Consider the following 288,358-nt stretch of genomic DNA (forward strand, 5'->3'; position numbering starts at 1 on the left):
CACACACTGAACCTGACAAGCTCCGGGGAGGCCAGCATGGCTGGCCCTACAAAGCAACCACATAGGATGGTCTGAACATAGAGATTCCTGATTAAAAGCGGGTCATGTGGGTAGTCACGTCCTAGGCCTGTAGCTTCCTTCACAAAGGTCGATCTTTACCGTAACTGAGCCTGCATGTTGTCTTCTTGCATCTGAGATAACATGCCTTTGAAATGTCAGCAATCCTCTTTTCCAGACCCCTCAGGGCACACGCCACACACCAGACCACGGAGCCCCACATTGTTATCTTGCTCCCCGAATGCCATCTCTGTGCTGTAAATGTTAATCATGAACTTTCCTGTGCCTACCAATGTAAAAGAAGTATGCGTCTCTTTGTTTTAGTTTTATCTAATCCAGAAGATTCCCCTGTTTTGCTCTCTCCCGCCCCTTTATCTCCCATCAGTGGATTTCATGTGACCCTCCTTACATCTCTGTCTCTGTTGATTCTAACATATAAAATAAGCTGCAAAACTGCCATTCTCCAGAGCAGTTTTTTAATCCGTTGAGATTTTGCTTCCTGGCAATTGTCAGTTTGGCTCAAATAAACTCATAAAAATTCTCTACAGTTTTGGAAGTTTCTTATGTCATCACTTTGACAATGTTTTTGAGTGGCCGGAGCTGTCTTACTCTGGACTTGTTATTCTTGAAAAAATAGATATACTCCCTCTTAAGCCATTTGTCTTAACATTTTTCTGTTTCTTGCAACTTAAAGTGTTTTAAAAAACATACCTTTTCTGACGCAAAGTGGCTCCTCCGTACATACAGTCTCTGCCCTGCTTAGCTTGTATACACAGATCATAATTAAAATGTCAATAGCTATTAATTTCATATTATTTTTTATAGTGCTAGGCACTAATCTAAAAGTTTTAAATAAAGCACAGTCATGTGCCACCACTCAACATCAGGATATGTTCTGAGAAATTCATTGTTAGGCAATTTCGTAATTGTGTAAATACCATAGAGTCACACACCTGGATGGAACAGCCTGCTCCACACCCAGGCTGTATGGTCTGGCCTATTGCTCCTAGGCTACAAACCTCTATAGCTTGTTACCATACTGAATACTGTAGGCAGTTCTAATACAGTGGTAAGTATTTGTGTATCTAAATAGAACTAAACATAGAAAAGGTACAGTTAATATATGGTATAAAAGATTAAAAAATGGTCCACCTGTGTAGGGCACTTACCAGGAATGGAGCTTGCAGGACTGGAAGTTGCTCTGGGTGTGGGTGAATGAGTGGTGAGCGAATGTGAAGGCCCAGGACATTCTGTACACTTCTGCAGACTTTATAAACACTGCAGTCCTAGGCTACACTAAATTTATAAAACAACAGGACATTAAGTCAGGCCCATGAGAAAACAATGCCATCAAGAGATACGGTAAACATCAGACGTATGAGGCCATTCCTGGCATAACACAGCATACCGGTTTAGAGCAAACTTTTTCAGCAGAAAGAGTACACTCTAAAATAGTGATCAAAATTATAGTATAGTAAGTACAGAAACCAGTAACATAGTCTTTTATTATTGAGTGTTATGCACTGTGCATAATTGCACGAGCTATACTTTAATATGACTGCTGGCGCAGTGGGTTTGTTTACACCAGCACCACCACAAACACGTGAGTAATGCATTGAACTAAGGCATTACGGTGCTATGACATCCCTGGGTGATAGGAATTTTTTAACTCCATTATAACCTTATGGGCCCACCGTCGTATATGTGGTCTACCATTGATCAAAACATCTCTGTGCCGCACATAACTGTAATTCCTTTCACCCTATAAAGCCCCATACGACAAGCACTGTTATCCCCTTTATACAGATGAAGAAATGAGGCGTAGAAAGGTTGAGAACATTGCTGGAGATCCTGAAGCTAGTAAGAGGCGGTGGTAGGATTTGAACCCAGGGTCTGGCCCCGAAGTCCATACTCCTAACAATGACTCCATCAACTTCCATGAGTTCAGTTGAACTGGGAGTTCTGAATCCTGGCTCTCCTGGGAGGGGCACATCTGAGCTGTCCCCACCCAGCTTCAAGCGTGGCTGCCTTGCCCTCCCTTGAGTGAGGGGTACTCCTGATGCCTTCCCATGATTGTCTACAAATTATAGGAAATGTGACCTAACCTATAGTGGCAGAAAGCAGATTGGTATTTGCCCAGGAGTGGGGGACAGAGGGAGGAATACACAAGTGCTTGAGGGTTTCGGGGGGCAGGGGATGGAAAGGTTCCTTACATTGATGGTGATGGTGTCGCAGGTATGCGCACATATCAAACTTATCAAGTTATGCATTTTAAATATTGCAGTTCATTGCATGTCCATCACACTGCAAAAAATCTGTTAACAATTGTCGAGGACTGAGATAAAATGTATGCAAATGATTGTCCCTGGGTGGAGGATTTGGGGAGTTTTTTTCTTTGTTCTTTATACTTCTCTCTCTTTTTAAATTTTCCTCCAGTGGGCTTGTATGATAGAAAATGAATATATAAGTTGTTTTTTTTAAAAAAAACACAACAAACTCAAATATTATAGAGGGCTAAGACAACATGAGTAATTTTACAGGAACACTGCGAGCTAAGTAGTCCTTTGTGGGCTCATCTGGGAACCCAATCACCATTTGTAACGAGGCTGCCGTGAAAAAATGTGCTTTCCATTCCAAACACGGATTTCAAATGGAACTTCCAGAACAGTTGTTTTTTCTTTTCAGCTCTCTCAGCAGCAGAATCCTTTGTTTCAGGTTTTGTTCACAAGAGTTTCTTTTATTTTTCTTGTGGGTAAATTTGTTTTTTTCACAGCGAGTAAAATGGTCCTGAAAATGAAAGCAATATTTGGTGTGGGAAATGCAGATGGGTTCTGAGGCAAGGGCAGTTTTCTTCCTGACCCACCAGCAAAAGCTTGCAATGCGGTTACGGTCAGAAGCAAGGCTGTAAACATTGCACCTTGTTACGGCAAATGCCTGCCTCCTAGTTCGTGTGGCCCTGGCAACCCAGATGCTTGGAGAATTGCCTTCTGTCCCACCAGTTGCCCCTATGGAGTCTGTCCCACTGCACTTGTCAGACCTGAATGGACACTTGTTTTCCAGCTAAATTCTTACCTGGGATCTCTTTGCAGGCAATAATGCACAAAGCAACAGGCAGGCTGAAAATTTCTAAATTGGATGGGCTCATGCCCATTCTTAGGAGAGGGGAACAACAGAATCCAGTGGAAGTTAAACTTGCTAGAATTTACACACAGTTCTCCGGTCCCTTCAGAACAGGGAAACTTAAGGAACACTGAGAAAGCTGTGCAGGGAAGTTGCAGTGGCTTCTCAGAATTGCAAAGGTAAAACTATTTCCCACTACTTATGGCCTTGGAAACCTCGCACACTCTCAAAGACATGACCTGACCACACCTTGGCCTATTCAGTTCAATGGCATAACACTTTTTTTTCTTTGATTACCCAAAATAGGCTCAGCTAGTCTTCCTTCCCACAGAACCCTTGTAGCCACCATAGCATATGTTGAAACGTCCTGCTTATCTCAAAGGAAAACTTATCTCTTTCTTCTCTGAATCTGTCTCAACATCCAGCAGAGTTCCTGACACATAGCAGGCACTCAAAAAATGTATGCGTGACACATGTGTACTGCTTATCAACAAATTCCAAATGACTAAGGAAGCTTACACAAATGCATTCTTTGAAGGTGATTAAGGGAATAGTCTGGGAATAACCCCAGCGGTTTCCCATTATTTAATTTCACTCTTGTGGTCACCTTTGCAGGTTTCTCAGTGAGCTAATGGGAAGTGCAGCAATACAGTTGCATTAACCTGGGCAATGTCATCATTCTGGTGCCTGCTGCCCCGTGACATCGGACTCAAGAAGTCACTTGTTGGGAAATAATTTCTAAGTCATTGTACTCAGCATGGTTAAGTTCTTGGTCATCTAACTTACAGGCAACAGAAACCAACTCTAGTTAATTTAAGTAGAAAAGGGACTTATATTGAAGATCTAAGTAGCACATAGAATTTTGGGTCAGGCCAAGGAATCAAATGAGGCTAATGTCCAAAATGCCACAGTGAAGCTACCCTGTGAAAGAAGGTAGCACTGTCCCTGTCCCTGTCCTAGAGGCTGCAGGCTGCTCAGCCAGCATCTCCAACATAGACCTGGGCACTGCCACCAACACAGTTGCCAGGGCTGCTCTAGAGATAGAGTGGAGCTACTGTCACTGTGGCCACCGTCACCAGAATGGGTTGTGAGTGGTCCTGCTCCTTTGTGTCCCCAGTTTTCAATTCTAAATCTAGGGCAGATACAAAACTGAGGTCAGGCCCTAGCTGCAAAGGAGTCAAGACAGTGACTAGCTGGCATGCTCACTGTGGGAGTGCAGGTCTTTGTCTCTGTCTCAGATGTTGGGGCCATGGATATCCTCTACAACAGGGTTTTTATTATTACTCTCTGAGGGACTAGGAGACTGGGAAATATCTTTAATATACAGCTGCTAAGCACCATCAAATACTTTCTTTTTGACAATGACACAGAAAATTGGTGAAACAGAATGTGTATACAAGCAAGAACTGGACAGTCATGCATAGAAAGCTATGGATGGATGTCAGGAAGTCTGTGAATGCTCCTCAATTTCATGTAAAATTAAGTGTATTTTAAAGGCAAGCATTCTGCACAAAACTTAAGAACCTAGATGTATAGTACATTCTAAACTCATCACTTTACAGCCCAGGCTAATAAACTGAGGCCCACAGGGTGAGCGGCTTATTCAAGAATGCATAGGGTGTCCTAGGGCTAGAACTCAAAAATTTGTCTGAGAAACACCTCCCAAGTGCAGAAATAGTTTAAAGTCACAGATGAGTTTGTCTTAGAACAACCAAGTCAATTTGCACCAAATTATTTCATGTTTAATGTAAACACAGAGGCCTGTTCCCAGGCTTTGATTTCAGCTTTGTTCTTCGTCAGTTCATCTTGTATTGACGTAAATCTTACTTTCTTCCTTACATCTCCTACCAGTGACCTACACACATCACCTGCAAGAGTGAGGGAGGCGAACCAAGTGAGAGGTGAGAGCCCCCAGGTCAGGTAACCCCAGCAGCTCTAGCGGCGGCTGGGCTCCCGAAGGGTTCTTCCCAGTTGAGCCTGTGTGCACAGCTACGTGGGTCTTATTTACCGGGCTTTGCTGACTGTGCCGAGACCACCCCACCCCTCATAGCAAATGGATGGCCGATGAGATTGCTAATTGCACCGTCCAGCCATTTGTCCAACTGTCCAGGTGTTGAGAACACAAATGTCTGTTGGGGCAAACAAGTAACACAAGTGCAGATTCCTACCTCACTTTTTTACTTCAAAATAAGTTGGGGGAACTGCCTCAATCAAATATATATATATTTCTTCTCAATAACTCAAAGCAATAACTAAGTCATTTTTATAAGAAATGAAGATGTCCACAAGTAGATGAAACCATGTTACATTTTCCTACCCAACTGCGTGGACAAGGATTGCCTGCCATACTTCAAGCAATGCAAAAGAAGGGCAGGGAAAACTGTCAAGCACTTTGGAACAAATAAGACAAATTTCAGAGCAGTAAGAGGCTGACCTGGCGGACTGACGAATTGAGTGGAACCATCATTAAAGCATGGTGGCATGATTTTACTGGGATCTTTTTTCTTACTCAGTACAGAATAATGGTGCATCTTGTAATTGACATCTTAGAAATACAGCATATATAGGGTGTCCCCCAAAAATGTATACACATTTTGAGTAATTATAAAGGCAGTGTTTATTAAAACACATTTCATTTTAAAAACTGAGCTATCAGCTGTTAAAGTGTGTATACATTTTTGGGGGACACCCTGCATATTTGCTTGTGTGTGCATATAATATCTCTGGAAGGATACACAAGAACCTGTAAGAGTGGTTGTCTCTGGGAAGCTGCACTGGGTGCCTGGGAGACAGTGTGTAAACCCTTTTGTATCTTTTGAAATTTGTATCAGATACAAGTGTTATCTATTCAAAAACTTAAAGCAAAGATAATTTAAAAAAAGAAAATGGTAGCTCTTTATGTGCTAATGTGGAATGAAACCCAAGATATAGTGTTAAATGAAAAAATATAATAAGTCAATACATAAAGTAGGCAGTATTTCTGAGCTCCAACCCACCTTGCTATGCAGAAATGCAGACAGTGTTCCAGGAAAGCTTGAAATCTCAGTTTTGTGTGAAATTTCCTAATTTTTAAGGTTGACAAACAATTCAAATTCTTTTAAACATTATTAGGACAATCAAACCCATCTGAGTGATATGGGGACCATGGACTGTCACTTGGGGGACTGTCACTGTTGTTCCTGATGGTGTCTCTGTCATGTGTAGTTATGCAGGTTGTTTGGGGGCACCTGCCAAAGGTGTGGGTATGGGCTGAAATCCAGCCTCATTCCCTTCTCACTGAGCCATGGGGCCTGGCACAGAGCTGCATGCTCCTGGAGCAAGGGGCACAGAGGTGCCCTTTGCTCACCAAGCATGGCACCAAAGTCACCTGTGCTCCACTGATGCTCTTGATATTAGGATCTCTGAGATTAAAGTCTAGAGATATGTGTGTTTAACATGTGTCAGAGGGCACTGCTATGCAGAAGCTGAGTTTAGAAACTTTTTAATTAGGGGAGTTTCCCCTTAAGTTCAAATAGGTCCCACACTGCAACTGTGGCTGAGAATAAATTGGTCACAGTTTCTGAACAGGTCTGAGGCCTCTCATTCCTGTCGAACTATCTCGCGGCCCTCCATAGCTCATGAAGCTCCTGGTGCCTGTAACAGATCCCAGAGAGTCAGCTCTGCAAATGATCTTTCAGCTCCAGAGCACCTGTAAATTGAGTTATGAGTCCCAGTGTTCACAGGTAAGTCTATAATCATCTATAAAAGCTCAGCCCTGTCACGGAGAAGCAGAGGTGCCCTGAGCCGCCTCCCATTGCAGCTCTGCTGCTGGAATTACTCGTGGCAGTTTTATGACTTGTTTTACTATCTGGTAAAGTTTTTTTCTTTTTTCCTAATGAACGAGGGGAGGATTCTTTGACCATAGTGCACAAACGCCACCTTCAGGAAGGAACTATAATGTTCTCGTTAAGCCGCAGGGAACAGGGTTTCTTTTCCTTTGTGAGAACTTTTCAAAAGTCTTCAGATCAACATACAGTGTATGCTTTTAGAAAAGCTTTATTCTAGATTTTTAAGAAATATACTTTTTTAGAGCAGCTTTAGGTTCACAGAAAAATTGAGCAGTAAGCACGGATTTCCCATATATTACCCCTTGCCCTCATATATGACAACATCCCGCACCATAGTGGCAAATTCGTTACAACAGATGAACCTAGGACATCTCCCAAACTCAGGAGGTTACATTATATCTCACTCTTGGTGTTGTACGTTCTGTAGGTTTGAACAAATGTATGACATGTGCACCATTATAGTGTCCTAGAGAGTAGCCTCGCAGCCTTCACACCCTCTGTGTTCCGTCTATTGATTCCTCTCTCCCCTCTAACCCCTGCCAGCCACTGACCCTTTACTCTTTGTGTAGTTTTACAGACTGTCATGTAGTGGGATCATATTGTATCTAGTCTTTTCAGGTTTTCACTTAGTAATATGTATTTAAGTTTCCACCATGTCTTTTCACGGCTTGATAGCTTATTTCTTTTAGCGCTAAATCCTGTTGCAGTGTCTGGATATCTCACAGCTCATCCATCCACCAGCTGGAGGACATCTCAGTTGCTTCCAAGTTTTGGCAATTATGAAAAAGCTGCTATCTCCTTCAGTGTGTAGGCTCATGCGTAGACACAGGTTTTCAACTCCTCTGGGTAGACACCAAGGAGAAGAATTGCTGGGTCATGTATTAAGAGTGTGTTTAGTTTTGTCAGAAGCCATCAAACTGTCTTTCAAAGCGCCTGTGCCATTTTCATTCCCAGTAACAATGAAGGAGAGGCCCTGGGGCCCCACATGCCCATCAGCATTCGGATTGTCACTGTCTTGGATTTTAGCCCTTCTGATAGGTATGTGATGGTATCCTCAGTTCCCTAACGACACATGCTTATTTGCCATCTGTGTACCTTCTTTGGTGAAGTATCTGTTCAGGTGTTTTGCTTATTTTTTAAATGGATTTTTCATTTATTATTGTTGAGTTAGCTACAAGAGTTTATTGTATGTTTTGGATAACAGTCTTATATCAATTGTCTTTTGCAGATATTTTCTTTCAGCCCGTAACTTGTCTTTCATTCTCTTGAAAGTGTCTTTTGCAGAGTAGAAGTGTTGTTGTTTTTTTAAATCCTCACCCAAGGATATTTTTTCCATTGCTTCTCAGAGAGAGTGGAAGCAGGGAGGAGAGGGAGAGGTAGAAACATAGATGTGAGAGAGACACGTCGATTGGCCGCCTCCTGCTCTAGAGCCAACAGGGACCGGGGATCGAGCCTGCAACCCAGGTACGTGCCCTGGGCCGGAATCGAGCTCGGGACCCTTCGGGCCGCAGGCTGAAGCTCTACCCACTGAGCCAAACCAGCTAGGGCCAGAGTAGAAGTTTTTTTAATTTTAAGTCCAGCTTATCACATTTCTTTCATGGAGTGTGACTTTTGGTGTTGTATCCAAGAAGTCATCACCATACCCAAGGCCATGTATACTTTCTCCTATGTCATCTTCTAGGAGTTTTACAGTTTTGCATCTTACATTTAGATCTATAACCCATTTTGAGTTAATTTTTGTGAAGGGTGTAAGGTCTGTGTCTAGGTCCATTTTTTTGATTTTTATTTTTTTTTCATGTGGATAGTTACATGTTCCAGCCCCATTGTGAAAGATCAGTTCATGGTATTTATGTGGGAGTCTATTTCTGGGCTCTCTATTCTGTTCCACTGATCTGTTTGGCCCTCCACTCCCCTTTTTTTTTTGGCCAATATCACACACCGTCTTGATTATTGTAGCTTTCTAGTAAGTCTTGAAATTTCGTAGTGGCAATTCTCTGACTTTATTCTACAACGTTCTGGGTCTTTTGCCTCTCCACATAAACTTTAGCTTCAGTTTGCCTATATCAACATAATAACATGCTGAGATTTTGATCAAATTGTATTGTCTATAGATCAAGTTGGGAAGAGCTGACATTGTGACATAGAATCTTTCTACCTATGAACACAGAACATCTCTCCATTTACTTAGTTCTTGATTTTTTTCATGAGTTTTGTGGTTTTCCTCATATAGATTTTTGTATAATTTTGTTACCTTTATACCTAAGTATTTTATTTTTTTGGAGTGGTAATATAAATGTTACCGTATTTTTACATTCAAATACCATTTGTTTACTGCTAGTCTATAGGAAAGCAATGGGTTTTTATGTGTTAACTTTGTATCTTGCAACCTTTCTATCATTGCTTATTAGTTTCAGGTGTTTTGGTTGATTCTTTCATATTTTCTGCATAGAAGATGATATTATCTGTGAACAAGGACAGTTTTATTTCTTCTTTTCCAATTTGTAGAACTTTTATTACCTTTTCTTATCTCATTGCATTAGCAAGGACTGCCAGGACAAAGTTGCAGGGAGGTGGTAGGGGAAACATTCTTGCCTCATTCCTGATCTTAGTGGGAAATCTAGTCTCACCGTTAGCTGTAGGTTTTTTGTAGATATTCATATAGTTAATTTTAAACTGTTTTATGTATTTTAAACATTTTGAAATATTACTCAAAAATGGAAGCCATGTGCATTTAGACAACATTAAACTATGAAAGCAGGTTTACCAGATATCCCTTTTATACTACAAAGAGTTAAGAGTACTTTAAATCAGCTGGTTAAAGAAAATTGTTCATAAGAGTTATACATTAAAATCCAGAAAATATGCATTCTACTGTCTGTTCACTTCATTTCTAATCTGGTCTCTTGGATTGTAAAGATAGCTATCTCAAAATCAAAATTAATGTGTTGACTTCTCTTTAATCTATATGTTATTAAATGAATTCTTTACTAACTGGCTATAATGAAATATTATGGATCCTATTACTATGATCTATACATTCTTAGTTTCATGATTGTGCAATCATTTATTATACCTTTCAACATCTTTTGTGTGGCAAGTATTGTAATAAAAACACAAATAAGTGTATGTCCCAGTTTCCTCCTTTTAAGGACTTAAAGATCCACTAGGGAGCTTGACTCTTGAGAGAAATGGCCAAGAGACAATGCAGCAGAGTGTAATTAATAATAAAATGAGTAATGTTGGCTATAAGTGCAAAAGGAGTCTAGGCTATGGCAAACCATGTGGATTGGAGGCGTTGTGGAAAATCTTAGAGAGAAGGCAGTAAGAAGTTGGTCCTTGTGGGATAGGTTGGATTTGCAAATGTGAAGGGGAGAGAGAAGGAAAAGCATTTCGTCCAGGTATCTGGTCAGCATGAGCAATGGCTTGGAGTTGGGAATTAGCACGACATGAGTAAGAAGAGTGTAAGCTGAGCACGAAAAGAATGGTCATGGGGCTTACATGGATGTGCAGGCGTAAGTATCTCCTTAAGGTGTCATTGCTCATGGTTTTATTTTCTGTAATGATAAAGGAGAAAAAGAACCATGGTTTAGTGTCACATTTTCTGCTGCTCATTATAAATGATTGCAACTATCAGAAGAAATACGATAGAATGATGCAATTATCCCCCTTTAGGGATGTTGGGATACGGTGTGTCCTCTCCACCCCCTACATTTTTGGGAGACAGCGAGGAAACTAGCCTGGCAGGAGCCGTGACCCTGCGTTGTAGGGAGGGCGAAGCAGATGCTAATGATGGCTGGCTTCCATTCTTTGAGTCCCTCTCCGGATCCCTGTCCCTGAAAGTAAGATGCTCTTCGCCCAGAGAAAGAGAACCCTTTATCACTGTAAAGACAGAATTGGCTGCAGCATTCTTAGAAAAACGCCTCGTATGCCAAATACGAGTAACTTTGGATTTCCTGCTACTTTCAGTTGAGCCCCAGCTCTCCACTTCTCTGGTAATTGGAAATTTCCGGCACGTATGGCTTATCATGATCAGGTTTCAGTGCAAGTGAGGAGCCTGCGTCATGGGGCCTGGGGGTATTGATGCTAGAGGTTGTCTGTCAACCCTCTGAGGAGTAAGGTGTAGAAGGCAAATGTTAAGGGGGCTCTCTGGGGTCATAGGACACTGGGGTATTGGTTCCTGTCCTACGCTAGGGAAGCTTAAGAATCATAGTAGAAATTACAAAAGCTATATAAAAGCCAAGTATTGTGAGTTTCAAAACAGGGTACAAGTGCATTTCTCTCTTCAAAGTGCTATTTACAAAATCTCCAAATCTGAAAGGCAGAAGTGTTATATACATACATTTATATATATATATATATATATATATATATATATATATATATATATATATATATATATGTATGTATATAATATATATAATGTATTCTCTTGAAGAGCTTTCTTGATTGATGTGGATTAAGGCTGATATTCATTAATATATTCAACTCATGTTTATTGCAAAAAGCCCATGCTTGGAGATGGGGAAACAGTAGTGAACAAAACAGCTAGTCATTGCTTTAAAGGTGTTTAGAGTCCAGTAGGAAAGGCAAAAAATAAACCATAGCAATGAAATGCAATGAGTGCTCACATAGGAAGAATACAGGGAGAGCATCCAGCAAAAGGACCTACCCCAGTTGGATGAATAAATTAAAAATTAGTCAGGTGTGGGAAGAACATTGCTTCAAGAAGAGCGAGAGCCTAGGCAATGGGCCAGTTTTGCTGGAGGGGAGGGTGTGGGGCGCGTGGAACAAACCAAGACCAGAGGGAGAGGCGGGGCTCCAGCCATGATGGTCCCTGGAGGTCCTCTTGAGGAGTGTGGATTTTATCCAAAGTGCAATGGGAAGCCACTGAAGAATTTAAAGTAGAGGAGCAAAAAGTACATATCAGAAAACAGTGCCTTGTACCCTGTATTGAATCAGAGATACAAAGGCTTGTTTGCAAATGCTAAGCAACAGTAACCCTCAAAATTTACCCCCAACTTAGGCACATATTCGAATAGTCACCTGTTAGCATTATTTTTATTTTGGGTTAGGGTGAATTACGGGAAGAAAACCAAAAGGAGGGCTGGTAGTTGTATCTCCTCTAGGATTTAGATATTTTCATGAGCCATGATGATTCAGCGTAAGACTGATACTTCAAAACAGTGGAGGAAACTGTTTTCATAGTTTTCGATCAGAAAAGGTACAAGGTAATAGTCAAAATGTTGACAGTCGTTATCTTTGAGTGATTTTAATTTACATTTACATTTTACATTTACGTTGAGTGATAATAATTTACATTTTTTAGTACTCTCCATATTTCTGTATTTTATAACCTGCAGAAACATTATTTTTAATTTAGAATATAATAATAAAGTTACACTTTCCCCAGACTTTCTCTTTTTTGCACCCTCTGTCACCCTTTCATCTTTGCATAAGGTCGTGGAGAGCAAGGTCTGATTCATGATTCAGGATGCTGGGGCCCTGGAGGAAAAGTCCTGGGACACCGGACTCACAGAGGTGAAAAATTCCATTTTACCATTGATTTTTATAGCTGCAGCATTTCTTTCAGCCTCTTCTTGCCCCAAGCAACATTAATTATGGATTTCCTGTCTTCTTCCTAATTTAATGTTCAGCTCCAACTGTCACTAAAGCAGACTCACGTAGCAAACTCGGCCTCAGAAATCCTACGTCCTGATATATCTCAGAAAACGTACTTAGATGTTGGGGGGGGTGGCTGTCATCGGATGTGCAGCTTAATGGAATGACTCAGATGACTTCGAGAAGGCTTCACATGAGACTTGTGATGGCCCCTCTCACTTTAACAAAGAGGAAACTGAGGGCCAGCGAGGTTGCTCAGCGTGACCAAGGCCCTATAGCTAGTTAGTGGCAGAACTGGGACTAAATTTCAATTCAAAATTTTCTATTCCTAGAATATTGTCCTCACTCCACCCATTGCCTGCCCATAATTGGTGCCAGCCTGGGGAGAAGGTGTGGGGAGGGGGCGAGATGGCTGCATAGTGAGCTCAGAGCAGGGGCAAAGAAGATTAAGGCAGTGGAAAGCGGTGGGGAGGATGGGAATCAACGGGGCAGGGAAACGGGGTGTGCCAACCCCAGGACAAGGCTCAAAAAGCCCAGTCTCATCTGCATCAGGCAGGCAAGCTGCCTTTGATTGGGCCATCCGGCCGAGTTCTCCAAGCTGGGCTCCCTGAACTGTGCCCAGCTGGCAGGATGAAAATCATTTGAAAAATATCCGGAAATTGCTACTCACCAGGGAGCATCTGTGAAAAATACTGGCCACAAATGAGCTGGCAGGGGCTCGGTGACTGCCGGTCACCCTGACACAGTGAGTTTGTCTGAAGGGGTTCTGGAGTTATTTCCCAGATGGGCCGCTCAGCTGCTGTGAAGTGGTTGGGCCTTGTGGACTTGTTTGCAGTGTTTCTCGTAATGCAGAGGTGTTCTTGAAAAGCTGTGGGTCAATCAGAGTTATATACCTGGAATCCTATTTTTCAAAGGCACTTGTAAATATTCCTGTGGTAATTCTCTAAATGGAAGGATTTCTTCGTAAATAATTTGCATTTTTGGAAACTTGATTTCTTAATGCAGAATACACCTGGGGTCAACATGGTAAAGAAATTCTAGGACACTGGGGCATAATCTGTATTTTTGCACATAGTTACCAGACATGGTGAATGAGAGAGAGCTAGACCCTCTCCCCAGTAGCCTGGGATCCTGGGGACTGGCCTACCTTGCTGGAAATTGCCGAGCCTCTTATATCAGTGTTTCCTTAAGAAATCAAAGTTGAAAAAAACCTAACCCATCATTTTAGCTCCTCCTTTACTATAAAGTTATTCCCAACATCATTCAGTTGTTTTCTGCTCCTAGGCTCAAATGCCCTTCTCCAAAATACTGATGTTCTCAGCAAGACATAATGTAAATATTTTGATTTGAACTCAGAGTCCAGGCTCTTTGATCTCATTTGGGAATGAGGCCACTTGCTGGTACCTATTGACTGTTTGCTCTTTCCTCTGGCCTTTTCACTGTTCAGTAAGATCAAACAGTTCACCTGAATAGGGTACTCTGAGTTTTAATGAAACAGTTGGAATTAAGAGAATAAACTGTTTGCTTACCATTTGTATTAGTCAGGGTCCTCTAGAGAAACAGACCAATAGAAGATGTAGATATAGATACTATAGATATCTCTGTCTATCTACCTGTCATCTATCTCTATCTATCATCTTATCATCTATCTATCTATCTATCTATCTATCTATCTATCTATCTATCTATCTATCTATCTATCTATCTCTATCTATCTATCTATCTATCTATCTATCTATCTATCTATCTATCTATCTATCTATCTATCATCTATCTCTATCTATCATCTATCATCTATATCTATCTATCTATCTATCTATCTATCTATCTATCTATCTATCTATCTATCTATCTCATCTATCTATATCTATCTATCTATCTATCTATCTATCTATCTATCTATCTATCTATCATCTATCTATCTCATCTATCATCTATCATCATACGAATTGGTTCATGTGATTATGGAGGCTAAGAAGTCCCACAATCTGCCATCTGCAATTGGAGAACCAAGAAAGCCAGTGGGATAGTGTAATTCAGTTCAAGTTCAAAAGCCTGAGGACCAGGGGACCCAGCGGTGTAAGTTTGGTTGGAGTACAAATGCCCGAGAGCCAGGAGCGCTGGCGGTCGGAGGCAGGAGATGGATGTCCCGGCTCAAGCAGACAGCGAACTTGCTCTTCCACAGCCTCTTTGTTCTGTTCAGACCCTCAGCGGATTGGAAAAGCAAATGCATCTGCCTTGGGATTGGCAATCTTTTTACTCAGCGTATCAACTCAAATTCTAATCTCTTCCAGAAAAACCCTCACAGACACACCCGGGAATAATGTTTCACCAGCTCTGGGCATCCCCGAGTCCAGGCAGGCTGACACATGAAATCGACCATCACATCAGCCAAGTCAAATACACAAACGATTCTGTTCACCAACTTCTAGCCTCGTGGTGGCCTGTCTGGTGGCTTTTATCCATTTTAAACATGTGCAAGACCCTATAGGCTGGAAAGGAAGGAAAACACAGTGATGGAAATGACTGCAAACCACATTCTAGAGAAGCTGAAAATGTCCCAGCTGGGTCTCGCCATGGCTCTCAGAGCAGAGTTCCCAAGAATTCAGACCATGATTTCTTCTAAGGCTCTTGTTTTGTGGGTTCCCTTTTTCTGTACCTGACCTTTCAGCCCCACTGAGCACAGAGGCTCTCCGGAGGGAGAACTGAGAGCCAGGGTGAGGAGAGAGCATTTGGGCAGCTAAGAGGTATGAGAGAGAAAGAACAACGGGAAAGGGGATTTTAAATATTACCGAGGGACAGGGTTTGAATCTCTCTTTCTTTCTTTAAAAAACACAAGGAAAAAAGTGGAATTTCTTTTTATTACTTTTGGTTTCTGGACTGTGTCTTTTAAATTCACCTAAGTAACCTTTTAGCCATAAAGAATTTCAGGGTTTATTCAATTTAGATAAAAATACCCTTTCTTTTTGGTCAAGGAGGTTTGGAGTGGGGCTGGAAGGTTGTTTTATATTTCAGAAATCTTTAAGAGATAAAACCAACCTGCAGAGACTTAGTGAAAACTCCACGGGAGACACTGAGTTTGGGAGAAACCACTTTGTCCCTTGTCAACCAGTCCCCAGGTGGGTCCCATCTGCCACCTGATCCATCTGCTGGTACAAGTGCTCACTACTGTTGCTAGGCCAGCTCCACGAACTACAGAATCCAATCTTTTTATCATGATTTTATATGTGATTGCTGCTAAACTTACTTGGCAGATGTCTTTCTTTTCTTATATTATATAAATACTGACAATTCCACTTAAAAATCTTTCTTATTTGCCTGAACAGACTCCAGTTGCCAACATGGACTGCACTCAAAAGGCAACCGCCACGTCACTGAGATGTGGCCTTGCGTGAGTCCAAGACTCCTGGGCTTGGGTATGCGTTGGAATCATTGAAGGAGGGAGTGCTCATTAAGAAGCAAGGATTCAGGTCTCATCCTAGGCATGCTCAGCTAGGAACTCTGGGGTGGGCCCAGGAATCTGCATTACACATACTTCCAGTGATTCTGACTCAGGGGGCTCTTGACTGCACTTTGAGAGAAATTGATAAAGGTACTTTTCATAGAGCCCACCCAGAGGCATTCTGTGAGTCACCAGCCTCCCCTAGGCCTGCCCCTGGTGGTTACTGGCATACGTGAACGTTCACAGGGGCACAAGCAAGGGCCAGGGGATTTCACTGCCATGTTTTGACATATAAAAGAGTGCCAGGAAGGCATCCCATCTAGAACAGGCATTCTTAACATCTTATGTGCCATAAACCCTTAGCTGTCTGGTAAAAACTATAAACAAGTTCTCAAAACAGTCTGTAAGGTATAAAATAAAATACATGGAATTGCAAAGGAAACCAATTATATTGAAACATTTAGAAATCTAAATATAAAAAAGCAAATGATGAAATATTAACGCATGTGCTTATTTACTAACACAAATAAGAAGATCTGGTGGAGGTCTATTGTGATTTCAAAGTAATGATGGGTATAAAAATACTTCGAGATAGCTGCAATAACTACGCTATGATTAGAAAATACCTATAATTTCTACTATTGACATCACTAATAATACTAATAGAATTAATTGCCTGTATTTATCATTGAAAAAGTGCTAAATTTCAAATAGCAATTAATGGAAATAGAGGGGCAAGTTTTTTCCATCCAATTTTCTATAGCCCTGAATTCTACCCAGGTCAGGAGCTCCTAAATGAGGTTCCTAGGTCCCATCTGACTGTCCCTGACAGGTATCCAGCCCTTTGAACATTGGACAAAGGGAACTGCTTGTGAGTGTAATAGTTACATGAATTCCAGAAGGTGTCAGACTTGCATTTCTGAAGACTGAAATCCAGTTGCTGCTCTAATCGTCCCAGACGGGCAAGTGTCCTGACTCAACTTGTCAGGCAGATAATCCACCACTCTTAGTCACTGAAAATTAGGCAAAAAATGCTGACTTCAAATAGAAACAAAGAGCCTCAAGGGAATAAATTCTATGAGGACTAAGAAAGTGCTGTCTGAATTAAAAATTTTTATGGCAAAAAACATCTGAAGAAACAGAATTATTTCCTTGTCTTTTCAATATAAAGACAGGACTTATACTGTCAGCAGGGATCAGATATTGTGAAATTTTTGAAAATATATCACAGTCAACTTTTGGTTGAAGATGAAGAATTTCTGTCTTCATAGAGAAGTCCATAAAGGGGAGGATTATAGAACAGAAGAGATATTGAAAACCCTGAGGCTTCTGGGTACAAAGCAGGGATTAGATTTTTTCTTTCATCTGAGTTGTACCCTTAGAATTCTTCAAACTCTTCAAGCAAACAATTTGTTGAAATTCTAGTGCATTGAGTAAAAGATGTTTTCTAGAGAAGTCATTGTCCACATAGGGACTGTACGGACTCCTAACACATCTAACACACATATATTTAATTATTCAGTGGATTTTCTTAGGTGAATGATCCATTACAAGGGGGTAGATCCTGACTATGCATTGAATTTTGGGGAATTACTTCGCCTTCCCCCTGATTTTCATATTATAATTTCTGATTGGTATTCATTAGAAAATGACTCTTGTAATAGTTGGTATTATCTTTCCCAATTATTTTCCCTCCCTAGAAAGGGCTAATATCAAGGTTGGCCGAGTGACTTGCTTTCATTAATGGAATATAAGCAGAAATGATATATGTTGGGGCCGGGCAGAAGTTTGGGCCACTGCCTCAGGAATGATATGTTATAGATCAGAGCAGCATCTGAGGCTTGTATTGTAGAAGAAAAAATTCATGCAGAAAAGAGTGGCAGCCTGCTGTGGCTGAACTAATAATATAAGTAAGGAAAAAGCCTTTCCTGGTTCAGCTGTTGCTATTCGGAAACTGGCTGTTAGATAGCAAAATGCAGTGGAAGCTGACTGATGGAAACTTTAACCCTTTAATTCTCAATTTTCTTCCTCCCTCTCCTGGTTCAAGTAGTTACTGATCTAGAAGCAAATAAAAAAACCCCACCAGTTTACTACGGGTGCTTCTATTGAATGACAACTCCTAAAATAATTAGGAAAGAAGGCCAAACCTTATTTCCATCTTCTATCTCCCCCCGCCTCCCCCTTCTCCTAAGTCCCATCTGTCAGTGCCTGATGGCTATGGAAGTTTTCTGGATTCTTGCCCAGGAGAACGTAACTATTGTATTAGGGATAAGTTGCTGGTTCCCAGGAAAAGCTTTTGGGTCTCTTGGACCGGTCAATCACAGCCTTATTCTTTCTTCTGGCAGAATAAGCATAGAATCTAGAGATAACCAGGGTTTTTTGTGTGTGTTTGTTTTTTTCCATAAAGAGACAAAATTACATTGACCACGTGTTGTAGATTTTGAAGCAGCCCTTATTTCAAAGATCTCATCTCATTGACCCAATGGTATACATAAGTACCAAGTTTTTGCTTGTTATCTTAAGAAAATGTGTGGTTCTACTTATATAAAGTTCCAATAGGCCAAAGAAAACTATCCTGTGTGTCACAAGAAATGGAGTGGCGACTGGGAAGAGGCCTGAGTGAGGCTCATGTATGCTGTCTGTGTTTTTCTAGATGAATATGACACTTCACAATAAAAAGTTTAAAAGTGCCATCACTGTCGCCATATGCTACTCCAAACATGCGTGAGATTAAGAGCCTGAGAATGAGTGAACTTTAGGAAGGCCGGTTTTGTTGCGTGAGAGAGAAAAGCACTCCCTCATTCATCCTGCCTTTCTTGGGCCAGGAACCAAGCGCAGTTCAAGGTAACCCTTTCGTTTTCTATAGTGAGTGGTTTTCTTGTTTGTTTGTTTGTTTTTACAGCTTACCAGGGACAACTGACATTAATTAGGTAATTATACAAATAGGTGGTTATATATTACAATAAGTAATTCTATGGCATGTACTTAGGTAACTATGTTAATTAACAGCAACTGCAATACGTGCCATGAAGTACACTGGAATGTGGATATTAAACCCAACCTCTGCTACGCTGCTTTCAGCTAACGCAGGGAAACACTGTCCTATCCAGCTCCCCGGTCTAGGGGAGAAAAGCAAGTGGTAGCAAACTAGGTGAGTAGGTAACAATTCCAAGACGAAGCCAACGATGCCCCCAGGAGTGTGCGGACGGCCTGGCTTCCCCTCTTGCCTCGAGCCGCCCCCTTCGCTGCTGTCATCCAGCGCAGGGCAGGGTCTGACCCCTCCGGGCTCACTTTAGCTTCTCACATCGCTCTTTACACAAGCCTGGTAAGCACAGCTTCAGACGTTCCCAGAGCCTTCGGCGGTGACACACTTCTCCCTGTTACTAAGAAACTGGGAGCTGATCCTCAGAGGTGCGCCTCAGTCTGACCCGGACCCCCTCTGAGCTTTAGGGCCGGGTCGGCAAGGCTCCTGGAATTTCCTGACTCAGACGGCTGGTCTTGGGGGCTCTGATGGTCCGAGGAGGGAGCTGGATTCTGCTTTCTCCACCCCCACTAAGTCAGCCAAGGATGTAGTTCCCAAACTCTTCTCTCCACCAACCAAAAATTTAAAAAAAAAGAAAAGAAAAGAACAGTCATGTCTTTAATTTTGAACGAGTTCGGCTGGGCCCATGGCAGCCCATAACAAAACCTCTATTTTCCAGCCTCCCTTGCAGCTATTGTGGCCATGTGACTAGATTCTGGCCAGTGGGAGGACAGTGACTACAGATGCAACTTAAAGCACCCTTGTGCTTCCCTCCTGCTGATTGGAATGGACATGAAATGCAGGCCAATTTGAACCAGGACAGGGGAAACATCCTGTGAGGGGCAAAAACAAGTAAAAAGAATCCAGGTTCCTTGACAGAGCAGAGCTGCCTTACTGGCTGTGACGTTGATATAAGAGAAAAATTAATTCCTGTCTTGCATGAGCCCGTTATGTTCAGTCTCAGAAGCATGGAGCCAAGCCTATACCTCATCTGGTGCAGAGACCATCTCGCCCAGTGCTTCCCAACGGGGAAGGTGTCATTTTGTCTTTTAAAGGACGTTTGACAATCTCTGGAGACAGTTTTGGTTGTCACATTTGGGGGCACAGAAGTCTGCTGATATCTAGTGTGTCAAGGCCAGAGATGCTGCTGAGCCCCCTGCAACGTACAAGACAGCCCCCTCCCTCAACAAGAAAAAATTGTGCAGCCCCAAATGATGAAGCCCCAAAGCACTTCAGTTAGTAGCGAAGAGAACCTAAGACACAGAGAGACTGGTGACAAGCCTGGGTGCCACACAGGTTACTGGGTGGGGCAATGGCCTAGGCTTCCTAGTGCTCAGGTCACTGCTTTTGTATTTTTAACTATACCGTTTAACCAACCCCACACCAGATCCATTTTATTCTCTATCTCTGCCATTTATTTAATGGGGTGAAAAGAGAGGCAGAGCTCTTAAAAGACTAAGGAAAAAGCCATGCCCTTTCTCTACCTAAAGTACATAGTATTTTATCACCGAGCTTCCACTGAATGTCCGTTTGGTATAAATTCCTCATCTGGATGCCTGTTTTAAAAAGCCCAGGTGGGGAATTAAGGCATATGCGAAAAGAGGGGACAAGTTATGTCATAGAGCACAGGCGGTGCCCTAAGGGGGGCCCTGTGATGTGTGGGTGAAAAGCGAGAAGAAGGAAACCACAGTGGGCTCTGGTTGGCAGAGGGTTAGCGACAGAGCCAGATCTTCCAGCCCTAAGGACTTCCACCTGGCTGATGGGGTTTGGACCTCAGGGTGTTCAGCCAGGTTGTAAAATTATCTCTGCATGGCCCCTGGGCCCAGACTCCTTCCCTAGGAGTTTGTAACGGACATTTGTTATGTTGGACAGCTCAGCACCTCTCCTCTCCCTTCTTATGGTAGCAGTGCTACTGGACAGGCCACCGTGCCTGAGGGGTCTGTCTGGGGCCAGCCAGTAGTATGTGGGTTCTTGACTTCATGCAGGAAAGATTTCACAACACAAGTCAAGGTGCCTATGAGGGAACATTTAGTGAAGCTGGGGACAGTGAAACAAGGAAGGGCTTAGCATAGAAGAAGCTATAGGAAAGCCCAGGCTGGGCTGCTCTGGCTCACTGAGAAGTTAGAGAAAGGGGGACCTTGGAGACAGGTTCAGGGGATTAGCCCAGGATGAGCTGCCGCTGCCCATTGCTCCCCTGGTTGCAAGTCTCGTGGGGACCTTTGGAGTTTAGGAGGTGCATGTCTATGGAGGAAGAAGGGTGGGAAGAAGAGTGGGAAGGGAATCTCCTCAGAGGGAGAGCAAGCACTAGGTCCTTTGTCTTGAGGGTTTTTATCTCTTGCAAGCGGGAATTTTTGGAGGGGCCTCAGGGGAGGGTTTCAGCAGAATATTCATCAGTTTTCCAGGTGTGCTCTTTCAGGGTCGTGGTCTCTACTGATTGGTCAGCTCCAGGGCAGGGGGTCGTTGGTCATTGCAGCAGGTCTTGGCATCACCCACCTAGTTTTTCTGCTTTTCTGGGCCTGGAGTGGAAATACAACTGAGGCCTAGATGTTATCTCTAGGGAGGTGATCTTCTGTATCTCTGACTGTAAATTCCTCAGCCAGTTTGTCTAGTTATCTGTCTCAGTTTCCCTCTTCCACTTATCCTGGCTTACTGGCCTTTCTCAACAGCAATCTGCTTGTCCTTTGCGAAGTGCTCCGCCTCCGTTCTATAGGATTCTGGTGGGATGCCAACCATAGTACTCCATTGGATATATTCAGGCTGTCCCTCTGGATTCCCTCTCCACTCTGCTGTGTCCCAGAAGCCCAACTGACTGTAGCTTAGGCTGAAATAATGCTTCTAATGTCACTCTCCCTATGACAAAAAAGTGCCCCTGCCTTGGACACAAGAGCTGACCTGATAAGCTCTTTCTTACTGAAGTGATAAGAGCTGCCCTGGTGAGTAAAATAAAAAAACAAAAAACACTAACATCCAGGTTGAAAATCCACATCCAAACCTTGATTCTTCCCCTGAGTCATTTAACTTCTCTGAGCTTCAGTTTCTTCCTCTGGACATTTGAGATAAACTTAACCCCAGGAAATAGTTCTAGGATGGGAGGGATTTCAGACTCCTGGCTGCTGCTGCTGCTGGGTGAATATTTTCTTTTCCTTTGGTGCTGAGGGGAAGTCTGAGAAGGTCTTGGAAAGGTAGATATGCAGGTCCACTTACAGTTCCAGACCACACACATTTCCTGTCCTACAGCTGATGAGCCTGACAGGGTTGCAAGGAAAGCGTGGAAGCTGGTGGTGACAGACAGAATCTGGAGCACTCACCCAGGGCCATTCTCCCGCAGAGCCAGCCTGATCCAGTACCCGCAGCTCACCCAGGGAAGGGGTCTCCTGAACGTGCTTCTAGAGAGGGCCCTGCAGAGCTGTCCCTGGGAAGCCCCCTCCCCTACCCCCACTAAAACCAGTTCCCTGCAGGGGAGCTCCAGCTGCAGGGAGCCATGTCGCTAGAGCAGGACGCTTTTAGGGGCTGGCCAAGCACAGCAACTGTCTCATGCAATCACCATTTTTGTTGTTGTTAAGAAAAACACTGAGTGAAAAGGTCCAAATATTTCATGTAATGATTGCCAAGAGAGAAAGGCAGAAATTCTCCAGATACATTAATAAATTCCCCAAAGATCAGGACGGTGGCACCAGCACGACAAGCAGGCGTCTCTCTGGCCCTTCTTCAATCCTATCTCCCCCTCCGGTCAGATTTCCCTGCAGCTCTATGTCAGATTGGCCTGCGGGTTAGCCCCACGTAGGCCAGTCTCTGCAGTTCCAGGATGGGTCCCTTCTCCACGCCCAGCCACACCCACAGGGACTTAGCTGTCGCCCTCCCCTGGGTCCTCATGTTCCTACAAGAAAGGTGGACACATAGGGAAGCCTGCCAATGCTTCCCATCCACACTTATTATTGTTTTTTACTCACCTCCTTAGAGGTCTTTAAAAAAAAATTTAGAGCAGTTTTATTTTTATTTTTTAATTTGTATTGAATTTATTGGGGTGACATTGGTTAATAAATGTACGTAGGTTTCAAGTGTACAGCCATCCACACTTATTTTGATATTTAAGTTCTGCAACGCCTCTTTTAGTGGTGCCACTTCACAAATAGACTTTAAATGTGCCCTGTTGGTATTTCTGTTTCCCAAACATGACTCCCTAAGGGGTCATGACTGCAGTGGGTAACCGTCCTACTTCTGTCCTCTATGTGGTTGACCATACGTTGTCAGTCCTAAAGCCAGACTTTATAATTAGCTTTGTGAGGTTGGAAACATTGCTTCTTTTATCTGTGCCCCAATTTCATCACCTATAATTTAAAAGGGGTGGGGGAGTTGGCTCAAATACTGTCTTAGGTCCCTTTTCCTCTAAGGGGTTGGATTTCTGTCATTCTTCATAAACTCAAGTGAAGTAAAATTTTCTTTGTTTATACAAGCCAATATATATTCTAATGCATTTTTCTAAATAACTGTTTCATTAACAAGTATCACCAATAATGTCTTTGCAATGGGAATATTAGCAGGCCAGATAGTGGGAGTAAGGCATTGGTTAGACAGTAAACCGGCCAGGAGAGGGCCCTCTGGTGCCTGCAGAGGATGCTGGAAAGCAAAGAAAGCTGGAAGGCAGACAGACATGACATAGGATTGCAAAGGGTGTATTAATAGGCAACACACACACACACACGCACACAGAGCTCTTCTCTACGTATAACCCCCTCCACAGCCAAAAACACGAGCAGCGGAAATTTCCAGCACAACTGACAAGCAGTTTCCAGTCGTTAACTTTCTGCTTCCCGAACTTTTGCAAGACTTTATGGTATTTGCCGTCTCCCTGTAAACTTTGGTTAGAAATTGTAAATTTTCCATGTCCTTTTGTCAGCCGAGTGCTCTGTCTGCTTCATGTTGGGAAACTTCTTAATACTTAAGTTTCATTGTCCACCTGCTATTGATATACGGAGGTAATTGGACAGATTTTTTAAACTAACGTTTTAAGGACACTGATGAATAGTTATAATTAGCAAATAAAGGTGTGTCCAGTGGCTCTGTTCACTGGTGTCAGTTTAGAAACGAGGATGTTTATTTGCCAGCCAGTGACAGCCTTGGACAAAATGTGCACGATTATTATGCGGCCTGCTTCCCAGAGGGAAGGGAAGGCTCGCTGAAGGTTCATTAATGGCCCTTTTACTTCCCTCCTCCCAAGCCAGTGGCATCTCGGGATGGAAGTGGACTGAGCCTGGGTTCAAAGCCCTCCGAACTTCAGAGGCCACTGCCAAAGCTTCCTGACCAGAAATGGGTGATAGTCACAGTCACCGCAGTAAAAACCACTGAAAATGATAGTCATTGAATGTTTGCTGTCTGCCAGACACTTGGCTTTAGGGAGGTCAAGTACTGGTCTAAGGTCACATAGCTAATAAGTGCAGAATCTGTCTTGAACTTGAGTCCTACCAAAGCCAGAGACTGAATTTTAACACCCTGCCCCACTGTCCACATGGAAAGCTTCTTTTTTCTTTTATACCTATCGAGTAAGAGATTTTCAGCACTTCCCCTCTCCCCCTATGCCCCATGCCACCCAATCAGGCCAAGAGTGAGGGTTAATCCAAGCAATTCAGTTTTGTTAATAAATATTTATTGAGATCCAACTGTTTTCTAGGCACCATGTTTAGCTATGCCACAGTCACAAAACTTATAGCCTTATGGTGGGGAAATCATATTTATACTTGTGGCTGGACTTACAGCTGTAAGTAGAATATAACCGTATATGAGGAACCGCAATAAGGGGTAAGGAAAGGAAGAAATACATTCCAATAAAGATTGGATCGTTTTCAGGGGACAGCTGAATGGATTTGAAAGGATGGGTGGGGCTTTTAAAAACAGAGCTGCGTGGAGAGGTTACTCCAAGTAGAAGAAACAGCACGAACAAGCGCAGCTGGGTCACAGCTGGATTCCTGAGCTTACAGTTGGACCCTCCTTCCCCTGGTCGGCCTCCCAAGTAAGGGAATGAGGCGATAACCTACAAAGCTATTAATGTGGAGGCTGCCATAGCCCATCCAGGAGAGAAGATGCAACGACTGCACGGGAAAATCCCAGGCTGCTGCAGCCGGGGAGGACTTGTGAACCTCCCAAATAAAGGTACCCCCCAAATGGTGGGGCTCAAGGCGGAAGTCCCCTCTTCCCATCAAGAGCCACAGCCATGATGTACCCACCCCTGTGTGTGGCGGGCAAAACCACAGAGCCGACAGAGGTGATAAAGCACCTTGGACTTCAGCATCGCCCAGGCTGACCCCGGGGCAAACAGGGTGACAGTCAGCAGGACACACCTGGGCAGGGTGGCAGATGAACCTGGTGCAGCGTGCTGGACTGCTGGCTACTATTCTGATTGCCTGGGCCCAGGAGGTGTTGATTTTTAAATACCTCTGAAAGGAGGGGTCTCTTTTAAGGAGGTCACAATGTCCCAAAGCAAAAGAACCCATGCAGTTCAATTTGTAGTCCTTACTGTAGTTCGTTGCATATATTTTTATGCTTAAGTTGAGTGCATCATAACCGGCATGGAGTTAATTCCATTAATGTGTATTTTGCTTTTTCAAATACACTTTTTGCTGTCTTTATAGAATCCAGGTTAAAGAGTCCCTTGGGAGGGAGGCTGGGAATTGAATTTGCTTGTATGTGCCTTTAAGAAGTCTGGAATAATTTACGAGAACATAACAAAAGTGGTTAGCCACGCGTGTGGAGAAGGGCTGGTGCCGACACTGGAAACCAGGGAGACGGCAGGGGACGCGATTGGGTGCGTGACTTTTCACGGATTATCTTTTATCTTTGTGTTTTAAAACCTGTGTGAGTGGGATATGTGAAAAAAATAAGCAAATAAATCAATAACAGTTTCAAATAACTCTAACTCTAAAGAAACTGGCCTTGGGATCACCTCTGGGAAGGAGAGAGTGGCCAGGGGGCAGGGAAAGGAAGGAGACCTACTGGTCACCTGATCACCTGTTGAATATTTTGAATTCTGTGCCACCTCCATGTGTTATCTGTTCATGAATAAATAAAAGGAAAAACAACAGTAAACTAAGCTAGAATGACCCTTCCAACCGCTCAGATGAAGGGTTTGGGGCACAAGGACCAAGCAAGGGGCGCCTGGACTTTGTTGCACCTGTTCCTTAGTATTGAGAAAAAGCCCCCCAGCCTGAAGAAACAGCCTCCTCTGGATGGCTGACCCCAGATCTCTGCGATTTCAACTCGACTGCTTTTAGAAATGCTCTCCTTCCTGTTTGCCTAGGAAGGATCACATATTAAGCCTTGGTGACCATTCCCACCCTAGCTAGTGCAAATGTCACAGTGAAAAAATTCCAAGGAAAACAGAAGTCACAACAAGAAATCTGCCCACACCCCAGATTTGTTTGTTTGTGTGTGTTTGTTTGTTTTGAGGAGAAGTAGAAAAGAGTTGCACTGTCCTCTTTGCCTTTCATTTCCCAGGTTTCCGAGGGTCCCTTGTGGGCATCTCTGAGCATCCATGTGAAACAATTTGTCATGTCAGATCCTTTTCAGGGCAGGGTCTGAAGCAGAATGGAAGAAACAGAGGCCACGAGGCCCTGGGTGGGGAAGGGACCACCCAGAGAGACCAAGTACAAAACGGGGAAGGATTTACCTTGGGCCAGACCAACTGTGCTGCTCTGAGAATGGTGAGGACAGGGAGCCCCCAATCCTGTGGTCACTAATGCAGGAGAAAGGCCTGCGTGTGTTGGGGAGCAAGTAGGTAGTGGGCTGGGGGGATATTTGGGTGAATGGAGCACTGGGGAGAAGGACTTGATCACGTGTTCTTATAAAATTTGTTCAAAAAGTGAGCACAGGTGTCTGTTTCTCCTCTGATTCTGCTGCCACCTCAGACTGATTCTTGGAAGCATCAGAAACGTTCACATTCTGGTGACACTACTCTTCCTTCCAACGATTCCTAAGGAATGTGCCTTCATGGCACGGACCGCGAGTCAGGACAGCTGGGCCTCTGCAGACCTGACTTGGGGTTGGGATTCGGATTCTCTGAGTCATTCTGGGCCCTTGAACAAGACACAAGGCTCCCCTCCTCTGAGCCTGTTTCTCCTGGGGCAGCAGAGCTTGCTCTGTCCTCTCAGCGTTGCCGTGAGAACTGGATGGGGTTGCATATAGCACCGTGATGGGGGAAATAGAATATGATAGATGTGCGTTATCACCAGGCGGCAGGACACAATAGCTATGGCACAGACTGGAGCCAGGCGGCCAGTTTTGTCCTCTGGAAAATGAGGGCCTGATGCCTTCTAAACGCTCTGAAATCCCCAGTGCCTGGAAGCGTGACGTTCTTTCATAAGTGGGGCACCACACTTATCTGGAGGCCAGATTGATATGGGGGATTTTATGGTTTTGATCGAGCCCTCCTGCTGCACAGATGTCAATGTGCTTGTTTACTGGGTGCTGCCCAGATCTCTCTGTACTATTTTTCTAAAAAATAAAAAAAAATTCTGAATTGGAAACACATTTGGCCTTAAGGATTTTGGATACAGGATTGTGGGCCTTTGGAACCAAACTCATAGTGCTGCTGTGAGAATCAATGAAATTGGTTCAGGGAAAGCTCTAAGCCTAGCGTCTGGCCCATAGTAGATGCTCAATGAATATTAGCTGCCGTGCTCTTCCCTCTGTTACTGCAGCCCTAAGCAGCCTTGAATGCTTTCCACCATTGCTCCAGACCTGTTGCCTGTTTGTGCCTGGAATTATTAATGTCTAAGATTCTGTGCAGTCAATCGCTCAGCATCTGACTCCCCTGAAGCTCCTGTCTTCCCAGCTCTCTACCCAAATGCTCCCCTGGTTTAGAATAGGGAAATGCTGCCCGGCAGGGCATGGCTCAGAGGTTGAGCGTCGACCTAGGATCCAGGCGATCAGGGTTTGATTCTGGGTCAGGGCACATGCCTGGGTTGTGGGCTCGATCAATGACTCTCTCATCATTGATGTTTCTGTCTCTCTCTCTTCCTCTCTCTGAAATCAGTAAAGATATAAAAAAAAATTAAAAAAGAAGAAAAAAGAAAAAGAATAGGGAAATGCTCCCTGTGGCCACCTCCCCTGCCTCCCTCTGCTTTCTCGGCAGGTAGTCGGATGGTTTGCCTGTAGGTGAAGGAGAAGGAGGATGGGGGACAGCTTCGGGAAGCATCCCACCAGCTGTTCTCAGACTCGTAGCTTGCCCTGACCTGCTGCCCATGGGTTATGTGGCTGGGATCCCAGAGGAGCTGTGGGTGCAGCTCTGCCCCTTTAGAAAAGTTACTTCCACCTTCCTGCACCTCAAGTCCTCGTGGATAAAGCAGGACTGTGAGCCTAGATGATGGCTACAGGCCTCTTAGTTCCCTCAAATCCAGCCTCCTGAGACGCTGCCCTGCACCCGTTTTCTCTGTGTGCCTGGAACTCCGCGACCACAGGAATTTCACTGTCTCAGCACTGAAACTAACCTGACTGTAGGAACAGGCTCTGGGTCATCCCCGAGACAAGCTCAGAGATGATTTGGACAATCTCAAGTTCAAAAAGGTCCAGCCTGGTAGCTAGGAGACTGTGGGCAAGGACAGTGAGCAGCACTGGAAATCCCATTCGCAGACAGAAGGGCCCCGCTGGTGGTGAGATGGGCTGATGAAGAAGCAGGAAAGGGACTTTGGGGAGTGGCTGGGGTTCCCAGCAGGGCTCTAGCTCAGGAGAGACTGAGATCAAAGGGTGACTGAGAGGAGAAAGGGAAAGCAAGGTGGGCACTTGGTACTGTGGACTGGGTCACCCAAAGGTGGGGAGGAGGCACCATAACCCTCAACACCATGGCCCCCCGGGCTCTGAAGCATTGAGCACAGATACTATTACATACCAGCCTCGTCTGCCCTTTAGCCTCATAAAGAGTACCCCAATTTTGTTTTAGAAACAATATAATCAATTAAAAACACTAATAGTGCCCTGGCCGGTGTGGCTCAGTTGGTGGGAGTGTCATCGGGTACACTGGAGGGTCATGAGGTTATGGGTTGGATTCCTGGTCAGGGCACATACCTGGGTTTCGGGTTTGATTCTTGGTCAGGGCACTTGTGGTGGCAACCAATTGATGTCTCTCTCACATCGATGTTTCTCTCTCTCTCTCCCTCCCTGTCTCTCTCCTCTCTAAAATAATAAAATAAAATAATAAAATAAAATAAAATAAAATCACAAAATACTAATAGCAGCAGAATGAGGGGGACTTGGTGGAATATAAACAAATCCCTGGGAGGGTGGATTCAGCTGGCACATGCTTTATGCCCTCATCCTGTCCCTTCTTTTTCTGCCTGAAACTCAGGCAAGATGCTGAAAGAGAAACAGCGATGCAGCGAGGGTGAAGCTCAAAGCCACAAGCTGAGTTTGGTGGGTGTGAAAACTGAAAGGAAGCTGAGGCCACAGGACTAGCCCTGGGTGGCACCGCAGCTTCTTGTCATGTGTGAAAAACAGTCTAGTTTGGTTAATTGGCTGAGGCTGGGGCTCAGGCACACTTATCTATGTTCCTGGATTGTTGTGAGGACTAGATGAGATACCTTAGAGGACTCTGGGGTGAACCCAGCACACATGGCTGAGCACACAGAGTCCTGCTTTGGGACCTTGTCCTAATCTTAAGCCCCTGTAGGTAGTGGAGATGTAAACCACTTATATATACACTTCCTGTCCCCAACTTGATCACCTGCAGACTTAGTGGGGTGAGTGTAATCCTGGGGATTACACAGAGGGGATGCTGGTAAATCCAGCTACAGAGAAGCAGTTTAGAAAAACCAGGGGAAGAAGGCAGAGGGTGACGTACGTGGTGGCTTACTGAAAAATCCATCTGCACATCCAGAAAAACTTCCTCTACTATGTCCTCTGGGTGATGGCACCTTCTTCATGTTCAAAGCACATCATTCATTCATTCATTCGTTCATTCGTTCATTCGCCACATACTTCCTGGAGGCCTGCATTGTGTTGGGCAATGTATTAGGTGCTGGAGATCCAAAGTGAATAAAATACAGTCCTTGGCCTCTGGCCTCTTCTCTGGGCCTCAGATGTTTTTAGGAAATAAGGCCAAAAGATGAAGGGTAGTTCTGGGTTAAATATGAAAGAAGAAAAAGCTCTGGGTGCTGGAACTGCTGTCATTTTGCATCTTCTTACTGATGCTGCAAGAATAACACACTGGGTTTTGGGAGGTGGGGGATATTTCCAATCCAGACTGGAGTGGAAAGTTACTGGTATGCTCAGAAGTAAGCTCCCATAATTATGGGCTAAGGTCAGGCAAACTATGGAGTTCTTAATTTGTAGCATTTCCTTTGGCTGTGAGTAAACTACCCTTGGACTCAAGTGAAATATGCTACCTCCTTAAATGGAAAATACCCAGAAGGTGGAAATTTTATGTTACTTACCAATGGAAAGCCTTTGGGTCATCAGTGACACCCACTGCACCACACTCTAACCAGTTGACTAAAAACATTGCACAGCCCACTAGTTTTCAAATACTTGCTCCTGACCAGGGAGGTAAAAGGGTGCTCAGTATAGAGCACGCTTCAGAGGTCAGGCTCTGGAGTAGGAAGACCTGACTTCGAACCCTAACTGTTCCTTACCAGCCTGTGAGAAGCCAGGTAATTACCCGGCATCACTGAGTTTCAGGTTCTTCATCAATAAAAGGATACAATGGTCCTACCACAGAGGATTGTTATGAAGATTTAGAGTAATATATTGTGCAAAGGCTTGATGTGAAGTTAGAGCTCAAAGTGCTGCCACTGGGGGGGAAATGAGGTGGGGAAGAGCAGAGAAGAGTGGGAATCTTAGCAGGATCATCTGGGCTGGAGCCAGCGTATCCCCAAGCAGGCCCCCTCATGTTATCTCCGTCCAGGCACATCCCATCATCCTCAGACCCCAGAGCCAGTTCTCCTGAATTCTGCCCCAGTCACCATCAAGCTGCTGGGGGATGCTGGGCTCTCCAATTATTTACACAGGGAGCCTCACTGCAGCGGCTGAAACGTTCAGTGCTGAGGGTGGACAGGGGGGCAGTTCTGGAGGGTCTGCGACATGAGTGAATCCAATGCCCCATTGAACGAGTCGTCTTTGTAAGGCTAGTTGACGGTTGTCATGAAAGGCCACCCTATCGAAAGATGTGTTTCTTCATCTCCTAAATGGAGGCTGTTGTCCTGACCTCGTCTGATGGTGGGGCTGCGGGGATTCAACCAAATGACACGCATCTAGCATGACGGTGCGGGGGAAGTAGGACGTAATTAAATACCCCTCCTTCCTTCCCCAGGACCCTGCCCTGGTCTCTTACTGCCCGAAACTGAAAGAGTTTTACTGTCCAAATATTGACAACACGTGGCAGGAGGAATATAGAAACCTGTTCTTAGCAACTTACACTTTAGCCGTGATTAATTTATCATTTCCTAGCCCAGTTCTTCTCAACCCCAGCGCACATTAGAATTGCTGGGCAGAATTTTTAAAGTTGCCAATGTCTGGTTGCACTCCCTCCCCCAAGAGAATCTGACTTAATTAATAGCTTCTTGAAAGAATGACCACCTCTCTGGGTTTCAGCCTGTCCTTCTGTAAATCGAGAGCAGAGAGGTGGAGTAATTTACCACGTGTTGTACAACTTGAGAAGGCCCCAGGTCCACTGAAGCCCGGCCAAGGGCATTTCCCCAATAGATACTCTTTAGTTAAAGTACATTTTAACTAACTTTATTTGAGTTTTAAAATATTGCATTAAAATATTATTAATCTTGATTACTGGGGTTTTTGTGGCACCCCCTCACATTTTGTACTGGAGGCCATAGTCAAAGGATGGAAAATGCTTAAGGGAAAAGCTCACTTGAATTTGCCTGTCTAGAAATTGCGTCTAGAAAGGGAAATAAACTGTGCATCATGTCCTTTTACTTGGAAGGTCATGCCAAGCCCCACTATGGGTTTGTGCTGTGTTTCCAGGAGTGTTGATGACCAATCACGAGGGTGAGGAGGAACTGCTGATCAGTGGCAGAGGTGGGCTTAGGTCCAGTGAATTTCCGAGGCTTCTCTATAAGAAATCAATCAAGAGTAAATTGAAAACTGGTTAGATTTTGGCTGTGTCTCTGGCAGCTTAAGCAGCAGATGAAATCCCTCCAGGAAGGAGTATTTGTTACTTAACCTGCCACTAGTTTGTTGAGCTTTTGACTTTGCCTAGCTTGAAAATACCAGTCTATACTAATCTGAATTAGGAAATAAATAAGTGACAGTACCAGAACCATGCCCTCAGATATGGTTAGACCAAAGGATACTTGATTTTCCTGGAAGAAGAGCCATGGTTATTAGGTCAGGAAACAAGTGAATGGTTTGCCAAGGAAACATTCAGACGAGGTGGGACCGGAGATCCATGTGAAATGTTGCTCCTGAGATGGAAGACAGATCCCGTGCCTGCAGGTAGAGTCCTACCTGCCTGACTTAAACTCCCTCAGGGAGCTGAGTCTCCAGTCATTGCAAAGGACATGGCTGAATTCTCAATAATTTTTCTAAACTCAACTTTACTATTATTTCAGTTTCAGCTAGTCTGTATATTGTCTAGCTTGTACTATTTTCCCTTCTTACATAAAACTGAAGAGATATTGTTAATATACTTACATAAGTATTATTAAGTGTCGATATATGAATTTTTTAGTGTTTCCCACCACATGTGTCTATTTTTTAAAAATTTATTTACAATATATTACTTTTATAATTTTGGAATGTATACCTGTAATTTTATGTGTTCTCCTTTGTATTGGTATGTATTTCAATTGCATAGAGTTGTGCTGTCCAATATGGCAGCCACTGATATCTTGCAAATTTACATTAGTCAAAATTCAATTCAATTAAAATATCAGCTCCCCAGTCACACTAGCCAGATGTGAAGTGCCCAGTGGCCACATGTAGCTAGTGGCTACAGTTTGGGACAGCAGAGATATAAAACATTTCTATTATGAGAAAAGTTCCATAGGAAAATTTTGGTGTAGAGTGTGTAGGTTATAAAAACAGACTTGCAGACATTGAAGAGTAATATTGATGTAGACAAGGTTTGAAAAGAGCGACTGTTTGGGTCCTTGTGATCCAAATGCGGTGATATTGATTCTTCTCTGAGAAAAGACTGGTTTGTTCACCAGGGTCCTTGGGAGGGAGGCTGACGAGAGAAATGCGTCCTTGATATTGTATAACTGTGGAGGCCGATCACTAAACAGGCGTTTAGCCATCTGAGATTTTTTACAAAGCAATCTGAAAAGCCTGGGCAAGATGCCCACCATGACGTGTCCGTCTCTGGGGCTGCTCCTGGAACCCATCTTTCTATGGGAAATTTCCATAGGCTTATTTGAAACCAGCTTCCTATTTCCCTAATTCCTATTCCCACTAAAAAGCCTCTAGATCTGTTCTTGAACTACTACTTCCCTTTGATGAACTGCAGGATAACCTAACGCTACAGTAAAGTTATTAGGCAACCAACCCAGGAGGTTGTGCTCAGTAAGTAGGCCAGGCTCTTCCTTGAAAAACTTAAGGACTAAGTGACCGCTGACACAACAGAACAAGATGGGAGCAACTAGACTTGCTTTATGATTATCAATACTGTCTGATGTCAAGATGAATTTCCAAACCCACACTCCCGGTGGCCTAAGGAATGTGTGACATCTGCCTCACCCATCATGAGCAAAGGGGATCTAGGTTATTAGCTGAGAGAAATAAGGATATAGTCATTCATAGGTGTGTGTGCTTTTTAAAAAAAATCTCTAGTGAGCACCTACTATGTGCAAGAAATTGGAGATACAGCAATGAATACGACAGACGTACACACTGCCTTACAGAAGATGACCTGGAATTATTGTAACAGCAACTTTTTAAGGCCAAGGATAGTCTTAAATAACTAGAAATGAACTGACATCTGAGGGTCTCTTATAGGCAAAGTCAGGAATATCTCCAATGTGCAGGAGATATAAAACTCTAGATACATGTCTAAAGCAGAAAGATACAGAACAGATGAGTGTGTTTTATATTAATTTGAAGTTTTCAAGAGAGCTCTTAAATATCATTTACATCTGTGCAAGAAAGAGATAAAGTGTTTCTGTACTGGGGTCCTGAGGGGACATTGATCGCCGTGTGAAACAGGGCTTGCCAAGATCTGTAATGTACTTCACGGCCTAGGTTAACACAGAACCGGGAAGATCTGCCAAATGTTGATTAAAGTCCGTGATGAAAGGTCAAGTTTCCTCAAATAAGTAAGGTTATAGTTGCTGGAAACGACATGGAGAATGTATGACAATGTAAAAACCGAAAGACAGCAAAAGGAAAAGATGTCTTCTTAAAACATCCTTTTGCTATAAAAAATGGGAAATCAAAATCTGAATGTTAATTCTAAGAAAGAAATACTCAGCGGGTACCCCACAGAGCATGTGTACCTGGCCAGGAAAGGCACACTAGTAAATCTATTGTAAAGCTCTTTTCTTTTACGGTGCAAGCTTCTCGATCTCACACTGAGATGCTGTAATGACGCCTGAAGTTCAGGGGCGTGGGAAGGAGGGAAGAGCACGTGAAAGGGTTACAACACAGCGGCTGGGTTTTGCCAAGAGCCTCTCCAGACCGATCCACATGGACACAGTGGCTATGTTTTGGAAAATATTTGTTGAGTACAAGACTAGGTAACATCTGAGCCCTGAGAGATTTAGGAATTGTCAGTTGTTGTTAACAGTTAAAACAACGAATGTGAAGGAAATAACTGGAAAATGTAACATGAGAAGAGTGGAGGCCAAGCGTGAACACTTGAGTATCCCCAATGTTTAAGGTCAGGACAGAAGATAAGGAACTCATTAAAATGATACAAAATGAATGGCCAAAGAGAACCAGCCGAGTGTGTTGTCAGAAAAGCCAAGGAAGTAAGCCTTTAAAGGACAGATGCCTGCTTGAACACAGCTCTGAAGTGCAGCCAGCTACGGACCATAAACTGCCCATCGATTTGGCAATGTTTGCTGGAGAAGTTTGAGGGGAACAGTGTGAGCATGACACACGTGGCAGGAGATTGAGGAGTGACAGGGAGGAGAGGAAATGTGGATAGGAACAGCCAGTGTTAATAAGTTTTTATTCTTAAAGACCCTGTCTTGCTAAACTGTAGAGGTTCATCTTCAGAACTGACCTGCTAGAACTACCAGGGTGGAAAAATAATCACATCTGACCCTTTGATTTGAGAAAGTATTCAAATAACAGAGCATTCTAATCTTGATTCTTTTGATTATTAAAAACATTGTTTACTCCTTAGAGAAATAATGCCTTTAAATCTTTCTCCATAGTATTCTGGCTTTCTCTATAGTGTAAAAGTTCCCCACAAGAGTTCAAGGAAAATGAATTGGCATCTCCTCCTTTGAAAGGTAAGCTTTAGGGGCTAGTCAGTCATTGTTGAGGCTGGCAAAGTACCCACCACAGAGGAGAGAAAGGGCCTCTTGATCTTCTTAATACAGACACTGGGTCCTATGTTATTGTTGGGTAAACAAAGAAGATGACAAACGAATATCAGTTCTGCAGTGTGGCCAGAAGGCTTTGCACAGAAAAGGCTTTGCACACACAGGAGGTGTGGAAAGGCAGGTCCTGCCTTTTATTAAATAATCAGAACCTCAAAGTTGTTCAAGTAGATCAGCCATAAAAATGCCAAGAAAAATATTTCAGTGATTCTTGTTCTATTTCACAAAACCAAGAGTCTTAGGCTATCACAACATCCAGATGTTTTCAAACTTTATCTTAGTATCAAGTCCTTTTTGTGAACTAAATAGTTCACAATATGAACATATATAATTTTTTTTTTAAAAAAAAGCTGGATTACAGTGGTTGAAGCTGTGTGAGACTGGGCCAAAGTTTCCTCCTTGGAATGCAACTCATTTACCTTGAACTCTTTTGGGGAACTTTTACACTACAGGGAAAACCAGGTAAGATAGTTCAAAAGTCTTAGTTCTAGAAAAGTGACCCATGACCCTGGCTGCATATTAGGATCACCTACAGACAAAGCCTAATGCACATAAGGGTCCTGATTTAATTAGTCTAGGAGAAGAGCTCTGGCATGGTATTTTTTATAAGCACTCAGGTGATTCTATTGTGCAGTGAGAGCTAAGAACTGCTACCCTAGAGAAAGTCTATTTATGAGAAGCTCCATTTTACTGAAGAAGATCCTACTTACAGCAGAATTACTGTCAAACCAACAGGGGATACTCAGCGATTGGTTAACCAAATGTCTTAGTTAACAAGAGTTGGTGAATTTACCAATGAAAACCCATTCTATATGGTATTAGAATAAAATAATATACACATTACAAAAGTCAAACTGAATATCTCATTCAGCCAACATTTATCCAGAAATCACTTCTTGAGTGCCTATTATATGGCAGACTATATAAGGGACTTAGAGGGATATATAAATTATTCTTCTCATCTTTGCTCTCAAAGAACTGTTAAGTCTTTTGTGGAAGGTAGATATATGATATAAAGCAAAATCTAAGAGTCAAGAAGCCCTGGAGGATCTTACACTATCTTGAAGTCACTGCAATTTTTGTGGATTAAAGATGATCACAAATTCTAGCCACTCTTCCCATTAAAAACTGGTATCTATTTTCCTCTCCCTCTACACCTTCTTCAAACAATAGATACTGCAGAATTGATACTATACTAGTTGTAGGTCTAGGCTTTAATAACTAGATTTTAAGAAACCTGGCAGCTTCTGTCTTTGTTCTCTTGTGGCCTTTAGTCACCATGTACAGTGGTCCAGCTATTGTGCTGGAGAGAACACATGGAGAGATGTCTGGCTGTTCCAGCCAGTTGAACAAAGTGCTAGATAGATGTTGAAACATACCCTTGAAACCATCACGTGAGGAAGCCCACATTAGCCATGCGGAGAAGCCACATGGAGAGCTAAGGCATGCTGGTCCATAGCCCCAGCTCAGCCATCAGATGAATATAGTCTCATGACTAACAGGTAAGACCAGTGGAAGAATGGTTCAGTCAACCCAGAGAATCATGAGAAAACATTTAAAGTTTTTAAGTCACTAAGATTTAGGATTGTTTGTTACACAGCAATATATAACTGACACAGAAATTGGTGACTAGAAGTGGGTTTTGGCCATAAAGAAAACCTGAAACGTGGTTTTGTACCAGGTAGTAGGTAGAAGGTGGAAGGATGGCAAGGAGACTAGTGGAAGCTGGAACATCAGCGAAGTACTTTCTTTTGGAAACTGGAGAAAACAACACTGATATTAGGCAGTGCCAAATTGTTTGATAGAAAATATTACTTCAGTTTATCATCTACGTTTGTGTGCCACTAAATACAGTATGTGTATTAGATATGTTTATCTAATAGCTATGTACTTTCATAGAGTACATTAAACCTATTTTCCTCATGTTCATGTGAAACCATCAAAGTGTATCTGAAAACAATAGCAAAATTCACAAAATATGCATGGTTTAAAAAAAGTCATCAAACAATCAGTACTACTGATATATCCCCAGTGTGCTTAGAGAAGCAACTCGAGATGACTTATAGCAGCAACAGGAGAAGATCATCAATGCTTTTTCCTGCTGCTCTAAAATTTTCCCCTAAGCAGTAGCCTAGCAGTGGAAAATCCCCAGATTGAAGGATCAGAGAGGAAGTGTAGCAAGCAAGCGCTGGTCATTACATTGATCTCTCAATGGTGTGTTTCCATTAATAAGTGGTTCTTGGAGCAACAGAGAACCTGAGAAGCCAAGCCACATAAAGAACAAACTGTAGTTCAAAGGGATGATTGACACATTTCTTTGCCCTTGTATTGGCATTCAACAGAAATTACTCACTATATTCTTAAGAGGCAAACAACAAACTACCCAAATGAATTTTTAAATCCTGCAATTATTTTGAGAAATGTACAGACTCCAAGAGGAAATCAACCCAGAGTGATTAAGTGATTTGCCTAAAGTCACTGAGCCAGGTCCCAGCAGAGGCTGAGTTCAGACTGCCCCACCCTGTTTCACCATTTAGTTAACAAATACTTACTGACTGCCTATGGTAAGTCGGAAACTGTTCTAGGTGCTCAATGCAAAAGAGGCGGACAGAAATCCTTGACCCCAGAAAGCTGGCAGAGGGAGAGAGATAATAATTAATGAATTAACAAAGTGAATTACATAGTTGGATAGGTGGTAAAAAAAGAAGTCAGAGCAGAGCAAGAGGAATTGGGAGTGCTCGCAGGGTGACGATGGGATGCAATTCTAAATAGTGTGGTCAGGGCAGGCCTTATTGAAAAGATCTGGAGGAGGCAAGAAGTTAGCCACTGGGGTAGTTATGTGGGAGAGAGCATTTCAGCAGAGGGTATCCCTCAATTAGTGTGCCTACCTGCACACACACACACACACACTCGTGCCCTCATGTTTGTAAACTGTATTTCATTATATTATAAGATACATAATTTTTCACATTTTAACATCTCTAAAATCAGGATGCTTGTTACAATTGATGGGATCTTACACTTGTAATTGTCAGTCTTTTCTTTATTTCTTAGAAATACATAAATTAATGGTGCCTCTCATAATTAATGATTTCAGATTTGATAAAATACGGCAACAAATAAGTTTCATGAAACAATTTCCAAATGTGATATATTGTGATATTTTCTCTTCTCTTTTTTTCTGGTTTATTTTTGGATCTTTAAAAAAATTTTTTAATGTTGGAAGCCACTCCCTGAATGAAGTTTTACAACTCACTAATGCAGAAGTTGGCAAACTGGGATCATGAGCTAAGAATGGTTTTTAAATACTTAGAAAAGAGAAAAAGAAGAATATTTTGTGATATAGAATAGTTCGAAGAAATTCAAATTTCAGTGTCATAAATTCTTTTTGGAACCCAGCCACCCATTTGTTTCTATTGTCCCTGGCTACTTTTACAGAGCAAAGGCAGATCTGAGTAGTTATGACAGAGACCATATGGCCACAAAACCCGGAATATTTACCATGTGGCCCTTTACAAAAAGTGTTTGCAGACTCTGAACTAATGGATGGCAATTCAGTAGTTAAGACACTTCTGATGTAGTAGCAAAAACACAGAGATGGAAGATGAAATCCAAATTTTGGTTCCATCATTGTTACCACCTTTGCATTTATAAATGTCTAAAATGCCCACCTGATAGTGATACTCTGAGATTTGTGTGATCATTTATCTAAAATGCTTGGCCCATGGTCAGTGCTTGACAAATGTTTGTTCTTCCCTCCTTGCCTTTTAAATATTGCTTAAGCCATGACCCCGCCCACCCACACTCTGCCCCATCAAGTTTGCTGACAAGCACGACCACACTGCCACCCCGTTCCCAGGGCAGTCTTGAGGGTAAAGTCCAAAGTGGTCTTCCACAGTGTGAAATGTTTGATATTTCAGATTTTATCCTACAAATTCTGGGGGATTTTTCCTTCTATATCCATGCTGATTTTAATATAGATGTAATTTTTAGATTGAGCAAAATGGATGCTCCTAGGAGATTTGCCATGTTTGCTCTGGGGTTCTGCATACACCTCGGCTCACTGCCCTGCATCTGTCCTCCCAGTTTGAAAAGCACAGGTTTATGCAATGAGATTTGTTGTTGTTTTAGGATCCGTTCCCCCTAGAACTCACCTTTGTCATTTCATTGTAGTTAAACAGGAGTGAAGAGTGAAGGAGGCTCTTTGAGTTGGGCCTCAGAATGGCGAGAAAGTAGGAAGAATCATTAAAACCTAAGATCAGTCCTGTGCTTGCAGGTGCAAAGCTGCTTTTTTCCCCAGAGTTTCCTGAAGCGATTAGGATTAGCTGTACTTACTCAGCTGATGAAGCTCACAAGAGACTCGTGTCAGAAGCTATTTTAATAATTTGCAAAGAAAAATTACCAAGCACACTGGAGCAGTATCATTGCTTTTTCTCCCTACCCAGGTAAAGTTATACAGAAAAGTCAAATCATAGCCAGAAGGCTGCTTGCTGAGCATGGAACCAGAGGAGTAGCTGGATGATCTTAATGCTATTGCATCAAACTCAAAAGGCTTGGCATATCCACCTCTATACCAGGTAGGTGCCTACCAATCAAACCAAAATACTCATGTTCATCAGTCAGAGTCTCCTGTACCCAGTGCTGAAGGTAGATAACACATTCTTAATTTGGGGATTTTCCCCTTTCTTAATTTAATGCCAACTGCTCCCTTCTCTACCATACACATTTTTGTTTATTTATTCTTTCTTGAAATGTTAAAACCATTGATTAGTCTACAGTGGTTTTTTTCAAAATAGCCCTAGAGTGACAAGTAAGCAAGAATTGGGGGTTAAGTGAAGTTAAACTGTTTATTCTGCACTTTAAGCACCTCTTCTTTCTCAGAGCATCTCTCCGGGCTAATAGAAGTAGAAAATGCTGTGTTCCTTCTCTTACCTTCATATTTGTTCAAGTCTTGATAATATTATAGGTCCTATTCCTACATTCAGTCTAAAGAAATCCTCCTTTGTTAGAGTGACCTCTGCATGAGAATCATCTTACCTGGCTTATATCAAATCCATTTGCTTAAATTTCTTAATTTTAATGGGTCACCTAACATACTAATACATATATATATATGTCACATTTGAAAAATAAATTGGCTGAAGAAAGGATTACCCATATCTCCACCATCCTAATTCAACCATGTGTTAAAAAAATAAAATAGAAAAATCTTAGGAATGATTTGTATGCTCTTAAGAGTTTTCCCACCCAGCTGGGCCTGGCTCAGTTGAGCATCGACCAAGGATCCAGGAGGTCGCGGTTCGATTCCTGGTCAGAGCACATGTCTGGGTTGTGGGCTCGATCCCCAGTCAGGGGCGTGCAGGAGGCAGCCAATCAATGACTCTCTCATCGTTGATGTTTCTATCTCTCTCTCTCTCCTTCCTTTCTCTGAAATCAATAAAGATATATATATATTTTAAAAAGTTTTCCCTCAGTAAATAAATTTTTAAAATCTTAACTCAATCATTTATTTAAAAAAGTAATTGAAATCAAAAGTACTTAGTTTTCATTGTTTCAATATTCATGTCTTATTTTAAAATCATCAATTTAGAAATAACTTCCAAGATGCTGTCTAATCCTTTCCCATACATAACACAAAATATGGTGCCTAATCCATCCGAAATATGATCACCTGCTACCACATTCAAAGACACTTCTGGGAAAGAGAAAGACATAATTCACTGGCTTTAGTTATTCCTTCCTGTGTGTGTCTGTCTCCCCCACAATGGTTACCTTCCTTCCTGAAGTATTTGGAGAAAGGGGAGTGAGTATGTTTTAAATCTACATCTAAGTCAGTGCAGCTTCTCTGTTGTTCTCTGGCTCCTTCCCACAGCTCCCAGGATCATCTGGGGCCTCTGTTCATTTTAATATTGGTCAGTGCCTAAACTTCTGGGATTCAGTATCAACTAACTTTTCCAGAGGGAGGGGGGCAGGTGAAAAACTAATTCTGCTATTGTTATACAATTGAATTTTACTGGATATTTTTAAAAAATAGAAATTTCAGTTCAGCACAAAACAGGAAACAATGTGAAATTTTGTTAGACATTACTCTTATAAAACCAATGATTTCCCTACCACTGGGCATTTCTCAAGCCAGGCCTGCTGCTATGATGCTGGGAGCTGCTTCTCCTTTTCCTCTTTCCCCAGATGCCAGCCTAACATCCCCAAATTGCTATTACTTTCTAGTGCAGACAGTTTATCCATCTAAACCAGTGGTTCTCAACTGGGGACAACTTTATCTCCTCTCTGCCAGGGGTCATTTGTCAATGTCTGGAGTCATTTTTGATTGTCATGACTGGGGAAGGAAAGCTCTACAGGCATCTAGTGGGTAGAGGCCAGGGATGCTGCTAAACATCCTACAATGTACGGGACAACCTCCCATAACAAAGAATTACCCAGCCTAGAATATCAATCATGCAGATGTTGAGAAATCCTGATCTAATTCCAACCCCAACCAAGCAAGGATCAGGGCATAAGTCCACAAATCCAGATTCTGATTAAGGTGATCTGCTAAATGATTGACTCCAACCCTAGCAATATAAAAATCTGCAAACATTTCCTTAATACATCCTTATTAGATTTTTACTATGCCTACCAGTTTTTTAATGTAAGAGGAGCAGTAGAAACATTTATACTTCCCTTCAGAAAAAGTTGCTTAAAACTGGAGATATTTTATTACAGTTGCAATTCCATCTAAACTGCATTTTTGTGTGTGTAAGTATAAACACTCCTTTTTCTGAAGCCTTACCCATAGATATTCTGAGTTGGTGGCAGGAAACCACAGACCATGCCCATAGCTGGGTGACTCTACAGCAGCAGAAGTTGGAAAACTAGTGCTGTGGTTAGAAAACGACTCATTTTTGTAGTTTATTTTGCTTGGGATTGTGCACACCTCATCACAGTGCATGCCTTATTGTATCCTAGTTTCCTGCTTTACCTGTTTGGCTCCAAAACTCTCCCTACTGCACTCTCTTAATCTGTAAGGTCCTAAAGACCTTCCCAATTCCTGTACAGTGCATGGCCCTTGGAGGACCCTCCACAGTTGTTTGTTGAATAAATACATGAATAATTGCCCAGTAGAATCAAGTAGAAATGAAACGTCATAGTCCAAATTTAGGTGGAGGTGTAAAGAAGGACTTGCACTAGTTGTGCAAACATGGGAAAGGCACACTATTCAAGTTCTGGTAACATGAATGAGAAGTTTCACAATACTAATTTCTTTAGAGAGCAATTTTGAAAAGGGATTTCCATTTAATCTACTTCCTCTGGTCCCATTTACTCAGAGAAACAAAGTGGCAATTTTTAAAAAAAGGTATAAATGTCTTGAGCTGTATTTGGGACCTGTAAGAACCTCAAACTTGAGTGTGTATCAGAAACGCATAAGGAGTTATTGAAATACAGAGATGTGATGTGAGGCCCAGGAAACTGGCTTTTTAAAGAAACATGTCTTGTGATTCTGAAGAAGTTCATTTCTGAGGTAGATACTCTTTGTTACAATAGCTCATAAACTAAGCTATGCCTTGGAGCTATTGGAAGAGTCTTCTAAAAGAAACAACAATAATAATGCACATTCCCAGGCCCCAGCCTAGTGATGTTTATTCTGAGTCAGCAGTAAAACATGGCTCTTAGGAGTGTGGCTGGAACGCCTTAAGGTCCATCCACCTCTGGTCTGAATCAGTCACATTCTGGACCAGGGAGGAAATAACTCCCCCCACAGTCCCCGGGTTAATTTAAGTGGCCCAGCTTAGGGAAAGGGGGCTACAGAGGGGCAGAGGTAATGAAAATATCATGAAGGCAGATGGAGGCTTCCTGAAGGACCTTTCTAAGTGCTTGTAAGGGCTTTGTAGATAGGTTGCTCTCACTGTATTAGTTTCATCTCATTTTACTTCAAACAAGGTTTTACTTAGGTTTAATAAAATGTTCTATTCACATTACTTGTTCAAAAGTCATCAAGAAGGTTAATGTAATGAAATGAAGAGGGGAGTGAAGACTCAAAGAAAGGAGGGGAGCTTTCCTCCAGTATCGAGGCCAGGGCTGGTAGAAAGGAAGATGAACCATGGTTCCAGAAAGTCCGCCAGGAGTATGCCGGGGGAGCCCAGACTGTGTGTTGTGGTCCCTACCCCGTGAGGTGCAGACGACACCGTGGAAGGCAAAGCCCTAGCCCAAGTCCGACTCATCAAGGGTTTACCTGCCAGACTCCTAGAGACCTAGGCCCTTCCACTTTGCAAGGATCCCCAAGATAAGGAAGGAGTGCGCAAGGAACGCTTCCTAACCTAAGATTCATTACTCATGCTTGCTCTTCACACTGCTCACCTAGCATAAGCTCCTGAGAGCAGGCGCTTTGTTCTGCTCACTGCTCTCTCCTCAACCCCTTTAATTGCCCAAAGATGTAGTTCTGGATGTTTTGAATAAAAGAATATATAAACAAACACCAAATCCAGCATCTCAGGATCTCACAGGCAGGAAGAAAAATGTTGTCCCAAGCAACAGGCAGTCAGTCCTCAGAGGGACAGCTGGAAAAACAGTAGAAAGATGGTCTTCTAAGTAGCTTTTATTTTTCTTATTTCTGGTACCAACACACTCAATTTGATAAGAACAATTCTGGTAATTATAGGTAAATTATATGAATGCATGTACAAGTTTAAAGGGACAAAAGTGGTGATATAAGCTAAGGGCAAAGGAAAATAGCAGATCGATTTATTAGAATGTCTTCATGTCTTTGAATTTGGACAAAGTAAACATCAAAGTAATAACATTATCTGAAACTTCACAAAACAAAAGACAAAAAGTGATGATTCATCCATGTACTTTATTTCTCCACGCCAAAAAAAAGGGGGGGGGATATGTGAGGTGATGGGGTGATGGATGTGTTAATTAACTCAATGGAGAAATCCTTCCACAGTCATCATGTTGTATGCTTTAAATGCCTCATAATTTTATTTGTCAATCTTATCTCAGTAAAGCTGGAAAACAAACCAAAACCAAATACTTCATTTCCAGAGATTATTACCTTTCCTAGAATGCATTTTTAAAACTACTTTGAGAAGGTGTGTGAGAAACCTTTTCAAATAAAATGAAAATTTATTTGCTCAAAAATGTTTTTAAGGGCAAAAGACACCATTTGTGTAGCCCTCTTCCTTCAGCACTAAACATTAATTAATTAAAAAAATGTTTTTCATGTGTCTTTGGTTAGCACCCAAAGAAAGATGAAGAAAAAAGCATGGCCCCTATCCCAAGAAGACGGCAGTGTTTACTGCGAGCTGTGTAAAATTTCTTTTCTATCTTACAGTCCTTACTTTATTATTTAGAATCCAATTCATTACATTTTGCTGGTAATTCAACAAGAGCCCTGCTGGCATATTATATAGGCTTGCAAAATAAAGCAAGGGCAAAGATTGTGCTTATATTTCCAGGAAAAGAAAATGTCTTTAGAAAGTGTACTTAAAGGTGGAAAAGATGTAATGAAAAGGTGTTAAATAAAAATGCTTGGTCATCAACCTGTAGCAGGTGACATTAATGTGTGAACACATATGTTTGGGGTTTTCTGTTAAAGAGCAAAGAGGACATATTTTAAAACATATTCTTTCCAGTAGAACTGACAGTGTAGGTTTCTTCATGAGTTCATTATTGTTTGGTCATACAAATTGGTTGAAAGCTAAATGTTATAGCAGACTTTACTTCTGGAACTTTAAAAATGCCATTTCTTCTTTTGGGAGAATTTGGCCCTGGTTCGGCCAATAATGCTTCAAACTCGAGTCTAAGAGCTAGCTAGACCCATGCAGCTTCTGCCGAGATCCACAAACATGATCTGTGTGAATCCCTAGATGCTCCATCACTAAAACGTTTGATGGAAGGCTTAAAAAGTTCTTGAGTCATTTAAGAGCCTAGGAGGAGTGAGACCCTCTAGACCTCTTAGTACATTAATTGAAGACTACAGCTCGTCATGGATGCCTGAAGCAGTCTTCAGTTCTGGCTAGAAAATTAGATCTTGATTCTAGGTTCATAGCATATATAACTAATCGTCTTAGGATTTTTATTCTTAATATATGTGATCATCATAAAGTAAGTAGAACGGCAAAGGGGAAACTAGGTCAAACATATTTCTCAGTATAGGTCTGCCCTTGAAGCAACTGACTTTTGGCTTGTCAATCATATTTTCTTACTATTCTTTTAATACCTATATAACCTGTAGTGATGCCTCCTCTCTCATTACTGATATTGGTAAAGTATTTTCTTTTTTTTCCCCCCTGATCAGTCTGCCTAACTGTTTACAAATATTGTTGATCTTCTCAAACAACTAGCTTTTGGTTTCATGGGTTTCTTTTCTCTTTTGATTTGTTTTGCTTTCTATTTGATTGATTTCTGCTCTGATTTTTATTATTTTTCCTTCTATTAACTGAGGGTTTAGTTTTCTCCTTTTTATAATATCTTTCAATGGAATTATTTTGCTTTCATATTTGAAAGATACTTTTGCTTGGAGTAGAACTGTTTCTGTCGGCACCCAGAGAATGCGGTCTCTGGCTCGAGCAGTGTGACTGTGATATGCGTCCACGTGGTTCTCTGTCTTTCCTGAGCTTGAGTTTGTGGATTTATCACTTTCATCAAACTTGGAAACTTTGGACTATTATTTTTCCAACTATTTTTTCTGCCTCCCCCGACTCATCTCTTTTGGTGACTCAAATTCCACATATATTAGGTTAGTTGAGGTTGTCCAACAGTTAAATGGCTCTTCCTTTTTTTTAAATCCCATTTCTTTCTGTAGTACACTTTAGATAGAGTCTACCATTCTGTCTGCAGGTTCATTTATTTTTTTTTATCTCCAATGTCCACTCTTCTGCTAATTCCATCCAGTGTAATTTTATCTAATATTTATCATCTCTTAAAGTTTTATTTGTCTATTTTTTATATCTTTCATGTCTCTAACTTCTTGAGCATGTGGAATACAGTTAGAATCACTATTGTAATACCCTTAGTTGCTAATTCTAACATCTATTTACTCCTAGGTTTATTTTGATTGACTATTTTCCTTACTATGGGTTGGATTTTTCCTTATGCCTAGTGATAATTTGCATACTTTGTCATTTTTTATTGGAAGCTAGTCACTGTGAATTTTATAGTTATATTTTTTATAGTTCTATAAATATTTTTGCACTTTGTTCTGGTACACAGCTATATTATATGGAAATAGTTTGATCCTTCCAGGTCTTGCTTTTATGGTTTATTGGGTAGGAGCATAACTGTCCTCAGTATAGGGCTAATTATGCCCCACTACCAAGATAACACCTACTGAGTACTCTACCCAATGCTCCATGGGCCATGGGGTTTTCCAGTGTGATTTCTGGATACAAGCACTCCTCTGACTCTGTACAAGAGCCTCCGCTGCTGCTTTCAGGTGACTCTGCCCCTGGCCTCATGTGGTTTCCTCCCATGCATGTGCTAGTCAGTACTCAGCTGAAAATTCTAGGGATACTCTGGAAGTCTTCAGAGTAGACTTTGTGAAGCTCTTTCTTTGTGAAGCTCTTTCTTTCCTAGTACTCTCCAGTGAACTCTAACCAGCTGTTCACCCCAACTTGCCGCTCCATCCCAAATCAGGGAATTATCCAGACTGCAACTGGGTTCCCCTTTCCTGGACTACAGACTGGAATCTCTCTTAAAACAGCAAGCTGGGGTAATCCTAGGGCTCACCTCATCTGTCTCCTTTCAGAAATCACTGTTCTTCACTGAATGACACCCAGGGTCTTGAAAGCCATTGTTTCATATGTTTTCCTCACTTATTAATTGTTTGAGGTAGGAGGGCAAATCCGGGTCTGTTACTCTGTTTTGACCAGAATGTAATTCAGATCCCAGAACGGTTATTTGGAGGATGATGGATACTATTCATTGTTAGGAAAGAAAGAAAAGAAGAAAGAAAATATTTGGTTTTAGACAAATCTTGTAGAAAGACATTATTAGGAGGCAGCAACATTTTTTTCTGAGAAAAAAATAATGTAAGAGTTTTTCATGAAGCTAAATTTATTTCATTTAAGTGGCAATTCCTTCTGCTGAAGTGATATACTTGCTACTTTTGTGTGATAAAAGAGACTTTCATTTAATTTTTTAACCTTGCAAAATTAAACATTGGTAACTTTTCCAACTTAAAAAAATACTTGCCTGTCAAGTTCCAAAGCCCAGAAAAGAATGGCAAATTTTAGGCCTAAGAACAAGTACATTGCGGGTGGCTGAGAAATATTTGATTTCTGAGGTTACAGATAAAAACCGTGAGCTCATTGAAGATTGGGATTGTATCTTTATTAATCATTTTATTTCCAGTATCCAGCACATAGTTGGTGCTCAATATATGCTTATTGAGTGAATGAATTTGGTGCCATAACCCAAGGACTGCTGGCCTGGCAGGCCCAGAAATTTTCCAGTGCAGTCTTCTTCTTAATTGACTGGCTTCATTAAAGTAGAAAGTGAGGCTAATTGGCTTTGACACAGGCTAATTTCCCCAGGTTACTGATGGTGGCTGTCACACACCCGTCGGCAAACAAGCTCTTGTGCAAGGCACCGGAGGCAAAGGACCTAATCAGTGGGCAGGATTTGCACCATGACAACACAGACAGAGAAGCAAGCGCGCAGGCGAGTCTGCAGCATTTGGGAACACAGACGAAGCTGGCAAAGCATCAGCCAGGCAGACCCCTGCCCTGTGGCTACAACCCTGTCTGCTCATCAGACTCACTGAAATTGCTCTTATCACAAATAGACACCAAGCCCTATGCTCAGAGATTCAGACTCAGTCTGAGGTGGGGCAAGGAAGTCGGGATATTTTTTAAAGCTCTTAGGTAATTCTACTGCATACCAGGGTAACAAATTATGTGTTAAGGCAACAGATGAACAGTCCCCACCCTTCTGTCTTTGCTGATCTCTCCCATTCAAAGGGCATCCTATTCTCCAGCCAGGTGTTCCCAGTAAGAGGTCTGCACTGGAAAACCGCAAATTGTTTGTCAGCACATACGAAGCTCATTTCCTTTTGGTATTGCTGCCCTTTTACAAGTCCCCATTTATATTCTATAGCAGGAAAATTCTCCCACATAAGTTGTATTCTTGTGTCAGTAATGACTGAAAGAATTAAAAAATAAAATGTAATTATAGTCAAAGTGTGTAAAATTTGGATGTATTTTTAAGGAAATTTAAAGTAAACGCAAACCAACAAAAAAAAATTTTCCTTACATTTTTAATTAAGAAAGATTTCTTCTAAAGTATTTTAAATTATTTACTAAAATTAAAAGACAAACTACAAATTATGATGACATCAATTAAATTTTCATCAAATTGTAAATCAAAATCACTTTATTAAAACTAAAATTTTAATTAATTTTTAGAAAGGAGAGTGTGGGGAGGTAGAAGAGGGGGAAGGGGGTAAATGGCGATAGAAGGAGACTTGACTTGGGGTGGTGAACACATAGTATAATATACAGATGATGCATTATAGAATTGTATATCTGAAACCTATGTAATTTTATTAACCAATACCACCCCAATAAATTCAATAAAAAATTTAAAAAATTTTTTTTGATTAATTTAAAAATTTTAAAAATTGATCTTATTAAATATTTTTATAAAAATAAAGCTTGTTGCAGTTCTAGCACTTAATGTCCATGAAGTTGCCAGTGTAAAGGACAGGAGCCATGCTTCATGCATGCTCTATCTAGGCCTACATATATTCACATTGAAGGGTAATATGAACGGTATTGCAATTATTGCTCAGCTGTCAGGTTACCAGTTGGAAAGAGCGGCAAATCCATGAGCACCCCTGGAAGTACAATAGAGAGTTGGCAGGATGAGGGAACCGATACTTCATCACAAAAGAATCTGCATTCACACTATTCGAGAGGAAGGATTTACAAGCTCATTACTTTGTCTTGTTTCTCCCTGAAGTGTCTTCGCCCAGTTTACTGCGACAATGCTCCTCACACTCCCAGGCAGCCCTCGCAGAAGCACAGCCCACAGGCTTTGGACACAGGGCCTTTTGTTTAGAGGGTCTAAGGGAGTGGAGACGCTTTTTCCTGAAAAGTGTCAGTCAGGGAGCGAATGTTTAGGGTTGCACACCGGTCTGTGCCAGCTCTGCCTCAGGTCCCGGGTGGCGGCCGTACCGTGCACTCGTTGGCAAATGCACTCACGGGCAAGATCAGAGCCCCCTAAAGCCCTGCTGCCCGTGGGCCGGGGCATGGGGGCTTGCCTAGCAAGCTGCCCGTGTTTCCAGCCATCTTATGGTACCTCTGGGCCCACAGGAAACCTAGACTCTATTACAACCATCCCGGCTGCGTGGAAAACTCAGAGGTGATTTGTGACTTCTCCTGACTTGTTCTGATGTCCTCTGATGGCCTGTACCCAAAGCCCTGTGATGTCCTCTGCTGGTGCCCTGGCAGGTCTTTCCTGCTCCCTCCATCTTTCTGGCCCATGGCTACTCCCTTCAGTTTGCCTGAATCCAAGTTTCCAGCTAGTTTTAAGGAAGCTTCCACGTCTGCGTTCATGATTCATGAACTTTTAAGGTCATGGATCCCTTTGACAGCTTTTAGTGCTGTCCAAAAGAAACATACTGTGAACCACAAACGCAAGTCAAGTATATAATTTTGCATTTTCTAACAGCCATACTAAAAAAGTAAAACAAAGCAGGAAAAATCAATTTTAATAATATATTATATATTATGTTTAATATATAATAATATAACATTATGATATAATGTACTTAATATAACATTTTATTTAACTCAAATATCCAAAATGGTGTCATTTCAACACTTAATCAATATTCACAAACTTAATGAGGATAGACTTTCCAAGGAAGATTAATCAGATAGCTAGTCTTCCTTTCTCCCAGACTTGAAAAAGTATTTTAAAAATGTATTAGGTTCTTAAAGTTGAAAATAACTTTGCCTTGAGAAGACAGAGAAAAAGAGTGGACAATGGGGTCCTTCAATCCCCACTTCTTTCCCCGCTCCTTTTAAGACACTTGGAAATTTTCTCACAATGCATTTGCAAAAATTAAGGCAGAAATATCTCTGCATATAAAGTTAACCTTCTAGAAACTGTGGTCAGCTTCTTGAAACCGATTTGGCCCCATAAATCCTTTTGGATTTTTTCCCCCCCAAGAAATGAGGTTTGTAATGTGGTAATCTTTTCAGTGAAGGAAAGCATGCAATTTCATTTCTAAGAAACTTCAGAATCAAAATCCTAGAGACACAGCCACGCCAAGGCTATGCAAGACCCAGACATATATTTTGTGTGGACCCTGTCCGTCTAAATAATTTGAGTCACCCCAAATTGGCATGTCATCCCAATTCCCGCAGCGCAATCTCACACATGCTCATGTGAGAAATATGTGGGACAGTGTAAGAAACAGGTCCTTCACCCTTCTGGAACCAGAGGCCCGTGGGCCTGAGTCTAGAAGCTCCAGAGGCATCTGGTGGAGCCCGCGTGCAGGGTGGAGAGCCCAGAAACAGAGGCGCTGTTCGGGGTGCAGGATGCCATGCTCTGAGGACACTGGCATCCCAAGAGACTTAGAAAACTTGGAGGAAGGTGCTCCAAAGCTAGGGCCTCACCTGACCAGGTCTAAGGAAGGTACTATGTCAGCTGCCATGGACCTAGTTAAATAAGTCCTCTTTGGTGTCCTTCAAGGTGGCAGAAGACTGCTGCTCTCGGTTCAGAAGATAACTCTTTGCTCTGGTTACACTTCATTCTCCCCAACCACATTTATTATGCGCCATGGACCAGGCATTACGGCAGATGCTGAGCTGAGCAGCGGTGAGAGCGTGTGCTCTCAAGGAGCTTGCAATCTAGGGTGTTTCTCAACCCGAGCTATTCGAGGAGCTTTTTAAAAATACTTGTTCCCAAGCTCCAACTTAAACCAATATATTCAAATTTCCTTGGGGTGGGGCCCAAGCATCAGAATGCTTTAAAATTCCCCAAATGTGTCTAATATGCAGCCAGGGTTGAGAACTACTGACTTAGTGGGCAACAAGTGACACTGAGTGAATGAAGGTCTCTGTTTTCTGCATGGCCTCTGATCTACCCCGGCAGATCCTGAATCCCTTGGGCAGGCTCTGGCACAGAGTGGCTTGGTCGGTGAGTTCTCTCTGCCACTGCAGGTGTACAAGGACTCTTCTGTGCCACTGTGAAACCTGGCAGGTGTACGAGGCCTGTTCACCAGCTGCTGTGGTGGACCAGGCTTTACATCACATTGGGGGTTGGAGGACATTGCTTCTTTGATGACTGTTAAGACTTTTTTTGGCCTAGCGCCTAATACCAGCTTGACTCCAAAGCCAGTGAGGCAGCTTCCCAAATCACAAAGAGATTTTTTTAGAATGTAATATCTCACCTGAAGCAATTATAAAACCAAATAACTGGCATGTTCTGTTAGATAATTCAGGTATCTTAATTTAAGTGAATAAGTATCTCTAAAGTATGAAATGCTTGCCTACTTCTAAGCTCAAAATGAAGTTTATAAAGTTTGTTTCAAATGAGCTTCAAAGGGAGAAATACATGTATTTTTACTTAATAGTTTTTAGACAATTCCCACTTACATAATTAACTCTAGTTCATAATTTGGAGGGCATGGCTGGATCTCCAAAATGTACTGCAGATAATCCCACTTGCTATCTGCGATGTCTGTAATTTATTGGGGCTGCCAAATGCTGATTACACAAATCGTGCTAGTTGGCTCCCAATGGGGTTCTCTTCTTGAGTTCATACTGGGCAGCTCTCTCCACCTTTCCATCATGGTTAGTTAATGTCTTTTGTGCTTCGTGCCTGCAGTTGTAAATAGTATTTTATTTAGAACTTTATAAGTCATAAAAATGACAGAACTTTAAACACACAGTTAATAACCCATAAAAATAAAATCAGGAAGAGAGAAAGCAAACATCTCTTTGGGGGAGTCACTATCATTTCTAATATTCTTCTCTTTCTTTTTTCCTTCCTTTCGAGGGGGAGAGAGGAGATGGTTTCTAAGGAAGCTCTCGTGCAGCTGGAAAATCCCCAGAGCTGAGCGCTGGAGGGCTCAGCCACAGGGCTGTCAAAGGCTTCCTTGCGGAGAGAAAATGGGAATGTGAGGAAAGTCAAGGAAGGGTGAAGCCCTACTCCTTTCCCGCTTGACAGTATGCAGATTTTTAAAAGATGTCATCAAAGAAAAATTCTGCTAGGAGTTCTGGGCTCTCAGGTTGATGTAAATGTCAGCAGGCTAGCTCAGAGAGGACCGTGAGTGTGATTTCCTGAATCCATTCTTCCAATGAAGCTCACTGCCGCTTATGGTGTGCGAGTCTCTGTGCTCCACACCTGGGACCCAGAGTTGAGTTAGACACGGTCGCTGTCCTCAGAGTGCTCTTGTCCTCTTGTTGAGGCCTCTGCAACCCACGGGCCTCAAATTAGGTGGATCAGAAACTATTTTACCAGTTTGCCCAGCAATGTTCACTCTATGGAGAGTTGACTCATCCTAAACAAATCACAACAGAGCATAAATCAGAATATGTTTGAGCTGACACAACACTCTTAACAATTCATTTCTTCCTCACCACCCAGGATTCCACTTCCAACTCACTATCTGTGTGTGCATATATATGTATATATATAAATATAAAATATGCATTTGCTCTGAATATATGTATACTCATATATCTAAGTATATATATAGAAGTGTGTATATATGTATATATAAAACACACTAAATATACATATATACACTAAGTACAAGTATATATATTAGTTGGAAGAAATATATATTCTAAGCACTATATATACAGCACTTGCTATGCATGGGAAGTTACTAACTTCTAAATGGCTTGTGCCCAGCCTTGAGCTAGATGCAGTTATCTTGTCCAGTGTAGACTATGTATTAATAAGATAGTTATTGCTGGGCTCCTTTTGTGTGATACAGAAACAGGAGCTGGAAGGTGGTATGTTGCTCAAGGTTGTACAGCTAGAAAGGGGTGAAGCTCAGGTTGCAGCAGGCCTGCCTGGTTTCAGAGCCCTTCCAATTCAATGACCTTGATTTCCCTTAAATGAAAGTCTATCTTTGTCTCTTATGTCAGTAGCATTTTTTTCTTTCTATTTATTTCAGATGTCAAGCACTTATTTAAGGTCATCTAATTTACTTTTCCCAAATATTTTTTCAAACATATTTTAATGCAGTTTTTTTCATTTGGAGCAGAAATTTTCCCAATTTGGGAACAATCTGCTAGGATCTAAGCATGTGACAAATTGCTTATCTCATTATGGTCCCATTGAGAAGAAAGAAAGAAACCATAATACTCTTCTTCCTCCCTCCCTCCCTCCCTCCCTCCCTCCCTCCCTCCCTCCCTCCCTCCCTCCCTCCCTCCCTTCCTTCCTTTTGTATTACCTCCTTTCATTTCTACTCTTTATTTTCTATTTTAGGACCATTGTACTCATATCTTAGTGAGAAGAAATGTGCTTAGATAATTATCAGGAAATATAACATGTACAGTAAAAGAAGTATATTCAAAATACTGTGCAGATCCAGCCCAGAAGAAGGTGTAACTAACTTTATTCTGAAGAGGATGAGGCCAGGGAATCTTTTACACAAAAGACTCTTGACCTGATTGTTGAAAAATGAATAGGCAAGAGAAAGGGCAATTTGGGAAGAGAGCACAGAATCTGAAAAGCCCGGGGTGTCTTCATCAGCTACAGGTTCCTACATCAGTGACTGCTCTGTGCAAAATTAGGAAGAGGAATGGAGATGTAGAAAGGGCAGAGCTGAACAAGTATTGATATTGGCCAAGTGTGCACTGTTTCCACACGCAGGCATCCTGCTGCTTGAGAGCAGCATTGTAGTGACAGGTGAGGCCTCTGAAGGGATGGCGCCCAGCCAGGCCTCCCTGATGGAATGACCTCTCTCCTGGAAATTATGATACTAAACGCTTACTTTTTATCAGGACCCTTTCTGTTTGTTCTAAAAACCAGCTGACATGGTACAAATTAGAGCAAGGCTGTGTTGCAGAGTATTGGTTTTCTCACAAATACTTAGGGCAAGGGGAAGGGGGTCTTCCTGATGAGTTAGACCCATCCCCGGTGATGGGGCTGCAGCCGGTCTCCCCACAGCACGTGGCTGCGCAGGTCAGAGATCTGCCAGCAAAGGAGGAGGGAGTGGTTATTGGGCAGCACTGGGCACTGACCGCTACAAAGTGAAAGAGATATGAAGGGAATGCCTGATTGACAGCTGCGGTTAGTACAAATGAGGCGTCAGTGTGCTGATGAAGGGGCATTGCTTACTTTCTCTCTTCTTTAGCAACATACCTGTTATCATAGGTCACATATAATGCTTTGCAGAGAACTTCTTAATAGTTTTTGCTGTGTTTTACTATATCTTTATCTATCATCTTCCAAACAGTGCTTTATAAATATTGATGCTATTAAATTTCTATTCATCATCTGCAAGATTTAAATTTGCCTTAATTCATTCAATATCTGAATACTTGCAGAAGGCAAAAAATTTGTTTTCTGGTGAAGGTAGTCTTTAAAAAAAAAAAAAATTAAAAATGTTTCCTTTGGAACAGCACAATAGAAGGCACCAGAGTTCCTAGATGACCTCAGATAGGGAGCAGTCTATCCAGTCTGGACCCCTTGCTCATCTCTGGACTATTATTCAAGAAAGAAAGAAATCTCTATCTCCTTTGAGGCACCGTAGTTTAGAGTCTCTTGATGACAATAGCCTTTCCTAACTAGCAGGCTTGTTGCCTTTTTTTGCAGGAGGTGAGGGGTAGCAAATCTTTCAATTCTGTCATAAGAACCTGAAATTTAGAATTTTATATAAAATCTACAGGTCTTTTTTTTTTTTTTTTTTTTTTAAGGTTGATTATTCTATTCAATATTATTTGAAGCTCTGTTTAGGCCAAAATCACATGTTGGTGCATTACCACTACCCCTTCGGCACTGCTTCTCATTCCCAACACTCCTTGGCTGTAGACGGACTGGATGCTTCCACGTCTGGACTGCATGTTTTCCCTGCACCACAGGCACAGCCATATTTGCAGGGAGACAGAGAGAGGAGCCCTGGCCAACCTTTGAAAAGAAGGCTGAAAGGCAGGCTGTGGACTCTCTGTGTCACTTATTTTGTACTTCATAAACAGACTAATTTATCAGGAGAAAGTACTGCAGAGCACCCCACTTCTAAAACCAAGGAAATAATAGATCATGGCAGATGGAAAGCTATCCTATAGAGAGAGGACTGTTGAGTGGATTAGAGGAATTAAAAGGTGTAAGTGGTAAACACACACTTAAGGCTGATATTAAGTATTGCAACTTGCTCAAGGTCGCAGCTGGTATGTGGAGGAGTAGGCGAACCTCCTGGACCTACCTTCCATGATTCAAATGGTTCACGCATTTTCGTTTGCCTTTTTGCTCTGTATCCTTGAAATTTCCTTCATTTTACCTTCTATATGACTAATTTTATCTTTACTCATTTTTGTTAGTTGAATTTTTTTTCCTTCATTTGGCAGTCATATTTTTAATTTCCAATATTTTTCTAGTGTCCTGGTAGCTCATCCTCATCAAGGCAACCTATTCTTATATTATGGATGTAATATTCTTTCTGTCTCTGAGGACAATAGTTAAGATTGTGGGGTTTTTTAAGTTGTTTTTCGTTTCCTACATTATTTCCATTCTCTCCCAGGTCATCAGTTCTGTTTGCTCGTCCTGGTTCTTTTCCTTTCTTCTATTGGTCTTCCTCAAATATCTGATGATCTTGCATTTGCCTTTCATATTTATGAGTGAAACTTAGGCCTAGTTGTATGAGGAGTTAGCATGATTTTCCTCTGTGGATATGTGGGTCTTTCCCCCCGGGAAGCAGGCTTCTCCTGATGGTTGACTGCATGCTCTGTGTTAGTGCACTGGCTGTGCTGACAGACTTCACTTTTGGGTTCATGGCTATAGACCAGACAGGCAGCCTGAAGACACCCTCCAATGACCACAGAGGAAGACTTGACTTTGGCTACGGAAGGCTTTAGTGTATTGCTTTTTCCTGAGTGGATCAATTTTCCTCTCCAGTCTTTCCATGTGAATTCCCATCTGGGAGGTGGGAGAGAAGCAGTCCTAGGGCATTTCAGCTCTATTTTTCTTCCTAATTTCTGTCTAAAAACCTTTTCCAGGCAGATAGCTTGCATTCTTAAAGGATACTTGTCGGGATTTATCCTGTGGATAAATTATACTACTGTTCCACATGTGGGTTTTTTGGTTTTTAATATGTGATCATTGCCCACGCTGCCTATATTTATTGGCTCCAAGCTTCTTCTCTTACTATGGTTTATTCCACTCTCATTGTTCCAATTCCATCTCTTTTTTATCTTTGTAAGTCTTCATAAATATGTGTTCAATGATAGCACATACATAAAGATAACTTTCTAAAGTACATTGTCCCTATCTTTATTTATATCTGCATAACCTTTCATACATTTGAACAGGTTTGGAAGTATGTGCTAAGCCTATTATTTTGATTAGCTTTTCCTGTAAGTAATTTTAAAATATCTTTCCTCTATTGCCTTCTTCAAGTTCCTATTTAGAATTAACTATTTATACAGGTTTACTTTGAAAAGTTGACAATGAAAAAATATATGTTTGCTGATGTAGCTAATATGTGAAATATACATAAAAAGGGAGCAAAACATACCAGTACTTATCTAATTGTGCCACCAACATTTAAATCTAAATTTCAGAGTTCCTGGGAGAACTGCAAGCTCCCCTAAATTATTGAGAAATAATTTAAAGGATCAGAAGTGGAAGGTTGATTCTTTCTTGATTTACCTTGCATCACTCTCATATGGTTACCCCACTGGACCCCTGAGACAATGCTAGTGATCCTATATTTTGACCCTGCTGTCTTCAAGCCCAGCCACTCCGAGTCCTCATGGAGCATTGACGGAGGGGCTTCAATGGTCTTGCTACGGATGCAACTGTTCAGGGAGCCCCTGGTTGTTCTAAGGTTTTCCATTGCAGCTCACTAGGTGCTCTTGTTTTTTGAAGCTGAAGATAAAAGTCTGAGCTCCAAAATCTGATCCCCAAATGTCAGTTATGAATGCCAAGAAGATAAGGTGTACTCTGTGTGTGTGTGTGTGTGTGTGCGTGCGTGCGCACACGCGCGCACATGTGCACACACTCATAGATCTATGGGTTGAGAGGCAAGAGTGATTGTAGTTCTACAATGAGAAGTTAGTTGACATTTATTGAATATTGTGGGCAGACTTCTGAAGTCATATATGTGGAGATACAAAGAGCTCATAGGTATTTTTCTCTTCAATGCCCCACCAAGGAGCTGAATTTTGATTAAAAATTCTCTTCCATCCTTGAAAATACAACCTGTTATGGACTGAATGTTTGTGTCCCCCCAAATTCATGTTCAAATTCTAACCTCCACTGTGATGGTATTAGGGGGTGGGGCCTTTAGGAGGTGATCAGGACATGCAGAGAGAGCCCTTGTGAATGGAATTAGTGCCCTTGTAAAAGGGACCCCAGTGAGCTCTCTCACCTCTTCCCACCATGTGAGGATACAGTGAGAAGTCAGCAGCCAGCAACCCAGAAGAGGTCCCTCACCAGAACCACCGTGCTGGCACCCTGATCTCAGACTTCCAGCCTCCAGAATGTGAAGATACATTTCTGTTGTTTATGGGCCACTTAGTCTATGGTATTTTGTTATAGCAGCTCAAACGAAGACATACCTAATGTATTTTTAGAACTAGAAGTAATAAAATAGTAATATGCTTATATAAATGTGGTATAGAAGGGAACGTCTGTACAGTTCAGAAGTAATAAATAAAATGCATGTGTCATCCTCACGTCAGGTCCCTTCCTCCTCAGCCAGAGTCTCTATAGTGAGCACCCCGCCCACCCCATTGCAGATTTTGGAGAGTGTGCCTCAGTGTGAGTTGCTCTGCTTGTTTATAAATTGTGTTTATGTACTGCCCCACAAATACATTGTGAATGCTAACATTTTCTATCTTCCTATATATTTTATAATATATGAAGTAAAATTAAATAGGAAAAGAAATTTGAAGAGTTTCTCCACATCCTAATAAATCTAGCACATTGACTATTCCTTCTATATTTTCAATTAGATTCATTAAAAGTAATGATACTTCAAAACATTTTAGCATGGAAATTTAAAAATATATGTAAAAGTAGACATTAACATATAATAAATTCCATGAACTCATCACTCAAGTTTAATAATTATCTATGTATGGCGAATCTTATTTCATCTATACCCCTGATACCTTCCTCACCCAAATTATTTTGAAGTCAATTCCATAAATAATTTCACTTTTAATATATCAAAATTACATTATACTCCACCTAAATAACATAAAAGAAAATGAGTGAAAGACAAGAGAAAGAGAGAGAGAGAGAGAAGGGAGGGAAGAAGGAAGGGAGGGAGGGAGGGAGGGAGGGAGGGAGGAAGGAAGGAAGGAAGGAAGGAAGGAAGGAAGGAAGGAAGGAAGGAAGGAAGGAAGGAAGATATGAGGGAGAGAGGGAAGGAGAAACACAGTTTGGTTATTATTTTATTCCTGGACGTGCAAATTCAACTCAAGTAACAAAAGTTTGATCAGGTGCAAGTTAATTTGCTTTGTTTTGGAAATGATCCCAGTTAATAAGTGTTTACCTTCATCGTTCAGTTCTCCTGCAAACCCCTTGACCCCAATGCCTGTGCACTTCAAGCACTTTTAGGTGGAATTCAGGCTCTTTAGGATCATTTGATCCTACCCAGATGGCGGGCGTTATGGAGCCAGGGCCACTGTACTCTGGGTTTCCTTGCCACTTAAAACAAACAAAGTGAAACTCCACATTTTTCTGACCTTTGGTTTTATTTGGTCTTGTTTTCACTTTGGCTAAAAAGCTTCAATAAAGATAGAAAAATATAAAGCTGCAGAGATTAAATACCTGCACACAGCAATGATCACATTTTACCCACAGGAGAATAAATCAGGTAACTGCAGGCTCAGCTACAGATGATCATTTGCTGAATTTGCAAACACAAGACCCCCTTCTTGGGGCATTGAATGAAAAGAACTGGGTTTATCTTGTGCTGGGGCCAAGGCTATTTTACTAACTGACCTTGGACTCTGCTGACCTCCAGAGGGAGCCCTGTGACAGCCACAGCTGAGGCTTCTGCAAAAAAGGGCCAAAATTAGTTCGAACTGCCAAGGCAATGTTTATGGAGTGAGACAACATTTCTGATAAGCAAGACCAAAATGTTGGTCTGCAGCAAATTGAGGATCAATGGCAGCAATTCAGACAGTGATCCCCCTTGATGAATAAGCATTAGGTGCTAGGCCAGTGTAGCCTTCTGAATCCATGGAGCAAGTGTTCAAGCAAAGCTACCTCTAATATAACGATTTGCATCTCCTATGTTTTACAAATAGCAGTTATGGGAATTCAGCCAACTGTGCTATCTGGGAAACTCTTAGAGTTAAAACATACAGCAACTTAAAACTTAGGGTCACACAGCTCTAGGCAGCCATGAAAGCCCACCTTGATGGTGCTTTATGATATGTATGTCACATAAGCCACAGTGAGATCCTGAAACTCAGCCATCTCATCCACGATGTCTGGTGCAAGGAAGAGTAACTTAGGGAAAAAAAATCTCCCACTGGATGATATAAAGGAAGAGAGGATCTGTTATTTAAAATCAATAGTAAATCTAAACTAAAGTCTTAACTCTAGTTCATCAGTCTTGAGCTACAGTGACCATTTAATAATTACTAAGTGCTTTGGGCATCTGAGTGAAACTCCGGCCAGGGCCTCATGGTTTTCATGTTTGCATTCTGTTGAGGGTCTTTCATCCTGTTCCTTGAGGATGTGAGTGAGAGATGCAATACTCCTGCTCTTTATTTGTATAACCCTTGTCATTCAAAGCAGTCTGAAGACCTTCAAAGAGTAGATATACTTGTAGACTAGATTTCATAAATACTTTTGAAATACAGCAGATTATTATTTAATCAAGTAAATCACTTGTGTATACTAATGTAAAAGTATGTGTTCCTGCTTTTTAAACAGGATTCCACTGAAAAAAGGAAATTCTCCTATAAACTTAGTACCATTTCTGCTATTCAACCAAACACTATGCTTTCTGAGCAATACATTCTAATAATAAAATAGCAAGTTTCCAATATCCACCCCAAAGCCTCAGCTGATAAGATCGATTATCTATCGATGGCACCCCATTCCACTGCCCTCTTGTGAGTACAAAGACACAGGTTAAGCAGAGAGAATGTAGGAGGGAAGGAGGAGCCCAGACCAGGGAAACTAGTGGAATCTTTTTGGCACCACAGAAAGTTGATGAGGGAAGAAGCTTGACTTTCATAGGATTCTAATTAATTTTTAGTCAAATTGCAAGTAAAAATGCCAAAATATTGTTTCTTAACACAACCAGACTTCACCTTCTGCATTCTGACTTCTTGCTTTTATTTACAAGTAGAAAACAAAGTACAATATGTACACCATGAACTACTAACTTGGTGGTGTTTCTGAAAAGTAAGGGCCATGGTTTATTACAGCTGATACTTACAATGGCTGATACATTGAATGTTATTTTATACGCTGTTGAAACACCGGCTCATTCCCTGAGCAGAAGCGGGACTCAACGTGCAGTGTAAGGCCTCGGCAGTCTCCTTGATTCAAGTGATCAGTCACAGGGCCACTGTCCAGAAATGACTTGATGCACAACCGTGGGACATAGAGGAACCAGGCAGCCAGCCTTCCCTGGAATCGCCCCCATGCCCTTACACTGTGGCTCTGGAAACTACTTCAGGATTAGTGCTCCTAGCGTTTAGGGAGTGCCTGTTTAGTTCCATCAGCCCTTGGAAAGATATAATGAATGAAATGTTGCAGCAAACCCAGATCTGTTTAAGCAGGTTATGCTTGTTTACCTCCACAAGAGGACTTTTAAAATATACAGGATTCCATATTTAAAAGTCAAAGTTAGAGCAACAGAGAGTAGAGTGATGGTTACCAGGGATTTCATGGTGGGAGAAATGGGGAATTATAAGATTGGCCAAAGTGTACAAACTTTCAGTTATAAGATTAACAAATTTAAGGATTGAATGTACAGAATGATGACTGTAGCTAATAATACTGTGCCATATATGTGAATGTTGCTAAGAGAGGAGTTCTTAAACATTCCTACCAAAAAAAAAAAAAAAAAAAGAAATGGTAACTATATGACAGGATGGGGATAGTAGTTAATGTTATGGCAGTGAGCATCTTGCAATAGAAATGTATCAGATCAATATGTATGCCTTAAACTTACTCAACATTATATGTCAATTATATATATCAATAAATCTTGGGGGGGTTAAGTTAAAAAAAAGAGGAAAAATATATACATACATATATATATATTTCAGACCCCACCCCAGGCCTCAGACTGTGCAGTTGGGACTCAGGAATCTCTGTCTTTACTACGTTCCCAGGGTAATTATGGCACTCAGCCAGGCTTGAGCATTGAGATTTTCAAATACACTCCCAAATCCGACTCAGATTTTCAGTTTTAAATCTATCTCTTTCTCCTCAGTCTCTAGCCAAAGATGAAGCAGTAAAACCTTCCCTTTCCCAGGTCTTCATATACACAGAGTGAGTGTTGAATAACTTCTCTCGTTGCTTACCAAACATTCGCTTCATTTGACAATGGAAGACAAATCCAAGAGATGCTAAGTGCCTGGTTCAAGGTTTCACAGTGCAGTAATGGCATGGCCAGGGCTAGAAAGCTGGCTCTTTTAGCCTCTATGGTCTGTACCATTCCTTTTCCTCTCTTTTGTCCCCAGTTTTACATCCGTGCATAAGAAGAATGGAGCCATCTAGGGGGCTTCCTTGAAAAATCAGGCACAAATTAGGGTAAATGTAGATAGTAATCCTTAAGCAACATTTTTTTTTTTTCTTAGAGAGGAATGTACAGAGTGAAAAAGACTTAAGAGTCAGATCAACCAGATACAATGCGTGGACCTTTGGATCCCAATTTGAACAAAATGAAAAAAATTTAAAAAAAAGATTGAGACATCAGGAAAACACCACCACCTGGATATTTAATTACATTACAAGAATAATGTTTAATGATTTAAAAAGGGACAATTTTATTGCGGTCCTAGTTTTCAAAGTCCGTGTAATTTAGAAATACATTTGCAGCATTTATGAAAGCAATAGTGTCTGGAATGCTTTAAATCCAATGGTGAAGTGAGGGGGAAAGTGGCTGTGATGAAACACAGATTGAAACCAGATTGTCCCAGGACTCGATGATGATTGAATCCAAGCAATGGGTGCGTATGGCTTATTATGTTATTCTCTCTGCCTATTCATAGATATAAATTGTCATTATAAAACATTTTTAATTCATTTCTCTCAAGGGCTGGCTTACAGTTTTGCAGGTTATTTGATTTCCCTACACAATAATAGGCTCATTAGTGAGGTCCGCAACGTGATAGAATATTGATAGCTTCATCCCATTCAGCAAGAAGATGCCTCGGCCTTCCACCATGACCACTGGGAAGCAGGAGCTAAATGCCAGCATTTAAAGCAGAAACCACGCTTCTCTAGTAACAGGAATCTCTTGCAAAGTAGCTACATCCTTCTGTATCCTGTTACACTGTGAGGGACCTAAAACTGCTAGAGAGAGACTACTAGAATAATAAAAGCAGTTTAATAAATTGAAAAAAATTTCTGAAAGAGCAATCACATATTTCGTAAGGGGTCTCGTAGCTCAGAGTATGCTTGGGAAATCATTAGTGCCTCAGAATAAAATGAAGATGCCTGCCCAGCTGGGCTAGGAGGTAAATTTCTAGTTAGGGTGTCAAGTTCAGCACCAATTTCCAAACATGCACAGGAAGCTGCAGGTTAGACATAGAGGCTAACAGGCTCTGCCTTTCTCCTTTCTCCTAGCCCAACGCCTCCTTTCCGAGTCTACAAAGAGCTGTGAATCTTGAAGGGCAGGATCTACAGGATTCATTACGACTCCAGAGGTAGCAAGCTCCCAAGTTAAATGAAAGGGTTTGGGGATTGCTTTAAAACATTAAAGCATGTGCCATTATTTCAGTGAAATCCGGACTCTTTTTAGTATTTCAGTGAGATATGCTTTTTCAGCACACAAAACCAAAACAAAACACTGGAAATAGCTTTGTCTTATGACCCAGAAGTAGCCTTAGAGAACCCAAGGGCAAACAGAGATAGATGTCTGCAAAGATAAGGTGGTGTGCGTTTATTTTGCTTGCAGAACTCCAAATAGTTACCTTGGCAGGCGGCGCGGGGACTGCCCATCCCTGCAGGCGGGGGCTGGCGGCCGGGAAGCCCTGCAGTACATTTCCATGAGCTCATTATCAGTTGCAGTTTCACTCTCCAGGCTTCACATGTGCAGACGCAGACCGTCGCGGCGTGAGCCCCGCGCTGCGCTGCTCTTTAATTGCAAAGCAGCAGGAGCCACATGTGCGGGCATCTCTGAGGCCCTGCGTGGCCACTGCTCGTCCAGGCAGCTCCTCTGGCGCGGGTTCGGGTCCTGCCCCTTCATGCTAATGGGCCGGCCCCCCGCCCCGCCCCCGCAGCCTCCTTAAGAGCTGCTCCCTGCCAGCTGCCCCAGGGCCGCTCAGGCCGGCTCAGAGGCCACCTGACTGCACTCCCGGCAGCTTCTCCTTCCCTCGTGTGTAATCACTCTAGGAGGCCCCTCCAAAGACACCGGGCCTTTGATTGCACATCAGCAGAAGGCATCAAAAAGGGCCGAAGCGGTAACCTGTTAGAAACAGTTACTGTGTAGGGTTTTTACACTAGAAGGGGGAAATTTGCAATATGCTTTGACATGAAAGAAGCATTTTGTGGTTTTTTATACAAATGCACTGGCATCTTCATACGGAGGGGCAGTGATAGTGGGGGATGTTTGTTTCAAGAGTCGTGACCGGGGAACACTTGGAAATTTGTTAGAGGAGTAGATGTTTCACGCACAAGGACAGGATCTGCTGGCGTGTCTGTGGGCCTGGGGGTCTTGTGAAGACCATTTCAGGTGTCTGGCCTGGAGAAGGGGATGCCCTAGTGATAGTGGGGCCATAGGGATTCTGCCAGCGCCATGGCTGCCAGGCAGAGGGAAGGCGGCAGCCACCTGCTCGACGGCCTGCGCGCCTGTGGACTGAAGCTTCCGGAGGACCCGCGACAGCGAGGTGAGTGAGCCAGGCTACGGGTGGCGCGTTCCGTGAGCCCCTGGCCCTTTGTATTCCCCGACGAATGGGGGGCTGGGAAGTACCTGGGGAATCTCTGCTTAGAAAATGCGTGGCAATCTCCCATTTTTAAACTCTGAGAATAGTCACGATGGTGATGCATAAGGTCAGGTTAACTTGGATTCACTCTTGGTTTTTAAGGGACTTAAGAAGACTCTCAAAGAGGCATATTTCTTGGAGTTGTCATTCTGAAGCTTATGTGCTTAAATGCCCAGCCACCGTCGTTTTTCTAGTGGACGCCAGATTGTGTGTAATTGAAAACACCCATCAGGGCAAGACTGAACCAGCTGCAGGGGGCATTTGCTGAGAGTAGTTGTAAGTTGGCCTGGGACTCTCTCCCCTGTCCCACCACTAATCCTGCACTTTTGACTTAGAGTTTAAATTTAATTTTGTCTGGATCTCTGCCTTATTCATTTGTGGGCAAAAGAAATATATTCTTGGCTTTTTCCCTTTTACAGTCCAGGAACAGCTGGAGTCAGACAGGGGAAAGCATCGCGTTTCACATGTTGGGCACTCATTCAGGCTAAGCCACCTACCTTGCAGCCATCTTCACCCTCAGGCTTTTTAAAATTTCAAGTCCACTGTCCAGCCAGTTGGATCAGTTAATGGCAGGTGCTTAACATGAACAGATAAGATGATCTCCCCAATCCCTACTGTCTGGGACAGCAAAGGACGCTTGGAGAAAAGTCTGGGTACTGTCAGATGACATCATTGCCCCCAGAGATTAAAGATTGACCCCAGACATTTATAACTTCTCCTCAATAACCTGTGATGGACCTGTCTATGGATGAAACTAGGCCACGAGCTCTTTATTTATTTTTCCATAGACACAGCTTGAGATTTCAGTGACATGGAGTGTTGGCTAAAGGACTGAAACCTCCCCTTTCCCAGGTGGCATCTGTGCCCTAACATTTGTTGACTGTGTCGGGCCACCTCCCTGAATGTGGATTGCATGCAAGGCTTAGCATAGTGGGGGTAGAAAATACTTCATATTAAATGGTAACAGAGAAAACTTTTAAGACCATTCTATGCCATCAGGGCTCATGTAAATTATTTTGAACTAAGTGCTTTAAAATGTAAAGTCCTGGTATTGGTATGTGCCAGGGTTTAACCATAGCACTAAAATATTCTTGCTCCCCATCAGCAGACAATCCTAATTCAGCACAGGGTTTTTGTTTACTGCTCATTTTGTTTGAAATGTTTAAAGCTACCTCCCTACCCACCCACCCCCCCCCCCCAGTTGCTGATGTAATACTTGTTATATAAGATTTGCTGGGGGGAGCATAAAAGAGATCATAAAAATCACCACCCAAAGATAGTTGCTATTAACATTTGAATGTATAATCTTCTAGCCTTTCCTTCTATGCACATGTACAGATTATTCTACTGGGTGATTTTTAAACAAAAATAGACTTTGCATGTAGTGTTTTGTAAACTGCTTTTTAACTTTAATTTCCATGTCATTATATATTCTTCTACAGCCTTATTTTTAGTAGTTGTATACTAGTCCTTTATGTGGGTGTAGCAAAATTCCTTTAGGCAATTCCCTACTGTTAGACATTTCATCAATTTCTGATTTTTTACTATTGCAAACAACATTGTATTTAACATAAGCTAATGGATAAATCATTGCAGAGACAAAATTCTTTTCGTGGGATACATTCTTAGAGGTGAACTTGTGGGGTCAAAGAATATGCACAGCTTTAATGTTTTGTTGTTTTGTGTGTGTGTTTGGCCAAATGGCCCTCCAATCAGCCATGTAAGAATATAGTCTCAGGAAACTGGGTATTGTTTAAAAAGTTCTTTCCCAATTTTATAAGTAAAAAATAGTATCCCACTGTTGTTTTACTTTAAGGCAGGCTGTCTTGATGTCTCTCCCTTACTGGCCATAGTCAGAGCAGCCTGGAAATATCGTTATGATGAAATACTTCCCAAAATACCAACAGGACTGAAAGTCTGGTCTCCTTCCTCAGACTAAGCCTTTGCTTAGAATTTTTTAAAAGTAGCCATATTCTTCCACAGCCGAGTCCTAAAATATCTGCCCACATAAACCACAATCCATAATATTGTGAAGCGTACTGATGCAACCCAGGCTGACAACTGTCTGCTGCAAGAAATGCCACCTAAAAATCTGTTGACAGGTGACCCTGGGCAGTGCTCACTATGTTGCTAAAGAACGCTCCAGTTCCTGTCCTGGGGTTTAAAAGTATTCATTCAGTGCAGGGGTCCTGATTTCTCCTCTAAGCTATGTTCAAACCTTGCTGTTATGCAAAGTTCAGGAAAGTCCTAGGAAGAGAAGCCACTTGTTGCAGAGTGAGGTCTGGCTGTGGATTTGTTCTCTGAGGCATTCTGGGTTCATGGCTATGGCCTCCCCGCAACCAGGCCAAGGTCCCAGCCCTTTTATTTAGCATACAGTCCATGGTTAATTGACACTGAACCCTTCAGAGGGAATGGCCGGATTCAGTACATATATCCTTCCAAACCCTCCCTGCTTTATGCCGAAGTGTTTTAGGTTAACCCTGAGGCATTTCTCTCTTTCTACCTCGTCACTCATAAAACTGTACTTTTGGGGTGATCATATAGATAAAAGTCACTTATTCTTTAGCCATATCGGGACCGGGACTGTGCAGAGCACTGTTCCAGATGCTGGGTATGTCAGTTGAACTGAGCCAACTAAGCTGCAGTTTCTGGTCCACGTGGAGTTACACTCTATGGCAGCAGGTGCTATTTCAGTTCAGAGCAGAAGTCCAGTAGGCTCCTCTCCCTGCTTGTTGCTGTCTTGTGGCTTCTTCTGTGATATTTTAAATCCATTTACCTATAACATTGATCTGAGATTACATCTACAAACATTAATTTATATGTCTATAAAGCCTCAACAAAGGTCAGTGCAGATTACATGTGCAGGGCAGACTTAACCACCCTTATGTTTTATAATGCTTTAAAAATTACAAAGTGGTTTCAAATACATTATCTCATTTAATTCCCACAACAGCCAGGTAAAGTAGTGTTTTAGTCAAGGATCTCCAGAGAAACAGATTAATAGAATTTGTGTGTGTGTGTGTGTGTGTGTTTGTGTGTGTGTGTGTATTAATGGGGGGGGGAGGGAGATTTATTTTGACAGATTGACTCACACGATTATGGAAGCTGGCAAGTTCAAAATGTGAGACCCATGCAAAGAGCAGACCAATGCTGCGGCTGAAGTCCGAAGGTGGTCTGCTGGCAAAATAACTTCTTGCTCAGGGCGGCTCAGTCTTTCGTTGCAGCCAGACCTTCAGACCTCCAGCAGATTGAATGAGGCCCACCAACATTGTGGAGCTTTACTCATTTACTTTAAAAGTAAATCTCATTCAAAAACACCATCACAGAAACATCCAGAATAATGTTGGAGCAAATACCTGGAGCTGCGGTGCAGCCGAGTTGGCACGAAAGTGACTATCAGAGGCAGGCCTCATTGTCCGCATCTGTACAGATGTGGAAACCAGGAATCCTCGGGTCAAGTGACTTTCCAAGGTTAGGCGGTTATTAAGGGTTACTCCTAATGCACTTTCTGCTGTATGTAGCTGTCTCATAAAATCCATGATTCCTAGTGTTACGACGTTTAATTTTTTTCATTGATCCGTATCAGAGAAACTTCTCTGCAGATACTCAAGGTGTGTTGGGTTTTCTTGTGATCTTCTTTGTGCATTCTGACAGACACCAACTGGGTTTCTTACAATTCAATTAAATATCAACACTACCCAGAGTTAGTGGAGACTCTAGAAATTAAGGGCTCAGTCTCACAATACTGCCCCACTGCAAATGCCAGCTTCAAATTTCAGGTGTCTCCAAACCACCTGCACTTTTGCCTGGACATCTTCAAATCAAAGGCTTCCAATAACCCTCTCAGGTTTGATAATTTGCAGGAATAACTCACAGACCTCAACAAAGCTCTGTATTTACAATTGCTGTTTTATTACAAAGGATACAAATGAACAGCCAGAAGAAGGGATACATAAGGAAAGGTCTAAGAGGGTCTATAGTACAGAAGCTTCTGTCCATATGGAGTCAGGGACACCCCTCTTCCAGTACTTCAGTAAGTTCACCAACCAGGAAGCTCCACTAAACTCGATGTCCAGAGTTTTTATATGGGATTTCATTATTTAGGCATGATTGATTAAGTCACTGGCCGTGACTGAATCCATCTCCAGTTCCTCTCCCCTCCTTAGAGGCTGGGGGTGGGGAGTAGGGCTAGAAGTTCCTACCCGCTAAATACTTGCTCGGTCTTTCTTTCTAGTGTGTCCAGCTTCTCCCTTGAAACTATCTGTGGGCCCAGTATGAGTCACCCATTAGCACAGCAAAGAAATAACTATCAGTCAGGAAATTCAAAGGGTCTTTGAAGTTCTGTGCAAGGAATGAGGGACACAGACCAGATATATTCTTTATGATATCATACTTTGGCCATGATTTCCGGGATATGTTCTGTTTTTAATATCAAGCCAGTTTTCTGCAAGTCAAAAAATTTGCAAGTCAGGAAACGCAGATTAATGCCCTCAACCATTTATTTATTCAATGCATTATTACTGAATACTGTGAATACCATGTACTGGATGCTATATTAGACATAGGAAAGGCAAAGGGGTTTTTCTGCCAATGTTGTTTTCTATCATGTCTTTTCTGAGGAATTCAGTAGCAACTAAGCTAATGACAATTTTTCAACTTTTTGGGTGAAGGGAAAAGTGATTTCATTTCATAATGTTCTGACTTAGCTGCATTTGTCTGTTGACCTTTGTATTTAGCCGCACTCCTCTTGTGGACTGTGGAGGACACTGAATCTAGCTTCAGGAGAATTTAGCAAATATAAATGTAAAAGCTAAGCAGTGACTATTTACTGTGTCACCAAATTCGTTCTGAATCTAAAGCATAGAAATCAAATTACATTTAGATTATTGCGAGTGCACTATTTGCCTTAAATAAAATGTGTGCACAGCCATGAATGTACTTAATTTAGAACTCCTAAAGAATTTAAGTGTTGGGGAACGAACATACAGCCACGAGGAAGGGAATCCAGTAGAGTTACGTAACGAAATAATGACTTTTATCTGAAAAATATACACATTAGTCTTCTTAACATGGATTTGTATTAGCTCTTTTTTTGTGTGACTCTCCAGTAGTGATATTGCATAGATAACATCACATTTGGGGGTGAAAAGAGGCTTAAATAACCTTTTTTCTACCCTCAAAGTCATTACTGGCAGTTAAAGGCACAGATTGGTAGAAACAAAGGTAGACCATGTGCACGTTCAAGCTTCCACCCAGTATAGAAACCTTTCCATGAAGAGCCTCTCTAGTAAGTGGCACATATGCAAAGGTTTGGAAAATCCATGTAATGGCTTAAACTTTACTTTCCCACCTCGTGCTCATTAAAATGGCTACTGTAAAGAAAAAGAAAGTAACAAGCGTTGTAAAGAATGTGGAGAAATGAGAACTTTTAGGCACTGTTGATGGGAATATAAAATGGTGAATCTGCTATGGAAAATAGTATGGCAGTTCCTAAAAAACTAAAAATAGAATTGCCTTTATGATCCAGCAATTGTACTTCTGGGTATACAACTAAAAGGAGGGAAAGCAGGGCCTCAAACTTGTAGCCCAGTGCTCACAGCAGCACTCTTCATAATAGCCCAAAGGTGGGAGCAACCCTCATGCCCACTGGTAAACAAATGGACAAACTGTGGATGTGCATACAATGGAATATTATTCGGCCTTAAAAAGAAAAGGACAGTCTGCGGTGCTGGAACATGCATGAAGACATTATGCTAAGTAAAATGAATCGGTCAAAGCTAAATACTGCATGATTTTACTAATACGAAATAACTAGAGTGATCATTCATAGAGACAGGGCGCAGAATGGCAAGTTACTGTGGACCGGTATAGTTTGTTTTACCAGCTGAAAAGAGTTCTGGAGATTGATTGCACAACAATGTGGATGCACTTAACACCTGAACTGTATACTTAAAAATAATTATGATGATAAATTTTATAGGATGTGTGGTTTGCCACAATTTTTTTTAAAAAAGCCATAGCTGCCCAAAGCCATCCCTAGTTACACTTCTGAAGTTGGACCTTAAAAAAACAACATTTTTTCCTACACCCATTTGTGTAAAAACTCTAGAAGGATTGGAATAGAAGGGAACTTCTTCAACCTGGTAAAGAACATTCACAGAAAAACAGCAGCTAACATACTACTTTTACTCTCAGTGGAAGATTTAACACTTTTTTACTAAGATCAGGAAAAGAAAGAGGTAAAAGAATCTTTATTAACAGGTGATTGATAGTGTAGAAAATCCTTAGGAGGCTACTAAAGAAAAAATAAGCTAATAAGTTACTTTACCAAGGTTACAAGATAACAGCATGCAAAGTCAATATGCAAAAAGCAAAATTGTATTTCTATGTATTAGCAAAAAATAATTAAAAATTGAAATTTTAAAGTACCATTTTAATAGTAAAAAGAAAATACTTATGAATTAATTCAACAAAATATGTGCAAGGCCTGTATACTTAAAACAAATAAATGTTGCAGAGAGAAGCTAAAGAAGATTGAGCTAAATACATGAATTGGAAGGCTCAGTATTATTTAGATGTCAATTCTCCTCAAATTGATCCAGAGAGTCAAAGCCATCCCAGTCAGAATTCCAGCAGATGGCTTTTTAATTGACAGGCCAATTTAAAATATATAAGAAAATGCAAAGGACCTGGAATTACCTAGTCAGTCTTCAAAAAGAGGAACGTATTTGACAACTTAGACTTTTGGATTTCAAGCTATAATAATCGAGATGGTATAATATTGGTATGAGGAAAATCAATCATTGGAATGGAAGAGGAATCCCATAAAATGGCCCATTCATATACCCTCAGTTGGCCTTTGACAAAAATACCAAGATAATTCAAAAAAGGAAAAGATAGTCTTTTCTGCAATAGTCCTGGAACAAATGGATAAACATATTAATAAAAGTGAACCTCATTACCTACTTCACATAAATCAATTTGAGATGAAATATGACTAAAACACAAATTTTTTTAAGCTTATGTTTATAAGCTTCTAAAATAAACATAGGAAAATGTTTTCCCAAAATTTGAATAGGCAGTTTTTAAACAGACGCAAAAAGTACTAACTGTAAAAAATAATTTAGATTATCAACATTAAAAATATCAGTTCTTTAAAAGAAATAATTAATAAAAAAGAAGAATGGGAGAAAATATTTATGGCACATTTATCTGATAAAGAACTTGTAATTGGAATATGTAAATAATTCAATATAAACAATTTGATTAAAAATGGGCAAATAGCCTGACAGATACTTCAAAAAGAGAATATAAATATAACCAATAAGCACATCAAAAAATGCCCAACATAATTAGTTCTTAGGGAAATGCAATATAAAAACTACTGTGAAATACCACTTCACATCCACCAGAACAGCTAAAATTTAAAATACTGATGATACTGTGTGTTCGGGAGAATGTAGAGCACCCAGAACTCCCATTCATTGCTGTGAAGTGGTGTGACCACTTTGGAAAAGTTTCACAGTTTCTTATAGAGTTAAATCTATACCTACCCTATGATATAGCAATTCCATTCTTAGGTATTTTCCCAAGAGAAATGAAGATGCTAAGTCTGCAAAAAGTTGCACAAGAATGTTCACAGCAGATTTCATTCCTATGAGCACCAACATGCACGCAACCCAAATGTATATCAGCAGGTAAACACTGCGGTCTGTTCAGACTGGAGAACTACTCAGTATAGGAAGGAAGGGATTCCTGATACATGTGACCTCATAGGTGGACTCAGATGTGGACGCACTTTGGGGGTGAAGACAGGAGGCTGAGCCTGTGGGATGAAGGACCAAGATCTTGGCACACGTGTAACACACACACCAGTGTGCTGCTTCCCGTGGGCTGGTATGCTCCAGCAATAGCATTTTCACCCCTGCTGATACACTGTGTTATGAAAGGCCATCTGCCGAGGATGCTCTGGACAACTGTGATGGTAAGTTCCACTGAGAGACCTATAAGGTACCTTGCAAAACTGCGATTCTATGATTTGCCCATAATTATTTCATCATGTTGGTGTCGTCTCCTCTGCTGTGTTGTACAAAGCTCTTTGAGAGCAGCAAGCCAGGTCTATCCCCTGACCACACCACAGTGCTAACATGTCACTTATAAACAAATCACATTTACAAAGTGTTTGTCTTATGTCAGACGCTTCAGCACTTTTCGTATGTTAGCTCACTTTTTACAACAGCCCCATCAAGTAGATAATGTCAAGACCTCACAGCTGGGGTAGTGAGCCTGGGTTCTCATCCTAGAACCCTGATGCCAGAGTCTGTGGTTTTAACCCGTGCTCATTTCTTCTCAAGAGGGCACAAAATACATGTTCAGCTAAGCACCTGTGAAGGGCCTGAGTGATGGCTGACTGTTGAATTCAGTTTGTGTTTCAACCATTTAAAAATGTGTTGTTATTGAAGTCACCAGTTCATTTCTATATAAACTACTAACCACATCCCACTGTCTCCCAACAGGGTGTATTTAACTTTAAAAAAACAGGTGAGAAAATACAACTGTATCAGTGCAAACCCATCAGCCCAGAGCAAGTGGCCTGTTTATTGGGCTAGCCGTCTTTATTTAAGTTTAAATAGCTGACCAGTCTATATCTCTTACACTGCATGAAATGTGAAAGTAGCAATGTACCACCTTTGGAACTGGGCTGGTATGGCCTTGGAGAGATGGTTTGGGTTTTGACAAAAGAAACAAGCAGTATATCAAATTCCAAATTTAAAAAGGGCTAAATAATGGTCGTTATTATAATTCACTTTTTTATTTAGACTGAGGACTCTACCTAAAGTGCTGGCCCAACTATTATTTTAAATCATTAACTTTACTTGAAATCTTAACATTTAAGCAAGATAAGTTTCACACCTTAGTTGCTTTTTAATGAGGTCTGCTGGCAAATCTAGTATAATATCCAAAAGCCAAAATTCAAAATGTAATAAACACCTGTATTCGGTAAGAAGCTGCATTCCTTCTACCCAATGATCAGATATCTCACTCTCTGTAGATGACAATAAACAAGCAAGACGTCATAGCGGTAGGATCTAGACTTCCAAGAAGGGCTAATAATCTGAAGGTATCTTTTGATACTAACTAAAGCAACATCAAAAGAACGTAAAGTGTGCGTCTGTGAGTTGAGCCATAGGAGGACAGGGGTTCAATCGGAACTGAGATGGGACCTGACCTTTACATTCAAACAGGAGAGAAAAGAAAGATATTTTGTAAGTGGCCAAATCAATGTAGGATGGGCTTCAGGTCCTAAAAGGACCCAAGACTCAGAGGGCACAAATTCTTTCCCATCAGCAGATGCAAATAAAACACTAGACCTCCAGAAACTCCAGCTCACTAACTTGATTAGCACTCTGGAGTAGGATCCACCTAGATGGAAAGACCTATGTGATGACTAATTTCAGTAATTGGCACCAAATCTACTCTTGTTGTGAGAGAAGTGGTAATTCATAACAAGGATGGATGTTGCCATCTAGAGAGGAAAGAATAAAGTAAAGAAAAAGTCTTTAAATGTTGGAAAGGGACCGTTTTGGTCTAGGGTTAGGGTGGTAAAACTTGATTGTCTGCAAAGAAATTAAATTAGAGATAAAAATTCGTGTGTGTGTGTGTGTGTGTGTGTGTGTATAAGCTGGGCATGGCTAAGACACATACTAGCACTACAGATGATGAGGTTCTGTTTCTTCAACCAGACAACTTTGTTATAAGGAGCTTCATTCTCAAGTACGGATTCAAGTTTTGGTGTTACTTGCCATTTTTTTTCTTTTTGAAAATTGAATAAGCTAAAATTAATTAGCAGAAGTGATTGTTTTGATCCTAATATTACTCATGTAGAGTATATGAGAGAGAGGGGAAAGGAGACATTGGAAGAGTAGAGGGGGGAAATACGTGTAGGGAGGCAAGGAACGTGGCGTCAGAGGGAAATATGGGGCCAGATGGAAGCAAAGAAGGGAGCAGGAAGCAAATGAGGAAAAGCTGATTTTTAAAAAAGCTCCAAAATATGGTGTATACATACAATAGAATATCATTCAGCCTTAACAAGGAATGAAATTCTGATGCAACCTGCAGCAGGGATAAACCTTTAAGACATTGTGCTAAGTGAAATGAGTCAGAAGCAAAAAGACAAATATTGTATGATTCCATTTACATGAGGTACGTAGGATATTCAGAAAGAATAGTGGTTACCAAGAGCTGGGGGGAGTGGCACAGGGGTTACTGTTTAATTGGGACAGAGTTTCAGTTCAGGGTGATAGAAAGTTCTTGAAATGGATGGTGGGGATGGTAAATACATTGGTGTGACTATACTAATGTCAGTGAGCTATACATTTAAAATGGTTAAACTGGTCATTTTATGTTAGGTATATTTTCCCACAATGAAAAAGAAAACATTTCTTGAAAAGATCTCACATAGCTACACTATTTCCTCTCATCCTTTCATCTCGACTTAATGATGCTTCCAGGGTCATAAAAGCCTGGAGGAAAGGAAATGAATAAACAAAGGATTGTGTTCAGTTTTCTCAAGAATTTTTTAAGTCGTATGAGTGTATGAGTTTTCTACGAAGTCCGAGTTTTTCTCCTGGAATTGCCTTTGGGCATGCTGAACGAACGTTTCTGGGAAGGCTGACGAGTTGCTACCTGGCCTTTCCTCCTCCCAGGCTGGTTCTAAACAAGGCGATAGATAAGCTGTGTGCGCACAGTCACCCGCACAGGCGCCTGGTGTTTCCCTCTGCAGTGATGCCCCAGCCCCAGGCCCCAGCCCCAGCCCCAGGCCCCAGGCCCCAGCCCCAGGCCCCAGCCCCAGGCCCCAGGCCCCAGCCCCAGCCCCAGCCCCAGGCCCCAGGCCCCAGGCCCCAGGCTCCAGCCCCAGCCCCAGCCCCAGGCCCCAGGCCCCAGGCCCCGAGGGGCTGTTCAGTGCAGATGAGAGAGAGGAGGCTGCTGGCTGCTGCGGTTCCAGGAGAACGAGGCCCAGGCCTCCCCGAACTGTGGGCACCTTGCATGCAGCTCTCTCCTTTCTTCCTGCGTTTGCTCAAGGTCTTGTCTTCAGTGGAGTGACCTCACTTACCCCCGAGGAAAAGGGAAAACCAGGAGCCTTTTCTCGGGCTTGCTCAAAGGCGCAGGACAGAGGGGAACACGTTTAAGGGAAAGAGATTTGGAGTGAGAGGCGGTGCAGTCAAGCTCCTCCGTCTGGCCTGTGTCCTCAGGATGTGTGAAGGGATTTGAAATAAGTGCCCCTTTCCTGAAGGGGAAGGGCTTGAACTGGTCTGAACTCAGGGCATGAAGCTCTACTTCAGCCAGCTTGGCGTGCGAATAGTCCTTGTGGGGATTGGTTTAATTCCTACTGATATGGTCTTTTGTGTCAAAATCAGCTCTTTCCTTTTAGCAGTACGAAAACACTAGAGAATTACTTAAAATGAACTCAGAGATATCACTTCCAACCTGTGCGTGCACCTGCTCAGTATTTGTCCCCAGCGTGCCCTGAAACCTAGACTAGGCATCAGTTTTCTCCCTCAGCAAAATGCAGAGACCCGTTTCCAACACATGGAAGCATTTTCCCTGCAAGTTATTCTTGCGGGGGATACGTGATTTATAAATGCTGGCAAGTGAAATACGTATTTCCAAGTGCTACCAGCTTGACCAAGTACATCTTTATTACCCCATGGGCATGAATAAAGGAACCTGTCGGGAAAGAGCAAGACAGCTCTTTCTGGCATTGTCCATCCAGAGGGCCCACATTTGCTGCTACTAACATACTCAAGTAATCCTAAATTGCAAGCAGCTATCACAAAAGCACACAATAGTTTTACTTAGAGATAAATCTAATAACACCTTCAAATTCTGGAGAAATGGATATGCACTGTCCAAACGTTTACATTCTTCTGAGTTATTTTTGCCCGAGGCTGAAAAAAATTTGAGAAAGAGATTTTAAATCGCCAGACTTATCATGTCATTGGCTTGTGGACATCCTAGAACAAACGTCTTCAGAGTCAGAATACGAGCAGAAAATGGCAAGAGTAAGGGAAGCACCTTGCAGTGTTTACAGATGGCAAAACAAAAGCTCAGGATGACTCCCCAGCCTGGGATCGCATCCGGACAGGCTGGTCCAGACCATGGAATCAAGACTAGAAATGCTACATTTCTTAGGATTGACCATTTAGAACTTAATTTCCATACAAACCCTTAAAGTAATTTTAAAAAATTAGAACTGCATAGAAAAGGTCGAGTGTTTTTCCCTGTTACTACACTTGCTGTATTTATTATAATACATTTGTATTTATAGTACACAAAACTGGTTATAACTTAAGCAGGGTGGCCAGGGCTGGAATCGCCCCAGCAGGGTCCACTCGCCTTGCGTCTCAATTTGAACTAGTGCTTTGTGAGGCAGCCTGGAAACTTCCTGTGTAAACCACCTATGTTTCCCTCTAGGGTCCTGGTTATTTTACCTTCAAGTTGGTACAAAGTGTCTCATAAAATAGCATCAAGATTGTCCCTTCACCATTAATCATGTCACTCTGTGGCCCTACCACCCCTTTCTGTAAAGACATACTTTTTAATATTTCGGTGGGCAATTTGTTGTTTATTTCATTCCTTTTGCATTTTGACGCAGTTCCTCCAAGTACGGCTAGAAATAAGTAGAGAATATTTCATGCTTGTGGTTCCCCCATGAATTGGCCTGGTTTCCTTTTTCTTCAGGGCCACCGTTTGCCCTTTCTTAAAACTGTCTTAGAATATTTTCATATAGTTTTGATTTTTGTTTGTTCTTTTTTCAAAAAATCAAGACTGTGATTCAGACATCTGTGCCCCCTCACCTGCTGTGATTTGTCTGTATTTTCTACAGAAGATAATCATTGTTTACAGTTGAGATTTTAGATGTTTCAAATTCTTGTTGGAGAATCTGAGTTTTATGACAAATGTGTTTGATGTAGTTGATGTTTCCAGGCTAAGTTTTTGCTTTGCAGGAATGAACATTTTAATTAACATTTAAATAATCTCAAGCAGGAATATTTGCTAAAAAAATTTTTTTAAAAACGTCAGATTTCAGACATATTATGAAAATGAACTTTTGCATTAGAAATGAAATCATTTATTGCTTCAAGCAGAATATCTGAATGACTGATTTCAATATCAATTTCAATATTTCAATATCCTTCCTACAGGTATTTCTTTTTAAGTCCAGAGTAGCCCTTGACTTCACCTTACATTGAATCATAATAATCATAGTGTGTGGCTTGAGTAGTATTTATTTTCTCATTAATTGTCAAGTTACTCAGAACATCTGAAGGTTTAGTCACTAACTCCAGGAGTCTCCATTGCCATTGTCCTAAGCTTGGTCTCCAGGGGACTGCTTCTCAGACACTTCCACAAATCACAGGGGGATCCTGAAAAATGCAGCTTCGGATCCAGTAGGTCCAGGTGGGGCCTAAGAGTCTGAGTCTAACAAGCTTGCTGTCGATGTTGCTGGTCAGTCTGGATCACACTGTGAGGAGCAAGGACCTCTAAAGCTATCTCCGGGCCAGGGCCTGAATTCAGAAATGTCCTGATATTAAAATTTAAAAAAGAAAGAAAATAGGAGCCCAACAAGAGGAAGTGAGGACGAAACTAGGGGTAATGAATGAAAGGAAAAAGAAAGACCTTTGAGGAGCTAGAAGGCATTTCTTGCGGAGCTAACAAGAATAGCAGGGCGACCATGTGTAACGTAGGATGAGGGAAGGGAACCTCACTTTTACTGTCTCGTGTGCAACCTGGATCTGACCTAGCACTGTCTGTTTATGTAGTATGTATATGTGCATATGGATGTATATGTCTCACATATACAGAGATATGTGTCTGTATGGGGGGTGGGGGGGGATGGATAGGTAGGTAGGTAGGTAGACAGACAGATATTCTGCTTTATTCCAAAAAGGTTTGAAGAGGTTTTTTAAAGCTAGACTAGGGGCTCTCACGTGCACATATTGTTTTAATCCAAACAACCCTTTAAAAAATACATACAGAAAGAGATGAAAAAGGCTGAGGCTTGGGGTAATTTTTTGTGAACACAGCTCTAGGACTCTGACTTCAGAGCTCTGAATATCCAAGCTTTGACCAGAGAGCTGGACACAAGTGGAGGGAGGAGAGGACCGGGAAGTAAAGGACAGTGTGGAGCCTAGGGTGAGACGGTGCACAAGGAGAAAGAGTGAGAGGAGAGGATGTGGCAGAGACACACAGGCCCAGCGAGAAAGAGACGGGAACATGCAGGGCCGGCCAGGGCTGCAGTCCAAGTGGATAATTCCAGCCCTGGGAGCAAACAGAGGTGACCCATTTGGCAGCCTCCGCCTCTCGGCAGAGGGGTTGTTCTCCCCTCTTTCCTGCCAAGGCTGCTTCCACAACCTTTTTGGCCCTGGCTGGTGTAGCCTGGTTCTTTCCAGTCCCCTAAACTACACAAGCAGCGACAAGCCGCTTGCAGGGCTCCAGGTGGGAGAAGCTGGGTCGCAGAAACTTGGGGCCCCGAGAAGCTGCTTGCCCCGTTCCCGCCGGGACTCTGAGCCAAAGGCGTCCGTTCTTAGTCTCCTCCTCTGCCTCTGATCTGCTTTTGGCTCAGTAGATCCTTTCAAATCTCCTCCACTTACTTTCTTCGATGAAATAGGTTGGTTTGTCAGAGACCAAGTGCCAATGAAACGCGTGGAAATAGAGTGGGGACAAGACCTTACCACCCACCCAAAATCGGAGGGAAAATGATTAGAATCGGGAAAAAAAGAAATTTGTATTTACTGTTAACACTTTAGAATCCTGAAGAACCAAGCTGTTACATATCTGCATAATTTTCTAGCTGAATTCTTGTCTGGAGACTTGGAGGAGTATTTGGAATGAAGGTGAAGGGCAAGAGCATCCCAAACTTGGCGAATCCATCTTGCTCGCACCTTTATTTCCATATATTTCTATGCAAAAGCCAGTTGGGCCCAAGAAGTAAGGTATTGGGTGCCTGCCTGCCAAGCAGTGTTACTCAATAGAAGTCTATTTTCGGCAAGGAGCATGAGATTTGTCCTTTAATTATGGGTGTTTGACACTATAGTAGGAAGGACTTATTTTTAAATTTTATTATTATTATTTTTTAGTTATACATATTCATGTGGTATAACTAAATAAATATTTAGTTATAAATATAGGTCTCCTTGCCCCTTCCTTTGCTCCCTCTTTCCTTGGTGCCCAGAGGCAACAACATCCAACTCCCATAGCTTTCTTTATGTGTTAACCTCCATATCTCTAAATACCAGGCACTTGAGTGCTATTTCTTCATATTTATATTTAGGCACTACTGATTTATCACCATGCAAGGGTTTATATCCCTTTCACAGGGTTCTCTGGACCCTACCATCACTACCACCACAGACATGAACTCTATTCTCTCCTCTCCCCCAAATTGTTGTATCTTAACTTTGATTAGATCAAAATCTAGATGGAAGTGGAGGTTAGGAGATTATCTGCTTTCTAAATAATGTGCTGGGCAGTGTCAGGGAGACCAGGTGGCTGTACTGGGGCTAATGTACCTTCAATCAGACAATGTGCCCCTAGGTCCTAACACAGTGGCTGGCATCAAAAAAGATATGCAATAAATATATGTTGGACTGATGAATAAAAGTGGCCTTCCTACTTTACCATATGCCTTCCAAACTGTGAGTAACCCTTTGGGATTTCCTCCTTACCACTGCCTTTAAAGATGGCTTTTGCCCAGGTTTAGCTGAATGTTTTGATAGAGGGAAAAACATGTTGTTAGCCTAGGGTGAAGCCAAATCATGCTATTTTAAGAATGGCTATCCAAGTCCAGTTCAGAAGAGGCCCATTCATTATTTGAATTCATAAGTATCCCCCTGCACATTCACCAAGACAATTTCCTCTCCAAGTCACTAGCAAGCTCCTTTCTTTGATCTGATGTAATTGCTGGAAAAGGAGTTTATTTGAGAAAGAACAAAGAATTGAGCTATAGGTTGGTTAATAGGGATGGGATTGCTTATTGGCAAGTGCAGGAAGCGCTTGCATAAGAAGTGAACCGTTTACATCAGTGGAGTGGAAGAAGGTATCCAACTCCACATGGCCCCAGGAGCTCCGCAAAGGGTGGTCTGGCAGAGTTTGCACACACATATAGATAATGTTGTGGGGAACTGGAGAACCCTTTTCTGGCATCTAAGAGATGTACTTATCTGGTAGTTCCTTGAAATTCCTCAGCTAGAGTTTTATTTATCCAGCCTAGGGATATTACATGACCTCAGCTTGTATAACAGGACGAAACATTGGTAATGGCTTCTGGAAACCTGTATTGAGAAAAGTTCTGAGGTCATATCTGGGTTCATTGAGAAAGTGTCGTCATAAGTTAGCAATGTTGTTTATGAGTTTTGACATGGGGATTGGTGGCATGCCACATAGTTACTATCCTCTTTAAGGCTTTTTTGTTTGTTTTGTTAAAATCTAAGTAATTAGATCTAAAAATCCCATTTAATCTTCACATAAACTCTGTGAGGTAACTACTGTTATAGTGTTTCTTTTTTCAGATGAGGAAACTAGGGTCTAGACATACTAAGTTCTTTAAAGTAGAAAGCCAGTTAGTCATGAAACTTATATTTGAACATATGCCTACCTAACTCCAGAGCCCAAGCTCTTAAGAACCACACAATTTTCCCTAAGAATTCTGGAGTGCTGATGTTTAACAGTTATCACTCATTTATACCCTAGAGTGAATGAGTTTCTCCCTATTGTCCTAACTAAGATGGGAAAATACAGAAGATTAATAAGTTTGGTAGGGCTGAAGACAAACTTTAGCTACTTTATAACAGTAAGAGTTAATCTTAGTATTAGTATGGAAAATACCACTTAGTATATGACTACTCGAGTCAAGGAAATATGGATTATTTCTGGACCATTTTTAAGGATGGAATGCAGCACATCTATACCTTGGGACCTGACCCAAGTAGGAGTACTATTATCAAATGAGACTTTTCACCCCTTAAAACCTTTTATTCTAAAAGTATAGATGTTAATCACTGTATCACGAGATTCTAAAGGCAGGTAATTATATTTTGTTTTCCTTAAACACCTAATGCATGTTCTTTAAATGGGATGATCACTCTATCTATGGAAATATATTACTGTCGCTTTCCCCAAGTATTTATTTCTGTAATTAACTATTAAAATCATTTGTAAATATGCAATTTATTGCATTCCTGTAACACAGTTTGGATTTTACCCGAAGACAGAAAAAAAAATACAAACCAAAAAAACTTCAAATATTTTTATTTGGTATTAGAAATGTCAGAATATGGTTTTATTTCTTGCCTGTTCTTTTTATTTTACAGAAAAATCTGTCATTGCTCAACCAATATTTGTTTTTGAAAAGAGAGAACAAACATTTAAGGTAAGATCAAGCTACTTTTCTTTGTTTGATTTTTCCTTTGACAAACGAAATTGTATTTCAAGAAGTTAGCTATACTAAATGATATCCCTGCTGAATAAGTTTATTTTCGGATTCTTCTCTTAGCAGAGTAGTGCCTCCAGAATATTTATGTAGTAGGGATTTACTGACAGCAATTTAGCTGAGATGGGAAGCCAGTGACCTTGTCCTGAAGCTATGCTATTTTTACTAAATTATACAATTTTTTTGGAGTGACTTGGAAAAGGGAGGGACTGAAAGAGATCGGTAGGGCTAAGGCTCCTCATAGGTCTCCACCACTAATCCAGTCTAAAACTGGGTATTAAGTAAATTGTAAACTGCGATATTCTATTTAAAATGGCACCTTCAGGACCCTATCTGTTCTCTCAGCATCCTACTTGCTTTGAAAGACAAACACTAAGATTAGTAGCATTCTCACTTTATCTTAGTTAGTATTTCCTTTTATTTGTTCTTGCGTATGCAGGTAATGAAGATCACAACCCCCAAAACTAACTAACTATAGAAACCTTAACCCCTAAGCCCTAGTTGAAATATCAGATTCATGGGCCCCACCCCAGGTCAACCACATCAGAATCCCAAGAGCTGGTCCCACAAGGGATTCTGTAGATACTGAAATATAAATCCGCTCTGCCAGCCTTGGCTTGTTCTTGAAGACACGACTAGTGAGTCAAAGTGAGCAGCTTTGTCCTGGCCTGGCTGGATAGGCCTGGCTGTGGAGGATTCTCTTATGGAGTGACAGGGTTGGAAGTCTGGTATAAAAACAGCAGACAGCTCTCACTGGCAGCTTCCTTTCCTTCCAGAGACCTGCAGAAGAAGCCCTGTATGAAGCAGCAGAACCCGGTAACGATTTAGATCTTGTATTTCAAAATCAACCTTTGTACAAAGAAAATAAGCAGGCGCAAGCATTTTGGCATGTGGCACAAACTACATAAAACATAATGGTTTTTCTTGTGTTTAGACATGAACGTGTTATGTACTCACACATAATAAGGTAGACGGGTGTCGAATTGTAAAATCGCACACTGGAAATTTATATAATGCGGTTAATCGATGTTATCCCAATAAATTTAATTTTAAAAAATTTCTACAAGAAAATGTAGCTTAAACTGTATTAAAACTCAAAGTGAAAAATATTCTATTAAAACATGAGAACTAAATTTTTCAGAACAAAGAAAGCCTGTGGAACTAATCCAGATTAAAGGAGACGAAAGACTTGTGAGAGTCAAAGGCTGTATGTGATTCTGGACTGAATCCTGGACTGGGGAGGAAAATGTTTTTAAGGACATTATTAGTCAATGGACAAAATTATGGTTGGTGGGTTGGATGAGAGTATTGCAAGTTATGTTAAATTTCTTGAAGGTGATCATCATACTGGGGTAATATAAGAGATGCTCTCATTCTTCGGTAATACACACTGAAATATTTAGGTGTAAGGGGCATAAAACACCTAGCTGAATCTGAAGTAATTCAGAAAAATACGTATGTAGGTAATGATAAATCAGATGAGGCAAAATATTGATAATTGGTGAATCTGGTTAAAGGGTCTATGAGAATTCTTTGTACTATTTTTCCAACTTTTCTGTAAATTTGAAAATACTTCCAAATTAAAATAAAATTAACAAACAAACACACATGAAAGTAGACTGGCTGTTGTTTTAAGAGATGACACGAGAGTCCCTGAGAACAGTAATATTAGCAACTCTAAAACCCCATGATTCTCTACTGCCTTTGTTTCAACGTACCAGAAACATTCTCTATACAATCTCAGAATTCATATCCAATTTCTTGTTGAAACTACTTGTTTCTGATGGTTTCGTAGTAGGATGATGCGCCTTTCAGTTCATAATCACCCAGCTATTAACCCCAACATTTAAAATCGTGCTCGAGGAGTTAATGTTTTATCCAATGCTAATTTGTAGAGACAGAAGGAAATTCCATTTATCCCACCATATCATTGGTTAAGGATAATTTGTTAGTAGAAGCAATTTTACCCTCCGCATTGAATTTCTTGCAGAATGTAATGGTTTTTCAAGGAAGCGCATGCGATCTTCATCTTTCTGTTTGCATACTGCAGATTCTCGGTCCCAAGGAGGTAGGTAAAGCATCGATGGAGAGTTCACGGTTACGTTTACTCTGAGAGTAAAATTTCTAAGAAACTTTTCAAATGGAAAACTTTAAAAAGTCTACCCCCTGGATAGTGTTTATAATATTTGGTTATATGAAAATAGCAGATTGTCTTCATATAACCATACAGTGAGTACACTCAATTGGTCAACATTGAAAAAACCCTGAAAAGATATAAGGCGGTGTTAGCAATGGCTATGTTGGGTACTGGGATTATGAGTGATTTGGTTTCACCCCTCCCCCCTTTTTTATTTTGCTACATTTACAAAGTTTCTGTATTAAGCATGTATTAGCTTTGTAGGGAAAATGACCATTTTCTCCTAAGTAACCATCTACTTAAAGAAATAGATGTTTGCCTTTTAAAAAGGTACTTTATTCTAAGAACATCATGTTGTGCTGTATTCTGAGTGAATCGGTGACTTAGTTTCCCTCTCTGCTGCACTCAAAGCACTAAGTGATTCCTTTTATGATCGACTGTGTGGCCCTCTGCCTTGCGATACAGCTGTTTACGTTACATCTGTCTCCTCCGCTGTAAATTCCTTGAGATTACCTTCATGCCCGATAGAGTGTCTTAAACATGGTGAGCACTCACCTGTTTACTGAACTGGATGAAAATTCATGTATAATCCCTACCAGGGTTACACTTTATTTTTATTGATAAAACTACAAATATTTTTCTAAATTAGGGATGTAGGAAATTCCCCGAAACAGCAAAAATCCAAATCAAAAGAAATACAAAAGCCCACTTCCTAACTGACTTCGGTTTGCAATCTGCTTTTAGTGTCTACCTTGACCCAGAAGCAAATGAGATCATCGCCCTTCACTGACCTCCCAGCCTTCCCCCCATCTGGGCCAGGTAAGTTTCTAGAACCTCTGAGCCTGATGCTCTGACTTTTCAAAATCCATTCTCATTAGGGATGACCTTTCTTTCTCAGCTACTGTAAAATGCTGACATTTTAGCGGCAAATAAAATAGAGGCCTTAGCAAAATATGCATGGAAGAATACCTTAAGAACACCACAAATCCAGATAGTATATCTGTTTACTTTTGGTAGAAAGTTTGAACTTGATGATTTTTTAAGGATTTCACATTTATGATAGCAATATATTGTATAAGGCAGCCCTATAAAAGAGCTTGCTTTATTATTACTGCCCATGTATACAGTTTATAATATACATAGTATTCAAAATATACAGCTATGCTTTAGATCCTTATTCTAAAGTTTATGCTTTAGATTTGTATTTTGAAGTTCAGAATATAAATCCCTTTGTACTTTTCACTGATTAAAACATTGCTTCCTTTTTATTTGAAAAGTTTAATGCTTTGCTAAGTAAACCTGTTTTATTATAGTAAAATATTTGAAATTGTTGGAACGTTTTCTACATTAAAGTTATGATTTATATTTCTCTGTGTTTTTGTTTCTACTGAAGAACCAGCTGCCTTTTCCAAGTTAAGCTTGCCACTAGAAACAAAAAATACAAACTATTTACTTCCTTTTAACTGATCCCCATGTACCTGGGTACCACCAAATACTCAAATTAATGAATTTATATTCTTATTAGTCATTCCAAGCATGACTGAGCAACACTATGTCAGACACCTTTCAGATACAGACGAGATACTTTCTGACTCAGTAGGCCCCCTCTAAGCCTTACTGATACATTACAGAGGATAGGAGTCCTAATCCTAGAGGATTTGTTTCACTGTTTGTGCATAAAGCAAAGGGATGGCTTTAAGTTGTCTAGATAACTGTTTTAATTCTTCTTATTTTAATCTGATAGAAAAAAATCAGATACACCAAAAAGAAAGAATGAATAAAGAAGCATTCGTAGCAGCAGGCACCATTGCTTTGTATGTAGTGCAGAATGTTGGTGGTGTTCAAACGGACGAGAATTGTATAATTTTATATGGTCCATTCATTGTTACTTTTCAATAATAAAGATTATAAACACCATTTAACTTAATTTTGAATTAGAGAAGCAATTCTACCCCAAATTTATAATAGGTTATAATACTTTAGAGACGCAATTCTCATTCTTTGCTCATCTCCATTACTCAAATGCTCAAAAGTGGCTATTTCTGCAATTTGCAACCACGGGGTGATCTCTTTGAAATGTACAGTAATTCCGTACCTGTAGCCACCACCACAGTCTTAGCCTAGAGGCACACTTCATAGAAAAGTAGCGGACATAATGGTTTCACTTCTATCTTCAGGTATTATTAGAGAGGTGAGAGGGACAGAATTTGCTAACAATTCTTTAACATTCTGTAAGAAATATATGTTAATACACACAGAGGGTTCATTATTTAGATTTTCTAATCTGTAGAATTTGCCTCAGTGCTCTATTTCATATTGTAAAGATGGTCTATTCTGCTAGTGACCTAATTTTCACTTACATTTATGAGAGTGCACAGAACTATGTATCAAAACTCATCTTGCCAGGGCGCACTTTTAGCAGAGTCAGCGCGATCTTGTACGCGGCCTGCTCCTCTATTAATGCGAGCAGTGACATCTACTGGTGAGTTCAGTGCAGGACTGTAAAAACCTAACTCAGAAACTGACCCACTCTCACAGATTTAAATTTTTCTGAATATTTTTTTTCTTACAGTGAAGAAAAACAACGTTTTTATGACGCCAACTCTTGTGCAAAGGAATGTTGATGTGAACAGTGCAGAACAAAGTATGTAGTTTCTCTATTACGAAAACCTCAGAAATTGCGTTTTAACATCTGTATTTTAATCTGCTTCTGTACTGGGGGTATGGAGGTAGGATTGAGTGACAGAACATGAAAGAATATATTTGATAAGCCAAGTCCCACGGTCAAAATGAATAGTTATTGGGTAAAATCTTGACTGGAGGTAAGTAGGAGGCAATTCACAGGCTATTTTGACTTTGATTAGTTAACCATAATCATTAAATTAGTCAAAAATATGGAGAAAGAAGTATTTCACTAAAGATATATTGACCCTTGAATTCTGTTCCTGAAGGTCCTGTGAAACATTCTGAACGGGTTCTAAGACCTGCTATTCTGCAGCCACCTGGAAGTCGCAGGTGTGAAAAAATAAGACACAGTGCGTCGGAACACTGCAGTACCAAAGAAAAACCAAAAAATGAGGTAAGAAAGCCCCCCCGGTAGGACTGACCTCAGTCCCCCGTCCTTCCCTTCGCAGGCTGCTGTGGGCCCCACAGCCAGAATTAGGGGCTGTCTGAGCTTCGTGCTGTTGCAGAGCCAGCTGCCCAGCTGCCCAGCTGGAGGGACACCTGGACCAGACAGCCAAGAGCCCTCAGTGACCTTGTCCCACTGCCCTCTTAAGCTGGAGAGTTATTCCCAGGCGCAAGTCTTGCGGGCTCTGCGGAGCTGCAAAGCTGCGTCCCACAGGGCGGCGGGAACCCTTGTGGCCTGTTCCAGCGCCCCGACCCCACGTGAGAGCCGAGCCATGAGGTGGCAGCGCTGGGGGTCAGGAGCCAGAAACGGGGCAGGGGTTTCTGCATCCCCAGCTGCTTGGCATCCTAGTGCGGCTGCGCTGGCTTAGGGCGCACCGGGGATCCCCTGCAGACCCATCTGCGTGGGTGACAGGAGCAGGGGGCTACCTAGCTGGGAGGGCTGGGGAAGCTCTGGAGACGGGTGACAGTTCTCTCCTCTAGCTGTGTGGGTGACCGAGTCACGCGTCGTGGGCCTTTTAAAGGAGATAGTCGTTTTGCTCAGGCCACGCAGATCGGGTGGGGGAGAGTCTGCTGCTCTAGCTCTAGCTGTGTCCTCCAGAACCTGATGCTTCAGGGAGACGAGACACCAGATAAGTGAGTTGGATTTGAGAGTTAATTCCATCAGGCATTTATTTCCAGCTAAACTATCGAGGGTTGGTCACCTCGTTTTGTCTTTCCTTACTGAACATAAGGACAGCAACCCATGGAGTGTTCAAAATACCGGTGATTTCATCAATTCAACGAAAAGAAATCAGATTGTTAGTAATCCTGCCTCTGCTACTATCTGTGTCTGCTTTCTTGGAAAAAAGCACCCAACCTTCTCTTTCTATTAGTGAAGTGAGGGAGCTGAACGTAGTTGACCTTTGCCAACGCTTTTATATTTCTAAATCTTTCTTTTGGTAAGATATGATTTCATGAGATCCATTGTGAATTTTAAACACCCATTTTACCATTTATGCATGGTTTATAATGTGATTTTTAAGTAAAATGTTTTAAATTTCAAATCAGTATAATTATTAAAATTTTTGATTTTTAGGAATTATCACCATATAAATTCTTTTATCTATTTAAGAAGTGATGCATAATGTTTAATTTTTTAGAAGTTTATGAGAAAAATATGATGTGTTGACTCATTTTTAAAATGTTACGTTGCATTTGATTTTGCAACAGCATTACCATAAATTATAGATTAAAACTTTTGTTACATGTTACGATATCAAAGTAAATTTTCTTCTTTGGTATGATGTTTTAAATCTTCATTGCATATTTAAATAATAAAATTTTAGATAGTTCTTGCATTTTCTTCCTAAGTGATTAAGCGTAAGAGAAAATGTCAGGCTATTGTTTGTAAGCATTGCTTCTTGAATAACTTATTAAGATTATGAATTGAACATATTCTTAATTGGTGAAAAGCCTAATTGGATATGCCCATTATTGAATTTTCTATTTAATGATGATCCTTGAAGATCTAAAGAAAAGCTAAATGCTGTGTAAGAATTCTGACAAAATAGATGTAATTTATAGATCTAGTGAAAATTACCTCTAGGTGAATTTTATAGAACCATTATTTTGATGTTCCTTATTAACTCGTATATCAAAATCAGAGAAATTTTTATACATCCTGTCATTAATCAGTTGTCACTTATTGTGTATAATTTAAACCATATATGCCTAATAAAAACTATTTTAAGCAACATAAGAGTAAAAACTATGACCTTGGCTAAGCGATAAATCCTCATAGTGACTGAGTCATGGGTGTGTATTTTGATCTTTGCTAACCAATGACACATACTCTCTTGATACATATGTCTCAGCTCTCAAATTCTGTTACAATGGGGAAATATTCAAAATTATTTCTATTGAGCGATATAAGATTAAAGTGGAAATAGAGCCCATCTTCCTTTAAAGGCATGAACTCCCTACAACATCTTTGCAAACCTCCGGTAGGGAAGGAAGTGTCCACCAAGCACTGGAGACACTAGATGAGATCATTCTAGGGCTCCTTCCAGTTCTAGAAGTGCTCACTCCTTCATTTACACATTAATGCAGGTAATGTGCTTACGTATATACACATCAGAGTGACTAATCGATTAAGTTAACAGTCCAAAGTTTCTAGGGGAAGAGGTGGAGTTTCCTCTCATGTTGATTGAATGGTGGTGACGGTGAAGCTCTTAGGGTGCTTCCAGTGATTAAGTAGACGTGAAAGGTAGATTTACTAATCTAGAACTGAGAATGAACTCCATTGGGTTAAAAAGGTAGAAGAAACAAAGGAGTGAGATTCCTGAAATATTATGATGAAGTGTCAGACAGAGACAGGCTCGAACGTCGGCCCCATTCCTGGTTGCCCAGGCCTGGCCAAGTTATTTAAACTCGTTAGGTTTGTTCACTCATCTGTAAAATGTGGATAATAATAGGTGTACAAAGTATGTAGAGTTGTTGTGAAGAGAAAATGAAATAATATACGTATAATACTTAGGACAGTACTTGAACACAGTAAATTTTCAATACATTTAACTATAACTATTGTTTCCTTGCCTGATGCCCCCCTAGGAAGCAATTTAAATGAACTTGTTGATGGATTTCTTTTCTTTCAGATTTCTGAGAGGAACTCCTACTTGCTAAGTGAAAATTTACCAAGTGCCAGCATTTCAGCCCAGCTATCTACTCACCAGATTCTTTTGGGTGCTACGTCAGTACAGTGAGTGCTGTCCCTTCGTTCTTGCTTTCTTTTATCATTAGAACCATTTACAGAAAATAATTTTCTGACATTATAGAGGTAAGTTGCCCATATTTCTGTCTGAAAGGAGATTTTATAAAGAACACAGTTTAAAATGCTTGTCAAGGTGTCTCTAATATTTCAATATCATTAACATTGGTTGTCTCCATCACCTCATTGGCCTGGGGGGGAACATTTCGAATAGGTATACCTAAATTTCTACTTAGGTAAGCATTAATTACCTGGCTACTAGATTAGCCTTTTCTTCTCTTTCTCTGGCATTCTTTTTTCCCCTTTTTAATTATTTTTGGCCGTATTTATTGACATAGGTTGGGTAGACACTAAAGAAAAAGGTGTAACTATGCAAAATGGAAGTTAATATTTACTGGTATCACCAGTGATGAAGGCACGTTTGATCCGAGAGATTAAAACTCCCGTGGACACACCTGGGCCCGCACGCTTAGGCCTGTGCAGGGACCGCAGCGCTTACCTACTGCGCACGCGGGGGCGTTACGGGGACCCTGGAGCACATCTGCCTGCACATGGAGGGCTGCATGTCTGAGTCTCTCATCATGCAAAACACTTAACGTTAAAAAAAAAAGTTTCTGGGAGTAAAACAGCAAATTAAAGCAATGCACACCCAAGTATAACTGACAAAACACATTGGCTTTGCTTTTGCTTGGGAGGCCTCCGGTCACTAAAAGCATTGGCAATTTGGGGAAGAGGAGAGTGGAGAACAGAGACTGGAGAGTCTGTGCTGGAAGAGCTGGAAGATAAGGGCTGGGCAGCCCCCCTGGTTGGTCAGATTATGGCGATTACACAGGACTTGTTTGGACAGGTCTCAGCCTGTGTTGTAACAGCTGGCAACGATTTTGAAAATTTCCCTGAAAGTATGTATCTCAATTTTTTTTTCATTTCTCACGAATTTCAGATAATCAAAAGTTAGCAGTAGATGTTTTATATAAATCTATTTACTTTTCATAAATCTATTAAATCATCTGATAATTTCATTTGCTGAGGTTTAAAATGGCTTTATCCATAAATTTAAAATAGCAAATGCTATTGTAAATAATGTTGCAATGAGTATAGGAGCACATATATTTTTTTGAATTAGTGTTTTGGGTTTCTTCAGGTATATAGTTATTTACAATAGCCAAATTATGGAAGCAACCCAAGTGCCCATTAATAGATGAGTGGATAAAAAAGCTGTGGTACATATATACCATGGAATATTACTAGGCCATAAAAAGAATGAAACCTTGCCATTTGCAGCATCATGGATGGACCTAAAGGGTATATGCTAAATGAAATAAGAGTCAGAGAAAGACAAATGCCATATGATTTTATTTATATGTGGAATCTAATGAACAAAATAAATGACAAATAAAACAGAAACAGACTCATAGATACAGAGAACAGACTGACGGCTGCCAGAGGAGAGGGGTGTTGGGACACTGGGTGAAAAGGAGAAGGGACTGAGAAGTACAGCTTGGTAGTTACAAACTAGTCATGGGACGTAAAGTCCAGCATAGGAAATATAGTCAATTATATTTTAATAACTATGTATAGTGTCATGTGGGTACTGGAAATATCAGGAGGAATACTTGGTAAAGTATATGATTTCTAACCACTATGCTGTACACCTGAAACTAACACAAAGTAATATTAAATGTAAACTGTAATTGACAAAATTTAAAAACGTAAAAAAATAAATAAATCATTGATGAAAGGGGGGGGAAAGCAATAGTTACAACAAAAAGAAACTATTAAACAGACACACACAAAATAAATAAAATTGCAAATGCCTATTTCTTTTCCTTAGATGTCAACCAAATGAAGATAAGTATTCTTTGAGAAGCTGCAGTTCTGATTTCGTTTTTGGAGAAAACATGATAGAAAGAGTGTTGGTAAGAGTTTTGCAAATGTTTCTTTTCTTATGTAGAGAGCTGTCACTTCAAATGTCTGAAGTCAAATTAATTAAAACAATGTTAAATTGGAGCATACTCTCTAACTCCTGGGTTCAAAGGCAGGTTTTCTTTCTTTAACTGGAAAGCTTCTCCTGGGAAGCTAGTTTTAGTTGTTAGAATAATAGACAGGAACCCACAGAGGAAGAGAATTGTATAATTATAACATTACTGATGAGAAATACTAAATAGTTCTTGACTTGTGTCAAACCAAAAGTACCCAAGGAAATCCCAGAATTATCTGCAATAGTTAGATAAGCTCCACTGATAATGATATTTTAATATAGTTTTCCAATAGCATTTTTTATAATAAGATGCATTTAAAATCATTTGCCAATTTTTCCTCATTAGCCACAGCCTTCCCCTTCAAGCTCTTACATTGGCAAGTGTTACTGTAACCTTTTTGGGTCTAGCTTAAGAGGAAAATCACTTGCCTGGGGGAATCTACTTGCCAGGGGGAGACCCCTGAACTATTATTCCTGCCATCCTCTTGCATGAGGCCGTTGCTGCTCTGCCCGCCTTAGGGCATGTCTCTAAAACAGCTCTATCTATGCGGGGATCACGCAGCAAAGTGAAAGCTATGGAGCGAATGTGCCTGTGCTTGAACCTGGCCCATCACACCTTCCTACTCTTTCCAGCTTTTACCCAGACCGGAGTCTTGGCTAAGATAGGCCCAGGTGGCTAGCTTGCCTTATGGGCTATTAGTCATGCGAAGGACCCCAAGGAGGCTGTAGAGATTTAAAAACCCATGACAGGGCTCAGATCAACAGAAGGACCACCTCACGAGGCCAGTTTATTCCAGGATTCTTAGGGCTCCTACAAATCAGTCACTTTTAAGATTTAGTTTATTTCACACCTGCCTCAGGCTAAACCCCGATTCTAAGAGCAGTAGCGTAGTTTTTGAGTTTAGAGGCACCCTTCTGTCACTCCCAAAATGAAGTCCACCCCTGCAGTCCCAGAGCTGTTGACCCACCCTTTGCATCTGAACCAGAATGGACCAAATTCCAGAGTGAAGTTCAGGCAACATATTCAGGCACATTTACTCCATAGCATTTATTCCTAAATGTGGCACCACATTTGTAAGATGTCACTGACAAAAATAAAATACTTTCCAAACCTTATAGGGTCAATCTTAACATTCAACTCAATGTAACAAATGTATTGTGTTGTTATGGCATATAAAGCATTGGCGTTAGTGTCAACTTTGCCTGTATATTAGACATCTGGTGAGCCTTTAAAGTATTTCTTATGCCTGGGCATCTCCCCAAACCAATTAGATCAGAATCTCTGTGGGCGAGGCCAGGTGTCAGGCGATCCTAATGTATAGCCAGGCTTGAAAACATACAAGCAAGTGGTTGTGCAAAGCTAAAGGAGACCCCAGGCTCTAGAGGTGCTTATAGTTTAGTAGAGAGAAACGGAGACCAGTACAGAGGAACTAATCGGGATCATAAATTTACTTTGAGGAGGCACTTGTGCACTTTCCTATGGCACTTCACTTTTGTTTTACAAAATAACCTGCACTTTCTGTCTCTTTAAGTTGATAGCACCCTACAGACAGGAGCAATGGAGATAACTTCTTTTTGTTCTCTAGTTAATCCTGTAATCCCTTGGCCCTGTGACTTGGGGGCCAGGGTATCCTCCTGACTGGTTAGCTGACCATGTGCTCTTAGAGTTAGTCATTAAGCTTTCTGCGCCCTAGTTTCTATTTTTTTTAAATGAAAATAATTATACCCATCTCTACCAATTTTAACAGAATATCTTGATGTCCAGTTAAATAATGTGAAAGAATCTTGAGTTTATAAGGGAAATGATAGACACCTAAGTATCATTCCAGTTTTCCATGTCCTGCAGGGGGCTCAGTATCATAAGTGGCAAGGCAACCACTCAGTTTTTTTCACACAGGCCTTGGTTACAACACACGTGCAAAGACCCACGTATGCAGCTTAAAAGTGATTGTTGGCAAAGCTGTCTTGGAGGAAAATTAAGATTGTTTCTATGATCTCTGAGACAGCTAGTGGGTTCTCTGGATAATTTTATTATTATTATTATTATTAGCATTTTAAAAAATTATCCCCCGAGGATATGTGTATTAATTTGAGAGAGAGAGGAAGGGAGAGACCCAGGTTCAAACCTGTAACCTAGGTATGTGCCCTGACTGGTAATTGAACCCGTAAACTTATGGTGCACAGGACAATGCTCTAACCAACTGAGCCACGTAGCCAAGGCTGTACACACACACACACACACACACACACACACACACACACGCATATGTGTATGTGTGTGCAGTGAATAAAAACTGAATTGCTGGGAATACTGAAGTACCTTGAAACAGGTAATAATCGTTGCAGCTCCTTGCAGGGATCAGGTTAGTCTGGTGTAGCGTGGAGCTGCTGTTACCTCCGCCTGGGCCTCTAAACTGCCTCGCATTGTCTCGGGAACTAGATCCACTCAAGTAGGCTGGTGGTCACTGGGTTTTGGTTCCTGAGGTTCAGCACCAAGGTCCTCTAAGGACAGGGAGGAATTTCCTGCCCAGCATTAGGGAGCCCAAACCAAAACACAACAGCTAGGTTTGTTTGCCGTTGTGTTAAAACAGAAGAACAAAGGTATTTTTTGGCTTACTGCAAATATATGAGGGTGAAATTAGTAATGCGTCTTTCCCCCCCCCCCCCGCATAGGGTATGCAAAAACTCACCCAGCCTCAACTCGAGAATGATTCCTATGCCAAGGAGAAAACATTCAAATCCACTCTAAAATATCCTATCAACTCTCCAAACGCAAGTAAGAATTCTTTCATTTGTAAAACATTTGGTTCAACTAGTTCATTTCCTGATTTCCCATGTTATTTGTTTAATATCTATAAAATACGAAAACAATAGTCCCGTGTTTCAACATTTGTTGGTAAAGAATAAAGCATGTAAATATGGTTACATAATATAGAAGCTTTTTGAAATTTTTGACTTCATGATATGGGGAATCATTAAAGAGAGTTACCTAAACTCCAGAATGTTGGGGTTTTTTTGAAACACTCATTTTTGTTATAAAAAAGTGGAAGAGACATGTTTTATACTGCAACAAAGGATATCCAAAGTAGGGAAAATGGGGCCTTTCATGTATTTCCCCCCTATTTCCTCTTAGGAACAGACTCCATTAAAAATGTATCCCTAATTGAATCAGCTGCTGCTCTCTCTTCTAAATCATCACCAAAATGCTTGCTGAAGAAAATTGATGTGATAACAGGGGAGGAAGCAGAGTACAATGTGTTGAAGGTCTGTGTATCATGTATCGCTCTTTCTGGTAGCACTTACATACGTAGAATAAAGTTACCATCAGCAGGGACATCTTTTTGCAAAGGCAGAAATATAGTTTTCAAGAAAACTGAGCTGCTTAAATAAAAATGTTGGGCACTTCCAAAAATTAAACCAGCATTTTGTTGTATTCTTACATTTGTACGTGTGATTTGTAGGAAAATGGGTTGTTGGGTTTACAGCCATTCACATTAGTCCCTTAGGAAGAAGACAGCTCAGGACCCTTGCTTAATGGAACTTCGACCTATGTTTTATACTTTCCAACCTGCTTATATAATCAGTGCTACTATCATATGATTTAAAAATTCAGCTTACACTGAAGGTTTTAAAGTGCTGGTAAGATGAATTGATTATAGTTCAAGAGGGTACAATAATTTTGTTTTCCTTTTGAAAGTTTTTAAGGAACTTCTGAATTTCATAAAACCTAACATTTCACAGATGTAGTACACAGCAGTCTCACACACAGGATTTGAATGCTGAGCCTTCTAGGTATCAGTCCAGGCACATGAGGTATAATTACTACAATGTAATTATTTTTCAACAAGGCACGAATTTCCCTTTGTCTTTCTACGTCTGCTCTTCCTCCAGACCCTCACCTTTCCTCTTCTCTTCCCCCACAATCTACTAGTATATTTACTAAACAAGGGTGTCTCAGAGCATAACCTCAGATCGGACTAGCCCTAGACTTATAGAAGTAATCGCTAGGGTGAGACCCAGTCATGCTGTGTTTTTAACAAGCCATCTAGGTGATTCATGCACACAGCAATATGTGAGAATCACTGGTATTTTAAATTATAATAGAGTACTCTGGTATCACACCTTAGTTCTCATGCTAAATTCTTTAAAATATTTTAAGCACACAGATAGTTCCATGATTACTTTCAAATAAATCACATAGCCCAAATAACATTAAGTTTAATTTAAAAGTTGGTGTATATATATAGAGAGATATATAGGGTGGGGCAGAAGTAGGTTTACAGTTATTCATGTGGAAAATAATACAATAAGTAATAAGTAATAATGCAAGAATAAACTCTGTTTTGTGTACTCACAACTGTAAACCTACTTTTACCACACCCTGTATTGTTAAGTGAAAAAGAAAGATACAGAAAGTAGTATGATATTCTACCATTTACAGAAGAAAGGGAACATATATATGTATCTGGAAAAATAAACACAGTATTAGCGACAGTGGTTACCCATTGCAGGGGGTAGAAAGTATAGATGGGAAGCCAGGGCCGGGGAGGGACTTCTCATGTTGTACATCTTGCTTTTTGATGTTTGAATATTTAAAACTTGTATGTTTTTATAAGTTAAATAATATTTAAAAGCTGATGTACAAAGTTTATTAACAAAGTTTATTAACAAAGTTTACTAACAAAGTTTATTCTGGTAAAACATCAAACAAGTAAAAGTATAGAAAAGAATTTGAAAAAACTTTCCATATATTTGACATTTTAAAATACTGTCCTTCAGATCAACTGCAAGCTTTTTGTATTCAACAAAACAACACAGTCCTGGACTGAAAGGGGCCGAGGAGCTCTGAGGCTGAATGACACAGCCAGCGGCGACTGTGGAGCCTTCCAGTCAAGACTAGGTAAGGAATCCTTTTGTAAAGCAGGACGCTGTCTCGGGGTAAAATTGCCAACGTAGGTGCATGTCATTTTCTGGAGATGTGTCACGAAATGTGTCAGTAAATCACACTGTTGAAAACAACATTGTTTCCAATGTGCTATAGGAGCTTCCTGGTGTCAGAGGACAGGGATTCCAGTTCTGGCTCCCTCATCGACTAAGTGGTGACCTTGGGCAAGTTACTTAACCCCCCTCTGCCTTAGTTGTATCATTTTAAAATGAGGATAATGGCCCTGGTTGTGGGTTTGATCCCTGGTCAGGGCACATACAAGAAGCAACCAATGAATGCATAAATAAGTGGAGCAACAAATCCCCCCCCTCCCCTTTTCCTTTCTCTCTCTAAAAATCAACAAATAAAACTTTAATAATATTCCATAACTTATTGAGTGATTGTGAGAATTCAGTGAGATAATGCATGTCAAGTACCCATGATAGAGTCCACCACATACCTAAATAGTAATCCATTATTACTTAAAAGAACAAGGTACACATTATTTAAAAAGTGAAAACACTTTTTCTGAAAGAGAATATTTGCCCTATAATTTACTCTTGCCATTCCAAACACAGTGTGCAGGTTGGGAAGAAGGATCAGTTTCCAAGGAAATAAAGGTGTGTGGTTATTGAATCCTGTAGACGGAGTGATGGTTGGAACCTGGACTCAGTCAAACTGACAGACTCTGGAGGTTTTGGGCATCCAAAAGACACATTGGCCCTTGTTCAGAGGCCCAAACTAAAAGGGAGCCCAAGAGAGACCTGGGTGGGGTGGAAAGGTTTGGTTGACGGGTCAATATTAGGCAGTCAGAGCTGTGGAGGAGACCACAGGTAGAAGTTGGATCTAAGTGCATGCATGTTTGCTGAGTTTCAGGTATCAAGCTCAAGAAATGGGAAAGGAGTAGAATTCAGACTAAGAGAATAGAAGCAGTGTCTTCAGTTCTGTAATTGGCAAACAAGTTTCTAAGGAACCCAACCAAGTATTATTCCCAAGGCAGGTGCTGGTTGCTTTTCTGCTCTGGTTTAATTTCACTCCTTCCACCGCCTGCCAAAAAAGCCACAAAACAACTTTTATTTTTTATTATACAGGACATACATGTTCATTATAGAAGACAGAAAATATAGATCGACAAAAATAAAATAAAATCACTCATAGGCCTATCTTCCTGTGATAGCCTCTGTTAACAATATATTCTTCTAGACTGTTCTCTATGTACATAAATGCATACATATATTGAAAAATGTGTTTCATGGTGTTTATATTACAACTGGATTTCCTCTTTTTACATAGTATACCATGATCACCTTTCTACATCAATAATTCTTTTTCTTCAGTATTCTTAATGGGTTCATAATACCTTGAATAGCTGTACTATTATTTATTTAACTCCATTTCCGAAAGCTTAAAGTTTTTGTTTCAGTTTTCTCTGTTTAAAACAATTTTTGAATAAATTCATCAGAACACTGGATCCTCAAAAGAGTTCTACAATTTTAATCATTTTTAATGGTATAATAAAAAAATATAATTCCAGCATTTTAACCAAAAACAGAAAAATCCTTTAACACAATAAAGCTTAATTTGAAAACCAAGTTATAATCTAGTCAAACTTAATAGTGAAAATACAATCTGAAAAATAAGGACAAGATATTTTACTTTGCTTTCAACAATGGGAAATTTCCCTGGAAGGCTAAGAAAGCGACTGTTCTGTAGACTGATATATTCGCCTTCGTATTTCAGTTATGCGCAATCAAGGCAGCCTGAGGCTGATTCTCAATAGCAAACTCTGGGCTCAAATGGAGATTCAAAGGGCCAACCACCAAAATTTACGAATAACAGCTACTGATTTAGAAGACTACAGCATCAGAGTGTTTTTAATTCAGGTAAGAAATTTCAGTGATAGAGAATTACCCACCCTACTAGATTTAAAGATCTCTGTAATTACTAATTTGTGAGGTTTTCCCCCCCCATTTTATTATGATAACCTGTATTATTGGAAAAGAATGAGCCATTCATTTTGGTTGTTTACGGTCTAATATAAGACCTACATTTTACATGAAATTTAGAAATTAACACCAAAATCTGTAATAATCCGTTGGTACCTGTTCCAAGACATTTTTATTGATATATGCCATTGAACCTCTACATTTTTCTTTACTATTGAAATTATGTCAACAATCTTACTAAGTTACCAAAGGGACTATTGTCAAGATTGCAGAATCCATAGACTGACGGCTGAAATTGAGAAGGCTTTGAGATCACTGGAAAGGAATGGAAAAACACAGGGCTAGCAAGATAATCAGTCCAACAGCAAATTCCAATTCTGAACATGAGTCAGTCACCAAGGTAACAGGATGGGAGCACAGCTTCAGCTGTTTCCTGCAACAGGAATGCTTGACCTTAAATAGAAGATATCCAGGCACAAGAGACAGAGCTGGAAGGAATCAGGTCAGAACAAAGGCTGGGTCTCCCCTGTGGGCTGAGACCGGGAAGACTGAAGAAAACTGAATACCCAAGTGACTCCGGCAGAAGCAACAATACAACCGAACTGGCTTCCACAGAGTAATGGGGGGGGGGGGGGGGGTCACGTCTCCATTGATGAAAAGCCAAAGTTATTATTAATTACCAGTAAGTGCACTGTTAGGTGTAAGTGATGTCGAGTATTAAGATGCTAGAGTAAGATGATGCCCAAACCCTGTTTACCGTTTAGGGAGGTGATAGTCTGGCAGGCCAGGTCACCTGGCTTTCAGTGGGTCAAGGAGCCTGCCTGAGACTCTCAACTAGGATTAAATCCTGCTGCTCAGTATCAGACCCATGCTGTTGTTTTAAGTTGTAGGATATTTTTTAGAGATAAGCAAACAAAATGCAAGTAAAAATCACCCCAAGTCCCACTCCCAGAGATGGTCACTATTAATAGTTTGGCCTGTGCCATACTGTACACACTGTATGACCTTCGAGCAAGTTATTCATCCTTCCTTAACCTGATTTTACTCATCTGCTAAATGAAGATAATAGTAATATACTTTATAAAGTGGTCGAGAAGATTAGGTAGCTAATATTTAGTTGTAAAATACATATATGTAAACTTTTCACTTATTAATGAAAATGAATGTTTTTGTGTCATTAAATAGTAGTTTTTTCTTCAAAAATTCTTTTAACAGGTGAAAAGAATTTGTATTATGCACCATAATTTATTTCATTAATCCTACTTCGTTAAATACTTAAGTAATCTATTGTGTTTCATTATTATAAATTCTTTAAGGAGGCTGCAAGAAACTCTCCGTGTATGAACATGTTAATTTTCTTGGGAAAAAGTTTTGACTTGTCTTGATAAATTTCTCTCCAGAACGACTGAACCAACTTTCATTCTCACCAGCAATTTCTTATGGTACTTCCTCAGGATTATAATTTTTTAAGCATTTCAAATTTGTTATTCAAAAAATATATCATGTTATTTTATTTTTAACTTTTTGTTCTGAATTTCTTAAATGAAAACATCTGAATGAATTCGTCAAAAGGAAATAAATATGTTGAGTAGTGAAAGGCATTTAAAATTTAATGTAGGAAACTCAAGGAAGCAGAATAGCATTTATATTTCAATTACAAATACTCTTTCAATGTTTGTTATTAATTAGCTTACTAAAGAAAAATTACAACTATGCACATGATATAAATTAAATTAGTCAACAAATATTTACTCAACAACTACTCTGGAATATTGAAGGCAATATGAGAAACAAAAAATATTTTATTGCATTTATATGTATTTAAGGCAACTTAAGAATATGCAAATGAAAAAAATACACTTTTAGACCCTTCTCCCAAGAGTTAGCATTTAGTTGGTAGTTGGTTCAACCCTCAGTTCTGGGTCTTAAAATGTTTGATAACTCTGTGGAGGGTTAGCAATGAGAAAAAATTTTCCAGATTTTCTTTCAAATTGTGAAAAGATATAAAAATATAAACTACTGCCATGTTACCTTAAATAATACTAAGTTAGGTGACAAAAACCTAACAAACAAATTGGCCATCCAATTTGCCAACTAGCTGTGTAAATTCAGACAAGTCATTGCACCCTCTGAGCCATAATCTCATCAGTAAGGGAAGAGGGAAATAAGAGCATGTAGAACACTTGTGTATGTGCTTTTGTTAATATTAATGGAATAAATAACCACTGTTTTATTGTAAAAATTGGGTAAAAGTATAACAGTAAATGTTATACAACTGGTATTGTTAGCATCATTTTTATATTAATAGCACCCATAAAAATAGCATAGAAAAGTACTGAAAACAAGTAATTCTGATGTGTTTGTGGTACAATATCATAGACTGCTCCAATGAGCTCTGCTTTTCCACAGAGCTAGGTGGCTTGCAGGGGATGTCCAAGCAAAGTGACGTAAAGGACGTGAAAGTCTCCCCTCTCCCCGCAAATTCTACAATTTTCTACGGGTGAAATAGTGGAGGAAGGATGGTCTTTACAGAGTTAAATTCAAATCGACATATTTCAATCACAAAATTTCATTTTCTCAGTTTAAAATGCACCAATTGGAACCTCTTATGAAATTATCCACTTTAGGATTCAGTTTGGTTCAAGATAAATTGACTTTTTAACCCTTTAGTTTTTAGGGTTCTTTCCATTCTAGATTTATGCCATATAATTCCTTCCTATTAATAGTGAAAGATGAAAACGCCCATAAAATGTGGCTATTATTAAGTTATTTACGTTGTTGACACCGAGTTTTCCTCACGCAGGCCAGTGCCAAAGACACAGGATCTCTGTACGCGGCAATACATCACCGTCTTGTTGCTCTTCGAAGCTTCCAGAAGCAGAAAGACGTAAACCAAGCTGAAAGCCAGCCAGAAGCAGTCCTCCAGCAACTAAGCTGCGACAGCTGTGATGAAGATGACGATGACTTCATCCAAGTCACTAAGAATAGATCAGGTAAAGGACTTTTCTTTTGGTAGGTCACTGGTTTAAGAAAGAAATGCTAAGCACAATCCTAATATATGCGACAGATTTTTAAAGAGTGGAACCCGTCTGTTTAAAGTGGGTCGGGGTTCGAGCCCTTGCTGTCGGGCTCCGGGAAGTAGGTGTGAAAGTCTGTCTTCTATGCGGGCTTTCATTAGGATTTTGCCCAAAGCCAGCCTCATCATGATGCCTGGATATCATTTACATATAAATTGTATTAAGATCATTTTTATAATTTAAAGTATTAATTGCTACCCTGAAACTAACCCTTTATTCATATTTCCCTTCACCTGCTCTCATTCTCCTATTACAGGCCGTAATAGGAGAAATTATAACTGCTTGTGACAGAGCCACCAGGCAAACCTGGCTTAAAACATCAAAAACTCTCTTTATTCCCTATTTGGAATCTGGCTGCTTTATTTTCAAAGGCTTTTTTTGCCTGGTGCAAAATGAATTACTTCTTCTATTGTGTCAGGATTCATGAGTTGAGTGAGGTTGAAGTGGAACCAGCAGTAAACAGAGTTTAGGTTTCAGTGTTTGTCCTGACGAGTGGATTTAAAATTAAAGTTCATTATTATTTTTGGAGAAAAACATTGCCAAGGAAACAATGAGCTCTGTTATATAGATGTAGTTATTCTAATATGGTCAGCCAAATATTTTCAGGAATAGTTTCATTTAGGCTTGAATTCTGCTCTACAGAGGACTGAGGGATATACTTACAAAGATAGTGTGTCAGCCAGCAATTTTCCAACTTTTAACCATCTTAAATCTCAAAGCTAGTTTAATCATACATACATAATTTAAGAATCCATCGAAAAACATGTACAGAACTCCATGAAACATCTTCCTTTGCCTAGTACTAAAAATGTAATCAAGAGAAACATGGACCAACCATGCAGATCAGGATCATAGAGTGCCGGACTCAGTGAATCAGAAAACTAAGTGAAGATGATTTTTCTTGTTATTATTAAACAAATGGCTTGTTATTCTTTGAAATGTATAAAATTTTTATCTTTTATATTATTATAAAGTTTATATTATCAACAATAAAATGGGGTCTGTTAGAAAATGAGTTGATATCCACTAAAAATGTTAGCTTGAATATCTTTTTAAAAAAATCCTCACTGGAGGACATGTTTTATTTTTATTTTTATTGATTTTGAGAGAGAGAGAGAGAGAGAGAGAGGGAGAGAGAGAGAGACATCGATGTAAGAGACAAACATAGATTGGTGCCCAGACAGGGACAAACCCCAAACCTGGGCATGTGTCTGACTAGCAATTGAACCAATGACCTTTCGTTTCATGGGATGATGCCAGGGCAAACGCTAACTTGAAAGCAGGGTTAAATGGCAAAGTCTCATCAACAAAGGACCTGTTTATGGAATCTATATTTTTTAACATGCAACTATCTTCAGATGAGATGAGAAACAATGGAAATAATGCAAAGTAAACGTCAATCCTATGAATCCCCCCTTCCCCTCTCCCCTTTTCACTTAGTATCTTCTCCAAGAGGTGTTGCATCCAAATGCTAAAATGTTATGAAAGCAACAAAAAGTGTAATTTTAAAAACTTTGTTGCCCATGACTTCAGGAAGGGTTTAATTATTTGAAAATCTCATGTTTAAAGTGAGTACCATTTTCAAATGTTACTTATAAGAATATACATTTTATATATTTCATTTCCTCACCAGTGAGCATATTCATGAGTATTTCTGTTCAGTTGTATTCAGTATTATATCTAATCTGAATATAACATTGTATAATAAAATATATTAAATTTTCATCACAGGTCCTTCTAGGTGGACCCACCGACAGTCAGTTGCCTGTTCATGAGTGCCACCTACTATGAACATGACACCATCTATACAAAGATTGGTCACCTACTGAAAATTCTAAGCCATCCTGACTAAATAAGAAGATATGGTTCATTCCTTGAAGAATTTTAATAGGAAAGTTCATGAAATATAACTTGTTGCAATTGTTTTTCTCTTATATAGTCTAATAATTCTGAGGTTTTACATTTTGATTATTGTGGAGAAAATTAACAGACTCTAAGAAATACATGGACTTCAAAAGTTCAAAATTTGTCATTTTTGAAGAAGTTAATTTAGAATAGGATTTGGTAACTAATTTGGACTATTCATCACATTGATGGATATAATAGTTAAAATTATAAATTGCTGGATTTGATAAATATCTAAGTAAAATGTTTATTTTTTCAGTCATACGTCGTATGGCCATAAAACAAATATTTTACAATATTTCCAGTCATTTTTTTGAAAACCACTGTAACTGCAAAATAACATTTCATTAAAACATGTTTTTCTTCTGGGAAATGTGTATTTTCATTCAGCCTTTGGATTTCCTAATACTATAAGATTATGTATTCATATATTCCTTTAAAGAGAGTATTTGTTCTTGGACTTGTATCCACTGCACCTTGTATATGTTTACTCACGGTCAGCCTCCAACAGTTGTTGAAGGAATGAACAAAATACATTACCTATGTATCAAAACAGTAAGTATGCAAAACTGCAATACTTTAACTTGTTCTTTGCTTTATTTATGTAATTCAATTGTCATTAATATTCTAGTAGGCATGGCTGTAGAGAGACCTTTTCGAAATAAGTATATCATATATAGCCAAATGAAATTTTTCTTGAAAAATTCAACAGTAATTTCAACAATCATGCAACAGAGTTTTGATGCTCCTTTTTTTGATTTTTGTTTCAGAGAGAACGTGTTACCCAAGAAAATGAGTCTCAGTACTTATAGCCATATTTCATTTTTTGGTCCATTTTGATCACCCCTTGGTTTTAAAAATGACTTCTGATTGTGACCCCCATACAATTCCCGTTAGAGGCATCTTAGTCTGCTCAGTCTGCCATAACAAAATACCACAGACTGGGTGGCTTAGACAACAGAGCTTTATTTCTCACAGTTCTGGAAGCTGGCTGGCCAGGTAGGTTTCCTTCTGAGGCCTCTCCTCTTGGCTTGTAGGGGGCACCATCTCACTGTGTGCTCACGTGACCTCTTCTGGTGGGAGCATGGCAGAGGGGGGGGGGAAAGCTCGCTGGTGTCTCTTCCTACAATCGCATCAGACCAGCACCCACCTTCATACCCTCATCTAACCCTAATTACCTTCCAAAGCCCCATCTCAAGCACCATCACATTGCGGGGTAAAGTTCCAACGTATACATTTTACAAGAACATAAACATTCAGTCTATAACAAGGGAGTAAGATTCATAATTCCAAAATGATATCTGAAAATGTTTTGATATTTGAAAACGATGGCACTGGAGGAGTTATTGAAATAACTGGTAAATGTTTAGCCTAAGAAAGACTTGGTATACACTAGTTTTCAAAAATTAGAGGTTTACCAAAAGGTCTTAATTTTTGCCAATCTAGTGGACTTAGAAGGCTGTTTCACTATTACCTTCATTTGTGTTTTTCTGATTTTTAATAAGGTTCAGTATCTTTCCGGTCCTTATTCCCTGCTTATATTTCTCCCAAGAAATTCCTGTTCGTAATATTTGCAACACTAAACATGCCATTTTCTCCTTTTAGTGGCTTCTTAGCATTTATGGAATAAAAGCCAAGTTTCTAAGCATGGATATAATACTTTCCATGCCTTTCCCCCTGTCTACGTCTCTAGCCTCACCTCCCACTGTTGACTGTCTCCCTCTAAATCCTCTAGGGACTCAGAGCTATTTCAGTGCTCCACACCTTTTCAGAATGTTATTCTCACTCTTGCTGATTCTAGCTAATACCTATTCATTCTTTAGGCTTGGCTCATGGCATTTCCAGACAGCTTTCTCTAACTCCTCTTAGGCTGAGTGTAGACCAGTTCCTCCAGATTCCTGTAGCATTCTGGGTGTAAACTTTAGGCTCCTTAAGCGGGGAGACTACCTTTTATTTATCCTAGTAGGGTGCCTGCCCCATAGCAGGCAATGAAATATAATTTGATCTCTGCTGACAGGTGCCGTATGTATCAGGCTCAACAGAAAGACAGAAATCAAGATTTGAAGCTCAGGAGGCAGTCTGGGATAAAGATACTGGTAGTAGCCAAAGTCATGTAAGGGGAAAGGGGCTAATATTTGCCAAGTGTATACTTTGTAATGGGTACATGTCTAGGCATTTGTACATATATTTACAACTCTACAAGGCAGCCATCACATTTTAAAAATGAAGAAGTGGGATTAGAAAGGTCAAGGAACTAGTCCCAGGTTGACAAAGGTAATGAATGGTGAAGCTGGGGTTTGAACCAAGGTCTTTTTAAGTCCAAAGTCCAAGCTCTCGTCATTACACAATACTGGATGAACTCATGTGGAAGAGTGGAGAGAGAGAGAAGGAAAGGGGAAGGAAGGGGAGGGAAGGATGTATCCTGAAGGTGAGCTTAGGAAGAACCCAAAAAGGGGACAGAGAGATGGGAGGAACACCATTAGAGACTGGTTCGTTGGAAGCCTAAGTAAAAAATTTCAAGAGGAAGTGATAACCATGTCCAATGCTGCATAAAGATCAGGTCATTTAAGGGCATAACTTGCTGGAGTAATACATTTGAGGAGGTAGGAGTGATGGGATCCAAAAGTAACAATGGACAACGGGATATACCAACTGCGAAGGTGTCAATGTGGGTAAGTTTCTATCTGGAAATGGGGGAGATCCAAAATTTGAGTTCGTATCTGTGGAATGGGAAGAAAAGCGGTCTGACATTTCACATGTCTGGACCCAACTCATAGACTTTGATTCCAAACTGGTTTCTAGATTCATTTTTCAGTCAAATGGATCACCGACTCCACTGTACATCCGAGCTTGAACCTGTGTCCTCCGTGACTTCCTCCGTCTCCTCTTTCCTGATACCTAACGAATCACAAAGTGTTAGAGCAGCAAGACCCAGACAGGACCTTGAGGACGTTCACACCGTAACACCCGCAGGGCCTGAGAGGCGCGCTCAGCCTTCTCGCCTAAGTCGCTTAGCGGCCCCCGCAGGCAGCGCTCCTGGGCAGAGGGGACCCGCGTCCGCTCAAAGCGGGCATCTGCCAGGCTCCACGGGCCGTCCCAGGTTGATACCCTCACTACCTGGCACACAGCAGGGACTCGGCGAGTCGTCAGTGAGCCCGCGAAGGACCGTCCCTGGTGGCGGCTGGGCGAAAAGTCAGACTCAGCATCAAGCTGGGCTTCACGGAACCTCGGGATCGCTGACGGTCAGCGCCTCGTTCACAGATGCGGAATCCGGGCCAGAAGGATGAAGTCACCTGCCCGAAGTCCAGGTGCTCCTACCGATGGTGCCAGGACTGCGGAGGAGCAGAGGGCGCCGGAGCACGCGGGGCGCATAAACGCGGGGTGTGCACCGCGCCTCAAGGCTCCTCGCACAACGGGGGCGGTTTCCTCCCTTTGCGATGCTGCTCCCCCCGCCCCGGCCCCGTGTACCTGCTCCCCCAGCCCCGGCCCCGTGTACCTGCTCTGCCCCCCCCCCCGGCCCCGTGTACCTGCTCCCCCCCACCCCCCCACTCCCAGGCCCCGTGTACCTGCTCCATCAGCCCAGCCCAGGCCCCGTGTACCTGCTCCATCAGCCCAGGCCCCGTGTACCTGCTCCATCAGCCCAGGCCCCCTGTACCTGCTCCATCAGCCCAGGCCCCCTGTACCTGCTCCATCAGCCCAGGCCCGGCCCCGTGTACCTGCTCCATCAGCCCAGGCCCGGCCCTGTGTACCTGCTCCATCAGCCCAGGCCCCGTGTACCTGCTCCATCAGCCCAGCCCCGGCCCCGTGTACCTGCTCCATCAGCCCAGGCCCGGCCCCGTGTACCTGCTCCATCAGCCCAGCCCCGGCCCCGTGTACCTGCTCCATCAGCCCAGGCTCGGCCCCGTGTACCTGCTCCATCAGCCCAGGCCCCCTGTACCTGCTCCATCAGCCCAGGCCCCCTGTACCTGCTCCATCAGCCCAGGCCCCCTGTACCTGCTCCATCAGCCCAGCCCAGGCCCCCTGTACCTGCTCCATCAGCCCAGGCCCCCTGTACCTGCTCCGTCAGCCCAGCCCAGGCCCCCTGTACCTGCTCCATCAGCCCAGGCCCCCTGTACCTGCTCCGTCAGCCCAGCCCCGGCCCCGTGTACCTGCTCCATCAGCCCAGGCCCCCTGTACCTGCTCCATCAGCCCAGCCCCGGCCCCGTGTACCTGCTCCATCAGCCCAGGCCCGGCCCCGTGTACCTGCTCCATCAGCCCAGGCCCCCTGTACCTGCTCCGTCAGCCCAGCCCCGGCCCCGTGTACCTGCTCCCCCAGCGCCCTGGCTCCCTCCTCCTCTGGCCTGTGCGCCCGGCGCTCCAAAGCCAGATCGATAGCCATCCAACATTGCGCTCAGGACTCCGCAGAGGCTAACACTACCTGCAGGCAGAACAAAGTCCGGATGACTAATTCTTGCCCCACTCGGCCTTGTCCCACTTTTTCAACCCTATCTCCTCCTTTCTACACGGCTCTACCCACTGTCCTCCAACTTCCCCCAGGGCTGCCCTACCCCCTTCTTCCTCTGCGCTGTGTGTGCTTGTGCGTGTGTGCTTGTGCGTGTGTGCTTGTGCGTGTGTGCTTGTGCGCGTGTGTGACCGCGTGTGCGGGCGCGCGTGTGTGTGCGTGTGTGTGCACGTGGGAGTGCGTGTGCGAGTGCGTGCGCGAGTGTGTGAATGTGCGTGTGTATGCGTGTGTGCGTGCGAGTGTGTGCGTGTGAGTGCGTGTGCGCGTGTGAGGCCAGCAGGCAGGGGCAGCGATGGGCCCTTTGCGGAGATGGGCTCGGCGCCTGGCCTACCGCCCCCTTGCGGTGCCCACTCTGGTCCTGAACAAGGGGCCCCGTTTCCCCTCCGCCCGGGGCCTCCGGTGACGCAGCAGGGCCCGGGAAGGTCTCAGCCCGGCCCGGCGTCGTGAGCGCCCGCCGTCCAGCCTGTGCTGGCTGAAGGAACGAACAAAGGATCCAGTCTCGCGAGCAATTATGAAATGGTCTAGACTTGTGTGATCCAGTCTTTCATTTCTTAAAAATTGATTTTAGAGAGGCGAAGGGAGAGGGGGAGAAACATCGGATCCATTGCCTCCTGCAGGCCCCCTACTAAGGACCGAGGCCGCAACCGGGGGCATGTGCCCCGACCAGGAATCCAGCCCGCGACCTCGTGGTGCCCGGGCCCAAACTCAACCGACCGAGCCGCACGCGCAGTTAGGAAAGAGGGCAGAACCGCGGCCAGGGGTGCCCAGCCCTCGCCCGCCCGCAGGCCCCCAGAGCCCCGCCCGCAGCCCCGCGCGCCCTCAGACCAGTTCCAGCTGGATTCTTCAGGCAGCTCCTACGCCGAATAGAATCTCAGCCCTTCCCCTGGCCGCAGCCAATCCCCGCAGCCCCTCGGCCGCAGCGGGCCCCGATTGGCTGACAGAGTTGGCGGGGGGACTGATTGGCTGACAAGAGTTGGCTTGGGCGGGAGAGCGCCCGCAGGAAAGTGGGCGGAGCGAGAAGTTGGCCCGCGGGTGGCTGAGAGTCCTCTGCGCAGGCGCAGATGGAAACGCTCCCACAAACAAACAAAACCCACCACCCTGAGGCCTCGGGCTCTTCCCCGCCCACCTGTACCTCGCGGGGGCTCCGCCCGCTTCCAATCGCCCGGCTTTCCCCGCCCCCGTCAACGTCCGGGCACGTCCCCCTCGCGGCGCCGTTCACGCAGGGCCCTGCGCTTAACCTCTGGCCGCCCGGCGCGAAGTTAGAGGCGAGGGCGGCGCGCACACCTGGCGGCGGGGAGCCGCGGCGGGCGCCCGGGCCTGTACCCTCCGCCGCGCGGACGATGACTTGCTACCGAGGCTTCCTGCTGGGCAGCTGTCGTCGCGTGGCGGGCGGCCGGGCGGCGGCGCTGAGGGGCCCGGGCGCCGGAGGCCCGGGCGCGCGGCCGCGGCTCGGCGGGGACGGGGGCGGCCGGCGGCACCTGGGGCACCTGGGGCACCTGGCGCAGGGGCCGCCGCGCGAGCTGGCGGGCTGTGGCAGTCGCCCCGACGGCGGCTTCCGCCCGTCCCGGGTGGTGGTGGTCGCCAAAACCACCCGGTACGAGTTCGAACAGCAGCGGTACCGTTACGCGGAGCTGTCGGAGGAGGACCTGAAGCAGTTGGTGGGTCCCTCGCCCTCGTGTCTGCGCCGAGAGCTCCTTCCCGCGGCGCCCCGGATGCTCTGCCTGCCCCCCGGCGGCCCCCACGCCGCCTGGCTTCGCTCGTGGGCCCCCTCGCCTCTCGGTGTGGGAGCGAGCGAGCGGGGGGGGGGCAGAGGGGTCACTCTCCGCGCCGAGCCCCCCAAGGCGGGGCGTTTCGGAAGCCTGGCGTGGGGCCCCGGGGGCGGCCGCGATCGGAGGGTGTTAGGGATTCGCTTGTCCCCTCGCCACCCCACCCCCCGACTGGGAGCAGCGACCACGGCCCCAAGGCAGGTCGGCTCGTGACTGACGCTCCGCGAAGAGCCCCCCAGGGCGCCCCCGGAGAGCTGGACCCCGGCGCCGCCGCGAGGGCGAGGGAGGCGGACACACCCCCTCGCCTGGGCCGCCCGAGGCCCGCGCGCTCGGGCGGGTCGGGGCGCGCCCTCTCCGCGGGACGTGGTCGTCAGGCGGGGCTCCGGCGGCGCGTTTGGAGAGCGCACGTGTGTGGTGCCGGGGAGAGCGAGGGAGAAAACTTGACTTGGAATATATGTTACTAAGTAGAAAGGTCAGACAAAGGGCGGGCAGACCTGGCGGTTAGCCGCTGAGGAGCCGCCGTCCGCCTGTAGCAGAACCTCCGCAGCGGGCTGCGCTGGGTTTAGGCGCTTATTACTAGTTTGCAAGGTGTGTCAGTCCATCCAAGGGGGGAACCCTGATGGTGCGCCCCTTCTCTCGCCTTTTGAGACTTCTGGCCCCGCGCCCCCTCCAGCAGCTTGAGCGTCAGGAGAGTGAGGATGCTCCCGGTGACCATGATAAACCTGGGACGTCGCCGCCCGGAGCCTCTCGTGGCTGAGGCCGTGCGCGGAGGGCTTGGGAATGGATTGCCTGTGACGTGCAGAGGGCTTGGGGATGGATTGCCTATGACGTGCAGAGGGCTTGGGAATGGATTGCCTATGACGTGTAGAGGGCTTGGGGATGGATTGCCTATGACGTGCAGAGGGCTTGGGGATGGATTGCCTATGACGTGCAGAGGGCTTGGGGATGGATTGCCTATGACGTGCAGAGAGGGCTTGGGAGTGGATTGCCTGTGACGTGCAGAGGGCTGGGGGATGGATTTCCTAGGAGCTGATTTTGTGGGCTTCTGTGCGAGAGTAGACAGCCTGTTCTAAACGTCTGGTCGGTAATCTTCAGCACATTTCTTTGTAGTATTTGTGGAGGTAGCCCAATAAAATTGTAAGTCATCTTTGCTTAAGTATTAAGTACTGAACCTGTTCTTCAAGCATTAAACTTATTCTTTCTTTAATGAGTTAATGGAATAGGGGCCCTGCATGCGGCTGATGAAGTGCTGGGTGCAGGTTTGTTTTTTTCTCCCCAAGTGGTTGAATGCGGCAATTGATAGAAAACAGCTGCCTCCTTTAAAAGAGTCAACAAACATGTTGAGCAGGAGGTTGGAGTAGTTGAGTTTGTGTTAGGGTGTGAAATTGGGGGTGAGGCTGGGAATAATAATATCAGAAGCAGATGTTTCTGTTTTGGGACAATGGTAGGTCCCTTGGGCTGTACTCCTAATTTCTCAAGATCTGCTTTTTAGAAATTGTCAAATGCCATATACCCATAATTATGTTCTGCATACATCTTTATGGAAGCCTCCCACAGCAATTTAAAATAGCACATTTGATTGGGATGACCAGAGTGGGGGGTTGGGAGATTGGGGTATTAGGCCCAGGTTCTGTGTGGTTAACTTCCTTCCCATGAGTCTTTTTCACTTAACTGGGACTCTGGTGAAAACAATACTTTTTGTGCTGTACTGTCAGTTTTCAAAGTGCTTTTACCTAGTTCAGGATGTGAAATACTAGGGTTGGACTAGGTGGCCTCCAAGGCTCTAGAAAGTCTGGCATTTTGAAACTGGTTGACTTTTTCAAGGCCTCAAGAAAGTGGGTGGCATTTGAATTAGATTAATTTCTTGGACCTCTGAACTAGATTGCCACTATCCAAAACTTTTTAAATGTAGGCAAATCAGTATGTCTTTAAATATCAAACTGCCTAGTGTCCCCACTCAGTATCTGAAGAGAAAGCTCTAATAGGTAAATATTTGTCTATCACTAGGTAATGCTGTTCGGATAAGAAAACTTTGAAGTAAAACTTCTGGACTGTAGAACACAGTTTTGAAATAGTTGTCGTTTTTATTTCAATTAAGTTTTATTGGGTTAGTTTTATCATTTATAGTAAGGCCATTATTCTGAATGGAATACCATTAGGTGGATCCCAGACCAGAGATCAGGAACAGGCCAAAGAATACTAGGCTGTGTAAAGTTGTTCCAAAATGGGATTCTGTATTAGAAATGGAAAGATGATTAATATTGCTTGCTATTTTGTTGGGGATAAAAGATACTAAGGTAGACAAATTATATGAATAGGTTATGAAAGAAAGTAGCTGAATGCTTACTTGAGTCTTTGGGCACCATGGTTGCTGTCTATAGTTGTCAAGGTAACCTGGAGTTTGTATCAGAGATTCTCCCTTTTGGTGGTTGTGGTGGTTTTGTTGCAAATACATCTCCGTTAGATTACTTAGGTTACTTGTTAAACTGCAAAGGGAAGATGAGAGTGGAATGCCAGTATAATTTTATATCCTGAAGCTTCATGGTTTTATAACTTTGTAGAAATACAAGCAATTAGAGGAAATACTTTTTGTTGATAAAGTATGTACAAAATAGGTTTACATCCTTCAAATTTCGTCAGTTACTCTTTCATATCAGGTACATTGCTTAATTTTTAAGTCTTGCTTTTCCCTTTCTCTAACTGATCAATGACTTTTCTTGTGAATTGAGGATTTCTAGTGAAGGATTTTATCTCTACTGGCTCATATGCAAGGATTAATTAAACTATTATTACAATTTACATCATAAGAGATGTAATTGTTGACAAATGTGGAACTTCTATTAACAGAGTCCAAGAGAATCACAAATTAGACCTTTAGATGGATCAAAGCTGATTGGAAAGGTTTTTGACATTGTAAACATGCCTTATTGGCCAAAAAGAAGGTTTTATTTGAAAATATTTTTATATATAACAAATAAGAAATAAGCAGTTTCCACCCTCCTTTCCCCCAACTGCAAGTGTTACAATCCTGCATGCAAACCCCTTAAAGGTTCTCATTTATAGTATTTAAAAAAATTTATTTTCAGCCTTTGCCGGTTTGGCTCGGTGGTTAGAACATTGGCCCCGAGTACTGAAGGGTCTGGGTTCAATTACAGCCAAGGGCACGCACCTTGGTTGCAGGCTTGATCCCTGGGCCCTGGTCGGGGCATGTGTGGGAGGCAACCAATCGATGTGTCTCTCTCACATTGATGTTTCTCTCCCCTCCCTTCCATTCTCTCTGAAAAGCAATGGAAAAATATCCTCGGGTGAGGAACAATAAAAAATTCTTTTCAGAGTGGGGTAGAATCATTTTAATTAGTAGCCCTTCTATTATAGGATTAAACTATTCCTAGTTATTGCCTTGTTAACAGGTTTGAGAGATGTAGCACCTTGGATTTTGTTGCTCTTACTCTGTTTTCTGAAAACAGTGGTGTAACTTAGGTTGTAGTTCTTGGGCACACAGTACTTTTGCCCCATAGTGTGCAGTGAGTATAGCGTATGCAATGCGCGTATTTATCAAATTAAAGAACATGATCTGGAATACTGCCAGAGCCTTCTAACGGAAACCTCACTTCTCAAATCTTTCAGACACAGGCACCAGTGTCGTCTATCTAAAGTGAACATCTGGCCACTTGACTCTTCTTAGAGCACCTCAAAAGCTCCCATAACCTGTAGAGTCACCTAGGGAATTTGTTAAAGTGAAGATGCCAGAATGCTTAATTCCCTCCACCCCCAAAGGTTCTGATTTACTTTGTGGAGAACTCCCAGACTCTGCCTTTCTGAACCACACCTTTAAGGGTGCTGACTCAGCATTTTCAAAACACATTTTCCAGGTTTGCATGTGGTCGGTCCCTGGATCACACTTTGAGACACACTGCTGTAGGTGAACCTTCATGATCTTTAGTGTGCCCAACAAGTGCCTTCATGAACTGGCTCCTGTCTACCTGTTGAATTTCATTTCTGATTATTTTTTATGTTTGCTTCCAGAAATAATCTATACATACAAATCAACACAGTGAAAAATTCTTATTCTTTGTCTCATCCCTTTTTGCTCAGTGGTAAAATTTATTTAAGCTATTCCCCACCTGTTCTTTTTATTGACTTTAGAGAGGAAGGGAGGGAGGGGGAGAGAGTGAAAAAGCTAAACATCTCTGTGAGCCAGAAACATAGATTGGCTGCCTCCTGTACCTGCCCCCACGGGGATTGAACCTGCAGCCTATGTATGAGCCCTGACCAGAATCGAACCCACAACCTTTTGGTGTAGGGGACAATGCTCCAACCAACTGAGCCATCTGGCCAGGACTATTTTAAAACTCTTAACTCGGTACTTATAAACAAAAGATTGGGAAGGTAGGTGTTCAAATACAATTAATACAAATCATCCTGGGGTAATAAGATTATATTTAATTAAGGTTTTCTTTATATGCATCTTCCTTGTTGTATTATATTTAGAACAGTTTTAAAAAAGTAAACTACATATTTTTAAAAATTCTAAAAATTGGTTTTACTTTATAAAAGTAAGTAATGATTTCAAACAAAATATATTTAAAATTGTATCATAAAGAGGCAAGATACAAAGGAATTTGGAGAAGGAGAGAAAATAACATGCTTTTAATTCTAACATTCTAGTGGATAAATTTCCTACTTGATGATTAAATGGATATTTATTGAGAATATTTCTAAACTTCTAACATTTTACTTTATGGATTATTTAGAAGACATACTTTAAAAGGAGAGTTTTAATGGTAAGATAGTGACATTTTAAAATGTCACACTAACTGACTGGGAAAGACAGTTCTTGAACGATACATGTCTTTATATCTAAAGTTTATCCATTCTGGGAGCTTACCAGCCTTTTGTTTGGATTGTGGTAAATACCAAATAGAGTTCAGAAATCTAAACACAAGAGAGCTGCAAATCCAAGTGAAACAAAGTCACCTGTCTTCTAAAATATTATTTTATCTTTGATCTGCAGGTAGCCACATGCAATATGTTATTATAAATACATTTAAAATATAAGACACTCAAGCTGTAAAACATGCAGATTATGACTACATGAGTCAGGAAACTTAATGATGTATTTGGTATTGAAACCAAATTGTGATTTTCTGAAATCAGACTTTCTAGTTCAAACTTAAGTTTCACAGGTAGTCATTAAAACGTGCCTTCAAATAAAAACATCCTATTTTATGTAGGGCTTTTTAAAGAAATGTAGTATGTACTTTATATCAGTAATAAGACAAAACTTGTTTTGTTTTTATGTAGCTTGCACTGAAAGGCTCTAGCTACAGTGGACTGCTTGAACGACATCATATTCACACCAGAAATGTAGAGCACATTCTAGATAGTTTACGGTAAGTATGTGGGGTTGGGTTTTGGGTGGGCTTTTACATTCAGGAATTCCAATTTCCCCCTAACTAGCAGCTAATCAGATTTAAAAAAAAAAAAATGTTTTAATTGATTTCAGAGGGAGGAAGGGAGAGGGAGAGAGGTAGAAACATCAGTGATGAGAGAGTCATTGATCGGCGGCCCCCTGCAAGCCCCCCCTACCAGGGGATTGAGCCTTCAACCTGGGCACATGCCCGGGAATTGAACTGTGACCTCCTGGTTCATAGGTCATTGCTCAACCACTGAGCCATGCTGGCTGGGCTAATCAGTAGATTTTTAAATAAAGATTACCATTATAAAACCACTTTCAGAAAATTATATTGTGGTTAATGGACCTGATATTATAGTGTTTCTAAGGAAATTTTTATTGTATTCTGAAAGTTTCACAGATTTTTGGTTATTTTGGTCTGCCTAAGAAGTGCCTTTTCTACAAAGGGTTAATTTTGTACACAGCAAGCTTCAACTGTATGTGTAATATTTTATTTCTTAAACAGAATACTGGATTTTTTGGGTGTTCATTATAATATTCTTCGAATGTCTAAAAATTATCATTATAGAAACCAGTTTATTTGGGGCCAAATGTAGTCAGTGAACACGTTTATGTGTATACAAGAGAATCAGTGTGAGAACATGCAAAGTTCTCTGACTAAATACTAAAGTATCAGCCTCTCAGAAAACATGCTTCTTTATGTTGTTAGTGAAACTTTTATATAAACTTTACTTCTTTATCTAAAGTATTTAGTCACTGTTTCAGGGTCTGGAACTCAAGGAATATTTATTGGATTTAAAATAATGGCTATTCAGTTTTATTATTTAAAAAATTGTCTCTCAAGGTGTTAGCCTTCTGGGCCTTTTTTGTATTAATGAATTTTAACATCAGAAGTAGAGAAAATGAAATTTTAATATTGCCATTTTTCAGGAGCTATGAAAGATGTTTTAAAGAAATTTGAGATAGTCATTTACTTTCAGCTTAGTCATGTGCTTTCCAACTTAACAGTTAATTGGCTGTTGCAATTAAAAGAAAATGAAGCTAACCTTACAAAGTTAAACATAAATTTGTTTGCTTATAAAGCAAAATTGTTTATTTTACATCTCCATTTATAATAATCTTCCTCTCAGAAAACATGCTCCTTTATGTTGCTAGTGGAACTTTTTATAACCTTTACTTTTTTACCTTAGGAACGAGGGAATTGAGGTTCGCCTAGTAAAGAGGAGAGAATACGATGAAGAAACTGTTCGATGGGCAGATGCTGTCATAGCTGCAGGAGGTAATAGTTTTACTGAGGTAAAGATGTGGGGATGAGGAAGTGCTTGCTAATACTCCTATTTCCAGATATCATGTGGTCTAGCCATAATGAAGCCTTCAGAGTCCTACCGTAAGACAATTTTGGATTTTTAGAGTCAGGTTTAAAAAGATCTGCTTTACATAACATTTCACATTTTTAGTGAATGATGTTCCTGTGAGGTTCTATGTATATATTTCTGTGTGTGTATTCAAGGTATGTATTTAACTTCAAGTGTGATTCAAAGGATTGATTGTAATTGTATTTTGGTTTAGTTATGCCAGTCTTGAAAAAAAATTGAAGTTGTTTAAGAGCTTAATTAGGTAAATTTCATCCCTCTCTGGCACCAATATACATATACTTATGTTTTTTTCTGAGCTTTATTGTTAAGTTAGTGAACATTCTTTCTGAAGCTTTAAATTGACAGCATTTGTTGGAGAGAAAATTCTGAAATTGGACACTTTATTGGACATATTCTCATTAAAATAATTTATGAATTGGACTGATGTTATGAAAGAAGGAAAGAGGATTAGCTAGTAGAGGTGATAGGATTAGAGCAGTGGTTCCCAGCTGGGGGATGCTGCTAGCATCTAATGGGTAGAAGCCAGGGATACTGCTAACCGTCCTATAATGCACAGGACAGCCCCCATGACAAAGAATTATCTGGACTAAAATGTCAGTCTTGCCACTATTGAGAAATCCTGGGTTAGAGCAGGAGAGATAAGGCAAAGGTATAGTGGGTAGAGAGGAGGTGGAGTAGACTGTGGCAGTCAGCAGGATGGGGTGGGGGTGTAATTGTTAGAGCAAAAGTACTGGTGTTTAAATGACATTAAAAACCAGCTTTATAACAAGTCTGGTTATGTCACCTGTCTTTTAGGTGATGGCACAATGCTTCTGGCAGCAAGTAAAGTGTTGGACAGACTTAAACCAGTTATTGGAGTAAATACTGATCCAGAACGGTAAGGCGCATGTTTTTATTTTTGTTTGTTTGGCTCTTTGTTTTTTTAGTGTAATACATAAAAACATTTACGCTTTGCTTTGCATAGTATCTGTTTATGATAAATCTTAACATTTGGAAGCTCTTCTTAATTGTCTGTACCGAAGGCCTATTGCTGGGCTCTGTTGCTACAAGGAGTTGACTACGGCGCATGATGTTTCAGGGGAAGCATCATTGCTCCTGGCTGTCAGGAATGTTAGGACCATGTTCCATAAACATTTCAGTGATGGAATTTAGGCATATTGAATTGATCTCTACCTCTGATAGAATTCTCTTCTATGTAGTTGTTTTTAAGGATATAGCTCTTGTTTTTAGCTTAGGCATGAGAAATATATATTTAACTGGCATTGACAGTAGAAAATTTTGATATGGGACAGAAAAGTTCTCACATCTGATTTTCCAGATAGTTTGGGAGTAGTATCTGACAGAATAGACCTGACCCTTGACCCAGGCAAGTGTTAGTAACCTTTGGTATCGCAGAAGAGTGATGAGTTTGTAATGTTCCATCTCCCATCCTTGTAGTGGCTCTCATTGGCCCCCTGGTTATGCCTCCATGGATTTTCTGGTGACTTCGGTGACTTACTGAATAGGCCAAATCCCGTGATCATTTTTTCCTTCTTTCCTCAGCTTCACTGACATTAAGCTGCCCATAGTAATGGCCGTCCCTGGGCTTAATGATCATCTAGAATTTTCCCAGCTCTTAAATCTGAATTCCTCTCTGACCACAGCCTCCTACCTTACCAGCGGTCTTACTTCCTCAGCCCTAAGTCTGCCTGCTGACTTTTACCAACGTGGTCCTCTTTATTTTCTTCACTTAATTCTCCCTCACTCACTTTCTTAACACATTTCTTAAATATGTTGTATGTTATCTTACTGCTTAATCCTAGATTAGTTTGTCATCCTTTCTATTACTATATCAGCACTGCCAAGAAATTTTTTTGGGAAAAAACCGTAGACACTTGGGTTTGGTTGCCCAGTTTGTGGCCCAAATTTACTTTCCATTTGTAGTTTCTAGCACTTAGAACTATACTTTCAAAGTTGTTCAGTAAACTTCCATTTGGCCCAAGTCATCTCTCTTCTGCATTCCCTGTGGCAGCTCCTTAAAGAGCGGCCCTTCAGCTTCTGTGTGGCCCCTGCATTCCCCATCCTTCTTCCTCAACACACCTTTTTCTTATCTCACAAATGAAACAGCCACTGGATTAGAACTTCTTCAGTTTTTCTCATGCTTAAAAAAAATTCTTGTCCTGTCGTTTGTTCCCCTTTTTCCTCTCTCCCTTTGTACCCCTTTAGGTTAAAAATTTAAGATTCCCATCTTTTTCGAAAATTTAGTAAATCCTTTATCCCCTGTGACACTCTCTTGGTTATTTCCCTTTCCTTTCCTCTACCCCGGAGCTGGGTGTCTCCACTTCTTTATTTCACAGTTATTTTCTAAACCTTTGCAGTCTTCTCTGGATTTGCCCCCAACCAGTTCATTGACATTGCCTATGCCTTACGACCAGGATATCCCAGTTACTGATATCCTGGTTACACTTTAGTTCTTGTTTTACTTGATTTCTGGGAAATTTTTGGTGCTAACTGCTCCCTTGTTGCATCTGTACTTCTTTGGCATTTGTGATGCCCCTTTCTTCCTACCTGTATGGTTACGTCTTTGTCACTGTCTCTTGATGAATCTTAATTTTTGGCCACTGCTTACATACTGGTGTTTCTTCATATTATCCTCAGGGCTGTCTTGTTTTCTCCTTCACTCTTTATATTGTATTTATAATAACTGATTAATATCTATGACTTTAACTTTGATCCTGGTGACTCCAAAATCTTTATATCCAACATTGATTCTGCTTCCTTTCTTTCTCTTTATTTATAGTCTTTCCTCCCCACTGCAGCCAGAGTGATCATTTTATGAAAGTTTGATACTATTATGTGACTCCTCTGCTCAGAATCTTATGGTGGTTCTCCATCTAATTTGGAATAAAATCTAATTCTTTACCATGACCAACTCATCTTGTTTCCTGGGACATAGGGCTTGTCCCAGGAAAATTGTCAGCCCCAGGCAAACTGGGACAGTTAGTCACCGTAACTGTGACATAATACTATATTACCTGGCCCTAGACTATTCTGTGTTCTTATCTCCTATTATATTTTCCTTTCTTCATTCTGTTTTAGCCAGACTGTCCTCTATTTGGATGTATTCAGTGCCATTACCAGTGTAACATGTCTACAAATGAGCCTGTCTCCTTTCCCCTCCCCCACCACACTTGATGAATGGGGCCATAACCTGTGCTGAAACTGTGATTACCCATCCCTCACCTTCCTCATCAAATTAGTCTAGGGATCTAGGTATAAGTTCTAGGGATCCTTCCTTTGAATCCATGTCTTGCCATCCTCACTGCTACTAAACATAGCTCAGGCCTTTATAGTTTGTTGTTATTGTAATAGCTTCGAGTCTCGCCTTTTTCAACCCATCCTTTATACTTTGCCTTCATGTTCTTTCCACAGTGCAGATTTGATTGTGTCCACTCCATAAGTAAAATCTTTTAACCAAAACCGTGATCTCCTGGATACATTGCAAATTCCTCAGCATAATATATATTATCTTTCACTATCTGCTTTTGCTTGTCTGCTTTTCTAGTTTCATCTGTCATTTACCCACAAGCAGTAGACATGCTGCAACTAAAAAAATATTACTGAAGCCCCTTTAGGAACAGCTTCCAATCAATCCTTCCTAAAGGCGGTTCTTTTTTTTTTAAATTATATTTTTCCCAGTTTTATTGGTATACAGCATATTGACTTGACTTACATATATTGTGAAATGATTACCACAATAAGTTTAGTTAACATCCATCATCCGTAGATACAGAAAAAAAAGAAAGGTTTTTTTCCCTTGTGCTAAGAACTCCTAAGATTTACTCTCTTGATAATTTTCAAATATACTGTATAGCGGTGTTAGCTATTATCATCATGCTGAACATTACATCCCCAGTACTTACAACTGGAAGTTTATACTTTTGACCACCTTCATCTAATTCTCCCACCCTCCACCCTAAAGGCTGTTCTTAAGTGTAAATGTAATGTGTGAGCATCTGCTAACACCACGAGTGGAAGCTCACATGTGAAGGCCTTAGCTGGTGAGGAGCTCTGTTGATATTTGAGATAGCAGGATTTGAAAGAGGAAGTAAAGAGTTCTCCACAAGGCCATGTTCTTTCCTTGCCTTTGTGTGTGCTTTAGCCTGGAGTGCCCTGTACCACTTTCTCATTTAGTAGTTCTTGTTCATTCCAGACTGGTACCCCTCCTGGGCTCTGACCCCAAGTCCCTGTACAGAGTACTTACCCCTTTATATTATTTTCTGCTTGATTTTTTTCTTCCATTTGACTAAATTCCCTGAGTATAGGACTTCGTGTTTTAATTTCTCTGTCACTATTATAGTATCATATATAGGCGGTAGGCAATATGCATTTGAAATGAATGATTAATTAAATGATCTTAGGGAGCAGGGCTCCACCCCAACGTAGCTGAGTTAATATGCCCTGAGCATAAGTAATTGAGATAATTGGCTCAGTAATTATTTTTTGATTGCCTTTATTGTTGATGTGTGTGTATTTTAGAACTTAATGAAATATTTTTATGTCATTAAAGTAGGAGATTCTAGATATTTTATACAGTTTATTAAAATATATTTTCTTTTAAAAAGATGACTTAATACTCATAAGGTTGGGGTGATGTTGAAACTTTAAGTAGATGGTGTTGCCTCTCTAATTTTTACCTAGAATAGTAAGTTTTAGAAGTCCTTTGGTTTTTCTTCTTGCCTTCAGGCAGCAGTGGATTAAGCCTCCTAGCTTGTTCAGTAATTCAGGTTGCCTGACTTCCTTTTTTTAAGCACTGTGGTCCCTCATAATCCTTAAATAAGCCCAGATGTTATTGTTCAACTTAAGTTACTTCTCCTCTGTATTAGGTATCAAATGCTGTATAACAAATCATCCCAAAACTTAGAGGCTTAAAACAATAATAATTACTGATTATCTCTCCTGGTTTCCATGAGTCAGGAATTCAGAAGCAGCTTGGCTGGGTGGGTTTGGCTTGGGTTCTCATGAGTTTATAGTCAGATGTCAGCTTGGACTTCAGGCATCTGAAGGCTTGACTTGGGCTGGAGGATCTACTTCTAAGATGGCTCACTTACATGGACTCATCTAAATGAAATATATAATTTTTGTTTGTCTCTTCTGTTTTCTGCATTCATTCTGCTGGGACTGGTAACTATGACATTTGAATGCTTAATAATCAGAATGTGATAGAGGGCATGTGGTAGCCAGCCTCCAAGGTAGCAGTTTCCTAGTAGCAGCTTCCTAGTATTTATACCTGTATGTGGTTCCCTCCCCCCTTATATATTCAATCAGGGCTAGCCTCTATGATCAATAGAATATGTATGCCTGTGTACGGATTCCAAGGCTAGGCTGTAAACAGTATTGCAGCTTCTATTGTAGCTTCTTGGATCTCTCATTCTGGGGTAAGTCAGCCACCATGGTGTGAGATACCTAAGCAGCCCCATGGAGAGCCTCAGTGGAGAGGAATTGAGGCCTCTTGCCAACAGCTAGCACCAGTTTGCCAGGCATGTGAGTGAGCCACATTGAAAGTGAATCCTCCAGGCTAAGTCAAGCTTTCAGATGCTTACGTTGCTAGCAGATAATCTGACTAACCTCATGAGGGATTCTTCTCTCTAGAGTGTTTCAGATCTGCAGTTGACCTCAGCAGGAATTGTTTTATCAAATGACTGTTAATACCTTTTATATACTTAGCACTATGTAAAGTATTGCAGTGAACAGTTTTTTTAACCCCAGCGTTGACCTCTCAGATAAAGAAATTGACTAGTCACAACTTTGTGAAAACCTTTTTTTCTGCTCTTCACACTTACAAGTTAACTTAGTAACTACCAAGAGTTTGTTTTGCCAAGCCTACTCTCAACCTTCCCTTCAAGTTGGAAGCACTTTCCTTCAAGACTGATGATCATTGAGCTCCTTGGACACCTTCTGTCACATTAGGTGCCATATTCTCTCACCTTTCTATAGCAACCTGTAGACAATCTTAACACTTTGTAATTTGCAATAAAAAAAGTTCTGTCTTCTACATCATGCTGTTAGCTCCTTGAAGGAGTTCATAGGGATATTTTTTTTGAGTAAATGAAGCATTACATCAGATTAAACTTTTTGAGTTTCCTATTAATGACTTGGAATATTTTAAATGATGTTTAAAAGGGATTTATAGTTCAAAACATTTTCACATAAATAGTTTGATTCCTCAGAATAACCTTTGGAAATTGGTGGTTTTATAGCATAGAGATGAAGCTGATGCTAAAGTGATTTGCCCAAAATTAATAGTTAGATAATTTAAAGGTAAGATGCAAACACCACTGTACCATTAGATAATTTTGCAGGTAGTCAGTCAATGGCAAATTTGCTGTTATTTTCAGTTTCACTGTAATGTGGAAACTAAGTATTGTGTATTGTGGCAGTAAAGCTGGATTTAAACTGTGTCTGTTCATTCTTTTTTTGTTCTTGTTAAAAATACAGACAATTTTGTGGCAAAAACATAAGTATAGAGTAGAAATTTTTTAAAATTTCATATCTGATTTTTGAATTAAGTTGTTTTCTTCTTCCCTTTACACCACTTCCGATCCTTTTTAAAATAAAGGTCTGAGGGTCATTTGTGTCTTCCTGTTCGATATACACATTCCTTCCCAGAAGCCTTACAGAAGTTCTATCGTGGTGAGTTCAGGTAAGAATTTCTTTCTTTGTTATGTAAATATCTTAATAAGTATGTGCCATTAAAATGCTGTTAAACAGAATTAGATAATATTTGGATTAGCCATAGTTTTAACAGTTGCCATAAACCATAATATATTAGCTGAGTCACAAACAGATGTAACTTACCTTATTCTAGTCCCATTGGAACAGTGGAGAGAAACCTGACAAATGCCACTTGGCCTATAATGTAATTGCAAGTGGAGGTTTTTCTCCTTCAGTGAGACAGAGACCATGTCTCTACTTTCTTAACCTATTTACAACATGTAGAAAAGAGTTAAACTGTTGGCTAAACTGAGTGTTTGAATTCCCTGAGATTTTGTATCTTTTCTCGTCTTCTATGTTCCGGAATGAGAGTTGGAGCTACTGCAGTCTTGCTGAGATTCTTGGTATCTCTGTCTTACATGTTAAGTGTTTCTTAAACAGTGGGGATGGTTTTTTTCCATATTTCTTTCACTGAATTTGTTCAGTGGTCAGACTACCTACCTTGATAAAGAATTTGACTTTAATTCAAGTTATTTGGGAGATTTTATACACAAACATTAGGTATTTCCGTTATAACTGAACAGAGAAATAAACTTCTAAATCTGTCTTTAAGCAGGAACCTGTGAATTGAGGTATTTCTAGTATAATTTGTTCCTGGCACAACTAGGTTTTTTAAAATGAATTTTTAGTTTGGTGAAATTGTAATGTCTAATTCTTAGTTTAATTTATTCCGTCTTAACATCACTTGCTTTTCATTTACTCTTCTAAGGTGGTTATGGAGGCAGCGAATCAGGTTATACCTTGAAGGGACTGGCATAAACCCCGTTCCTGTGGACCTTCATGAACAGCAACTAAGTTTGAATCAACATAGTAGAGCCTTCAATATTGAAAGAGTTCATGATGAAAGTAGGTGGATTGGGAATTAGATGTATTTGGGGCAATATTTAACTTATAGTTCTTTTGATGTCTAATTTCTAACAGTAATACTTTATAATTAACTTACTTGGGAATTTCCGTGCCACTGACAACACTTAAGTACAGTGAGCTACTTCAGGTGTAAAACTTACTCTGATTAGATACCGAAGTAAGAGCAATAGCATATTTCTAAAAGAAATGTTTTCTAGGATGGGTTTGAAAATTAGTTGAGCCTGGCCGGGCATGGCTCAGTGGTTGAACTTTGACCTAAGATCCAGGCGATCAAGGTTCGATTCCCGGTCAGGGCACATGCCCGGGTTGCGGGTTGCAGCCAATCAATGACTCTCATCATTGATGTTTCCATCTCTCTCTCTCCATCTCCTTTCCTCTCTCTGAAATCAATAAAGATATATTAAAAATAAAATATTAAAAAAAAATTATAAAAAAAGAAAATTAGTTGATTAGGGAAGAATTATAAAATGTCCAAGGGGATAGATGATATTTAAGGAAATATTCTTGGCCCTTATCATTGAAAGGTCAAAAAGGAAAAAGAAAGCAGTAGAAATAAAATGAGTTAAATAAAATGAATTAATCTGTGTAAAATTTCATAATAATTATATATTCACATAGTGATATTTAAACATACTTATTATAGTTATTGTAACTGATTAAAACATGCATATTGGGAAATTTCACATCCCAGCATTCAGATTTGTGTTTCAAATGCTTGTGTAAACTGCTAAGAGAATATCAGCATAAGGTGATACGCAGCTTTTTTGTTATAAGTAGTTAGTTAAGGTGAATTCTCAGTTTTGAGCTTATTTGTGGATTATAATCTAGTCACATTTTCCTACTTTTCCCACAACTGTTAAGACTTTTATGGTGCAAGAAGATCCTAAGAGATATCCTACCTAGATATTTTTTCTCCTTTGTTTCATTTCCTGGCTAAACTTACCAGGAAAAGCTACCTTTACATATCTGCTGTCTGTCTTGTCATGGTACTTGATGTGTGTGTGTATTTTATTTTTCCAGAGTTTTTATGGTGATTTATAGCTTTATAGGTTAGCATGTTCCTGACTTGTGTGTGTGTTCAGGTCATGTTTTAAAGAGGTTTCTTCTTTCCCTGAACAAAAATAAATCATTGATTTTGGAAATCTTTTAAGTAATTACATGCATATGAATTCCTATTTCTGACGTTGAAAAACTGCAGCAACTATTCAGTAAGATTTTAAAATCTTAGCTAGAAATTTTACTTTATCTCACACCTGCAGTTATTGCTCCTACTAGAAGATGTTCAGGATTTGTCTCTTCTTACAGGAAAGGTGTAGATTGGTATTCAGAGATTCATTGCTCAGACTCCTATCTCAGATTCACTGGTTTTAGCTTATAAACTAAGTTGATATTTTATATATAGAAACAAAATTACGTATAAATTGAGTAATACCCAGGGTGTTCACATCTGATTTATGGTAATTCTAGAAAAAGAACAGAGAAAATGCTCAAAATTTTAAAAAAATATTGCAAGAAAAATTTTCAAAACTTAGGCAACGGTCTTTGAATTAAAAGGACCCACAAACCACTTAGGGTGAACTGGGATTTAAGCTCATCACATGGCTATTAGCAGGAAGCTTCAGTTCCTCACCATGCTGGCCTCTCCACTGGACTGCTCATGAGATACCTGTTCCCAGACCAAGTGATCTGAGACAGCGAGCCACTAGGTCAGAAGCCAGGGTATCTTCTTTAAACTTCCGAAGTGACACATCACATCCGCCATACATTAGTCACACAGACCAATCCTGGTATGTTGTGAGAGGGAGAGTTACACAATAATGTGAATATCAGGAGGCAGGGATCACTGGGGACTATCTTGGAGGCTAACTACCAAAATTGGATGGACTTTTAAGCTTTGACTTGGGAGAAAATGTGGAGGAGAAAGTGTGGTGCTTGCCCAGCGGAAGATCCTTGGGTGTAGTAAATCTGCTATCGGTGACCTTCAGAAGATGGGGCTGGCATTTCTAGTTGGAGACCGATAAAAGATAAAAGAAACCATTTGAGGGTGACAGTCACAGGTTTGATCCAGAAAGCACAGTGGGGATGCTTTGGAGGATTCTGTGAGGTGGAGTGATGTTTTAAGTATTGCCAAGGAAGATGGCTTGTTAAGCTGTGCTTACAGCCCCATAGAGGGAAAGAAGAAAAGGTGGCATTTTTTAGGTGTCACTAAGGGAGATGTGGCAGTGTTCCTCCAACGCTGTGATTGCTGAAGTACTCTTGAGGTTTTCTACTTAAAAAACCATCTCATCTCTAACATAACTGATTTGGTCTCCAACATGAGCCGTGCATGCAATTTGCTGCTTAAATTCACAGTGGCTCTCCTTTGGAGGTACGTGATTATTTCACCTCTGAAGTTTCCAGAGTAAAGCCAAGTTAAGTGTGACAACAGGAATCTTGTGAGATAAATATATTTTACCACTGTTGAAAAATTGTTTCAAGAAAAATTAAGATTCGTTTTGGAGAGACAGAGGCTTCCTTGCAGCTATAATGTTAGATGACTTTGAGGTTTATAGTATGAATACTTTAAGAGTTACTTACTTTGTATGTTACTAGTGTTAATATAGATTCTATTACAACAAATATGAATATTTTAATGTTTTATATAATTTATATCATAACATTACTAAAATTTAAGAGCTTTCTTGGAATTTTTTCTTCATTACCTGCAGGGTCTGAGGCTTCAGGACCCCAGCTTTTGCCAGTGAGAGCACTAAATGAAGTCTTCATTGGGGAGAGTCTCTCATCCAGGTATGTTTAAACCTATGATCTTGAGTTTGGAATGTAATGTTTGAGTGTTTAGATATTTGTTGAATTTCTACAACCTAAGATTTGTGAATAATTAACACTGTAAGTAATAGAAAAGAACTATTTAATGAAATATTTCTGAAACCTTCATACACATTAATTCCTACTAAGAGGAAAGAAGATTCTGTGACCCAAAAAGTTTGTGTAACCTAGACTAAACAGTTATTCAGGTTTCTTTACTACAGTATTTCCCAGAACCTTCAATCTGTCATATAGCTGCATTTATATGTATAGTATACATGTTTAAGAGAATGATATACTTACTAGGCATACATTTGCAATTGATACAAAACTTTTATAGACAGTCATATTAAAACTTACCTAATTGTTTTAATAACATCCTTTAAAGCTGATTTGTTTGCTTGTTTTTATGCAGGCTCCAATTAAGGATCACACATTGCATGTGGCCTTCATGGCCCGTTAGAATTAATTAAGAACAGGTCCTTAGCCCCACTCCTTTTTTGTAATTCATGATATTAATGTTTTGAGTGGTCTGAGCCAGTTGGTTTGCAGAATATCCCTTATTTTGGATTTGTGTGATTTTTATTTTTATTTTTTTTTTTTGCTCTGCATGATAAGATTCAGACTAAACATTTTTGGCAGGAATACTACATAAGTGATAATTGCATCCTTCTTAGTGCAATGTCATAAGGCAAGTATATTGACAGGTTAAGATTTGTAACCATTATTAGCAAAAAATTAAGGTTAACAAAGTTCTTCGTTAAGAGTATAAACGTATAGTATATTTTATTATGGATGAAATTTGTTTTGTGGGTTGAATATAACTTAGGCATAAATTGTCAGTAGAATTTTTTTTGCAAAACTTTTTTTGTGTTGGTTACCAGTTATCAAATGTCATTAGTTACTAGTTGTAAAATGACTGCTATAATAGAAAGTGAGTTTAACTATTGGTAGTACTTTAGAACATGCCTTCTCCTTTTTGTATATGTAAGTAAATTAGGGGTTGAAGATTAGAGATGGGTCTGTGTCCCACTTTCCTGCTTCCAGAACCATGTGACCTTTTGAAGGCATTTTAGTTGATTCCCTAGTTTACTGAGGACAGTTCTACACCTTCTGAAACTGTTTGTTGTAAGTCACATCCTTTCATAAGAAGTTTAATTATGGTGAGAGAAATTTGTGTTAATTCAAAACGCTATCCATGTTTTAGCCAATGACTCCACTTAGGTAGCATTGGAAAGAACAGCCCGATTCAGCAGGATGACTGGAACACTTTCTTTGAGCAGTTGTAATTATTTTGATTAATGTAACTTTAAATTATTCCATAAAAATATATTGTGCACTGCTGTGTGTAATATGGGAGCCACTAGGAATAGAGAGATGAGTAAGATAAAGGTAGTGGTATCTTAATTTTTTGGAGAGTGGTGGTAAAATACATAACTTAAAAAATTATTAAAAGTAAAAATTTATTCTTCAAAGTAATAAAAATATATTCTTTAAAGTGTAAAAATATATTTGTCTTAGTGTAGTAGGGTACACTGTGTGTGCAGCTGAGGCAGTACAGCGTGAATAATGGGCACACCTATGTGGTAGAGATGAGGGAGACACTGAAACTAGTTAGTAATAGTAATATAATTTAGTTGTTGCTGCCCAACACGTGAGGCGGAGAAGAGAGCGACACCCTTAGATGAGGTTGGAGAAAGTCTATTGAAATGAGTAGAGGGCAAAGATAAATATGTTCTGTGAGTTTATGCTTTTAACTCTAGGGAAGCTGTTTAATGGCTTGTATTATTATGTTTGTATATTTTAAAGGTGGTAACTTCTGAGAGCTGCTGCTAGCATTGCTTTATAATTTGTACTTACTAAACATTAAATAACTTATAAAAGGAAAACTGGGATAAATTGACAGACTTTGGGCATTCAGTGAAGTCCCAGTAGGAGGTTTTAGAATGAATGCTTTTATTTTCTGTGGCAGTAGTGATTTGGTTGGTTTATCTCCTAAACAGTATCTGGTGCTGCTGCTTTTGTGCTCTTTGATGCCTCACCTTATGTCTTTACTAAGATAAGGACAGCAGTGGGTGGTCTTCTGATGCTATTGGAAGAGGTTTCACTGTTGAAGGGATTAGAACTTACTTTGAAAGGTTCTGTGACATAGACCCGTAGGCAGGAAGGAAATGATGAGCCCTTATTAGATGCCTGCTGTGTCAGGCACTGTGTATATTGTGTGTGTTATCACATTTAACGCTCGTAGCAACCCTGTGAGGAACGTAGTTGTATTTACCAGTGAAAAAATTGAGATTTATATGGTATCAGAACTGCCATATAAAGCCAGTATTTCTTATTCCAGATCCTGTGTTAGTTAGCCTTCACTGTGTCTGCTTGAAAAATACAAAGTGCAGCAATATTATTCCTGCCTCATTATAATGTTCTTAGAATTAAGAACATTTTAAAAGCCCATTTTTTTCTCTTTCCCCCTATTTGTTCTAACCTAGAATGTCTTATTCTTGGGCTGTAGCAGTGGACACTTTAAGAAGAAGTATACCCACTCTAAAGGGACTGTGAGTTTTATTGCTGCCTTAAAAAAATAATTTCCCTGAAACAAAAATTCTGTGGGTCGACTAATCTTGATAAGCCTGCATGAGAGAATGACACTGAATTTGCTCATTATGTCTCACCTGACTCTTCCTGTTCTCCTCCGCCTCTGCTGCTCTGGCCCCACTTACCTCTAATCTCTTGTTCCCATGTGATTCTGCTATATAGCAGCCATTCCAATAATTTGGCTGGCTTGTCTGTATGTGTCAGGCTCCTAATGAGACTAAAATTCCTAATTTTCTAAGAAGATGTAATCAAGCTATGAAATAGATTAAATGTGAATATTAAGTTTGCTATCTTTTACTTTTAATGAAGAATGCTGAGTTCAGAGAAAAAATGAAAAGGAGTTGTATCATGTAAACCTTCATATATCCAGCGCTCAGCAGGAGAAGTTGAAAGGGTTAGAATAAGAGTTAAATTATCCATTGGGTGTTAGTGTTTGTGAGTATGTCTAATAACATATTATTTTGAAAAGCTATATTTTATTAGGGGTTTATTTTAACTTTTATTTGCTAGAGAAAAAGAACTTAATGTTGATTAGTGACACCATTATTTTAAGATATAGCTTACAAAATAGGCTTTTACATGTTTCAAAGGTTTTTTTGATTAGTTGCAAATCATTTATGCTTCCATGCAGTTAAAGAATAGTGTCATTTTTGCTGATGTCGGAAAACCCATTTGATTTCATTTTATGAAATACTCAAAGAAATATAAATCTTTAAAGAAATTACAGTTTTAGTTTTATCTCTAGTTTTGTCCACTAGTTCAGTACTGGTTGAGAATTTTCTTGAGAACTTGTTAGCTTACTATCAATTCAAATGCATAATAGTATGAAACTCAACAAAAATTTAGCAGAAACTCTTGGTAACTCGAAGGATTAGATAGAGACTTAAACATATCAAGGACTAGCTACCAAGAAAGAAACCGAAGAATGGTTTTTCTTTTTTAATTCTGAAATAATAACAGAACCTTATTTCAGAATTTTATGTTAGTTTCCATAAAAGCAGCAGCAGCAATGCTAGGTAAAAATTTAGAAGACGCTCCTGTTTGGAATGTTAAAGTATTGACATTCTTTCGAGCCTATGAATCAGAGAGGCATGTAGACATGCAGATTTTCTTTAACTTTTCACTTAATATTAGCATCATGATGTGTGTGCCTACTAAGGTATGTCTAAGTCAGGCTGGCCTACTTTGATTCCATCGGTTCTGAAAAAGACTGTCTTATTTACTGTGAGCCATAAGTTCAGCAAATCCAGTTTTGTATTCTCAATTTATAGGGCCTCCTATTATGAGATTTCAGTTGATGATGGTCCCTGGGAAAAACAGAAGAGTTCAGGGCTCAATCTGTGTACTGGAACAGGATCAAAGGCCTGGTGAGTAACTGGGGATGTTGCTTATCGACTTTTGTGAAATATTTTAAGTAATGTGATTTACTCGTGGTCTTGTGTCGGCATATCTGAGGCTTCGGATACACAGAGGCAGCCTGGTGTTAGGTTGGCTGGCTTGGTTTCTGCTCACTCATGGATTGGGTCTAGAAGCCTTTGCCTTGACGTCTTAGACCACAGCGGCATCCTAGCTTTGGTCCTTATTTGGTCCTTATTTAGCCTGCCTCACTAGATTTGTAAAGAGAAAACAGAAGGTGAGAAATGTTTTTAGATACTACATATTTTTTTTAAATGAATATTTTAAATAACAGTAAAATGAAAACAAAGTCCAATACAAAAAAAAAACATGCTGGAGGTTAAAGGTCTAACCAGAGATAACCTGGGCCTCCAGTGTCTCATTTACCCTGTGACCTCTTTCTGGGTAGTCTCTTCTGCTTCTTAGCACACATGCAGGTGCCTCCCAGACTTCTACCTGTGGCAGTCTTCTCTCCTGAGTACGAACTCACCTTCTAAAATTACCTAGCAGAGAGAATGGTAATAGCTTCTCAGATTTAGTGCATTTAAACTGAATTTATTGTCTTCGGTTTTTCTTCCTGTGTTCCTTGCATTGCTTAATAGTATCCTTGTTTACCCTGAGTTAATGCTCCAGAGGAAAAACATCTTCCCTACAAACCTGCTCGTAGGTTTGAGACTTCTGTTCTCCCCTCTCCACATACCAGTCTCTGAATCCAGTCAGCGGCACTTCTGAAATCCTTGCCCCCCTTTTCAGCCTCTTCTGCTATTTTTTGGCCCAGGCCCCATCATTTTAGTGAATAGTCTTTATGCCTGACCCTCTGTTCTTCAGGCTGTCATCCATACTGCCAACGGAGTAATGTTTCTAAAATGTAGATAAAATATGACTCTACCCCTTCAGTGATTTAAAACTTTCACTGACTCCTGAGACTGCTCAGCTTATTCAGTCAGTCGTATAGGGCCCTTTAAATATGACCTGAGCTACACTGCCAGCCTGTTGCTGCTCTGCCTACCCCCTCAGCACACTGCACACACTGCAGGCTACTTGGAATTCTCAGCACAAGCCATGCTCTCTCTGGGCTTTTTGTTTTTACTCAGTGCAGTTTCTTTCTTCATTGAATACTTGAACACTCTGCTTCCCATCCACTGCCTGAAAAAGCCAGTCTTCACATGTTGTTCTTTGTAGGAAGACTTCATTAGGACCTAGTTTTTTTCATAAGCATAATTAATCCCTTTTCTGTCCTTCCCAGCCTATTTTTCTCAGCACTTACCACATTACTGATTATCTAACATGCTAATATCCTGCTAGTTTGAGCAACGTGAGGCATTTAGGATGGTGACTAGTGTTTTTGTTTTTTTCCTGCTTAAGTTTTGTGTGCATATCATAGGACCTCATACATATTCCTGCAGATCTTTTTTGAATAAATGACTACATGTTCACAAAAAGTGCTTAAGTTTGGATAGTTTAAAATGGAGTTTTAGTTCCTATTTTTCAGCATTACTTTTTAAAACTTTTCATTGTGGAAAATTTTAAATATAAATGAGTAGGAAAAATAGTATAATGAATCCCCTTGTACTCATTAGCCAGATTCAGGAGTTATCAACTCATGTCCAGTCTTGTTTTCTCTGTTCCCCTGTATCTCCTTTCCTCCTATAAAGACCCACTTTGAAGTAATTTTCAGACATCACATCACTTGTTTCATAAGTACTCAATAACTTAACATCTTTAAAAGAAAATCCTGGTCTTAGTCAAATAAATGAACCTTTGGGAAAAAATGAGAAGAATCATTTTAAACGATTGGTTAATATCTTATTTTCCTGAAGGCCAGTGAGAAGACCTATATTTCTAAAATGATTTTTCTAATAATTATTTGAAACAATAAATATAATCATATAATATGCTGTAAAATTATTTTGTAACCATCTCATAAATTGAAAACATTAAATTAACAGCTTTAATTTATCATAACATCTTTTCTGCTCAACATGGTATGTTACTTGTTGAAAACTGGATTGCGAATTAGAAAGTTTTCCATGTTCTTTCCCTTTTCTTCTCCCAGGATTCTCATCCCTTAAAAATGGGTAGAATGGTAGAATGGCACAGAGTGTGGCCTGCAAGTCGAGACCTGGCGAAACCACTGACCAGCTCTGTCACCATGTACACATTTTCTTTTCTGCAAAATGAGGGAAATGGAACAGATAAATATGATTGCTTTATCCTCAGAACTTCTATGATTCTGTTCCATTTTATGCATTATAATGCAAACTATCAATTATTTAACCCCTACTACTTTGAATATACTGTGCTAGGTACTTCTTATACATTGACGGTAATCCTCATGGAAATCCTGCAAGAAGGTAGTAGTATTCCTGCTTGTAAAGGAAGAAATTGGGGCTTAGCCAGGACAAATAACAAGGCTGAGGTCACAACAACAGGTGTCAGAACCTGGATACAAGCACAGGTGAGCTTGACTCCAAAGTAATGCCTTTTTCATTGCCAACTTTAAAATGGAGAGGGGGAGTTATCTAGAAGTCACTCAGCTGAGAGTAGTCACTAGATGGTATTGAAGAACTATCAAGGTAAACTTACCAACCTTGGAGAAATAGTGCTTCTCTATGCTAAAGGCAGTGGACTTTGACTTCTGCTGTGTGTGTGGTGTGTGTATGTATGTGTTTGTAATTTTGATAGGTTTAGTTTTCAGCCTTTGAATAGTGACAAGAACATAAAGAATAGGAGCCATTGCCCGGCTGGGCGTGGCTCAGCCATTGAGCATTGACCTAGGATCCAGGAGATTGCGGTTCGATTCCCGGTCAGGGCACAGGCCCACGTTGTGGGCTCGATCCCCAGTAGGGGGCGTGCAGTACCAGTCAGTGACTCTCTCATCATTATGTTTCTCTCTTTCTCCCTCCCTCCCCCCCCTTCCTTCCTCCCTCTCTCTCCCTTCCTTTCTCTGAAATCAATAAAGATATATTAAAAAAAAATAAGAGCCATCATATTGTAAAGTACCTCCTCTCCCGTGCCACACACTTATAGTTGAGTCCTGTGTTGAAGTTTCATTTGGATAATGTGGCTTAGATTAGAATTTCAGCCTTTTCTGTGTTGCTTATTAAAGTCTCCTGTTGTTTCCTGTGCTCGGGTATAGAACTTTCTTACTAACTGTATCCTGTCCCTGCCACCGTGGTTACTCAGTCTCTTTTCTGCTCTACTTAGCCCTATGCAGCTTGCTTACTTCTAACATGTTCTACCCTCTTCCCTCCCACCACTGATAAATCTTTTGCTCTGATTGAAGTTTACATTCATCTTTGTCTTTTTTCTCTTCAGAAAATGGAGGGAGAGAAGAGAATCCCTGGGATTGAGGGAAAGCTGTACATTTCTGTACATTAATTTTTATCTCATCACATCACTATTTCTAAGCATTTTCTTTGTCTTAAGTATATTATGTAAACTCTCGAAAATACTCTAGAAGTGGGGGACTCAATGAATATAGAGTATAAAGAGTCTCAGAAATTAACTGGTGTGCCCAAAGCCATGTGGCTAATAAATGGTGAAGGCAGGATTTAAATTCTAGATTTAACTAACCTGTAGACCCCTGAGGAATCACTGGAAAGAAAAGACCTAGGATAGCCTGTTTCCTTTATTATTAGTAATTCTTTATACAGAAAGAGAAAAGTCTGTTTTGCTATATGACCTTCTCAGTCCTTGCTTTGAATATGGAATGTGGAAATGTATAATAATTTAGAGTAGGCTAGTTGTTGTGACCTCCAGTCTCAGTGGCTTAGCACCATAGACGTTTATTTCTTGTTCTTGTAAGTCCAAGTGGGTGTTCTGATTGTCAGGTGGTTGTCCTCCAAGTAGTGAGTCAGGGAGCCAGGCTCCTTCCATCATGCAGCTCTGCCATCTTTTAAACATAGCTCCTAAAGTTGCTGTGCTCATTTCCATCCAGCCACAGGAGGCAGAGGAGCATGCGGGTCCTGTGTGGGAGGTTTATGAGAGAGGTATAGAAGTGCCATCCATGATGTCCACTCATTCCTTCAGCTAGAACTCAGTCACATGGCAAGGGGGCAAGAGGGGATGGAAAATACAGCCTGTGTGCCCAGGGGGAAAATGGTTTTATGGAATAGCTATCCCATTTTTGCATTTCCAGATCTTCTTCCACAGGACATAGGATGTAGGGGTTATGTATAGCAGGTGTTTCTGAATCGTTGCGTTATCTCGGTCCCCTTTTCCCATCGGAACATGATTTGCTACGTATGCAGGGAGATGGACTATAGAGTAGGATGTTTCTGTTAGTTCTTAAGACCGTCCCCAGTCCTCCTCCTCCACACATTTCAGTCCTAGCAGACTTAAATCAGAGTGAAGGAGTGTTCTTAAGTGAAGACAATTTTGCTAGCTGATGAAGATAGGGGAGTCAATATGCCTTTCAGTTTTGTTGTCTTTAGTACAAGGTATGTCTGATTTCAAATGGGAACTCTTAGAGTGGTGAAGGTTAAAGGAAAAAAGTGGTCACGTGCTAGCTTACACCTGCTTAGTCATCTAGTTTGTCTTTGATGTATAATATAAACCACTTCTAAAGGTAGGGTGAATTGGCTGAGATCCAGGTTCTAACCATAGGAAATTAGTCTTAATTTAATTCCAATTCAGAGAACTTAGTTTGGATTGGTTTTAATCAGAATGTGGTATTCCTTAATAGGAATCTAGGAATATTACTGCAAGTCTTCTTAGCCTTTTATTCTCTTAAGTTAAATCTTAACTACAGTAAGAGATATTAGTTACTAAAATTTTTTGCCCTTTATATATTTGAATTCAATGGAACCCTAATAAACATAGCTCATTTTTATGTGACTTTTAGACTGAAAATAGAATTCTAAAACAGTGTCTTCCATCCAGCCACAGGAATTGTGGATATTCACAGGAATTGGAATATAACGTATACATATCCTGTGCACTAGACATTTTCATTTAGTATTGAGTTCTTGCCATGGGCCAGGTAGTGCCCTAAGTGCTTCGTTTCACAGCATGTGACGCGAGATAGGTGTTGGGAACTTACACTAAACAATGACAGGACACATACACTATTTTGCTTTATACCAAATAGTAAGTATGAGCAAGGTACATGGGCAAGAGTGAGCTTGGTGTGGTCAGAATGTGAAATCGGAGAGCAGGTAATGGTGAAAATAGATAGGCAAGGGCCAGAGTTTAGAGGGATTTGGTGTGTGCGTCACCTCAAATTTTGGATGTAAAAATTTCTGTATCTGCATTTTTCTTAAGGAAATGTTCAAAATATTTCTACATTTTCAAAATGTGAAGAATGCAGGGTTAGAATGGTATATGGAGTCTTTATTATCATCCTCAGAAAAAGCTAAAGTCCTGGAATTCGGTTGGAGTTGACTCATTGCTATTGCTTCCATTAGGGTTGTGTGCGGATGCCACCGGAGAGAGTATGAGGCAGGAGAATACGTCTTAAGTTTTCTAGGAGAATTTTTTTTTTTAAAAAACACCTTTCTTTAACCATCTTTATAGACCCTAGGACAGAGCTACTTTTAAAAGTTATTCATGTTTGTGTTAACATTTGTTTTTAAGTGGTTAAGTAAGGCAGCATACTGGCAAAAAATTTCTCACCTTTAAGGAAGCTATTTTATGACTTAAAGAAATACACATGTTAAAAATATGGTAAGTAGTACAAAAGGGTGTGTAATGAAAAGCAGACTTAATTTCAAATCTCTAGTATATATATTCTGTATAATGCCTTTGGTTTTTTTTAACTTAACAAATGGGTTATTTCTGCATGTCAGCACATGTAGTTCTATTTTATTCTTTCTAGTATCTACATAATACCCTGCTGAGTAGCTATAGTTTATTTAACCAGCTTCCTATTGCTACATATATTTGAGTTTTGCTACATATAGTTGTGTTGCTGTTATAAACAATGCTTCAGTAAATATCCTTCTATCTTTGTGTATCATATATGCAGGTATATTTTACAATCAATTACTAGATTGAAGAATGTTCTTTTAAAATTTTAATAGTGCAGAATTGCTCTTTGACTGCAACTTCTATAATTCCATCGGTGTATGAGAATCCTTCTTTCCCATACCCATGCCAAACATTGTTTATCAGTTTTTTATTCTTGTACATCTGAGGAAAAACTTGTTTTAATTTGCATTTCCTTAAGTATGAGTAAGAAGGAACATTTTTTTCATATTGGCCTATGGATTGTTTGCCCATGTACTTGACCCACTTTTTAAAACTGGGTGAAGTGGCTTTTGTGTTTTGGTTGTTTTTTTCCTGACAATTTCTAAGAGTTGTATATTAAGTAGATTATTCCTTTTCATTTTTAGTTTGTTTTTAGAATTAAAATAAGAAAGAATTTATGTGGTGTTTGTTTCTAGGTCATTCAATATTAACAGGGTTGCAACTCAGGCTGTGGAAGATGTTTTAAATATTGGTGAGTACCAAAATAGCTACTATAAATTATAATATGCTATAGAATGTATATGTTTTATGCTATGGTAGCTATTATGATACAAAACATTTTATTTAATCAAGATATTTTCTCCCTTTCCTTTTTCAATAGCAAAACGACAAGGAAATTTAAGTCTTCCATTGAACAGAGAACTGGTAGAGAAAGGTCAGTGACAAATGATCATAATTACTAACAGTTTCACTTAAGTTCTGTATTGATTTTAGGATATTACTGTGATGTGTACTTGTCTGTTTAGCAGAGCACAGTACTTTCTTTAACTCAAACATGCTTTTAATATCCCTTTGAATATATTTAAACAAAAATTTAAAATTGGACTTTTATATTATGATTTTTGTCAACCATAAAATATAACCTATATGTCAGAAACAGCGTAGCTGCAAATATGTCCTGGGGAATAGGAAAATATAGAAGAATACATATCTGGCAAATGGGAAATGCACACCTGAACTCAGTGTGACAATATCCTCTGAATGAAGAGAAATTCACTGAACTGTAAATGCTTATCTTCACAGTCACTTAAATGTTCTGTTTGACTTTCTCCTGCCTACTCCTGCCTAGTTACTTTAGGGTTCCTTTAAGAGACCTGTTTCTGTTGAGAGAAAGAATACTGATGGGAAATTTGAAGATCTGGGTTGCAGTCCCAGACCAACCAGTGACCCACTGAGAAACTGTGGGCAAGACTGATTCTCTACTCCTCCATTTCCTCTGCTGTGAAATGAGTCTTCATATAAAAAAATATTTAAATTCTGAAAAACACATTCATTTGATTTGCATATGAAATTTTAACACACTGAAGTCCATTCATTTACCAGGATCATTGTTGTACAGACCTCAAACAAAAGCTTCCCTTACGGTCTGTTTAATTGAAGAGTATCCTTCGATATGAAGTTATTTTTAAAAACAACAAAAAAGCCCAAACATGTTTATAGTTGCACCTACCTTCCTTTGTAAGGATTTGTTAACATATAAAACCAAAGTAAAATATAGCCATAGAGTAGATATCAGCACCTATACGATTAAAACTCATCCACCCATGAACACACTTGAATTTGAGTCATCAGAGTAACTTGTTCTTGTCGGTGCCCTTAAACTGATTCAGCAGTACACTGAGCAGCACATGAGGAAGTATTACAGTATCAGTCCACATATCTGTGTATTTGCGTTTCTACACAAGAAACCCTTTATTGGGGAGACAGTTTGCCTTTAAATTAGTTTGAAAACAGGACTAAATCTCTGAATTCCCTTCCATTTCTCTAAAATGGACTCTGTCTTTTCCTCTCAATTTGATAGCTAACAGATTATTTTAATCATGGCTTATGAGCTAGCATTAGCATTAAATCTATTCAAAGAAAAGAAAATTGGGCATGTATAGTAATTGAGTGTTCCTTATGTAATTTAACTTAAAACGTAATACATAGAGGCCAACTGAAATTTATATCCGGTATGTAAATTAATTTAAGGGTACATATAAAAGAAAGTGATTGACTTTTGCCTTAATAAACAAACTGCTTTATGAGTGAACATCATTCCTTTGAAGATCTGACTGTCTTCAGAAGCAACAGTGAAAGCCAGAGCTGCAGTCACTTTACACTTGAACTACTTTCTTCAGAGCCAGCACATACTTAATGTGTGTGTTCCCAGCGAGGCAAAAATCTTATATTTGAAAATGAGTTAGATTTTTTTAAAAAGAACCCCATAATTCCAATGCAATTTTGGAAAATGCAGTAGATTATCTGACAGTCTTGTAATGTCTTCCAATGTTCTGCTAAACAGAGTTCTTTCAAGCCTGATATGTTTATACGGTTGACTTGAGCTAGTTTGTGCTTTGCCCACCAACTGTCATGTATTTTTTTGGTTAGAGAGAAAGCAAGTCCCACTGATTTCTAAAACTATATCAGACTGGCAGGGCATGGCTCAGCAGTTGAGCATCAACCTAGGATCCAGCAGATTGGAGGTTCGATTCCCTGTCAGGGCACATGCCCGGGTTGTGGGCTCGATCTCCAATCAGGGGCTTGCAGGAGGCAGCTGATCAATGACTCTCTCATCATTGATGTTTCTCTTTCTTCCTCTCCCTTTCTCTCTCTGAAATTCATAGAGATATATTAAAAAAAATAAAACTATAGAGTAATGGCATTTTTTTTTTTTTTTAATATCTTTTTATTGATTTCAGAGAGAGGAAAGGAAAGGGAGAGAGAAAGAAACATCAATGATGAGAGATTCATTGATCGGCTGCAGCCCGCAACCCGGGCGTGTTCCCTGACTGGGAATCGAACCCCGATCGCCTAGATCCTAGGTCGATGCTCAACCGCTGAGCCACGCCCGGCTGGGCGAATAATGGCATTTTCAAGTGAAAGCATATTGCCCGTCATTGTTTGAGATTGCATTTAATGTCAAGACTATTAACTTATAATCGTACTTGCGAACTCTTTGACATGGTATTTTGAAAAAGAACTTGGCAGGGGAATATCGCAACTCAGGTTCCATTTTTGAGTGCCATAAACTAGTTCCTTTATTTTTGTTTAATTACTAGCTTTGAATTTCTTTTCTTTTTTCCAACCTATTCTATATTGTGAGTGATGCAGGCTTCTGTAGACTAATCTTGGAACCTAATCTTCATTTATAAGGTTTGTTGTTGTTGTTTTAGTGGGACACGTAGTGAGTTCCAAGATACTTTATACGGAGCAGACCTGTGTAACTGCTTTAAGTTGTGGATAGCACCCACTTTCCATTTTGCACTTCTCAAGTGACCATCTAACTGAATGTGCTAATACTTGTTTTATTTTCTTCATAGTAACAAATGAATATAATGAATCGCTGCTCTATAGTCCAGAAGAACCAAAAATACTTTTCAGTATTCGAGAACCAATAGCAAACAGAGTTTTCTCAAGCAGTCGTCAGCGTTGTTTCACCTCAAAGTAAGTGTCCAAAGTCTGACTGTGACTGTTTCATCCCTTATAATTATAAAGCACCTGGTTTTAAAAGTAATTCCATTCTAACCAAGCCTGGTGGGAGAAGTAGAACCTGTGGAACTAATAAGGCGTTGTGCTCACCTGGCTAAAATATTTTCTTTCAAACTTAATGTGCCATTTTAGAGACACTAACATTTCAGTGACTAGAAGGGGCATAGTTACTTGGGTGATGTGGAATTTTCCGAAATGTATTTAGACTGCAATTAGATTGAGTTATTTTAAAAGAAACTGACTGGAAAGCAACTTTCCTCATGTGTTGTGGAATAAAAGCAGGATAAACACTTAGGAAAATCTAAATCGTGGAGCAGTAAATGTTTAGAGTAGGAGTCATATCTTTTCTGCCTACACCTGCCACTTTAGATAAAAATGAAGGGTTTTAAAGAAACCGTTAATGGGGGTTAAGAAAACTTAATGAGATGTTGCTTCCGGCTTAGGGTTTGTGTTCGTTCTCGTTGTTGGGATGCCTGTATGGTTGTGGACGGAGGAACTTCCTTTGAGTTCAATGATGGAGCGATTGCTTCAATGATGATCAATAAAGAAGATGAGCTTCAAACTGTGCTTCTGGAACCGTGAAGCATGTCCACAGGTGACAGATTCTGATACTGGAACAATACTGTCACTGCAGAAGCAGACTGCCAGCCATGAGCTCCATCTTTTGGTTATTGTTGAGACTGGCTGGCCCTGGGCTCCACGTGCCTAAGAAAGTGGGATCTGTGTTCTTCTGTTGGATCAGTGGAAAGATGTTCACTGTGTAAGAAAATGGATGGACTGAACTGTTTAGAGTGGCGACCAGTGAAATTTCTATCTTACTTATGATTGGTATCCAAGAGTGCTGACATCTTAACTTTAGAGAACTAGGTTCAAATAAAGGATTAACTGTTTCCTTCCCTTTCCTCCTAACTTTGTGGAACTGGTCAGAAGGAACACATATCATTTGATTAGTGTATATTTTTTATAGCACCTAAAAATCAAGATTTAAAAAGCAGTTCGATGGAGAATTTTGATAAATCCTGACATTGACCTAATGAAGTAGGTAAACATGTTTTCCTATGTGCTGAGAATTTTCTAACTTCAGAACACAATATTATTATGACTCTATTGATTTAAGAAGTTCAAACAGTCATTTTTGAAATTATTTATAGTTTTTATTTAATTTCAGGTTAATTTTTACAAGATGCAGGGTGAATTGAAACTGGACAGAATCATGATGCTGTTGCAAACGGATTAATTACCCCGTAGCTATTTTAGGTCATAGACAATATTTAAACAATGACTTGAGTCTAATAGCCTTCTTCCACATTTAAAACTCAACACAGATTCAGAGACTCAAAGGAAGAACTGGTGAGACATATTTTGTTAGGAGTTTGGTTGAACCTTTAAAAACTACTCTTATCTACTTTTAATATCATGGTAGTTCTCACCTAGCTCATATTCCAAGTTTCACACACCTTGGCTTTGGAGGGTAAAATGTTACGGCTTTTCTCCTGCCTCGCCCACACCCCCCAAGAGTTCCTTTATTTTGGTGGGAGTTATTTTTATCTAATTCTTGATCTACTCATACGTGAGCCTAGACTCTTCATAAAAAGCACCTATTGCTGCATCATGAAACCATTAGTAGTCTCATGCCATTTATTCAAAGGTATATGTTTTTTTTACTTGCTATTAAAAATTTTTATTCAATCATTGAAACATTTATTGACTACCCATTCTCTGCCATGCACTATATCAATTGCTGGGTATATGCTGAAGAATGAAATGGACTATCCTGATAGAACTTGAGTCGAGTGAACTCAGAATTCTATAAAAGCTAGGATGTATAATCAAATTGAGTGCTCTTAGTTTTGCCAACATTTAACATGTTCTGTCAGATTTTTATACAAATGTGACTACACAAAAGTAATCTAGGTTTGATGTATATCTAGAACAAGAATCTGGTTTTTTTCCTTAGTTAAGAGCATCTGTATGCTCATTAGCAAACAGTTTCCATGGTGCATACAGTTAATATTAGTGTTTTCCCAGAGCTGGTTGTAGTTTCTGGTTTGATTTAAAAGTGATATACTTAAGATCTACTTAGTAAAATAAAATTCTACACTTTAGAAACTCCCCTAATTTTAAAATGCCTTCTTGACAAAAATGCCAACTCCATCTTTAATATCAAGAAAATCTGATTATCTATATGGTAGGTATGATAGGTCTGTTAATATGTAACATATTAATAGGTCACCTGCTGTGTAAAATTGTTCATAAGCCATATTTTAAAGGTTTAAAAAATGCTTAATGTGCTCCATTTGCAATATAACTTATAATATTTCTGCTATGTGCTGGGGATTTGTAAGAGATGATGAGAGGCAAAGGATGTTAGAATAGCAAAAATGTTTTTATGAATTAACCTTTAATGGCAAGATGTGAATAAAATTAAACTATTGTTATCCCTTCTTTTTTACTTCATTTATTTCCTTAATTCTTAATGAGGTTATTTGAAAACCTGGTTTTCTCAAGTTGTTTCAAAAGTCTTTCCCCCCACTGCTATATATTATTCTTTGCCCTGTTGACGTCATTCACTGCTAATCTCTGACACAGAACAGTGATTTGTATATAATCAGAGGATAAATGGCTTACCTTGTAAGTGTAGAGACTCTTCAGATAATTTCAACTTAGTATTTTTGACACTCCATATACACATATTTATGGCCCCAGTAAATCAAATTACGGCAGAGCAGTGGGAATGAAAGAGGAGGTTGCCTTTTTCCCTGTTCACGGTTAGTGTATCCACTGGAAAGGGGTTCTAGTTCCCCCAGTCCTCAAAACTAGTACCTTTCCTTATATGCTCTGTACCTTCTTCCATGTTGTTCAAACACAGTATCCTCCACACTGTAGACCTTCAGTAAATGTTGGATTGTGACTGAGTTCACCAGGATAATAAGGACACGGTGTTGTCACTTTATCCAGAAATAAGAATTTTGCACTTGGCCAGAGTGTTCCTCATAACTCTGCAACTTGTGGCTAGGATATAGAAGAGGAGGAATCAAGGGCTGGAAGCAGATGTTAATATCATAAAAACAACAGCCAGATGTTATGTCTCTTGATGGAAGAACATACTAATACCTATCAAATATCTCCTCAAAAAAAAACTTGATAAGCCTGTAGATCAGGGGTTCTTTACACTGTACTATTGACATTTGGACCAGATACTTTGTTATGGGAAGCTGTCCTCTGTTTGTTGTTGGGTGGTTAACAGCATCCTTAGCCTCTACCCACTAGATGCCAATGAAACCTCTCCACTTGTGACAACCAAAAATGTCTTCAGATATTACTAGTGTCTCATGGGGTGCAAAATCACCCTTGATCTAGAGTTGTGTGCTGCTAGATCTGATTACCAGTTTGTGGAAATAGGAGACAGATTAACTTGTTAAATGTCACTCCAGGAATTACATCAGCAAAATCCAGAAAGTGGAACACAGGACAAAGAACCTAGTTTCTTCAATAGATAAACTGCAAGAAAAAAAAGGTGGGCGGAGGGGACTCAAAGATGATAAGATTTGAGAATGTCAAATCAGTCCTAGCTAGAGCAATTAGCCAAGAAAAAGAAAAGGCATTTAAATTAGAAAGGAAGAAGTAAAACTGTCACTATTTGCAGATGGCATATATTTAGTAAACCCTAAAGACCCCACCAAAAAACTCTTAGAATAAATGAATTTAGTAAAGTTGCAGGATACAAAACCAACATACAGAAATCTTGCATTTCTGTACACTAATAACTATCAGAAAGAAATTAAGAAAATCCCATTTATAAGTGTATCAAAAAGAATAAAATACCTAAAAGTAAATTTAATTAAGGAGGTGAAAGACCTGTACACTGAAAACTGTAAGATATTAAAGAAACTGAAGATAAGTAGATATTCCATGTTCATGGATTGGAAGAATTAATATTGTTAAAGTGTCCATACTACCCAAAGCAATCTATAGATTTAATGCAATCCTATCAAAATTTCAGTGGCAGTTTTCACAGAAATAGAACAGTCAATCCTACAATTTATATGGAACACACAAGACCCCAAACAGCCAAATCAATCTTGAGAACAAAGGCATCATGCTTCCTGATTTCAAACTATATGACAATGCTGTAGTAATAAAAACAGGTACTGGCATAAAAACAGATCAATGGAGCAGAATAGAGAGCCCAGAAATAAACCCACTCCTGTCTGATCAGTTAATTTATGAGAAAGGAGCCAAGAACATACAATAGGGAAAAGACAGTCTTCCATAAATGGTGTTGGGGAAAGTGGACCACAAACTTACACCATACACAAAAATTAATGCAAAATGGATTAAAGACTTAAATGTTAGACCTGAAACCATAAAACTCCTAGAAGAAAAAGTAGACAGTAAATTCCTTGACAATAGTCCTGGATTTGACACCAAAAGCAAAGGCAACAAAAGGCAACAATAAACAAAAGGCAACAATAAACAAGTGGGACTATATCAAACTAAAAAGATGCTGCAGAGTAAAGGAAACCATCAACAGAATGAAAAGGCAACCTGCTGAATGGGAGAAAATATTTGCAAATCATATATCTGATAAGGGGTTAATATCCAAAATATGTAAAGAACTCATACGACTCAATAGCAAAAAGAAAATCTGATTAAAAATGGGTAGATGATATTAATATATACCACCTTTTATTTACCCATTCATCCATCAGTGGACATTTAGATTGTTTCCATATCTTGGTTATTGTAAGTGACGCTATAATTAGCATGGGGTGCATATATCTTTTTGAGTTAGTGTTTCTGTTGTGTATACACACATATACAATGGAATATTATTCAGCCATAAAAAATAAAATCTTACCATTTATGACAACATGGATGGGCCTTGGGCATCATGCTAGTGAAATAAATCAAAGCAGATTGGTGGTTGCCAGAGGCTTGTGGAGGGGTGGTGGTGGTGAAATGGGTAAATGAGTCAAAAGCTACAAACTTCCAGTTATAAAATAAGTCACGGGATGTCATGTACAGCAGGGCTACTATGGTTAATAACGCTGTACTGCATATTTGAAAGTAGATTTTAAAAGTTCTCATCATAAAAAGTTCTGTAAGTGTGGTGACAAGTGTTAACTAGACGCATTGTGATTATTTTTCAGTATTTACAAATATTGAATCATTATGTTGTACACCTGAAACTAATACAATGTAGGCCAGTTAAACCTTAATTTATAGAGAAGGTCAACCCAAAGCAGGGTTGGAGCCTGATCAAAGCAAACCCATGGAAGAAAACATTTGAGACAACTGACATTTCATGTTTCCAAATTAACACAGGAGAATCTCTGTCTTTTCTAGGTACAGACTAAATCACTGATGAAATCACAGGTCTGGGCTTGGCTTCACCATTATCTTGTGTTTGGGGCTGTTGCGGCAGGGAGGGATGAGATGGGTAAAATGAACTGGGCGTAAGTTAATGATTGTTGGAGGTGGATGACCAGGTTCAACATATTCTCTACTTTTTGCATTTAACGTTTTTCATAATTAAAAACAGAAAAGGAAGCATAGTAGTGATAACGTAAGAAAAAAAAAATGCTTAAAACTCAAAGAATCACCGTTCTCCTGTTTGAACGGTGGGTTCAAAAGGAACTGAATTCCTCGAAGACCTCTGGGTTTAGGGTGCACTATTCGATAGTTTCCTAAGGAGGATGAAATGCAGAGTAAAAGCGGATCAGTTCTGTATTTAAGAAATGCTAGTATCTGGTTTTCTTGATAGTACTTCACTGGCCCATCAATCACCTAAATTTAGGAAGTTTTATAAAGGCTATGACTTTTTAAAGCACTTTAAAGATAAACAGATAAGTAAGCCTGTATTTAGCACCTTGTTAGGAAGTGTCACAAACTCTCATTTTAATTTGACAAAAAGCATATGAATTAGGTGGGGCAGAAAGGACTACTTTAGGGCTCATGCTGAACTGAGAGGGCTGAGACAAGTGGCACCCCCACCAAGTGCTTCTTTTCCAGTTTTAACTACAGTAAAAAGAGGAAGGAAAAAAATACAACTTAGCAGAAGTACTCGTTTTTATAAAAATGTGTTTTATTTTAAAACAAGTGTATAAAAGTAGAAATCACATACAAAAATACAGATTACTCTGACATGTTAGCAAAATAGCTTTTGGCTGGACTTGAGTTTGGAAGTACTATGTGTTTGAGGGCACCCGGAAGTCAGAGTCCACCCGGATCCTGTCCCCAGCCCTTGCCACTAATCTGTAAACAATAATCTCAAGTAGTATTTAGCACTTTTGAACTACTACAAAACTGAAACATAATCAGTTCTGGTATAACTACTTTAAAATGTTCTTCCTTAGGTCTTGGCAGATAAGGGCACTTCATACCATCGTTTCTAACATTTGGAAAATCTGATTTAAAAAACGTTAATAGAAATGATGGGTTTTGGCTTTTCTGTTTCATTTTGGACATATGGGGAGGTCCCATCTATTTAAATAAGAAATTAGTGTTTTGTTTAAGTAGAATTTAATCCGTTTGCTTCTATGTACCATCCAAAAAAAAAAATCACTGATGCTGTCAAAGGTTCAACACCTGAGTCTTAGCTTTTCTGCAGGTGCAAGCTGTGCTTACTGCTCTGGAACTACAGGACCTACCCCTGCTTCTAGTGTGTGCATTTCCGATTGAGAGGAACAGGCAGTTCTTAGGGGACGTTAGGTCCAGTAACCTTATAAAATGAGTAGTTTAAAACAGCGATTGTGGAAGACACAAAAAGGGGGGGGGGATTTAAAAGACTTGATTCCAGAGTAATATAAAAATAACTTCAAGAACCTCAGCAACACAGGCAAGCGGCAGGCAACTTCAGTTCAGCATTCCAGCCAACATTTCAGGAACAGAGACTGGGTACTAGCACCTTTCTAAAACAAAGCAAGGCATATAAAAAGCGAAAGAACCCCCGCAACATCATTTGATCATAAAGTTAGAAGACCACCATCCTATCTCCTCAGCTACGTCAGTATTCTGGGAGCACAGTACTTTAAAGGATACTTCATTAATGCGCATTAGCACATCCTTCAGATCAACCTGTCACAGAAAACTGCCTCCTGAGCCTCCAAATTCTGTATCTGCGATTGGTTGTTTTTTAGGTTTTAAGGTGAATTACCCAGGACTACTTGTTCTGAGTCTAAATGCAAATCCAAAGGCAAAGTTGAAACGTGCCTCTTTCTGTTTCCATCCACAGAATGACTGCCTCAAACCGACTATCCTATGATTCTGTTCAGCTCACAATGTGAATAATAGCTTATCATTCTTCCAGTCTATGTCTCATAAAGCAATACTGGAAAATTAAATAGAAGAAAGTTAAGTTACTATATAGATCAAGAAAATGATTTGCTTGCTGGTGAATTGTAAGTTCGTTTCTAAACAGATTTAAGAATAAGGGCACTTGGAAGAGATGGCGCAAACTTTGCTCAGAATGGATCTTGAAATGACAGGCTCACTCTCCTGAAATTTCATAAGGCCCACGGCGAGGCTCTCAGAAGCATGGCAGTGACAGAGCTTTTATAGTCATTTAAGAAAAGCAACACTTCATAGTTTTCCTTCTCAAATGCATCTCTAATATACTTGCAGAACAAAGGCAAAGGGAAAACCAAGAATAAAAAGGGCTCCAGCAACTGGGCTTCCTGCCTATTTTCCCTGATCCCAAGAGAAAAGGAGACACCACCTTGCCCTGAATATTTCAGAGACAACTGGGCTTTTGCAGTGTCAGCCGGCATCTGATGCCCCATATCTCTGGGTGGCCTTTGGTGCCCACGGTAGGCCTGGCGATGGTGGTGAAGTGGGAACCATTAATCTGGATGTGAGGCAGGGCTTCCTGTAACAGCTGAAGGGTACCATCTGGCACGATTCCAAAAACTTGTAGTGTTTTTAGTGTGGGAATTTCTCCAAGTTCACTGGAAAGGAAGAGAGAGACTTTCAGAGTAGCGGTATCTATGGAAACCGTTCCACCAGAGTTACATGACCCAGTTTCGACAATTTGTACCAGACTATAAAATGCAAACTGAAAATGTAATTTGCAGTTGACGACTTAAGAAAATAGCAAAGGTGACTCCAACGGCGAAGCACAGGCCACACCTCGGGCAGCATGGCCGCAGGAAACAAGCCAGTGCCTTCTGCCGAGTAACAACCAAAAACCTCCAAGTCGGTTCATTTAAAATCCAACCATGTTCGCTTCCTTTCTCCAGTTTTGATTGATCCTGGAAGGTGTTGCTGTGTTGTGAGGACAAGCTAGCAAGCTGGCTATGGGAAAAGGACCTGCTTTACTGTAGCACCAGTTGGAAACCACCAAAAGTTACATGCAGTTTAAGGACATGAACTTGATCTCAGGCTCCCCATCTCAAAAGATGTCAGGGGGTCGACAACTTCTTAATACTGTTAATAGTCTGCAGGTCCATTATATGTGATAGAACCTAACAGTCCTTCAGGGTATTTCGGACAGGGTTAGGCAGTCGGGTACAGATGGAGAAGGGGGGATCAGTCACGCCTTTAGAGGAGGCAATGGCCATCTTACCTCTCCTACATATCACACATACCACACGCATAAGCTAATCCTCTTAGGTGTTTCATGGGAGGTGAAATAGAACTCTGTCAACAGTGACATTCTGGTTCATAAAAAAAGGGAGCTCATTTACCCAGTCAATACTTTTTGGTAATGATTCTTTCTTCTTAACCCAGATCTGTGTGCTGAGAAATCCATCTCTCTGATCTGTATTTGCTCCAGATTGGGACACACAGTACAAAGTCTCAGAGAGGGAACATTTGGTTTGGAATTTCAACAAAACCCCACTGCAGATCAATGAACAATATCAATGACCTGGAGTTAGGGGCATCCTTTAGATTTTCATATTGCCAGTAGTTACTTAAGAAACAAACTTTCCTTATAATAGCTGTCACCTTGCCTCCAATGTTTCTTCCTTCCAGCCTAGTCTATATACCAATGTCCAAGGCACCTTCCGAAAGCCTAGCTCAGATTACGCCCCCCCCACCCCCGCTCTGAAACCTTTGATACTTCCCTGGTGTTTGTGGAACCCCAACTGGTCAGCCTTAAGACCGTCTGTGCCAAAACTGCTCACCCAGTCTTCCCACTACTCTAGGTGTATTTATTCTACATTCAACAAAGCGTCTTAAACGCCAAAGATATCTCATATATGTTAGCTAAATACAACATGAAGGGTAGTTTAGGAAATAAAAGTACTACCCAAATAAAATAAACATGCCTGGTGTTCACAAGGGGACAACAAGACATGGAAAGACATTTCATCTTGAGAAACTTTTAAGGATAGAGTACTGGCAAACTCATCTTAATGGACTCACAAGGTTAGCCTGTGAGCCTAAAGAAACACTCTCTTCTACCTTCAAGTTCAAGGAAAGCATCTCTTTTCTTCTTTCTGTTCTCACTCTGTTCTGTTGGGTCTGACTTGCAACTAAACTGGTGCCCCGTCTCTCTTATTTCAATGTAAAACTTAGATAAATAAGTCATAATAATGCAGGGGGGGTTCACACCCAGGTGTGACTTCAGACCCGCACCCTTTTAACGATCAGTCACACAGCCAGCAGGTATCACTAAGCAAGTGTTATTATCCCACTGGATAAAAATAATAAAATGGGAGGGCTCTCAGCCTCTTTTAGCCTCTGCTCAAGAAGCAGCATTTGGGGATTACCTGCTTAGCTCCTTTCTCTCTGTAGAGAAAGAACAACAGCACGACACATGGATAGAGTGCCTTGAGATAAGCAACCCAAAAGGAAGGATCTCTGCACTCCCCAGGAGGCTACACAGGCGCTGAGGCTGAAGGCCAGGTGGCAGGGACAGGAGAGAATAGACAACGGGGCAACGTTTTTGGGTGGATACTAGAGGCTCCCAGGAGTTGTGGATGCTAGAAGGGCGGGAGGTTTTAATAGGAGTCCCATGCATATGAATTTAGACCCTAACATCTAAGAGCCATGGAAGTAAATACTGGCATCCCTTTCAGGCAATGCGTTTCCACATGAGATGCCAGCTCAGGCCCTGAGCCCAAGATTAACTGAAGTAATTAATTCAAAATATAATTACTGGACTCCCTAATTCTACCAGTTAACCCTGTACAGCTGGAGTATCTGATTTATTCATTAATTCTTGAAACTAACAAGATCCAAACCAATAATCTGAGGACTACATAAATTGTTTGTTCAAATGCACCACCTTCTTTGGTAGGAACCAGAGCTCAGTTATCTTCATTTGGATTGTGAGCTGCACAAGGTCAGCAGCCTCATTCGGGGCATCCTGGCTGGAGTAAGAAAAGACACCTGATCAAGTCCAAGATGCCGACTTCTTGTGGTTTTCAATAAATCTGCTATACATTTACACTTGATATGAGGAAGAATTTTCCAGCCCTTTGGGATGAAAGAAATGAAACCTTTTAAAAATCAAGAGATGATATTTTTCCCAGGGTGACTTGTGTATATATAGCAGCACTTTCAAAAACAAAGATGGACCAGATTCCTTTTTTCTTTGTACTCCCTTGATTTTGTGGAAGTGGCTGAGCAGGTACAAAACCACTCCTAGTAAAAGCTGCCAGATTAGATACAGCTGTTTTGCATCTGTCCAGCAGACCTAGGCTGTTGACCCATTTCAGCCACTGACTCACTATACAGCTTTGGGTTAAGCGGCCTCACTCTTGGCCACAAGCTCCCCTCTTCTCAGAGAGCATCAGACTCTTACAATACTTACCACTTAAATATTTCTATTCTTCCCACTCCTTGACCATCCAGGACAGACAGCACTAGATCATGGAAGTTTTCCTCTGAGCCCAGATAGAAAACTTTTGGAAGCAGGAGTCTGATTTGAAAAATTTGGACAAAACCACGATGGGTCTGCCTCCCGTTATACTCTGAGCTCCCTGGAAGTAAAGGCCGTCGTCTTCTTGCTAGTACAGTATTCTAATATTTAAACCTGCTCACAGCTAAATAATAAATGCTTGGTAAATTATTTCAGTCAACTCACCTTTACAAGATATTTTAAGCAATTTTGCCTTGGTTTTTCTAGTTTGCTGGTTCCTCCAAACCAGCTTGTGTTACACTGATAGTGGCATGTCTTTTGGTTCCTGCCTTCTAGTAGCTTTAACAAAACAGAACTACTCACAGTAAAGTTTCAGGTATTATGTCGTAGCACCGACTGAGCGACAGGTGTTGGAGGTAGTTGAGCTGGTAGAATTCTGGGAAGCAGTCGTGGTTCAGCATGACGCTATCACTGTCATGGAACAGAAGAGAAGATTCACAGCCCGCCCCTCAAAGCCAGCCGGGGAACGAAAAATAGTCCATGGTTGAGTTCCTTCAACTCAACCTATTAGATCCTTTCCTCATTCAATGAGAAATTGTGATTTTTCACTTACTTTTTTCTAAAATAAAAAATGAAAAAAATACCTTAAATCTAGGCGGACAAGATTGGGGCATCTTCCAATTAAGGTAGAGAGATCTAGAAAAAAAAATGATGGTCACTAATAAGGAACAAGACAAAGATCTCTGCTATCAATACTATCATTTATCACTGGGCTAGAAGCTCAAAACAATGCAACCGGAGTCACACACTATTAGAAAGGAAAACAAAATCATCGCCTCAGGATACGAGATTTTTCTACCCTGAAAATCCAAGCAAACCACCTCAAAACTATTGGAAATAGTAAGAGAACTGTGCAAACTGAGCAGTTAGCAACAATCCACAGCTTATTTATGTATCAGCAGGAATGGTGTGTGTGTGGGGGGGGATCCCATTCACAGTAGCAAAAAGCAAAACCAAACACCACTATAGAGTTACAAGCCACATAATGTTTCAAAGACGGACCACATATACAAGGAAGGTCCCATAGATCATAATGGAGCTGAAATTCCTATCATTTAGTGACACAATTGTTGTAAATGTTGAAGCGAAACGCATGGCTCACGTGTTTGTGGTGATGCTGCGTCAACAAACCCACGACACTGCCAGTTGTATAAAAGTAAAGCACCCACAATTTTGCAGGACGTAATACTTGATAATAAACAACTGTGTTACTGGTTTATGTATTTACCACACCATACTTTTTATATTATTTTAGAGTGTACTCTTTCTACTGTAAAAAAAGTTTTCAGTGTAAAGTATACTAAAAGTACAAAGGTTTCTATTCGAGACTCTAGACTCAACCCTTGCTGCTGCTGAATGCCTTTACCTAACCCTTCTGATCAGCTGCTCCCTCCTCTGAAAAACGGGGGAAATACAGGCCCGGGATGGAATGAGGCGGCTTAGGCAGGACAGCCCCTGGGAGGCGCTCAGTGAGCCAAACCCGCTACCTGATCGCTGGAAGTTCTTCCGGTAGCCGCTAAGGTTCAGCTGGGTGACAGTCTCTGACACGTGCCCCACGGCCACTTGCACGTGTTTTTCAGTGAAGTCAAAGCACCAGGAGAGGTTCAGCTCATCCAGTCTGCACACCAGAGGGGCAACAAGGAAAGCATGAGACCGCCGCACAGGAGTGAGTGCTCGAGGCAGCACTGCCTCTGCCGCAGGGGCCAAATACGAAGCCACTGATTTCTCACCATGCCACGCACAGGACGTCTGCGGCTCCAAGCGGCTACCCTTGCTCACTGAAAACTGTCCCGCCCCCTCCCCTTGACACACTCCCCTGCTCCTTTACGCCCGAAAGTCTGCAGGGGATTTGAGCCAAGGCCTGAGTGAATGCTGCCCCCTTCTGGAAATGGAGGGGAGGACTCTCCCCCCTTCCTAAGGGCTCAAACCTCAATCCGGAACTGAAAGCAGAAATCCCAGCCCCTTTCTTACCCAACCACCCAGGTTCTTAGCAAACAATGACACAGACTGAACAATCATCTGAGATGTTTTAAACAAGTGACTCCTGATAAAGAGACACTGAAGTTGCAGAAAACTGCTTCATCTTATTTGGCCTCTGACTGGGCCAATAAGGCAAAGAAAATGTCCAACCATTTAACCGTACAGAGAAAATATAGGGTTTATATTTTATCTCACCGATGACATCCAAAGGCAATCTACATTCATCAGATCATGAAGGAAATATTGGCACAACACTATGAGGTATATGCAGAGGCGAAGGGATATTAAAAATGACACACCCGCACCACACACAGTACTGTGTGTTCTGTGACCCATATCTTCCTCTCGCTGTGATATCTGTATCTTGATAGCCTTTATTTATATACTGACATTAACACAGCAGAAAAGATAAAAACTGTTAAGTCTACAGATATTAAAGGGGAGGAAAAACCTGACTGTAGAATTAAGTGTAAACAGATTTCTTTCAACCACGCTGTTGATAAACGTATTACTACATTTTCCTTTTTAAAATAGTAATACCACAAAAAGGGATCACTACACAAGCATCCTTTGCAGACTTATTGAACTGGCTCCTGAGTTTGGACAGAAAGTTTAGGAGAGCAAAGGATATTATTCAAATCAAGAGCTGAGTTCGGATCAGCTCGAGAGAGCTCCCAGTTCCACTCAGATGTGCGTGGGGACTGTGCACGCGAAGCCACAGCGCTACGGCCCGGCCTCGGCCTTGCCTACCTGCAACAGCTACTCAGCAAAGTCTTCAGGGCGGACTCTGAGAAGCCGGAGCACCCAGAAAGGTTTAGCCGCACCAAATTTGAATTCTGCGCAAGGTTACTGGGAAAAGAGAAAAGTGTCAAAAGACTCCCATTAAGACACTCTTACTGATCAATAAGCATTCTGAGGAAAGCAGGCTGGTGAGGTGGTTAAGCACCGACAGGCCTTGCAGTCAGCAGCGAGCTTAAATTCATGTCGCGCGGATAATGGGTTTTCAGGTGGTGAACACATAATGCAATATGCAGACGATGTATCATAGAATTGTACACTTGAAACCTATATAATTTTATTAACCAATGTCACCCCAATAAATTTAGTTAAAATTAAAACGTGAAAAAAATTTAAATTCACATCTCACTATGTGTACTACACCGAGCAGGATGCTCTCTCTGCCTCAGTTTACTCATCTGTGAAATGGTAGTGTCAGTATCTTCTTGGTAGGGTTGTTAAAATGAAGTGGTATAATTAATAAAGGGCTTAACACAGTGCCTGGCACAGAGTAAATACACAGGAAACATTCAAGAATGTACTTTTTAAATTAAAAAAAAAAAAGGCAACAGAATAAATATATTTCCATTTCACCCACAATTGGAATTAACTTGTAGGCAAACTTCTACTTATAAAGTCCCTGGGTTCTTTCAATTAAATGTCTCTCAAATTTGCCTTCTCTACGTTCCCAAAGGCCTCGTGTTAGTGAAACTTAGTGACTAAGAGCAAGTTCTGGGATCATCACGGCCAGGTTCAAATCTTGGTGCTGCCACCTATAAACTGTGTGACCTTGGACAAGTTATTCAGCCTGTGCCTCAGTCTCCACACTGCAAAAAGGGAATAATAAGAACATATTTTATGGGACTTTGAAGAACTTAGTATCCGGCACACAGTAAGTGCTCAGTAAACGTTGGTGGCTATCATGATTATTACTCTATTTTTTACATCAGGTTTTATCATTTCTCACCTGAGTGAACACAACAGAGTCCTAAACTAACCTACTTTCTTCCAGGTCTGCCTGAGCCTCTGGGGTGGTCAGCGAGTTGATTTTCTAAATCTCAGCTCTGCCCTGTTCCTTCCATTCTCAGGAGCACGCTCTTTACACGCTTCCCTCTTCACAGCCCACGGCGGAGTCGCCTTCTCCCAGCACGGCAGGGCCCTTGCAGATCTAGATCTGATCCCCGTTGTCCATGTCCATGTTTTTTTTCTTTTTCGCTCAATCCCTCCCGGCCCCCACTAATACCCTCTCCCCCAACCCGAGCTGTCTGCCTGCTCTCTATCTACGAGTCTGTCTGTTTTGCTTGTTAGTTTCATTAGCCCCCATATGACTGAAGGTGGTACATGGGGGATAAACGGTGATAGAAAAACAAAACCAAAAACGAGTGGTGGGGGGAAAAAAAGAGAATCTGATTCCTGAGGCGCCTCACGTCCGGCCACCCGCCACGCCCCTCACTGAGCCCTGTGCTCGAGATTCCCAATGACAAGTGTACAGCCACAGGCGGCTTTCCCTTCAAGGAGGTATCTTCAGCACTCAGCTTTAGTCACTTCCTCCAAGAAGGCGGCCCTCCCTACACTTAATTAGGTCTCACTATATGTTGCCACGTATTCACCGACCCAGTTAACACACCGCACTGTAATTATCTGTCCCTCCCACGCAGGAGGCAGGGCCTGTGCCCTTATTTGCCCGCGCATCTGCAGAACACAGCACAAGGCCTGGCATGCAGGTAGCATGCACCTAACGTCATTTGCCTGGATGAATCCCGGAGATATTCTGAGTCCGTCTGGATATGGACAGTGGGGCACCCCAGTTAACCCAGGAAACGATGGCCATTGTGACATGCTCCGGGCTGCCACTCACTTGACAATGGGATCCGAAAGCTGTAGGCCTTCCAGGCTGAGATTCTGTAGCTTGGAGCACAGAGACAGAATGCCCTGGAGGGTCGACACCTCGATGACCGAGTTCGACAGGTCCATGTGCTGCACGCGGAAAGGGCTGGGCACGGGAGAGAAAGAGAGGCTCTGCTAGGTGGCTCACACAGTCCGTCCAGATCAAAGCCGACCCTGCCTCCTCCCCAGTGAGCGCAATCACAAGCTAGACACTGAATGCACACTGCAAGGTTTCACTTTAGTTTTTGCCATAAAACAGATCGCTCCTAGTGAATTCCCATCCTTGCTCATTTTAAAATTCAACAGGATTTTTGCCAAGTCAAGATGTGGCTGCCGATAGAGTCCCACTTAGAGATCAATCAGTGGGCATCGTGAGATCGAACTGGGTGTGGGTGACTAGGATCTTATGCCTAGGATGCCTTCTGGTGAGGAGGAGGGGTGGAGGGCAGTGGCAGATGAAGGAAGAGAGGTTGTGAGGGGGCTGAGTGTGATGTTAGATACGCTGATACTGAAGCCTTGGAGGAAATTCAGGTGTGGGAGTTTCTGGGTCATTGGAAACGGGAATTTGTTTGAAGGAGAGGAATGAGCTACAGATGAGGACCTGAGGGTTCCAGCACACACGTGGGTGCACAGGACATGGCTGTCCAAGGACAGTGTGAGGACTGAGAAAGAAGGCAGCTGGAGTGAGCAAAGGAATATGGGAAGGAGAGAAACAGCCACGGCAGAGGGACAAACGCCAGCAGGACAGGAGTGCCACCATCTGGAGACAGAGTGGTGGGAAAAATCACTCGAATCAAGATACAAGTGTCATCCTTCCTCTGTCTTTAGCTTATTTTTCTGTTCCGTATCTAGTCATTCTACTCAAGTCTGAGCTGGCACCAAGCTGTATTAGTAACGGGAGTTATTTCAAAATATCCTACAAAACACACAAAAGGAGGACCCTTCTTCAGGTTGCAGATTTGTCCACGATGGGATCGGAAACCCAGAGCTCTCGACCTGAAAAGACTCCTCACGAGCTCTTTTCTTTCTCTGAAACGGGCATTGGGGAAGCAGCCAGGGTGCCCTGGGACCTGCCACACAGGCTCACGGGCCACCTGCTGAGGACCCGCTTCAGAAGCTGCCAGGCACCTCTGAGCCAGGGAGGAGCCCAGCAGTCACCCCGAGTTAAAACGAGTTAAACAGGGAAGGGTGTCACTGAACCCTGTGCCCCGTGACCCCCATAGCAAAATATACAATTAGCGTCCCACACCGCACAGACGGCCTGTTGCAGGCTCTGTCAGGTTGGACGTAGGGGGAAAAAAAGCGTTGATCTGTTCCCACCTCGAGATTTAGAAATAAGTCTTTCCCTGGGATTCGTCTTTTTTACCTGAAATGTTCAACTAGTGGCTGGTCCACAAATGATCGCGGGCAGCAGAAGGCAACCACCCCTTGAGACAGCAGCCGCCCAATCACTTCTGGGTGCAGGTTTTTGCCTGTGAGGTCCAGGGTCTGCCACAGAGACTCGTCAAACCTGGAAGAGACGAGGCGCTCGGTTTGGCAAGTTGGGGGCTCTGGGTACGGAGGCTCTCGGGGCCATTGCTAACGAAGCGGATGAGCCAATAAGTTGCCTCCCAACTCTGAAGACACCTTTGCTTTGAAGTCGACTAAACTAGTTACGACATTTTCAAGACACTGTGGAATACGTCTTGGCTATATCATGGATGAGCTTCCGTGTTCCTCTTTATACATATTTCTACTTTGATGCTGTCATCAGCCACCTAATGCAAGGATCTGGACTCAGGGAATAAAATTCCAGCGTTCAATTCAGTTTGGTAACTTCAAAACTGATTGCTCCGAATGCCTGATTATTGATGAAGTGGATAGGTTCAAAATGGCCACTATGATCCCTCTTGCCATTTCTATTAAGCTAAACAGGTTACCACAGTTACCCCAAATAATGTGTCAATACAGCTACACTTAGCACTTTATTATGAGCTATGACTCTTGGACATCTACCAGGAAAAAGTTATAGTTCAGCTCTGTTTTATAATAGCTCTTAGGTGCACGCACACACACACGCATAGAAATGCACGTGTATATATATAAACTAACGTGAAAGGAAAAAATATCACTTAGATTTTGGAGTGTTTCTAATGCATAAAAGGAGGAACTGATACTGAGCACACAACCAGGGAGCTTAAACCACCACAGATTAATTCCATTTGACAAAAAGGAAACACGAGATCAAGCACACGAGGGAGCCTTTGAAATGCCTACCAGAATTATATGTTTTGACACTGCCCGAAGTGAGCAGCCCACTGGCGAGGGCTTTGAAATAATTCTGCCTAAAGAAATTGTCAATGTGTTGTTTGATCTCTGTTATTAACTTGCTGACCGGCTATTTCAAGCCAGAACTTGCCCGTGCAGCCGGATACTTTGGTCAACAAGATGTTTAAAGTTTCTTAAGGGAATCTAAGTGCAGACACGAGTTATCTCGTGACCGGTCAGCAAGAAGGCAGGGCCGGCGCCGGCGCATGAGTGCTTTCTGAATGGGCGTTGACTCCGCACGATGGGGACGAGGGGGGGAAAAAGAAAACCAAGTGGGGTCGCTCAGCTGGGAGGAGCTGAACTGTGAAGACCGAGGTGTCTTATTCCCAGCTCCCCCGAGTGGAAAGGAAGGGGCTCCTCCTGTCTCGCCACGGGGGTCCTTGGTGTGTGAAGAGAGAGAGCTGCCCAGGGGCTCGATGGGGAGAAGGGCTGAAGGTGGAAAAACCAGCCTTTTTGGCCGCCTCCGGCCTGTTCCTGCCTTTCCAGCTCACCAGGACTCTCCACGTGCAGCTCACTGCCCACACCTGAAGGGCGCTGTCCCCCGACCAGGAAGCACCAGCACCTGCGGCCGCCACGTGCTGACAGCTTCCAGGGCCGGCCCGCGCAGGCGGCATCTGTGTATCTGTCTTCACAACTGTCCTGTCCCGAAGGTGCCTTATTCCCACTTACCTACTGGGGATGAAGCTGAGTGTCGCGGACTTCCCTGGGGCCACCCAGAGCCGCGGCGGCAGGGGCTGGGCCCCGTGCCCTCTCCCCCTGCACCCCCGCCCAGCCCAGCAGCTGCCTCCTCTGTAACTCCTTTGCCCAGGCCCAGGGCAAAGAGGGTCTCAGAGATGGGTAAGTTTTCACCTCCAGGTGAAATAAGATGCTAAGTACTTATAGAAACAGGAAGATACTTGTTTGCTTTGTGCTGCTCTAGCTTTCTGGGTTTTTAGTCTCATCAGACCCAAATGGCGAGTAAACTGCCCTTCTCTCCCCGCTCCCCATATGCCAGGGGGAGTGGGCAATACTCACGCTAGGTGGTACCACCTCTTACAGACACAGGAGACGTGGAGGAGCTCGGGGAGGGCCAGGCAGGAGAAGATGCCCAGGAGCAGCTCGTCTGGGAGGGAGTCCCAGGAAACACCTTCAAGAAATAAAAAAGTGTTTGCCCATCACCACTGCTTTTACTGCCAAGTCTACTGACTCTTTTCATGCACGCAAAGGATACACAATATTCAGCCTGAAACAGGAATATAACGCTAATCAAATTAACTCCTTCTCTCGATTGTTTTCCTGTCCACCCGCTGTGTAGGCACCATGAAGTAAGCCCCATATTTTCTTGGCAAAGAAAAGGGGAAACCATGAACACTTTTCACAGAACTCATCCTTCGGTGCCCGCCAGGCAATCTTTGGCAAAGGCTCAGAGCACGTCCGCAGCCCTCTCAGAGGTCATACAAGGTCTGAGGTATCGTGATATTTCTGGTCGCTAAGGATTAGGTGGAGGGCTTATCAAGTAGTGAACTTATTTAAAAGGCAATGGGCCTTCCTCTCTTCTGTCAGGTTTACAATTTACCTAGAAGTGTAATATCAATCATCTACTAGTCAACAAGTATGTACTGAGCAGGGGTTTCAGGCGTCGGGGAGAGAGCAGTAAACAGGGCAGACAAAATAGGAAACAGGCACACATAAAAAAATTAGTAAACGACATGATGTGTGAACACTGATGGGTGCTATGCATAGAAATTAAGCAGAATAAAGGAGACGATGGGGAGTGTGGTGGGTGCTCAAGGTCTGGACACAGTGGGCAGGCAAAGCCTTGGAGAGATGGAGATCAGCGAGCAGAGGCTTGAGCAAAGCGAGGGAGTCGGCCCTGTGGGAGTGGGGGGGGGCAGTGTTCTAGGTGCAAGGAACAGCATGTCTGCTTTGAGGAACATCAAGGAGTACAGTGCAGGGGGTAAAAGACGAGGTTATGCAGGGCTTTCTTTGTCATGATTGGGTCTTTGGCTCTGACTCAATGTGCTGAGCAGTCACTAGAGGGGCCTGAGCATAGGAGTGACAAAATCTCGATCTCCTGGTAAGTTTAAAAAAGAAAAAAGTTACTATAGCTGCTGTGTTCAGGAAAAAATGGAGGTAGATCGAGGAAGACCAGTTTTCTTAGTCTCAAAAAAAAAAAATCTCTAAATAGCCATCCAACAAGTAGTAAACGCTTACATATATGACAATGGCCAAGAAGGAAACAAGCGTGCACCAAAGAAATACTGAGAGTTGTCAGATTCGCTCAATAACTGGCCTTCCCAAGCTCCTGCTACCTTCCATTGATCTACACCAATTTAGAGCCAGCCTCTCCCCTCCGTGACGGTTAATTTTCTGTGTCAACTAGACTGGGTCTAGAGTTCTGGGCGAGTCAGTGAGGGTGTTTCAGGCTGAGATTAACATCTGAATCAGTAGACCTGATAAAGCAGAAGGTCCTCCCTGTGTGGGGAGATCTCCTCCAATCCAGGGCCTGATCAGAACAAAAGACTAATTAAGGAAGAGCAGGCTCTCTCCCTGGGGCGTGGCTCTCCAGCTTGCAGACCCTGGACTGGAACCTACACCCCGGCTGTCCTGGTTCTCAGGCCTCAGGAATGCAGATCGTGGGTGGGACTTTCCAGCCTCCATAATTCCTAACTGCGTGAGCCAATTTCTTAAACTCAATCTCCACCTGTCTCCTACTTGTTCGTTAGTTGTCTCCGGAGAGCCTGCATATACAGCCCCCCCCCCCCCCATTTAAAAGGGGCCAGTATTTAACAGTGACTGTACCAGGCTCCTGAGGACCTGAGGGAGAAAGGTGAGGCACAGGGCGGCTGCTGCCTCCAGGCACATTCCGAGCAATCTTCCCAATCTTTCTCAAACAATCCTGCCCTTCCCTCCACTAGATCCCTTCATTGCTGTCCCCCCAAATATTTAGCCTAAAGTCTATACCAATCAGCATGAAGTTCAAAGCTTTCACGTTATGACCCAATATTTTTCTATGTTCATTATCTAGAAATGTGTCCCAGAGATTTAGTTCTTTGTAATTCTTAGAGTCATTTGCGTTCCGCCTCTATATGTTGTGTCCACCCCCGACTGCTATTAATTTAAAACCAATTGCTAGTAAAGACCCCACTCCTATGAAGACCTCCACGACAGCACCAAACACAGGTTTGGTTACAATTTATTATTTACTTTCTCATCTGTCTGGTCTATCACTAGACCACAAGTTCTTGAGAACAAGAATTCATTTTAAAAAAATCTTTGTATTCCCAAGAACTAGCACAGTGTCTAAAACATTCATCCATTCGTGTACTTATTGAACATGTACTATGTGTTGGGGTCTTTTCTAGGGATAAAAAGATGAATAAGGCACGGCCTGCTCAGAGCCTGAGACACACAGACAAGGGAGGAAATTTCAATGAAGTATCATGATAGGCAGGGTTCAGGGTGCTGTGCAGTGTATGGGGGTGGAGCAGTGGTCAGGGAAGCCTTCCTGGAAGAAGCAGCTTTTTTGAAGAATGAGTAGATGTGCTGTTGCTCAACGCCTGCCCCCCTCTATCTACAGGACAAAATTAAAGGCTCTGAATGCTAGGGGTAGAGGGATGAAGGCAGATCATCAATGTTGACCCTTGACCAAGACCCGGGGGGCAGCTAGAGATTACACTGAGGCTCCTCAGCATGGCAGCCACCCTCCCACGTCACCACCACAAAGGTCCTCCAAGGTCAGCATACACAGAGGTCGAAGGTCCTCAAACCAGGCTCCTGCTCAGCTCCCCTAACTGGAAAAAAGTTGATGGACAGGTTTTTCTCAAGTTTTTCTTCCATTAAGTCTTCTGAACTCCCTGACCTCTGCTGCCTCTTGTATCTGGAGATTAGATTGTAGCATTTGATTTGGCAAAAAAATTACATATTTTGAATCTAAGGTTGAGATTTCACTATGATCTGCAAAGACCATCCTGGCACCAGGTGCCTGACCCCCCGAACCCCCCGCCCCCAACTAGCGTAAGAACTGCTGCAAGAAGGAAGAAACTTTGATTGGAATTCAGCAATGCTGCCGCCAAATCCATGAACCTTGGGCAGGTTACAGGTTACTTAACCCCCCAGGCTCAGTTTCTTCATCTGTAGGAATGGGGATGGAAAGATGATCTCCAAAGTTGTTCTCTGCGAAGGTTAATATATGGGAAAAGATTGAGCGGCAGAGTCTAACTCTCTCTCGTCTCTCTTCCTTTCTTTTCCCCACTGAATCTGCACATTTTCTTCTTGGGGCCTCTTCAATGCTGCTTCAGATTTTCACTCTAAGGTGAAAAGGGAGGCATAGTGTGACTTACCAAGACCCCCAAACCACCCTCTAGCTAAGCTTGGGATCCCCAGAAGCAGGTCCCGAGGATCGGAATTCAGGTCATTTCTTTAGGAAGTGATCTCAGGAAGCCCTGGAAGGAGTGGGGGGCGATGTGGAAGGGAAGGAAGCCAACTCTGTTAAGGAAACATGTTAGTCAGGAGGTTGTTGCTATGGGCAACGGGTTCAAATCTGCTGGGGGCTGCAGGAGACCACCCCAGAGCTGTCCCAGCAGAGGGCATGGGTGCTGGGGTATTAATCTACCAATGCTGTCAGTCACCGGTTGGGGGCTTCTGGGAGGGAGGCAGGAGTGCTAACTCCCCAGCACACCTGCGTGCAGGAGAAAGCTGTGGGAACCATGAGCTTTAAGGGGCTATGGGTGGGCCACTGAAGCGTCCACTAAAGATGGGTGGAAAGAAAAGTAGAGAGGCTTGCTCTGTGAAGTACAGGGCAGGAGAAATGAACAAACTTGGTGCTTCCTATTTTATTGGGAAGACATAAGAAATCAGGAACAATATACAGATAGGTAGTTAAAACGCTAGGAGGAAAATTTGGCATAGCAATGAATGCCGAGGTCTGCAGAGGGCAGCAAAGCCAGGCAATGAAGCCACGTGAGCAAGAGAAGCCTGGAATTACGGCTTTGCATTGCAACTTCCGTCTTCACTGCCAACTCCTAGGCATCCTTCAGATCCTTATTAAATGTCACTTCCTTGGAAGAGCACTCCCAGGTCACCACCACAGCCCCCATGCCCAGATCACGCCCAGCACCTAGCACAACGCTTGGCACACTGCAGGCATTTGCTAAATCTTTGCTAAATGCATTATACCTTTTACTCTCCCCTCATGCAAACTGTGAATGAGCTAAATAAAAAAACATATCCTTGAGGATTTAAAAAAAAATTGTCACTTACTGAGAGCCCTAAAAGTCTCAGGTATTTAGTAGAGCAACCTAATCTTTGCAGTAGCCCTTGTACTAAGTAGCATTATCCCATTCTATAGATGAGCAAACTTGTCTTAGCCAAGCTAAAGAATCTAGCCAAGATGATATTGACCATTAGGTGACAGAGCCAAAGGTCCAACTCGGTTCTGTTCTGTCTGTTCCAAATCCCACAACCCCAAGGAAAGGCGTGGAGCCATAAGAAGTAGGTGTTGCAAGGCTGGCCAGGAGGCAGAGGGCACTGCAGGTAGGCACACAGCACCTGCAAAGGAATAGCTTGGCACTGTTAGCATTTGGGGGGGAATGACGCTGAAGACAAATCAGGGCACAAAGGAAATGTCCTATCAGAACATAAGCAGCCTTTGAGGTGGGGGAAGGGGCTCCAGGAGAAGATGCAACTATGACAAAAAGGGCAAGGTCACACAACTAGCTGGTGGCCTAGTGGGAATTCAAACCCAGGTCTGACTCCACTTCTCATGCCTTCTTTCTATCCTAGGATGCTCTAAGATTACATGCTCTCCCTGTTCTGAGTACTTGATGTTCTACGAGCTCAGGAAAGGTGAGAATTAAACCTGACTTTCTATGAAAAAAAAATCCCCACAAAAAACGACTTCAACCAGGGCTGGGAGGGAGAGGTGGAGAGGAGAGGGTATGAAACAAAGATGCTGAGAGCTATCAAGGGCTTGGCTACCAGATGGAAAGAGAAATGGCTCAGAAAGTGTGCCAGCAGCCAAATCCCCAAGGCCCCACTCAGTTGACCACAGGGCCACGGTGATTCTAGGGCCCCTGGGTGGGGGTGTCGCAGCCTAAAATTGGCTGCTGCCCAAGCGGATGGGGGCAGAAGTCTGCCTTCACGTAGCCGCTCTAGCGGCGGTACCCAGGCCTGTGATGTGCGTAATCTCATTTGACTTGCCATATTTAATTCTCAGAACAGCAACCATCTGTTTCCTGGATTCCTGGCTGCGCCGCTGCCTGGTCTGTTTGCCCAGAGCGCGTGAGAAAGTCCAGAACAGGTCTTTCCTCCCCTGGCCTCCTGTAAACCGCCCAGGGCTGCTCGGGAAGGGAAATCATTCTTCAGCCCAAGGCCTCCAGCCTTCAGCTCCATGGAAGCCGTTGGCCAGACTCACATCCCTGCCAGTCATCACCCGTGGCCACCACCATTTCCACAGCCCTGAGGTGCAAACCCAGCCATCCGCCCCTGGACTCATCACTGCCCATGCCTCTCAACTCCTCCGGAAAGAAATGCTCATTGGAGAGTTGTCTGAGTTTCAGATCTTTGCAGGATACGGAACTCCTCTCACTCGACCTATTTCTTTCTGGGAACATCACTTATACTCAAATTCAACTTAAAACACTGCGTCATCTTAACCATAAACAAAACTTTGACTCCACTCTCCACAGATAAACTGTACTTGAAGGGGAAGCAGGCCCTGCCGCTCATGCCTACTGTTTTTTGTGTATTGTTTAAGGGTGAGGGCTCAACTCATGTCTGTCTTTGCTAGCTTGTTGTTAAGTAGTAACAACCCAGGCTTCCTTTCTGGGAAGCTACAGATTCCGCCATCTGAGATGAGTTTTCCTTCCTCTTTCCACACGTCACAAAAAGAAAGAACACACCAGATCACGCTAGCTCTTGGTGTTTTTGTTTTTTTGCTATGTGGGCAAAACTGAAGAAAGCAAAATACAGCAAAACCAAACCAGAGGTGCTCAGTGATCCCCTCTGCCCCACAACCCTAGATTTCTGTGAGGCTCGCTCACCCCTGGAGTGTGGGAAGAGCAATGGAGAAACCGTGGAAATAGCGATTTGGAAAATAAGGTACAGTATATAAGCTCTATGAGAGCCAAGTTTTTCGCCTGTCATGTTCACTGCTGTTTCTAATCTCTAGAATGGTGCTCAGTAAGTCTTTGCTGAATGAATGAATGAATGAATGAATGAATGAATGAATGAATGAATGAATGAAAGCTACAGAGCAAAGAAAGTGCCTGGGAAGGTCCCGTAGAGGATCTAACAGCTGAGTTTTGAAAGATGCAGGCTGAGATTCATTGGTGAGCCATGAAATCAGTCTAGTTTGACCAGCACTGTATTTTTTAGAAAATTATTTTTATTGATTTTAGAGAAAGAGGAAGGAAGAGGGGGAGAGAGAGAAACATGGATCAGCTGAGCCGGGCATGTGCCACGACTGAGAACCGAACCAACACTGTTTTTGAAAAATGGGATGGAACAGAATAGGAAGTACCTTAGTAAAGGGAATATGGTTTTATGAAATATCTGTTTTAGATACCCAGGACTGCAATGTAAAATATATTTCTTATTGGTTAAAAAAAAAAAAAAAAAATTGGAGGAGCTCTGTTTGCCTGGGGCTATTAAAGCAGATTCCAGGTTTAAGGAAGGACTTCTTGGATCCGTATCTCAGGAATTTTGCACTTCGAACAAGGTCCCTTGGGGATATCAGCATACTCTAAACTTCGGAGTCTCCAGTCTGAGAACTAGTGTGGGGTCTGGAATTTGAAGCAGTTTAATAGCCACGGGAAAGTGATCAACAAATTAGTTCAACAGTGTTTTCGTGCATCCTGTTTGGAGGGAGAGGGGGGAAGCAGCAAAGACAGGACAAGGGCAGGCATTTAATGCCCACAAATAAAATGTAGTTGTCCTGTTTCTGCCTATCAATGACCTCACTACTGGCCATTTCTTCCAAACTCCTTCCACACACTCACCCCAAGGGCCAATCAGGCTTGTCCTGGTACGGGTTGGTCACATAGTGCTTATCTTCCAAAGCAGACAGATAAAGAGGGTTTAGTTGCCAGATGTGAGCCTGGCTTGGGGCCTGTAGGGAGAGACTGCTGAGGGAAGAACCAAGAGAAACTCACAGTCCAGGGCCACTGTCATCAGATCTCTAGGCAAAGCAGGTGTGGCCTGTTCTACCCTAATCCTGGCAGAGCTGTGCGCCACCTGTCCTGACAACTGCACACAAAACTCCCTGGAATGATGATCCAGTACACTGGGGGCCCGGCCCCGGGAGGCCCGCAGGGAACCCACCACACCAGCTGCCCTTCATCCCCCATCACTGACTTCACCTCTCCACCCAGCCCCCACACCAGCAAACCGGTCTACACTGCGTGCAATTAACTCCACCCGTGCAATGTATACTATTACTTCCCTCCCTGCCCTGCTCTTCTCACTTCAGACATATATATTTGAAGTGAAACTTAACAATCTAGCCCTTCTCTGGCCTCCTACACATCGGGTGGCCAGCTTCTGTCTCTTGCTGTGAGCTCCTCTCAATGTGTATTGTCTTTGCTCCTCAACTTGACTTGCAGTTGCTAGAAGACTGCAACCGTCCCTTAACCTTGTCGTTTCCAGAGGGTCTCTCTTAAAAGATGTCTTTTAAATTTAGATCTGTGTGTGTGTGTGAGAATGCCGAAGGACACGGTGATCATGCTCCACGTTGAAAGAGATCAGCACCAGACAAAACTGGTCAACATCTGCTCATTTTGCACCGAGTGTCTTTCACCACGTTTGGGTGGTCAAGCACCAAACGGCTAGTGCTGCATTCCACACACTAAGTACAGCAGTGACATTAAGTTCTGAAGGGAAAAAACCCTACACTAACTGGGTCAGACCAGCCGCATTAACGACAAAAGAAAAAGTGAAGCAGCCTCCCGAATGGCTGTCGGAAATGTTGTCGACCAAATTAACTGGGTTTCCTTCCTGAGTGTTACATGCAGGCGGTGTGCTACGAGCTTCACGGGCATTCTTTCATTTAATCTTCACAGTAGCCTAGGAAGTGGGTATTTCTCCATTTCACAAAGAAACGAAGGCGCGGAGAGCCCCAATAACTTCCTAAGGCTGGTGACCGGCAAGATAGGGACTCAAACCCAGATTTGTCTGACTTCACCATAACCCTTTACTGCCTGTCTAACTCAACTCCTAATGTAGATTCCCAGACCATAACCTGAACATTCTCTTTCCTAAAGCAAGGATCAAAACCCCCAAAACCCAGATTTTTTTAAAGCAAAACAAGCACCTCTAGCCTGATCTCCCACTACTCTCCCCTTGGCTCATATCACCCTTAGAATAGAGCTTTCTTCTTGATCCTTCAACAAACAAGACATGCTTCTGCCCCAGGGTCTTTGCACTGGTTGCTCCCACTGCTTAGGGCTCTCTTCTCCAAGATATTTGCACGGCACATTCCCTTCCCTCCTTCATGCCTTTTGTGTAAGGCTCACTGTCCAAGTGAGGCTTTCCATCAATATGCTGTTTAAAATTTTCATCCATCTTCCTACCCCAGGACTTCCAATCCCTCTTGGCTTGTTCAAAGTTTTCTTTTAGGCGTAGCACTGATCACTAACATACTACATACCATAGTTATTATGTTCACTGTGTCCTCTCTCTAAAACACAGGCTCCATGAGAGTACGAATGTTTATGTTTTGTTCACTGCCGTTTCCCCGGCACATAGTATGTGCTCAGCAAATACTTGCTGAATTAATGTTTTAAATGATTTACTAGCAAGAAAAACTGATAACCCCAGGTCAGTGCACTATGGGTTGGAGTACTCTTATAGTTCTGATCCACTCTGGGAGGCACTCAATCACCTGCTTAAGAATGGGAACGGAGTCTGGCCAGTGTGGCTCAGCAGTTGAGCGTTGACCCATGAAACAAGAGGTCGCTGGTTGGATTCCTAGTCAGGGCACTTGCTTGGAGCTGTAGGCTCGATCCCCAGTAGGGGGCATGCAGGAGGCAGCTGACTGATGTTTCTCTCTCTCTTATCGATGTTTCTATTCTACATTTCAGTCAGTCCATTCTAGCTCTGGGGGATGGGTCTGGGGGGGATGAAAGCTTGAGAAATATTTAAAAGACAGGGAGAAAAGATTCAATCATTGGGTGGATGTTTGGGGATGGTGGGAATATGACTGATCTGCAGGTTTTGGGGCTTGGTGACTGAACAGAGAGTGCTAGCAGTAATGGAGACAGAGCATAACAAAAGAATCCCATATGGGAGTGGACCTGGTTAAGTCTCCTCCACTTAGTTTAACATCCACTTTAGCAGTACTTTGACAAATAAAGCTCAACCAGGGGCATAAAACAGCAGAATACAAACTAAGAGTCCTACAAGAAGATCATCACGTGTGTTCCCATTTTTCATTGCACTGAGCTGGCCTTTGAGGAAGCAGATTACTTTCTAGGGAAAAAGGCAGGAATATCTTCTCATGGGTTAAAATTTCACATGGGTTAGAAATCGACTGAGCACTAGAAGATATATACCTACCAAGATTCCTATAGACTTCATTGACAATGAGTTGTTCCGCTTCTTTGGAAAATACCTTCAGAATTAGGTGTTTTTAAAAGGGCCCCATCCTAAAGATCCCCAAACAAAGGTTTACCAACAAGATAGATCCACGGACCCCCCCTTCCAAGACTGACAGTTTTGCCCTCACACCTTACCTGGGGAGTTCTCTCGATTTAGCTTGGGTCTGCGGATGATCACAAAGTCCTTGTCATTCCCTTTACTCTTCAGGCGTTTTCTTGGGGGGCTCTGCGGGTGGCCCAGGTTTGAGAGCAGTTCCTGGGGGATATTCTCACTGTCCACCCCCTCCTTCTCCAGGGCGGAGACCCCCATGCCTGAGAGCAGCTCAGAGGTCTTGCTAGAATCCCATCCCCAAGTGAAGCTGGTGGTAACGTTGCTAGACTGGTCTGGGATCTCCTGGAGGTGTTTCCTGCAAAAATGCACAATAGCCCCTTTCCTTTGAGGAACACACCCATAAATAATTGGTAGGCCTAAAGGAAACTGTAAGTTATGCAATGTAAAAAACTTTCACAGCAGCTAACAGAACTGCATTTTTTACATGCCGGCGGCAAGTTCCCAAGAATGAAAGAGAAAATAACCGAACAAATCGAAAAGGCTTTTTGATTTACGATTCTGATTATGCAGAAGGCCTTATAAAGATTTCTTAAAGTGGAGGGAACAGACAAGGAAAGACGGAGGGAAATCATACAGCGATTCAAATCAGCAGCAGGCAAGCCCAATAGGGAAAGACAAATAAAACCACACTCTGATCCCCGCACTCAAGCATCCATCCATCCACGCGCTCCCCAAAGGGGGCTAAGAAACCATTCACATTTCAGCATGAGCAACAATTTTAGCAAGCAGCAATATTCGTGGCCTAAATGAATTAAAACGGTCCATTCATATTCTGCCCCTTTTTGTAATCAGTTTACCGGTGCATGGCGTCCACTAATTCCCGGATTTTAAATGGGTGCGTTTAATTGCAGATTTGCCCGCCTCCCGGATTCCCGCTTCGGAGCGCGGCGGGCCGAGGCGTGCGGCTGCGGCCCCTGCAGCTAGACCCGCCAACTCCAGCAACGTTCCATCCCCGCCGCGCGCGCTCGGCTCTTCTACTCGGGCTCCGCGGCCGCCGTCCGCGGCCCCGCGGCCTGCTGGGAGTTGTAGTTTCTGCCCCGCCTCGCAGTCCGGCGGGCTTCCCCCACGACTTCCTTCCCCTGCGGCTCCTCGGGCCCTTGAGGTACCCACAACCCCCCGCGGCGGCGAGCGGGGCGGGGCGGCGCCCGGGGAAGGCGGGGAGGCGGGGAGGCCCGGAGGCGGGGAAGCGGAAGCGGGCGGTGCTGTGGCTGACTTGGATATGTCAGCCGCTTGAAGGGGGATCGGGTTTTCCTTTCCCAGGAGCCCGAAGGCCTTCTGGTGACCGCCGCCGCCGTCACCTCAGAGCGTGGGTCCCAGACCCTGGCCGGCGGAGGCGGAGGCGGAGTTTCCCGGTCTTTCCAGGCGCTGTCTGGCGAGATCGGCCGGTGAGCTTGTGGGGCAGAGCGTGAAGCACCTGAGGTCTGGGGTCTGGGGTCCGAGGTCCGGGGTCTGGGGCCGAGCGCCGGCGGGGATAGGAGGCCCGAGCCCCCGGCCCCCGAGCGGAGGCGGTGGCGCGGTTCGCGGGCCGGGTGAGCGGCTGCGAGCCGGGGGCATCGCACCTGCTGTCGCCGCTGCCCCGAGGCGGCGGCCCTTCAGTGTGGACAGCGCTGGGTCTGCGGACTAGGTCCTTTCCTCGTCTGTAAAACAGGCGCATCTCACGGGCGGGGAGCGAGGGTCAAATCGGAGACCGCCCGGGACAGCGTTTGGTAAATTAAAGCGCAGTTCGGCCGACAGGCGTGGCTTAGCTTCAGGGGGGCGGGAGCCCCCAGCGTTTCCTGCCGGGTGCAGTGGGGAGAGCGGCCCGTCCCCGCGCAGCCTGGACGAGGCTCGCGGATGCTGCACCGGAATAAATGAGCTGGCGGTGCGTGCAGAGGGCTTTGCAGTGCAGCGCTGGGGCCGCCAGCAGGGCCCTTCTGCTGCTCTCGCTCTACCTGCCGCCTCCCGCGGCATCGCCGCCGGAAAGGGAGCCGCGTTTAGCCCGTCTCCCCGGGAGGCGTTCCGAGGCGGCTACGGCAGCGAGTGTGCCATCTTCCAGGTTGGATGACCGTGCGAAATCCATTGTGCAAGCTGCACTGTGACCGCGACCCGGGAAAGCAGCAGAAGACGGGGAATAAATTGCAACCCTAATAAAAACGGAGAGGATTTACTAAGTTCACCAGGAAGCAGGCCAGCGCCATCACAAGAATTACATGTTTGCTGTATGACACACTTTCCTGTATCTCTTAATGATTCACTTTATACTGGAATGAAACCTCCCTTGCCCAGGTATGTGCTTGTTGCAGGCTTGGTGCATAGCTTGAAAAGTAAATACTCCCTCTTGACAGAGAAATGTATTCATGAACCTTTAGTTTGTTCTTGCAAGTAGGTGAAATTGGTGTAAACAAGGGGTCTGTTCATGAATTGATTTGGATTGAAACTAGGCTAAGAATAGCTGGGCCGAATGTTCAGAATTCATTAAACTAAGGTTACATGGAAAATATTTTTAAATGCAATATTCTCTTTTGTTTTTTTTTACATGAACTTTTATGTTACATTGGATAATGAGAAAGCTGTTAGCTTAATTTGAAATCTGCATCCCTTCCCTTAAAATTGCAAGTCATTAGAGAAAAAATTTTTAACAGAAAAAAATTATAGTCTCTTTCAGGAAAGTGAACAAGATGAAACTTATAAGCAAATGGAGGAAAAATAAACAGCAAAAAAACTTTAAAATGCTATGATGAGAATAAGCAAAGTCTCGACATATAGAATAATGAGAGAGGCCATTTTAGATACAGACCTTATGGACAGGAAGGTCTAGTAGACAGGATGATTCTAAATTTAAAGTTGAGAAATATTCTTGGGCTAGGATTTAGCTGCTAGTGCCTGAGAGCTAGGAACATTTCTAGTTCTCAGAGAACTTGAAATGTCTGAATTGGTGGACATGAGATCCTAAATGGGACTTCAGAGAGAGCCTGTCAACTTTGAAAGTCAAAGTCTTCTAATTCTAGAGTAGATATTTCACTAGTAGATTGTCCTGGTAACAGAAATACTTTAGCCTGCTAAAATGAGAGTGCTTTTTGCCCCCCTGCATTCCTTCCAATCATGGCTATTCTCAATATATGTTAAATGAAAGTTTAAATTGGTACACGTGATTCTGTTGAATATAAGAAATTGGATCCATTGAAGACTTGAGATCACTATGTACACACAGATTGATGGCTGGTGTTTTCAAGAACTGCATTGTGATTGCAGCTGATGTGGATTATTTTATGTTCCTGATTAATTTTATTCATTTACTGTTATTCAACACTCGCGATGTCCCACTTCAGTGAGATATCTATACTATATTTCCACAAGTAGAATTACTAGATCATTACCTAGGACAAATGAACTATAATTTTATGTCTACAAATGGCATTAGAGTGAGTAATTTCTGGTACTCTTTGGACGCTTCAGGTAGAAAACAAAGTGACTTTGTAAACTGGGCAAGTTTATCATTCAAAGAGGGAAGAACATAGTTACAAGATCGGTGCACAGGAGGGGCCGGCAAGGACTGGAAATTACATTGGACTATAAGGTGTATCTATATTCAGTAGTATGTTAGAGTCCTTGAACAACAATATGAGAAAAGATTCTATTGAAATAGAAGGGGGATGTGCTTTTTCCATAGCTCCATCACAGCGTGAGGTAAATCTTAAGATTGCCTTAGTTTCTTAAGTGTTCTTTAGCTTAGGGGAACAAAAGATTAAGAAGGGTTCTTTTCCAATTTAATTTGCTCACTGTTTTCTTTTCTACTTTTCCTGTGTAGATCAGAGTCATATTGTTACCTTTAAGTAATGACAGTCTTGCCTGTAAGGTAAAAAGGCTTAGTTAAATTCTGTATTAAACAGGACTTTCTTAGCATTCTACCTTGATATACCTAAGAGAATAATTAATAGGAGAATGCTTGTTTGTTTACTGTGAAAACTGAGCAAAAGAAATTATTTAAGTAGTTTAAATTGCATTAAGAAGATATGTCTGGACTGGAGAAGAGAATGTGTAGTATCCTAATTGTGAGCTGGGCTCTGTAGTCAGGATGTTGGGGTTTGGATTCCAGCTCTGGCCCTCTCTGTGCCATTTTCTCTCTTATGGAACAAGGATACTAACAGCCCTTTCTTCCTGGGTTATGAGATTTAATTCACTAAAGCATGCTTGCAAGATGCTTGGAATCCAGTAAACTCACACTGGCTCTTCCTGTTTTTTAGAAAATTATTTTGTTATTAGGAAGGATTCTAAGGATCATTATCTAATTATCAAAGTAAGTCTTACAATCTCTTTACCTAAAGCCTTTAAGCACCCATTGTAGCTCCTCTTTTCTTCTGACCTGCTTACATGGTTGATTGCCTCTCCCTCTTGTGTCTTACCAAAGGTGAAACAGTGTGTGTGTCCATGTTTCTTCAGACGGCTTGTAATGCTTTGGAATTCAGTTCACCTGGTTGGTTTGCCAACTCAGTTATGACTCTTGCATTTTAAAGTGGGGGTGACATTCTCTTGTGGTATTCTATCTGTATTCTTAGCTGAATTCTCCCTATACCTGAAATCTTTAAACGGGAATAATGATTATCTTTGGAAATGAAAATTTCGATTGGGGATAGAGAATCGTTGACTTTCACTACTCACATCTAGTTCTGGTTCTTTTTCATTATTAGGACCTTGAACTGGCTCCTACTTACTATTTCACATAGCTGAATGGAGGTACATATTTAAGTTAATGCAGAATGATTCTGATGAATCATTAGATTCTAGTTGGAAATTTTTCATTCAATTTCAGAATTTTAGATTTTGATAAAATTTTTGTGTTCAATTGCTACCAATTCTCCCTTCCTCAGTCCCTCCCTCCCTTCCTTCCTCCCTTCCTTCCTTCCTTCCTTCCTTCCTTCCTTCCTTCCTTCCTTCCTTCCATCCATCCATCCATCCATCCATCCATCTCTTTTTTTGAAAATATTTGGAATGCTTCAAATTTTAAAATTGTCTTAACCTTTAAATTTTTCACTTAAAGTGTGTTTAGCCTGAAAAATCATTACCAACCTTAAAGTACTTAGGAAACAGTACTCGAAGTCAGTAACATTAGCATGCTAATTATGAAAGGCATTTGAAAGCAATATTGTACAATATCTTGATGGTTGGTAAAAGACTGGATTTTAAATGTTGAAGACTTTTGGAACTGGATGTTTTGAAAGATAGACTCTGTCTGCATATCAGGCACTTAAATTTGATTGAATGAATGAATTAGCATTTTGAGGTTGAATAAAATCTACTTTTGCTGCTGTGTTAATGCCAACCTATGATAGCTTTAAGTCTGTTTTTCATTCCTAATCACATGGGACTGAATTTTGGTTTATCTCCAGATTTCAGCCTTTTATTCTTTTACTTTTGTCATTTTTATTAAATTCATTAATATTTGAAGAATGTTATTAGAAGGACCATTGTGCTCAGAGGCATATTTTGCCGTTTGCCTTTGGGTATATTTTTGCACAGCTGCACATATTTGCAGTTCAGAAAATGATCCACGTGATCCGCTCTGTTTTGAACATATTCCTAGAAGGATGGCATTGTCTTTCTATATGACAATGGCATGTCAGGTGCACCTGCTTGGCATGGCTCTAAGAGGTCTTCTGTCTCTCACAAGGTCAGGTGAAGGAAGGGGTGTTTAAGATGCCTTGCAAACCTAGGGAGGTAATCCCAATTTGTCAGGTGAGGCAAGGGGAGCCCTGGCTGTGGTAACCACAGAGAATGTGAAGGAAAAAGCATAGTTTTTGTGGGGAGTGGAGTAGAGGAAGAAAGAACACAGGGTAAAGCTATGCTTTGAGACCATTGAGGCAGCTAGTCATGTCCTGGAAGCACATGATGTGAAGGAGGTGGAGATTAGCAACAAGAATTTATTGAAGACCTGCTCTGAGTCTGGAGCTCCCACTTGGTGTTTTACTTTTATATCTCCTTTGATCTTCATTTGATCTTTCACCCCTGTGAAATGATTATCTTCATTTAACAGTTTCTTTTCTTTTTTTAAATCCTCACCCAAGGATATGTTTTTATTGATTTTAGAGGAAGAGAAGAGAGAAACATCAGTGTGAGAGAGGATTGAAACACTGATCGGTTGCCTCCTGTTCGTGCCCTGACTGGGGATCGAACCTGCAACCTAGGTGTGTGCCCTGACTGGGAATCGAACCCGCAACCTTTTGGTGTATATGGGACAGTGCTCCAACCAGCAGAGCCACCCGGCCAGGGCTAACAGTTTCGGTTGCATAAAGTTACACAATTATTAACTAGAGTTGGTTTACCATGGGATAATAAAACATTTCTATTTTAAAGTAGTTGTAATTTAGGCACTTAACACCACAGCAAAAATTTTCATTTTCTAGTTGCTGTGTGTTTTATCTTCCTATTACTATATTGACTTTTAAATAATTTTAAAATGATAATACATGTTCATTATTTAAAATTAAAAACACAAGAAAGCACAGAGAATAAAGTAGTAGCCATCTCTTTACTTCTTTATAGCAAGTGTTGTTAGCATTTTGATGTATATTTATTTGTCCCTGCATATATGTATGTTGCTTATGTATATACTCCCTCAGATCCCACCCATGTCCCTTTTGACATCTCTGAAGTGTCTCTTGGATCTCAGTTTTCTTCTAGACTGTGGGATCTGGCGGGCTCCCTTAATCACTGTCTGCAGTGGAGTGTTCCTGTTAGGTAGTCCTTGACTCAGGCACACATCTCTCTCCCATCAGTCATGCCAGGTTAGCAGGATTAATGATTTATGAAACCTTCGCTGTTTTTCTCAAAAAGCCAGTGGACCTCAGTGAGATTAGTGGATATTTTAAAGACTTCCTGGAGTGTTTAGTGCAAACATTTAAGTTGTCTCTATGTTTTCTTGTTTAAATTATACTGCTGTAAAAAGTAACATTGTAGATAATTTTTGTTTCCATTTTGGTTTTTCTTTAAGTTATTTGAAGAGGAATTGCTAGGACAAAGGGTATATACCATTTTTAAGGTCTTTGATATATTTTGCCAAATTGCTGCCCTCCCTGGCAATGAGTTTTTTCTGTAATAAGCCAACCTTGAGTTGACCAATTTTTATTTATTTTTATTAGATTTTAATTAACAGTTACTATATGAATTTAATATACAAATAACTAAATCAGGCGGAGAATCAGATATTCCTAGCCTTGAGCAGAAAGTTATTCAGCTGAGGTAACAAAAACAGGCTATAGGAATTCATAGGGAACCTTGGAAAACTCTCTAATTCTAGACTGAAAAAAAATTACTCGCTTGAATTTAGGGACAAGGTCAAGATATGGACTTTAAAACTATTGTTTTTCTCATCTGAGGTTAGGGGAACCCCAATTTTCATCTCCAATTTCATGACACTAGGCCTAACCTTGTGTCATAACAAGGCTGTGGGAAACAGAGTAACAGACCCCTAAGGCTAGCTACACCTAAATCCCTGGAACCAGTAAATCTGACTGCATTATCCAGGTGGGCCAGTGAGGTCAGGTGAGCCCTTAAAACAGAGCTTTCACCCAGCCAAGAGCAGAAGAGGAAGTGAGATTCCTAGAACGAGGAGGAGCTGACTAGCTTTCATTGCTGGCTCCGAGATGTACAGGCCACATGTAAAGACTGGAAAGCGGCCTCTGGAGCGCAGGGCAAATGCCAGCTGACAGCCAGCAAGGATATCAGCCCTGTAACCATAAACTGAATTTTGCCAACAGCAGGAATGAACTTGGAAACGGATTCTTCCCCAGAGTCTCCAGAGAGAACACAAACCTGCTGACACCTTCATTTCAATGTTGAGAACTCAGTTGAGCCACATTGTGCCTGGATATCTGACCCACATAAACTATGAAATATGGGTGTTGTTTTAAGCCACTGAGTTACAGTAATTGTTTACGGCAGCAACAGGAGACTAAGATAATGAGTGTGGGAAAAGATGAAACAAATCGTTTATTACTAGAATAAGGGATCCATAATTCTGTTTACTCATCTATAACATTTTAAAGTCCAGGTGTTGAAACAGACTAAAAAAGCAGTCATCGTAAAAAAATTATCTTATTAGCTATTTGGACATTTATAACGGTGATTTTGTTGCTTGCTTATGCCCATAATCTTACTAGCTAACTGTTATTGATATCTGCATATATTTCATTGTTGCCTTTTTTTATGCATGTTATGTAAAAATGTATGAATCTAGTGTTTCAGTTAATGTTCTGGTGATTTTCTAATGTTATTAAATAATCTTAACAAACATCATTTCTTACACTTCAGTAGTATTCTGTCATTTGATTCTGCTATACTTTATTTAGCATTCCTTGATAATCTCTGATAGTCTTTTCTATGATTGTCATATTCCTTGCACTGGACAATTTCAGGCAAATAAATAGTTGTATTAAATTCACAGTGAATAAAATTTTTTTTAAAGCTGGATCTTGAAGATGGTCATGGTTTTCATCAGCACATCCTATGTCAGGCTTTCCTCTAACCGCTTAATCTGTTCTTGGCTTAAAAATAAGATCTGACTTATTCTTATTGTGCTGGTGTAAATTTTTTTGATAGATTACGAAATTTGAAATTTTGAGTAGTAATACGTTTTTAAGCCTTTTGAGTTGTAGTAAGTATTTGTAAAATCAGTTTTGGAGACCATGACAAGTTTTATGTTGCCTTTGAAGTCGGCAGTAATAAAAAGTAGTGTATATACTAAAGTATACAGTGATTTTTTTTCCCATTCATTTATTTACTCAACAAGTATTTTTGAGTATCTTCTATATTCCAGGCTTTATATTAGAGACTTGGGATATGGTACTGAATAAAGTTGTCAAGCCTGTGCGGGGTGGGGTGGGTAGGCTTACAGGGAGACAATAACTACAAAGAATATACGTTATATCAGGTGGATAAGTGCTTTGAACAAAAATATAGCAGGATATGGTAATAGTGACAAAAGGGGTACAATTTTAGTTATTCAAGAAAAATGATAATTTGGTTGAAATGCACAACCAAATTTGGAGGACTAGAAAGAAACGACTTCAACAGTATAAAGAAATAATGAAGAAAATAGTTTATTAAACATGATTTTTATTTGTGATACTCCACATAAGGCATATTTCTTACATAGATTTAAATTTAGCTAGTTAAAGCACCCAAACTTCCTTTGTTTTTTTATAACTAGTTTTGGTTGGAGGTGTTTGTTGATTTGAAGTTTTATTGATCCTGCCTTATTTTCTCTTGGTGGGTTGCATCACAATCTTGATTTTCTACATTAAGATATTAATCAGTTCCTTGGAATATTGTAGTTAGTCCATTGACAAACAAAAATTTCTAACATTGATTTTACAAAGGTGAAAAGTACATATTGCCTTCAGTTAGTAAAGGTAAATTATTTTATAAGTAGAGAGATAGCAAATAAACCATTTGCTTATGTCTTTATCATCAGCATTTATAATAAAAACAGTTTTACTCAATAATCATTGATAAGTTTATGCATATAAAATAGGTAAAGTAACTCTTTTAAAAGACAATACGATTTCTATAGATAAGTGCAAAGTGATAAGTATATTTTGTGAAGCAGTAAATAAATTAAGAATTTCAAGTTCTGAAAATTGTTAGACAAGATTAGCAGTAAAGAAAAATAATGTTTCAAACAAAGGAAATGTTACTTTCAAATGCTCCCTCTCCTTCTGTCTCTCCCTGCCTCTTTCAGAGAGTCTTAAGTAATGGGCTATGGATGACTTAGAAAAGTTTATTTTATAAAATATCCAACTCCCTAGGATCTAGTCAGTAGTGTATTTGTATAAAATATTCTGTTGAGACTTACTACATTAAAGAACAATCTCCAAATGACATTGTTTTTAAACTGTTCATGTCTAGTACTCTTATTTTGTAATGGTTTTAGAACTAATGTAATTTTTGTTAAAATGTCTTTTTTCCTGAAGATATAATTTATGTGAAATTTTAAGATATGCTTTAAAAGTAAGATAGAAGAACTTGAGAGTAGGAATTATCCTTTTCATCTCATTGTAGTCCATTGTAAGGCTTGACAGTTTCCCAAAGAATTTATTAATACATTAATAAGCAATATTAAGAAATTTCCAAGTGGTCATTTCCTATGTTAATACTGCTTTTTTTTTTTTTTTTTCCCAGTTTACAGATATGACCCAGGCCTGTACGTGAACTACTTTGGTTAGTCAGAGTGACCATTCAATAATGAGTGGTGCAGCTTTGGGACTCGAGATTGTTTTTGTCTTTTTTCTGGCATTATTTCTACTTCATCGATATGGAGACTTTAAGAAACAGCATAGACTTGTAATTGTTGGAACACTGCTAGCCTGGTATCTCTGCTTTCTTATTGTCTTCATACTGCCTCTGGATGTTAGTACGGTAAGAGGTGAAACAGATTTTCACAATTTAAAAGACAATTGTAATCATACGGCATGTCTGAGATATGTTAGACCCAAGACCGCTAAATTATGTAAGGTTACACTTATATTTTCTTTTCTCTTTTTTATATTTTCAATTTAAACGTTACTATATGAATTTGATCACTAAAAAGCATAGCCAGGAACGTAATTTGGGGTGGATAGGTTGATACACTCCAGTGCCCCTTAAGTACTTGGTAACCTTTTGATTTTCATTTTTAAACCATGCATTTGTTGCTTTAGACAATATACAACCGCTGCAAGCATGCTGCTGCCAACTCCAGCCCTCCTGAGAACAGCAACATTACGGGACTGCACGCCACGGCCACCCCAGCTCCACGGTACTTTCTCTTCTTTTTTCTCCTTCCTTCCTCCCTCCCTTCCTTCCTTCCTTCTTGCCCTTCTACCTTTCTACCTTTCTTTTGTTGTATCTTAAATATTGTAGAAGGCAAATTGTTTAAAAATTGTTAGGTTTTCCCATCTGGATTTTATTCTTATAAAAGTCTATCCACATTCTTGACTCCCCTCCCCCACCTCCATCCTTTGCTGGTAGACTTTTGATTGCATTGTATGCTGTTTAACTTTAAATATTAAATAAATTTTAAATATTGTTGTGCACAAGGCCTTTCAGTAGATGCTAATGAGAAACTTGGAGAAGGCTTGGTCTTTTAATCCTGGTTCTACCCCTCAATAAGAATGTGACTTCCAAAAGCTATTTTCCCTCTCAGCCCCTCTCTGATCTAAAAAGTTAAGTTTTATATGAAATTTTAGGGTCCGTAATTTAAAATCTGAATGCAAGTAAACTTTGCCATGTACAAATTAATTGTATACTTCACTTAATTAGTCGTCATTTATGATTAATTTGCTTTAAATTGTTATTGAACAGTCCACATCCGTGTTTCAAGCCATGGAGTTACATTCCTGATGGAATCATGCCAATTTTCTGGAGGGTCGTATATTGGACATCACAATTTTTAACATGGTAAGTGGTAACGAAAGATAACATTTTTTTAAAATGTTGACTAAAGTAAAAAGACAAGTGATTATTTTTTCAGTGAACTCTTCATATTTTAGAATTTATTCATGTCACTTATTTTTCCCCTTAAATTTTTATTCTTTCCCTTTCTGCTTGTTCAAGTCTCTTTCACCTAAAAAGAAAAGAAATGGGAAGAAAAAAACCCAAGAAATAGGAAATAGAATACTTTTCCTTGTCACCATTCCCTTCCAGTCATTGCTTTCTCTCTTGGCCTTCTTCAGTTCTTCCAGCCCCACTGTTGTGCGAAACTGCTCTTGCTAAGGTTGTCATTATCCCCAGGTCTCCCTTCCCTCAGCTTAGCCCAATCTTCTGCATTTCCTTCATGGGCTCCTTTTCTGTGGTCCATTTCCCAAATGTTAATGTCCTCTAGGGTCCCACATTTGGTCATCCTGTTACCTGACTCTCTGCATAGCTCTAATTATAGCTATGGTTTCATTGACCAGCTATGCATTCCAGTCTTTTTGCTATCCACTATAGCTTTGTCTTTCTGTTGTGCTCCAGACTCACATGTCACTGCCTGCTGAGCATTTTAGATAGTCTGCAGGCAACTAAGCTCTAAAACTAGAGGTCTTAAACATTGCAAGGGAAAAACCACGCAGCAGAGTAGAGTAGTGCCCTGTAAATTGATGTTCATTGAACTCAGCGGGGCCCTCAGCATTGCCAAACCTTGCTCCTTTGTTTCTCTAGTCTGCTTGCTATCCATCTCACAACAAATCTTTCCAGTCACTTCAAACCCCTGCTGTTCCTTTGTGACTCCCTCATGTCCTAGAATCATTACCTTCTCTCCTTGAACATCTTTACTTTATACCTCACTATAAAAATAGAAGCCATCAGATGGCAGCTCTTTTAGCTTTTCACCAACAAATCTACCTACCTACCCATCCTTTCTTCCTTCCCCACCGAACATGGAAGAGTCACTCTTTAAATTAACCCCTCTTCCTTGCATATGGACCCATTTGCTTCAGTTCTTGTTACCTATACTTACCTGTACTTGTGCAAAGCATGCGCAGTTCTCTCATTCTTAAACTAAAAGTTTCAAATCCCAACCCTCTCCAGTTGTCTATCTTCCACCTCAACGATCTACTCCTTATCACAGTTACAGCTTCCCTCACACCCTGTCCCAGTCATTACCCTCCCGAAGGTAACCATGGTTCTGACTTCCATCACCATAGAGGAGCTTTGCCTGTTTTTGAACTTTAGAAACAGTATTATACAGAATGTACTTTTTGCCTCTTCTTTTGCTTATACATCTGGAAGAGTCTTTTGTGTTGTGCTGTATGTATTGGTATTCTTCATTTCTGTAAAATGTTCCATTTTGTGACTATATCATAGTTTACCCTCCCCAGCCAAACTTCGGTTAAATGAATTGTCTGCATTTAGTGTCTCCATTTGCTCACTGCTTCCTCTCTCCTCAGCTTGCTGAACTCTTTTCTGTCCCTACTTTTCCACTCACACAGGTTCTTAATTTATTTGACCTTTTGGCAGCATTTGATGCAGTTGCTTTCTCTCTCCACTTTAAAGCACGCGCCTCTCCTGGTTTCTACTCCATACATACTTCTTATTTTTCTTCCATGCCTCTCTACTCTTCTGTCTGAATCTTCTTTTCTGGCCTCTCCTCCTCCTGTTTTTCTACCTCTCCTTTAAACGTAGATATTTCTGAGGGTCAGCCTCAGTTCTTTGCTTCTCATGCCACATACTCACCCTTCCAGATCTCGTGTACTGATGTTATTTCAGTGTCATTGTTATGGTGATGACTCCAAATCTGTCTAATTTCTCATCCTGCCTCCTGAACTCTGAAGCTGGATAGCCAACTACTTCCTGTGCAGCTCCTTGGGGATGTGTCCTAGGCACTTCAAAATCAGTATATTGACAACCAGTCTTCTCCCTTCCTGCTCTTTACCACACAGATACTTCCAACTTTGTTCCCTTTAAGTCCCTTCTCCATGCTGAAGTTTTAACAGTATTTAGGAAACTAAAATTTGATCATACCTCCTTTCTGTTAAAGAAAATGGTTCCTTATTACTCTTTGGATGCAAACTCTTCATAAAGGCTTTAAAGTATTTTTATTAGACTCATCGTAAATCACTCACTGCTATATTCTCTGCTGGTCATTGTGGCCTCCTTTGCTCCTAGGAATGTGCTCTGTTCCCCCCCAAATTTAACAATACAAAAGTATTCATCTATTATAGTTTGTTTGGTATTAATAATTACTCAAAGTTGTATTTGTAGAAAGAACTATACGTTAAAATTGAGATTCACATATTTCTGATATTTTGAGATTATAAAGACATATTAAGTGTTTTGATCATATTTTTCCCAACCGTCTAGGATTCTCTTACCTTTTATGCAGTCATATGCAAGATCAGGAGGGTTTTCTATCACTGGAAAGATCAAGACCGCACTGATTGAGAATGCCATCTATTATGGCACCTACTTGCTGATTTTTGGAGCGTTTTTAATTTATGTAGCTGTAAACCCACATTTGCACTTAGAATGGTAAGGAAAATCATCTTCTTAACATTGTTTCTGTGTATATTTCCATTTTATAAAATTAACTTTTATCTCATATGTAGGTATAAACAGAAATTTCATCAAGAAACATAACAAGTTATATGTTTTATAGATTCTTCAAAAAGAATATCTGAATAACCCATATTACTAAGAAGGAAAATATGGAATAACATCCGCTGTTACTAAAAGGGTAGCTGAGGATTTGAAGCTCTAATTTTTTCATATAAAGTGTTAGCCATCCTATAGGGTGGTGGGTCTCTGAAAAACCATTTTAACACTAGTTAGTTTCATTTTACCTTTTTGTTGGAAAAATTTATCACAGCTGTCTGCTTCTGTTCTCTTTCTTAGGAATCAGCTTCAGACAATTGGGATAGCTGCTGCAAATACATGGGGTCTGTTTCTTCTTGTGTTATTGTTGGGGTATGGATTGGTGGAAATTCCTCGATCATACTGGAATGGAGCAAAAAGAGGCTATCTACTTATGAAAACTTATTTTAAGGCAGCCAAATTGATGACAGAGAAAGCAGATGCAGAAGAGACTTTAGAAGATGTCATGGAGGTAAGCAAGTTTAAACTTTTCAGTCGACAGCAAGTTGTATTTCCTTTTGGATACATGGTTTGTTGTTAGGGCATTGATGGACGTTAAACTTAAATTTTGGTGTGGTGCAATTCTTATCCACTAGGATGACTTCTCTTTGGCAGTTCAGCTTCATGAGATGTCATCTCCAGGGTTATGCTTGTTTTCTTTGGGTAAGTTCTAATAGTGCCCTTTTTCTCTCAAAAGTTTCTCAGATTAGATGATGTTATATAGTTACCCTGACATAGTGGAAGTGAAAATTAGGAATCAGAGAACACTTCTTCCTGAAAGGTTAACCCAAAGGAATCCTACGAAGTCTGGAAACTTCTTCAGATAACAATTTGCATGGAAATTTGTATCAATAACTTTTGTTTCCTATCTGTAATCTTAATAAGGCACTTCAGTTTGCTCATAAAATGCAGATGACTTGAACTAACTTCACAAAGTTGTTGAAAGTATAAATTCCACTAATATACATAAAAGTATGTAAAAAATTATAAAAATTTGCTGTTTAATAATTTGGTTATTAATTTAAAAAGAGATTATTGTAGTCACCTTACATTTTGGTCTTCTGGGAAAATATGCTATTCTAATGATGTTACTCTCCACCTTAAAACCTCATGCTGAAGGCTTTTCATTCATGTTAGTTTATTCATTCAATAAACTCCAAATTTTTTTTTTAATAAAAAATTTTTTTTTTATTGATTTCAGAGAGGAAAGGAGAGGGAGAAAGAGATAGAAACATCAGTGATGAGAGAGTCATTGATCGGCTGCCTCCTGCACGCCCCCGACTGGGGATCGAGCCCCCAACCAGGGCATGTGCCCGGACCGGGAATCGAACCTCAATCTCCTAGATCCTAGGTCGACCGACACTCAACTGCTAAACCACGCGCGGCCGTGCACTCCAAAATGTTTTATTGCAGCCTACTGACAAATGATTTGGCCCATGTTTAGCTCTCCACCCTTATCTCTAGCCTCTGTTTTCCTCACACTGGGCAAGTTTGGGTCCTCAAACTTCCTGTAAAGGGCCAGATAGTAAGTATTTTAGGATTCGTATGCAGCTACTCTGTCACCGTAGCATGAAAGCAGCCATAGACAATATGTAAATGAATGAGCGTGGATGTGGCCCACACAAGAACAGGTGGTGGGTTTTGGTCTGGTCTGGTTTTCTGATGCCTGCTCTTAACCACTCCAGTCATTGCCTCCCTTCCCTTGGAGCATGCTATCGCCAAACTCTTGGAACACTCTTTTCTCCACTCTCTTCGGCTAATTCCTATTTCATTTTCTATTAGGATACTAACTATCTAGACTGGAGAACTGTGCAGTCCTTTGTAGTATTTGGTGAATGTGATGTGACTTATACAAAGGAAGTGCTCTAATATAGAGAGGTGTCACTTCTCAATAGTGATCAGAGGAGGAGGTGAAATATGACCTGGGCCTTGAAGGATGGGTAGAATATTTTATAACTGGCAGCATCCTTGTCAGATATCAGGAGGTTTTAAAACCAAATTAATTGAGCATAAGGTTTATGTTGGAAATATAAAGCTTGCAAGATTTGAAAGATAGGTTGCAGCCAGGTAGTGGGGCCTTTACTGTCACACTGAAAAGTCCACCAGACTGTATTTTGAAAGCAATGAGGAATCATTGACACCTTGCATGCAGGAAGAAGACATGCTCCTGTGGTGTAGGATGGTCAGTCTGATGGAGGTGTTCAGTGGAAAGCATGGGACAAGAATATGAGTAATTTACTTTGAGAGAAAACTTAAAAACACACTGGTTTTGGATACATCTTTTAACAGACCACAAGTTCAGTCACCTTTTTTTTGGAATTAGTGGTTATATTTTTCAGCTATCTATAAAATCTTCCAAATGCAGTTTTATAAAAACTGGTTTAGTGTTTTTATGTTTCTCTATGAAGTGAATGTATGCTACATCTGTGTGTCTATTATTTTCTTTGAAGCATTAATAAACTTATAAGCCATGTCAAACTGTTCAAAGGTTATTTGCTATATGGCCAAAGAAGTCACTTCTACCTTTTGTCATTGTTCAAGGAAAGGGATTTGTGAGAGGGAGAAACAGCTACTCATTTCTGCTAAAAATTGCCTGTTAGCCTGACTTCATGGATGTTGCCTGACCTGCCTAGGAAAGAATTGAGTAGGCCCAGTAATGACAGAGCTCAGTTATGTTTTATTTGAGGAAAATAAGCTAATATTTTAAATACTTCCACGCTTTATAAAAATTATGAACTCTTGAAGGAAACTTACTTTTATAACAGATACAGCAGATATCAGTGGTTAACTGTTTCAGTACTTATTTTGGTTTAATATGGCTAAAGAGTGTAAAGAAAATATATGATATTTCATATATAAATATATAACCAGACTGTATAGTTCATATTCAAAATTTTGCTAACAAGTCAAGAAAACTCTAAGGCAGCTTAGTAATGGAAAATTGTAATATAATGATGCTTCAAGCACCTTTTAAAAACTCGAGTCTTCATAGATGCGTGGAACAGACTGAAGAATCTCAGAGGGATGGTAGGGTGGGGGAGTGGGTGGGGAGAGATTAATCAGAGAACTTATGCATAAATGTATAACCCAGGGACATGGACGATAGTACGGGGAAGGCCTGGGAGTGGGGCAGATGCAGGGTGGAGGGGATCAGTGGGAATAAAGGGGGACATCTGTAATACTTTCAACAATAAAGATAAATTAAAAATAAAATAAAGTCTAATAGTAAAAAATAAAACTAAATAAAACCCCAGTCTTGTTTGGTTAATCCCCTGTGTAGGCCCTACTCATTGTCCTTGAAATAACCTGTTATCGGGGACTCCTGGCGTCCTTTGCTGAAGTCATTCTTCAGCCTGGCCCAGCTTTTCTCAAGCCCTCCCTCTGCCTTTCCCCAAAGTCACACCGGACTTCTTGTAGTTCCTTGAAACTCTTTGTTCTTTTCTGCTTGGAGACCTCTGTACATGCTGTCCCTCTGTCTGGTGTTCTCTCCCCTTCCTTTGATGGGCTGACTCCCACTCATACTTTTTATCTCAGGTTAAATAATCAGTCCATCATGAAATCTCCCACACGAAATTATACAGCAGTTTCCTCATCACTCCTATTTGATTAATGTGTTTCAGACTTGTTAAGCAATGTCTTTTGGTACAAATCATTCACAGAATCTGCATATTTAAAATGTTGAGGGATGTTGCTAAATTACCTTCCATATTTTACTGTGTATAGAAGGACCTGTTTCCCCACAATCTTACCTCATTACATGATGCCAATTTTTTATAATTTTGTAAGAAAATTGTTCTCATTTTAAAATTTGTAATTGTTTTTAGTGAGCTTGAATATCTTTTCAGACATTTATCAGCCAGTTGTATTTCTTCTTCATCTTCCCATTTTTCTGTTGACGTGCAAGAGCTCTCCATATACTAAGGATAGTGATTTTTTGTCATATAAATTACAAATATTTTTTCATAACTTTGTCTATATGCCAGATGGCTTCCCTGCCCCCAGTTTTGTGTACCTTAAGGCCATTTTCTGCCCTACAATTACAATGTTTTTTTTAATGTTCTGGTTAGTTCTCTCTTGCTTCCCAGCCTTTGAACATGTTGTTTATTCTCTCTAGAAAAGTAGTTCCAACTTTTAAAAATTTTTATTAAAATCCTAGAATATTATGATTCTTTTAGAATCATAAAAGTAAAAAAGATTCTAAAGATTCCTCTCCCTAACCCCTCTGTGCCTTTCATACTCATTAAATTGCTTATGCAGTTATTTTAGCAGTAGACTCTAATCTTAGTCAAACAGCTCTAACACTATGCCTTCCCACTCCACCTCTAGTATGGGTTGTGGTGACCTTACGCATAGCACAGTGCGGGCCTGTCGTGTGCTCTTGGTGAACAAGCATGGGGGAGTCACGCGTGCTGACTGCTGCGCAGCACTCGCCCACTGGAGAGGAGTGTGTGTTCTGTGGCGTTGGCACCTGGTCTGCGTCTGCTGGCTTCTTCACTGTATTTTAGATAATGAGACACTTCAGTTTGATGAGCAAGGTGAAGGAGCACAGTCCTGTTCTTTTAGGATTGCAAAGTCTGTCTGATCCTCAGTGCCTTTTTTATGTTTATTTGTCTTTGTGTACCAAGTCTAGAAAGTATAGAAAATGTGAGTGTGTGGAAATAGCTGTTATACAGGGCGGGGCCCAAGTGGGCTTACAGTCGTTCATATGGAAGATAACACAATAATTAATAAATAATACAAAAATAAACTGTTTCACATACAATCGTAAACCTACTTGGGCCCCACCCTGTATAACTTTGTATGTATTTTTACTTTTAGGCAGTGAATAGAACTTCATGTAAATGCTAAGCCATGTGAGTTGAAATTAAACTTGTGAGAATATATATTTATATAGTGCCTAGAGATGAAACATCCAATCTATAGAAATAGAAATATTTTCACTTTTCTCATTGTTTGTACAGGAGGTTCGCAAAGTGAATGAAAGCATCAAGTATAACCACCCATTGAGAAAATGTGTTGACACAATACTTAAAAAGGTAATTAAATCATATTGCATCTATTTTCCCTTCATATATAAGTTTTTACATTATAATGAAAATATCGGGAAAGTATTAAAACATCTTGTGACTGAATTCTTCCCAACTGCTTTTTATTTGCATGGAAATATTGACCATAAACCAGTAGTAATGTGTACATCGAATTTGTTCCTTTGTATTACAAGTTTAACATTAATTATTGGCAGTATTTTCCATTGAAATGTGGGTATAGAGGTTTTGTCAAGTAATGTATAACGACTGCCACAACACAGCGAGAGAGCTGGACCTTTACAGTTTGTAAAAGTGTCATTGACTGAGGTGACTAAAGGCGTCTCTCCTGTAAGAAAATAAATGAGGGTCTTAATAATCTGTTTTAGTCATTTTATGATATATGAAATATGACATGAGATGTTTAACACATATTTAATAAGAAGCCACACAATTAAGGTTTGATGTATTGTTACTGAATTGGGAGTACTCATATACTTTCAAAAATGATTCTTCAAAACATAATTTCCCCAGTTATCTTCTCTGCAACCATGGAACAACTGAACTATCTCTTTTCCTATATTTTAAATTTATTATACTGATTTTTAGCTAGTATTCCTTTTGGTTAAGATGATAGTCATGAAAATCAGTTCTCTGAATAATTTCTCTCATATTTCCTACCTTTTGAGACCTATTCAGGGAAGTTAACTAACTTGCTCAAGTACATATAGAGAATAAATGATGAATAGCAGGACAGGTAACTCTAAGTCATGCATTTGTTTCTCTGACCATCTTTTTCAAAAATTCAGCATCTTGGATTTGTTATGATTCTTCTTCATTATTTAGCTAGAAAAATAATTGACAGTTTCATTAGGTGCTTACCTAGAAAAATCCTCTTAAATACTAGTTGCTTCATATAGGTAAGCTCCCCTGCCTTACCCATCCCCAGCTAGTATATCTGAGCACAAAGATTAATATTAATAGAGGTAAGAAGAAACTCAGTGTAATTTGAGAGAGAGAGGGAGAGAGAGAAACATCAATCAGCTGCCTCCCATATGCACCCCGACCTGGGAACCTGCAACCTAGGTATGTGCCCTGACTGGGAATTGAACCCGCAACCTTTTGGTGATGCTCCAACAAACTTTTGTGCCACCTGGCCAGAGCTTAATGCATCTTTTAAAACATTTCAAAAATATGTCAACAAAACGTGCAACTATTTAGAGATGACAATAAAGGAAGATATTTTTGAGAAAATTAGAAATACCTAAGAATGAAAAAGATTTAATAAAAATAAAATTTTTATCGTTTTGCAAATAAGATTTTTAAAAGCCTACTTGTTCCTTTTAGTGCCCTACAGAGTATCAGGAAAAAATGGGTAGGAACATGGACGATTATGAAGATTTTGATGAAAAGCATAATACCTATCCAAGTGAAAAAAGTCTGGTGAAACTACATAAACAGGTAACTTTATTAGTTAGATTTATAATTACTGCCCACAGAGAAGGAATTTTGAGCGAAGTGTTTTATCTTCGTGTTTCTTGACAGGGGTACTATTGGCATTTGGGGAGGGAGAATTATTCACTGAACATAACTATTGTATATATTACAGAATGTTAACATCCTTGGCCCCACCCAGGAAACGCTACTGGCCCTTCCCATTGTCGTGACAACCAAAACATGCCCCTTAATGGGGAGTTGAACCACTGTTGGATCCGAACACTGACAGATAAGCCTCCTGTTCCCTTTTTTAGGTTATTTATTCAGTTCAGAGGCACCGTCGAACTCAAGTACAATGGCAGATTCTTTTGGAACAAGCATTTTATCTAGAAGATGTAGCAAAAAATGAAACTAGTGCTACTCATCAGTTTGTTCACACCTTCCAATCGCCAGAGCCAGAAAATAGATTTGTCCAATATTTTTATAGTCCTACAGTTGGTATGTAATTTGATATAAACTTTTAAGTTTAATGATGATAATTTTTCTGAAGAAAATTTGTATGTGTTTTCACCAATGTGGAGTTGAATTGCATTTGTATTATTTGACTTATACCATGTGATAACATTATATATCAGATTAACTTCCCCCCTCCAAAAACACTATTTTACTTATCATATAACATATCTGTCAGATTGCACTGTTACCTCACAGATAACCAAAATTCTATGCAAAAATACGTGCAATATATCCAGCATATTTTGTATATATAATGTATACTTAAAGTAATTAGAATTCTAAGCAATTTTACATTACAAGCTTGGGTCTCTCCTTCAGTCTTGACATATAACTAAAATATTCCCCTAAAAAATACTCTATTTCCATTTATTAGTCTGTTTACAAAACCTACAGTCAGTAGACATAATTATTCTATTTTCCTTTATGATTATGATGCTTTCTTCAGTGTTATCAAATTTAGTATGAAGACTTTAATGAAAACACCAATGTTATGGTATTAACCTCCTGTTTGCCTTAGGGCTTCAAATAGATGCTCATGTTCACTTGACTCTCTTTTGCATGTTTGGGCTTCAGTATGAAGACTTGGTGGTCATAACAGATATCCCAGAAATCTTATTCAGTGAAGATCTTTCCTAATCAAATGAGGGAATGATGTGACAACGAGTAGAAAAGACAAAAATTTCTGTCCTTGTGGAGTGAGAAAAATGCAGTTTACACATAAAAATGTAATAATATGACGAGTTGGTCGTTGGCTCTAGAAATTGGAGTTCAGAGGAGAAGTCTGGTCTGCAAATATAATAGGGAGTCGTTAGTGGATGGGCCGACCATGGGAGGGGGTAGCGAAGAGAGAACCTGGGGACCGAGCCTGAGGCACTCCAGGATTGAGGCGCCAGGGTGAGGAGGAGGGGCCAGCAGAACCGAGGAGAAGCGGAGTGGCCCATGAGATAGGAAAGTGCGGGCAGTGAGGTCTTTTGAGGGAGAGGGTGTATGAAGTACCTTTTCAGAGTTGCAGGTAGGGCCATCATCATGAGTACTAAGACTGGCCCATTGGATTTCAGAGAGGTGAGGTAGGGTAAGGGTATAAAGAGCTTGATTGGAGTTTAAAAGAAATAAGGAGAGCAGGTAGAAACAGTAAGACTAGAAAACTCTCAAAATGTTTTTCTTACAAAGGGAATAGAAGGAAGAGGTAGAAGCTGAAGGCAGATGGCGGATCATGAGAAACTATAGCAGGCCAGTTGCGAATGGTATCTGAGGGGAAGCTGGATGACACAGAAGAGGTGGCTGGGGTGACATTCATGTGTGGGGGAGATGAAATGAGAAGTGGTGAACACTGAGCAGAAAGGCTAGAGTAGGCGGTGAGGCACAGGTGCACCTGAGCCGATAGAAGATGCATGGTGGGAACGGGGAGGTGTTCTTCTGGGAGTAAGTATAGGGAAAGAGATTTTGGGGAGCTGAGGAAAGAAGAGAAGCTTCAGAACAGTTGCTTAGGAGATTGTGCATGGGAGAAAATTGGTGAATCACAGTAGGCTAGCCAGGCAGTGCTCAGGGTCTACTTGGAGCTAGTGATTAAGAATTTAAAGTGAGGCAAGTCAACAAAGTTGTGTGCCTTCCTCCTGCGGTGACCTCCACAGGTGCAGGCTCAGGGTAGCCAAGGCGTTGGTGACCAGGGCGTAGTCTGGTTTAGCAAGTATAGGGAAGTAAGAGGAAGCAAAAGAACTGGGATATTGTGGAGTGATTACCCTCAAAGATTATGGAGCCTGAGCTGGGTAACAAAAGCAATAAAGGACATCAGGTGTTAAGTGGCAATAAAAAGGTAGAATAAATGGATTGTTGTTCAGGCAGTAGAGTTGGAATACTAGTTGAAGGTGTTGCTTGGACACAGAGATGCTGTAATGAGATTACAAGGAAGGGGTGCAGTTATTGGCAATAAAAGGTTTAGGGAATGAGTAGTTGAGGTGGGGTGGAGGGCAGAATCCTCGGAGGAGAGGAGGCCAAGGAAGTGAAAGACCAGAGTTTTGAAAGGAGTATCACCTATGTGGATATTGAAATCACCAGGAATTAATGATGCTGAGAGTAGGGTTGAAAAGATTTAGAGTGAGCCAGGAGCTCAACTCTTCACTGAAAGAAGTGAAATACTGTGGAGCCTTTTCAATTTTGTGAGCTTTCTTCTTCTTTTCTTAACTTTTATTTTTACCTAAAGTCAGACTTAACAAAAAGTTGCCAGAATAATAACAAAGAATTTCCATATACCCTTCACCCAAACTCTCCTACATTGATATTTTGGGAGAGTGCAGGCCAGCTTGGGATTTTGCTGTGTCCCTGGATTTGAGGTTGATGTTTTCTCTTGATTAGACGTAGGCTCTGTCATTTTTGGCAGGAACACCACAGCAGTGATGATATGTTCTCATCACACATCATAGTAGGAGGCGCATGAGATACTTGTCCCATTACTGGTGGTCATTTGGTTGGAATGGTGTCCGCCTGCTCCCTCCACTGTAAACCTGCTGTTTTTCTCTTTGCAATTATGTACCTTATATGGAGATATATTGAAACCCTGTGGTGTTCCTAATCGGTTTCTTTTCTTTTCTCCTCCAGAATGGTACTGGGAATGTCTTTTGCGACCATGGTTTTACAGAATACTTGCTGTGGTTTTGTCCATCTTCTCTGTGATTGTCGTGTGGTCAGAGTGCACTTTCTTTAGCACCACACCTGTCTTATCCCTCTTTGCGGTCTTCATACAGCTGGCTGAGAAAACATACAATTATATTTATATCGAGGTCAGTTTATTTTATATTTGTTATAAGTAAATGTCAGTTCATAGCATAATCCTTAACTGTAGTATCTTTTCTTCGTATATTTCTTCTAGCAATAAGGAAAGCAGTGAAGTTATTATTCAAACTTCCAAAAATAAGCTTCATCAGTTTACCCAGACTATAAAAACTAAGGACTGTATTTGAAGAGAGAGGAAAAGATAAAAAATAGTGCAAAGTACTCTTTTGAGAGTACTTGCATTTTCTTTATGCCAGCGAAGCAACATAACTTATAGTCTCCATGTGAAGAGCCGCCAAGGGAATGAGAGAGCAGGCTCACTGCAAGAGGTAGATTTGTAATTAGGAATAGGATGTGAAACTGGCTGAGATGTAGATTTTCTTAAATGGCTAAAAAAATTTGTTACTGTATTTAAATTTTAGAATGTCAACTGATGTTACCAGATGTAAAGGATAATGCTGTGACAACATATGAAGTGCTGAAGTCCATTGATCTTAATCTGGGTTTGTTTTTGTTTTGTTTTTGCAGATTGCTTGCTTCCTTTCCATCTTCTTCCTAAGCATCTGTGTGTATTCTACTGTGTTCAGGATTCGCGTGTTTAACTATTACTACCTGGCTTCACATCACCAGACCGATGCTTACAGCCTTCTTTTCAGTGGCATGTAAGTAGATTGTATTTAGAAACCAGGGAAATGTCTCTATTGCATGTATCCTTATGGAGCTCTTTTATTTCATGTTATTCATGCGTCTTCTGCTAACACCTGTATTTCTCTGAACTAATTGATTAGGTTTAACTATTAATTAGATGCTTGTTGATTGCTAGCTAAATACTGCTTGAAGGTTAAGGTTAAAATAGGTATGCTAGATTAGGATATTAAAGAAAGACATAGTGAACCTGGATTTACCATTAGAGATTCCGTAGATAGGTTAGTAAAAAGTAGGAACATTTGAGATTCTAGAGACTAAATCAGACCTAGAGAGTATTATGAGATTCAGTGGCCTCAAACTGAATTTTGGAGGACTGGAAAAACCAACAGGAAAAAGTTTTGCTATGAGATTTAGCAAGAGTTTTGAAAGAGACCCTCAGCTTGGGCTAGGTTGCAAAATCTGTTATTTGTCCATGTTGTTAAATTATCATTCTGGATGTTTATAAGGACTGGACTAGGTAGGTTCACAGAAGAATCAATATACAAAGCACCTCTAAGGCTTTCTTTACCTTTTCCCCCAAATAATTATAAACTCATAGGAACTTGCAGATATAATACAAAGAGTTCTATTAACCTTCCCCCAGCTTTCCCCAATGGAGACATCTTATATAGCTGTTCTACAATATCAGAACCAGGAAATTTACATCGACACAGTACTATTAACTAGACCACAGACCTTATTTAATTCTCACTATTTTTTATCTTTTATTCGTGTGTGTGTGTGTGTGTGTGTGTGTGTGTGTGTGTGTAGATTCCTATAACCACAACTGTTTTATCACCACCAAAACATTCCTCATATTACCTCTTTTTTTCAGTTACAGTTTACGTCCTGTATTATTCTGTATTAGTTTCAGATATACAGCATACTGGCTAGACAATCATGTTCTTTATAGAGTGGTCCCACAATATTTCAAGTACCCACCTGGGCCCATGCATAGTTATTACAGTGTTATCAACTAGATTCCCTATGCTACTTTATATCCCTATGATTTTTCTATAACTACCAATTTGTACTTAATACCTTCACCTTTTTCACCTGCCCTCCCTTCATTTTTCTGTCCCCCATTCTTCAGCTCTGTGCTTCTGCATGGTTCTCTTTCTATCTAGATAGATTGCTGTCTAACAGTTCCTTATACCTATAGTTATCAGAGTGACGTACTTTGATACAGCTTCAGATCTTTCATGTATTGAGCACAGTTCACCTTAAGGATGTTACTGTCCTTGTCATGCTGCTGAGACAGATAGCACAGATGGCAGACTTGGAGGAGACACACACAAAGGCATGTCACCAGTTCTTGGGATAAAGCAGTGGCAAGCTCCACCAAAGCAGGCAGCCTGAGACTGGAGTTTGCCATATAGGTGACTGACGATGTTTTTAAGGAAGATGCGATTAATAGGATTTTCAGAATGTCTCCCAAGGAAGTAAGGGGAGTTCACGTTTACTAATTCAAAATATATGCAGTACAGCTAGATGAAAATAATAGTTACAAGGACCCGAAGTGTTTTTAATACATTTCACTATAACATAAAATGTATTTTGCTTTATTTTTTATATACCTATCTATAAATGCTTATTGCAGGTTATTTTGCCGTTTGACTCCTCCTTTATGTCTTAATTTCCTGGGGTTGACCCACATGGATTCCTCCATCTCTCACCAGAATACGCAGCCAACTGCTTATACGTCTGTGAGTATGGTCAGCAAGCGGGTTCTGCAGGCTCGTCATCTGTATGGGATGTTATTACTGGGAAAGTTCTTTTTAACTCAGAAAAGTTCTAAAGCATTATTTGGAACTTTTTTAAATAACTAAAACTTTTTTTTAAAGGTTGTATATATAACTAATGACTGGATAAAAGTGATTTTGCTTTCTTTTATTATAAAAAAAATGTTTTCTGGTTCACATAGGTCATCCAATAGACCTGTAATAATAGTAACTTTTATATTTATAGTCTTAATCTATAATGAGATTTTCAGTAATGTTTATAAAATACTAATCTTCTTTTGGAGAAAACCTTAAAAAATAAGCAAATTAAAATATAAGCAGCATATGACATTATATTAGTTTAAGTCGTACAACATAATAATTTGATATATACATATATCGTGAAATGTCAGCATTCATCACCTCAGTAACAATTGTTTTTCTTGTGATGAGAATTTAAAAATCAGTCCATTTAGTGTTTTATTTATACTTTTTTGAGAAGTCTAAATATATTGATATAACTGGTTATGTGTGAATTTTCTAATGATCGAAAAAATAAAAAATATAGAATTGTACTGATTTAACTTATTTTTTCCTACTCTTTTCTTCTCAGATTATGGGTTCCATGAAAGTTTTGTCCTTTATTGCAGATGGATTCTACATATATTATCCTATGCTGGTGGTAATTCTCTGCATTGCTACGTATTTTAGGTAAGGAACTTACCGTCACTTATTTTTTCACGTATGCTTAGCCTGATCTGGGTACCCTTTCTTCTTAAAACTCTTTTAAATATTTATTGCTTGGCTTTGGTTGTTGTTTGCTCTATTGTGACTTCGGGGATGCTGGGAATAGTTTAAGGGACTGCTTGAGTGATTAGGTAAGGCTCTTTTTCCGAAGATATTTTCAGAAAAAGAGAGGTGGAGTTTTCATTATAAATACTTAGGCTACAGAGTGATAGGACTGATTACAGAATGTTAACTGGAAATCCTGGCCTTCCACATTGGCAGCCAATGAAGCTTATAAAACACCCAACACCCAGCTTGTGTTCAGTAACAACAGTTAGTCTTAGGACTTTCCCCACAATCATTGCTGGGCTTCTAGATGCTTCAGATCATGGCCAACACAGAAAGTCAGGTGAGGAGGCAGTACTAGTAAGGCTGGGAGGTACATGGGCTGCTCTTTGTATAGGATTAGAAAAAGTGGTAGAATCTTAGACTAGTCAAGTGGCATGCTGGGAATATAAGCTTCTTAGAAAGGGAAATAAGTACTTCTTGAAGACAAATATAACTATGTAACTTGCCATGATAACTAATAATAAAACATAGGTTTCTTTGAGGGTGACAGCACTAAAAAACAGTTTAAACATTTACAGTGTGAAATAATGCTTATTTTTCTTTTGAAAATCTACTTTTATTAGTTTGGGAACTCGTTGTTTGAATCTACTTGGTTTCCAGCAGTTCATGGGAGATAATGATATGACCTCAGACTTAGTCGATGAAGGAAAAGAATTAATCCGGCGAGGTAAGATTTGTCTTTTAAAATAAGTGAAGGGAAAGTGCAAAGACTCAGAATACAGAATTAATGTTTGTATAATTTGTAATACTTAATCTAGCTTAAGAAATTACAAATTAATATTGTTTAGCTAAAAACCTACATAAAGGCTTCATAGCAAAAATAATTTGAAAACATAAGTGATTGTCTCATCTGTCTTTAAGAAATTCTGCAGCAGAAATTGTTTAGTATGTCTGCAGCTAAATAATGCCCTTGTATGGTGCTGGAGTCATTTTCATGTTTGCTTTGAGGCAGATACTCCAAGTTCAACACTACTATAAAGCTTGTTAATTTAAAAAATCATCAGTTTAATACCGCATAGGAAATCATTGAAGCCAAGGCTGGATTTTAGAATGTGGTGGGTGGTCACTAACAACCTGTTGGACTGTGTGCCACTCTACTAGAATCTAATCTCCGAGTTGAGTGTGTCACATTCCTTGATGCTCAAGTGATGGTAGGATAGGGGAAAGAAAACAGAACTGGAGTTTTGGGACATTGATTCTCAGGTACTGTCCCTAGTTTGTCTGAGGCTTTTATATGATCATTACTTAAATGTAAGCCAAAATTTGTCGTGGCTCTAAAATAAGCTGGGGTAGCCTTCACATGCTCTCATAGGAAGGCGTGTCTAGTTAATGTAATAGTTCTACTGCTTTTGCATTAATTAGACCTCATCTGGAGGGTCCTATCCAGTCCTGGGTAAGACTTTCAAGAGTAAGAATGGTAAGTCAGGAGGTATTTAGAGGGCAGAATCAAGACTGTGAAGCATGTCTTATCGGGGAGGGAACCCACCACTGAGTGTGCAGCCAGAAGAGACTAAGGGGGGCGCTCTGATGCAGAAAGAAGTATGACATGTTCAGAAGACAGGACATAAGGAGAGAGGAGCTACAGAGGAGGAAGTCTCCAGTCCCCGTGAGGAACTTTTTCCTCGCTGAGATAGACAGAGCCGGCGGGGCCGTCCCCAGCACAGTGCAGCTAGGTGGTCTCCAAGGTCCTTTCCAACAGCAACCTTTTACCTTTGACTCTGTGGTAATTTAAAGGAAATTGGCCATAGCCTGATACCTTTACTTCAGTTACTCTGCATCTCATTAAATCATGTTGCACCAAATCTGAGACCCCTTTTCTGTCTTTAGAGAAGAGAAAACGGCAAAGGCAAGAAGAAGGTGAAAATCGAAGACGGGTAAGTACAGTGCTTGTTAAACTGCCCTAAGCCATGGGTGAACAGGAATGGCCAACTCTCATGGGTAGAGAACAGTTGGCTAGAGGCCAGAGAGTAGCTGGGAAAGACGTAAGATATGATTTTAAAGAAAGGTAATTTTGCTAGTTTCAGATATACATGCTAGGTGCCCTGTCAGACGTGTTTTAAAAATTCATTAGTAATAAATTCATGTCCAACACCTAGCAGTGTCTTGCGTAAGGTAGATGCTCAGTGAGTACTTACTAAATGAATGAATAAGTTCATGCAGTCTTATCACCAAAGTGATTCTGACTGCTTTAAAATTGTTCTTCTCTATAACATGATATTCATGTTATTCCTCTTCAGTTTTTCTTTAGCCATGTTGGCTGAGGCTAACTAACCCCCTACAGTGAAAAGGCAAAAAATGGGAAAAGCCCAGTCACAGTCACCAGAGTTCCATCGCCTGGGTCTGTGCTGGAGAAGTGTCTGTGCTGAAAGACGCGGGACATCTGCCGGTCATCTTCTCGGTCTTAGCATGTCATGTAAAAGAAGACTTGTGTTTTATTTCAGAGGCATGACTAGAACCAAAGAGTAGAAGTTACTGGAGATGTAGTTCCCCTCTCTCTGAAAACGTCCTCGTTTTACCAGAATTGCAAGGGTGACCACGCACAGAAATGTAGTGTCATCCAGTAAAAGAGCCACAAAGCATCTGCATGGCTGCTTTAGAATGAAACCCTGCACCGCAGGGGAGGTTGAATTAGGTGGCTTCTCATGGTCCTTTCAGTTCTAAGAATTTCATGAGCAGAATCCTAGTGAATATGATTTTAGTGAAGTTCAGACCACACAGTGCCATGCAAGTCATCATCGGATTATCTCTGTGCACAACTTTAACTTCGCTACCAGACATGCGTTTAGAGGGCTCTCTATTTGTAGTTAATTCAGGTGGAAGAAAATTTTAACATCTCATTAATTATTAGGAGTTCTGTTCTCATAATTTCTACGTTGTCAAGGTAAGTTTGTTGTAGTTGTAATATTCTGACATTTTAATAGAATTGAATAACAGTAATCATAGCTAGCAAACATGTCTCTAAATCTCTTTATTTGTAAAAGTTGAATTTGGAAACTATTAAAATCATGTAGAGATAAGAAAAATTATTGACCTGTGATTTTTAAAGGTACTGTGTTAGTTATACTGATTATCTGATGAATTTCTGATGAAAAAATTAAATTATATTACTCTACGTACATAACCTGTGGACACCAATGAATTATTTCCTGCCTGTGACTTCTTGCATTATACATTCATCTGTGTTTCCCTCCTAGGAATGGAAAGAACGTTATGGACACAGTAGAGAAGATTCCACTAGAAACAGAAATGTTCATATTGACCCAAAAGAGTCAAATTTTTCAGATATGAGTACGAACCGAAGTGAGTAGTTGATTATCCGAGTAATTTTTCTTACGCTTGCTTGTATAGACGCTGAGGATGTGGATCTGTTCAGAAATGAGGTTCTGCAGTGACTTTCCGTTTTCACCCTCCAGTGTATTGGAGGGCAGGAAAACGCAGCGATGCATTCTGGTAGGAGGAGGGGTTGCCTGGGATACAGATGAGCAGTTGCAATTGTACTGCCCTGAATAATAGTACCCCAGGCATAGTCTAGGCAGATACTGATTTCTATTGTTTACCCAGATGTTTTTCTTTACTTTTCTATTAGTAGAATGCATTAAGCCTACATTCAGTCATTTTATATGTTGGGTACTTTCCCAGGTATGCAGGCATACAGAGAACATAAATTTCTATCCTTGAGCTGCTCTTAATTTAGCGAGGGACTGTTAACCAGGCAGGAGACATCTGTCAGTGGGTTGAATTGAGAAACCTCCCACATCCTTAATCCTGCCATCTGCCCCTGGAAAGGTGGCAGGAAGCCTGTTTTTGTGCAGAACCAGCACTGAGTGGAAGGCAGAGGTTGTCAGTCTTTGGTGGAGATGCTGAGGGAACGCAGCTCAGGGGATGGAAGAAGTTCTCTACTGGGAAAGGATTTCTGTGATAAAGAAATACTTAACTGAGTATTCACGAATGAATAGTACTTAGCCAGCTGAAGATGTTTTAGGAAGAGGAAGTAATGAGTGACATGAGAGAACCTTTGGGCAAATACAAGCTTTTCTCTGATTAGAGCCTGAAGTGTGAGGAGCCAGATTAGAGGGGAGGCTACAGAGATATTGGGAAACAGATATTATTGTGCTCAGAAGTTTGGAATTTATTTGAAGATAAGATTTCAGTCTGGAAGGAAGCACACTCGGATTTTTAATCTGGAAGGATTTGGCAGCAATATAAAGCAAGATTTTCAGGGAAGTGAGACACGGAAGTCAGCGTAGTTTCTGTTTGTAATGCAGTTGGGAAATGATGGGGGCCTAAAATGAGCAGTGACCCTGGAGATGAAGAGGAAAGGCTGGATTTGAAGGACACTTAGGGTAAGAAGGAAGACAGAAGGGCTAACGTTAAAGCTAGGAAGTAGAGGGAGGATTTTGCAAAAAGATTTGGATGCCTGCTTACCATGGAATGGGAGTAAACAGAGCGGAAGGACCTGAGAGTAAGTGAGAACAGTTAAGAGAAGAGGAAACAGACTTAGGATGGTGAGTTGGTGAGAACCTGGCATGTGGTAGGCAACCAGTATCTGCTGAATGAATGAGAGAAAAGATGGGACAGACAGTCCAGAATGACAAAAGTGTAAGATGTAGTAGAATTGGTTTGCCCTAAGTTTTCAAAAGGAACTCTATCGTAGTTATTTTGAAGCTATTTGGGCTGTTCAGAGCAACATTGTGAAAATGTGGATTGTTAATAAAGAAACCCCATCCACGCAGGAAGGGAGAATTAGTGGTCCAGGTCTGTGCTGACCAGTCACATGTGGCTGTTGAGCACTAGCAATATGGCTGGTGCTCCATGATGAAATGGTAATATTTTGGATATATTGGGTTAAGTTAAATATATTAAAATTAATTTCACTATTTCTTTCTACTTCTTTAATGTACATACTAGAATAATTAAAAGTAAATAGGGGCTTGCATTTTATTTCTGTTGGACATTGCTGCCCTAAACTCTTGCCTGTTGGGAGAAAAATGAGGCCTTTCTTTTTCTTTTTTATTGAATTTGTTGGGGTGCTCTTAGTTAATAAAGTTATATAGTTCAGTCCTTTCTTAAAGAACTGGAATTGAGTGTTTGTGTGTTTTTACCACCCCAAGTCAAGTAACACAATACAATAGACAGATGATGGTGCTGTAGAATTGTACACCTGAAACCTGTATAATTATATTAACCACTGTCACCCCAATAAATTCAATAAAAAAGAAAGATCTGGAGTTGAATACACCTTAAAGAAAATCTTAGTTGAGAAATGAGGTGTAGCAGCCCCTGTAAAACCAACTGTAAAACCAACTGAAACTTGATATGATTATGGATAATTTTACTGTTACGATACCACAGTTAAATATTAACTCTCATTCGTAGTAATTAAGTCTTTGCATTGTAGCTACTTGTGAGCTTAGACCAGCTACAAGGCGAACTTTTCCTTGTTATTTTCTGTCATGTTTTTATCCTTTTAATCTGACTGTGAGGAACCATGTAGTTATCTTTTCTTAACATTGTTGTCACAATCAAAATTCAGATCCTTTATAATCGTGACTTTTCTTTCTGTGAGTTCATAGACTGTGACCCATAAAGACAGTAGAAAAGTAAACATACTTTTTCCTTCTTTTGCAGCAGTATCCAAATATACCAGGGCTAATAACAGGACTGAAAGGGACCGGATAGAACTCCTACAAGATGCAGAACCTTTGGATTTTAATGCAGAAGCGTTCACTGACGATCCTCTTGAGTCTGAATCAGGAAGGTAAGCTCCAGCCTTGTTATGTTGGCTCCAGCATTCCTCTGAAACCTCAATAACATACTGACCTGAAGTGTAAGGAAAATGTTCATCTTTACTACTAATAAAGAGCATATTAAGCACCCTTTGATACCTTTCTATACCTTCTAATGCTTTTCTGTTTTTAAAATTATAGCATCGAATGATAGTAACTGAAATCTTAATGAACTACTAGTGACATTACAAATAAGAATTGAAATTGACAGTCTTAACAACGTCTGTTTCTGAAAATCTCACTTATGAAATTTATCATATTTAGCAATAGCCATCTAGCTATGATTGGGTGTCAGACACTATTCTAAGCACTTTTACAATGATACTATATTTTATGGTTGTAAATCCAATTGGGTTTAAACCCAGAAGGCTCACTAACTTACCCATAGTCACACAGCTTATAAGTGGCAAAGTCAGGTTTTCAAACCCCAGGATTCTGGCTACAGAGTTTGTGCTTTTAGCCACGATGCTATGTGGAAATAATTAAACAAAAGCAGAATACCATACGCATGAGGATATTTGCTATACTACTGCCTATAAATAGCAAAAAATATTCTCTTTATATTCAACAATCAAGAGTGTTTTGTTATATCTTTTAAGCTCCATAATCTGTTTTACATCTCTCCACCCCTTTCCTTTTGCATTGCTCGCCCTGCCATTCATGTATTCTAGGCTCTAAACAGATAGTTGTTGATTATAATTAAGTAAATCCCTTTGGGATAATATCCTTGGAAAATAAATTTCAACTTTCAGCTACTGAATAGATATTACAGTGCTTACAAATTATGTAGCCACTTCCTCGTAACGTGTCTTGTTTTTTTCTCTCTGTTATTTTTGATGCCTCAGATCATATTTTTATCCACCTTTCAGGTATCAGCCTGGTGGACGATACCTCTCGATGTCTCGCAGCAGAATATTTGATGATGTTTAGACTCTGAAAGAATTCGTGGAATAAATAACCACAATCAGTTCAGTCTTTATGAACATCTGTGTGCCCTAGAATTTACACTGTATTCTCAGTGATAGAAAACAACACTGAAATCAATCACATCTTAGGAATAATAGTTCATTCTTCATTGAATAGAGTGTCATTCTTCCTAATCGAAATTATTATATATCATTCCTGAAGTGTCTGCCTTAGAACACAGTGACAGTGGAGGGATTTAACTCATGATAAAGATCAGCATATGTTGAGAACATGTTCAGTTTGTTTCCGATTATTTATTTTTTTCAGGAAAGTTGATTTAAAGCTCAAAGAAGCCCTAAGTCAAACTGAATAATATTGTACAGCTTTATTTTGATTTACATTTTTGCTATTTCTAAAGAATATGTTAATCCTATATTTCCCAAAGAATTGGAGATCTCGATAACCATATTTACAAAACCCATGTCTTAAAAGAAGGCTTATTTACCAGACATAACTGAATGTAAAAAGCTCTTTTTCAGCTCTGTGTGCATATTAGTGAGGTCTTTGCATGTACAATTAAGATTATACTTTAACCGATAGTGTTAGTATCATCAGCACGTGTGCGGTAATTGGGCAATGTGTAGTTCTTTCAGTTTTCAGTAGTAACAAAATTGTCGCGAGCTTTTGGTATTGCTTTGTAAAAGATTTTCATTTCAGAGAGAGGCGTGCACCTTTATCATTGTGCATGTTGATTTAAGTTTCGATTATTCCATTTAAGGAGAATCCTACACATTAATGGTAGATAGTGGGGTGGTTTTTTTTAAATAACCAGAGTCCTACAAAATTCTCTAATTTTTAAAGGTACCTGTTTAGGCTTTTTGAAGAAGAACATCTGGTTTTTCAGAGGCAAAAAGTGAATCCATTTTCTGTTATTACTAACACTTAAATTGTGGTTTATAGCAAACAGAAAACTGCAGGCATACCTTGGAGATAATTGTGGATTCGGTTCCAGACCACAGCAATAAAGTGAGTCATAATCTTTTTGCTGGTGGAGGGTATTTATTGCCTTTAATTTGTTAAAAAAAAAAAGTAACATCTCTGAGGTACAATAAAGTGTATCTCAATAAAATGAGGTATGCCTGTGTATAAGGATGGAAATGTGTAATAACCTGTTGGTTAAACATGCTAATTATTTTAAATTGATTTTTTTTTAACCTTTGTGTTTAAGTCAGAGTTAGGTATTATATTTTAAATCATCACATTACTAAGTGAAGATAGTTGAGCAAAACATGCATACAGAGAGTTTTTTATGTCCCTGAAATGTTTGCACGTCTTAGAGGATCCATGCTATGGGCTCACCCAGTGGTGACTGGACTGAGCTTGCCCACGCAGTCTCAGTTTAAAACCTCTTGTCCTGTGGAATTTTCAGTAGTGCCCACTTCCACTCTTAAGTATTCCAGTTTGAAGATGAATTAGTCACTCTGACAATATGATTATATGTTTCTTGAAGGTAATCTTTCCCTGAATTATAATTTTTAATTTTTATTTTCCTCTTTACTTAGCGTTATCGTGCGAATTTTTAAAGACACAGTTCTGTGCAAATACTGAAAGGAACAGTGTGTCATCCTATTTATCTAATTTTCAGGGGTTTTTTGATTTTTTGAGATTAGCTGCCCTTTAAATAATTATCAATGGATAGTTTTACTCTCAATCAAAGGTCATATAGAGTGTCCATTTGAGATCACACACACACAGCCTTCTATTGTGAAGTGTGGTTAAACAGCAGTAGGCCAGGAGCAGAGATTATTTAATATCGTTTATAATTTCATTATTGACCATTGAATACCTTGGGCAAATCATGTAGCCTTTCAGTGCCTCAGTTTCTTCATTTGCAAAATGAAGATGGTACTTGCTATTTACCTCCTGACCTACCTCACAAAGCTGTTGTGAGGGTGTTGAGTTGATGTTGACGTGGTGGAGTTTAAAAAGAAAACAGCATCAGTTGTTAGCTGTCTTATTTTTCCTAGTGATACTGGAAGGTGTTGGATGGGACATGATGACCCCACAAAGGGACCCAGTTTCTTATTACTGCAGAGAACCCTACAAGTCCCCAAAGCAAAAACTCATTTGGGGACCATTCACCAAAAGTCCTCTGAAAATAGTATTGTTTTATTATTAATCTTTGGGTCTCTTTGGAATATTTTCCTTAAGTATAATGTTGTTTCTCATCAGGTTTTGTTATAAAACTCAGATGCAATTGTAGAAGCTGAAGCAGAGAAGAAGAAAGTACCCAGTTACTTTTATAACTTAAAATTACCTAGGGCAGGGGTGAGGAACCTTTTTTCTGCCAAGGGCCATTGGGATATTTATAACATCATTACAGGGCCATACAAAAAATTAGCTATGAAAAAAGCTCCTAGATTTATTGAATTTTGAGTCCCGCCTGTGGTTGCCTTGGCAGGGCCGGACCAAGTGATTTCATGCGCTGATAGGGCCTGAAGGCCGGACCTTCCCCACCCCTGCCCACGATAAATTGATAGGAAAGTATAAGGGAATGTAATACTTTATTACTAAGTTCTTTATGAGTCTAATAATCAAAATATTATACTCCACGAGCGGTTGATCCCTTTATGACTTCTGAGCTATTTCCCCAATAATTTTGGTTAAGCGATCCAGAATACTCAAACTTTTTAAGCAGAATTTATCTTGCAGGATTTTATGTACAATCATATAGGAAAGTTACTAGGCCAGGTAAATTTGAGTTCAGAAAGAAATGTTTTAATCCCTGAAGACAGTTTATTGCTGGGGAACTAAGTGAATACTTATTAAGCCATCTTGTGTAAAAAACTGTAGTAAGTACAAAAGAGTTCTTTTCTTAGAAACTTATTAAAATGTAATGACATCTACTGTAAAACACTACTACTAAGTTAATATACTTTACATGCAAGTACTTCTTCAAGAAATATACTTCTGGCAATTACCTTTTGATGTCTTTCTTACATAACAATAGATAGCTGATTAAATTTTCTATATTATTTTTCTAAATAATTGTTCAGTAGGAATATTCAATAAGCCAATAATTCAAAATAATCATTGCAGAAAGTAGTAATTAATAATCTACTAATTTCATGAATCACCTGTAAGTTGCTAATTAAGTTTTGTTACTCCAGCAATTCGTTATTACCAATAGAGCATTTTTGTAAAAATCATTATTAAAATAAGAAATAAAATATAAGCCTAATTATTAGAATCTGTTCTCTTACCAAGTGAATACAGGGGCTTCAGAATAATTTCATCACACAAGAGCCCCTCATTTCACAAGAGCTAAATCAGAACATTCAATGGTTCTTTATTTATAAAAAACAGTTCAGAGAATTGGACAATCCAAACCTTCAAAAAGAAATGCTGCCGATTGATTTGTTTTGGGGCTCTACCATTTGATTAGATTAGATTATTGGTTCTTTATGCCTTTTGTGTACCCAAATGAAATTAAATGTGGATGGGAAAGGCAATGCGTGTTTTCTTAAGTATGTTTTAGCCTATTAATGAAGGAATTTTATTTATGTACAATAGCAAACCTCACTTTTTTATACCTTTAATAGATTTAGGGAATGTTCTTAACGGTGTATTGGTTACCATTTTAAAGGAAAAATGAATTCTCTGTGATTATAGTTCACACTGTTCAGTTATGTGAGTTTAATATTTGTGATTTGAATGGGCCATGTCTGAAAATCACAAGGATAAATATATTTGCCCCTCTAATTCCTTCTATGTTGAGCCTGATTTTTCTAACATTTTATTCTCATTTGCAAAAGATTTGTCCATCGAGGTTGACAGAAGCCTGGTTGTAATTTTAAGTTTGTCGATAAAACAAGAATAATGGCACTTCCCTCTTCTCATTGATGTCCCAAAAGATATTTGTTTTTAATGTACTCCCTGGGGAGAATTAACTCTTTCCCCTGAAAATCTTTTCTTTTGTGGTTATCTTGATCTCAAATTATTTTTGCAAAAAGAAATTTTACTGTGCTTAGTGCACAAAATAGAGAGTGGCTTACATGGCAGACATATGAAGGGTAAAGTTAAAATGTATTAATCTGACTATATAGCACCATGTTGAGTTGATGATATTATTGACAAAAAGTCTTATCAATCTATTCACTTTTCAGCTGTATTTCTCAAAAGAATGCTGACTAGCATCTTCCCTACTTAGTACACCAACTTGTAGGGGAGAGACTGTGTATTTATTTTTTAAAAGTAATCCAATGGATTTGTTTTTGTCCATATTTTGAAAACAAGCTTGAAGAATTTTTCTCATTTTAGAATGTAGAGAACGTGTGGACCTGCCTTTTAAATTACTGTAATCTAATATATATTTATAAATTATGGCATTGAAAAAGAGTTCCAATAATGATGTTGTTACTTCCTGTATTTAATTTTTATAAAATGTTTTTGTAAGTAACTAATTATAGTGTTGCTTCTAAGTAGTTTAAAAAAATCTTTCTCAAAAAAATTATGCCCAGAACCTGTTTCCTTAGGGCAGTATTCTAAAGTTCAGGAGTCCATTGTGAATTTGAAATATCCCTACATCTCTTCAGTACCTTTTAATGTATACAGGCACCCAAGCAAAGTGTTCCAAAAGCCTAATTTCTGTGTTGCATTAATAAAGTGTGTGCTAATTATCTAATTCAGTGGATTAGGAGAAATAAAAGATAAGTCTTTCCAAATGTGCATCTGATCATAATTTTTCAAAATGTTCATTATGTTCATTTTTGTTGCATGATGCCAAATTTATCTTTAATTAGCCATCACTCCCTGATATGTAATGACAAATGTTTTTCTATCTGATCAGTGGGTTGTAGATTTAACTATTTTTCTCTGCAGATAATCACTACATTTTCAGATGAATTTGGAAAAAGCTGCAAAGTGCTACCTAGAAGTAAATTAGCATCTTTTGCCTTATCTTTGCATAAGGTTCTCTCAGTTTGTTTTTGACAAACTCATGGACTTGTAAAATGCCCTGTAGTATTTTAACTTATTGTGATGTAATGAATTTTTTGAAATGTTTATTTGATTAGCTGTTAAAATATAGAAAATTATGTAGCTTTGCATGAAATAAAGTACATTTCTACAAGTTACTAAGACTTTGCTCATTATTTATGTATTTTACATGATATCTTTGAGATTAAACTCTTTTAAGTAGACTGAAGCATTCTTTGTTTCTTACAAACTTATTAACAGATATTATAAAAGAAATGTTTTAAGATTCATTTTAGATTCCATAGTACTTTACCCCATGTTTATAATTAAAATAAGTAATTGTTATAAAAATTAGAGCAGAAATCACTGAAATTGAAAACAATAAAAATCAACAAAACCAAATGCTGGGTGTTTGAAAAGATAAATAAAATTGATAAAACCCTGGTGAAGCTGAGCAAGAAAACAGTTGCTTTTTTTATATATCAAAAAGAACAATTGAAATGTGAAATAAAATATAACACCATTTACATTAGTCTAGCTAATGCATTAAGATAAGAAAAGGAAATAGAAGATATACAGATTTGAAAGGAAGAAATAAAACTGTCTTCCTTTCCAGATGACATGATCATCTATGTAGGAAATCCAAAAGAACTGACAAAAAATATACTTCTGGAACAAATAAGTGATTATAGTAAGTTTGTAGGATACAAGGTTAATATGCAAAAGTCTGTCACTTTCCCATATACCAGCAATGGGCAATTGGAATTTGAAATTTAAAACAATACCATTTACATTAACACTCCCAAAATGAAACACTTAGGTATAAATTTAACAAAAATATGTAAGATATATGAGAAAACCCACAAAACCCTGATGAAAGAACTCAAAGAACTAAAGTGGAGAGATTCCTTGTTCACGGGTAGGAAGACTCAAGATTGTCAGCTTGTCAGTTCTTAGATGCTGAGTGTGCATTTTTTCAACCACTTCAACATTGTAAGGGATTTCTGCTTTGGTTGACGCTAAGTTGCTTTCCCAAGCAGGTCCTGCTCACTCAGTCCTGGGCTCTACCCAGTCTTCCTGGAAGTGTCCACTGGCTCGTCTGATGGGGACCCCCACCAGGGAAAGGGGACACATGCTTGTTTCCTAACCCCAGGTGCCATTGAGAATGGACCAAAGACTTTCAGGGAAGCTCCATACATTCCCGAGTGAGATCTAAGCTCCAGGCACACCTGAATATGTGTTGCTACTCTGACATCCCAAATTCCCATCCACACATTGCATGCATGGTGCCCCACATGTTAGATACTGTTGTTCACAATCATTTCTTTAGTTTCCAAGAGCATTTAACATAGTTCAAGTGAACAAAATAGCTCTATTTTTAAATTATACAGAAACATTTGAGCATTGTATTTCTCACGTCCCTTCTTGTGCAAGACCTTATTTTTTCTATTTTAGTTGGATTTTGTTTAGAAACTTTGCTTTCTTATGGACACTCAACAGAAGAGTATTTCTTGCCAGCTATTTATTAACAACAACAAAAAAAACCTTTGATTTGTAGTTTCAGACATTGACCTTCAAAGTGATCTTCATAACTGCCTTGACATCTTGGGTTTTGTTCATTTTCTTTGGATGTTTAAAAATTATTATTACTATTCTACTTTTGCATTTAAGACCATTAAATTTGGTTTTGTTTCACATGAAAAAAATAGATATCGGTTCTTCCCAACTTGATCTATAGATTCAATGTAATCCCAAAAGTTATTTAGTGGATATTGACAAACTGATTCTAAAGTTTATTTAAAGAGGCAAAAACCACGGAAGACCCAAGACAGTACTGAAGGAGAAGCGCAAAGTCAGGACTGACACTACCCCACTTCAAGACTTACTATAAAGCTACATAACCAAGACAGGGTGGGACTGGTGAAAAAACAGACAGATAGATCAACGGAACAGAATCAAGAGCCTAGAAATAGATCCACGTACATGTAGTCAATTGAGTTTTGACAAAGATGCAAAGAGAATTCAGTGGGGAAGTAAACTCTTTTCAGCAAATTGTGCTGGAACAATTGTATATCTGAATGGGATTTGGTCTTCACAGCAATATGCACAAAAGGCATTGCCTGTTACTTCCTACCATACACAAAAGCTAACTCAAAGTACATCATAGGCCTAAAAATGAGTGCTGAACCTATGAAAGTTCTAAAAGAAAGTCTTTACAATCTTATGGGAGGCACTGGGAAATGGCATCCTACTGGTTGGGTGTGGAGCGGGAGGGAGGACTTTCAATCCCTGTAATTGCACCTGCCTGCTCCCCTGTGAGATGCTCTTAAGTGTCACCTGATGATAATAACAGCCTAGCAGTGAGCCATCTGGAGGTGAGTAGGGCAGGAAGGGGGTGCCGAAAAGAAGTAAGAATTCGCTCAACATTCTGTTATAAAATACGTGAGGCCAGTTCTGATGCGTTTCTAGAAGCCAAACAGTTGCCAGCAACACTTCCAGCTGGCTTTTCTCTCGGGGCAAACAGCTTGGGCTTTCCCAGTCCCTGGCTTTCCTAGGCAACAGAGCTGTAAACTTGAGAAAAGGCATGGCTGGGATAGGGACTGACGGTGGGCTGAGCCAGTCAGGCTGTGAGTCTGCAGTAGGGAGCCCAAGTCATCCAATTGGCAGGGAGAGGGCAGGGCAGGAGGTGCGAGGATAGGTAAGAGGGAGGGGGCCAGGCGGAGGGGTGGGGCCGGGCTTCCCAGGGGCAGGGCAGAGCGTCCATAGTTTCAGTTCCAAGCAACTGGTGGAACAGGTTAGCATTTAAGGTAAATCAATTTTTAAAATTCATTGTTATTGTAATCACTCTTTTGTTCTAGCAAAAAAATTAAAAGAGAGAGAAGATAGATGTTATAGGTATTACTTTCTAAAAGGAACCCCTAAGGGTTGATGAGAGGTTCTGGCTGTCAGTCTAGGGAGGAAATGGCTCAGCGCTTGGAAAGGCTTTTGCTCCCTTGGGGAAGAGGTACTGAGATGCAAATGCACAATAATAACTTTGGTGCAGTGAAGGGGAAGGAAATAAACGTCACCCGGCTGCCACTGTGCAGTGGGCACTTGAGTGTGAAGTGTTTGGGTAACTGCTATAACTAGCTCCTGGGACCGTTGATAAAACTGAGCTTCAGGAAGGTTACAGGAGGGAGGAAGGGAGATTGACAGGGGAGGGTTGAGAAAGAAGGTTCCAGAAAGGAGCCCTGAAGTGTACTGAAGGGCCTGCAATGGAGAGGGGAGGACACGTGCTTGGGGATGAGGCAGGCAATGGCCGTGATGGAAATGCAGGCCCAGGAGTCTAGAGGGTCATAAGGCCACAGCGCCTGTGGTCGGAAGAGCTGACACTGACAGGTGGAAGGGACCTGGAGGCTGGATTTTGAACCTTCAGAGAAGACTGGCTTTGGCTGGTGACAAAATGTAAGAGAAGAGAGGGTCTTGGAAAGGCATCAGGAAAGAGTGAGCCGGAGGAGGTGGTAGAACCAAGGAGCCCCAGAACCTCGCGGCTCCAGGGCTGGATGGTCCAGGTGATCTCTGAGGGCACCCAGGTTCATGGGGACCCTTGGGATGGAGGGAAGTCTCCGAGGCAGGAGTCACAGCCTCGGTGACTTAGGGAAGAGCAGAGACTGGGTCACAACGTGGGGTGACTGGGTGCATTTCCGAGACCGAGGTTCCTTAGTACCTAGAATTTGGGGCAGGAAGTACCTTTCTCTGAGAAGACGGCAGAAGTAGAGTTTCTTACACAAATTCGGGTACCAGGCAGGGTGAAGACGTGTGTGTACCAGGCAGCCTCTTGGCAGGAAATGGATGGCACGTCCAAAAGTGGTAACAGGAAAGAGTCACATTAAGGACAATTTACTTAGATGTGGGTAGGGCCAAGGGGTGTAGATAAGGAATGAGGGGACACCCGGGGCTGCTGCAGTGAGAGGAAAAGGTGACCTTAGGCCTGAAGGGTCCGGAAGAGGAGCTGCTCTGGGGAGGGCTGCCTGGGGTGAAAGATCACGGTCACTGACGTCTGTGGCCTGGCAGAGAGGCTGCTGGGGACCCGTACACTCGGCCTTCTTTCTCCTGCCTGCTGGGGCCCCCCGTTGCTTGGCTCTGGCCAGAGGCCCCGGAACAAAGACACCTGGTAGAGGCAGTTCACACAGGCCGGCTTCCTGTCGCACAGATATGCATGGGGACAAGGTCGGGAGGGGGCTGGGCAAACGGGACGCTGAGCCCCACAGTGAGGACAGTCAGCTGTTCGGAGGCCAGGGCCAGGGCCAGTTCGTCTCCAATGGGACTGAGGAAAGGAGCTGGCTCTGCGCGGGAGGCTCGCGTGGCCTCGGGAGGCCAGGCCGGTCAGTGACCTGCGGCGGGGACGGGCGCCCAGGAGCAAGGAGGGCGGTGGTCAGCTGGTGGGAGACACTTGGGTTCCAACTCTGCCCTAATGTCTTTAACGTACGAGTTAAACAAGGCCCTACCTTCCCGAATTTTCCATGTAAAATCCTGATCTTTACTCCAACCTCAGACACAGGTTCCTAGGAGCAGTTTCTGTGTTTCAGAAACAAACAGGTTGGCTTCGGGAGGAGAGCTTGGCAGGGTGTCACTGGGGTGCAGGAAGGGCCCGGCTGTCCTCTCCCGACACCCCCAACGCCGTGGACACAGCACCGCCCATGGCACTCTCGGGAGTGGAGTCCCCCGCACGTCTCCAGCCACAACTCCGTTGCCACCCAGGAGCTCGTTTCTCCTCCAGTCTTGAATCATTTTTAAAAAATTACATCTTATAACCTGAAGCGAATTAAAGTTTTCCTCTGTGCTGCCACCTGAAAAGTGTAATGTGAGGAACAGGGCCGTGCTGGGCGGAGAGGGGCATGTGCTGCGGGCGGCGGGACCGCACCGGTGAGAGTCCCGCGGGCTCAGGCGGGGCCGGGGGTCAGCAGCCTCGGTACTTGGGCTCAGGCTAGGAGAGGATTCAGAGCCAAGGCCCGAACTGTAAGAGAACATTGATGTGGTGAAATCACAGAGGTGGAAGAAGTAATTTCTAGAAGAAATGGGCTTAGGAAACAAGTTATAGCGGCAAAGGAAGGGCCCTAGGAGCTTGGGAGTGAGGAAGGTAATGGTAACATGCTGGGGGGAGCGGGGGGTGAGGCTAAGGGACAGGGAAAGGCTCTGCTGGGCTGCTCCTGGGAGGAAGGGAGCTGGATCCTCACTCTCGGTCCTCTGTCCTAATGGTTTTAAGGGAGGAGATTTTAGGGGAGATCTCATTGTACTACTCAGCAGCTTTCCAGGTGTGTCCTTCCAGCGTTATAGTCTCCACAGATCGGTCACCATTCCATGCAGCTGGCCCTGAGGTCAGCTGTGCCTGGGTTTGTTGCTTTTCTGGGCCTGGAGCTGAAATACAACTGAGGCCTAGATGTTATTTCCAGGAGGGAAAGCTCAGGGAGTCCAACCTACATGGCCAGTGATATGCTAGGGAAAGAAAGGCCACCCTGGGAGCAAGGTCCCACCCTACAATTGTCCTTTGCTAGGCACCCAGGGCTTTCCACCCAGATGACCTTCTGTACCTGGCCCATTGTCCTTGCTCTCTCATGTCTGTCTAACTGCCTGTCACAGATGGAAGATGCCCCTACTCTCTCTGGGAGCTCAGGTGTGTGTGTGCATCACCCCACCTGACCTCGACAAGAGCTTCACACAGAGGAAGGGGCCAGGCGACAGCTCTCCAGCAACTGACAGTGTCCATGTTCTGACCAAGTGTGCTTTGGGCTCAGTATTGTTAATAAGCTTGTCCTAGTGTTTACATGTAAATGGTTGGTTGCAACTCACTTAAAAACATGAACCTTTTCTGACATGTTGTGTGCAGTGTACAGAAGACCCTGGGGAGGTGGCAGGTTCCAAAGACCCTGCTCAGAACCTCAGTTCAGCCACTTCATTTGAACCGGGACAGCCCTGAATCTCTTTGTACCTCCGTTTCCTCATTTTGTAGCCCAGGAATAGCTGTGTTTCCTCTAATACACGTAGAAAAGCACTCTGCGAACTATAAGAGCTATCAAAATTTACTCTATACCAGACCCATTTTCTGTTCTCAACAAACCGACTGTGAATAATTTGTAAAACACAGGCCACCCTTTTATCAGCGAGCCTAACACAGCAAGTGCTTAATCAATGTTCCTTATTCCGATTGTTACCTTTAGTAAGGTCCCCGGGGGCTGCAAATTGTTTCTATGTAGGGACAGATACCAAATATTTCAGGCTCCATGGGCCAGAAGGTGTCTGGTGCAACTATCCAACTTGGCTATTGCAGCATCAAGGAAGCTATTACACACATAAGTGTGTGTGGCTGTTTTCCAATAAAACTTTATTTATAAAACTAGGTGGACAGGCAGATTTGGCCAATGGGCTGTGGTTGGATGTCCCCAGGTCAAGTTCATTTTAGGTTATGTTGGCCTAAACATAGAGTCTCCTTGATAGCTGCCCATGGAAAGATGGATCTTGTTTGCTTTGAGGAATCAGAGGTTGAGAAATGAGAAAGCGTCCATGTGCAAACGTCTGCTCCCAGGACTTAGTTTCCCCCATCAGGGCGATCTGGCTGCTCCATGTCTCCAAAAGCCCCAGGCTCCAGAGAGCTGAAAGTGCTCATACCAACTTTCTGGAAGGACACTTCTGCCAACGGTGGCAGAACCTGCCAGTTTCCTACTTAATAGCCAGTCTCCTCGTCTTTATAAACAGGACGCGGAGGGTGGCAGGGTACCCAGCCCCAAATTAGGTTTTCCAGTTGTCTTAGTCTGTCCCGGCTGCTGTAACCAAATACACGGATGGGGTGGCTTATGAACAACACAAATTAATTCTCACGGTCTTGGAGGCTGCAAAGCCTAAGATCAAGGCACCGGTATGACTGGGTGAGGGTTGCCTTCTTGTACAGAGATAGCACCTTCTCGCTGAGTCCTCATGTAGATAGCACGGACACAGATAGCACCTTCCAAAGGCCTCACCTCCTAACACTATCATCTTTGGGAGTTAGGACTTCAGTGCATGAATTCGGGGGGACATGAACACTCAGACCATAGCATCAGCCTTCTTTGCAGGAGTGGCTAATGAGATTTAAGTGAAAGGGGTTGGGTGGAGTCTTCCTGGGAACCATTTAAAAGGGACTGACTCATCTGGAAAGTGTGATCTTGCCCCCACCCCTCTCTCTTTTCTGCTGTCTGGAGTGTGGATGTAATGGCTGGAGCTGCTGTGATTATTTTGTAACATTAGGCAACTTTGAGGAAGTAAAAAGATAGTAGTTTCTTGGGACCTTGGTGACTGCCTCAATTGCCTTCAGACTTTATTATACATGAGAGGAAAATAAAACTATTATTTTCGTAGACAACTTGTTTCTGTTATGAGTAGCTGGTTACAAGTCTATCCCATAAGCCAACCCACACTGATGCTGACACTGGGGCATTGGATTTCTACCCATTATACTTCTTGATTTTTCTGGAAATATCAGTTTAGAGCATGAAGGATACAAATAATTGACTGGATTTCTAAGTGGCTATAAAATAAACATTCAGTAGACCAGTGACTCCAAAAGAAGCATTCTAAGTGACTGTAAAAATAGTTACAAGTAAGTGATTTTGGTGATTAATGTTGCAAAAGGGCAAATGGGCTTTATACCCGTCTTCAAGTGGAAGAAGATGCACAGTGGGGTTTGTCCTGTCTGTCAGTAGGTTTGAAATCACTGGGGCCAAGCCCTCATGGAACCTGAAAAAATGGGACATTTGAAAATTACCTGGTTGGTTGGTTCTAAGAACATAGTCACTGAAACCAGGGAGCTTGAGACAAACTCTTTCTTTTGTTCTTTTTTGGAAAACAAATCCAGCCAAAGCTTTGCTTACCTTTGTGTAGTTTAGATATTTTTTTACTCTGCTTCTTTGAGACCTTCCATCTGGCTGGCTGCCTGACCCAGGACAGATTGCAAGTAATTTCTTGGTAAAAACCCCAGAGACTCAAGGCAGAGCAGAGCGGGGAGCGAGACAGGAGACAGCAGGGGAGTGCTAGTGAGCAGCTGCTGCCTCTGGGGCCTCCCGGGGAAGCTCACGATGATAAGGACCCCCGAACCCTGGGCCCTCTGTGTTTGGATAAACCTGAGTTTGGAGCACATTGTGTTAGTTACATGGGGCCTTGAATATTGTGCTCAGCAGTTCCTCTCACTCTCTTTCATAGCCAAAAATGCAGGGAGGCTGCTAAATGTAGATAAAATGCTACCGAAAGAAAAGGTTATAATGGAGTGACTTCACCTCTCCTCCCAGTTCGCAGGGGAAGCTGAACCTCTCCTCACACTGGGTCGGTAGTTATTTTACCCAGGTAAAGGTCACTATCTAGGGCCAACCCAAACACCGCAGGAATAAGCATTTGCCAATTGTAACAGGAAAACTTGGCTGCAAGTAACAGTGACCCTGACCAACAATGGATTTAAACAAATAGAAGCTTATGTTTCTCACATAACAGGAGTGTGAAGTTAGGCAGGTGGTTACGCTGACTCAGAAGCTCAGAGATGTTAGGGCTCTAAGTTGGTATCTTGGCGATTCCCTTGGCCCTTCCCTCATGATTGCATGAAGGCTGCTACAGCTCCAGACGTTGCATTTTTGTTCAAGGCAGGAGGAGACAAAGAGATGAGAGAGCCCGGCCGGGCGTGGCTCAGCGGTTGAGCGTCGACCTAGGATCCAGGTGATCGGGGTTCGATTCCCGGTCAGGGCACATGCCCGGGTTGCGGGCTTGACCCCCAGTGGGGGGGTGCAGGGGGCAGCTGATCAATGACTCTCTCATCATTGATGATTCTATCTCTCTCTCCCTCTCCTTTCTTCTATGAAATCAATAAAGATATATTAAAAAGAGAGAGAGAGATGAGAGAGCCCTCCCAAAGCCTTCAGAACTTCCAGTGAGTCTTTTGGGCCAGAACTTGTTTCACATGCTCCCAACTGAAAATGGGATGTATTAAAGAAGAGAGATTGGTTGACCTTTGAATCAGCCAGTTGGCAGTGCCTGGAAAATCATCTTTAATTAAAATGCAACAAAATTAAAACTACCCTGAGGAGGGTAAGTGCCTGAAAAGTGCCTTGGCTGTCTCATTTATTGCTACTGTGTGGCACATAATAAGTATTCACTAAGCCTATATTGAATTTTGTACCAGGACTAGGGGGAGGCGAGGGAGATAGCTGGGGCAAACTGCTTAAGGAAGCACTCACGCTCAGGCTTGGGCAAGCGCAAGGCTGACGTTTGCACAATCCTGAGACTGAGGGCCTCCTTAAACACTGCGCCTTAGGCACCCACCTTCCCGGGCTCTACTCCCAACCCTGGTTGAATGAATAATATGAAATTTCAAAAAGATCTATGAAGTAAATACTTTACGGCGACAATATTTATATGTTCTTAAATTGGGTCATATCGTAAACATTAAAATAAGGACTTAACTCATATTCCAAAGATCAGTAGAAAGAATAAAAGACTATAGTTTAGCAGAGAGGGGCCCTGCGAATACCTGCATATTGACAGTGGCTGACACATGTATTTTAAACATCTTGAGAAAATGCATCTTGGTGCAGAGAAAATTTGGCAAGATGCCAGACTTCAATGGCATCTTATTTCCATAGTATACTTGTGTGTTAAGTACAGAGTAAATATTGTCATACTTTAAATCTTATGTGGAAGTTGGCAATCCAGACCAAAACAAAATGTGTCATACGTTTATACATTGCAGAAATAATTTTTAACATGATTTTTGGGAAAAGAATAAATGTTATGGAAGGTAATTAGCACAGTAGCTTTGAGTTTAGGTTTCAAAACACAAACCACCACCTGTCACATCACTTTATTAAACAAACAAAAAACTATGGCTCCAAAAGGAAGAGACTAAGTGAAATTTTCCCTGCCAATAAGGAGTTTACGCCTCAAAGCTTTGGAAACTCGAGCAAGGACCCCGAGATGAGAGAGGGGGGCGTGTTTAGGACCCGCGGGTGTCCTGGCTTTGCTCTGTACTGATGTTCGCAGCCTCCTCTGCGGTGAAATCCTTCTAGCGTGCCACGCCAATCTCTTCCTTGAAGCTTTTCCTTCCATCTTTTCATTTTGTGGACCTTCTCTGAATTCCCAAAGCAGTTTGTCAGCACCTTGGCATAGCTGTTGAATGTGGTCACTTAGAACTGGAAGTCAGTCCTGCCTCGGCCCCTGCCCCGTGGTGCATTCTCAGTCAAGTGGCCCAGGTTCTCAGAGTCCCTGTTGACATCCTGTAAATGGGGGGGCAGTTTGCCATAGAACCCACCACATGAGGCAGTGCTTCTGATGGGGTCCACTCCCTAGCCAACCCATTTTTCCCCAGGCTAGACTGAGAGGCAGTCACCCTCCCCATGCTGCTCGGACTTCACTGCACATGCACCCATCTCCCCCTTTGTTTGATCCCTTCCCCCAGTGATCGGCAGGGAATGGACCAGTGGTTCCCTGGGGAGTGTGAAGTTGTAGCTTCCTGGTGAAGCTGCCCCGACGACCATGCTTATAATGTCTGGCTTCCCCTTTGCTCTTTTCCTATTATTAATATTAATAATTAGTTAATGACAATAACAGATGAGTTCAATGAAGGAACTCTCATGATGTCAACAACACTAACACACACCTGTCGTTATATCTCTTTGGGGGTTTCCAGTATTCTACAGCAGAAACCACATCTCTCTTCAAACTGTCTGAGTCTTTCATTTCAGACTCAGAGGAGAGATATCCTAGCCTCCTGCTGGGCTACTCTGAGCACTGGGATCTAATATTTATTCCAGAGGGGCACTTTCTAAGGGGACACTTCTTAAGGAACCCCAGGTTTTTGTTATCTACCATGTAATAACAGCTAGTTTATTGAAGGAACTGGAGTCAGAAGAGGTGGCAACCATTGCCTTCAAACACGGTCTGTTGTACGACATTTCAAGTGCAAAAAGCTCCACTGAGTCTAAATCAAAATCTCATCTTACAAACCGCTTCCCAAGTAGAGAGACAAAGAGTGAAGGTGCCTCATGTCTGCCATTTCCATGGGGAATGGTCCCTGTGCTCAGGGTCAAGACTGAGCCAGCAGAGATGGGAACAGTTTGGACTTGGATGTGAACTTGATAGAAGGCAAATACGTTCCCCACCTCCGGGGAACAAGCATGAAACCCTACAAGTCTGATCAGTAGCTACCTGCCCTTTACATTGGCTTACTCCTTTCTTCTTTCTAAAGAGCAGAATGTTTTCTGAAATCACATGGAACTGTTATAGCAGCTCCAGGGCCCTTGCTACTGAAATGGCTAATGTAGTGGCACAGGTATTGAAATTGTAGAGACTCCGAAAAAGGTTAAGGTAAAAATAATTACAGGCCCTGGCTGTGGGGGAAATGGGCTGGATGGCTCCCAGAGGCAGGAGAGGCCTTGGAAGGAGTGGGCTGCTCTGCAGGTGGCTCTCCCAGGCTGGGCTGTGTCATCTCCTGGACAGGACAGTTTCCTCACAGTGCAGGCTGTCTCCCTGTCTGGTCTCAGCACCCCAAGCAGTGGGTGCAAAGGACTGCTCAGGGACCTCCCTGCCCAGCCAGAGGAGCCTGCTCGCCCTTGTTGGCGGGAGGGAGTGAGGGTGGGGGTGCAGGTCAGGAGGAGCAGGACTCCCCTGTCTGCCCTCTGCATCCACACGTCTGCAGTGCCTTCCTGATACTTGGATGTGCTCCCTCCCACTCCGCTCGTACCCAGGCCAGCTCTCTAAAGTTATCAGAGCTCCCCACACCTGCTTCAGCTCCTTCATGCAGCTGTCTTTTCCTGAAAGAGGAAAGCTGGGGTGTAGTGTCAGAGAAACCAAAGTGGGGAGGGTTCTTCAGAGGGCAGAGTGAGAGGTTGCCTTTGGATTTTACATGAAAGAGGGTGCGGGAGCCCTTGATGTTTTCTCTTTGTGGATGCCTTGGGGGGGGGGTGCCTTCTTTGGCTCTAAGATCATCCTCTGTGTTGCAGGTTGTGGGCTGTAGACTCAACCCAGCATTGGGGGTGGGGTGGGGGGGAAGAGAGAGCAAGAGAGGGAGAGAATTAGAATGCGTAATTCAGCTCACTGCCACTAGGAGGCAGCAAAGACAACTCCATAAAGTGCAACCTGGGGCTGGAGGTTTTTCCCTCCCTTCCAAAGGGTTTAAATCTGTCCCTGAATTCAGCAGGAGGACTCCCATGAACCCCGCTGAGCATCGTGAAGAGACAAACCTCCATGCACTGTCAGATTTCCATATCCCGTCCCACAAGGATTCTCGAAACCCAGGCAGACAGAGGGCTTTGGCAGCCGCAGGCAGCTGTGTGCCAGGGAAGTGGCATGAAGGAGCCGTAACCCAGGAGACCTGGCAGCTATTGCCACATAGTGTCCTTTGGCTTTGCTGCCAGTACCTACACTCAACCTGCGCCCCAAATCTCCAGACCTCTGCATTTCATTGCTCCATGAATATCAGTTCTGACCAACCTCTGGGGCTAGAGGTGGGGAGCAGCAAGCAAGAGCCCTGGATGCCACCCCGGGGTCCCCCCTCTCCCTCAGACAGCACACTGTTATTCATCTCAGGCCGCTTTATGTTCTCTGTCCACACTGCAGACCTCCTTCCAGGCAGCAGAACCTCTCATCTGACTGTCAGCAGCACTTGTCACCAGCGTGGCCTCTCATCTCCTCCTGGCCAGCCCACCTCCCTGCCTGACCTGCACAGGGCATCCAGAGGGCTCTCCTACAAAGCAGCCTGGCGCCCCTCACCTGAACCCCCTGGGTCCCCTGTTGCTCTCAGTATGGAACCCAAACTCCTGACCACGGTGTCCCAGGCTCTTTGTGATCTGCCCGGTTTCACCTGTCTCCAAATTTCCCCTTTCCACATTCCCTTCCCGTCTCAACAACTCTATCTCACCCAGTACACACACCCCTAATTTTCCAGTCACACTGAAATACTTGCATTTCCCCCATTATACTCTTTTCTCTTTCTCTTTGCCCTCAAGCACTCGGGAAATACACATCGCCCTTCCTTCTTCCATCCCCACGGCCTAGCCTGAGTGAGTAGCCACCACCTCTCATCAGGATTAAAGCTTAGACATCTCCTCCTCTGAGAAGCCTTCCGAAAGCCCCGCTCCACGGCAGTGGCCCCCTTTTCCCACCTGCTGCAGCTAAGTGGTGGGGCTGCACCCCCCCTGCCCACAGGCCCTTAGCACTGTCTCTCTTCTGCCCCTTTCCCTTGCCTCGCTCAGGGCCCAGCGCTCACTGAGCACTGTAGATGTTGCTGGGGACCCAAAGCACACCTGGCCCGGGGGCAATGCGCAGACGCGATGCCAACAGGAGGTGGCGCTGCGGCCACGTGCATCCGGTCGGGCACCGGCCAGGCTGGAGGGCCCTGCTGTGACCAGCGCGGACTCCTGGATGCTCAGACAGGGTCTTCTGGGGTCAGGGGCGCTCTGTGCAGTGCTGTGATCTCGGTGACACATGTTTGCAGACAGACTCTTGCCCTGGTGCCTTAGTGCAGACTTGAGAAACCCCAAAAGGCGCCCTTCTTCACCAAGACCCCACCTAAGCGACCCTGACTTCAGAAGCCCTGGTTCTTAGTAAACCCTGTGTTTCCTGTGCAGCTTCAGTTACGGGACTTAAGTACTCAAATTTCAGATTCTAAGCTATTCAAAGGCAAAGCGGGTGACATGGGTGAAATATATGGTGACAAAAGGAAACTAGACTTAGGATGGGGAGCACACAACAGAGCACACAGACGTCGGATTATAATGGTGTACACCTGAAATTTATATAATGTTATTAACTAATGTTACCCCAATGAATTTAATTTTAGTAAGGGCATTTCAAGTATCATGGTGTGCTGGCGGGGAGAATGTAGAATTGTTTCTGAACACAGCATATTCGACTCCAGGGGTAACTGCTTGTACAGTCACTGGGTAGGGCTGGCTGCAGGAGGCAGAATGATCGACTCTGCTCTCCTATGAGTGGGCACCGTCAGACTGTGCTTTGAAATTCTTTTGCATCATTTCACAAGGTGGTAGAGTTCAAAGACCCTTGCTCGGGAGTCAGAAGCCTGTGTTGGGTGTCAACCTGGACTTACGGCCAAGTTACTTTATCTACCGAAACCTTCATTCCCAAGAGGGTCAAAGGGAGAGTTAGTGCTGGGTGATCGTTCAGGGTCCTGCAGTCCTGACGGTGTGTGACTCACTTGGATCCACATGGACTGTGGGAGCCCTGCCAGTTGCCTGATTTCTCTGTAACCCAATTTTTTAACCTGTGAAATAGAAATAGCGGTCATAACTAACTCATAGGTTTTCTTTTTTAATTGACATGATGTAAAATTAGCCATTTAAAAATGCATAGTACATTCACAATGTTGTGCAATCACTTATTAAGTTCCAAAACATTTTCATTATTACCAGAGGAAACCCCACACCCATTGAGCAGTCACTCTCCATTGCATCCTCCCCTCATCCTTGGCAATAACCACTCTGTGTTCTGTCTGTAGGGAATGTCCCTATTTTGAATAGTTCATATAAATGAAACCATATAATATGTAACATCTTGTGTCTGGCTTCTTTCACTTAGCACAATGTTTTTGAGGTCCATCCGTGTTGTAGCATGTATCAGTAGTGCATTCTTTTTCGTGGTTGAATAGTATTCCATTGTATGGATATACCACATTTTGTTCACCCATTCTTCCATGGATAGACATTTGGCCTATTTCTCCTCTTTGGCTATTATGAATGTGTTGCCGTGAACAATGGCGTACGTGTATTTCTTTGAGTCCCTGTTTTCAATTCAACTAGGGTTTTGTGAAGACTGTATACATGCTTACCATGTAGTGGGAGTGCAATAAATGTTAGCAATTAAGGTTGTAATATTATCCTGAGGGTGTGCAAAGAGGCCCACAGAGGTTCTTTCTCTCGCTGTCTCTCTCAGATCTGAGAGCCGGATCTTTCTCTCCCATTTGGGATTTCAATCTATGTCTTTCTCCATCTCCACCTGCCTCCATGCCTGGTGTGGAAAACCAGAGCAGTAGAGTAAGGTGGAAAAGGCAGGCGAGAAGTAGTGGAAACGAGCACATGGAGGGGACTGGGTGGGGACAACCATTGGACAAGTAGCACTGAGCAAAGGGGAAGGGCAGTGAAGACAAGGGCACAAGAAGGAGAAGACCCTGAGGTGCAGTTAGAGAACTAGGAGGGCGTGGTCAGAATGAGGCCGGGCTGGTGCCACTAGCAGAATGGTTGGGGGCAGGAAGTATCACAGGCAAGGACAAGTGAAGGCGCAGGGGGTGGCTGGGTGGGTGAAGTGGTGGTCTTGTTGGTCTTGTAAAAGAACGCGGGATCTGCTTGCAGCTGAGGGATTCTGCGGGGTTGGCGTTAGGGCTGGAAGCTGGGGACAAGCTCTGGGAGCTGTCAGCTTGGGATCAGGTTCTAAGAAAGTTAATGCTGCCAGGAAGGCGGGCCACAGGTGTGCTTATTGGGTGTTTGTTTGGAACCTGCTCTTTGGACAGGAGGTGGGGGAGGGCTCTCAGCCGTGTGTGTGACCACCCGGAGCCCCAGGAACCTCTGCCCTCGGTGCTGGAGGAAGGAAGGAAGGCTCCGTTGGCTTTAGGCAGAGCAAAACAGCTGGAACAGAACAGGCAGAGGCCTTCTCTTGGCCTGGCACCCTTGAGAACTGAGAATAATTACTTCTGTCTTCACCTATAGGATGGGAATCAGAAAAAGGGGTCAAGAGGGAGGGAGCCTGGCACTTGGTTTTGGGGAAGGGCTTTAGGAAATGCAGTCAAGCATATGCATCCCTGAATTACCTATTCTTGCCTGTTTTCTGCCTGAGATTCCCTCTCTAAGGTTAAATAATGAGACCTTATGGGTTGTATTGGAGGGAAAGAGCCATAGAGGACACAAGTCCCATCCTTATGTGGCTCTCAGGGGAGGTGCTAGCACTTGGCCAGCAGAGGAGCCCTCGAGTCCAAGGCGGATCCATTCTAACACCGCTTTTCTGTACCTGGAATGCTGTTCTCTGTATACTAATCAATCTCTCTTGCTCTTTTCATTCACAACTCACACTAAAAAGAAATATCTCGAATGCTCCATTTACTGAGGCAGTGGGCTCATATAAAGATGGGTGATTTTTGGAGCAGGAATGGAACTTCAAAATCACCAAATGAATCCTTCTGTTTAACAGAGGGGGAGGAATCAGAGGGCCTGAGATTCATGCCTGGGAGCCTTTGATGAGTCAGGACTAGAACCTGGGTCTCCAGGCTCCAGCCCGTGTTTGCACTGTTGTGCAGGTTCTGGCAACCCCGGCCAACCTGCAGGAGTCTGTACATTGCTCACGGACCCCCAAAGAGCTGGAGCTTCACCACATCCACCTTCCGTCCTACTTCTGAATATTTAAAACACACAAGCCAAACTGTAGAAGAAAATATACATCTACAGGGTGTCCAAAAAAAAGTAGACACACTTTTTATGATAGCTCAATTGATGTTTCTTTCTTTTCAGATTTAACCCATTTAGAATGGATAATTATTCAAAGTGTATCTACATTTTTTTGGGACACCCTGTATTTGTCAGGAGAGAGAGACAGTGTCTATTCACCTTTTTTCTTTCCTGACAACCTAGTTAGGTGTTAAGTGGACATTATTAACCTGTTAATCAAGGAAAACACACTAGTTACTCGTAGAAATCATTAAGCCCCAGTGTTGAGAATCTCAGTGAAGACAGAAGCAACAATAATTAATGGTTGGGCCAAATATGGAGTCAAAGGAAAAATGAAGAATTCTAAACAAAAGAATAAAGCATAGAAGGTTGGCTCAAAAAGGGATGAGAAAAATGGGGCTGCTTTGTTATGGTGGTAGGAGGGCTTCAAAAAGGTGAAAACATACTGAGGAGTGGCTGTCTTTTTGAAGCTATTGTCCCAGCTGGAGACATGCGAGGTCCTCAGGACTAGAGAAGTAAGTCATAAATACGACAGGCAGTCGGTAGACCTGAAAATGGGAAATCCTGGGAGGTCTGAGGCTGTCCTCAGGAAGTGAATGAGAGAGCGTGCTGGAAGTTTCCTTCTCATCGAGGCTGTGGTCACCCTGACCACCAGAGGCAGGTGACAAGGCCTGAGCTCCGCTGATGTGCTGTGGCTTCCCTCTCAGATGGCGGGGACAGCGCGCCATGACCGAGAGATGGCAATCCAGGCCAGGAAGAAGCTCAGCACGGCCACCGACCCCATCGAAAGGCTCCGGCTGCAGTGCTTGGCCAGGGGCTCCGCAGGCATCAAAGGACTTGGCAGGTAGGACCCGGGCCTGGGAGTGGCGGGGACATGGGCGAGAAAAGCAGGACACAGCCAGGTGAAGCGAACTCTAGTGTGGCCTTGAGCAAGTCTCTTCTTCCTGGGCTCTCAGCTCTGTGCCAACGCAGAGTTGGAAGAACTGAGCTCTGAGGGCCGTTGTGAGCGTACTTGGTGCTTAGTCCCCGGTTCAGCCAGGCCGCGTCTGCTGCAGGGCAGGGCGGCTGCTGGGAAAACCTGGGGCGAAGGGAGGCGCCTCCAGCCTCACAGACGCTCCTCACTCCCACGCTGGGTGAGCCACACCCGCACCCACCCGCACCCACCCGCCCTTGGTGAGGTTGCTGCGGACCGTGGCAGTGCAGTTAGATTCACTTGTCGCATCCGGGATCCCCCGACCTCCTAGGTAACTTTTAAAATATTGTCTGCAGCCCGGCTGGGCGTGGCTCAGAGGTTAAGCCTCGACCTGGGATCCAGGCGGTCAGGGTTCGATTCCCGGTCAGGGCACATGCCCGGGTTGAGGGCTTGATCAATGACTCTCTCATCATTGATGTTTCTATCTCTCTCTCTCCCTCTCCTTTCCTCTCTCTGAAATCAATAAAGATATATTAAAATAAAATATTGTCTGCATTAACGATCCCTCTTTGTCCTGCACATTTTTGGGGAGTTTAGCAAATGCTTAGCACCTGCACTCACCGCTCTATGCCATGCAGGGTGGTTTCAGGGCCGCAGAAACGCCAGTGCTTCCCCTGTTCCCCCGCCTCCCTCATCTCCCTACCATGCTTATCACTTTGGCAGAGTGTCACTGAATTGGGATCACACAGTGCTTAAGGGGTTTTTTTTTTCATCTTTTTTTCTGCCGGGAAGGGGGCTCTCCGATTTCGGGAAGGGGATTCCGAGGAGAACCGGAGGCTTTTACATCTTACCTTGAACACCCCCGGGAGGGGCCTTCCTTTGCAGCCTCCCTGCTTAACCTTGTCCTTCGTGGGCTTTGAAAACCATTTTTGGTGTGTGTTTCCTTCAGAGCGTTTCGAATCATGGATGACAATAACAACCGAACCCTGGATTTCAAGGAGTTCGAGAAAGGCTTGCACGACTACGCCGTGGTCATGGACAGGGACGAGGCCCAGCAGCTCTTCCGCAGGTTCGACAGGGATGGGAGCGGGACCATCGACTACAGCGAGTTCCTCCTCACGCTCAGGGTAAGTGGCAGGCGGGACATTCACGGGCGGTGGCTGTCCCGAGGTTTGGGGGACAGAGGACAGGCCCAGGGCCTGGGGAGCGAGCTCAGTGCGCATCGTTTGATGGCACCGAACAACTGCAGGTCCTTGAGGGGAGGAAGACACTTCGTCACCTCGCCTAAGAGGCGGCTCATTTGCTCCTGCACCTCTGTGTGTGTGTGTGTTTTCTGCTTTCTAGCCTCCGATGTCCCGGGCGAGGAAGGAGGTGATCATGCAGGCCTTCCGAAAGCTGGACAAGACCGGCGACGGCGTCATCACCATCGAGGACCTGCGGGGGGTGTACAACGTCAAACACCACCCCAAGTACCAGAACGGAGAGTGGTCGGAGGAGCAAGTGTTCAGGAAGTTTCTGGATAACTTCGATTCGCCCTATGACAAAGATGGACTGGTGAGTAGGAGGGCTCCGTCCCAGGGAAATTTCTTCTGCCCGATTTGTAGTCGTAAATAGATAGGAAATAGGTCCAAAGCCTTAAAAGTATGTATTTTACAGTTATAAATAGGAGTAAAATATTTCCTTAGGGACTATCTAGAAAGTTGAGAACTAAAGCAGTAAAAAAAGTGTGTGTGTGTGTGTGTGTGCACATGTGTGTGTGCACGTGTACACATATATCAGCAGGGGATCTGCACACACTAAATCCCCACCACCTGGAGAGGTTGGTATTTTGATTAAACATCCCATTTCATGGTTGCCATATTTACCATACACAGCTGGCCACTTTCCGACAAATTGGACTATAATAAAACATATTTGACTTCAAAATGAGACCATAATTCCATTTTTGGAACATGATCCATAGGGCATTTCAGGGCATTGCTGCCTTTTTTACAAGTTCTCATTTGTCATCACACTGTGCTCTGCGGAAATGCCATTTAAGGGACGTTCTCAGTGAAAGGAATGCCAGATAACAGATTTACCCTGATTTAATCTTTAGTAGGCTTTGAGATTAACTTGCATTTCCAAAGCATAGTACACTTAAAGCTCCATGAAATGAGACAGTCAGAGAAAGACAAGTGCCCCATGATCTCACTCATATGTGGAATCTAATGAGCAAAACAAACTGACAAAGTAGAAAGCGACTCATAGATGCAGAGAACAGACTGAGAGCTGTCAGAGAGGAGGGGGCTTGGGAGCTGGGTGACAAAGGTGAAGGGATTAAGCAAAACCAAAAACACCCTCAGAGACCCAGACAACAGCAGGGTGATTGCCAGAGGGAAAGGGGTGGGGCAGGTAAAGGAGGGAATAAGTGGTGGTGGAAGGAGGCTTGACTTGGGGTGGTGAACACACAATACAATGTACAGATGATGTGTCATAGAGTTGTACCCCTGAAACCTACATAATTGTATTAACCAATGTCACCTTAATAAATTAAAAATAGAAGAAGAAAAGAAGAGACAAAAGCAACTACCCCCTCTCCGGTAACTGTTATCTCCAAGGTACAAAGGCTTAGCTGGCAGGGTCTGGAATTATATCTTTATAATTACAGTTAGACGGAGACCAAAATGTCATGTGTCTTATCCACAGCCGTGAACGGGACTTTTGGGCCCAGGACCAGTTCTGCTCTTAGGTGTCCTGAAGGCTGTGGTGATGGGGGAAGGGTGTTCTTTTCTGGGTTGATAGTCAGCAGAGGCAGAATCCTGGGGAGACCACCCCACCCCTGTGCCACACAAGAAGGATTAGTGAGGGGAGGCGGGAAGAAGAGATGGTGGTGAGAGGAAGAGGAAACACGCCTCCCCCTTCCTGGGGAATATCCCCCAACTTTTTCCATGAAACTTCATGGTGTGCCCTGTGAGCAGGAGAGCAAGGAGAACTTTCCTTTATTTCTAACTCCCAGGGACAGAGACATGTTCTCCACTTTAGACTGAAGGGATTGCAGAGGTAGATTGAAAAAAAAGGGGGTGGGTGGAGCTGTGGTGCATTTACATAGCATGGAATACTATGCAGCTGCGAAAAAGAAGGATTTCTTACCCTTTGGGACAACATGGGTGGACCTGGAGAGTATTATGCTGAGGGAAATAAGTCAGTCAGAGGAAGACAAACATCACATGATCTCACTCATATGTGAGAATCTAAAGAACCAAATAAACTGATGAACAAAATAGATCCAGAGACACAGAAGCATGGATCAGACTGAGGGATCTCAGAGGGAAGGGGGGTGGGGGAGTGGGCGGGGAGAGATGCATTAAAGAACTTCTGCGCCTATATGCATAAGCCATGGACACAGACGGTAGTGTGGAGAAGCCCTGGGAGGGGGACAGACGGGGGGTGGAGGAGATCAATGGGGGGAAAAGGGGACATCTGTAATACCTGTAACAATAAAGATAAATTTTTAAAAAGTTAAAAAAATTTTTTAAAAAGGGGAGGTTGTCCCAGATTCCGCAGAGCATCCAAATGCTTAGGGACAGAAATAACGGAACTCTGTGTTTTCTTCTAATATCTCTGGTCTTTGATCTGTGAGATGGCAGTGGAAACATAGTCAACTGCCATTTCCCCAAATTAGCCCAACGCTGCATGGATCTCAGGCTGTGTCTGCCTCCGTTCTGCAGGTGGTTCCTCCTCGCTGCCGGGGGAACCTCAGCTGCCCTCTGCTTTAACCCAGGTCTCTGTAGCCAGTTGTTGTGATTCAGCTGATTTGAAGTTCCCACCCCTGTCCCTCTTGACATTTATCTTAACAGGCCATGTGAAGCTCGGAAGGATCGTTGGGGATCTAGCAGTGACAGCATTTACTATCACAGACGGAGTATCACAGGCTCTGTATTGACATTCAGCTCTAACTGGGCATGATCGTCATTTGGGGTTTGTATTAACAATGCAGATTGCTGGCTGCACCACAAAACTACAGAATCTGAGTTTTTGGGTGGTGGAGCGCAAGGATGTACAGTTCTAATAAGTGCCCCAGACGACTCTTATTCACATTCATAGTTGAGATTCTTGTCTCTAAAAGATTCTGAAGTGCCTGTGTTTAATTACTAAATATAATATACACATTAACCTCAATTAGCATAATCATGGATCTGGGCACCATTTATTGAGCACTTACTATCTACTGGTCATCATGTTAAGGGCTTTACAGGGATGTCTCACTTAATAGACATAATGAAAGTGTTTCTGAAAAGTAACGTGGGATTTAAACTTTTGTACGTTGAATCCTACTTTAAATGCGTAGGGATCTATTGCTGCCGAGGAACTCCATGGTAAATTCTTTTATAAAGGGAATAATTAGCCCCTAATTTATCTTTTTCGAATTGAGTTGATTTAATACATTAAGACTTCTTGCGGTAAAGTTATAGTTACGCTCGAAGCCAGTGCTCTCATTTATCCTTAAAAATATAGTTGGTATCCAAATAAGACAGAATTTAGAATGAGACAAGAAAGTTAGCATACTCCTTAGCCAAGACGGATGTTCGAGTTTGTGAACTTTTAGTAATTTAGGCTTAGCTCTCATGGAGCGTGAGGTCACCGGGGCTTGCAGCAGTCACGGGGTGATGTCATAGGCCCTGTGGGGCTTGCAGCAGTCACAGGGTGATGTCATAGGCCCTGTGGGGCTTGCAGCAGTCACAGGGTGATGTCATAGGCCCTGCACTCACCCCCGCACTCGGCTCTCAGGGCAGCCAGGGCACCAGGAGCCTTTTGTACGGAGATAGAAAGCAACCGAATAATGTGTGAAGCAGACCGTCCTCACTCGGGTTCTATCCCCAAACCCCACCCTGACTGGGGGACACTTCCATTTCTTATTTTTGAAATATCTAAGTTTTGAAATTTTCATGTGTAAATGTTAGAAGTATAAATATTTTTTTAAAAATCTCTTAGGACTGTATTAGCCTTTGAGGGACTATAAGTCTATCTCACATTGAAATTTCTCGTAATTAAAAACGCTTTCAGTATGCTATAGAGCGTATGTGGACAACCAGACTTGCCCTGTGATCTCCCCAGTCAGGCTGCCATGGTTAACGAGACACGCGTTTCTCTACCCACCCTTCAGAGCCCCAGGCTGTGAGAGGAAAGCGCCACTCACCCTGAACAAGGACTGAGATGCTGCTCCTGGCGTGTCGCAGGGAGAGTGCTCACTGCCGCTACGAAACCCTGGCTCTCTCTGAGTTTCAGGCCCACGCATCTGAACAGATGGGCCTCTGCCGGCCCAGAGAGCGAACCTGTGTCTCACTTTCCATTTAGCTTGCTGGTCTGGAAACTTCTTCCCCCTGCCACCTCTCACCGCCACCCTAACTTCACTTTTTTGTTCTAGATCTGTTCCTCAGCTACGGCCACGAAAACGCCGTTGACTGAAATGTCCTTTCACTCGCAGGTACTGGAGATAGGCCCTCACCGGGCTGGGGAGAAGCCGAGTTTCGTTTTTGTTTCTAACTCTTCCCCTGCAGGTGACCCCCGAGGAGTTTATGAACTACTATGCGGGGGTGAGCGCGTCCATCGACACCGACGTGTATTTCATCGTCATGATGAGGACCGCCTGGAAACTCTAAATGTATGAACTGGGGACCAGGGCCCTGAATACACTCTCCTGGCTCCAAATGATTAAACATCAGCTCAAAACCAGGATCATATTTGGGTGCAGGTTCAGCCCAGTGTTGCTCCCATGTCAACAGCATCTATCTCAAAAATCCTATATGAGATAGGCTTATATTCTCTATTCCTAGGGCAGAAATAAAGACATGAAGTAGTTAATTATAATTTAACTTCTCTGGACCTGTTTCCTTAGCTCTAAAGTAGAAATTAATTGAAATAAAACCCGGAAAGCTCCTAGGGCCAGATTGATATGCACAGGTGTCTAATCAACATTAGATATCTTCCTTAGCCAGTAAAAAAAGTTGGAATATTTAAATTATAACCCCACCCATGCACCTACAGTCTTTCTTTACCTCCTTTCAGAAGGTTCATTTCTAGGTGGGAGGATTCATCTGTTTTTACGACTGTAAATGTTTAAGTGCTTTAGTCCCAATTTGAGGACCAGAAGGAGACCACACGTTGGTCTAAATTCCTATAATGAAATCTTGAGTTTCTCTGCCCACGGTTTAGGAAACCTCAGGTGAGCAGATTTAAAATAACACTTTGAGGTCATTGTAAAAGGCGGTGTGAGACCGGAGGCTGTTTCCTTTAGCAACTGGGCCAGGACTATTCACAGTGCTTCTGTGGTTTGAGGCTGTGCTGTGCTCTCCAATGTTATGTGGGACGCCCTGCCCTACAAGCATGCAGACCGTGTCAACGAGCCTTCACCCGGTGGAATGTTCCTCTCTCTTCTTCTGTTGATCAACAATGTTCCCAACAGCAGAGGGGGGTTGGTGTGACAGACTAGGATTGCAGGCCTGCTCCAAAGCAAGCTGTCCATCTTGACACTTCATGGTCTCCTCCCAGCTCTAAGCCTCGGCTTTATGTTGTTAATGTGTGAGGAGCTCCCTAGGAAAGACTTCTTAGCAAAGGCAGGCCCAGCTCCTGGAAAACAGATGTGAAACTACAGCCCTCGCTCTGTGTTCTGTGTCTGGGCCAGAGGTAAACTCACGGTGACTAGCCAGCCCTCTGGCTATGGTGTTGGATATAATGACCAGTCCACCTTATTCCTTGGGGACAGTTTCCTTCTTATTACCTCTGGCCCTGGCTGTACTCATCCCTTGGTTTGGGGACATAGGTTGGGACAATGATATTATTTAAGATCTTGCATCTTTAAGTGACTCTGGATTGAGGGCCTGAACATAATTGCCATGTTTTGTATCAATTCACTTGTTTACTTTTTATTTCTCAGACTTAGAAGTTGAGATCAGGATATACACTGACCTAAAAATGGTGAAACTAGATGTTTTCAGAGGTGAATTATAGCAGTCATTAAAGGGGACACCTTCAATGACTTTTTATTGAGAATCTAAACTCTCACCCTCATCACAGGCTGGAAAAGGGACCTCCCCAAAGAAGGTAGCTATTTTGGAAATTAATTACTCAAGTCTGGTTTTCCATTGGGTTTATTACCTAGGCTTCTATAGAGGTTGGCAGGCAGAAGATGCCAAGTGTTACGAGGGAATATACAGAAACAATGTAGAAATGCAGAAGAAACGAAGAAGAAACATGTAGAAGAGATTTCCATGTTCTCTGCAGCCTGCACCTTGCAGATTGTGGCTAGAGGTCCCCAGTTTCCTGGACACAGTAGATCTCCAGCCTACTGCTCTAGATAGATTCCTTTCTTTGATTACAGGTATGACTCATGCCTCGGCTTAACTGGGGCTGTAGGTTAGCATGTGATTCTGAACCAGGACTGGGTTGCAGCTATCAGCTTCGTCTTCCCCAGCTGTACTGTGCTTCCTGTCGAATGGGGGCACAGGGCACAGCTATCAGATTTTAGATATTCACAGTGTATTTGGTCACATTCGGTCACCTCCCTCCTAGCAGATTTGGTCTGAGCCCAGAAGCAAGGCTTCCACCAAGGCCCTCTCGCCCTCCGTAGGGTAGGCAGGATCTAACAGCCCTGTGGTCAGGGATCACGCCCCTCCTATTCCGAGTCTCATCTGCGATTTCTGGCCAAGTGGGGGAGAGACAGAGAAAGGTGATTAGAAGTCATTTGTCCATAGTCCTCTGGATATATTTTCTTTTTATTTAACTTACACAATTTAAACATTATTCCATTTTCAATTTAAAAAGTAAACTCTTAGGCCTGGACCCAAGATAGGAATTAAACAAAGAAAAAACAACAACAACAACAAAGAGCATGAAAATAGCAGGTTTTTATGAAACAGGAACAATGTATGTAAAAATCCTGGGGGTCAGGTTTGGTCAGGACAAGGCACCGATAGCAGTATTGAATCTGGGCTCCAAATATCCCCAAGAACAGAGGGGAGCCGGCCTCAGCCTTTGGTTCACATCCTGCCCCTGTTCCACTCACAGTGCACGTGAGAAACCTAAATGCCGCTGAGGCGCATCGTAGACAAAGGCGGGATTCCTCCAGCGGGTCCCTGGGGCTGGTTTTCACAGACATTCAAACCTGGGTAGATTCCTTCCCAGACCCAGGTGGCACTTTGGAGGATGGTGTGGGGCTCTTTGTGACCTGATGGCAGGCGTGGGGTCATGTTTCACACCTAATAGCAGCTGTGAAGGCTGGGCTGGGCCCCTCCAAGTAAACTGCAGAATGAACTAGAATGAATGCAAACAAAACCGCTGGCTTCAAACCAAACGAACAGCCCATGGTTCGCTAAGTGATCGGAGAGGTGGAAAAGTGTGGGCGCTGAAACTCCCCTCTCTGAGTCTCATTCGGATTCTGGAGCCTGGAGAGCTGAGCTCTTGGCGTGGCAGAGTGCTGGGGAACGTGCAATACACTCGTGGAAGGTACACAATCTATCTAGACAAGGCAAGAAAAGCCCCTCTTTGTTCCTGGAGGCAGGTAATTGGCCCTTCACGTCTCTTGGTCAATGGAGATGCTTCACTGAACCACAGGGGTAGGAGCGGGTGGGTAATGATTCAGCCCTCACCGGGCTACCTGCTGATGTTTAATCAAGAGGAGAGATGAAATTAGCCAGTGTGCTCTTGGATGGTGTGTGGGTGCCTTCTCTACTCCTTCATGAAATTCTACTGACACCCCCTGAGTAGTATACCTTTCTGGATTTATGCATCTCTTTGGGGCATAGAATGAAAAACCTCACAAGTTCCAGCTTCCAAGATTAGTCAACAAACTTGCTTTCCTGGAAACTCTAGGCTGTTCTTCTAAATTAAGACCTTGTTGAAAGAAGCAGCAGCTTTTCAGATTTTAGAAATGGTTATGACTCAAGGAAAAACTAAGATACCACGGATCTGATAGATGGTCCTATAACGTTATTTATATGTAACCGATCCTTTTGAAAGTCAACATCTCCAGGCCTGGTTTGACTTCTCCAAGTCGTTTACATGAAAACTGCATGGCGCTGACGGAGATGGCTAGTTCTTTTATTGTGATAAAAAACACCTCGTTAAGTGAATCTCCTAAAATTAAGTGTTCTAAAACAGATGCGGGTGGAATCTGTTGAGAGGAACCTAAACAAATGATTGATGGGGCCCTGAGAACGCGGCTGTGTGAGAAGCACTGGCGCTGCCCTCCCAGGGGTGCGGTGAGAGGCTGTGGTGAAACAGCCCTTCCTCTCTGAGAATAGCATGGCTGCTTGTTTCATTCTCACACCTGCTTTGCCAAAGCCAGCGCTGTCCCTCAGCAGAGCAGGGTGGAGGGTGCTCTTTGGGAGTGAAGCCCCTGACAACACGGGAAGCCAGCCAGGGGCCGAGGTTTTACACGGGACCTTGCAGCCACCAGAAGGGTGTATTGCATCAGGGAAAGAAAATCTCAACATGGAATGGCCTGTTTCTTTTGTTCTAGATTCTTCTCCCTACTCATCGTAAATGGAATGTATTTCTTTATGATTTCTCTGGAGTATTATGCAAATCTTAACAGCAGTTTTGGTTTCGCCCAAGTTCTTGTGAGCACCAGCTCTTGCTTCCAACACTGGACCAGTGGCAAGCAGCTCAAACGTGCCAAGGGCCATTTACCTGTTCATGTAACTGTCATTCATCTCCAGTTTCCTTCCACTTTGACCTCGTAGTAAATTCATGAGGGACCCAGAGCTTCAGCTGGAAGCTGTAATGATCACAGCTGGTGATCCTGTCATTACAAGACTCGAGTAAGTTTTTCTTTACTGACCTTAACACTTGGCCCTCGGAGACTGGTGTTGATTCTGGGAACTTCTTATCTTGAACTTGAAAGGTCTGAGTTGCTGGTCTCCTAGAAACGCTCAGGCCACCTGCAGAACTGATGGTAATCTGTGCTCTGAGAGAGGCTTCCAACAGAATGGGGACCTGCAATCGAGAGACGATGACAGGTGGCTGAGTGGCTGCTTCTTCCAGGGTTACAGTGAGCCTCAGCCGGTCTCCACCTTGATGGGATAAAGTGCTACAGAAACGCAGGCCATTATCAAATGTCAGGCATTACCTAAGCAAACCCAGATCATTCCTTTAGTTTCCAAGGAAACTGGGAAATAAAACATCGTTCTACGAGCTTCATACTTTGTCATACCTAAAATCTCATTTAGCATTATCATTTGACATCCATTTACCGGTCTTAGAAGCTGCAGAGTGAGTATAGTTAATTATCATTAATCCAGGCTCCGCTAACTGAGCTCATTTAGATAGAGTTTGAGTGAAAATTTAGTTTTGTTTCATCTATACTAAAAAAAGGGGAGAAGGTTGTCAGGAACTTAAAAAGAATTATGAGGGCTATGCCTAACTACATTCATATGTGTTTTATAGATACATGGAGATATTTATTTGCATATAAATGTAATTAGTATGCTAGTCCTAAAAATTTCCCACATGCTCTTTAAATGTGGGAGAGAAACGTTGATCAGTTGCCTTCCATATGGGCCCTGGCCTGGGATCGAACTCATAACCCAGGTATGTGTCCTGACCAGGGAATTGAACTGGCAACCTTTTGGTGCACAGGACGACCCTCAGCCAACTGAGCCACTCTAGCTGGGCTCTTGATAGTATTTTAAAATAGAAATTGAATGGAAATTATGCTAAAAAATGTTAAAACAGAATTTCCAAGATATCTACTACATAGATTTTTAAATATTTTGTTTAAAAAGCTATACATGGCTCCTAGTGGTAACCTACACATACATTGGAAAAAAGAAGTTGTCTCTAATGGCAATATTTAGGATATAATTTCTAGGAACCAGAGGTTGAACAGTGTTTAAGCTACAAAGTTTAGTTTCTAATACCAACCTTGTCATTTTTCCGCATTATCCACTGTGCCTTGCCATTAATGTGGTTCTGACTTAAGAGAATTTCCTTAATTTATGTCTTGAAACATTAGCTACTCTTGTAATAAAAAGTTCATCTAGGTTTGTATTAAACACCATTAAAATGTTTCCAAATATATTTCTTCTTACTTGCTAACATGTTTTACACACATCATGCTTCTCTCAAAGTTTGTCTCCCAGGTGGTGCTTTTGGACTATCTGGAAATGTTACCTGTGTGATGTTTCAGTAACAGGTGATAAAAGTTCTTCTTTGAAAATGATAAGACCCTATTCAAATTGTACTCTCTCTTGCTCTTAAAAGAACAAAATGTAATTACCCATGAAACCATTGTTATGACATCTAAGAACGAGAATTTGAAAATTGGACCCTAATATCCCTCTTCCTGAGGGTTGGACTACTCCCACCTGGCTGGCCAGGCAAGTTCCCAGAAGGCCCAGCCCCTAGGCAGAGCTTCCAGGGCTGCGGGGAGTAGGCTTACTCTGCGGTCAGTGCTGAGCAACAGGGGGAGGTCAAGAGGAAGAGGAGAGAGAGAGAGCCCGGTGGCTGACTCCTGCTCTTTGCATCTTTGCTTTTAACTTCATTAACCATTATAGGAAGCACAGGGCCCGCCATGAAGCACTGACACATAACCTGGCTAAACTAAGAGAAGTCAGGAGAATTTGCCTTCTAGCAACTCCTGTATGGCTCGTCCCTGCACCCTGCTGTTGAATGCCAGGCATCATGTACTCCTGGGTGGGTGCCCAAGGACTCTGGGACGTGCCCCATTGTCTTGTTCCATCCCTGCTTACGGGTTTGGTGTAGACCCCCTTTCCCTAAAGAGTTTTTATCTGTTCACTTAGCTATTAACTCCTCTGCCCTAAAGGATTAATAATCAGCACAGGTGTGATCACACAAAGTGTGCTCTAGAGCAGTGCCCTCCTACAGAACTTCCCGAGAAGGTGGAAATGTTCTGTGTCTCTGCTCTCCAAACTGTAGTCACCGGCCACCTAATGGCCATGGAGTGGCTGAAAGTGCGACTGAGAAACTCAGTTGTTCATTACGCTTAATTCTAATGAATTTAACTTTAAAAGGCCACATGTGACTAATGGTTATTATATTGGATAGCACAGCTCTAGAGATTTTTATCTTAATGCAAAAAAAGATGGCTATGGGGGGACCGTAGCCAGCCAGGGGGCAGGCGGGTCTCCAGTGGCCCTTGCAGGTGCCCCACTCAGAGCCACCCCGGGAAAGGCAGGCCAGGCCCTGACGCGCCTGACCCAGCTCAGCTGCCAGCGGCAGGTCCAGCTCGATAGAAAATTTCAGGAAGGAAAAGGAGTGTTCAACTGTGAGTCACGTATTTTGACACCACTTCCTGCTTGTCCCCTTGCCTTTTATCCCCTTCAGGTTTCAAAAGAAGACTTCTTGAACTATTACGCTGGCGTCAGTGCTTCCATCGACACCGACGCCTATTTCGTTTTAATGATGAGGAAGTCCTGGAGTTTATGATTCTGCCTGGCCCTTCCTTCGGAAACCGGGGACTCTCGGAGAGTGGGATGGGTCCGAAAGAAGCCCAGTGCTATAGATTTTAATATGGTGCAAACTAGTTTCTGAAAGATCTAGAATTGTAGAAGCAATAGATCTTCAGTCATCTGACATAATTGCCTGGAACATGTGCATTTCCTTAAATGCCTGAGGATATATTTTAAATCATATAGAAAGGAAGAAGGGAGGGAGGGAGGGAGGGAGGAAGGGAGGGAGGGAGGGAGGGAGGGAGGGAGGGAGGGAGGAAGGAAGGAAGGAAGGAAGGAAGGAAGGAAGGAAGGAAGGAAGGAAGGAAGGAAGGAAGGAAGGAAGGAAGGAAGGAAGGCGGAAAGAAGACAACCGTGAAGTGAGGCTGGGAGGTAGTTCTTAGGTGAAATATTACACTGGTTATAGCTCTTCCTCTGACGTATAAACGTAGCCGCTGCCCCACACCTTCACTTTGTTTACCTGTCTTTGGGGTGTGTAGCAGGAGGTGATAATAAAAGGATTGGAGGAACATCTGACTATAAATTTCCTGAGCTTACTTATTTTGATGTTTCTCTTGGTGAATACTTTATAAATAAAATTGATTTTCCTCGGAAATTTAATGACTTTTTGGGCTATTTTTATATTGTAATTCAGGGATTTAAACTCAGCAAACTCCCGCGCTTGCATGAACAGGGGACACGAGTGCGTCTGGTGAGAAAGGAAGGTGAGGGGCCCGGCTGGCCCACTAGGTTGGGAGCCGGCTCTGGGCTCTCCTAGGGCGCACTTCCAGGGTCAGCTTCTGAGGATGGAGAGAGCGCACAGGGAAAGGGAAGTGCCTGCTGGGATCCTCCAAGGCTTCCTGGAGCTTTAGGGTAAGCCAGGGAGGACTCGCACACTATTTTTAGGAATTCATCTTTTGAACCCACCTCTAGGTTCCTCCACAGGCAGCGATGTCAGGTTTTCTGATCCATTTCTCTTCCCCCAGTAACTACTTATTAGGAAACAGAAGCGTCTGTACGTTGATTACACACATACCCACAGGCCCTTCATCTTGGAAAAGGTGGGAGAGGTGAGGGAGGGAGAGGGGAAGGAAGGGAAAAGCTGTGCTTCTCAAACTTTAAGGAGCATGCAGATCATGTAGGGATCTTGTTAAAATGATGATTATGATTCTGAAGCCTGGGATGGGGTCAGAACTTCAGCCTTTCTAACAAGCTCCCCTATATGTTGATGCCTCCGGTCTTCCAATAACACTTCGAGTAGCAAGGGGTAGAGAATACCAGCTTGTACATTTCCAGCGCATTTAGCTTATTATTTGCTTACCTTTGGTTGGCCATCATAAAAAATTTATGATTTTTTGACAGCTGGGCCATCCTCTCCTTGTCTTTAAAGTCAAAAGAGTATGAAGGAAGCATCCAAGAAAATGTTTGTGCCTCCCAGGTACATTTAGGAAATCAATAGCACTTCCAAGAGGCCTTGAGTGGTGGCGTTGGAAAATTCTCATCATCCAGGACTGAGTCCTGCAGCCTTCTGGACCCAAAGATCTGCATGTCAGCCCACTGAGAGTAGGTCCTTAACTTAAGAGACCCACATTGAGCAAGCTCATAACAACTGATGTTAAAACTGAAATGCCAAGTCATTAATCTACCCTGGACAATACAATTCTCATGTTTGCTGAGACCAGATCAGAGAACCTCACCTGGGTTTGAGGATGTGAGAGAATGGCAGTGTAGCAGCTATCAGTGCAGGGTGGTTTCTAGTCATTTATTCTCAGATACTGTTAAGCAGTGCGAGAGGATGTACATGTGGTATGTTAGGGCGATGCTACCTGATGTAACAAATAAACCCTCATGTTTATAAAAACTCAAACACAATACAGTAAGTCCCCAGTTAATGTTCGGTTCTGTGACTTTAAGTGAAATGACATATAATGAAACCAATTTTACCACAGGCTAATTGATATACCAAGACTCAAGTTCCTACAGCTTCTCATCAATGTTATAATGAAATGATACTGAAAACAACATTGTACTTAGTTTTCACTCATGAGACAGCATTATGTGTCAGCAGTTCATCGTCAGTGAACAGGTGTTCTCCATGGAGTGATTCCCGTTGGTGGAATTGCTCCATTTTGTGGTCCTGCTGTTCTCTGGGGCTTTGTAATCAATGATATCCATGTGGCTGAAGGAGAAGAGAGTGCACAGAACACGGGGGAGCCTTCTGAAAAGCTTTGGTCTGGAAGTGACACCCATCACTTCTGCTTGCATTCCGTTGGGCCACATGTTTACATCTAAATGCAAAGGAGGCTGGGAAATATAGTTTCAGGCAGCAAGTTTCATTGCCAGTGAAAACCTATCTAACGTCAGGATAGTACAAAATTTGGCAGACAATTAGCCCTCTCTGCCATTTGAAATAATAGTCCCCATTGCCTTCCACTTTTTTTTTTACAGAGGCATGCTTGGAGGTCTTGGTAGACAACATGGAGTGAGATATTTGTCAGGTTGGAGAAGTGTAGAACTGAGGTCTCTCTGTTCTTAGCCCTGTTAGCAATCAAGAAAACAACTTCCACAACTATGTAAGGTAATAATTCCCTAATCAGTAAGTCCGGTCTCTTTGACCTCACACTCCTATTTCACTCCTTGAAATTTGTGCTGCCACAATCCCAAGGCAACTCATCCTTTATCTACCTGTGTGATACAGGGCTTCGGAATTTTCCATCTATGTCTACGTAGGGGCTTTCTATGGGGACTTGTAGCTATGTCCTCTCACACATACTGGAACAAGTTATGCATGTTATTAAGTGAGAAAATTTTTGCCCTAGTGTCAGATCTCTTGTTCAAAACCTGATTATAATTATGAGGTTATTTGGCAATTAGAATCAGCACAAAAGGCATGAAGATTAGAATATGAATGAAATTAGGCTGACTATTAATTGTATTCATCTTGACAATGAGACCATAATACTCTTCCCAATAATCCCTGGAAAGGACTAACAGAGATGCAGTCTCTGACCTCTCTCTTTGCAGCTGATTAACAACCCATGGGAGGGACACACTTTTCACTTTGGATATGTTCATTAGACTTGTCAGTGAAATCATTCCTGTCAGGCCTGCCTTGCCTACCTGGGAGCCGTGTTTGTCTCTTTAGTGCACTTTTATATACCTCTGTTCATTCATTGTGTATAAAATATCACAGTAATTTTAGTGTTGCTTTGAGGGCTATATTATTTCCTTGTTATTTGGAGTGCACCTTACTGTAGTTCCAGTGAACTGGCCACAGAAATCAGGTACTTTCTTGCTTCATATTAGAGGGGAAAATTAAGTCAGAAGATAATGTAACCAAAACACCATGGTTTAATAAATCATGGGAAGGAGGTGACTCATGGTGAGCACCTAGATGGCTTCAGGATGGGGCCTGGTCACCAGCAAGACTAACCACATGTTTAGAGACTTGGAACTTTGGGCAGCCCAACTTCTGAAGAGAGGATGGGTGCTGGTGAACGAGTAGTTCAGGCACATGGATAATGATTTAATCAAACACACCTGCATAATTACTTCAATAAAAACTCTGAAAACGGAGGCTCAACTGGCGCTTCTTGGTTGGTGAACATATTGATGTGATGGGAGGGTGACATGCCGTGATTCAAGGAAAAGAGAGGAGAGAGCACCAGACTTCGCCCTGTATGTCTCGTCAGCTGGCTGGTCCTACTGATTTGTATCCTTTATAATAAAACTGTAATTGTAAGTACAGAGCTTTCCTGAATTCTGTGAGACATTCTAGTAAACTACTGAAACTGAGGATGTCACAGGGACCTGCATTTTAACCAACTGGCTATAAATTCAAGACTTCAATATGGAAACCTTGTCTGAGTCTCCAGCATGTCTGGCCTGCCCCGTAGAGTTCAGACCCAAGACCAACATCAACTCATACCCAATGCCAGCCTGCCAGCTTGCCCTGATTTCAGACTCATCAGCCCTCATTATCATATGAACCAGTTTCTTAATATGAATCTCTCTCTCCCTTTAAACACACACACACACACACACACACACTCGACACACTATTGGTTTTGTTTTTCTGGAGAACCCTGACTAATAGAGAAGTACAAGTGGCCTGGGGAACCCCAAAGTAAGAAGTAACACCTGATGTAGGAGAATTCTAGTTGAAGGCTGTGCCCTTTAACTTGTGGGGTCTGCCTTAATTCTGGGTAGTTAGGGCCAGAATGAATTACAGTACATCCAGTTGGAGGTTGAAACAGAGAACAAGATAAGTCATTCACTAAATTGGCTCATATTTTAAGGCCCAATTAGCACATTAAAGTCTTGACAAAGCTTTCCTCCGTCTTCCAGCAAGATTGACCTGCTCTTTCATTCTTCTCTGCCTCTTTTGTTAAGTACATGTGTATCTCAGTCTACTAGTCAGAATGAAGATTTACTTTTTTCTCTAATATATATTCAGACTTGAAGTACTCCCCCATTCAAGCTGGCTGGCAGAAAATGTAGCTTCAGTCTTACTTGGGCCTCCCTCCGAAGGCAGATCTATGGTCCTTAGATCTGTAATGCAAGGGGAGGGGGAAGGGGTAACCTCAGTGGATGTTTAACACCAGCGAGTTGCAGCATGGTTTGTTACTGAGCATCAATAGCTAACAGATACACTGCTCAATCTGTTTTTTCCTCCTTAAGGGACTGATAAAGGAAGGAATAACTGAGAGGTGGAGACCTCTGCGGAGGTTCTTCTTCCTGAAAACTTTGACAAAATGGCTCAGAATTTTGATAAAAATAGACATTTTATCTTTATCAGTCAAATAGGTTCTCTGTTCTATTCCATTGACTGCTCCTTGAAAAAGAAAAATAACTGAAGAAAATATAACCAGAGATATCTGTAATTACTAGACAAATAATTTTGTGGGTTTTTTGCACTGATAATTATTATCATTTTGTCACTTCTAAATGAAAGTAATTTCTATTGCCTTTGAAAGTGAATAAAATGTTAAAATCACCCATATAGTTAGTCTCTTCTCAGACTTTGCTTCTCCAGAATTGAGCAGGCTCTTCTTGAATATATATTTTTCCACACGACATTTAGAAAAGTAGCATATGCATTTATCTTTATGATGTGGAAGGCTGCCTGTCAGTTATTAATCATGACTATTTCTGAGAAGTGGGATTAGGACATGAGGTCTTTCCTTGTTACACCATATATGTCAGTTTTGCTTGAATTTTTGAGAACAAGCAAATATTAGTTTAGCAACAAAGATTCAATGAAGATTTAAAGAAATAATTCAACGTATGAAAATATTATAACCAAAGACCTTAGTGAAGTCTTTTTGTCTTTCAGTGTGGGCTTTTTTTCCACTTTATCCCCTAGTGTTTTCCAGGTATGCAATCATTTCATCTGCCAATAATGATCATTTGGTTTCCTTCTGTTTAATATTTATGCCTTTTACTTAGTCTTCTTGTCTAATTGCATTTCCTAGCATTTCTAGGACCATGTTAAATTAGTGACAGTGGAATATTTTTTTGTTTTATTTCTAAATTTAATGTAGTACTTTTAATAAATGTCACCAATGAGCATGACCCTGGATTACGTTTTATACTTATTTTACTAAATTTTTATGTTAAAACATAAATTTAAACATCACTCAGATCTGCATTGGCAACTTTTACTTAAATTCATGAAAGTTTATTAATATGTAAAAAGGATTTTATGGCATTTTCGGCAGTCTTAGGCTACAACATTTATTGACCCTCTAATTAAACAAAGTACTCCTCAGGCCAGCAAGTTAATATTTCATTGTTATCAGTAGATAACAGTATCTTGATTTTAATATTAAAATGTTTTCTGGTAATTTTGCATTTTTGTCTAATGACTAGCACAGTTTATAGTTTAAGGAACTAATTTGTAGTAAAAAGAGAGAGAGAGAGAGAAAGAAAAGTTCTTCTCAGCCTCTGCGAGTCTTTCTCTTTGATGAGAAATCTTTACCCAGAGTGGAAAAAGAACTGGCTCTCAATTTCCAGGTGAGGGGCCACCAGATTAATTCCAGTGCTGCTGCAGAATTCAGCATCGAAATGTTGTTTTTCAAGCCTCAGGGGCTTAGCGTGCTGCTTGCATTGGGTGTTTACCAGTGTCCTGAAGAGCGCGAGTGCATCCCTTGGACCCACCAGGCTTTGTTTTCTTTGACCTGCCGCCTCATTGCAAGCTACGCACGAACCCCACACAAATGCCACGAGCCATTGACATTCAGAAGTAGGAGCTGATCTAGAATAAAGTAAACAAACAAACAAAATTAAATGCAAATATTCATCCGAGAGATGAAACCCTGGAAAGTTCTCTCCCCACCCCACCCCGGTGCACCCTCCTGTTTCCCCACTTCTGTGGTCACGGTGGTTAAGAGTGCAGCTGGGGAGGTAACCGTGGATGGGGAACACAACTGACTCCTTCCACACGGCTGCACACGTGCTACTCTCAGGGATGCAGGGCCCGCCCCTGCCTGCGCCTCCTGGCCTGGCATTCTTCTGCCCCGAATGGCAACGAGGAAACATTAACAGATAAAATGTCATTCGCTAATGTGTTTATTCGTTCACTCCACGTTTATGATTGTGTGTTTTCTAGATTTTAGATACTGTGTTTAGCAACGGCATAAACCTCAGTAAGCCATCGTCCTCCCTGCCAGAGTGCTTAGAATCTCGAAGGGGAATCGGACAAATTAAGAAATTACAAATCAGTGTGGGGACCTCAGGGGTAAATAGAAGGTGCATTAGGATTTCATAAACCCTGATACGCACAGGGAATTTATTATGCCATGCCCTGATTAAAATCCTCCTAAGTATCCCCCACCCCTTCAGACTAAATCAAAACTTCTTAGACTGACATGCCAAATGCTTAACCATTGCCCCTCCTCCCAGTTCTGCCAAGTGTCATCTCAGCCACTGCTCGGCAGACTCTCTGGACCAGGAATGCTAAACTAAGCGATGCCCGCAGATGGTTTCCACTGAACCACGGGCCAGAGGACCCAGCACTTTCCATATTCTCTGTGAGATACATGGAAACCCACACTGAGACTTGGCTGCCAGAAGGCTGTCCTCTAGTGTATCCTGCACCCAACAAATGAGAAATAACTCACCCAAGTCAGTCGTGTATGTTCTCAAACTTCTGCAGCCCAGCTGCATCTGTTATTGCAATGATATTATGCAAGCTGATGAAATATGAGTATGCAAAGGAAGACTGATGTTGATCTATGAGAATGGCCTTGAGTGATTTGGAAAGACTTGATAAAGGCATGTTGAAAGAATTCTGCTAGCACAGGGTTGGAAAAGTGATGGCAAAAGATTGGGGCGGGGGGTATCTTTAAAGGTTAGGCAACGGCACTTAGATTTTTTTGAAAGATCTTTTCCAGTTTAAAGAAAGCAGAATTACCAAGAGGAGATGATGCAGTATGCTGTGCTCACCTAAGGAAGGCACCCTGAAACTACAATCAGTGACCCTCACTCAAAGGAACAGCCGTGGCCTCGAAAAGAAGAGCGATGAATGGACATATGGACATGTGTTTTTAGTTAAAATAAAGTGTTAAAGGCAGACATGTATTATTATTATTTTTTTTTATGAAAGTGCTCTGTGTCTGACTTTCGGGAGTAACCACCAACACCCTACTGTTTCCAGGTGAGACAGATAAGGAGACGTCACCCAGTGTATGTGTAACTCCCCAGATGTTCTGACTCTGTCACAGCTCCATGACTTTGAACATGCCCTTTCCTCTGCTTGGAAATGTCCTTTTCGTACTCCAGGCTCCCTGACCTGGCGCCCTGCTACTTACTCTGCGCTACCACATTGTGACTTCCTTCACATTACCTTTCTCAGGGCTTCTTCCCTATGGCATCCGTGTGTGTGTGTGCGTGTGCGTGTGTGTGTGTGTGCGTGTGTGTGCGCTTCTCAGCCAGCAGCAGACCCTCCTTCCTCTATTTGGGGATCGCTCCGCTCTGAGGCAGAGCCTGCCTCTCACTGCAGAAGAGGCTCCCGCTGCTGGGTCCCCGACACACGAGCTGGGCGTGGCTGCCGCTGACCACAGGCTTCAGCTCTGCCTTGAAACCAGCAGCCAGCGGTGTGAAGTCACAGCTCTGGGGCTGGTGGTGGCAGCGGAGGTGGCTGTTCTCAGTTTCTGGAGGTGCCAGTCGTGGAGATAAGGGGTGTCTCTGTGGCTTCCATGTTTGGTTCTTTGAGCCTCCCATATATCCTGTGAGCCCTCTCTAGCCTTTAATCAATTCCTTTTCTGCTGAAATTAGCCAAATTGATTTTTATTGCTTAAAGCTAAGAATCCTGATGATGCTTTGTCTTAAAGTAATGTCATGACACTGTAACTGTTCGTGTGTGTCTTTGTCCCCATGTGTTTGTGAGCTGGAACCATCCCATCTCATCTCTGCAAGCCCAACGCCCAACACAGTGCAAACGAATGCAAAGAAGATCCTCGACGAATTTCTGCTAATTCATTAATTTGTGAATTAATCACTTAATTGATGAAAAAGTTTCCTCTGAAAACCCAAACCCATATGACAACAAATGGCACCAGAATGTGTCCTTTCCAGTGGCCAAGGAGAAGTGTGGCCCATTGCGGGTATCCCTACATCCACATTTCCCACAGAAGACAAGCACAATCACAGGGAGTTCCATAGCATTTAATTAAATATAAGATGGTAACACATATCAGATACTTTTATACTTAGCAGCTCTGCGAAATGTTTGTAATGCGTGTGGAAAGTCCATGGTCAAATCAGGAAGGTGTGCTGTAGTGACAATGGGTACTTTTAAGAATAACCCAGAGAAAAACCACTAGCATTGGCCTAAAGGCTGTCTGATCTGTATCGTTCCAATTGTCCATCCACATATTGTCACCGTCTCCCTGGCTACTTCTGTCTGGAAGCCCCTCTAGCAATGCTATGAAAACACAAGCATACTCATCGGAAACAGCCCACACTTGGCTTTCTGAAGCACGTTCCCATGGAAACCAGGCCGACCGGAGAGGCAAAGGCTGGGAGAAAACCAACCGAATAAGCCAGGGCTCCCTAGATCCAGACGTGGTTGTTTAATTGACCAGCATTAGCTGTCTATTTATCAGTTTTTATTTCTTGCTATACAGACTAGCAGTTTTCATCTCTCATTTATACATAGTCTCTGATCAGAAGCTTTTCTTGCTTAATACAATCCAAAGTTGTATTAAGAGAAAATTTGTCACCTTACATTATACATTGTCTTTGAGTATATATGTGTGTGTATGCATATATATATATATATATATATATATATATATATATATATTCAAGCATTAGCAGCAGTGATAATTATGAGTATAATACATGGATCTTCAATGCCTCCAGTAACAGAGAGATAATCACACACTAAATTCAAATTATAACCTATGTCAAACAACACTGAAATAGAGGATTTTTGAAGCTGGAGGGACCTCGACTTTTTTCCTCATTTTGTTAAGAGATTGTCTATTTTTTCAGGGATATAAACTTATGGCTTCTAGTACTGACTTAAAGTGGAAGGCTGAGTAATTTACTTGTCTTCTCTGTGTCTCAGTTTTTCCATAAGTTGGAGATAATGACAATGGTGACTTCAGAGGACCCCTGTGAATAAGTACGAGACAGCTGGGTTGGGTGTGAGGTTTCCTGGGATGACTGGCCTCCTCTCTGAGGTCACCTTGGCTCCCATCTCTACGAAGGGTAAAGCCCACACGCCCACCTGGGGGAAGATGTCTTCTACTTACGTACCAGCAGGTTCTGCTTTTCCTCTTGGCTGATGTTGTCACTTTGTGGTGTTGTCCTGTCTCCAGCAGAGCACTGTGAACATGCTTCCATTGTAGCATTTTACAAGATTATAATCATTAGTTTACAAATCTGCCACTTTCATTAAAATCTTCGCTTGATGAGGGCAAGCTCCCAACCTTGTCTTAGGTCTCCTGTCCCTAACCCCGTTGTTTGCACATGGCAGGCTTTTCATGAATACTTGTGGAGGAAATGAAAGAGATAATGCTCATGGAGGGAGGGGCTTTGAAGACAGGGGCACAAAGCAAACCCGAGGGGTTACGGGATTATGTTCATTACTACAGGCTCGAGGGGAGCACTTGGAAAGTGCAACACCCAATGCAAAGTAAGGTGATCTGATTCCTGTTGGGCCTAAGCCAACAGATAGGGTCTATTAGTCGACCACTGAAGCTCCCTTCACAGAAATGCAAAACAAAACAGCCTCCCCACTAACAAACTCAACACAGAACAAAGAAAAAAAAAATCCAAAGTGTAAACAACACCACCAAGGCCCAATAAGACCCGGCCGCCTGCCCGCCTTCGCTTGCCCGGCTGCAAGTGCTGATTGTAAGTCCTGCTCCGGGCGGCCTGTGGCGAGGCCTGTGGCTGCAGAGCTCGGACGGTGTGGGGTGACTTTGGGTCGGGGCAGCCTCTGCTCACACCCAGGTGACCCCCTGTTCACTGCTCACGTGCCCGGCGGCCAGGGCGCTCACCAGGTTCCCTTCCATGCAGCTGGCACAGGGCCGGGCTCCTGATAATCACAACAGAAATCCCGGGCCTCTCCTTTACCCCAACCTCCCTGCCCCCCAGCACTTTCCAGAAAGACGCATGACACGGGCCTTGCGGTGTTTGGTCGCCTTCTTTACCCTTTGTAGACACGGCGGCCGTGCCTGGTGCTTCACACATGGCGACACCATTTCTCCCCTGCTCTCTTCCCATCGCTTCGTTAGTTCCGATGACCCCAGGTCCCCATATTGTCCTGGAGTAATTATTTATAACTTCTTTCACTTTCCCAAGTGACCCCGTTCAGGCATAAATTGTACAGTCACGCTGTCATTAGTGAGGGTTGGCTCTGGAGGATGGGACAGTCCCTGGTTAGGAGGGAGGCGCATGGCTCGGGGGAGGCTTCCTTTAGACTCTGGGCATGAGATCTTGGTGCCACCCTCGATGGGTGGGAAGCACGGAGAAGTCACTACCGGCGTCACTTTCATCACCTGTGCAAAGAGCACAGGAACATAACAGTCGCCCCCACCTCCCGGGACTGTGCTGAGGAGGCAGGGGACACGCCCCGCCCGACAACCCGGGACACACAGCGTCCCACTGATAGCGGCCCTCCTTCCGTCCTCCTGCCTTCTTTCTTCCTTGCCTCCTCCTGCCTTCCTCGCCCCTTCATCTCCATCCTTTCCTCCACCCTTTTTTCTGCTCTTTGTACTTTCTGGAAGAATTGAGTCATTGGGATGCCCGAAGCAGAAAGCTCCTGCGTCGCGCTGGCGGGGGGGAGGGGGGGGGGGCGCGGGGAGCGGGGATTGAGGCCTGCGGGTGCTGAGAGGTTGCCTTAGTTCTGTCTTCTTCGTGCTGGGAGGCAGAGGGGGAGCTCAGTCATCCTTGTTGCTCACATGGTTCCACTCCTGGGTTTCTTATAGTTCACTGGTTTTGGTAGAAGCTGGACATGGTGACATATGCTTCTTCTTGATTTGATCCCAAGGGAGTGAGGACGGGCTGTCCCTGGGCAGCCGGGTTCAGTGTCAGGCTTTCCAATTGGAAAGGAAACGGAGGGTGCAGACTGCCATTTGTCATTCCAGGCGCAACCAGCAGGCCCTGGTACACATGAGGTCTGTTCTTGCCACCTTCCCTGCAGCCTGGGGACCTGCAGGAGGGGATCTCAGGGGTATCACACACACTGGCATTCCCAGCCAGGTACCTGAGGGGTACATCTCCTCTGAAAGCTTTTGGGGTGATGACTGCCTGCTCGCTTGGCAAGTTGGGGCCCTGCTCACTCCCTCCAAGCCTCTGCTTCTCAGACTCTTCTAGTTGTGCAGGCAATGCATCTTGCAGAAAGCCTTCCACTTCGTCTCTAGCTTGAATGCCATCCACCTTATGAATCTGGCAGTCCAGGAAACTTTCAGGATTGAAACTCACGTTCAAATTCTGCACCAAAAAAACAAAAAACAAAAATAAAAACAAGAGAGAAGGCATAAAGAGTGCACCAGAGAAACACACCACCAAATGTTCTGTTCAGGAAAAGATCTGAAGAACTTCTGCTAGGGGCTTACCAGGGAATGTCAGAGACAAATCCACATGTTCTAGTTGACTTTTTGCTTTTAGAGGTGCTATGACACCTCTGGGTCTGAAATGACCACTGGCTGTGTCCCCCAGCCTTGGGGAGGACTGGAAATTTCTGAAATTTGTATCTCATTTTAGTTTCCTACTTCCACAAGCTGCAGTTAGAATCTTACGAGGAATCCTGGTTTGAGAATGCACCAAAGACCAACACTTGAGGTTCAACTATTCCTTATTCTGCAATATCACTCCTGGCTATTGGGCTGCCTTGAACGTAGTGACAAAGGCATTGGAAGTGCTCACCTTTTTTGGTTTCTTGCACAGTTGCTCCAGAGTCTTCTTATGATCTGGGAGACTGGGCCATACAATAGGCTTAATTCTGAAATAAGAGGACATCCATAGATGAAAAGAATGGTAGAGGGAGCAGGCACATTACATTTTTCCACTCGTTCTGAGTCAGAAATTAGAAGAATGGATTTCTAGTCTTGTCTCTGCCACAGCTAGGTGGGTCACCTGGGGCAAGGGACTTATCTGGGCCTCAGTGTCCTACCATCTGTGGAGGAGTTGGTCCAGAGATTGTTTACAGTGGTCTACTCTGGGCATGAGACGAAACACTGATACACCTCTGGGAAAGCGCTGGCATAGAGGAACAATGAGGCTTGGCAATGAAGTGGCTTGGGGTAGTTATGAAGCTACAGTGGGACCTGCTCATCTACTCCCAATATATATGTTGTCATCTCAGTCCTTTTGTCTACTGGTGGCAACCCCATTCTCTCTCATTTTTGTAGAAGTGAGGAATATTTTCTAAGTTACCCAGACAAATGGCTTCAAGATGGTGCTTTTCAAATTGGAGTATTTGCATTCTTGGGATATGCAAATATCCCTGTGCTGAAGGCATCTTTCTAGAGTGTTAATGACTTGGCTGGTATGTATCTAAAACATTTTTATGATGTAACAAATATGGCCTTATCATCAGGTAGAATGCAAAAGTCCCGTGAGTGTGTGCTAAAAGTCAAGACTTCAGATATATTCTGCATTTTCCACTGGCACCATTAGTTGCCCAGACATTATGGAGGCATGACTCCTACTCTTTTAGGAGGAAAAGTTTGGGGGGAGCATTCACTTGATGTCTGGTTTATTTCACCTCTTAGGAAACTAGGGAAATTCATGAGTGTCTGAGGATAAGGAGGGATGTTGGGGCCATAATTCCTGAAATGCCTTATTCCCCTTTGTGGTTTTCTCATTAATAAATAGGATTAGAGTTCTGACTGCCTGGGAGCCCACATAACCACTCATTTGATTAAAGAAATTCACCTTTTTTTCCATAACACACAGGCCAAGATAATCATCGCAGCCACAGAGAAGAAACTCAGAATGCTGACTATTAGCAGAACAGGCTCCATCTTTCCTGGAATGCAAGGTTAGTTCTAGGTTAGCAATCATTAAGCATGCCATGAGGGAGACTTCAGGATGATCTGAATTTATTTAGTAACTTGGGTTCATTTATTGTTTTTTGAAAGTTGCTCTTTGGTGAATAGGATGACGTCATAGCTGTATGGGGGAATCTTGGCTTCAGCAAGTGGCTCTGACTTAGATGACCAGGTCTAGAACATCTGTCACTTGAAATGTAAAAGTGACCTAGCATTAAAGATACCAGCACTCCCTCCCTGACTCTCATCACCAAGAGAAAGAAACCAAACAGGGGGTGATGAGATCTATCGACGCTCCCCCCTGCAGTGTCAGCCGTTTTCAGGGTGAGGGTGAGAGGTTAGTATGGCCGATCAGTTCCCCTCCTCCCACAAAGGGAAGGAATATGTGTGGCGTTTCAGGTCCCCAGGGGCCTGCCTGAGGCATGTCCTTTGGTTCTTCTGGCACTCTTCTTTCCTAGACCACCAGGATATCTTCATTATTATGGGAAAGGGAGTACCAGAGAGCCCCATTAGCCTGCTACTCTGCCATCCACAAAGGTGTCCCTAGAGGGGCCTTAGAGATGCCAGCCACTGGGATCCCAGTCTGAATTGGTAAACTGGAGGCAGTAGGTGGGGATTTTGTTCAGAAGCATTAGCAGGTCCCAGGATTACCCAGGGCAGTAGAGTCCGGACAGCACCATCAGTTGATCAACATCTGAGGGCCTGCCTCCCACCATGTCCTTGATCTTTCCAAAAAGGGCAAAGTTGTCAGGTCTTCTCCAAAGAAAGCGTAAGAAAGCCCTCAGGGGCATCCTCGCTCTAGCTCTCACTCTCTCACACACTTTGACCTGCAAAGCTCTCTGCAGGGAACGGAGACTCTACAGTCATTTCTCACCTGAGCCCTTGGTTTCTGGAGTCCTGAAGTGGAAACTTGGACTCCATTCACTCCAGAAGCCTTCAAAGTAGCCGGCGGTAGGGATGGATCGGACTTTAATCTCATACATTGCATCAGGCTGTAGTTTCCTCTGTAGGAGTATCAGCTTCGTACTGGATAAATTCACGTGCTGAAGAGCAAAAAGTGCCACTACATTTCTGGGACGAGAAAAGAGGTGCTGCCCAGGTCTCCCAAGTCATTTGAGTTGAGTATCTTTAGTCTTGTGGGCATTCCCTCAAAATCCTCTCATATTTGTTACAAGAAGAAATCTCCACGTGGAGGGGTGAGCAGCAGAATTTGGGGCAGAGACTATGAGCTCATAAATGATGCTACGGGTGGGGAAGGAGGAAGCGGTGCAATGGGTGATTATTCAGGTGAGTTGGGCTCTCCCGCATTGGGAAGATATAAATCACTCCCAGGTGCCCACCTTTCTCCCACACTTCAATCTCTGCTTTTCCTTTCTCCTTTCACATCCCAAAAGGAGATGAAAGGAAGTGGTAAGACTAGTGAGCAAAAATCATTTTCTTTCACAAAAATATAATTCTACCTTCCTCTCTTCTTTTACTCTATTCCTCCATTCTCACAACTTCTATAAACCAGCTGCGGTTATGACTTGGAGATATTTTTGCCTGGTTTGCTTGTGAAAGTTGTGCTAAATGTGATACTTTTTGAGGCCCCCAAGTAAAGAAGATTGATTTTGATTTAGTCTTGACCTATATTGTTAGTCCAACAACCTAATTTAGAAACATCATAAAGACTGAAACAGAGCAAACAAAACAAAACTCCCACAAAAACCACCAACAACACAGCCCCACCCAAAAAGACACAGAGTTAGAAGAGGACTGGGCCAGAGGCGATTCAGGTTTTGTGGGACCTGAAGCTTTTACTCTTAGGAGCTTCTTTCAGTAAAAGATACATTTTGAGTACAAAATTGCTAGGGAACCTCCCCTAGTAAATGTACCACTGGAACAAAAAAAAAGTAACATTAAGAAGTTCCTATTTTATAGTTTAATACATTTATATATATTTAATTTATGTATGTAATTTATTTATTAAGTATATTTATATATACATCTTCATAAATTTCATAATCTATAAATGTAGTTGACCCACGTACCATCCAATCACCTTCATTTTTTTCCTGGCGATAGGTGACCTCATGTAGTAATTGTTTTACATAATTCTTCTGCAAGTGTGACGTATTAAATGTCACCACAAAGTCATTTGCTTCCTCACGATAGGTGACTCTTATGTCAAAAGGAGCCTCAGGTTTAACTGGAAAGGAAAAAAAAAATGAGGTCAGCCTATAGGGCAGTCAAGAAAATAATTATAATTTTTAAAGTTCATCTACTCTGAAAATCACATTCCTGTTTAGAAAACCATTTCTTCTTGTTTCTGGTTCAAAGCCTGACTACATTTCCCCGCCTCCCTTGCAGCTGGGTGTGGCCTAGTGAGCAGTGTGAGTGGAAGTGATGTGTGTTATTTCCTATCTTGGCCTAGAAACCCCATGTGTGTGACCCCATACGTGTTCCCCTTTCACCTCTTGGAGTCATATATTGAAGACAGTGGATGAAGGAACCCTGAGTGTTGCTTTGAGGACCTCTACTCACAGGTTAGAAACACCCATTTGGCTCTTAGGAGAGCAAGAAATAAACCTAATGGTGTTCGAGATATCATATTTTAGGGCTTATTTGTTACAGCAGCTAGTGCTAATTTTATACTAAAAGACATTCTCTTCACCTTTTGAATACTTGTTAATAACTAGCCCCAAAGCAGAGTCTTCATTGTTCCAGTAAGATCAGGTAATAAGCTTACACCTCATTTCAGCTATATAGAAGTCAAGGGTTTGCATCCTGGCCCTCATCCAGTGTGACCTCAGGCTGTCCCCTCCTTCAATCTCATTTGCGTTTACTCTAAACCCCTCTCTGGTCTCTTCCTTCTGCCTGCCTGCCTCAGAGTTGCTGTTAGGATCACATGCACCATATATGAAATGCTGTTGGAGGGAGATAGGTATTATTTCAGGCAGAGAAAGGTACTGAATTCCTAGAAGAGCATGTGTGTCAGGCTGCCTCCCCACCATTTACTGGAGGCTTCCCTGTCTTGGCCTCTTAGCTGCTCTTCCACCAAAGCCTGGGAAGTCAGTTATCTAGAGATGGGGCAGCCACTATTCTGCATGGCTGATCTCAGACAGCAATGGAGGAACAGAGGTTAAAATCTAACCTAAACCTGTTGTTAATGAATGGGAGAGTATGTGCTCATCAAACTTTCACTCAGGAGACTGAACTGGACTCTGGGCAGCCTGAACTGGGGTTTAAGACTGACTTACTGACCCAGTAAAATGAACTCGTGCAGTGGAATTTGGCCCACGTACGACCATCAGTTGCTCATGGGGGTGACTGCCTACATTTCTCCTGTATTACTCCAGAGGTTCTATAACAGAGGAAGTGGTTCCTTCTTCACCCTTGGATGTCTCCTGAGAGGGGAAGTTGAACCACTTTTACCCTTAGATGCACTAGATAAAGGAATGATGCTCTACAGGGAAGCGGGAGGGAAGGGGATGGGTACAGGGAAAAAGACCAACAGAAAATGCTGTCAATCCTTTTACACCTGCCAAGCCAGTTCCTACCCTTCATTCAAGGAAATAATCACATTCTCGACAAAACCTCTGCCACTGAGTTCCTTCCATCCCCATCTCCCAAGGAAGATAAAAGAATAATTAAGGGAAGACCAGACTAATATTGATTATATACCTGCTAAGTGCCAAGTGCTTCACTTACACCATCTTCCATCAACAATCACTTATCGCCACTACACTGATGAGGAAATTGAGTTTCAGAGACATTAATTAATTTTTGTTCAGGCCCCTGCAGGATGGTTTAGGAGGATTTAAATTCCATTCTGTCTGACCTGGTGCTCACTGTTCTTCGTTTAGCTTTTGTTTCTGGACTCTGTTACCCCCCACTGGTTTGGTCAGGCCCTCCCCCCATATGTCTGCCTCTAGCCTAAATGCTGTTTATGAGCACATTTGAAAAAGATGCTCATTCCTCAAGCAGCAGTTTAAAAAGTGTATTTATTCTTGCACAACATGAACAATTACATAAATTTACCCAAGAAAAGTGGGAAGGCGGGAAGCTGCCCTTGTAGACATATTGGGGGGGGGGGGGTCCACGCCTAAAGATGGGGAAGCAGCGAGGAGGCAGTAGCTGCAGGGCAGCGCTGGCTCTGAGGTCCAATCAAGGGCATCCGGGTTAAATTTAATTAAGCGACAGTTCTGTTAATAAAGTGTCACATTGGGAACCAGAAGAAGATGCTACGGTGAGACAAGCCTCCACCACTTCCCACCTTCCTTGCCCAGGGGTGCTGTCAAAGCCCTGAGGCACTCTCGCCACCCCCTTCACGGGGCCCATGCCACCAACGGTGTGCACGCCTTGCCTTCCCCTTCCCCCTCAAATGAGGCGTGTCAGGTTTGTAGTCTGCGGGGTGGTACAGAATGTGGACCCTTCAAGGCCTTGGGCAGGTGAGACTTGGGGATTGAGATGGGGCAGCCCCCCCCCCCAGCCTAGGAATGTGTCATGAGAGCTCAGGTGCTCACTGTAAAAGATGCACTTCGGGTCTGAGTGCAGCAGGTTTCTGTAAGAAGGGGCTCTCCTCTGACGCCCCAGGACTCTGTCAGAGGACTGAGAGTCTCTGCCCTCTCTGCCCGTCTTCAGAGAGCAAATATATCGTATTTGCCGTGTAAATGGTAAACCTGCAGGGCACACACTGAACATCCATCCACAGGAGCCGAGTCTCCAAATGAGCAAAACCTAGCTCGCCGTGTCACATACTGTGATTGTCACCCCACCCGGACAGCACGCACACCTGCTGTGTCTATGTCTCTCTCCCACCTCCTCTGAGTTTTTACAAGATAATTGTTCACCTCTGGAACTTTTGCTTTTGTCTTCTGTTGTCTCTAATGAGTATTGTTCTCCTACACTTAATTTAATGTTTTGAAGGTAAAGGTGGCGGGGGCATTGAGAATATGGAGATCCAGAGCCAGAGTATTTAAAGCCAGCAAAAGAACTCATCTCTTCAATCACTCTGAACAGTTTTCACACATGTGTATGAAACCTCCATAGGTACAATACGGACAAGTAGTTAGTATTCCATTGTACTGATATATCGTAATTGGTTTAGACTTTCTCCCATACCAGGGTATCTCTGAGGTTTTGAAAACAAACTTTATTTACCTCAGGGCCATAAACTTTTAAGTAATGAAAAACGTTTTTAATGTCTAAATTTTCAGTCTTCCTGATTGTTTTGATTTACTTGCTTGGTAACCAAATGGTATATTGGTAATTAATATTGACTTATAACCAGATAATTGAATGAACTTATTGATTTGTATTATTATGTATATGGATATTATATAGATCCAAGGAAAACATGCAGATGATTTTAGTAATTCAAATTAAAATTAAAATTTTATGTTAAATATGGTTTTTAGCAAAAAATCTGGTTCTAGGTCAAATCATATTCATGATCAATCCTCAATAACAGGTCTCTTAGGAAGGCACGATGGTAATTTCATGTGTCAACATGGTGCCAGTTTGTTTGGTCAAATGCTAGCCTAGAGGTACAATATGTTTTTAAAAAGACATAGCTAACATTTAAAGCAGTAGACTTGGAGTAAAACAGATTACCCTCCATAACATAGTGGGTTTCATCCAGTCAGATGAAGGCCTGAAAAGCAAAGACTGAGACTCCCTGAAGAGGTAGCAATTTTGTCTCAAGAATGCAACATAAAAACCCTGCTTGAGTTTCCAGACTGCCTGGCCTGCCCTGTGGAATTGGGACTCAAGACTACAATACCCACACTGACTCAGTTTCTAGCCATCTGGCTTGCCCTACAAATTTCAGATTTGTCAGCCTCTACAATCATGTGAACCAATTTCTTAAAAAAAAATTAAATTAAATTAAATTAAAAAATATATATATATATATCCCTTATTGTTTGTTTTCTCTGGAGAACGCATATTTGCCTTTTAAAATAACATGATTATTTAGCTAAACACACTCAGAATATGGTAAGCATAGGGAGAGAAGACTACAGAAAATTCAGGAGAAGGTGAGGTGAGGAAGGAAAGGTCATAGGTGAGTGGATGGCAGGAGACCCAGCTCCAGTTGGATACTTCATACAGATGAACTTCTCTTTCAATCTGTAGGTGCCAGTCACCCTCATTCATTGAATGTGAAAACCCAGAGAATTCTCACAGTAAGAATTAATAGCATTAGCTTCAAAATTTTCATTTCTTTTAAAAATTATTTGGTTCATAGATACAAAGAACAGACTGACAGCTGCCAGAGGGGAGGGAGGTTGGGGGGCTGGGTGAAAAAGTTGAAGGGACTAAGCTGTACCAATTGGTAGATGCAGAATAGACACAGAGATGCATTTGACAGTGTGGGGAATATAGTCAATAATGTTGAGACAACTTGGTATGGGGTCAGGTGGATGCTTGGGGCAGCAGAGGGACCACTGTGTAGAGTGCATGGTCTTTCTGGCCATTTGGGATACATCTGAAACTGGTATGGAATGTAAACTGTGGTTGAAAAGAGAATAAAATTTAAAAAATAAAATTTTTGTACTAGAGAATTTGCTATTCTCTAATGCAATAGCTTTCATGATTCATTTACTTTGAACAGACAGAAAATCCAGACACTATCAATATCTTCAGATATCCGAAAAATGGAAATCATGCCCCCCCAATCTTCTTACCTATATGGACTATGTTCATTTTTCTGCAAGTTAAGATCTTTTGTCCAAGCTTCACACATATTTTGCTGTCTCCAATCAGTAAGAATTTATTTGTCTTGATGAAATATATCTCTTGCAGTTTGTTAAAATTCAGGCACTTTACATCCACGAGGCCGTCACTGTAGAAACAAAAAGGGGTTTTGTCTTAATTCAAGTGGGAGTTTCTGCATACAATGGGATAGCATCACACATACGCTTCAGTTGCACGACTTCAACTCTGCCCATAGGTATGTGAGTGGGTAGGTGTACATCAAAGAGAGAAAGAATGAAAATAATGTTGCTTTTTGCTACCATTACTCTCAGTGATGATTTACTCAGGCATTAGGTGCACTTGAACCTAAAATAGTCAAAGCACGTTCATGAAAATAATGAAAAGTTCCTACTTTTAATAATTGATCATTGAAAAACAAATGCTTTGTTTAGGTGGGATAGTAACTGCATTTTTGATGTCTTACAGGCATAAATTGAAGAACTAAAGCCTGTAAAGAAACATTGACTGAAAAAGGCTTAAAGGAAATGATAAAGGATTATATACATAAAACCATATATATTTGATGGGTAATTTAAGGATATGCATAGGTAATTTTGACTGTGCTCTAGTTTTAACCCATCAACAGATTTAAAACCAACCCTTTCCCCATGCTCCCTACTTAACATGCAATAGCAAGGCTCTGTCACTTCTGTAACTTCCTATACCCAATTAGGGTCAGGCTTCCAGAAAACCGAGGAAGAGAGAATGTTGCGTGCTGTGCAACTAACACCAAAAGCTCCCAATTGTACTCTTTTTAAAAATTCCTATTTAACAAATGTACAATGTTTAGTTCCAGTAATATATATATTATATATTAGTAATACATATTGCATATATATAGTAATATATATATTACTATAAACTTTGGACAATATATTTTTGAAAATCTTATTGAAAAGCACCAGAAAGTAACCAAAAACAGGCAGAAACCACGGGAAATATTATCCTTTTAAAAGGGTGGATGAGATCCTTGTGTCCTTTCTTTTCTTTTCTTTTTTTAAAATTTGTCTGATGGCACGCCTTGGGTCACACTGGGACAGGCACCTAGAATATAACAAAAAGCCACAGTTTTGTCTTAGGGAATTAGAGGAAATAATTTTGGATTCCCTAAGTGGCTGTCTATTTTTTGTGAGAGAACTGCCTAGAAATGGAAATATAGAACTGGAAACATCAAGTCAGCATATAAATTCTGTGCAAACTGTTATATGTCCTCTAAATGATGCCTGTGAGGAGGAGCCCAGAAGCCATGAGATAGCAAAGCTAGAAGGCTCTAGAAAAAACTAAGCATAGATTTTTGGTGCTGCCTCAGAAGAAGAAATTGAGGATTAATCTAGACAAGTTAACTAACAAAGCTAAAATGAACACTCACCAGAGGATAACAGAATCCACGCCCCCATTAGCAACAGAGTTCTTCCCACATTCAAAAGCTACTACAAATAACTAGAAAGAGAAAAATGTGACCCATAAGTCAAGAAAAAAAGCAGTCAGTGGGTCTGATCCTAAGGTGATCCAGATGTTGGAACCAGCAGAAAAAGGACTTTAGCTCTTGTAAATACATTCAAGGGCTAAACATAACACATTGTCATGATTATTGAAAAGATGTTTAATCTTAATGGAGAGGTAGAAACTATAAAGGAGCACAAAATGAAAATACTATAACTAACAAGTACATATTTAAAAAAATTTTTTAAATGTACTGAATGTATGGAATGGGCTTAAAAGCAGATTGAAGATGGCAGAAAAAAGGGTCAGTGAACATGAAGATAGAGCAATAGACCTTATTTGGTCTGAAATAAAAGAAAAAGTCTTGGTGGCCTGTAGGACAACATCAAAGGGGTAAAATATGTAATTAGAGTTCCAGAACAAGAAGAGAGAAAGAATTTGGCTGAAAAAATATTTAAAGAAATAATGGCTCCAAATTTCCCAAATGTGGCAAAAAATAATCAACTTTTAGGTTTAAGAATTCAGCAAATCCAAGCTGAATTTTTAAAAAAGCACATTATCAAAGCTAATAAGCACATCATAGTTGAATGGCTAAAAAACAAAGGCAAATAGAAAATCTTGAAAACATCCAGGAAAAAAATATCACTTTCCATCAGAAACTATGGGAACCAGAAGGCACTGGAGTAATATCTTTAAAACTCTGGAAGAGAAAAAATATGTCCAACTTAAATTCTTATGTGTACAAAATAATCTTTAATAATGAAAGCAAAGTAAAGATACTTTCTGATAAATAAAAATTGAGGTAATTTATTTTAGAAAGTTCTTTAGCCCAAAGGGAAATGATACTAGATGAAATTTCAGATCGACAGGAAGGAATTACGGGTACCAGAAATGGTATACTTTGATAAGTATAAAAAACAATATATATTTCCTCTTAAATTCCTTTAAGAGGGATTTAAAGGAATTTGATTGCTTAAAGCAAATATCATGACATTACTGTGGCATTTATAGGATATGTAGATGTAAAACATATGACAACAATAGTGCAAAGGATAGGATATGATAAGTAGAACTATATTGTTGCAAATTTCATATATTTCTCATGAAATAGTACAATATTAATTCTAAATAAACTCTAATAAGGTAAGGTTGAATATTGCTATCCTTAGAGCAATCATGAAAAAGAGATATTGCCCAAAAGTGAAAATGAGGAAGAAATTGAATTTCAATAGTTCCATTTCTTTCAGAGAAATTCAATTTATTATTATTATTATGTTTATGAATCTCTCCCCACACAATCCCCCATTCCCCCCTTAAATTTTCCTACAAAGAAAACTCTACCCTAGATGGTTATATGCTTGCAAATTCTATGGAGTATATAAGAAATAGTGCCAATCCTACTGAAATTCTTCCAACAAATAGAGGAGAAATGGACTCTCCCCAACCTCAGTTATGAAGTTGGGGAGAGTCCATCAACTCTGGTACCAAAAGCTGGCAAAAAATATTATAGAAAAGAAATTTACAGATAAATGTCCCTCAAGAATGTATATGCAAAATTCCTGAGGAAAATATTAACATGCTGATGTTAATACATAATTAAAAAGTAGGATGTGCTCCTAGAACATCATGATAGGTTCAACAATCAAAATCAATCAATATAATTCACATTAACAGAATAAAAGACATAAACAATCTGGTCATCTTGAGTGATGCAGATAAAGCACTTTACAAAATTCAACATTCATTATGATAAAAACTCTTAGCAGATAATTAATAGGAGGATATTTCTTTAACCTGATAAAGGGCATTTACAAAAAGTCTATAATTAATATACTTAATGAAAAAATTGTGAATATTTTTCCCTAACATAAGGAAAAGACAGGAATATCTCACTATTTATATTCAACAGTGTGCTGGAGGCTCTCTCCAGTGCTAGGCAACAGAAACAAATAAAAGGCACCCAGATTGGAAAGGGGAAAAAAAGACTTCCTTTATTTGTGGACAACATTTGTTTACATGGAAAATAATTTTCTCCAATATAATTATAGAAACTAATAAAGTGAATTTATCAAGGTCATTGTACAAAAGTCAGTTATATTTCTATAGATTAGTATCAAACAATGAGAAAAATAATTAAAAATAATAGCTCTATTTATGCAATAGAAATATAAAATGTTTAGAAATAAAATTAATAAAAGATGTTTAAGGCCTTTGCAATGGAAATTACGAAACATTCCTGAGGGCTATTAAAGAGGATCTAAATAAATGGAGAGCTACATTCATGGGTTAGCAAATTCAGTAGTAAAAAGATGGAAAAATTCCCCCAATTGGCATATGTAATATTAAACAAAATCTCAGCAGGATTTAAAAAAAATGATAAGCTGATTCTAAAATTTATGTGGAAATTCAAAGAATAACCAAAACATCTGAAAAGTTAGAACAAATGTGATTCAGAACAATTTTTCTAATTGAAAAATTAGAACAAATGTGATTCAGAACTCTTGATTTCAAATGTAAAATAAAGCTATGATAATCGGGACAGTTCAGCACTGGTATAAGGATAGAGAAGTTGATCAATAGAAAGTATAGAGAGTTTGGAAATAGACTCATATCTATAAGGTTAATTGATTTTAAATACAAGCACCCAATCAATTCAGTGGGAAACAGAAAACTCTTACAGCGAATTGTCCTAGAACAAACTGAGCAAATGTATGAAAAATACAAATCTCAATCTTACACAGAATTAATCAGACATGGATTATGAACCTAAATATAAAGTTTAAAACTATAAAACATTTAGAAAAGAACAGAGGAAAGTATCTTTCTAACTTGGGCTGTAGACAAAAATAGTAATGACACAAAAAGAAACATAAAATAGAAAAAAAGAAATCAAAATGAAAAACTTCTTGCTTATTAAAATACACCATTAAGAAAATAAAATGGCAAGCTACAGAATTAAAGAAACTAATTGTAACACATACATCTCACACACAAATTGTATCCAGAACATATAAAGAATTTACACCCATCAATAATGAAAAGAATAACTCAATAAAAGACAAGAGATTTGCCAAAAAAAAGACATACAAATGTAAAAAGACATACAAATGTAAAAAGACATGCAAATATAAAGACATACAAAAAAAGTAAATGAAAAGATGGTAAGCATTATTTGTTATTTGAGAAATGTAAATAAAAATTACTATACACTGTTTCAAAACCAAATGTTAGAACTATAGCTTACATATTGTTGGTAGTAGGTAGAATGGTGTAACCACTTTGAAAACCTGTTGTGCAGTTTCTTACAAAGTGAAATACACACCTACCCACTGTACAGCAATTCCACTCCGAGGTTTTTACTTCAGAGAAACCCACAGAGAAACAAAACTGTGTATTGACAAGCTATTTTGAACAAAAATATTAGTAACAACTTAAAAAAATAATAGTGTCAAACTTGAAAGAACTCAAATGTCCATCAAGAGGAGAAAGGATTAAACTCTGTGATATATTCATACAGTGGATTGCTACTCAACAATTGAAAAGGTGTTATGAGACATGAGTCAACATGGGTGAATCTCAAAAACATTGTGTTGTGTGAAAGGAGTGAGGCAGAAAAGGGTAAGTGGTGCGTTATTCCATTTATAAGAACTATCAGGAACTGGCAAGAAAACCCAAAGAGTGATAGAATTCAGAACTGTGGTTGCTATAGGGGTAAAAGGGTGACTGGAAGGGGACCTGGGGCGCTCTTCTAGGTGAAACCAACATTCTGTATCTTGACTGAGGTGATGGCTACATGTTAGATTTGTTTCTCAGAACTCAAGATCTGTACTTTTCACCATAGGTAAGTGTTACTCCCAAAATGAATTATTGCCTGGCCAGGGGTGGCTCAGCGGTTGAGCATCGACCTAGGATCCAGGAGATTGTGGTTCGATTCCTGGTCAAGCACATGGCTGGGTTGCAGGCTCGATCCCCAGGAGGCAGCCGATCAATGACTCTCATCATTGATGTTTCTCTCTCTCTCTCCCCCTCTCCCTTTCTCTCTCTGAAATCAACGAAGATATATTTTTAAAAACAAAAACAAAATGAATTATCAAGAAAGAAAGTAAACGAAATAGATTAATGAAACGCATAAAGATTAAAGAAGCAATGCAACGCATGTATTCTCATCATAAAAATAATTAAACAACACAGAAGTAAGTAAAACTACTTCCCTTCCTTTCTCAACCCTCCTTTTAATTTCCCTTTCCTGTGGTAACCAGGATTACCAGTTTGCTTTTCCTACACGCTCTTTCAAACCAGCCAAATAGCCCTAAAGAGACGTATAGCTGGGTCAAATTGGAAGTGGGGGTTGTGGCAGAAAAAAGTACCTCTGTGTAAATTTGCTTACGTAAAAAGAATCCTTCTCATTAATCAGGTACATTTTTTTTTTAAATCATAGGGAACAGGTTCTAAAAAGGTCCCTTACTACCTCTAACCCAGAATGCAAGTTGGTTTTCTTCCGTGAATTGGATGTGCGTACACTTTTCTCTGCATTTGCTCAAATTGAGCCCTTTACACGATCATTCATGGACTGTGTGGCTTGAGGTGAGGCGGGCATGCAGCTGAAGTCTAAGGAGAACCCCTCAACTTTAGTTGCAGAATCACTCACCTTTGAGCTGCTGTGGTCTCTGAGTGACAGGTTAAGCTCCATTTAAGTTTATTAATTGACTAAATACATTTTCTCTTTGTGGAACATTCCTTAAAATTGTCCCCCTTCCCCAAATGTAGCTTTTTAGTTAACTGTTATCTTTTAGGGATATGTAGTTATTCTGGGTTTGAGTGTGTGTGTGTGCTTGTGTTTGTTAGAGTTTGTCGAGGGTGTGTTCCTTTTTGGGTTAATGGGCCTTTCCACTACTCTACTAGAGTAAAAGTAAATGCCAGTGTTTAAGGTAAGCTAGATGGATACCAGGGAACACTCCTTGGGGAGCAGTGTCATATGGGAAGTTTTGAAGATGAAAACATTGCCATGATTTGATATATAAGGACCGAAGGGGCAAATTGGGGCAGAATCCCATTTCTAAATTTTAGGTAAATTTGTGGTGTGGAAAAATTCTCAAGTGTAGAATATACTGGTAAGTAAAGATTGTGTGGAATATTATGCTATAGATCCTTAACATGTAGCAAGTTCCTGGTACTGTTGGAAGTTTAAGAAGAATCTAAAATGGTAGTCTCAGTTCATTCCCACTTTTTGGGGAATGAAATTAAAGAGCAACAAAAAATGAAGATCATCTGTCTTGTGAGCCTGGGCATCCTTTTAAGGGTTCTGAATTCCAGGAGCTGCTTTATGGGGTCGGGGCTTGAGAGGGGAAAGTCCTGTCAGGAGACTAAGATAAAACTGTGGCCTGGAACAGAGAGCCTTGCTTCGTGCCACTGACTCTGGCTTCAGGTGATTGGAGGAAACTTAGTGTGTCCCCATGAGTCGTTCAACTCAATTCTCCCAATTCATTTCAATTTACTTAATTAAATTAAAACAATTGACTTGGTTGCTAACTACGTATTGCCAGGGTTAGGAATGTTCTGGAATTCTAAGATCTAACATAATAGCCACCATCCCACACGCTTATTGAACACTTGAAATATGGCTGGTCTGAATCAAGAGGTGCTCTTGATATGAAATACACACCAGATTTGGTACAAAAAAGAATGTAAGATATTCCATTGATATTTATTGTTCTCATTGATTACATGTTGATAATATTTGGATATATTAAGTTAAATAAAATATATCATTAAAATTAATGTCACCTATTTTTTTCCCTTTAAAAATGTGGCTTCTAGAAATCTTAAAATTTCACATTTGGCTTGCACATTTGTGAACTGCATTGTATTTCACAATGCAATTGTGTTGGATAGAACCATTCTAGGGTATTTAAGGAACAGTATCTGAGTAGTACAACAGGAGAGCGAATTTGACCCTGTGGGACGTTCTCTGGGAACATCAACCCTAAATCATTCACACAAATCCCCTTGTTCTGAAAAGAGGGAGAGGCTGCCAGAGACCATAAGCACCTGTTTCTTTACCCCACCTTCATCTTCCTAAAACTTCTGCAGTCTTGTATAGTTTAGTGTGATGGTGATATTTATATGGAAACATTAAAAAAAAATTAACTTTAGCTTTTATTCCTTATTTGGCCCAAAAAGACAGGCTCTGTCGCAACAATATGGAAGACCTTTGAAAGTTTGTGTAGTTTACTGTAGACAGAAATTGCTAGTGAAGTCTAGAGTGTGAGGTGGAATCGGCAGGGTGTAGCCTGTGACATGGGTGGTAATTGAGGAAAACAAAACATGACATATTTGAAGTGGTATCTGTAGGCGGTACATGGGAGTGACTGTGGTGCCCCCAAGAATGTGGAAATAAAGGAAATGCAATTGCCTTCTGAGAACTCGCTATAAAAATTATGCAAACACCTAAAAAGCACAGTCCCAAATTCAAGTACCTATGCAGGTGATTAAAATGAGAAACGTGGGCCTAACTTCAGGACTGATATTTAAGTCCCCATCTATGGAAGCAGCCAGAATTCTGTTCATCTGTTTTCATGATGTACATGCCTAGTATTATGAAACCTGATTTTTAAAGAGATAACTAGATATTTAAATGCTGGCCACTTATTTTAAAAATTTAATTACTTTGAGATCTGAACCAAATAACTCTAGTCTTAAAATCAACAAATTTCCTTTGTTTGCTTCTATATTTACTGAACAACATTTTGATCACATTTTTTTTACTGAAAATCAGACTACTGAGGGAATTAAGTACCATTCACAAGCACTGACAATATTTTAGACACTAATGCTTCTATCCCAATGCAAGACAGCTGTGACTATCAGAGAGCTTGACTAATTCTCGGGGTCACAGAGCTAGTTTGGAATTCCAGCCTACATGCCTGTTCCCAGCACCTCTACTTTGTCACTCCAGGTACGTGACAGCTGGTCAGAGTTCTGGTAAATGAAATATTTTCAGGTCCGCCAGTAAGAGTGAATTTATACTAATATGCAACCTATGGACCCCTTCTGTCCCTCTTCTCCCAAACACCACCCTGAGCCCAGCACGAATATTTGGGTCTCTGTGACAGTTGTATTTGTCACTGTGAAGTAGTCAATTGGTATGCCGGCAATTCAGCTCTGTGATTTGGCTAATTCAAGTTCATCCCTGAGAGATGGATCCTCACATTGAACACTAAGTAACTAGGTTTCTAAACCTGGGAGACTGACAGCTAGATCAGGCAGTTGGTAAATTCACCTAAGAAAATGCCCCAGGTGAGCCCTCTGGGCAACAGCACCTGGTTTCTAGAGACAGTCCCAGTTGTGTAATGATGACTTTAGCAGAAAGCATAATTTTCAGTGATTTCCAGTTTCTTCTTTATAAATTTATATTAATGGGGGGTTGGGGGGAGCTCCATAAAGCTAGTTTCAGTGTGGAAAAGAAATCCAACCTAAGCAGCAAATACAGCTCTGTTTAAGTGAGTTCGATTGGAGATGCGTGGTCTGCTCTGAACCTGGGGGTTCCACCAACCCTCCCACGAGGAGCAGAAACCTTTATGAAAATCACACCATGACCTACTCAGGGGTTCATAGTTGTTGGTTCACACTGAAAACATGTCTTAAGGTGATTCCTTTCCAATGGAAATATCTGAATCCAGTTAAAAAACTCAAATGAAGGCTATGGATAGATTAAAATACGGCAAAAAATACGCAACCTGTTAACGGAAGTGGGCAGGTTTGTTCAAGTGGGCAAGGAAGTGGTCAGATGCCGTGTGAGTGAAAGTGGACAGAGAGGTCAGCCTCAGGCTCCCTAAGAGAAACCACAGTGATCACTGACGTCCACCAACAGCGGCTTGGGGAACCCAAAGTCACACCTCTACGTTGGAGGAGATTTTGCCCATAAAAGTGAGTGCATCGTTTGAATGAGTTGTTTGGTCATTTTCGTGTAGTCTAGTTGCAGCCTAGGTTCTGGATATTGTAGGTTCCTGTTCCCTTGACATATTTTATTCCTGGAAAGTGTATTATATAGAAGTGAACTGACAGAGGCAGATGGAGAACATGCTATGAAGTTCAAGTTCAAGACCATGTCTATCCAGTGGCTGCAGCAGGGATCTCTGCATGAACAGATGCAGGGAGCTCCTATAAATTAAATTAATGTAAGACGTAGAATTCAGGGCTTATCTAGACTACATATCATAGGGGATTGGCTGAGTGTCTACAGAATTTAAGAAGCCCTCTTTTGCTACTGGTGGATCCTGACACACTTTTCTTACTAGGAAATAAACTAAAATTGTGTCATCTGATAGGAATTTGGAGATAGCCACAAATCAGAATTTCATGTTAGAGTATTTTTTTTCGAAGTCACCAGAGATAGTAACCCTTAACAGCAAGAGCTGATTTGTGGGGGAGGGAAGAGATACCGCTCTCTGAGCTCTTTACCAAACTTTCAAAACAGAAACTTTCCCTGTTCTTGGCCTTTTCTCTGAGGCCTCATGAAACCAAGAACCAATTTATTCCTGTTGGTTTTTGGAAAATTGATATTGAGAATATCATCTAAAGTCAAATTATTTCAAGAAGGTGGAAGTTCCATCTATATTCATAGATTTTTTTTGCTTAATGCTTTTTTTCATTACTTGTTACATACTGGGTGTGTTTTCTAATGAAATTACTAAAGCATTAAATTATTTAGTCATCACAACCTCCCTGCGAGGTAGTATATCTCATTTAACAGGAGAAGAAACTGGCATAGATAAGTTACATAACTAGCTCTAGGTTAAAAAACGGTAAGTGTCAGGGTTGGGATTTGAAACTAGACACTGGAGAGCAACTTGAAGACGCGAGATTGTCTCATGTCGCACCAAGAGATTGTTTAGGGGTGTCCTAGGCAAACCAGGGTTTAAATTGTGCTATGACATCAGGAGGGATGCGGGATCTCCAAAATCCATACTATCATTTGGTTGTAACAACCGGACCTGAAAGATGAACCTGTAAGAGTTTCTTTGCGTGGGTCTTCTAGTGAAGCACAAGGGGTTCCAGGAAGCTTTCCGAATTCATTCGATTATAATATTTGATAATTAGCCCCCACACTCCTTCCTTTGCCACTGTTGCTGCCCAGCATAGGAAAAGATAGAGGCTTTCTAAGCACCCAGCGAAGCCAGCACTTCTCACCATATTTCAAATTCCAGATTGGTGCTGTTGACGTCGGGGTCGTCAAAAGTGCAGTTTAGCAGGTGCTGGGACCCATCCACCTCCAGCTGACTGTAGCAGGAAAACGAGTAGTCGGGCTCTGCGTCTTCCAGGTCCCCTGGGGAGCAAATGTGCAGCTGTTAAGGAGGCAAATCAGTGCAGGATTCTGAGATCTGCAGTGACATTAATGAAGTGGCAGCCCTGGGGCAGACATAAAGAAGTGATTATAGCCCGGCCGGGGGTGCTCAGCGGTTGAGCATCGACCTAGGATCCAGGCGATGAGGGTTTGATTCCCGGTCAGGGCACATGCCCAGGTTGCGGGCTCGATCCCCAGTCAGGGGCGTGCAGGAGGCAGCCGATCAATGACTCTCTCATCATTGATGTTTCTATCTCTCTCTCTCCCTTTCCCTCCCTCTTTCTGAAATCAATAAAGATATATTTAAAAAAAAAAAATTCGTTGAAAGAAGTGATTATAGTTTATCTAAAGAAGAAAAGCCCAAAGGCAAAGACCAGAAACGGTTTTCAAACCCAAACCAAACAAACAAAAAACAACCCAAATCAAAACAAAACCTAATGGCACAGATTTTTCTAATAGAAAAAATAAGAATCATCGCAATTAAGAAATAACCTCCAACCCTATCCGGTTTGGCTCAGTGGTTAGAGCGTCGGTCCTCGGACCAAAGAGTCTTAGTTTCCATTCTGGTCAAGGGCACTTACCTCAGTGGCAGGTTTGACCCCAGGCCCCAGTTGGGGTGAATGCGGGAGGCAACCAATCAACGTGTCCCTCTCACACCGATGTTTCTCTCTCCCCCACTCTCTGAAAAGCAATGGAAAAAATATGCTCGGGTGAGGATTGAAAAAAAAAAAAAAGAAAGAAGAAAATAACCTCCAAATATTTCTAAATATTTCTGCCATTAGGTTCGTGCTTTAGAGATCTAGGATGAAGCACTAGTTTGTACATTTTATGTAAGAGATACTTTCCATATCCGCATGCCACCTTTATTACAAATCTTCATTTATTGCCCCTTGAGCATTTTTTTTTTGAGTGAAGGAAGATGATAGAAGTCTTACAGTCAGAAGTTCCCTTTTTGAGGGGTAGCTTTCCCATGCCTGACTAGGCGCCCCAACTGAAAGCACCATTGATGATCTCTGTTGTGTGGATATTTATTTAAGGTAATTTGTCTTAAGCTATGAACTGAGGCAAATGTGATTAGGAAAAAGTTACTCTGACAAGACTTAGATCTCATGGACCGTCCCATAAATCTTACAGATGCTGCTTCTGTGCATAGATACTGTGCTTCCTCTATAGATCCCTGGTATCTCACAGATAAGAGCACATTCTGAAAATCATGTTGGGGAACCAGACACTTTTTTGCCGTCACTTTTGGAAAGTTCAGTCTGTCACAGATAGTATTTCATTTCTTAAGTTGGATTGAAGCCCCTAAGTTTAAATGAACATTTGTATGTACATTTCACAATATCTAATAGAGAAAAACCTGTCAGCAAATAGACTGAGACCAGAACGTGAGAAAACCCAGAGTAACCAAAGCCATTCTGAGCGCTTGTGTGTGAGTTTCTGATTGCTCACAGGTCCGTCTAGAAATTAGATGCTTCTAGGGCTTTAAATCGGATATAAAATACACTAAAATTGAAGCCCAGTGGAGTGTCCCAAAGGGCCATGAGATGTACAAACAGCACTCCCCTCATTTAAATAGCCCCGCAGGTCTGTGGGGAAGTTAGTAAAGCCGGTTGTGAGTGGGACAACCAGCTGAGAGACAGGTCGGCTCAGGCCAAGCCACATACCTGGAGACGTCAACCCAGACAAGGGCTGTGGGCACCGCTTGCTCTGAACAGTCCTGGGGTCCACCCAGCACGGGCCGCTCATGCCGTGTCTGCAGGGTTAGACCCCCTCAGCGCAGTTTTAAATAATGAGGGGCAGCCCTCGCCCAGGGCTCACGAAGCATGTCCGTTCCTAATCCTACAGGCTTAGGTCTTGGCTCCTGTGAGCGGGGACCTTTCTCAGTGGGAAGGTTCTGGGTAGTTTTTACCCGCCTGTCTTACAGCCAGTCCTCACGGTACCTGGATGTTTTCCCCTCTTTGGACCTTCCCCTCACCCGATACCACAGAACCTGTATTGCTGTTTGGACTCAAACATGTATGAATCAACTCTGTCTCCAAAACACTCCAACATACGAAGCCACCCAGAGAGGGAACAGTGCGGGAGATGCCGGGCGTGGGCAGCCAGACACTGCCCCGCCCGCAGCCCTCTAGCCTGGCAAAGGGAGTTGACTGCACATTTTCATACAATATGCAGAGCACTGGCCATGCCATTAAAGCGGGAAGATTTTGAGATGCGCTCACTGACTCTTTAGCAGGTATTACTAGGCAAGAAAAATCCCCCTCAACGACTTGCAAAATTGCATCATTTTACAAAGAGAATGCTATACCCGATCTAAGCTGAAAATTTCTTAGGTAAGAGCAGTATACACAGTGGTTAAGGTCCCCAACACCAGAGCTGGACGGACGTGGGTTTACATCCTGGCGTTTCTGCTTTGGAGCTGTGGTCCTCTGTCAGGTGTCTCAACCTCTCTGAGCCTCAGTGCTCTGGTAGGTAAATTCATGTCATTATGAGGTGCAAATACAAAGACTTGGCTTACAACAGAGGGAGCACGCGATAAGGGTTAGTATGACTATTATCGTATGTTCCTCTTGAGAAATAAGTAATGAAAAGGTAAAATAAGAATTCTAATTCTGAGAATATGAACATGCAACCTTTGGGGCTCCTTTGAAAAAGAAGAGTAGTTCCGTGTTAAAGGCGTTATTACTGTGGCCTCAAAATGACACAGAGCTTTTGAACAACAGTGAGTTAACCTCTTATTGTTTAAATTCTCATTATCTAAGCATATTTTTTCATATAAAAAATTTTTTTTTGGAATGTGTATTATAGATAATTAGTGTGGTTTAGAGTCTTCCCACTGAAAGGAAGTAGTTGATTAAGGGTGCAAGTGGTTTGGATTTTTTAAAAGTAGCCCTTTCTTCTGGATCATCCTTGTGGTTCTCGGAGAACTAATTTATCTTTCAACAAACAGCAGCTGGTTCGTTTATACACCAAACTCGGGAGTATTTCGATGTGACCACGTTGGGTGGGTGGTCACAGATCTCCTAAAAATGCCTGAAATTTAAAACATTGAAGTGAACACTCAGCTTTCAATTAGAATTCTTATTTCTTCTAAAAATAATATGGCCCCCCAGGGAGAAACAGAGGGAATATATTACACTCCAAAGAGTAAGATTTATGTGTTACTTGCCACGCATCTCTGTGCAAAACACAAGGCAGCATTTACCATGGAATAATGATCGTCCCCCACACAGTGACTCATACACGGTCACACGGAAAAATGTCAACCCTCTGACAAATCCTGTAATGAAAATATTCTAGGGACTTCCATCTTGTAGTTACACAACTTAAAATATCTCAGCTGAGTCATTAGGCTGATGTGTTTGATAACTTTGATAGGAAAATACTTTTTAGCTCTTAAAGTGAAAGAGTTCAATTTTGAGGGGAAAATTGGTGGTCCAGCTTCCCAGGGAGCCCTGCCGCTGCTGCTTTATCTTCGTCTACAGTTTTGTTGTAATTACAATGTATTTACTAAGTAGGCAGCACCCGCTTCTAGGTACGAAATACTTCAAAGATCCCCAAAGACAACTATTATATGATAGTAAATTTGTTGATATGAAGACAATTAAATATATCTCAATGAGACAACTCACTCAGATCTTTCTCCAATGTTACTTACTAAGAATCTCACATAAATCTATCAAAACAAGTATTTTAAATAAATTTTCAAATACTGTAAATTTAAATATTGTAATTGAATGCCCACTGTGTCCTACGCACTCTTTTAGGTGCTGGGGAGGTAGCAATGGTAAGTGCAGACAAAGCTGTTGTTTCTAGACATTATTTTATCATAAAGTTATGTTTTTGAAACCTCCTAAAAAGCTAAGCAAAACAAATCTAGCTCGATTTCTCAACAAGATAGAACCGACAAGCTCAACCGTTGCGTCTATACGGGTGTTCGACCTTTTTGTGAGAGCAGACGCATGGACAACATTAAGATCCACACTTGGAGAGTCAAATGAATTTCTCTTGACAGTTCCCAGACTTTATAAACCACTCTCAGGATTGTCCCTCAGCACCCAGTCTTGGTGTTATTAGAACACACACAAAAACTGAATACATGGCAATTTCTCCATTCCAACCCAGTGCCTGGCTCAGGTCTGCTAGGAAGCAATCGAAAAGCATGTTCTTGAGATAACCTGAAATCCTAAAGAAAAGTTCGAAATGACTCACCGTTCTGTGCATAGCCACTTTCTCCTGAAACGACTTGAAGTAAAGAGAAGACAATACCGAAAGCTGTACCTGGAATTGTCATTCTGAGAGAGAGAAAGGGGAGAGCAGGCGTGCGAGCCCACGCGCAGGAATGAATGAGAGAGAAAGCGGCGAGCGCCGGTGAGACAGGCACTTAAATCCATAGCTTTAGGGCTTTATACTCACTTAACCACAGACAGGGGGAAGTATAAACACGGCCAAAAAGAAGGCCTGTGTCAGAAACAGGAAGTCAGAGTAAAAGTATTGCTGCTCTAAGCAGAGATAGAGGAAATGAAGTAGAGCATTTGAAATTGTACTTTTCTCATCTTTCTGGCAGCCCCAAGCTCACTAGGCTTATTTAAAAGTCATGTGGGGGATTCAAATGTAAACTCAAACTATTTCAGGTTAGGGTGTGGACAGGGCTTATTTTAAAAGAGTCATGGGACAAAAATCTAAACCTAAAAAGCTGATCAATTAATTGTCAGGGTGAGTTTTGATTTAAAGGAAGACTCTGCACTTAATGAAGTAATTTAGTGCAGGTATAGGTTAAATGGTTCGCCTCCAATCTCTGAACATAAAGAGGTTCATAAGAAGGGCAATTCTGTTTTTTGCCCTCTCGGTAGCCACAGTAATTACTTAATTTTCACCCATCAGAGTTGGCATTCAAGAGTTACTTGCTTAATTTAGGAGTTGACAAAGTATGGCCGAGGGGCCAAATTTGGCTTGCCACCTGCTTTTGTAAATAAAGTTTTATTGAAACATGGCTGCTTTTGCGCTACAGCAGCGGAGTTGAGTAGCTAAGACAAAAACTGTATGGTGCACAAAGTGTAAAACCTTCATTTCACTGTTTGGCCCTTTATAGAAAAAGTTTGTCGATCCTTTGTTTATCGGATAAAATAGTTATTCTCTCCGTGAATTGAGAATAGGATTCTATTTGTGAAAATCTGATTGCTGCACACCTTTCAGGAGCACATGGTCCACGTAAGCTGCACTAGTATCTCCATAATGCCTGGCAGAAGCCTGAGACAATGAGACAGGATTCAGAGTCGCCCTACTCTGTCTACCAATCAAAATTGTTCCCAGAATGTCCTCATGTCCTCATGATGTCCTCTTGGCCATCGGATTTTTGTTTTTAAGCCATTATTACTGTTGGAAGGCACAGGTTAAGAGCAGTCCTGAATTAAAAGACAGGAACTCCTTGTGAGGGGCATATTACTGTTCATTAGCTGAGTAATCTAACCCGAACTTAGGCTATAGAACTCTACCCTCTTGATTCACAGGGTCTCTCTTTTGGGAAAAAAAGCCACCCAACTAAGACTTTAAGGTATTGAGGACACAGATGCTGAGTGGGCAGTGGGTTATGAGCTTCTGTTTGATTTACTGTTATTGGGTAGAATGGGCCTGTGAAAATGACTAAATTAACAAAGATAAACAACATCCCCAGAGTGTAAAACAGAATCTTTGAAAGCTGCATGAGTTAACGTCATCATTACAGTTATGTGACAATCTCAGAACGAGAAAGGAGGTGGGGCACTTGTACCGGTCTGGGAACCTCTCCTTAGGGTTGAGGCAGACCCAGTGACAGAGATGGGGTGCCCTGTTTATAATGTCACACTCCGGACTCTGCACTCAAGGGATGTGTCAGAGCAAGAAACCAACTGAACAGGACATAATCTTTCCCCTCCCTCTGCTGAAGCTTTTTTTTTTTTGCATTTTCAAACATCTTCCAAACCAAATAAAGAGTGACAGTTTTGTGCATCAGATAACAATTTGTGTCCTCATTTCTAATATTGTTTTGAAAGCTTGGTGAGAAAATCAGAAGCCTGATTCACAAAACTTGGTATGCTTTGTGGATTGAGCTGAATATCCTTTCAAGAGAGCTATGGCCCCAGCTGGATGGCTCCATTGGTTGGAGCGTTGTCCCATGCACCAAAAAGGTTGAGGATTTGAGTTTCTGTCAGAATGCATACCTAGGCTGGGGGATTAATCTCAGGTCAGGGCAAGTACCGGAGGCAACCGATAGATGTTTCTCTCTTACATTGATGCTTCTCTCTCTCTCTCTCTCTCTCATATCAATAATAAAAAAAGAAAGCTATAATTGTAAATTTCCATAAACTAAGTAAGTGTTCAAAGAGAAATCACAAATTGTATCTATCACCATCACAGATCTCATGAGCTGCTCACAAGCTGTCACTCCATGAGTGAATAACTGGGTGGTGTCTCTTTAAATTCTCTTGTTTATCATTTAAGTGGACTATCCTTTTGATTGTATCTCTTTCCTTTAGTTGTGAAGATGTAAAAGAACAAAGCCTAGACACAATATTTTGGTACAGCATGTGCTGGTTTGCTCAGGGGATTTCCACTGGTGTGCTTGCTCTCTTGGGTGGGGCAGGAGATGCCGAAGGACCTCAGAGAGAAACCTCGATAAAGCATGGGGAGCTCAAAGGAATGAGAGGGCTCGCTGGTCCTCCTAGAGGCGAGGGGGACAATGGTGCCTTCTCTACTTTCTTCACCCGGGTCTCCTTGGAACCGAGGAAGGACAACCTCGCTCGCTCCACCCGGCCCCCAAGTGAGAGGCATTTACTATACTGGTCATTATTGCTCAGGAGAGAAGTGGAGAGATCAGAGAGACAGATCAGGAAAGGCCCTCAGGACACCCGAGCCCCAAGCTGTGAGATCAGGAATGAGCACTGGACGGTGGGCGACGCAAGTCCTTCGACCCGGCAGCTTGGCTGGATCATACGCCTCCTCTCATCGCTCCCTTCTCTCTTCTGTCTTTTATGTCTGGTCTTCCTTTAGTTTCGTGAGTTGCTATGAAGCGCTGAATCATAAAAAGGAAAGGCGTTTAATTGTTTCTCACGTTCAAGCAGCACACAGAGACCTGGTAAGACTCCCAGTTCATCACGTCTCTCCAGTCTTGTGATCGTTCAGACCACTTGTTAAACGGACAAAACACATAAAGATTTTCTTTTTCTTTTCATACTGGACTAAGTTACGTGCCCTTTGTCTATAACTGGTAGAGTCCTAGAGAGCTCAGATAAGTGACCTTGCAGCTGGATTTGAGATCCCAGACTGTTGGAGTTGGAGGAGTTTGTGCTCTCTATCTGATTTTTTGTTGTTGACTTGGTAAAAGTCTACCCAGGAAGGCCCATGTTTTTCTCTTTTTTTCCCAATCAGTAAAGGACAAAAATTTCTCTGGGCAAATTCAGGCTGAGCATCTGAACTTATTACTAATCTTCACCATCTGGACTCTTCTCTTAGGAACAGAAATTTCATTTTCATCCTTGACAGAAATTATAAAGTTAGTGGGACAGATACTAATGCATTATCTTTGTCAGCACCCGTAGGAAACACACTGTTTCAAGAACAAAACTATTTCTCTGGGTTAGTTTTTAGATAAAGCTTATAAAATAACCCTTAAACATTTAGTAATTTGTCTTAAGTGAGAAAGATTTAAAAGTTACTCACCTTGAGATTGAATACTGAAGGACTATAAAGTGAAACAACTATACAACAGTAATAATAATAAACAGTATCTGTTGCTATAGGACTATCCTGGGCAAAATCTGATGTTTGAAAACTACTCCAAAGGTTCCAAAACATATTTTAGGAAATCTGTATTAACTGCCCCTCCTCCTATGGTCATTTACCTTCTTTAATTAACAGTTAGATTTGATCCATAACATAGAAAATAATCTTGGGCCTCTGTCTTCTGCTGGAAAAAAGAAATGCAGGCCAGCTCAGTGAAGTGACTGGGGACCCCCAAGAGCTGTGGGAAAAGAAAAATAAAAACAATCAAGGTGGTCAAGTAGGTCAGGTTGGCTGTAGGGAAACCTAATCTTAGTTTAGTTCTAAATGAATCTTTAGTATTTTATCAGTGGGTGCTGAGTCAGTCCCTGGGGCTGGCTGTAAGGGGGAGTCCCAGCATCATGAAGTTTCATTTCCAGGAGCATGGTATTTTCCTTGTTGTGGCTCTTCTTTCATTTCCCTTTCCTCCTACCCCACGTCTTCAGCCCCATGTCTTGCTGGTATTTGGGTTCTTTATGGGCAGAGTTTGAAATGTCATAGCTGGTTTGCCTCTACAAGATTTTAGTCTTGCTATTTGTATGCAACAAAAATGGAATCTTTGAGAGTCAACTGTTTCTTCTTTGTTGAAGACATTTCTGCCAGAAATGGAGTATTTTGAAGTCAGGACATGCCCAAATTTTGATAAAAATGTAAACAGGAGTGTCTATCCTTGGGGCAAGTGACATGTCTTTTGGTGATGGCTGCAGATCCCAGTGAAGCAGCTGGAGCGGGTGTAGGTCTATAGCCCAGAGTTTTCTCTGTCAGGCCCTTCCCAGAAGACTGTTCATGGTAGGATCCTGCTCATAACCCTGATGTCAGGCACAGCCTCTCACAGAGAAAAAACTGGCTTAAGTGAGACCATCCTGGGCCCTGGCCCACGGCCTGGCACAGGTTTCCTTGCCTTGGGGTGAGCTCCTATCCTCCTACAAACCACTTTCTAAGGGACCACAGGGCTGATTGCCACACCTGCATTTAAACCCATACAACTGGGAAAATTGGTAAAAGCCCCCAATTCTATGTTAGATGTTTCCCCCGCCCTCTTAGAAGCCAGTATCTTTGTGTAAATCAAGTCCCTGAGAGCAGTATTGGTGTCCCCTAACTTCCTATCCTAAATATGCAAAGTTAACATTAAGAGTGACCCTGAGTGATAATGCTCATGGAATCGCCACAGAAAAACAGCATGTTTTCCTAAAAAAGAAGAAATAAGAGGTCTGTTTGTGGCCAGACTACATGACCCTGGGCTAAGTCACTTCCAGAAACTTTTCAAGAAAATGGAAAAATATTATCTATTTTGTAGACCTTTGTAAACCTTTGACCTATCAGTCCCAGTAGACTTTGGAATTTAATATAGACTTTTTTGTTGTATTAGTTGGGTTATGCTACTGAAATGAGGAGACCCAGAAATACAGTTGTTCTAACAAAGGTGCAAATTTACTGTTCTCTCATAGTAGTTGATGCATGGGATAGGCAGATCCATGAGTTTATTTCATTAGTAACCCAGCCTAGGCTTTCATTTCAGAAGATGTTGTTCTTGTGTACGTGTTTGAAGTTAGTTTACCAGCACATTACAGTCCTTGGGAAATAGATACAAAAAGTGAAAAGAAATCAGTTTTCTTTTCAAGAACGTGATCTGAAAGTTGCATATATCATTTCCACTCTCATGCTAGGGGCCAGAAAGTAGTCACCATGGCTACTTTAGCTACACGAGAGAAAGGAAAAGTGGTATGAAAAGGAGTAACTATGGACTCAAATAAAACTGGAGGTTATATTAGTAAAAGCAAGTAGGGGAGAATGCATTTTTGGCAGACAAAGTAGCCTCTGCAAGAGTTGTATACTGAGTTGTTATGCAAAGGTATGTCCATGAGGAACGTAGGCAATAGTAGCGATCTCCACCTGTGGGAGGAGAGAGTAGGCATTTGATATTGGGACTTCAGGATGTGAAATGACGCATCAGGTGAGTGGACCTAGGTCTGGGCAGGGTGAGCTTGCACTTGGCCACTGGGGAAGTAAGGCTTTTAATATTTATACTACAGTCACTTTCTCTAATCACACATCTCTGATCCCAAGAGGCTTTAAAGAGAATCAAAACTCTAAAGCCAGGATTCTAATTGGGGTACTCCATGAATCCCCTGAAACTCTAAGTAATATGTGGGGGTAAAAGGTCTTTTTCTTTTATTAGACTCTCAAAAGGAACTGTGACCCAAAATATTAAATTCCAACTCATTGACTCAGGAGGGGATACCATGCTAAAGCAATTGAGTTGTCATCATGGGGACTGTGGACTGTGAGAAACCCAGGAAGCTGTGTCTGAGACTCTTGATTTGTATTTCTGGGTTTTGAGATACTGCAGGATCCTGGCAAGTTCTCTCACCTCAATTTTGGCAGGTGAGAGGAGGTATGTCCAACACTGTAACTCAAGCATTGAGGATTTGTACTGGTCTCTACCTTGCTGACTCAGGAGCAGATGGGAGAAGCTGTCCTTTCTTATTTTACCTCCAGTGATTGGAGGGAAATTGGCTTTCCTCCCATCATCTTCTAAGCATTGCCTCTGCCTTTTCCAAAGTAACCCCCTTCCTTTCTACAAGCGGCATAGCCTATTTCGTAACTCTGCCCCAAACTTGTGCTTTCTTAGCTAAACTCTCTTCTGCTGCTGGAAGCAGATAGGAGGGGGGTTATTTCTGCTAAACGAAGAATAATAAAGGTTTCAGGGGCAGCCAGGGAACTTCAGACTTCTTACCAGTGCACATCGTGTGCTTGTTTTCTCACTGAAAGGACTCTGGATTTTTCTACCTCATTATGGGAAGCTGAATTTTTCCTGCACTGATCATTTTACAATGTCTCCCACAAAGGCAAGGTCCTATTTTAAGTAAAATCTCAGGTCATTCTGGGCAGTGCTTTGTGCCCAAGTTTTCAGAAGGCCCTTTATAAAGAGTTTGGAGGCCACCCAAGAATGCAGGAGGGCAGAGGAGGAGTCTGGGTGCCATGGGTCTAGCCCTAGAGCGGTGGTGTCTTGGAAATACTAATCACGGCTCCCTCCCTGGCCCTGCTCAAGTGTCTCACTTCCCCCTTTCACTCTTGTTCCTTTCTAGTCTTAGAAAATCCAGACATTCTGAACTCTTGACAGGGTTTTCCCGTAGTTAGCTAATTATTGATGGGAAAGGAAGCAAAGGGGAGAGTCAGGTGTGTTAAGCACATTTATCTGGGAAGCAGAGGCCTGTTTGCTTCACCAGGAAGCTGCAGCTTCTCACACTTCAGGGGATCAGAACACTGCCCAGCCAAGGATTAACACCCTCCCTTTTCCCCTCCTGGATTTGGGGTGGGGGGAGATAAACACATACACAGTAAAGTCAAAATGGCACAGGGGGTGGTACTTGACCGTAGAGGCCTGTCAGCCACGAGGGAGTGGACCCCATTAGAAGCCTGGGAACGTTTGTTAGGGAGGTCGATTGGTTATTTTGAAAAAGCTCCTTGTTAAAATCCCAGGTGGACAAAGAAGCACTCTCTCTCTCTTTCTCTGTGACCCACACTCGCCCCCTTTGTTCCTGTTCTCTCTTGCCCAGGAACATGTGACCATTGAGTCTAGTGGCCACCTGGGGCCTAGGGAAGACTGTGTGGGCTCCAAAGGACTATGAAGCAAAAGTTCTGGACACTGACCTTTGTCTTAGCCTTGCTGATGACAAGACTGGGCTTTTTTCCATGGCAGGATGGAGGGAGATGGGACATTGGAAGCCCAGGGGCAGCCATCACAAATAAATCACCTTGCCACCACCCCACGATCTCCCAAGTGTGGATCCTTAGAGTGATTTTCTCCTGATCCTATGGAAGAGCCTATTTACTTGCCCATAACAAGGGCAGAAAGGCACTAGTTGAAAACACTGAAGAAATGAGTCTCTTCTAGCTTTTGAATTGCAAAAGCCTGATCCTTGGAGGCAGTAAAAAGGCTGGCATGAAGAGGGTCACAAAAGAAAGGATTCTCACTTTCTCTGTACCCTAAAGTATTACTCTGTACATCCCTCACTCAGGAAAGGATTCATATGGGGGAGGAGAGAATGGAGAGAAGGGATGGGAAAAGGGGGCATGTTGCCAAGGTCAAGAGGGAGCAACTGGGAGATGGAGCCCATAGCTGCGACCTGTTTGCCAATCCCTCAGATCTCTTTGCAAGATAAACCAGAGCCTCATCTCTCCACTTTGGGACCCTACACACCACCATAACCCAGAGCTCTACCAGCCCTCCTTTCCATGGGGCCAGTGAGGATCTTACTTCGACACAGCCATCAATTTCCCCTCTGACTGCCTGACAGGGGCAGTGCTCTAATATGGTCTGGCTTTCCCCCCAATGAAGTTTTGGGTAATTGCTAAATTCAGAGAAGAAAACAAGTACAGCCTTGGACATTCAGATGGGACTGGAAAGAGGGGCTGGGGAAATCCCTGGGCTTGAGTCAGTCTTGAGGGAGGAAAGGGGAAGTTGAGTGGCTGTTGGTCAATTGCTCCTAAGAATTCATTAGGAAATCTAAACAAAGAAAAGCAAACTAAGTTCCCTAAACTCGTTTTTAAGAAGTATTTCCCATTTAAGGTCCCTGTGGAAAAAAAATAAGTTCGATTCCACCAAACCAAGAGAAGGGGATTTTCACCAGGTTGCTGAGGATGGGGAGTCAGTTTTGGTAGCTGGTGTCTACCTAGGAATTCGTTCATCATCTAGGTTATCTAACTTGTTGGCATACAGTTATTTATGGTATTCCCTTGTAATCCTGTTTATTATGAGATCGGTCAGTAGTGATGCCTGCTCTTTCATCCCTGATTTTAGTAATTTGAATCTTTTCTCTTTTTTTCTACATCAGTCTAGTTAAGGGTTTGTGTAAATTTTGTTGAACTTTTCAAATGTCTTTCTAATGTATCATAGGTATATATTTTTTAAAGAAAATCATGGAGAGGAGAGAAGAAGGGACATATCTTGGTGAGAATCTCCCTTTAAGCCTCATTCTGATATCTGACTGGGGAAAGTGTTACTAACAAAGGAGTCATATTTTAGTATTCTAGTATGATTAACTAGAATCACAGCACAGATACAAAAAGAGATGAATCATAGTTCAGATGACGTGATTGGAAGAACTGTTGTTCATGGGATTCTGATGAGATTGATCAAAAATCTCTCACTCCACATTAACTGATAACCTCAGAGATGTGCACTGGGGGTGGATATCTCTGTTCTTTGAAATTGTGTTTTATTTCGTGGTAGAAAGCATATCTGACTTACAGTGATGCCTTTGGTTTTCCAAAGGCATCATGAGAGGCATGGGTGGTCACATGTGGCTAAAAAACAGGTTTCAGTATTGGCGGGCCGTTGACTTTCTTATTTAAGAATAAAAATGACTGGCCCTGGCAGGTCTGGCTCAGTTGGTTGGGTATCATCCCCTGCACTGAAAAGGTGCTGCTTTGATTCCAGGTCAGGGCACATGCCCAGATTGCAGGCTTGATCCCCAGTAGGGGGCGTGCAGGAGGCAGCCGCTGGATGTTTTGTTCTCACATCGATGTTTCTCTCTCTCTCTAAAAAAAAAATCAATAAAAAATCTTTTAAAAGAAGAATAAAAATGGCTGATGTGTGGATGTGGAGGAAATATGGGCATGGATGCAGAGAACTTCAGTGGCCAGAGAAGGGGTGAGGGACCAAGAAGAGAGAGACACTGAACTGGTGTGAGGACTGCTGTGTGAACAGTCTCAGGCTGTGCTATGGTGCTTTGCTCCAAACTCCCAAAAAATAGGAAGTAAATTTTACATTAGTTATCAGTGCCTTTACAACGTGTGTGTGTTTAATGTGACTAATTTTAGACTGGCTGTAAGGAAGGAACGAGATTATGAAAGGTATCTGATGGATTTCAAAGTCTAGGCCTCTGAGCCGGACCTCAGGGGGACACTGGGAGAGGGTAGCCATGGCACCACTTTCTTCCTCCATAATTAGTACATGGCCCCTGTTAATTTTTTAATATATTTCAACTCCTTTTAAAATTTCACTTTGAAGAGAAAATTTCACTCTTTTGACAGAAAAACATGGGACTAGATGATTTCTAAGTCATTTCTATGGAGTTACAGAATAAACGTGACTAGGTTAAATAAATTAGAAGAGAGCTGATCTTTTGCATTTTCGAGCCTTTTTTTACTTTTTGTATTTGTATTAGCAATAGGTGAAGGAGAGGGCCCTCGGGGTCCCGGGCCTGTCTGTGGCTCCAACAGTGTTTGGAACGAACAGGCCCAGGGCCCTCCCTCCAGCCTCTGGCCTCCCTCCGGCGCCTCCTCCAGTCGCCACCTTCGGAGCCACCTCGCCGTCCTCAACCTCGCAGAGCAGCCAACACCGTTTTTCAACCTTAGCTCATTGCTGAGCAGCCCGGAGCCCCCAGGTTCGTCAGAATGACGCCACTGCGGCGGAGGCTGCTGTGAAGCGCCTGGCCGCCTGCACCTGCGGGCCTCGCACACCTACCTGTCCCTGGGCTTCTGTTCCCACCCCGGCCACGTGGCTCTGGGGGACGGTCACTTCTTCCGCAAGGGTGCTGAGCACCTTAAAGATGCAAAACCAACGCGGTGGCCGCGTTATCTTCCAGGACGTGCTGAAGCCTTCCCGGGAACAGTGGGGCAAAACCCAGGACGCCATGGAGGCTGCCATGGCCGTGGAGAGGAACCCGAACCAGGCCCTTTTGGACCTGCAGGCCCTGGGCTCAGCCCACGCAGACCCTCAGCCCTGTGACTTTCTGGAGAACTGCTTCCTGGGTGGCCAGGTGAAACTCATCAAGGAGATGGGTGACACCTGACTCACCTCTGCAGGCTGGTGGCCCGCGGGCTGGGCTGGGCGAGCATCTCTTCCAAAGGCTCCCCCGCAAGCAGACTAGGGGCATTGGAGTCCAGAGGCCTTTGAGGGGCCCCGCTGCGTTCCCCTGGTGCCTGGCTTTTACCTGAGCCTCTCCCCAAAACCCCTAGCCATTCTCTTAACCACCCTAGAGCCCTCTCCCATGCATTGGACCAAATGGAAACAATAAAGCTTTCTGCAGCAAAAAAGAAAACCAAAAAACAATAGGTGAAGGAGAAACAGATGGGGGCAGTGATAAGTCAAGAAGTGACAATTTAAGATCTTAAAGAGGCAAAGTTTACTTTTGCAACTTATGAATCCTGTCCCTCAATTCTGTGGGACTTTTTTCTTTGTCTGATAGAAGCTTTGGCCCTGACTTTATCTTTCCATCTGCATTCCTTTAGATTTTTTTCTTGTTCAGAGTGAAACTCTGGAGGTCATGGCAATATCAGTAAATAATTAAAGTGATCCAAGAAGGTAAAGTTCAGCTGTTCTCTTTTCTTTTGATTATGGTGTTTAATATATTCTGCCCTTGGCTCTGTGTTAAGAGAGAGAACAGACAATAGCAACCTTGTATAAGAGACGCTTCCCATACTTGACTCTTCAGATTAACCAATGGTCTCTGCTTCCTTTAAACACACTGGCTGATGCTTAAGGCACGCTGATCACCAAGGCACACACACTGCTCTGACCAGTGGAATTGTTTATTTACCAATTATTTCTATAAAGTCACATTTGAATTATTTGAAAAAAAAAAAGTGGATGTATTCGTTGCATTGAAATACGGCAATCAAACTAGGTGTGTGACAATTGTTAATGACTGGTAAGAAAAAAATCAGAAATATCTAAATGGATCCTTCACTCAGTTTCACAAGTATCACTAGTTTATTGATTCATTTAAAAGAACAAGAAACTGGGAATTATTGGATAAAGCCTTCTGAGTGCACATGAAAAATAATATCAAACTCCAATAAGAGGATCTTTACTAAAAAAAACACCAAAAAAAAAAAAAAACCACAAAAAAAAACCCTTAGTCTTATATCAAAATATTGGTAAATGAATAGACATTAATTTAAGTTAAAAATGTTTAGATTACAAGTTTTAATGATTCTGCTCTTTATTCTATTATTTTAAGTTACCTGACCAATTCCCACTTCTGATAGGAGAACTCCTACAGTAATAGCTCTGGTTGTTACTTACCTGGTGCAGGATTTATTGTGTTGTGTATACCTTACTTTAATACTTGTAAATGGTAGTATTATTCCCATGTTACAGAAAAATCATCTAAAACTTAGAAGGGTTAAAAGATCTACTCAAAATTGTACAACTAGAGTGTTCATAGCAAGAAATAAATAAATGAATAAATGGGGGGAAGTCCTCTTCTAGACAAAATTCTGAAATTGTAATATTCATTCATTCATTTAAAAAATTTCATTGAGCAACAGCTAGGGTCTACATCTAAAGGTTTTGCAAAAATTTAAAAAGTACACCAGCTCTAACCATGGAAGGACAAAGTAGTGAAAGCAGAGAACCACCACACAACACGGAAAAGGCTAAGTGCCCTTAGAGAGCTGCAGATCATGCCAGAGAGGAAGTCTAGGGTGGTGGAGAGAACCTGGCTGTACGACCCACTCCTCTGAGTCTTAGTTTCTAATTTAAAAAATGCACATCATAATGCTTTTGCCAAGATATGAACCTTAAAGCATTTAGCAGGAACCTGACATATAACAAGTATTCAGCAAATGATGGCTATTATTGTGGTAGGCAGTTAGGAAGACACAAGCAGAGCAGGGACAATGGGCCAGGTACAGAGGTAACTAGGGTGGAAAGCCCTGGGTGCCTAGCAAAGGACAGTTGTAGGGTAGGACCTCATCCCCAGAGTGACCTTTCCTCCCCTAGCATATTGCTGGTCATGCAGTTTGGATGCCCTGACCTTGTCTGCCCTAGAGATAAATCTAGGCGTCAGTGGTATTTCAGCTCCAGGCCCAGAAAAGCAGCAAAACCAGACAAGTGAGGTGCCATGGCTGCCTCAGGACCAGCTGTGTTAGATAATGACCCCCTGCCCTAGCGCAGATCAATTTATCAGTGGAGATCAGGACCCTGAAAGGCCATACCTTGAAAGCTGCTGAATATTCTATTGAGGTCTTCCCCTGGGACCTTCCCTAAAATCTCCACCCTTAAAACCTTAGGACAGAGGACTGAGTGCGCTCTCCTCCCTGGAGCAGGCCCTTGCCTTTCCCTTCCCCTTTTTCCTCTCCCTCCCCTCCACCCAGGTGCCTTGCCTTTACCCTCCTCACTTATAAGCTCCAAGGCCCTTCCTTTACTTCTGTAACTTGTTTCCTAAGCCCATTTCTTCTACAAATTGTTTCTTCCACCTCTGTGATTTTCTAAATAAATGTTCTCTTATAGTTTGAGTCTTGGCTCTGAATTCTTTCCTAGCCAGAACTCAAGTACCAAGATTGCTGAACCCAGGTCCTATCTGACCCCACCCACCGATATAACACCCAGTGCTGTTCTTGTCACCCTTGTGGGGTTTTGTTTCCTTTTTGTTCCCATTAATTTTGCTTCACGATTGTTCAGAACGTTTTCTCCTTCTTGGTCATCAAGATGATAACCCATCACTGTGTTTCACATTTGCAAATGAACTAAGAAATGGGATCCAAAAGTGTATTTCACTATGTTGTAAGTAATAGTTATTTAGAAATTTAAAACTTCATCACTTGGAAAATTAGGTTAAAAAATGTAGTCAAGGTGATAAATCAGAACGTTAGAAGTATGTTAATGCTAACCACTGACTCCAGACAAAAACTTCATCAACTCAACTAGTGTCATTTCTTCAACAGTTTAGTCATAAAACATCACTTTCAGTCTTTCTCTGATTAACACTGACAAAAACAACAACCAAAAAAACCAATGCCACTACTCCTTTACCCTCAACTTTCTAGGTAAACATTTTGCAATTACAAGAAATGTTTGTTTACGAAGCTATTGAGGGAATGACTATGATGTAAAGTAAGAATCCATTATGAATGCCACGGGCAATTAGGAATTGTTATGACCGTAATTGAGGGAGGTGTGGAATCAAGAGTACATTTATCAAAAGAAAAGTCTGAAACTTCTGAATGGTGAATGGAAAAAACAAAAACCCAAGTAGGAGAGAGAAATACAGCTCATAATAGGCAAAGAACCAGTGTAAAACCAATCCATGGGAGGACTGCATTGCAGTGAGGAAGGGCAGCCCTCTGTAGGCTTGCAATTAGTAATAGCTCCTCAAAGAGCCAAGTGAACAAATGCATATGCAAGGAGCCCACCCTCTCATCATCATCTCTATCACTGCAAATACATGCTGAGCACCTTGTTTTATCTCATTTAATTATGTCAACCAACTTATTTAGTCGGAAACTAAGACTGAGATTTTCAATAACCTCCCCAGGGTTATGCTGCTGTTTTAAGGGGGGTGCAGGACTGTATGATTCCAAACCCATCCTCTTAACTGCTATACTAATCTGCCCCAAATAACACAATTTAAAGATGATATACTGTGTGAGGGGCAGCAGAGTTTGCCACTCCAAAATATGCCTTTCGGGATGTTCACTATTTTACACTGATTATTTTTAAGAAACACAAGTCTCAGGAAAAACCTTTGACTTTCCCCCTAACTGCCTAAAAGGAACTTAGATAGAGGGCCTGCTCCAGGAAGGGAGATAACATCACAGATAACTATAGTTTAATAGGAGCTAGTGTGTGATAGACAGAAACCCAGCAAGGCCTTTCAAAGTCCTCTGTGTGTCCCATTGTTAAAGATGGCCCAGCAAACATTTATTTACCGAACCTTTGCTTTTCATCTCCACGTCAATTGCCTTCCTGCCCTTTGAAGTCCCAAACCACCACCCATTCTCCTTAACAGCAGATGGAATATAAGCCTCGCTCTCCAGTGTTTCCTCAGGGCTCATATTTTTATGGCACCTTGGAGTATATATATGTATTAAATTTTGTTATTTTCTCCTCTTAATGTCTCATGTTAATTTGATTATTAGGCCGACCAGAAGAACTTAGAAAGGTGGAAAGAAAATTATTTTTTCTTCTTCTGCACTTGAAATGAACCAAACTCCAAAATTTAGTTTGGACCTAGAAAAGACTCTTCACAAACTGTCATAGTAAAAGAAAACTCCTCCTTTCTGTCTCAGAGAAAGAGATGCCACAGGCTTCTTTGACTTCAATGTTGGTTAGCCTTCTTGTAACAAACAGGTGCCCACCTTAGCTGTTTCTCTGCTGTGGTTCCCATAGGCACCGGGGGGCTTGTGGTAATGAGGACACTGTTTATCAGTCATTGTCCTTCCCTAAGTGAGGAGTTTCTGAAAGGAAGCTTGATGTCTTGCCCATTTCTGTATCACCATCATAGTACCAGATACACAGTGGTACTCAATAAGCATTGAGAAAATGAATGTATGGCTGATTATTTGTAGCACTGACTGAAAAGTAGGAGTCACAGAATTATAACTGTATGAAACATCATTAGAGTTTTTCCAGTTGAATT

The 288,358-nt window shown here is 41.6% G+C and overlaps 6 protein-coding genes and 1 pseudogene across 11 annotated transcripts; 5 read left to right on the forward strand and 2 right to left on the reverse strand.

The window, feature by feature from the left end:
- The first annotated feature begins 62,873 nt into the window (after positions 1–62,873).
- RANBP3L (RAN binding protein 3 like) lies at positions 62,874–104,550 on the forward strand. Its single transcript, XM_016222756.2, has 17 exons — positions 62,874–62,897; positions 63,517–63,596; positions 64,672–64,778; positions 82,247–82,305; positions 83,142–83,181; positions 84,356–84,433; positions 85,247–85,321; positions 87,075–87,146; positions 87,454–87,581; positions 90,265–90,368; positions 92,209–92,293; positions 95,029–95,131; positions 95,489–95,619; positions 97,135–97,255; positions 99,020–99,162; positions 102,029–102,218; positions 104,034–104,550. Exons 1-17 carry the CDS (start codon positions 62,874–62,876, stop codon positions 104,075–104,077), a joined length of 1,584 nt encoding a protein of 527 aa, XP_016078242.2. The 3' UTR covers positions 104,078–104,550.
- Positions 104,551–109,769: 5,219 nt separating this feature from the next.
- Positions 109,770–143,578, forward strand: NADK2 (NAD kinase 2, mitochondrial). Of its 2 annotated transcripts, XM_087815305.1 has the most exons (13): positions 109,770–110,366; positions 115,779–115,867; positions 117,081–117,169; positions 118,062–118,143; positions 123,865–123,948; positions 124,729–124,865; positions 127,595–127,673; positions 130,181–130,246; positions 131,558–131,653; positions 138,068–138,123; positions 138,253–138,306; positions 140,954–141,077; positions 141,566–143,578. In XM_087815305.1, the coding sequence occupies exons 1-13, from the start codon at positions 109,770–109,772 to the stop codon at positions 141,702–141,704; spliced, it is 1,692 nt and encodes a 563-aa protein (XP_087671431.1). In that variant the 3' UTR covers positions 141,705–143,578. The 2 variants fall into 2 exon arrangements, with proteins under 2 accessions (XP_087671431.1, XP_087671432.1); XM_087815306.1 differs by lacking the exon at positions 130,181–130,246 and having other exon boundaries at positions 110,049–110,366.
- Positions 143,579–147,189: 3,611 nt separating this feature from the next.
- On the reverse strand, positions 147,190–170,520 carry SKP2 (S-phase kinase associated protein 2). Its single transcript, XM_016224577.2, has 10 exons — positions 170,427–170,520; positions 169,653–169,924; positions 159,958–160,069; positions 158,003–158,146; positions 156,608–156,742; positions 154,723–154,821; positions 153,480–153,610; positions 152,577–152,628; positions 152,296–152,403; positions 147,190–149,071 (listed from the first exon to the last, which is right to left on the reverse strand). The coding sequence occupies exons 1-10, from the start codon at positions 170,432–170,434 to the stop codon at positions 148,858–148,860; spliced, it is 1,275 nt and encodes a 424-aa protein (XP_016080063.1). The 5' UTR covers positions 170,435–170,520; the 3' UTR covers positions 147,190–148,857.
- A 352-nt stretch (positions 170,521–170,872) lies between these two features.
- On the forward strand, positions 170,873–208,529 carry LMBRD2 (LMBR1 domain containing 2). Of its 2 annotated transcripts, none has more exons than XM_016224564.2 (19): positions 170,873–171,014; positions 171,665–171,894; positions 179,785–180,021; positions 180,303–180,400; positions 180,946–181,041; positions 183,424–183,591; positions 183,955–184,165; positions 188,655–188,729; positions 190,065–190,178; positions 190,469–190,652; positions 193,266–193,447; positions 193,968–194,101; positions 195,727–195,832; positions 196,461–196,558; positions 197,266–197,369; positions 198,530–198,576; positions 199,897–200,002; positions 202,334–202,460; positions 203,358–208,529. In XM_016224564.2, exons 3-19 carry the CDS (start codon positions 179,848–179,850, stop codon positions 203,416–203,418), a joined length of 2,085 nt encoding a protein of 694 aa, XP_016080050.1. In that variant the 5' UTR covers positions 170,873–171,014; positions 171,665–171,894; positions 179,785–179,847; the 3' UTR covers positions 203,419–208,529. The 2 variants fall into 2 exon arrangements, with proteins under 2 accessions (XP_016080050.1, XP_016080040.1); XM_016224554.2 differs by having other exon boundaries at positions 170,876–171,014; positions 202,331–202,460.
- A 16,991-nt stretch (positions 208,530–225,520) lies between these two features.
- On the forward strand, positions 225,521–231,512 carry CAPSL (calcyphosine like). The gene is made up of 4 exons (XM_016224759.2): positions 225,521–225,657; positions 226,676–226,853; positions 227,071–227,280; positions 231,267–231,512. The coding sequence occupies exons 1-4, from the start codon at positions 225,521–225,523 to the stop codon at positions 231,366–231,368; spliced, it is 627 nt and encodes a 208-aa protein (XP_016080245.1). The 3' UTR covers positions 231,369–231,512.
- Positions 231,513–249,596: 18,084 nt separating this feature from the next.
- On the reverse strand, positions 249,597–273,517 carry IL7R (interleukin 7 receptor). 4 transcript variants are annotated; one of them, XM_087815049.1, is made up of 9 exons: positions 273,402–273,483; positions 269,033–269,168; positions 263,078–263,082; positions 258,331–258,513; positions 253,693–253,850; positions 252,537–252,705; positions 251,547–251,640; positions 250,536–250,611; positions 249,597–250,100 (listed from the first exon to the last, which is right to left on the reverse strand). In XM_087815049.1, exons 1-9 carry the CDS (start codon positions 273,481–273,483, stop codon positions 249,597–249,599), a joined length of 1,407 nt encoding a protein of 468 aa, XP_087671175.1. The 4 variants fall into 4 exon arrangements, with proteins under 4 accessions (XP_087671175.1, XP_087671177.1, XP_016080234.2 ...); XM_087815051.1 differs by lacking the exon at positions 263,078–263,082 and having other exon boundaries at positions 252,543–252,705; positions 258,331–258,488; positions 273,402–273,517; XM_016224748.2 differs by lacking the exon at positions 263,078–263,082 and having other exon boundaries at positions 258,331–258,488.
- A 9,091-nt stretch (positions 273,518–282,608) lies between these two features.
- Positions 282,609–283,931, forward strand: LOC107546332 (ferritin light chain pseudogene; annotated as a pseudogene).
- The last annotated feature ends 4,427 nt before the right edge of the window (positions 283,932–288,358 follow it).

Source organism: Miniopterus natalensis, chromosome 3, assembly GCF_054644295.1.
Source record: "Miniopterus natalensis isolate mMinNat1 chromosome 3, mMinNat1.hap1, whole genome shotgun sequence".
Classification (NCBI taxonomy): domain Eukaryota; kingdom Metazoa; phylum Chordata; class Mammalia; order Chiroptera; family Miniopteridae; genus Miniopterus; species Miniopterus natalensis.

Coding starts and splice junctions, on each gene's coding strand:
- RANBP3L (XM_016222756.2), top strand. CDS start 62,874: ATGATGATTGAATCCAAGCAATGG. Junction 63,597..64,671: donor GATTCATTACGACTCCAGAG/GTAGCAAGCTCC, acceptor GTGGGGCCATAG/GGATTCTGCCAGCGCCATGG. Junction 99,163..102,028: donor TCAGAGTGTTTTTAATTCAG/GTAAGAAATTTC, acceptor TTCCTCACGCAG/GCCAGTGCCAAAGACACAGG.
- NADK2 (XM_087815305.1), top strand. CDS start 109,770: ATGGAAACGCTCCCACAAACAAACAAAACCCACCACCCTGAGGCCTCG. Junction 117,170..118,061: donor TGCTGTCATAGCTGCAGGAG/GTAATAGTTTTA, acceptor CCTGTCTTTTAG/GTGATGGCACAATGCTTCTG. Junction 131,654..138,067: donor GGAACAGGATCAAAGGCCTG/GTGAGTAACTGG, acceptor GTTTGTTTCTAG/GTCATTCAATATTAACAGGG.
- SKP2 (XM_016224577.2), bottom strand. Junction 158,147..159,957: donor AAGAGGTGGTACCACCTAGC/GTGAGTATTGCC, acceptor CGTCTCTTCCAG/GTTTGACGAGTCTCTGTGGC. Junction 156,743..158,002: donor CCACTAGTTGAACATTTCAG/GTAAAAAAGACG, acceptor TCCCGTGCCCAG/CCCTTTCCGCGTGCAGCACA.
- LMBRD2 (XM_016224554.2), top strand. CDS start 179,848: ATGAGTGGTGCAGCTTTGGGACTCGAGATTGTTTTTGTCTTTTTTCTG. Junction 190,179..190,468: donor TGGTGAAACTACATAAACAG/GTAACTTTATTA, acceptor TCCCTTTTTTAG/GTTATTTATTCAGTTCAGAG. Junction 200,003..202,330: donor AGATATGAGTACGAACCGAA/GTGAGTAGTTGA, acceptor CTTCTTTTGCAG/CAGTATCCAAATATACCAGG.
- CAPSL (XM_016224759.2), top strand. CDS start 225,521: ATGGCGGGGACAGCGCGCCATGACCGAGAGATGGCAATCCAGGCCAGG. Junction 225,658..226,675: donor GGCATCAAAGGACTTGGCAG/GTAGGACCCGGG, acceptor TGTTTCCTTCAG/AGCGTTTCGAATCATGGATG. Junction 226,854..227,070: donor AGTTCCTCCTCACGCTCAGG/GTAAGTGGCAGG, acceptor TCTGCTTTCTAG/CCTCCGATGTCCCGGGCGAG.
- IL7R (XM_087815049.1), bottom strand. CDS start 273,483: ATGACAATTCCAGGTACAGCTTTCGGTATTGTCTTCTCTTTACTTCAA. Junction 269,169..273,401: donor AAGTGGCTATGCACAGAACG/GTGAGTCATTTC, acceptor TTTGCTCCCCAG/GGGACCTGGAAGACGCAGAG. Junction 250,612..251,546: donor TGTGTGTTATGGAAAAAAAG/GTGAATTTCTTT, acceptor CTCTTATTTCAG/AATTAAGCCTATTGTATGGC.